This window comes from Alligator mississippiensis, chromosome 11, assembly GCF_030867095.1.
Source record: "Alligator mississippiensis isolate rAllMis1 chromosome 11, rAllMis1, whole genome shotgun sequence".
Taxonomy (NCBI): domain Eukaryota; kingdom Metazoa; phylum Chordata; order Crocodylia; family Alligatoridae; genus Alligator; species Alligator mississippiensis.
The window spans coordinates 4,720,248-5,008,605 of NC_081834.1; the positions used below are offsets into that span (position 1 = coordinate 4,720,248).

The 288,358-nt window shown below is 43.9% G+C and overlaps 6 protein-coding genes, 2 long non-coding RNA genes and 4 other non-coding genes across 12 annotated transcripts; 8 read left to right on the forward strand and 4 right to left on the reverse strand.

Annotated features, from left to right (window-relative positions):
• Window positions 1-36,208: 36,208 nt before the first annotated feature.
• Window positions 36,209-129,721, reverse strand: LOC102559316 (uncharacterized). Its single transcript, XR_002087109.2, has 4 exons — window positions 129,448-129,721; window positions 117,279-117,378; window positions 39,038-39,206; window positions 36,209-36,439 (listed from the first exon to the last, which is right to left on the reverse strand). It is a non-coding gene; the product is annotated as an uncharacterized LOC102559316 (long non-coding RNA).
• An 8,465-nt stretch (window positions 129,722-138,186) lies between these two features.
• LCTL (lactase like) lies at window positions 138,187-152,406 on the forward strand. The gene is made up of 13 exons (XM_006264235.4): window positions 138,187-138,310; window positions 139,026-139,186; window positions 143,298-143,385; window positions 143,904-144,013; window positions 144,359-144,487; window positions 144,589-144,684; window positions 145,395-145,449; window positions 145,540-145,701; window positions 146,238-146,512; window positions 146,879-147,005; window positions 147,542-147,741; window positions 148,584-148,647; window positions 151,254-152,406. The coding sequence occupies exons 1-13, from the start codon at window positions 138,187-138,189 to the stop codon at window positions 151,367-151,369; spliced, it is 1,707 nt and encodes a 568-aa protein (XP_006264297.1). The 3' UTR covers window positions 151,370-152,406.
• Window positions 152,407-153,362: 956 nt separating this feature from the next.
• On the reverse strand, window positions 153,363-181,723 carry ZWILCH (zwilch kinetochore protein). The gene is made up of 18 exons (XM_059714537.1): window positions 181,494-181,723; window positions 176,293-176,344; window positions 175,471-175,566; window positions 175,260-175,372; window positions 173,848-174,044; window positions 173,123-173,202; window positions 172,565-172,720; window positions 171,335-171,406; window positions 170,832-170,925; window positions 167,675-167,730; window positions 165,165-165,270; window positions 162,517-162,596; window positions 162,145-162,301; window positions 159,162-159,190; window positions 158,014-158,150; window positions 156,153-156,248; window positions 155,938-156,056; window positions 153,363-153,941 (listed from the first exon to the last, which is right to left on the reverse strand). Exons 1-18 carry the CDS (start codon window positions 181,547-181,549, stop codon window positions 153,850-153,852), a joined length of 1,788 nt encoding a protein of 595 aa, XP_059570520.1. The 5' UTR covers window positions 181,550-181,723; the 3' UTR covers window positions 153,363-153,849.
• Window positions 181,724-181,948: 225 nt separating this feature from the next.
• RPL4 (ribosomal protein L4) lies at window positions 181,949-187,716 on the forward strand. The gene is made up of 10 exons (XM_014606029.3): window positions 181,949-182,054; window positions 183,129-183,300; window positions 184,126-184,232; window positions 184,677-184,815; window positions 185,183-185,307; window positions 185,848-185,977; window positions 186,432-186,588; window positions 186,782-186,865; window positions 187,375-187,495; window positions 187,583-187,716. Exons 1-10 carry the CDS (start codon window positions 182,052-182,054, stop codon window positions 187,634-187,636), a joined length of 1,092 nt encoding a protein of 363 aa, XP_014461515.1. The 5' UTR covers window positions 181,949-182,051; the 3' UTR covers window positions 187,637-187,716.
• On the forward strand, window positions 183,971-184,042 carry LOC132244271 (small nucleolar RNA SNORD18). Its single transcript, XR_009455854.1, has one exon. It is a non-coding gene; the product is annotated as a small nucleolar RNA SNORD18 (small nucleolar RNA).
• Window positions 184,509-184,608, forward strand: LOC132244272 (small nucleolar RNA SNORD16). Its single transcript, XR_009455855.1, has one exon. It is a non-coding gene; the product is annotated as a small nucleolar RNA SNORD16 (small nucleolar RNA).
• On the forward strand, window positions 186,044-186,114 carry LOC132244270 (small nucleolar RNA SNORD18). The gene has a single exon (XR_009455853.1). It is a non-coding gene; the product is annotated as a small nucleolar RNA SNORD18 (small nucleolar RNA).
• A 1,854-nt stretch (window positions 187,717-189,570) lies between the features above and the next one.
• Window positions 189,571-192,162, forward strand: SNAPC5 (small nuclear RNA activating complex polypeptide 5). The gene is made up of 3 exons (XM_006264234.4): window positions 189,571-189,720; window positions 189,857-189,949; window positions 190,624-192,162. Exons 1-3 carry the CDS (start codon window positions 189,631-189,633, stop codon window positions 190,747-190,749), a joined length of 309 nt encoding a protein of 102 aa, XP_006264296.3. The 5' UTR covers window positions 189,571-189,630; the 3' UTR covers window positions 190,750-192,162.
• Window positions 192,163-196,167: 4,005 nt separating this feature from the next.
• Window positions 196,168-250,275, reverse strand: MAP2K1 (mitogen-activated protein kinase kinase 1). The gene is made up of 11 exons (XM_006264232.3): window positions 249,836-250,275; window positions 224,338-224,548; window positions 221,413-221,559; window positions 217,244-217,321; window positions 216,692-216,743; window positions 207,366-207,490; window positions 203,808-204,015; window positions 203,032-203,096; window positions 199,681-199,742; window positions 198,617-198,662; window positions 196,168-197,112 (listed from the first exon to the last, which is right to left on the reverse strand). The coding sequence occupies exons 1-11, from the start codon at window positions 249,913-249,915 to the stop codon at window positions 196,999-197,001; spliced, it is 1,188 nt and encodes a 395-aa protein (XP_006264294.2). The 5' UTR covers window positions 249,916-250,275; the 3' UTR covers window positions 196,168-196,998.
• Window positions 250,276-251,914: 1,639 nt separating this feature from the next.
• Window positions 251,915-261,663, reverse strand: LOC132243963 (uncharacterized). The gene is made up of 2 exons (XR_009455526.1): window positions 259,451-261,663; window positions 251,915-252,814 (listed from the first exon to the last, which is right to left on the reverse strand). It is a non-coding gene; the product is annotated as an uncharacterized LOC132243963 (long non-coding RNA).
• On the forward strand, window positions 261,611-288,137 carry TIPIN (TIMELESS interacting protein). The gene is made up of 8 exons (XM_006264231.4): window positions 261,611-261,694; window positions 264,182-264,331; window positions 272,841-272,934; window positions 279,595-279,670; window positions 280,934-281,056; window positions 282,263-282,326; window positions 285,979-286,179; window positions 287,404-288,137. The coding sequence occupies exons 2-8, from the start codon at window positions 264,199-264,201 to the stop codon at window positions 287,568-287,570; spliced, it is 858 nt and encodes a 285-aa protein (XP_006264293.3). The 5' UTR covers window positions 261,611-261,694; window positions 264,182-264,198; the 3' UTR covers window positions 287,571-288,137.
• On the forward strand, window positions 284,732-284,867 carry LOC132244275 (small Cajal body-specific RNA 14). The gene has a single exon (XR_009455858.1). It is a non-coding gene; the product is annotated as a small Cajal body-specific RNA 14 (non-coding RNA).
• Window positions 288,138-288,358: the final 221 nt, after the last annotated feature.

Sequence of the window (288,358 nt, forward strand, 5' to 3'; positions counted from 1 at the left end):
GCTGGAAATCTGTAATCCTTGTACTGACAGGGTATCTTGTAAAGGAACATGAGATGAGGTAACAAAAAGCAAAAAACATACATTATCTGTATAAACATTTCAGAGGTCAAATATTGCCTCTCATTTCCTGCCATAAATGTCCAACTCGGACTGTGGACAGACTTCAGAAAGGCAAGACTGGGATGTCATTTTTTTGCTTGTCACATACAAGATAAGAGAACTATTAAAAATATTGGAGATTACTCAGACCATACCCCGATTAAAAATGCCTCAACAGTACCATTGCACAACCAGTCTTGCACTGCTGCCCCAGAAACGGGACTTACAAGGGGCTCTCTCTCCCGCACACGTTCACTCTGCTGACAAGTCCCAGGGTAAACCAGGTGGCCTGACAACGGCAGAATGCAAGGAAATATAGTTCCCACACTTCTTTCTCCAAGCCGTGCAACAAGGGAAGGTCCCTGAAGAGAATACTCCAGCCACAAGCTCCTAAGGTGCCCCTGAAATAGCTTTCCTGTGTGACCTAGAGAGCCTGGGGGCAGAACCAATGTTGCCCAACTCCTGAGCCCGTGACCAACCTGCAGGAGCATCCTTCTCTCTGAACCTCAGCTACTGGCACAGTTGGCTGCATATGCTGCTCCGAGGTACAGGAATGGGTCCTGCTATGGGCGAGGAACACTCTTCCCTGTCCTCCTACTCCCAAGGAATCAGTTGAGCTGCTACTAATTATATTTTGGACAACTGAAAGCTGAGCCGTCAATGTATTAGACAGTATTGGACAGTGGTTTAATTCAAAGCCTGATAAAAAAAACGTGTTCAAAGCAGAAGGAAGAGTGATGTTGGGAGTGTTTCTTCGTAGGGCACTCTGTAATAGAAGAGGCAGCTCTGTATGGGACGCTCTTACAAACTGACCCGGACATAGCTTGGAAATTTCCTTCCCAATTTAAATGCTTTTGACCAGCCTGTGGCAAGCAGGCATTGGCACAAAACAGAGGCACCCTGACACTCAAAGAGGGGTACCTCTTGTAGGCATCCCCTGTGGGCACATCCCTACCTGCATAGGAAGGACTTTCAGGACCACATCATCCTCGTGCAGCTGGCCTGTTCCTTTGGCCCGAGAAGACGGGGATCGAGGCCAAGGCATCAGTTCCCCCTGTTCCTCGTTCACAACATAGTCAAACACTAAACGCTGCGCAGAGGGAACCACCTGCATGCAATGGCCTTTCACACACTCCTCCCCACTTCTCAGCTCCTTCTGCTTAAAGGCCTGTCAAAATACAGCCCTTTACAAACAAGGGCAGTTGACAGATGGATGGGGCAGGCATGGGTTGTCTTTACCTCCAATTACATAGCTATTGACCAGCATCAAGCCACCCTCTCCACACTATGAAGCTGAAGATTGATGTAAATGAAATAGACCCTTTTCTTTTTGCTCATTATATTTTTCCTCCCTATGTTAGATATGAGCTTCTGCATAGAAGAGTATGAGACAGAGACAGAGAGAATATACACTTCCATGGGCAGGGAGTGGGAAAGAGGAAACAACACAAAATCTCCCTAGAAGGGGTAGGAAAAACCAGAAAACCCATCATCTAGTGAACAGTGGGTGCATCTACACAAGATGCTTACTGTGCAGTAGCCTAATAACACTGTGCAGTAGCATGCCCATCAAAACCTGTGCTAAAAAGCTACTGCTCAGTATTAGGCTACTGCACTGTAATAGTCACCAAAAAACTTGCACTGCCGCTACTGCGCAGTAAATGTAGTTACTGAGCATTCAGGCAGTACTTCATTAAGGAAGTACTAAACAAAACGTGCAGTAACTACGGTGCATTAATGAACATGTAGACGCACCCAGCGAGAAGCACAAATAATAAAACTTCCAACTTCTTTACCTCAATGTGAACTCGCCAAAGCTACTTACAAACAAATGATTCCTACAGATTTACACAAATTCAGGCTCAAACCAAACCTGGTTTTTCTGTGGTCCAGTTTTCCTGTGGAGTCATAAGCAAGGCTGGAATATGATTTCATCGTTTTTGTGCTAATCTACAGGGATTAGTGAAGGGTACATTGGAACTGGGCACAGTGGATTTATGGAAAAATGGTGTATTTGTGTACCAATAGCACGGCTGAAACTCAAAATATACCAGCAAACGTGAACAGTGGGATTTTTAAACACACCCAGAGAGAGCAAAATGGGGCCTCTGCTAGTTCTGATTCATGTCAGACGTTGCAGGAGATTCTAAGGAACATATTTGTTAAGGAAAACTCTGGGAGTGACAGCAGGCTACCGGCATAAAAAAGTGCAGGACACCCACCAACTTTAATGAGCTATTCTGCACGGGGAATGAAAGCAGTTTGTGGCATTAAGATGATAAAGCAGCTCTCTAGGGGATCTCGCAGGCAAGCGAGCAGAAGTAATACCGCAACTGTTAGTTATCCTGCTGAACACAAACAAACTGACCGGGGCAATCCTGAGATTGTATCATTAAGCACTGTGGGTGGTTTGCATAGTATTAGGGGTAGCAAGGTTTCCTTTTCAAAGGAAGCGTTAGGACCTGAGACCAGCAAAGGAAACATATACTAGAACACGTGGGAATTTCTAAAAGACCCATACAAATCCAGGACTGACTTCTCGTTCCCAGTCTCCGATCATGCAGTAAGAGTGAAGCCCTTCGCCTGAATTACAGCTTGCAGATTTGGAGGGTGGAACACATTAACGCTTCCCAAAAGCCTGATATTGCTCAAATCTTTACACCCAATGGAACATTGTTCAGCGAGTGCCTAGCAAATGCACATACCGTCTGTGTCGACGCCAGTGCCAACGCATATGATGACGGGCCAGTGTCAGAGCGCGTTTCAAGAAGCCAGCTCAAACACAGGATGTGCGAAGGAAACATTTTCCCAGAATAAGCTGCACCAGACTCTGAGACCTGAGCCTGCAGAACCACTAACATCAAAAAACAAAAATTTAAAGAATTGTGGAAATAAACAGAGAGTCTGGAGAGCTTTCAGATGAAGCTGAAAGTAAGTCTGAAAAGGAGCACTGGTCTGGGGCCACGCCGTGTCCTCAGAGAGCCTGAGAAACTCCACCTCAAACGGAGGGGAATGTGGAAATTAGTACCTCAGTAGGTTACCTCCGTGTTACCAGGCAATAACCCCTCTAAAATACACTACTAGCTTTCCAATTATCTAGACATCAGGAAACTCTCATGAGCAAGCATGGAACAGCCTTGCTTTAAAATAGGCTGATTGGCTCATGATGAAGGATAATTGTTTCGACTTGAAATGCCATAAAATTTGCCAGCTTGTGTCTGATCTCAGCCTTATGTGAATGTATTGACTTGAGCAGTCAATATACTTAAGTATATTTATATACTTAAATGTGTATACACGATATGTGTCAAGTCCAGTCACGGGTTTCTCGTGGCCTGTTCTGTCAGACTCAGCCCAACCCGGTATCCTTTTCTTAGCTAGGATCCGACTTTACCCCATGGGAGTTTGGATCCAAAAAGCATAACTAAAGCTGCTTCGGCTGAGAAGGGACCTTTGCCACGTATAGCACTAGGCTAACTTCTGGCTATTCACATTAGAAGTATAGTTCAGATGACTAGTCTCCACCGAGTTCAGTTTTAAAATGCAGTTCTGACAGGAGCCAGATTCAGAATCCCTCTAGTAATCAGTCAGATGGAGTACTCGGTGCCCACAAGGAGATGTCAAAATGGTCACCCAAGTTAAGAGTTTATAAAATCCTGTCTAAGTACAAAAAAGTTAAAGCAAAACACTGTCAAGAAAACATTTCAGATTCCAATCCAAAAACCGTACCGTTTAATACGAGGCCTTTAAAATTGACAATGAGGGAATTCTTCACTGTGGTCTTGCCCTCGCTTTCACCCTACAAAGTAATGCTGTATGGAGGCAGAGTAAACACTATGTGCTGTATTTTCCTAAATAAAGCAAAGGAAAAAAACAAATCAATGTCTATTCTGCTGCCAGCAGATATGGAGTCAATTAAAAGACTAAAATATACAATAACTTAACTCTTTACACAGCGTTCCACACACATCAATACCAGGAGTGTCAGCTAACTTTCCATCAAAATGTTTCAATCCTCCGGATTTCTGTAGGTTGAAGCATCCTTTTCCTTACCTTACTTCCAAAACTCTGTGGGTGAGTTTGTCACTCCAGACAGTAAAGGTCTGCCAGGAACAGCCAAACCAAAGCATTCAGCAAATTTCCTGCCTGATGCTTTGTACAGCAGATGCACCGTCATGTCCAAGATCATTCCCAGGAGTCATTTTACATCCAGTATCAAGCCAGTGATATGCCCACAAGCCCAGAAATTGTACCTTCAAGCCACTGATAGCCTTTGCACCATGATATAGGACCAGAAATGTGCATAGATACCTAGTTTTAGGCTGAACATTTCCTGCCTTCTTTTAGATTCTGCTTTGCTTCTTCTTTTCAAAATCAACTCTTAAATGGTCTCACAAGCCTCATGTTTCTCTTTCATGATTTCATCCATTGTCCCGCCTAGGATTCTGCATTACTGACAGATAACTCTAAAACCAGAGGCTGTCACATTTTGGGGGGATGGGAAGAGTAAAAGAAAAAATATGAACCTGAGTGAGGTCTCAGGACAAGGGGACCACCTAATGGACTGAACTGAACACTGTCACCTCTCGAGGGGTTTGAAAGATGGATCCACGTGCAAATTTTGCACTAGGAACTCATTTGCAGCTGAAGCTTGTGTGCGCCATATTCACTGTCTGATGCCAGAAATTCCCGAAGTAATTCTGCCAGCCTGAATGAAAGAGCTGTTGCTCCCATGATTTATTCTGGTCTCAGACGCAGCTAATCAGCTCACACATGCTCTGCTGTCCTGTAGGTGCATGCTGCAGCAACCAAGCAAAATTTCCACCTGCAAATTTTTAAACAATTTTTTGCAAACTTGCCCTTTCCAACTCATGAAAAGCGCCGCTGATGTCAAGTTTTTTGACTCTCGTTGTCTTCAGAGTTGTAAAAATGAGTAGATAGCAGAAGTGTCATGTGACGCAGCCTGACCAGCAGTGTATAGACAGAAAACGACTGGCTGGGTAATAAAAGACTCATGAACTGGCTTGCTGAAGGCGACTTTCACACTCCCTCTTGTTTACCTGTGTTCTGAGAAATACAGGATTGCATCTCAATGTCTGCATCAGGAGCAACTCAGCAACTCACAGCCCAGTATGCTGCAACCCAGCCACCAGTGCCACAAGGCAAAATCACTTTCATGAACCAAAGCAGAATGAAAGCCCAAAAAACCCACAATGATTTATTAAAGCTTTAAGCATAACACACCATTTTCTTCCAATGAACCAGATAAAACCCATTTATTGTTCCAACGTGTTTCTATGTACACCAAGCTACACTCTACACAAGTTAAGTCTCCTCAACCTGTCCAAAGTAAGAGCATTTGAATGTGTGAGGCAGTTAGAGAGATGAATCTACTCCAGCTAAACAGAGCCACGGTAATAGTTGCCCAGACACTGCTATAACACAGCAGTCGCTGCACTGCTTCACAAGCTAAAAAAATCATGATGTGTTCTTTATGCCAGCTCTTTGGGGCTAATAGGGGTGCTCTATCTGGTGTACGTGCATCCCAAGGTGCCGCTCCAGTTTAGACAGAATAGATAGACACCCCTCACTCCGTATTACAGTCTGGGTATGCAGGCACCCCTGGATGCTTGTGGACTCCCAGCACAACATCCAAAAAATCTACATCATGGATGACGTTCACCCCAAATGCTGCACTTCATTTCCTGTTTGGATGGGATTTTGTCAGAAAACCTCACCCCTCGATTTTTTTTAAGCCATATTCAGGCAGAGTGAATGACTGCTTTTCCTAGATCCATATGTAATGAGTGCATCAGTCCCCTGGGGCCTACCTAAGTGAGGAAAGGCTGCCAGGCAAAACCATTCCTGAAGAAAACCAGACTTTAATGTAATTTAACAGAGTAGCAGTTTTGCATTCTTGGAGAGTTAAATAACCAGTAGAAATAATCATAAATTGATCAAGCTGGGGCTCCTTTTTTTCCTTTTAAATGCTTTATGCTTCCAGTGTTGCTTACATAGTAACCAGAATCAGATCAGAGGGGATGATAGAGAGCAGGGAGAATACTCCAGCCGCAAGCCTGGGAGTTTACACCCGTCCAGGAGTCAGACCACGTGCTGCAGAACATCTATTAGGGGCAGATTCCATAAGACCTCTTTGGCGCACGCGTCTGCTCTGCTTTCTCAAAGTGGAGACTGGTTGAAGATCCCACTGAATCAGATTCTTAGTTCCTTGAAGGCCAGGGCATCTTTAAATTCCATCCCAAGGATTATAGCCTCTCCTTGCTGCTTTACTGTTCTTAGCCGTTATCTCTGGCAAATACTGTATCCACGGGGAACCCTCACACAACCAAACAGTCTCATTATTTCATCTTCATTCAACCTTTTCATAAGGCCTGTTGGACAACACTTCTCAGAAAGGTGTACATATGCCTACAGAACCAAGTACATTAACACTTGTCTACTTTTGTGCATATTTTATGTATTTATTTATTACATTTTACGTGGGGTGGGTAGCATCTTTTTTACTACTATTGTTTGCTTATCACTTCCCATTCTAAGGTTTTGCTTTGCCAAATTTTAGTCATTCGGGATGAAGCTTTCCATAACAGTTGCATGTGTCAGGATGAGTCAATTGGAAAATGAATGGGACAAGGGAGGAGGAGAAAATAAGCTTTCAAGTGTTATGGCTCCAAAATGAAGCAATACTCTCTTAATGTAGGGTCTTTTGTGTATAATATAAATGGGGTTATTCTCCTCTCTCAACTTCCCACGCCTGTTAGAACACAGGCTTTTTCGGGTGAGGGCTGTCTCTGCCTAGAGCAACAATACCCAGAAAGCACTAACAAATGGTTTAAGTGTCACTGAAATGTATTTGTGCATGCAACAGCTGAGTGCTCATGTTTATAGGCGAATTTGGGGGCATTCAACATTAAACAAGCAAACAAACAAAGCTGGACTTTGGTTCTTGTTGTTGTGAAGGCTCAGCTTTCTAAAGCCTTGTATTGGGCACATGCAGTCCCTAATTTCTGATGAGAACTGGCCACATAAAAGCCCTCCAGAGTTTTGAATATGCCAATTTAAGAAATATTTTTGCACTGAACTCATGCTGGAAATTAATTGAGATAGATGTAACTCTAAAACAGTCATCAGAGGAGTGCATTAGCTGGTTAAAATAAACCGTTTTTTGCTATTCTACCAGGTTAAACCTTACATTGTGTCATATCCCTTTGACATGGGAAGCATGATATGTTTTCTCAGCACCTCCATCTGTGCTGGCCTCCCCCGGACTTGCTGCATGGTCCCTCACTACAAGGCCTCGAGTAGTAGCTGTCCGTGGAAGGCACAGGACATACAGTGCATCCTGAAGGGTTACAGGAGACTCTTGTCTTTTCTTTTTTTTCCCAATGAAAAGCTGCCAAAGTTCAGACCTTGCTTTTTTTTTTTTAATTTTTATTTTATTTAATATTTTCCTTGCAGCCAGGAAAAACCATAATGCAAGTAATTGTTGGGCAATCTATACACCAGGTCAGATCTCCCAGCAGGCATCTCATCTTCCACGACTGAAATGAAAGACTTCCTGTGGGACCACAGAGGCATCCATACATGATGCCAATGCCCTGCATGCATACAATGAATTTTGAGTCTGAGTTGACTTGAATGACTTCAGCGTGGTTATCTCAAATCTCTATTACACTATTCCCCAATATTTATTGTCAACAGCACTGAGATTAGAAGATGCTTTCCTCCCATTTCAAAACTTAATGGCCCATTGACCACATTTCCTCCGAAGCATAACCCCTGCCTCCCACAACGCTAAATCTGTGCCATGCTAATGAAAAGCCTTCTCTTTCAGGTCAGCATCTAGAATGGAAATGATTTACGTCACAGGCACTGCGCAGTTTGACTCACTAAACCTATTTCTTTAGTAATTAGAGACGGGAGCCCAAATAATAAGCTGACCTGCTGGATACTTCTCCTTGCAATTCTTATATACCCTTTCATTAAATGCACTTAAGGCTAGAGTTCTGGTGAAAGCAAAAACTCCCCTGGTAGCCACAAGCCAAGGACAACAGCTAACACTTTTGTTAGCAAGTCTCAAATAGTCATTTTTGCTTCCAAGTTAATGACGTCTGCCGGAGTTATTACAGCAGCAAGAAGGGAGAGAAAATAAGTACAATCCACTCTGTCCCAAAAGAAGAGTTCCTTTTCCCTTGCTTCAGAGAGCCCCTTTGAACAGATCCTTATGGACGTCATATTTTGCAACGTGATTATGGCAGCATCACAAACAGAGGAGTCAGCAATGAAAAAACAAGATTCTTTCGACTTCCCTCTGCCAGTTCTAGAAGATAAGGGGAACTGGTTGAATCACAGTCCAGCAATTGCTACTCTTCTAGCGATGGGACGTTTAAATGTAGGATGGAAATGAAACAAGTAAATCTTATGGAATATGACTTCCCTGTGCTGACACAAATTTATGTAATATTTATTACTGAGATGCAAGGTGTCATAGCAACCTGAAGGAAAACAAATCAGAGGGTTTCTTGAAAGAGAGAGAGAGAGAGAGCGAGCTGCATTTTGTGTCCACATTTAAGCAAAAACAGTCATATTTCAACAACATAGCCAAGCCTATAAAAATGCATTTTTCTCTCTTCTGACAATATTCAGAGGACAGGCAGTATTCATTGCATATTAAAACATGCTGATAACCCTGCCGTGCACTGTTGGAGGGGTTTGTAGGTTTGTTTCAAAAGCATTATCTCCTTTTGCCTTTAAACCACCAGCATCTTCAAAATAAAATATGAGTAATGGGTTTGGTTGCTGGTTATTTATAAAGACACAAACTGTCTCTGAGGTATAACAACTGACAGAGACCTGGCCGTTTCAGCTCAGCACCATCGAGGTGGCATGGCAGCAGGTATGGAACAGGAGTGTGCGGGGAAGGGTAACCCAGAACGTTTTTGCAGCAGTTAATGAGGCACACGTACTAAATTTGATGTAACACGGCTACCTACTCAAAGAGTTCAAATTAATACAGGGACTAGATTAATAATGTAAAAAGCTAATAGTTTCCAAAAAATGTAACCCACAAGGAATTATTACTAATTATACACAGACACATGCACACTTATATAATACTTTTCACCCAGAGATCAAAGACTTTCTACAGGCCTTTTTAAAAGTATCACCTAGTTTATGCAGTGTGTGCCAGCACCAATCTTTTCCTTCTTTGCCTCTATCTTTTTTCTGAAATAATACTCTCAAGAGGATGTCCTAGGTTAGTGCAAGTATTCAATTATATTAGGAACAGATGTTTCACTCTGCAGGGGAAAGCATCTCATTAATGGTCATCAGTGGGGGAAAGAATCACACAAATAACCAAAAGTCAATGGTCGGTGCCACTACTCTTCCCCTTGAAAAGTTCCTTTAATTTCTTGTTGGATATCCTTGGATATACAAGTCTCTACCCAAGTGATATTTTAAACACACTCTTTCATCCCAGAATATGTAGTAGGTTATATTTCCACCCACTGATCATATAAATGCAGCCTTCTGGTTTCCTACCTTGTGGCATTCCTATGGCTATGATCTCTACCATATTGAATGACTACAGTTCTCATGTCCATTCCTAAACACAACTCAGGTTTCACCCACTCCTTTATTCAGATGATTTAAAATGCGAATGGTGGGAATTTTAGGACTTCAGCTCTCCAGTTACGTAGCACTTCCACATACCCAGGTGGAGTTGTTCAGCTGATATAAAAAATATCTATTTTTGAAAAACAAATCCAACTAGTTGCACCAAAGGAAGAAAAATTAACAAAAAACCAGGACTGCTGACGTGAGTAAGTTCTGTCTACTGGTTAAAAAAATTGCTCTGCTTAGTTATTTGAGATGCAGGAATAGATAGCAATCCTAGTATAGGATCAGGACCCCATTAGTGTTCACTAATGTACACAAGCGTATGAGTGGACAGCCCCTGCCTCATAGAGTTTGCAAGACTGCAAGCATTTTGCGGCAGGGATTGTGTCGCAGGGCACTAAGGTGCCTGCTCCTATAGAAGCAGAAACCGCCTAGGGAGAGGGCCCTAAGAGCCAGACAAAAGCCCACAAGTGCAGGTTAGAAGAGGCAGGGCCCTGGGCAATATATCAACCCCAAGGCTGGGACTAGAGGGGGAGTTCTCTGGCAGCAGCTAAGGGGAAGGAGCCTCCAGGGAAGAACTGCCCAGGGACTGCATGATATGCTGCATACTGGGCTAATGGGTTCCAGGAGCTCAACAGGTACCATAGTCTACAAAGCACTTAGTGCTGGGAAAAGTTGGCTTTTAAAGGGACAGAGCACACCCTGAACTGCTTGTTTTATGTTATAGCCCAGGGGCTCATGTTTAAGTTGCTGTTCATAAATACCGGAGGACCGGGCTGCAGCTATTGGGGAAGGAGGCCTCATTGGGGACCCACTATGGTGTGGTAACCCCAGCACCAGACAAGGGTGCAGTAAAGGGGGTGAAAAGACCCCAGCGCCAGTGTGGGACACAGAGACAAGGCTGCAGAGAGCCCAGTGAGGACGAGGGGCCAAGCTATAGCAAGGCCCAGGAGAGACACCATCAGTACCATCTGCAAGGCTTGGGGCGTGGTAAGGGGGCAGTTTTGGAACCACGTATCTAGCCCATCAGGCCGAGGGTGTCCCGCGAGTCATCCATTTTGGAGTGGGACGCCAAAGGGGTCTAAGAACCCACGGGGTCCAGTGGGGTCCAGCAAGACCATATCCACAATACAAACATGAGGGCAGCCTCCCGATTTAATAAATTTACCAGCAAGATGTGGCAGGAAAGAAAGAGGGTGCCTATGGGCAGAACTGGCATGGTCAAGGAGACCTAGGGGTATCATGGCCATCCCTGGGGACCCCATCTGTGACAGATTGTCTTTTCATTACAACTAGTAATGACACGTGTACTTGACGTGGGAAAGTACTGCCATTAGGAACACTTGAAAGTAATAGGCAAGGGGGTACATATCTGCATAAAAGAATGATTATTTTTTTTAAAATAGTGCTAGATAATGCACATAGAGCACAGAGTTGCTCAGACCACAATTTCAAACTTGAACACCCACAAAGCTTGAAAATTTGACTTAAGACCCTTGTCCTCTACAGTGGGGTAAGCCAAACCCCAGGCCTGAGCATAATAAAACCTATGGAAAGCATAGGCCTACACCAAGACCTTCAAGCTGCTTCCCCTGTCTGTGGTTCTTGCACTTAAATATTCACATTCATTTCTAGCAACGCTGCATTAGCTTCAGCTGGCTTATGCCAGGAATGAATTTAACCCCTTATGCTTTAAATAACAGGAAATCACCTCCAACACTAAAGCTCCCCGCTCATTTCAGCTTTTTATTAGCAAAACACTACTGGTCCCCAAAATTAAATAAGTATATGAAAAATAAAATCTAAGAGAGAAGAGACCAAACCATTGTTAATATAGGCAGCAAAGAGCATTTGTCTTTTGAAAAGTTATATGAAGTGTTGGTTTGGCTGAACTTACATTGTCTGGTCATTTCTAGGCTCCCTGGTGAGAATATGAATGGTTTCTATTTAAAGAAGATTACAGGTAGACATAAATTATCACCTAAGTGCCGGCTGCCCGGCTTGCATGAGCACCTTGCCAGCTCTTCACATCACTCGAGGGCTGATACTTTGGCTGAAAAATCTGCCAAGTCTTGGTCCACGTAAACTCCATTTTGACATGTGTTATGTTGATCATAGGGAAGCAGTAGAAAGACCTAGTTATGGAAGAATGAAGCATTTTTTTCCCCATCTATCATTCATACGTTTTCAGATGACTGCATTCCTTCATGGCTACATCATTTTTAAATCTGAGCTTCCCGGCTGTAAAGGATGCCCTTTCTCCAGCTAATGGCCATGCAGTTCTGGATATACACCTGATCAACTTCTAAAATCAGATATAAAACTAGTATGTCTTCATTATTATCAGCAATTAACATTAACCCCTGGAGTTTTTCCCTGGACAAAAAGAGGCAGGCTGATATGAAATATTATCATGTGGAGGCACAAGAAAGGGATTTTTCTAAGTATGTACCCAGGAAATACAGTATAAAGATGTTTACCTATAACGCATGATAATATTTTATTCTTCTGTACCTCTTCTTTGAAGATAAGAAAGTACTTCCAAAGCTTAATTTAATTAAAAATAAGAGAACACCCATGATGTAGATAAATATTTTTCAAGCAAACTTTAAAAAGTGAAGTAACTTACCAGTGTCATGCAATGGTAGCAAGTAGGGCTGTGCAAAGCTTCGGTCCCCGATTTGATTCGACCTGATTCGGTGGCTGAATCACCGAATCCAAAAAATCAGGAGACCCTTTAATCTCTCTGAATCGAATCGGAACCCTCCAAATCGATTCGGAGAGATTTGGTGATTAGGACATAGACACAGCTTTAAATGTTTTTTCTATATACCTCTAGGTAGCAGGGGCTCGTGAATGCTGCGATGCTGGGGCACATGGAGCGTCCCACAGGAGCACAGGGGGCTCCCCAGTGCACTCGGCAGCAGACCCACAAGTGGGCTAGAAGGACTTCCGGTCCGCTTCCAGGTCTGCCAGAGAGCATGCTGGGGAGTCACTGTGTGCCCCACTGGTTCAGTGACTGGTGCCTCCTGGGTCTGGGGGGGCACCTGCAGTCCCCCACGGCTGATCACCGAGCTGGGGGGCGGGGGGCCCCCCAGCGCACTCCCTGGCAGACCTGGAAGTGGGCCAGAAGTATTTCCGGTCTACTTCCAGGTTCGCTGCCAAGCACGCAGGACCCCCTGCGCTCCTGTGGGACGTTCCATGCACCCCAGCATCGCAGCAATCACAAGCCGTGCTGGTACCTCGAGGTATGTAGAAAAGACTTTTAAAGATGTGTCTATGGCTGAATCGCTGATTCTCCAAATCAGCATCGAATCTTCAGATTCGGATTCAGCCGAATTGAATCGGGGACAGTGATCCGAATCAACAAATCGAATCACCGTCCCTGATTTGGGCTGACTCCGAATCGAATAGGGCCTGCTTCACACACCCCCAGTAGCAAGGGAGTGGCAAAGTTAGGAACAGAAATGTAGATAAAAAGCTGAACCTCAGCTCTCAGTTTATTGTTCCACTTTCTAGAAAACAGTGTCTCGCTTAGCTGGACATCTCAGCTAAAGCTAACTAAAATCACAGGGTCTGGATTCAAATGCTACCTCTAGTCTTGCATTTCTCTAATGCCAAAAGGGTTAAAACAGTAGATGGCTTTACTTGTCAGATGTGTGCCTTCTTTGTACCCAAGTCAGAATAATGGAGTCAGTTGTTATCTCTGTTTACAGGATGACAAAAACACCAAAACAAAACCCCACACAAGCTCCAACCCTGAAGAACTCAGAAGTCACTGCATGATGCAGGTTAAGAGTTTGGCAGGTAGCTACAGAAGTGATGCTAATCACAATATCATAAGTCACATCCTCTTGTAGCAAGAAAGCTTGCCTGTTCAGTTCACAAGCAATTCCTAATCTGAGGTCAGATAATTAGGCCAGTGAGGCAAAGAGGTTCTTGCCTAGTCTGGAAGATATATCAGACTAAGAGTAATGAACCGTGCTGCCCATAAAGGCACCTTGCTACCGCCATTCCTAATTCAATTATTCTCATTTATTTCCATGTAAGTTACCAAGAAGAAGATGCGTTTGTCCAGAATCAGTGTCGTCATTTGACTGGTCCTGGAGCAGGATGTATGACACTGGTGCTCATCAAAACATCCTGTTGACAAGCAAAACCTATGGCCAGGGCCAGTTCAAAGTCCACGTACTCCATACAGTTTAATGAAGAGAGCAGATGTACACTGACAGCAGTATTTCTAAAGCATAAAGAGGTACCCATCACCAAACAGATATTGCAGCCAAACTCCACCGTCTACCAGCTTAGTATTGCTAGTTGTTATTACTTGAGCACCTCAAGCTACTCTAGGTAGTTCACAGAAAACAAACCCATGGCCTAGCCTTGCAAACCTTGTCATCCAGTGAGGCCTGACACAATAAAAAGGAAAGAGAGGGTGAGACAAGAAAATGTACGGCAAGGGTCAGGGTAGAAAACTGCTCATTAAAGCCCACACATGTCCTGACCCTTCCATTAAATAACTGCCAATATAACACAGTCAATTCCCAGACTGCCTGGCAGTCACTTTTCAGGAAGGATTAAAGGGAGAGGGAGGACTTGACCAAGAGGGCAGCCTGAAAAGTGGCATAAGAGGAGAAGAAAAAGAAACATGGAAGCTATGAAATCAAGCACGATGGCTAGAGTGGAACTATCCATTCTCCAGTCACAGCTCTTTAGAAAGATGGAGAGCAAGTCAATCCATGTAAGGCTTTAAATAAAATAGAGTATTCACCTCTTCCACCCACTGACCCATGAATATCAGCAGCATATTGGGGATTCCTTATTTTTCATGCAGATGCCAGAGGTTGCTTCCACAATTAGGAAAAGCACATCTCTTAGCTTGTTCTTAGCTTTCACAACCTCAGATGCCAGTCAGCTCAACCCAGCTTGCAGAGAAGGTGAAACAGGAAAAACAACAAGTGTCTCATTGAAATGGACCTTCTCCATGTTGAGCGAAAGGCCAATCATAACTTTGCCTTTGATCACTTAGGACTTACGAGAGTGTTGAAAAGAGGTCATTATAAACTGAAGGCAAACAGATTAAAAAGGAATCATTTCTCACAAAAAGTTAAATAGAAGTTTCATTCTATTTAACATCTTTCCATGGAGTTTTCCAATATTGCTTTAAAAAAGTGTGGGGGTAGCAATAAAAATAGGAAAAGGAAGAAAAAGATGGAGATCATTCAGATGTTAGGTGTCCACTGGAAAAAAATGAACAGAATTGAAAACTTTCTGTGAGAAAATGTTGATCCGGCTAAAAAGCCAGTTTTCAAACCACTCTAGTTTTTAGCTCAGTAATAGAAAAGGCAGGTCTTTATTTAAGAAGCCTCACAGGCCTTTTCTCCACATGACCTTCCCCATCCAGGCAGGGATGTCAAAGTGCAAGAGATGCCAAGAGCACCCCTGACCTAACAAGTGAAAGCAATGTATAGTGGTGCTTCTCAGCCTTTTCAGTCACGGCACCCTGCCACCACCATTCTGAATTTGACTGCACCCCATCAAGAACCACAGTCATCTCAACTTACCTCAATGGCTCTTAGCCATGTGCTGCTACCGCCACAGCCAGTAAAACTGCTCCATGCACCTGCTGCACAGGCAGACTGGGAAGGGCCGGTGCATGTGCATGTTTTCCTGCCTCATTCAGGCTCTCTGCTGACCCTAAAGCAGGCAGGAGAGTCAGCTCATACTGCAGCCCTTCCCCAACTGACCCCGCATGGCGTCTCCCACAAAGAGGCGCACGGGGCAGGTGGAATTGTCCAGAGGGCTGCTGTACCCAGGAGGACCCTGGGGGAAAAGGGTAAAGCAAGAGCCAGTTCTTCTGCCTGGTTTAGGGTTATTGAAGAACCCTAATGCACAAAAAGTGCATGCATGCAATAGCGCTGCACACAGAGCAGTTTTATCTGGCCACCACAGTGGCAGCACCTGCATCACGGTGCCTCTGAGGGGGTTTCACAGCACCCCAGCTGAGAACCACTGGTATCATGTAATGTACTGAACCACCAGGTGATTCCAGAGCTCCCGTTCACCCTTAAGAAGCTGTGGTCCATGCAAAGAGCACTGAGATTTACCACCCTCCCCCCAACATGCTGCACAGCACATTTAGGTACTTACTTCCCTCGCACTGAATGTGCACCCTGTCAGCAGGCCTGTGAGCATTCAAAGGATGAAGAGACAAGCTGCCTAGGCAGCCACAGCACAGACCCCGGGGCTGCCATGCATGCCCCCACTCAACTGAACTTCTGCACTTAGTGTACAGTATTTCACTGAATAAGCACAAGTGATTTTAGGAACCAGGAAAGCTCCTTCTGGCTCCATCTGTCCGCTAGCTGGCCTTGTGCACTCCCCAGGTGCAGAGGTGAGCATGAGGTAATCACACCTAGTGAATACGACATTTAGTCTATAGGAAACCAGTGGAATTTATGTAATTTTGGCACGCAGTGCCTTTCTTCCCTGTAAATTTAGCAGCAAGTGGCACGCAAGGTCTGTGCTAGGTTCCTAAACACTGCACGCTCTATACGGCTGTGCTGCTTCTCCTCCCAGCTCATACTTGCTGTGGATGGAAACAGTCATTTTGGAGGGGGAGGGAAATGGGCACTTCTGAACGTGGGGCACCCACGCCACATTCCGCTCAGAGGTCGGCTGAGCATCTTATACACAGAGACAGGTCTGGACTGAAACCAGTCAAACTTTGGAAGTTTGATCCAATATCTGCTCCCAAAGCAGCCACGCGCTGCCAGAATCCAAGAGGTAAATTAAGACTTGCTACTCCAAAAGGCATGAAAAATTTAGCCTATGGGCAGAACCTTTCACGGGGCTTCTCCTTGCCTTCAAAGCCGTGCCCTTGCACGTATATTCCACCATGTCCAACTGCTATGTTAAGTTGCTTTTTTCTGCCATTTGCTGCAACCTTTTTTCTCTTTTGGGAAATGTCAAGCTTATAACTGCTTTTAAATAATCTTGAGAAGCTCGTTATGTTAATGATGCTTGGGCAGAGTGAGGAACTGGTGGTAGCAAGAAGGAGGGCAGGTTTGGAAAGTGATTGCCCAAAAGGCTCAGGAAAAAACAAAAAGGCCAAATCTCAGTCCTGACTGGTTTGTTTGTGATGTTCCTGATGGTTTCTGGCAGCATCTGAGCTAAAAAACTGCATCCAAGCTCTACGCAGCTTGTACACAAGTGACATAGCACCAGGCAGGGAGGTGTCCTCGGAGCTTAGGGGACCTCCAGTTGAACAGGGGAGGTTTATTTTATACCTCATTCAAAGCTTGCTGCAGGGATTCCACAAAGCCAGTGAATCTCCTGAACTCCAAGGTCTTCCTGCGGTGTATTTACTTAACTCCCATTTGTCTTAATGGGATTCCCCTACAAACCATAGACACCCATACTGCATGCACACATGCACTCACCCACACACAGAGCTCACCACCTAACTGCATCTATGTAGTCCGCAGACGTTCTTCAGACCCAGAAGTTTGCTAATGAGGCTGCTGCAGTCTCCAAGGGACCTCTAGGTCTGCAGTGTGTCAGGGCACACACCCAAGTAAGTGAGGGGCGCTCAGCCCCATCCTTACCAGCACTCCCAGCTGCATCACCACAGACAAGCCCAATGACTTCCCCCAACTCCACTCCTCCGATGCTCCTGAGCACAGGCGACAGAACTGGCCAAGCCTAACAGAACTTGGATTTGTAGCCTGAGCCATCGCCCCAAGGCAATTAGCACCCAGGACCAGCTTCATCCACTGAGAGATTCATAGATTCATAGACATTAGGGCTGGAAGGGACCTCGGAAGGTCATCGAGTCCAGCCCCCCGCCCCAGGGGCAGGAAGTCAGCTGGGGTCATAGGATCCCAGCAAGATAAACTTCCAAATGTCTCTTGTATCTCAAACTCCCTTAGCCAGCCTTGAAAAATCCAGCATCTTGCTGAGCATTAGGGAACGACTGATACTCAACAACCACTAAGGGGCAGAGGGAAAGGCTGTTTCTATAAAGCAAAATCTGGAAGAAGCATGAAGAGCCCTTGTAGGACTTCGAATTCAGAAGCCAGGCTTGACTACAGCTCGTCACAGCTGCGGTACTGTTTGCCAGCCAAAGGCTTGCTGTTCTCATTTTGAAGGCTTTGTAAATACAAGAACACAGTGCTTTACTGAATACGAGACGTTCATTCCCTTTGAATATTCTGCTACCATTCATAAAAATGAGCAAAGCCCCTTCAATGAATCAGAGCCTCCAATTCAGCAGAGTACAATGTATTGTTCTAAAAGTAAACACATTTCACAGTTTACTACAGTTATTCATGCTGGGTGTGTCAAAGACATGTTTTTAAAAAGCTTTTCAAGGCCATGGAGCCATTTGTCCTTGCGCTGGACAACTTCTAAACATATTAAGTTCCCCATTCTTGGATTATACAGTCCCCTGTGCTATGCCATATGAGCTGGACAAGAAGCAATGAACGGGTTTGCATGTTCCTCCATAAACCACGCTCCCGGCTACTTTATTTTGTTTCAGCAATGTGAAATGGTTCGTACACATACAAGAGTTTATTGTAAAAATTTATATTTCCCTGGTGTCTTTTTGTGTCAACAGATGACTTTATTGGCAAGAAACGAGTTTGCAGTAACGTGGGCAAATACAAATAAATGAAACTTCTGCGGATAGCCAAATGCGGTGTGTGCATAGGTTGTATCTCAAAGGATTCAAAAGCCCTTTTGGAGAACAATAGCCATTTATGAAATCGCTTTGCCTTTTGTAAGGTTAGATGTCTTTAAACCTGAATTACACATGCTGCTTGCTTTTCCCTTAAAGTAAAATGGGACTTACCTTTGTAGGGTCTGTTTCAGGCAAAGGCAGCCCCCCAACAGGAGTTTCCAAGCTATGTACATTTTGTACTATGTTATTATTGTTTAAATATTAACTAGAAGTAACACCATAACTGCCTTCTCATCATAAAATGTATTTTGGAAACTCTGCAAAGTTCCTTAGAACAAAATATTTCACCTGAAATTTCTCCCATGTGGGCTTCTTCCCAGTTTAAGCCCTTTGTGGGAGCCAGAAGGATATTTCACAGAGTTCACGAGATGCAAGTAATTGAATAATGATAGCTATTGCATATTCATAAATATTTCCTAATTTTATTTGGAATAGTGTAGCTCTGAAGCAGTTTGGCTTATAAGCAACAGGTTTGGTTGATTTAACCCAGTAAGCACTGCAGCCTTTGCCTATTCTGGGCAACAGTTAGCTTGGAAGCTATTTGCTATGAGGTCTTTGATCCTCAGAGTCGGGAAGGTATAAAGCTCTGCCAATAGCACCAGACCTTAGGGAGGTTCAGTGTCACACAACTGCAAATTCCCCAACAGCCATCTCAATTGCCTGCGTTTACTGGGGCGCATGGATGCACAAGTGTGCAGCCCTGGCCCTCTTGCCGTGCAGTCTTTTAACACGGAAGGTCAAAGGAGTAGGCAAAACAGCTGTTGTTGTGGCATAAGGATGAGCTGTGGCTACAAAAACCGCAGGCCATCCTCCATCGGGGAAGGTGGGGCTTGAACTACAGGGACAGGTCTACCAGCTGCAGACAGGAGGCTTGGCTGACAGCGCTTGAATACAGATAACAGAGTTTGTAAATACAAATCTCTCAGAGGAGAACCATAAAGGAAGTGGCTTAGCAGCAGCCAGCGACCACTTAAGCTCTCAGGCCCTGGACCTTGTAGCTGAGATTTTCAAAGCCGCTGAAAGGATTTAGACCTGCAACCCCCATTTACTTTAATTGGAATCGCATGTCCGTGTTTCCTAGGTGGCCTAAAAATCTCAGCCTTTGCAGAGATTCACCACCACTGAACTGAAGCAACAACACCAAACAATTTCTAAGAGGAGATAAACATTTCATCCAATAGAAATGCCAGAGGATAGAGAGATTTTGTAGAATCTTTTGGTAACAGAAAATCATTACTCTTTGCAGACTTCTCTTTTCTTCTTCTCACCTCCCTCCCTCTTCTCTCCTTTCCCTTTTTCCCCCTTTTCCCCTTTATTACTTGTAAAAGATATGTGCATAGTTCAGGCTGATGTGTGGAGTCAATATATATGGATTTCTGATTTTTGGGTTGCATTAAAAGAAAAATCAATAAAGAAGTTAATTAAAACAAATACAAAGAAAAAAGAAGAAACTTCAAAGGCAACATCATGGCAGCAGAGTGACATTTGGCCAGGAGTTCTGGGTTAACTCTACATGTACAAATGGTTCGGCTCCGAGCAGGTCCTTCTACTGCGCTTTGTTTCTTGACGGACAAACCACAGCATGTATCAGGTCCTGTGCAAGGACACTGCAGGAACCTAAACACCAGAGTCCTGGGAAGCCATCCAAAGCTGTAAAGAGCGGTTGATCACTGTTCCCACACCAAAGCTGTTACACACAAGGTCTGTGGTGTCTCAGCATTCCTCCTGAAGGCTGTTCTCATGCAGATAGAGCAGGGTGTGCAGAAACCTGTCTCTCTCTTGGAAAAAAAATGCTAATGCACTGAAGGAGATAGCAGCTCTTGCATGCAGCACTTGGCCCGGCCAATACCTGCACATGTATTCTTCAGACATTCAGCTCATAAAAGCTGCCAACTTGGGGAGTAAATTCCTTCAGGTCAAGAGCCGAGCTTTTGAACTTCCCATGACTCATGCTCCATCACGGCCCCTTACTGGACCTTTGTGGGCATATTTTACCACGCCCGTAGTCTGGTTTTACTATATCTATGGGTTGTCAGCTGAAGGCATTTCAGCAGCTAACTTGCCTACCTGAGAAAAGGACTTTTCCAATATCCAAAATACACACTGGCACTCTTGCTGAGAATGGAAATGTAATATCCCTCCAGGCACTTATGGACTTTCTCCACACCTCTGAATAGTCATTCTCAGTAAGGCATGTTCTAAATTTAAGTGCCAATCTTAGAAATAATAATAATAATTACTCCTCCTCCTTCCCTCCCCACCCAGTTATTGCTAAACATCTTATTCCTTTCAAGTGATAAACTAGCATATCATCTTAAAACAGTGAATTTGGGTCTTCATGAAATGGAGATCGGCTGACAACAGAAAGTTTCAATTTGGATCTCAAAATGAAAACAAGGTTTTCGCAGCTTTTGTTTAGTTCATTTAAAAAAAAACAACATTTCATATATGAGATATCAGCATCAATCTGCCCCAAAGGCTTTTTTAATCACAGCTGGAATAAAATAGGACTCCTTAATAAATTAGGAATAAAATCCTTGCTCTGTTCAGATATGCATATGCCCAAAACTTTTCTTTGTGAACAGATGGCATAAAGTGAGGGAGTTACTCTGATTCATAGCTCCCCCTGCTGCCTAGAGAAGATATAAAAGTCACTACTCAGTTAATGGAGCGTGTTTAAAAGGCTTATGGACAACATACTCTAAAGTGCCTAGTGCTTTACAGCTTATGGCTCAGGATCTTGACATTTTACATAAGTAAATTAACTTCTTATTAAATACATATGATGCTTGAAATAATATTAAATGTTGTTTTAATCTTACTTGCACCGTTGACTAATCAGGACAAAATCTTGTTTCAAAGTTTACGTTTTACTAGGTAAATAAAACACGCTCTCTCTTAAAAAAGCCAAGTCAGGGTCCGAATACTAATGGCCAGCGATACAGAATGGTCTGGCTCAGGAAGCAGAAGCAGAAACTCTTGGATCAGCCTCCTCAGCAAATGCCATGAAATAATAATGCTTTGGACTCAAGGAGTAAATTTATATGAGAAACATAACGACAGAATGCTATGCAACACATGTTTCTGCAACTGAACACAATTAAACACCTTTACAGGAAAAATATGCATCTAAGACTGCAGGATTTCTTCAAGACAAAGAATACATTTTACTCCAGCATCCACTTACTATAGGTGAATGCATAACTGCAGTAAATGCACATGCAAATATACCATGCTGCACATGTATTTTCTCAGATTGAATATGCAAATAGGGTGCACAGTCTCAAGTTTCTGAAGATGTGGATCTTCTTTAACCCAGGGGGGATTTAAGCTGCTTTACAAAACAGTAAACATGGCCAAATTTATGGCTGGTGTAACTCCACAGAAGTGACCCCTCAACACCAGGCTCAACTACAGATGACCTAAAGGCACCATGAGTTCGACTCCCAGTGCCAAAGACAAGAAAGCTTCTTCTTTTCATCGTCTCGTTCTCTCTGTAATGGTAACCTTCCTTGCACTAAAAAATTCAAGGGTGCCTAAGCTTCCTTATCTTTTCAAAAAACACGTATCATGTTCATTCTTAGGGAAAGTCGTAAGTATTGTGGTCTGCAGTAAGTTGCATACCTTGCGATATGCATAAGAAAAGGGAAGTTACTGTGAAAGGAACAGGCAAAACCATGCGTTTTCTTCTAGGAACACAAATCCTATTTCAGAACTCCCTTAGATGCACACTAATTAACAGCCAAACAAGGCTTTGAATAGCAAACGCTTGCATATGAAGTTCTGTAAAACTGAAATACATAAAATAGAAGTGTAAAATGATCAATCCAGAAATAAAATCTCAGTCCCTCTGGTCCGGTTTTATTACCAAAATCTGCCTGAGGCTTTGGAAAACAGTTGTTGTAAATGAGGAAATAAAGATTCTGCATAATCTAATTTACGTTTTGAATATTCTCTTGTTGCTAGCATTATTGCATGGAGTTACATATGGGCTTTAACTTCTCCCCAACTTTCTATCAACACAGATTCAAGGGATGACAGAATTGATTTGCAACAGGAAGAGTTATATGTAGCTTAACCCCAGGATCATCTCTTGGGTTTAAAGAAAGCATACTGCCAGGCTTCTAGGTCTGTTATCAAAACTAAACGCCCATGTATACAGTGTTCTCCATTTCCCTATACAATATCATTAGCATGTTTAAAATTTTGTTTTTAAAAGGACTCAACAAGGCCTGGGAAAAAATCTTGACCCTGATGAAATCCCTGGGAATTTTGTCAATGACTTCATTTCACACTTGGAAATTTATACTTTCTTCAAACCGATATAAAGCTACTGAAGCTACACATTTGTATACACAATATACACAGCTGGCTAGCTTTAATACAGGCATTTTTGCAAAATTACACGGTTATTTTATCCATAATTAATATTTTATATAGAGACATTCATTTAGTGCTTCCCACTTCTCCAACCACCACTGCTGTTTAGCAGTGTACATGGCACAACAATTTGGGGCAGGAAGTTGAATCAGCCCCTAATGCAAAATGATTAGTTGTGGGATCAGCACCATCACCCTGTGTAAAACAGACAGCCCTAATGCAAGCAGCTCCACCCAAATCACAATTGGTAATTTAGGGTAGGGGTACTTTTATTTTCTATTCAGGACTTTGCAAGAGCCCCATCCATAAGCCTTGTCTTCAGCAGAGAAAATAAGAAACATTCTTCTCCCATCCCTTATCACAATCCCTAACATAAACTAGACTGCCTGGTCTTCACCAGAATTTTATCTCCAGTTAGCACAAATTAGGTCAGTGATTCTCCACCAAGGTGCCAAGGTACCCCAGGGTACCACCAGATCATTTGAAAGGTGGCCCTCCCTCCCCAGCACCGCTAAGGAACTATTGTAAGCGAGACAGGGTCTCCCTCGCACTGACAACACTGGTGGAGGCTCCCTCCAAGCCACATTGGTCTGAGAGCAAAGGAGGAAAAACACGGGCATCACGTTTCCATGCTACAAATGGCAAATCTGCTTGCTTCGAGTAATGCCATGGCAATTCATAAGAGAAGAGGGAAAAGTCAGTGGGGATTTTGAAACATTTGACACCCTCCTTAAATTTTTAGTCTTGAAACTCCCAGCATTGTCAACAGCAGCCTCGTTGACCTGCTGCATAAGGACAATAGCTCCAGTGCTGAGCCGCAAACAGGCAGAAAAGCTCACTCAAGTGGGAGAGTTACAAAAGCCAGAAGTGTTACTGGAAGGGGCTCCCGAAACTAGAGGAGGAGACTGCTTTGCCTGAATGCAGACAGCTGCAAGGCCATTACATGTACAGACAACCCCACTACCTGCCGCCCCAAAGGGAAAGGAGAATTGGAATTTCTCCTCTCTTTTCCCGTCTTTGGCATTCTCCTCTCCCACCACCAGCAAAGACTGTCATGAGAAGAGAGTCTTATTCTGTAAGATATAAAGAAGCAGTACATTTGGACCCAAAGCACTGTATGAATTTCTAAGCTGTCCAGGTGCTGATCCTATGTACCAGGATCGAAAACAAAACTTCCACTAAAGTATCTCTCATTCCCCTCTAAGACTGCTTCTGCATTTGCCTTTTCTCTCACACCAGTGTTACTACAGCCAGTTTGGCTCCATTGCTGGTAATACTGGTGCAGACAGGAACCCAGTGACATTTTTGCCACTGTGCTATGAACCTGGTTAGAAAAACAGGCAGCTGCAGAAATCTCATCTTCACCAAGATTGGAAGTAATTGGAGGGCAGAGGAGAGACGTCTCTATAGGCTTGAATAGAAGGGAGAGAGCATTAAGTCTTTCCTAGGGAGAGTAAAACCTTCAATGTGGCTGTTGTTTTTTATGCTCAGTTACAAGAAGGCAGCACGGACCAGTAGCTAGGGAAACTAGACCGAGGGTCAGGAGATTGAGGGTCTGTTCTTGGCTCTGCCACTGACCGGCTGTGTGACCTTGGCCATATCACTTCAACCACTCCAGGCTCCTTTCTCCTCTCCTGCCTACTTAGAGTGCAAGATCTTGTGGACAGGATAGTTTATGAACAGGGCTGGGATTTCCAGGCACTACAATACCTCAACAACAACAGGGACAGCCAGGGAGCTTTTGCACGTGTGCAGACTCGACACCAGTGCATGCCAGCACTAGAAGCCATGTTACAAATACATGCCTGAGAGGGCCCTTGCCACAATTAACTTGGGTTTCTTCATTCTCAGACAGACATTGGGAGGGGTCCTTTGGGGGGGGGGGGGGAGCAGGGGGAAGGGCAGGATTAAATTGCCAAGAATAACTGTTGCCACGATGCTGAAAATGGCAGCTGTAGCCCTGTGAAAACAGCCCTGTCGGGTTCCATTCGGAGGTGACGGCAGGTCTTACTGACATCAAAAGAAATGTGAGGGTTTTATGGAGGGCTGTTTGTTGATTTTTTTCTGGTGAAATGATATTACATGGCATTTCCAACCCTCAATCCTATTAAGTGACAGAACTACCTAATAGCACTCATTAAATAACATAACTTGGTGTCAGAAATCCAATGACAAGCTTGTACATTTGAAGTGGTAGATTTATGTCTGTCCAATAATGCGGTTGGTGGCTCTCTCTCTCTCTCTTTCTTTCTTTCTCTCTTTCAATAGGTGCTATTATTTTAACAGGTGAAAGCCAAAGACCCGTGACAGGTCATGAAGTAGGTTATCACCATCTAGAATGCAACTGACTTGGCAAATGTGCACTTTCCTCTTTGAAATCTTACAGTTTATGGGGAAGAAAGCATTAAACCCACATTCAAAGTTTCTTTACATTGCACAGAGAACTTCATAGTGAGGGTGCCCATCAGAGAGATTATCTTCATGTTACATCTTTCAAAACCAGCCTCTGTCCAGGGAGATTACAAGGAGAGCTTTCTGCAACCTGAGTTTAGTGAAAAATTGTCCAGATATTTAAATCATTAATTGCAGATTAACCCAGAGGAACCACATAAAATGAAAATATTAAGGTGTCAAGTGACATTGTTTCCCATTGTTTCCAGTCAGGCGCTTGGTGCACATAGTACATACGGAGCCAAATGTTTTTAACATGAGAGATGAATATAAAGGTTAATAACTGCCAACAGAAGACAGCTAATGATTGTAAGTGGTGTACCTACAGTTTTCATCCCATGGGGCTCCAAAGGACTTTCAACAAATTGATATACAAATCACAACTGCAGCCCTTTCTGAGGGGATGCAAACCAGCCGCTGAACAGCACCAAACAACAGAGCTGGGCTGCTCTCAGTGGGGGCAGTTGATGGGACAAGGAGCAATGGGCTCCAGTTACAGAAAAGGAAGTTGAGTTTGGATATTAGGAAAAAAAGCTCACGAGGAGGGTGGCGAAGCACTGAAACAGGTCACCCAGAGAGGTGGTGGAGTCTCCATCCTTGGCGGTTTTTAAAGCCCAGCTTGACAAAGCCCTGGCTGGGAAGATGTAGTTGGGGCTGGTCCTGCTTTGAGCAGAGGTTGGACTAGATGTGGCCTCTGGAGGTCCTTCCAACCCCCATCTTCTATGATTCCAACATGAGGAAGTCGTTACATAAAGTAAATGAAGAGTATCCTGACTGCCTACCTGCGTTCCACGAGTAAAACTTGGGCATACAAATAGCAAAGCTAAAAACAGCAAAGCTTGAATTCAGGCAAAACCTGGATATGAACATCCCTACATCTTATGAGTGGTATCATGGGTCTTTAAAGCCCAATAGTAACAGAAGCCCATCACACCAAATCTTATGAATCTCATTGGGGGAGGAGGGTATAAAATGTTAGAAACCAGAATTTCCAGGCTGCCTTCATTTGTAATCATAAATTACATTTTTCCTATGAAGATCAGCCAACCTTTTTTGCAAGTTTCCAGGGAAAAACATTTATATTTGACAACTTATAAAAGTATGCTACACACATACAGTCTGGGCCACATCGTGAATCTTTTACTCCCACTGCTGAACAGCTACTCACACAAGGAGTCCAGTGCAACACCACCTGTGAGTAACAGCTCAAAGTTAGTAAGCAGTTCACAGTTGGGTCATTGTACTGTAATTTGTGTGTATAGAGCATTTTAGATATTAAGCTCTCCCATTTCAGTGCCAGGTAGTTCATTAACTATGTCACAGTGGGTCACAGTAGAAGATCCAATTGATTTCTAGAAAGACAGAAGATATCCCAAATGCTATTTGCAGCAGTGATCAATACCGATCCCATTCTATTCCCACTGATACCATAGAAGAACTCACATCAACATCAATGAGAGTAGGGTTAGACTAAGGCACAGCACTTCAAAGCCTCCCATCTCACACCGATCCAGTCTAGAAAATATGCTGCATTAGTGCTAGTGAGCATTTAGCACAAAACAGATGGGGGTTGCCTCAGACAATTATATAGCCCCTTCTATAAAAATAACTAATTTTTATTTTGCATTTTTTGGCATTTATGTGCAGCACCCAAACTTATTTTTGGGTTCAGAGGTTAAACTAAATCACAAAGGACACTTCACTTAAAGTAAAAATATCCACGTGCATCCATGCATCAAAACATAAATGCTAATTCAAAATAATTCATGATTTAAGAACAGGTGCGTACAAAAGATCTGTTCTCAGCATTTCAGCCCAACTGCTGGAAATTTCAACTCCCACAAACAATTTAAAAACAAAGATTTTCCATTTTCAAATGACACCATTAATCACTTTGGATGGAGTCCAACATTGGTTACCAAAATTTGCTCACTCCAGGTCCTAAAAGAAAATAGTGGCTTAATACATAAACCCCAATGTTGAGGGGCTGATTTTTTTTTTTTGGGGGGGGGGGGGAGGAGGTGAGGAGGAAGGAGTGTGTGTAATATGCAAGAAAAAATGGTAATAGCTGCTGTGTGTTTGAGTAGTTTGAGTCAGAAAGGAAGAGTATTTAACAATTTGCTCCCACTTGCATACCCTAAAATAGTATGAATCTTGATTATTAAAAGGTAAACAGATTCATAGATTGTAGAGTCGAAAGGGACCCTGAAGGATCATCGTGTCCGACCCCCTGCCCCTGGCAGGAAAGAGGACCGAGGTCAGATGAACCCAGCCAGGTGCCTATCTAGCCTCCTCTTGAAGACCTCCAAGTTAGGTGACAGCACCACCTCTCTTGGCAGCCCGTTCCAGACTCTGGCCACCCTTACCGTAAAAAATTTCTTCCTAATATCTAACCTGAATCTACTCTCTGCTAGTTTGTACCCATTATTCCTAGTTACTCCTAGGGGTGCCCTGGCAAACGCCTCATCTCCAACTCTCTGCTGTCCTCCCTTGATAAACTTATAGGCTGCTACAAGGTCTCCCCTCAGACGTCTCTTGTGAAGGCTGGAGAGACCCAGATCCCTCAACCTCCTCTCGTAGGGTCTTGCACAGAGGCCACTAATCATACGAGTGGCCTCCTCTGGACCCTCTCCAGATTCTCCATGTCCCTCTTGACATGTGGCGCCCAGAACTGGACGCAGTACTCCAACTGCGGCCTGACCAATGCCGCCTTGAGAGGGAGCATCACCTCCCTCGATCTGCTGGTCATGCATCTGCTAATGCACAACAAGGTGCGGTTGCCTTTGTTGATGGCTTTGTTATACTGCTGGCTCATGTTCAGCTTGGAGTCAACTATGACTCCAAGATCCCTCTCTGCTGCTGAGCAGGTCATCCCCCAACCTGTAGGTGTGCTGGGGGTTCCTCCTCCCTAGGTGGAGCACCTTGCATTTGTCTTTGTTGAATTGCATCCTGTTTTGTTCTGCCCATTGCTCCAACCTGTCCAGATCGGCCTGTATCTGCTCCCTGCCCTCCGGTGTGTTAACTCTGCCCCATAACTTGGTGTCATTTGCAAACTTGGACGGGGTGCTCTCCACAACCCTCGTCCAAATCGCTGATGAAGATATTAAATAACACCGGTCCAAGGACCGATCCCTATGGGACACCACTGCCCACCTCTTTCCAGGTTGAAAACGACCCGTCCACCACCACTCTCTGGGTGCGGTCCCTAAACCAGTTTGCCACCCACCTGACTGTAAGCATCCGCTCCACAGCCTGCTAGCTTCCCTATGAGAATAGGATGCAAAACTGCATCAAAGGCCTTCTTAAAGTCCAGGTAGACAACATCAGCCTCAGCTCCAGTGCCAAGGCAGTGTATGACTTGGTCATAAAAGGCCAGGCAGGTTTGTCAAGCAGGATCTGGTAGCGGACCTCCAGATCGGTAGCCATCTGGGGGACAGTGATCACCTAATAATAGGATTCACCATAAGACGTCAAGTGGGTAAGGTAACTAGTAGGGTGAAAGTGCTAGACTTTAGGAAAGCTGATTTCAATGAACTCAGGGGATTAGTCAAGGACGCACTGCAGAGTAGGAGTTTTGAAGAAATAGAAGCCCAAAAAGGGTGGCTGTGCCTTAAGCAAATGATCCTTTGGGAACAAAGCAAGACGATCCCCGAGCGAGGGAAAAGAGGGAAAGGGACCAGGAGGCTTCCCTGGCTGACCAGAGAAATCCAGGGCAGCCTAAGGGCCAAAAGGGGAGCACATAAAAAGTGGAAACAGGGAAAGATCACCAAAGACGAATATACCTCCTCTGCTCGTGCTGGTAGGAAGGCAGTTAGATGGGCCAAAGCTACCATGGAGCTGAGGATGGCAACCCAAGTAAAAGACAACAAGAAATTGTTTTTTAGATATATAGGGAGTAAAAGGAAGGCCCAGGGAGGAATAGGACCCCTGCTAAATGGGCAGAAACAATTGGTGACGGACAGGGGGGACAAGGCTGAACTCCTCAACGAGTTCTTTGCCTCAGTGTTCCTAAGCGAGGGGCACAACAAGTCTCTCACTGGGACTGTAGAGGGGCAGCAGCAAGGCGCCAGACTGCCATGCGTAGACCCTGAGATGGTGCAGAGTCACTTGGAAGAACTGGATGCCTTTAAGTCAGCAGGCCCGGATGAGCTCCATCCAAGGGTGCTGAAGGCACTGGCCAACATCATGGGAATATTTGAACGCTCGTGGCGCACGGGCCAAGTCCCAGAGCACTGGAAAAGGGCCAACGTGGTCCCCATTTTCAAAAAGGGGAGGAAGGAGGACCCGGGCAACTATAGGCCAGTCAGTCTCACCTCCATCCTTGGCAAAGTCTTTGAAAAAATTATCAAGGCTCACGTTTGTGAGAGCCCGGCAGGACAAATTATGCCGAGGGGAAACCAGCACGGGTTTGTAGCAGGTAGATCATGCCTGACTAATCTAGTCTCTTTTTATGACCAGGTTACGAAACGCCTGGACACAGGAGGAGGGGTGGATGTTTTATACTTAGACTTCAGGAAGGCCTTCGATACGGTATCCCACCCCATACTGGTGAACAAGTTAAGAGGCTGTGACTGGGATGACTACACAGTCCGGTGGGTGGCGAATTGGCTAGAGGGTCGCACCCAGAGTCGTGGTGGATGGGTCGGTTTCGACCTGGAAGGGTGTGGGCAGTGGGGTCCCGCAGGGCTCGGTCCTTGGACCGATACTCTTTAATGTCTTCATCAGCGACTTGGACGAGGGAGTGAAGTGTACTCTGTCCAAGTTTGCAGATGACACAAAGCTATGGGGAGAAGTGGACACGCCGGAGGGCAGGGAACAGCTGCAGGCAGACCTGGACAGGTTGGACAAGTGGGCAGAAAACAACAGAATGCAGTTCAACAAGGAGAAATGCAAAGTGCTGCACCTAGGGAGGAAAAATGTCCAGCACACCTACAGCCTAGGGAATGACCTGCTGGGTGGCACAGAGGTGGAAAGGGACCTTGGAGTCCTAGTGGACTCCAAGATGAACATGAGCCGGCAGTGTGACGAAGCCATCAGAAAAGCCAATGGCACTTTATCGTGCATCAGCAGATGCATGACAAATAGGTCCAGGGAGGTGATACGTCCCCTCTATAGGGCGCTGGTCAGACCGCAGTTGGAGTACTGCGTGCAATTCTGGGCGCCGCAATTCAAGAAGGATGTGGATAACCTGGAGAGGGTCCAGAGAAGGGCCACTCATATGGTTAAGGGCCTACAGACCATGCCCTACGAGGAGAGACTAGAGAAACTGGATCTTTTCAGCCTCCGCAAGAGAAGGTTGAGAGGCGACCTTGTGGCTGCCTATAAGTTCATCATGGGGGCACAGAAGGGAATTGGTGAGGTTTTATTCACCAAGGCGCCCCCAGGGGTTACAAGAAATAATGGCCACAAGCTAGCAGAGATTTAGACTGGACATTAGGAAGAACTTCTTCACAGTTCGAGTGGCCAAGGTCTGGAACGGGCTCCCAAGGGAGGTGGTGCTCTCCCCTACCCTGGGGGTCTTCAAGAGGAGGTTAGATGAGTATCTAGCTGGGGTCATCTAGACCCAGCATTCTTTCCTGCTTATGCAGGGGGCAGACTCAATGATCTATTGAGGTCCCTTCCGACCCTAACATCTATGAATCTATGAATCTATGATCTACCCGTGACGAACCCATACTGGTTTCCTTTCAGCATCATTTCCCCTGTTGGGCCTTCACAAATGCACTCTTTAATGATTTTTTCCAGTGTTTTCCCAAGGATAGAGGTAAGACTGACTGGTCTAAAATTACCTGGTGCATCCCTTCTCCCCTTCTTAAAAATGGTACCACTTTGGCCCTTTTCCAGTCCTCAGGGACCTGGCCGGAGCACCATGAGTGCTCAAACAGCCGTGCCAGCGGCTCAGCTATGACACTGGCCAATTCCTTCAGCACCCGCAGATGGAGGTCATCCGGGCCTGCTGACTTGTACCCATCCAGCCCCTCCAAGTGCTCCTTCACTAAGTCAGCACTAACCATTGGTGGTCTAGTGCCTCCTGGACATCTATCTATGTTCAAATTGGGGGAATTGTCTTGGCCAGTACTCAGGAATACCAAAGCAAAGAACTCATTGAAGAGCTCCACCTTTTTCCCTGCGTTGGCCACCAACTGTCCTGATTTGTCCTGCAGGGGCCCTATGATACTCTGCACCTTCTGTTTGCTCGCTATGTATCTGTAGAAGGACTTTTTATTGTCCTTGACTGTTGTAGCCAGGCTAAGCTCCAGTCCTGCCTTGGCCTGCCTAACTGAGTCCCAGCAATAGTGCGCCAGGGAGGTATATTCCTCCTTGGTGGCTGCCCCCCGCTTCCACTGTCTAGAGGTGAAAGAAAGATGCCTAGTATGAAGTTACAAGGGAAAGCCTAACACAACTCTCTTTTAAAGGAGAGTAAAGGAAATTAGAAGTGTCTTTAAAAAAAAACAAACCGAAAGTTCCCTGATGAAGAGTCAGGAAGCTGAATTAGTCACTCCAATGAATTCAGTTCCACTTGATGTATGTCTGAACACACTTGCCATCCTTCTATCTGACAAACTAAAAAAAAAGGATTGCAAGTTCACCGGCTTTGGGGAGCAGAAAAGAAAAATGAAGGGGCAGAGACAGGAAAGCCATCCGTTGCATTAATCTATCCCACAGATGGATAAGGAATGTATACAATGGATTTTCACAAGATGCTTTGAAAAGATTTAATATCTTAGGAAATAATTGGCAAGTAATTTATAACAGCACATAAAAAAAATAAAATGTGTCATAGCGGGTCCGATTCCACTGCCACTGATTTTAAGCAAAGCAGGGATAGGCTCAGACTCTTTCAATATTTTTAATGTTTTCCAGCAGCCTGGGTCCAAATATTACCACAGTTTTCCCATCCCCTTGCAAGCTAAGGTTATTGCATTTACTCCCTCCCCCACATGTTTTAAAAGCAAGAATAAATTTGATATGCTGAGCAAATGGCACCCGCCACTGCCCTGGTAATGACACACTTGAACAGCTAGGAGCTCATAGGAGCTAGCCAAAGAACAACCATCTATCCAGCATGGTCCAGCGAGACACAGTGATTGTGCCACTCTCCAAATATTGCTGAGGTCGCCACAGAGATGTTAGATTGGATTTGCAGTGAAAAAGCAATCGCTACCCTCTCTGACACAACTCAGGGAAAATTTGCCAAGGCATGCAAGGGAGTTAAAGTGCCCAGATCCCATTTCCTTTGCACCTGGGCTGTACAGCAGAACTAGTAACTGCTATCCTTCTTTGGCTCCCTAGCTCTTAAAATAAGACAGAACTGAAAGACTTCAATGTTACCCTCTTGCTCTTGGCTCTTGCATTAGGTGTTGAATCAGATCAGAGGAGGAAAACGAAATGAAAAGCTCTTTTCCCTTCCCCCAACTCCAGTGACAGGGAACACCCACATAGTCATCATTCTTTAGGATGGCTCTGCCTGAAAGAGCAGGTGACGCTTCATCTTCAATTCAAACGTGCTGCTACGTCAGTCACTGCTCCCACCCTCTACTCCTGGGCTTCCAACTCCCGAGTTGGACGCACCACACGGCCCTCCCCGCCCGCCCCCATGAGCCACATGCCATACCATGCCACTCTGTGCTGAGTGTGCCCCATGCCCACAACACACTCACAGAGGATGTACATGCCCCCCTGCCCACACTGTACCATCCCAGCACACCTGCACTCTGCACCATGCGGGTCCCTCCCACTGTGCCTTGTTGTATGGGACAGTGCAGGGCACCAGCACCATACAGCATCCCTGCATCACCCTGAACCACCTGGCCATGGGTCCCCCCCCTCATCCACTCTGCAGGGACAGGGTCAGGCACTGGAAGCCGGAGAAGGGAAGGTGTAGCAGGGAAGATTAAGGAGAGTTTTCAGAGCACAGCCTGCCAGCAAAGCAGGGGTTAAGGAGTAGCCCTGCAGGCTGGTCCGCTGACTGGGGGGCTGTCGCATGACCAGGAGAGAGATCAGGGCAAAGCTACATAAGCCCTGGGTTGAGCTACCCAGGGGACAGCCAGCCCAGGCTGTGGTGGAGCGTGGGGCCCCCGTTACACCAGGAGACTGGAAGAAAACAGCTCTGCAGGCTGGGGCACAGACCAAAGCAACACAGGGTAAGCAGGCACACTGCCTCTATTATTTTTCTTCTTAGTTTTAGCCAAGGGGCTTAGCGTTTATGTCTTATTTAAACTGGCAGTTTGGGTTGGGACTATAAGGGGAGGTTTATGGAGGTCCCGTTAGTGCCCGAGAGGTACATGGCAATACCTTGAGCCCTGCCAGGGGAAGGCTCAAGCCTCAAGCAGTTACTGAGCCTGCAGTGGCTAGCGAGAGTGCTAGGCGGCAGCCACGCCGGGGCTTGGGGCCAGCAGACAGGCGCCAGGGTCCCGGTGTAAATGTGAGCTAGAGCCCAAAAGTCAGGCCTGATGCAGTGAGCTGAGGCTACATGACCTTGCTCAAGTAAAGGAATGGAGCTGAAGCCCCAGTGACAACAGTGACATCTGTGAGACATGGGGCACGGTGTAGGGATGGTATGGAGCTGTGCAATTAGCCGTTAAGGCAGGAGATCCCCACCTGTGGGTGTTCTTTGGAATAAAGACAAGATCTGGGAAGCCCTGGAGCAGCCTTCCCTTTGAGAACCAGAAGAAACATCAAGATGTGGCAGGCAAATAAAGGAGAGACTGGTCCCAGAAGTGAGTTGGAATAAGGGGGACTCTGGGGTGCCTCCAGGGATTGACCGCCCTGGGGATGGCATCCTGTTACAGAAGGGGAGCCCAGAGACTTCAGGGGCACCAGCTGCAGGAATGGTAGGGAAAGTGAGGGAGGGAGACAGCAGCACCCAAAACAGGGGTTTGTCCTCCAGAATGCTCTCTTTGTTAAACACCAAAGCCTTTCCTTTGCGTGGTGCTACTTTTCTGTAGTCACCCCTACCCATGACACTACCTTCTTCCAATATAGCTGTAGCTACAACTGCAGCATTACATGATAAGTCTTTAGAACTGGAACCTTCTGGGCAAGGATTTTATGGCCATGCCATCTCCCAGTTTAAGGCTCCAACTGTTACAAGGGTCTGGTCACACCGGACATCCTGTCTCAGGGTCTAGGTCTGCTCCCAAACAGCATATTTCACCTCTATGATTATATACTCTATGCAGGCTCTTATACAAATCTCCATGGATAGCCAGCTTCCTTTAGACATCATCTAAAGAGCGTTCCATCTTCATGCTCTGCTGCATAAAACTAAGTTGCTCAAACTCCCCAATTCCTTTCAGTTTTCTTCTGCTCCCAAGTGGTTTGGTCTAAATTTCCAAGTGCTACAATGTCTGCAAATTCTTCAAACCAATTCCCTGCATGATTCATCTCGACCAGGAAGGACACTATGGTACTAGTGAGAAATTGAGGTAGCACAGTGCCATAGCTCCATCCTTCTACACTTTAAAGTCAGACTTGTCTCTTGTGTTTTTTCTTATTCTTGCTGCCATTCCTACACAACTGGTAGAAACTTTAGATTGTTAAATGAAACTCCCAGGGACACTAAAATAATACTGCATAATGTGTGATGTCTTTTTGTTTCTTTTCACTCCAGTATTGCAGTTGCTAAATACAGATGTTTTAGGTCATCAATCATGGTACAAAACAACTCAGATTCTGTTGCACAAATACATTTTTTACAACACGATCCAAGTATTAGGCAGAAATTAATATTCTCTTTAAATAAATAGTTCTAAGCAGCAGCTCTTCAGGCCATTTTGTTTGAGTCCTACACCTCAAGCCAGTTCTAATTTAGGACAGAAAAACAGAGAAAAAATAAAAATCAAAGGATTACCAAAAAAGCAGATAGCTGGAGAGTGTTCCTGGCATTCTGGCTCACACAGGGGAGCATTTGAATTTAACAAATAAAAAAAAGGATAGGGACACACCAAAATAGAAAGTGAGGCTGTGCACTATTCAAATTCCTTAAAATGTTTGGTTTGGAATTGCACCTTCACTGCAACTTGCAACTCTAGATTAGACCAAGCAGGAGCAACCATTCCCAGCCAGAAGAACAACTACATGGCCAAACCATTTGTTTATTCACAGACTTTCTGTTTCCCAGCAGATCATTTCTTCCTGGATATATGCTGCATTCCAAATTAGCATTGTATCAGTAAATGGACAACTTCAGTGCTGTTAGCTAATATCCTAGAAACAGAGTAGGAACTAATTTCTCTGCCTTCAACAGACCACCCAAATTTCTCACAAGAAAAATGTTTTACAAGTGGTTGGCACTGAAAGTATTATGAGAGACAAATCCATGGCAACAGAGACTTCGTAGTTATCTTCATGCTGCATAGCAAGGACAACTTTTACAAGAAATAATGGCCACAAGCTAGCAGAGAGCAGATTTAGACTGGACATTAGGAAGAACTTCTTCACAGTTCGAGTGGCCAAGGTCTGGAACGGGCTCCCAAGGGAGGTGGTGCTCTCCCCTACCCTGGGGGTCTTCAAGAGGAGGTTAGATGAGTATCTAGCTGGGGTCATCTAGACCCAGCACTCTTTCCTGCCTATGCAGGGGGTCGGACTCGATGATCTATTGAGGTCCCTTCTGACCCTAACATCTATGAATCTATGAACTTCAGCTTGGAGAGGATGAAACTCATAACGCTCCAGAAAAGAACATGGAAGTGTAGGCATTGCCCATAGTGTCTCTTTGCTGTTCACACTATAGAGCCTGTGACACACGCATCCCAGAAAGCACAGTTCGTTATGATAATGTCTATCATCTTAATGCAAAGAAATACAAGGACAGAAAAAAGGAGATAAGAGGGCCATGTTACCTAGCAGCACTGCTGAGTTACTTAATGGTTTACTAGAACAGCATGAAAGCCCTCATAGCTGAAATGTAAATTTATTTCCAACTATGACATCATCCACCACAATCAAAAATTAAGATGAGAGTTCTGCAGGTCTTAGTCACTAGTCACTCACCAGGGAACCAGGATTTTCATATGCACGCCTTCCTGAAGGAATCCAACAATAACATTTTTCCATACAGCAGAAATTCCTGCCGCGTTCACGCCTTTTCATTTCAGTAACGCTGTGGTCCAAGACGCCAGCCTCCTGTAATGAGGTAATCTGACAGTGTAATTTGTAACATTTTATTTTGTCAAAATGGATCTTGCAATTGCCATAGCAACTCAAGCAAAACAAGAGATGGACAGAGAAAATGAGCTACCATGGTTCATTTTAATTCAATCGGCTTTTGCTCCACATAGGACAGGAACTGATACAGAACTCTTTGCAGAGAATGTAGGCCAATGATGTGCGATTTGCAAACTTCCTCCCACCACCACCCAGATTTGTTAAAACTTTAAGGTTTGTGATTCATCTTTAAACAATTTTGGAAAGGCAAGAGGCAATAGAAAAACAGCAACACTCTAGCCAGAAGCATTTTAAGTAAAAATCTCAGCAGTCGCCTGAACTAACATCTCTATTTTTTAAAAAATAGTTCTATTAAATTTGCCATACAAAACTAGAGCATTTAATTTCCTGTTAATAAATGGATGGCTTGATGCTCTCCTTATAACTCAGTTGACTTGGATGGTATTAATGCAACAGGGTTGAGGAGTGGGGTTTTCCTGCTGAAGATGGGATTTTAAGAAATTAAGTCCAGTCCTTGCAGTGGCAGGACAAGGGCAGTTTCTTCATCTCCCTGCCTGACCTGTGGCCAATTGAAGGGTGTTTTTAATGTTGGACATTATGCCTAGTAATTGTGAGCAAGGGTTGTTTCTGAAGATTTTAAGTAAGCCATTTGTCTAGGATGGTTTAGGGCAGACAGTGACAATCCTGCCCTAAGCAAGAGGATGGACTAGACTCAACCCTTTTGGCTGGCAGGCCAGATGGGCAGTGCTCAGCCCATCTACAGGCCTGATCCAGCACAACGGAGCCCCATCCGGCCACATGGAGGGGGACAAGGCACATCCTGGAGGGCGGCAAGGCACATCCTGGCTCCAACCTTTCCCCACGGGGGTAAGGGGGTGTGGTCCAGCCCCATCTAGTCTGGTTAGGGTGGGTGGCCCAACCTCATGCAGCTGTAGGGGTGGGGGGAGAGGGTGTGACCTGGCCTTAATCTGCTGTGTGGAGCTCAGGGTTTGGGAATTTGGCAGCGGCGAAGGGAGGCCATATTTATTGCCACCAAATTTCCCAACCTGTGGGGAGCCCCAGGGGCCGGATACCTATGGTTCCACAGGCCATATCTGGCCAGCAAACCAGAGGTTGAGCATCCCTGGACTAGACAATCTCCTAAAGACACTTCTAGCATGGCTTTTCTATGATTCTGTGATTTGTGTCCCTAACATTTAGCAGCTAGATTCTCAAGATGGCTCAGCTCCCCTCCTGTTCAGCATCAACAAATTCCAGTGTTGTGGCAGAGCTCTGCACCCACGAGCTCCTATCGTAGCACGTGGGTCTAACCAATGCACTGAGCTCTTCCAGATAATTGGTCTCTTGCTGGTGCCTAAAGGGAGGCCAAACTCCCCAGTGATAGGGGCTGAGTTCTACACAACCGAGCTGAATCAGCCCCCAAATGATAATCAATTATTCTAACTAAAGTGCATCGGCAGCAGCACCTAGCGGCTAAATTCTAGCCCCTCCCTTTGGGAAGGCAAGGTCAACCTGGGACCCCTGCTGCATCTCCTATCAGTCTCATTAGAATATTCCCCCTTCCCCTTTCTTTAGTATTTTCACCTTGATTTTGAGCACAAAAGCAAAGGCAGAAGCTCAGATTGTCAGACATGTGCACTGCCCTCCACAGAGCGTCTATGTGCACATCTTTTTTTTCTTTTTTTACAAAAATATTTCTCCATATAGAAATAAATAAATAAATAAATAAATATTCTCTCTCTCTCTCCACCTCCAGCACTCTGCCAAGTGGCCCCTGTGGTTCACTTAGCAGCCCAAAGCACACTAAAAGCCTGTTACACAGTTTGCACCGCTCACCCATCTCCATACCCATACGCCCACCCACTGCCCTCCTCAGAGGGTCTACTCCTGAAAAAGTCTATGCCAAACCCCGCTCCACCAGATAAGGTCTGCCATTTCTTTCCCATCAACCACTTCTGTCTTCCTGTCATACCAGTACATTTCACTTAGCCCCATTTTAATACAGTCCTTGACTGTGAGGTCTGAGTTTACGAGCAGGTTCCTGGCTTTCCACAGGGCATGCGTGAAGCAGGATATGAACTGGCCGAAGCGAGCTGTCAGGGTCCCTTGCTGTCTGGTCAAGTACCTGTAGAGAACCGCTTCCCTGGCCAGGTTTCTGAAACCTGTCACCACCAGGAGGAGCACACGGACTTTCTTCCACACCTCTCTGGCAGATGGGCAGTCCCAGAAGAGGTGGTCGATTATTTCTGCCTGCCAGCGGCAGGTCTGTCTTGGGCAGTTGGATAGACCTCTCTGCCCTGCACTACACACACTTCTGCCAACACCAGGTGTAGAGACACGAAGCTTTGGGATGTACGCACAGCCACTAATTTCCACTTGCCAGACGGGGAACGCTACTTCCCGACAGACCCTCTTCTGGAATTCCTATGCCTTCAGAGCACCAGGCTTTCCTGCGTGCCACAGCAGGTAGTTTACAGTCCTTAGTAAAACCCAGGACGATGTTAGTCAGATTCTTGAAATAGCTGAGAGCGTGCCTGGAAAAAGCAAGACACCCACCTTTGCTACATTGCTTCTTCTCAGCCCCACATCCATCTCTGGCAACTGCTGCCATCTTCTGAGCTCACACGAGGCCTGCTTTCCGGAGAATGCTGGGCTAGACATGACAGGTAATTGCAGGTTGGAAGGCAGCTTGGTACAAGGTACACGGCGTCTGGAGCAAAGGAAACTAAAAAGGTGTCAATTTAATAGAAAGCTGGTTGCATTAGGGATCTCTATCAGACTGTGCCTTTTCTTCCTCCATCTGCAGCTCCCTAAAACATTTTCCCCATCAACTGCAAAAGGGTACTATTTAGGACAATGGATCCTAAGTGAAAAGGAACTGACTCATGAAAGCCTTGCTCAGCCCCAGTTTATGCAAAGATTTATGCAGGTTTTGCTCACTCGTGTGCGTGTGTGAACTCGAGGAGGGGTGAGGGGATTAATCCTAAATCACACATGTAAATCTTCCACCTGTCTAAAGGTGTAAAGGCTGCAAGACTTGATCCTGTAAAGCCCCATTCCAATCCAGGGGGTTTATGCCTGGGAGTGCAAAATTCAAGATCAAGCTGAAGCTGATCATCCATGTATGTCCTGAATGCAGAGATGTCCCATCCCCAGGATAATTTCTGTACATAGTTGGATACAAGCTCAGACCAACAAGTTAAAAGCAACTCTTACAGCTCACATAGGCCTTGACATGGCTTTAGATATCTGCTGATGTGTTACTTTAACACTGATAATTTCTGTTTTTGCATTTTAACAGGTTCTGATTTTTTACCCAGAAAGCACAAAGTCTTTGCTTCCCCTTTGTGAGAGCATCATTTTAAATAATAAAAGTTTGAGAATTAAAAAATAAGGAAACTAAGGATTTCTTCTCAATTTTCTCCATCACAAATCATCTCTTATCAGAGAAGAGGTAACTCTTGTGTGAAACCCACTCAGTCCTTATCCCTAAAAAGGGAATCAACATTTAACTTTAAAAGTTCCTATGTCCAGTTTACAAGCAATTCTCTCCTCCTCTTTGAAATGAAATCTTATATGAGTCACATTAGAAAAGCTGGAGGAAATTGGAGATAAAATATTTTTCTGTAAAAAAAAAACAAACAAACCAAAAAACTATTTGTGTCTCCCAAATGGGAAGTTTACAGGAAAAAGGGCAGGAAATGGACCAATATTTAAGCTGCTTACCCAAGCAAGGTCCTCTGCCTTTTCAGCAGTGCTACAGTCCTTTAGTAAAACCATTTAAATTAATTAGAGTTTTGTGAAGGGAGGAAAAAAAGATGTCAAATTTTATCTTGAGTGTTAGTGATGGATGGCTGGAGAGGGGCTTTCAGGCTTGTTAATTGGGTCTGTTTGCTCCAATGCCGCAAACACTTTGACATGAAATGTTCTAATAATCACGCAGTGCAGGTGGCCCCCGGTGTCAGCCATGCTCCTGACAGCTCCAACATGCTTGTCTGTTCCATTCAGGGCCTGCAAGACTGAGCAGACGGCTTTGGGCCTAACGGTCATTAACCCAAATGTTCTCTGTGTGTAGCCTAGCAACCATTTTAAGTAGCCAAGATCGTTAACATTTGTACCAGAAATTCACACAAATAAAAGTACTTGGGGGCCACACCGGCCTGATAGACATGGATCTTATTATGTTTTTTACCTAATTATCAACTTCGCTGTTTCTTATGCAGCAGGAAAGATAGAGAGAAGTAACAGTTACTGCAAACTATATTGAGCATGACAGAAGCAGAATTTCCCTGGACTATACCTATGCACTTTGCTGGTATATGTTTATACGCACGTACTCAGTAATACACATAAATGAACACCACACACAAACTGTTACCATAGTAGAAATAACTGTCTACCGCTGTAAGAATGAAAGACAGGACAATATTACAATATTTGCAGCTAAGCTGGTGACATTTAAGTTCTAATTTACATATATTCGCAGAAACTCAAGAGCATATTTAGCTGTGGCTGAAGCACTGACAGTGTTTTAAACAACATGCAAACAAATCCAATGTTTCCTGATGTGTATTATTTGCTGGTATTTTCCAAATAATTAGGTACTGTTTGTGGCCACTTTCTACCAAATAAATTGCAATTTTCTATTTTGAGGAACAACAGTGATATTTGAGAAACCCTTATCCAATTTGGACTTTCAAGCAAATGGGATTTTATAGTATAAAAGTTAAGAAACTACATTCAATAAACAACATTCATCTACACAATGTTTCAGAGTTGTGCCTAAACATAAGAAATATGCAGTAACCACTGGTAAGAAATTAGCACAGATGGAAGAAATTTAAGCATTACAAATGATAAAAATCACTTTCTCCAAACTGTAGTCCTGAACATGGTTTTACATCTAAACCATTGTACAGAATTGGATGGAAACAAACATATTACAGACTGCAAGGCATGAATTAAAGGAAGTAGTGGACAGGTTTGATCTATAAGCACTATCTTGGGTGGAGCAAAAGAAAAGACTGAACAGAACTGCTAGAATTATCAGCTACCAAATAGGGAGTAATGAGAATTAACACTCAGCCACTATGCTGTTGTGAAATGAAAGGTCACAGGGAATTAACTATAGTATTTCATAACTAATATCTGCAAACTTGTCCAAACAACCCCTTTTAAACACATACAACTCTATATCTGCTTCCTGGAAGGCAACCTTTTCCCAAAAGCAGCAGCCTCTTTCCCCTTTTCCTTTGTTAACCTGCTCCCCACTTCAGCAACTACCTTTTCAGCCTGGTTCCCAACCTAACTTCAAAACTGCCTTATAAGAACTGTCTTATTGAGCTCTATGCAAGAGTAGGGTGCTCCATACCCAAACAAAAGTTAGCTGGTGAGTGCTCTCCTGAGCAAGGCAAGAATGAACACTTTCTCACCCAACCAGTAACTGAAAAAAAAAAAACTCCGAAGAAAGGAGAAAATGTTGCAAGCAACCCACAGAGCAAATAAAATCAGCATAAATTGGTTTGAGATGCCTCATGGGTACAGAACACTATGGACAACGTCCATGCTGCAGTCACAGCTGTGACTGAGGGCAGTGTAGGCATACCTAAGCTAGCTTTATCCCAGCTGGCTTCAGTGCTGGTGACCACAGCAGCATGCAGGTCAGCGTGGGCTACAAAACCTGCCCTGAACCGAAGCACTGCTGCTAGCAGTATAGATGTGCTCACATACGTTAGCTAGCTCAGGCATGTGCACCGAAGTGGCAGTCCCACTCCAGAAGGTGGTGTGGAAGCTATACGGAGGCCCCATCACCTATGGTCAGTTTATGCTGACAAAAGAGGGTGTGCTTTTAACTCCACTTGGCCAAGTTAGTTAACTGAGTTATCAGCTCAGCTGGAGCCGCTAACCCAAATCAAATGGTCTTGTTTTCACTGCTATTTTAAATGGATATGTAATTCAAGCCATATGCACACCCCTTTTGGCAGTGTAGACATACCCCGCTGGAATTCCAGCCCCAGTTCGTTGTCCCCAGTGACAAAAATACACTTTGATTCCCTGTCCTTGCCACACAGTTCAGGTCAGACAAATAAAGGATGGAGCCCACAGGACAGATTTCAGTCCCATGGAAGACTTCCTCCTTGTCTTTCAAGCTGGGTTGACTCTCTCCTCAAACACTTGCGTTGTCCTGAATCCTTCATTGTACCAAATGGTTTTGATGTTCATATCTCTGACACGTTGAGGCTGTCAGCTCTGACTTTTAGACCACCGATGGGTCGTCTTGAATACAAAACTCAAGTAAAATTCCAGATTTTATATGAAACAGTGCCTGTGTTTTACTCATGCAAATTAGGTGCTAACCCCTGCCCCAAAAGTTGCCCTTATTAAATAAATATTTTGCTGGTACAAGCTGTACATATGTTGCACCTGAATTGTTTAAACAGGGATTTCTGAATATCTTTTAGAACTGCAGGTCAGCAACAACTGACCTAAACTTATATTTTGCCACCTTACATTTGATGCCAAGTCTCACTGCGTACAGAAAGCAAATGAAACTGCTGAAATCTTTTGCCAGTAACATCTGGCTATGACCAGGGTAGCCAACTGGCCTTTTCCCATTCTGAACTATGGAAACATCTGAATTTTCTATTTACTTACTTTGGGGCAGACTCTGCACCCCACTGTCATGAATGGAGGGAGCAGAAGACGTTACCAGCCCTAGGCAAGGAACAGGAGGGAGTGGCTGGCTTCACAGGAACCTCACAGCTCCCTTCAACATCACAGAGAAGCTGCTCCCTGAGTCCTTGGTGGGGACCTCTCTCCCCACATGGCAGGTCCAGGTGATCTCCGCAGCATCCCCATCCCTCCTCAGCCCATTCCAGGGCACCAATTTAAAGACACACGCATGTTACTGATGTGGGCGGGAGCAGGCATTTTGAAACAGCAAATCAAAAATATTTCATCACATTGTTCTCAAAGTGAAGTCTCATTAAAGTGGAGGCATTTCCACTAAACATGTAGAAGACCATCCCATGGGAAAATGGCTGACCAGTCATTGGAGATGCCATGGGAGTCAGACATCAAGCTATATAGCAAGATCTTCAAAGGCACCTACATGTATCTTTAGGTACCTAAATACCTTTCAAAATATGACCACATACTAATTTGTCTCTATGGCACCAGCTGGTATTAAGCCATAACACGTAGGCCTGGTCTTGGAGTTTGATTCCCATGCAAACAATCTCATTCACATCAGTGGGACCAGTCATGAGAGTAAGGGTTAGTCTGGTGAATGAGGATTTGCAGGGTCAAACTATTGCATCACAGAAGTAAAATCCACATATCTGAATAGATTATCAGTCAATTCCAGTTCTTCCCACTGTAGAAATAGAGACTCAGTTAAGATAAACAAAGAAATTCCCATAGGCTAAAAAGGAAAGTCTATTAACTGATTAAACATGTGAATCAGTTGATAAACTATCAAAGTTTGGAAAACATTTTTAACAATGACCCTTCCTGTCATGACTTTTATATGGCTAAAATAATTCAACATAGTGTACACACACTGCAGGAAACTGATTGGATAGAAGACTAGGCATATCTTAGATGTAAGAACTGCAGCTATGTAAAGTAAGCAGACATACATAAACTCAAAACACAAACTGATGATTAACACTTTTGGCAGTGCTTTGCTTGTGGTGAAAGATTCTGGATAAACTTTTCAAAGACCCCTAAATTTCTTAGGCACTTTTGAAATTTTTAAGCATCTATGAAAAAAGATCACTCAATTCTACTCTAAGCATCCAGTGTATTAATTGTGGGAAATAAATAAAATAGCTATATTTTTACAAATTGCCTTAACAATTTCCAGTTGAAGTTTAAGATCTGCTGGCAGAGGAGGAAGCATCCTAAAAAAAATAATGTTCACTATTGTGAGTGCAAAACAAAGATTTGTACATACAACTGCAGTTACTAGGCTTGCAAAAGCAAGATCATGAACAACAGGGCTCATATTATGAAAAATCTGGACCATCTGTTTAGCACAAGGTTTTTAAATTTCATCTTGAAGGAAAATCCCAGACACAGCACTCCAAACCATGTACCCTGCCTTGGAAGGGATAAGCACATGCACCTGTGTACATGCATGCATGCATACACATACACTTTCTTTGGAAAGATGCATCAACTTCCCTTCTAGTGCTCAGCTGGACATAATAAGACGAGGATTCAAACTTATCCAAAATGTTCTGAAGGCTAAGCTGGAAGGTTTGAACAGAACCCATTCTCCTTAGACAAGGAATAGTCAGAAAGTTCATATAACAGCTGAACTTTCCAAAAGTCAGGAGTATTTAGATCCAGGGCTTGGCTTCTAAGCATATCGTGCAGCATTTAAAACCCCTTTTATTGTTATGTCCTAGCTATTAGGTCAAATAAAAATGGCCACTGCTCCACAAGATATTCAGATTGCAAACCTCTGCTTCCACACAGGTCCTCGCAAGGAAGAGCATGTCTAGACAGCTCAAGGCAGCAGCAGACTCAAATGTGTTGTCCATTCCATACATGCTACCTCCTAAACCAAAAGCAGTGTAGCCACATTTGTGTAGTGCAGCAATTCCCAAAGGGTGTGCAAGGGCACACGAGTGTGCTGTGAGAATGGTGGAAGTGTGCCATAAAAAATGTGCTGGATGAGGCCCCATCAGGGTCAGCCCCATATGGTAGGATCGGGCCCGTAGATGGGATCTGGTCTATAGTAAGTGAAGTGTGCTGCCAACTTTAATCCAGAAAAAAGTGTGCCTAGGTATCAAAAGTTTGGGAAACACTGGCATTGTCCTAGAGGCAGGCTAAGTAGTCAAGATTGTATTGCTGAGGCAGTGCTAATTACCCTGCCCAGAGTGCTACAAAAGCACTTATTTCACTTCCATCTCCAGAAGTACTGCTCACAGAGCAGTGCAGCGTGTCTCAGTGCACTGCTGCCTGGCGCTGCTATTTTGCAGTCTAAGCATGTCCTTACTGACTTACAGTTATCCTTTCCCTTCTACCTAAGGGAACAAAAAAAACAAAACAAAAAAAGACTAAAAACCAGCTCCCAACAATGCCTGCCAAAAAAGTAGCCAAATCCAGCACACCTTCCCTGAACACTTAAGCTAGTCCTCACACAAAAATCAGTGGCAGCTTTGACATGAAATATTTTCCCCAGATGAAGGGTGTTTGTGCCCAAAAGCTTGCAAAGAACAATTTTTCCAACTGTTTAGGTGGTCTAATAAAAGATACCACATCTACCCAAAGAACCTTGTCTGCCTTCACCAGAGGAGGAATTTTTAAGAAAGCTTAATTCCAATCCCAGCTGAGTCGCATAGAAAGTTAATAAGACCACTGCCATTTTGCTATCTGCCTTTGCAATGGTCTTAAGACCACCCAGTGCTTATAGCAATGAATCTTAGGCATATCAGGAAAGACCACAACATGTTGAACTGGGTCAGAGCAGCCCCAGCTAGCAGCGAACCCCAGGGGTCAGCCTGCCAGCCTGGGGCTGCTCCTGCCCAACTCAGCATATTGCAGAGGGGCTGGCTGGGGCAGGAGGCTAGCCAGCAGACAGCCCCCACACTGAAGCACCCTCGTGCTCCAGCCAGCTGCACCAGCATCTACATGTGTGTTGCTGCAGAGTAAAAAATATGTATTTACAAGTACTGCCCTGCTGCGGAGTTTATTAGTTTACTGCGGCCTAATAGGGCCATGCGTGTAGATGCCGAGACATTTGCTGTGAAGCTAATTAGGCAGCTCCGAAGTAAACGTCTCATGTAGGACTGGTTGAACCCAGTAAACCCAGTTGAGGACTGGTGCCTGGGACTATTTTTTAAGAAGGTTCATGGAAGTTCTTTGCTGTGTTTTTTCCCAAAATCGAGGAGAACTTGGGGACGTAGCTAAGGTTCCTGCAGGTCTTCAGCTGTGCAGGAGAAGAAACCAGAGCTCCTCAGTTCAGCTAAAATGGATCCAGCCGCAGAATCAGGGCGCTTGACCCTTTCGGATTTGTAACACCCAGACTGCCCTCTACCTGTCAGGGGCCGAGAGCATTTTCTAGGCCCATGGAGTGGACGCCGAGATGGAAGTTGTGGAACATCAAAGAAATGGAACATCAGACTGGGCTCTCGCTTACTGCCTGGTCCTCCTCCTCCCTGCCTAAGAACGGGGCTCTTGGCACAAAACAAAGTAGGAAATACATTTTTCCTTTGACTTTATTCTAATCTGAAACGGTTTCTTGAAACAGAATTAGATTGAAAAGCTTCCAGGCACAAACAAGATACTGAAGTGAACTGGATTCCCTTTAAATTGCTGAGCCTAAATTTAGCAGTGCCGGGTGATGTGGATGCCAACAGTTTTGGGTGCCCAGCTTGAGATGCCTTGGAAGAATCTGTTTTTCAGCACTTTCTGAATGTCGGATCCCTGTGAGTCACCTGACTTTGGGGCCTTAATATTAATTTCCAAAAAAAAGGTTTACTTCCTGGCAATAGAAACTTATCAATACTGTAAAGGTATTTATGAGACCTACCATTTATACAGTCTTAACCAGAACAGCTTCTTATTTCAGTGAAAGGTGGTTGGTTTTACATAACATGCAGCCTATTTTGTTGTTTCACAGATTGAATCCAAGTGGAGCTGTTACCAGAACTAAACAATTATGCCCAAGTTTATGCTACCGCAAAGAGAATTGTGCTGCAGAAAGCTTTAAACAAATACTGAAAAATAATGCTTCTGTATGGATCTAGCTATGAAAGCAAAGCAAAGCGTAACGATCACTGGGTTTAATAAATACAGGCATACAATACATGAGAAGAACCAAACAACACCACACTTTAATGGTGGGGTTTTAGGCAACCTCTACAGACCTTCCATCTCTCTCTATAACTAACTGACTAGCTGCTCCCTAAGTGAAGGACCCTCTCCCAGTTTCATGAGTCTCCTGTTAGGGCACATCTCTAAATTCGAACTTCTATCACGGCTACAACCTAAACTCCTGCAACTTCTATCACTACACAAAAATGCTACTGCAACAGGGAAGGATAGTCTGAATGCTACAGGGAAAGCAAATATGCACGGTGGATTAAAGGCACCTCTGTGGACATTTGTGGTGGAGTTACTCCCCGTCAGGGCAACTAGGATCTGGAACCAACTTCCAAGGGAAGTGGTGCTCGCCCCTATCCTGCGAGGGGGGGGTCTTCAAAAGGAGGCTAGACTGTAAAGGAGTTTGACCATCCCCAAAGTGAACAAGTCCTGGGGAATGAGTGACATTTCAGCATGACCTGTTGAACTAGCTCACCCAGTGGGCCACACTGTAATCCACTGAACCGGCTGATGCCACCAGAGTGCTAGGTAAGACATGCAGGGGGCCGATAAGACACCTACAGCAGTGCTGCAGATCTGCATCTCCCGCAAGGCAGCCCTCTATGGAGACCAGCTGTTGTAAACCAGCAGGGGAGAAGAGACATTCAGAATGAACCGAGTTGCCTTGTTGCTTGAAATGACATTTTGCTTAACTTGACAGCAGCATGCTCTTCAATGATTAAATCCCTCTCTTGTTGTATAGCTTTGAATTAATAAGTGATTAAAGTACTGAAGGAGTGGAGGAAGCACCCGTCACATTAAAGGCTTCCTGTCCAACAACAAACCCCCGTGCTTAGTGCAGGGAATCTAACGAATGACTGCTTATTCCAGTCTTCTCCCTGCAATGGCATTTCAGGAATGTCCTGGTACTTCCCTCAGCCAATTTCTAATTTAGTTCACATGACACAGACTTCAGAGCTATGACGGTTTGCACTGGTTGAGGGGCTGGTCCTGCACACATAATTCAGCACCATGCAGCCACTGCTAATGAATCTGCAGATCGCCGGGTACACGGGTACAGCACGTTCCACTCAAACGAGGATGCAGCAACTTGCCATTCCCGTGTGCCAGGCAATACTAGAGATTATGGTGCATACTTCAGACTGGGAGAATTGTCGGGGATTCAGTTCACTCCCAATTCAAAACAGTTAGTTTCAGGTCAGGCCCCAAAACAGAAGTTTTCTTAATTTTGAGAAAGTATATTTAAAATGTAACCAATGATATAAATATAATGATAACTTATTTATATTAATAAATTTATCATTTGTAATACACATGTGAACCAAATGAATCATTTTGTTAGACAGAAAAATGAAATGTTTCGTTTTGACTGTAAGCAATTTTTGCCATTTCTGGATTTTTAAAATAAATTTCAAAAGTAAAAAAAAGATATTTAGACTCAAAAAATCAAAATGCTTTGTTTTGAAGATGTTACAGCAAAGTTTTTTAATGTTTTCAGAATGAATATCCAGCTAAATCAACAGGAATTCACTAAATAGCTGAGTTTTATCAGAACTTCATTTTGCACCAAAATTTTGGATTAAAAGAGTTTTATTCAGTTCTACTGCAGACATCCTTGGTGTGGACTGGTGTAGCCTGTAATAAGGAGGTGTGCAGAAGACAGTGCAGCCAGGAATGAAGGATAAGCATTGTTAAAACCATATGGAAACACTATTGACAAAGTTCAGTGTATTGAATTGGTCTCTGCCTTTTATTTGCAGTAGTAAAGCTGTCAAGCAACACAGCAAGACAGCCAAGAGGCTTTAAGATTCTCCGACTCATCTATTAGCCTTTATTAAAAAAAGGCACAGTTGTGCTTTGTGTACTGTTGTCAGCTCCAGTTTGTATTTAGGACACCAGAAAGCCTTCTAATATGGCTCCAGGCAGCATAGCACCTCTGGTGGGCTGCCCTATAAAATGATGAAACATGCAGCCCTACAGCAGGGAAGTAAACTGATGCACACATGTGCAATCACTGGAAACTTCCCCTACTGCTAGTATTTTTAGAAAGACAAAGGCAAGTCATTTCATCTCAATAGCTTTCATGTATTTCTGCTGGCTAAATCACAGCGTACCAAGTTGCTCCTGGTTGGATTAAGTCTATGAGTTGAAGGAGCATGTTGGGTCTGATCCCACCATGCTGCTCTGTCGCTTCAAAGTGCCATACACCCAGAGAGATGAGCAAGAGCAAGCAAACAGCTCTATGCTGCTTCCAACTCCTACTACATCTCAGCCATGTCTCACCTTCCTTCTCAGGAGAGAGGACACAGGGGCTTTGACACTGCAGCAACGGAGAGCTCAGCCTCATCATGGAAGGAATATACCCTGCGGATCCAATCCAGGTCTCATGGTGTCAATCCTGTCAAAAAAAGCCTGAAAGGGGGAGTCATTGCTCTTCACTAACACATCGAAGTGGTAAATGCTAGAAGATACAGAAGAATTAAGCTAAGCTAAGGGACAAAGACAGTAGGGCTGTGCAAAACTTTGGCAGCCGTTTCGTTTCGGAGGTGTTTCAGCCCATTTTGACACCCAAAACACCGAATCCGCATCGGAATGGGAGACCAAGAAAAAGCTCCGAAACTAAACAAAAGCATCCAAAACATTTCGGAAAATTTCGGAGTTTCAGAGCCAGGCTTGCAGGGAAATGGAAGCTATGAAGAAGGAGGGGGAAGAGGTGGGGAAGGACTGCTCCCATATTGAGCTCTGTAGCTGGCCAGTGTCTGCGATCCATCCCTGAGGTCCCTTCCAAGCCCAGTGCTCTGGGGGAGGAGCGGCAACCTGCTGTCGTCCCGCACACAGATCTGGGAGCCCGTGTCCCCTGAGAGGAGTGTGGCACAGCCCCGCAGCCCACCCAGGGGGTACAGGCCCCCAGATCTGCATGCAGGATGCCAGTATGCTGCTGCTGCCAGCTGGGGCCAGCACCAGCACCCGAGTCTGTTCAACATAGCCTGCGCCAGGTGCTGGAAAGAACCCAGTCCTGGTGCTGGCCCCAGCCGGCAACAGCAGCCTGCTGCCATCCTGCGTGCAGTTCTGGGGGCCTGCACCCCCCGGGAAGAGTCTGGCACAGCCCTGCAGCCCTCCCAGGGGGAGTGGGCCCCCAGATCTGCATGCAAGATGACAGCAGGCTGCCTGCACTGAGTGCCAGTCCCAGCCTGCTATCATCCCACGCCCAGATCCAGGGGTCCGCACCCCCTAGGAGGAGTCTGGCACAGCCCCACAGGCCTTCTGGGGGGCACAGGCCCCCAGATCTGCATGTGGGATGCCAGCATGCTGCTGCGGCTGGCAACAGATATGAGTTTTGCTTTGAACAGTTTGAGGTGCCATTTCACAACAACCCCTGCACCTATCTCCTTGAAACTTGGCAGGCTTCATGCCCTAAGAAGGGCTACCATCCCTGCAATTTTCATCTGAATCAGCCAAAACATGACAAAATTATAGGTATTTTAGTGATTCCCTGTTATAGTCTATGGCTGAATCTCCAAAACAGTGTCAAAATTCCGAAACGGTTTCGGTTGAATCAAATCGGGGCACTGATCCAAAACACCGAATTGAATCACTGTCCCTCCGAAACGGCCGAATCTGAATCCAAATCGGAACAGAGCCATTTCACACAACCCTAAAAAACAAACAAGTACCAAGCCATGATGAAAGCGGGTGGAAATCAGAAGGTTTCTAACCACCAGATGAGGTAGGTTCTTGAACAGCCTTCAAAACAGCAGCAGAAGAAAGGGAATGAAGGGGCAGAACATCCCAATGATATCTAAGATGAAACTTGGTTAGTTTACAGACAGGATTTAGGATCTGTGTAGTAGCAGAGAACCTGATTTGATCAGCTACAAGGTCATTCTCAGCCTTACATTCCACATCCTAGAGCCTCAGTGCCTCTATTTAATGAGAATCCGCCTTTTCTAATGTATAAAGTTGTTTTGATGCTAAATGAGTGCTAGGAGGCAATAAATGCTTCAGAAAGAATATACAAGTATGCTCAGATTAGGGACTAGTCACATCTATGTCACAAATGCTTGTTGGTAAGATCTAGAAAACCCGCAGCAGATGGAGTATTCCCACATCTATTAAGACTATTGCACAGTTCCACCAGAACAAGTTATATAATCCTGAATTACTTCAGCAACCCGTAAAGTGCTTCTTCGAAGGGTCTGTTTTTGGTACCCTGTTTAACCTCCAAGACTTGGACTCGAACATAAGGTCAGTATTTCAATATATGCTCAGTAACATAAGATCATAAAGCTCTGTTCTTAGATTGTATAAAGAATTATTCGGATTTAGTGTGAGCCTTTTTATTTCTATATCTGTTCCTATGTCTTTTAAACTGTCTCCTTCCCTTTCACCATCTTGCTTTAATAAATGTAGCCTGGGGATACGTTTGAGCTATGGGCCTGACTAATCACCTAAGGTTACAGTAGCTCCTGATGACAGACAAAAAATTAAAACATACACATTCATAACTCGGGCTTTCCAGAAAGACACATAAGTAATTTTTGTCAAATTACCTTCAGAAATGCCTTAACATCTTCATTGCAGAATGCTGAAAGACATCCCCATAGAGCCCTGCTGATAACACAGGTATAACCAATGGTAGGAAATGGCCCAGAGCGTCTTCTTTCTATTTACAGTCTTCATGCCACAAACCACGGGCATAAGCAGCTCCATACTGCTGGCACAATCCAGACATTGGGTCACGCCAAGAACAGAGGCGTCAAGAGAATAGCTGAGCCATTTTGTGATCAAACGAGTTTGGTTAACTGTTACATGTGCTCACTCCCAAACCAACTGGGAGAGCGCAGAAGACCATCCTGAAGGCACAGAAACCACAGCCAGCCACCTTTGATTCCTCATCCCTGCTGTGCCATACCTTTCTTGAACCTTAGCTACTGTTCAATGATCAAAAAAAAGGCAGTGACCATGGATACCCACCCCATGTCACTTTTACTAACCCCCTGAAAAAGAGAGCAAACCCTTTCTGGGATGCAGTCCTTGACAGCCATTCACCACCTCCAAACCAGCCTGCTGCAAATGCCCCACCCTGGTCTGAGCCTGAAATCTACTGGGAAGTGGAATGTAGCAGTCCATCTATTGGTGGTCCAAGAAGCCAAAACTCCTAGATCCATCCTGCATTGTGGGTGAAGGCTAAGTCATTGATGTACGAATGCCCCAAGGAGTCTGGAAAGGTCTGACCTGAGACATACCTCCCACCCACACCATGCTGACAGGGTAGGGAACAGTAGAGGTGCTTGTGAAGGTAGAGAAGAGAGGTAACTGCAAGCAAGGCATTTACTTTGAGAACCGCACTCTGAGAACCGCTCCAATTAAAATGCCCTTCCATCCCCTCACAGCAAGCATGTCTATGGGAACCCTTTGAGATTAATCAGACTCATTAGTAAAAATGGACAAAACAGCATTGCCTCTTGGGGCGAAGGAGAATTATAAGGGTGGAAGGGACCCCAGAGGTGGCTAGGAGTGAGGAACTTTTAGCAAAGACAGAGACTGATTCAGGCCTCTGGCAAGCTGATTTGCCTAAGAACAGGGGTCCAGCTATGTGGATCAGGCCTAGGATTGTGCAGCCTAGAGGTTGATTTTGTTGGGACAGGGGGCTAAAGTTGGTAAACCCTGATATTTTGGTTCAGTGAAGATTCTCTAGAGACCATGCTAGGAGGGTTGGGGTTTTTTGCATGTGTCACCCCTGAAATCCAACTAACCAAATCCTTTAGCAAGCAAAACCTCACTTGTGCTAATGCATATTAGGGAGAGTACAAGCTTCAGTTCTTCAGAAAGAAGCACAGAGGGTAAGCAAAGCAACAAGGTCAGGTAATGAAGTGTTCCTGCCTATGGACTCAATGGAAAGGTGACCAAAGGAAGGAGGTAATCTGCTACCTTCTGGTACATGCGGATTGATGATGTTCTCTCTCTCACCTGGCCACTAGCGTCTAGCCACTAGCAACAATGCCATTTCTGGAAACCTCTCCTAGATCTGCCCATCAGAGAGGCATGCACAAAAAGAGAAATGACCTAAATAAATAATGCAAGGCTCTGCTTGTGGCTTGCCTCTGCCCTCATCAGTAGCTGGACTTTACACTTGGCATCTCTGTTAATACCTTGTAGGAATGGCATCTTTCCTCTGCTGGTGTGTCTAGCACTTTGACCCTTCTCTCCCTGGCAGCTCTGGGCCTCAGACATGTCACCCTGGAGTGCAACAGAGTTCATGCTGCAAAGTAAAAACAGGATGTTTAACATGAGAATTAAAAAAGAATGGAGCTGCATTTCACGTAAAAAGATAAAAAATTAATTCTCCTTGCATGAAATAAGCTCAGTACCCAGCCTTGGTCCGTTTGCTCAGACAGCATGAATGGGTGGACAAATTGGGGAGGGAGCAGGGGGTGTTAAAAATTCTGGAGGGGAAGGAATGGAGTTCTCCCCCCACCCACAGGCAGGCCCAAGAACTGCAGCAACTTCCCTCTGAGCAAATCCAGCACCTATTACCTCTGTACAACCATCCCAAGGGACCCCAGCTGCTGCTTCCATGTAATGCCAGGTTGAAGGTGACTCTGATGGCCTAAGCAGAGTGGAGAGGAGGACCACACCTGTGCACACCACATGGGGAAGATGTCTGGAGCCACATGCCCAGCACTCCTGCATGTCTCAGTTTTGTCTTCTCTAGGAGGGTGGGATCCATCCTCAGAGACCTGTTGCTTCAAGTCTTCAAGGACATGGATAGGACAATGCCCCACGTAGTGCGTCCTTGGGTTTGCCATCCAGCAGACCTGTTTGGTATCGTGTGAAACATAACAACCTGCACTAACCAACCCTTGGGGCATGATGGCATCAACTGACCGTTTCACAGAATATTATGTATCTGAGCCGTGCAGGGAAACATAAACAGATTCCAGATGCAGAATGTAATTTTGTCTGGATGGCAGAATGTTTCATATTGTTTTCTATAGGAAAAAAAAAATCTCTATTTAAGTGGTGGAATTTCAGTAAACTATACTTTGGGTTCCAGCCCAGGAATAGTTACACTTGGCAGTTTAGAGACATGGTTAAAGTATTCCAAGATTCATAAATCCTTGACTCTAATTTGGAGGAACGTTATTGTTCTAGGACTGATGCAAAGGTGCAAAGCATGCATCTAAAAAGGGGTGCTGAAGCAATCTGTGCCAAGCAGGGCAGACGTACCAAGCAGGTTTTAAGGAAATCAAATCTTGGTCTTCCAGCCTTCTACCTATTCAGGTGCTGTCGCCATAGAAGAGCAAGTTCTTAGTTGGAGCAGGCTCTGTGGCACTAAGGTTTGAGTTGCACCTTCAGAACTGCACTAGCCCCATGGGTAGGGAGAACAGGAGGGGATGTTTGCTCCTTCTCTTTGCTATCATGGCCTTCAGGAACCTCTTCCACTTACTCAAGCAGGGTATGGAGGAGCAGAATGGATGCCTATAGACATGCAATTAGAAAGTGTCAAAGCAGATGGAGTCTGCTGGAGCATTTTAATTAGAAGGTGCCAGCATGCCTCACCGTCATAAGTGTCTCACACTTCAAAACGGCTGCAGAGGTGCTTTAACTAAAACCTGTCCAATGAGCTTTAGTGGGCCAAGAAGCCAAAACTCCTAGATCCATCCTGCATTGTGGGTAAAGGCTAAGCCATTGATGTATGAATGCCCCAAGGAGTCTGGAAAGGTCTTATCTGAGATATGCCTCCCACCCATGCCACGCTAACAGGGTAGGGAACAGTAGAGGTGCTTGTAAAGGTAGAGAAGAGAGGTAACTGCAAGCAAGGCATTTACTTTGGGTACCCCACATATTTGCAGCCCCTCCCACTCTTCCCCTTCATACGAAGTCAACTTGCATTGCAAGACCTTCCCTATCAAATGGGCACTTGAGCAGAGCAGAGGTGGCTAGGAGTGAGGAACTTTTGGCAAAAGACAGAGACTGATTCAGGCCTCTGGCGAGCTGATTTGCCTAAGAACAGGGGTCCAGCTATGTGGATCAGGGCCTAGGATTGTGCAGCCTAGAGGTTGATTTTGTTGGGACAGGGGGCTAAAGTTGGTAAACCCTGATATTTTGGATATAAAGTATCCCCGCAGCCATTTTGAAATGCAGGATGCTTAATACACGGGACAGTGAGGTGTTTTAATTAGAGCAGTTCTCTGAGAACCACTCCAATTAAAACGCCCTTCCATCCCCTCACAGCGAGCACATCTATAGGAACCCTTTGAGATTAATCAGACTCATTGGTAAAAATGGACAAAACAGCATTGCCTCTTGGGGCGAAGGAGAATTATAAGGGTGGAAGGGACCCCAGGAGGTTATCTTGTGCAACCCCCTGCTCAAGACAAGTTCACCCTTGTCTAAACCATTCCAGAAAAAATCATAACATTTGTACTTAAAAACTTCCTATGACTGAGTCTTCACAGCTTCTCTGAGTAATCTGCTTCCATGTTTAATCACCCTCATGATTACAAGTAGAAAATTCTTCCTAATGTCTAATCTAAACTTCTGCTGGGGTACGTTAAGCCCATTGCTTGTTGTCCTTTCCTTTTTGGTGACAGAATAATTGATTGCCAGTTTCTTTGTAACAACCGTTTTTGTATTTAGAGACTTATCAAATCTCCCTTCAATCTTGCCCTCTCCAGACTAAATAGTCCCAGTTCTTCCAACCTTTCCTTGTGCCTCGTGTTTTCTAGACCTCTGATCATTTTGGTTGTTCTCTTCTAGATTCTTTCCTATTTGTCCACACCTTTCTTGAAGTACAGCACTGAAATCTAGGTCCAGTAGTCCAGGTAAGGCTTCACTAGTGCTGAATAAAGTTCATTTTATGTTTATTTTACAGCCTTTTATTTGCCATAGGAGGCCCCAGAGTGTGTGGATTCCAACCGATAAGATCATTGACCAAGTTCCCCCATTTCAAATGTCCTTTGATATTAGGCATATCATAGTATCATAGTAGCTAGAGTCAAGAGGGACCTGAACAGATCAATTAGCCTGACCCCCTGCCACAGGCAGGAATGAATGCTGGGTTCACAAGACCCCAGACAGGTGATCATCCAACCTCCTCTTGAATTTGCCCAAGGTAGGGGTGAGGACCACTTCCCTGGGAAGTTGGTTCCAGATTTTGGCCACCCTAACTGTAAAATATTGCCTTCTGATCTCTAACCTAAACCTATTCTCCATCAGCTTATGACCATTGTTCCTTGTCACCCCAGGTGGTGCTGGGGAGAAAAGGGCTCTGCCTACTTGCTGTTGATCCCCCCTGATGAGCTTGTAGGCAGCCACCAGGTCCCCCCTCAGCCTCCTCTTGCTGAGGCTGAGCAGGTTCAGGTCCCTCAGTCTCTCCTCGTAGGGCCCGTCCTGCTGCCCTCGCACCAAGCGGGTGGCCCTCCTCTGACCCCTCTCCAGGCTGGCCACATCCCTTTTGAAGTGCGGTGCCCAGTACTGGACGCAGTACTCCAACTGCGGCCTGACCAAAGTCGCATAGAGGGGGAGGATCACCTCTCTGGACCGGCTTGAGATGCACCTTTGGATGCATGACAAGGTCTGGCTGGCCTTGCTGGCTGCGGTCTGGCATTGGCAGCTCATGTTCATCTTGGAGTCAATAATGACTCCGAGATCCCTTTCTGCCTCTGTGCTCTCAAGAGACGAACTCCCTAGCCTGTATGTGTGCTGTGGAGTCCTTCTCCCAAGGCGCAGCACCCTGCATTTGTCTACGTTGAACCCCATCCTATATCTGCCCACTTTTGTAGCCTGTCTAAATCTAGTTGCAGCCTCTCTCTCCCTTCAAGTGTGTCCACCTCACCCCACATCTTAGCATCATTTACAACATGACTCCCTTACATAACCTTTCCTTTGTTATATCAGGTGCATGTAACAGAATTTGGCTTAGAAAATCTATTGACTGGCAACAGGCTGGTACATACAGCAAGTTATCTTGCAGCTATCTTTAACTTGTCTATCATGCAACAGATGTGCAATGCTGCCACAACACTACTGACTACAGGAGAGTAAACAAGGCCCCTTGAGGAATGATACGCTACATTAATTCAAAGCTGTAAACAAGCTCTACCTAGCCCCAGTCAAACCATTGTTCATAAAGGTACTTATCTCCAAGCCCAAACATGCTGTGCTAAGAATTTTGGAAAATATTACCTGCTAGATTATCAGCAATGTCTTATCCAAGTGTTTAATACTAGTAAAAGTATTTCTCTATAATAGGAACAGCAATGCAAACCTACAACTCCGATAAATAATTATATATCTTCAAAAGTTCTGCAACCAAAGATAGATTGCCAAGGCAAAAGGCATTAGAGAAATTCGTAAGAAAAAAAATTAAGAGACATCAGAAAAAATATGGCTTGTTCATCTCCTTGCTCCACTAGTACTGGACTGCTATTGACTAGGTGTAATGTCAGGTTTTCCCCTTGTCTTTGAATCTCTCCTAGGGTGCTTCTCCGCAGAGGATCCAGTTACAACAGTGACTATGCATGCTGGTGGGTTTTTTCAGGAGCTGAACTTGGTGTTTACATCTGCCCCCAGCCCCAGATCAAAAGAAAAGTTTGTTCTGTGAATTATAGACTTAGGAGAGAACCACATTGGCTCAATCTAAACTGCTCTGGTCATGCAAAACCCATGGGCGCATGTTAAACGATAACTCAACAAAGAAGCTCCATGAAGTGAGCAAGGTTACTCATGTGCCTAACTGACACAGCTACCTTGAGGAACTGGGAGTCCAAGTAAGGAAAGTACATCACAGTGCAAGCCACTGCTATCAGATACCATATATTCCTACTGCCCTCTACTAACAAAGAAGGTGACAAAGGAATCAGGAAAGTCCTGGGTGGCCCAGGGTTTGGAAGCCCTTGCAAACAGGGCCCCATTATATATGAGCCAATTGAACTGGAGGTTTAAAGATTGCACTGCTTGTGTATAACTCCCCCGCAGCCAGTATGAGTTAGCAACCCACAGTGCATCACAATAAGCCAGAGTTAGTACAACACCAGCAGAGCAGTGCGAGGCTCTGGTACAAACGCTGTACAGCTTTGTTTCGGTGAAAACCAATAGCTAGTCCTGCTGTGGAACAGCCACTCCTTGGCCAGTCCAAGAAGCCTGTTGCAGAAACAGGATAACTGCTCATATGCCCCCTTCTTGGCCTTTCAAGGAGTAGCCCCCCATAAATCCAGCCTTGTACCTGTCAGTCCCCTGGCGTGGAAGTCACGTTGTTCTCCAGGGGTAGGCAATGTCCTGGGCTAAGGAGCTGACCATGACTGTCCACCAGGCCTGACTGAGCTCAGCATGTCCCTTCTGTGGACAGTAGGGAACAGGAGTGAGCATACCATCTTCCCCAAACCAAAGCAGCATTTATGTTTTAGCAGAAAGGAACAAAGCATTTACAGAGAGAACCTTTAAAAACAAAGTCTTCTTATTAGTCTCTTGCCCCAAGGCCTCCCTGGATGGTAGCCAAGGCAGACCTAATGCCTTTGTTTCCCCCAACAGGTGCCTGTGCCAGTCTTCCCCATGCAGCACCCCAGCAACCACCACCCCCTGGCAGGGAGAGAGACGCTCATAATCTAGCCAGGATTCCTTTGTTCTTGCCATTTCCTGAGCTATACACACAGAGCAGGACATCAAGCCAGACACCTCATAGACAATGGCTCTGCCAGTGCCCCATAACAAGCCACAAGCATTTATCCTGGGGTAGTTCATCTCAAGCCATTGTCTCCTTCCCACTTGGTTTTACTTACAGTCTCCTATTGAATCAAGCCAATATATTCATACAATAAACATCCCAATAACAAGGCCACTGTACAGCCTGCATAAATTACAGCGTAGCTTTACTTCCACCACAGAGCCAAACCCCATAATGGAGCGCTGGCTCAGACGGGGAATTCTCTTGGAGCCATGGAGAAAATTGTGGCCTTGCACATTATGGTCTTACAACATCTCCGCCACAGAGGGTTTGCCAGTTTCTATTGTACTGTACAAGGCAGACAATAAATCTTTGCTGAAGGCAACTTTTATTCTCCAGAGGAAGTCTATTTTCCAATAGTGACTGTAGGCAAAATGCTGTCATATTGGATCACAGCCTAACATGCCAGACTGCACCTTATAAAATACCTTGAAAGAAACTGAAACTGGTTTAAAGACATTTTGGATAGACACGGCTCTTTTTTATAAAGGAATGCAGGAGTCAGAAAATATACAGCCCATTTTTAAAAGGGATCATTTAAAAGAGTCAGAGCTATAACATTCAAAGAATGCAACTGCCACAGCAAGCCTATGTTTCCGCATGTATTTACCACGATTGCAGTGTGTAAATTGGATGACGGGATATGAGGGTAACTTGGCAAGGGACTGAGGGGCATGAACAAATGCATAAGAGAAGCATGACCAGGTAAGAGCAGGATCAAACAGCCACTAGTAAATGAGCAGCTTGCACTCAGCTGCCATCACTGAACTTTGGTAAGGTTTGCCACAACCTGCATCACGACAGGGCGAGGCTATGCCGGTGCTACCAGATGCATCACGTGTCCACGGCTTTTCCAAAGCAGAGCTGACTTTTCACAAGGTAAACCACACATTCATTTGAGCCCTAGAAGGCCACTTACACATGCATGTCTTGGATTTAATCATGAAATGGCAACAGCAATCTCTAAGCCTGGATCTTCACAGGTATTTCGGTGCTTCCAGTCTAAGGCAGGAGTCAACAGCCAGCTTCATACAGGCAGGCAAGTACAAGACAGTACTGGTTAGCATAGCACAGCTGGGCTCAGCGGATGAACAGCCCAACCACTTTTATGCACGGCACAGCAAAGCAAAAGCTTTGGATAACTGTATGCAGAAATATAGATTTGCCTTTATATCAGGAAAACTCAGGGCTCTTTTATAAGCTTGGCCCCCAGTGAATGTTAGGCACTCTCTATAATGCCATGCTGAAGAATGCATTACTCACTTATTTGGAATAACTGCAGAGATTTTCCATCAAGTTTAGTTAAAACAATACTTGGAAATGCCAGTTCTACCACAATTCATAATAGAATGAAACATTTGGAAAGCGATTCACAGAATGAGGGAATCATTTTAATTCTGGCTTATAAACCCAGGGCACAAATTACTCTCCTGCAAGAGATCAGAATTGCATCTCCAGCTGAATCTGACCTACAGCAGTCAGCTTTTAACCCTGTCTGCACCGTTATCAGAACAGAGTTAACTAAACACTCACATTTTGATCTTTGATTTATATAACATTGGCAACTCCTCACAATCTCTAGCAAAGCAAGTGTAGTTTGTATAGTTAATTAAATACCTGAAATAACACTATAAAGGGGTGGCCAACCTGTGAGCTACATGGTGAAGCTGCCCACGTCACAACAGACTGGTGGGGGAACAGGAAGCACGGTGGCGGATAAGGCAGGGAACAGACAGCAGAGCAGCAGATCAGGCAGGGAGCACAGAACAGCTGGTCCCCCCAGTAATGCCCCTCCCCCTCCACTGGGTTTCAGAATGGGGGGGAAGGTGGGGGAGCTCGTTTTGGGGGTTCCCCAGCTGGCACTGGAGGGGGAGGGTGAATTGGAGCCAACCCCACCTGCCTCACCCTCCAGCGTTGGCTGAAAAAACCCGACTGAACTCCCTCCACTCCCATTCTGAAAGCAGTGCCAGGGCTGGGAGGCAGCAGACGCACAAGTTACTGAAGACGCTCCATTTTGGAGCATCTTCATCTGAACTCTCATGCAATGCGGGTTCAGTCTTTCATGCGATTGGGCCCTTATAAAGAGCTCTGCAGCCGTGCAATTGTGTTTGGTCATGGCTGAAAAGCACTTTCAGGGGCCAGATTGGGTGAAAATTGTCACTTCTGTTGTCACCTACAATGCCAGGCAGCACCACGAGGCGATGCCATGTGCCCCCGCTCAGGCTGTCTCCTGAACAAGAAGCCTAAGAGCTGCTTTAGTGCAACAGTGCAGGCAAGCTAATTAGTTCTTCAAAGAATCAGGGCTTTTGGCTGTAGCCATGTTCGTCTAAGGACATAGGCAAGGCTCTTTGAGTAGATGTGATATCTTGTATTAGATTATTTATCTTTTATTATTCAGTTGGTCTAATAAAAGATATCACGTCTCCTCAAAAAAGCATGGCTCGTTAACCAAGCTGCACGAATGTAGTAGTCGTGTTGCCTCCCTGTTCTGGGGCTAGTGTAGACAGAGCTGGCTCCAGGATCTCTTCAGCACACCTGGTAAAACAGAATCACAAGGGAGGTAGGCTATGGGGATGGTGAAGAAGGGATCAAACAGGTTGAGTATTACTGCTCAAATAGAAGGCAAACTGACTTGAGGGAGCTGACCGCACCTTGCATTATTGCATAGTTCAGAACCAGGGCTAAAATTTGCCAACTTTTAATAGACAAAGTGGAATTAATGCCCATTCCAAATTGACTGTTCTCTTTAACACTGCATTCATGAACTTTTTCTGGGGGTGAGGGATGTAAGCATTTCCCTGACATCCCTAGGAGCCTATGCTCATCCTCCAAGAAGGAAAAGGGCAAAGCTGTTTGATATCATTTTCTTTAGTTGTGGCACCATCTACGTTGTGCCCCCCACCCCAAAGAATCCCCAATTCTCAGAGATACATAATATACACTGTGATTAAATTCCCCCTTTCAGACAGACAGAATTGATCCCATTGACTGCAGAATGAGTGAGAAAAAAAGATACAAATTCAGGTTTTATTTCAAGGCTTGAATTCCAAGATGCTCTGTAAAAGTTGCACTCTCCAGTAGAGAACATGAGATGTGTCTACAGGTTGCAACCCGTGGCATAAAATAATTACCGTGCTTTTTGTTTTGCTAGGTCTTAATGAAGAACTGCAAGGTTTCTCAATAAAGGAGAATTTCAACAGGCCTTATGAACAAGCGAGTAGATCAGGTAAGTGGAAAGATAACAGGATGAGCAATCTCACTGAAATCAGACAAGTCAAGTAATCTCTGTACCACTGTTTCTATTTATTTGTGTTTAATTCCCAATGGAAATGCAAATACATTTTGCCATTTTTACAAAATTATTACCCCTCACTAATCCCCAGTCAAAGAAATGGGATGAGATGCACAAACTGCAACTGTGGAATAAAGATAAAGCCACATCCTATTGTGATGACAAGAGGAAAGCAACTGGGATTGTGCACTCTGTGTAATTCCTTCAGCATATGTCTCTTTGTTGGCATGGAGGACTTTGTGCTAAGCCCCATGAAGATACTCCGTACTTTTTAAAGTGTGCCTTCACTATGCAGCTGTGGTTGGGCCACCTAGATCATGAGACTGACCCCTGACCCCACACTCCCTGCTTTACTACAAGCTGCCGTTCTCTGGGGACAAGCACGGGAAGGTAGAGTTTCGCTGCTGCCATTCCAAAGCAAAGGCTAGAAATCCAAGAGCCTTTTCTTAATAAATAAAATTCCAGTGCTATTCACAGCAGCAATGGCTCGGCTTACACAGAGAGTTGACAGCATTTTCTTCTAGCAAAGGGGCTCAGAGTGGGTTACAGTGATGAAGGAAGACCAGGAATGTTGATTAATTTGTATCATAGGCCAGTGCAAACACGGACCAAAATCTGTCCCGATTCAAGCCATCAGCAAGACAGACATTCAGAAACAACAACCAGATACTCAAAGCCCAGAGACTTTTTCTCTGAAGCAAACAACCCTTGTTCTGCCCAAGTATTGGGATTATTCATATTCAAGGATGTTCTAAATGTTGGCACCTCCAATAAGTATGTGGAGGCAAGGCTGGAAGGTGCACTGCACCACAGCACAGCAAATGAGCTATTTCACCAACCCGACACAGCCTTTTCTAATTGAGCACGAGCAAAGATGGCAGTCTCTTACTAGACTCTTTTATCTCCGCAAAGCCCTTAGTCTGGGCACCAATCAAGCTGTCCAATGGAATATTTCCTGTTGCTCCTGTTTCAGAAGTTTAATTAGTCAAATAAATCCACATAAATGGGTTTTTCTGGCATGCAGCAAACCATCTTGCCCATTTTCATTCAAACCAGAACCACAACAGGAAGAGGGAACTCACAGTCTCCAAAAGAGTGTAGAGCTGCTTCACCAGCTGCACATAGCTGCTGGGACCACTTCCAAATCCTCTGTTTAAGTTTACAAACTCGTTAAATGACACAAAGGGTTTTTTTCTTCTGTTTATTTCAAAACTTGCATCACTGGAGAGCATCCATCTCCTGAGCCAGCCAGTGGGACATGAAGCTTTTTGCTTGTAAGCATCAGAATCAGCCCGGCTCAGGAGCAGCAGACATCCATCACTAGATGCCTGTTCCTTGGCCTGCTTTAGATGCGCTGGCACTCTCAGTCCTATTCCTGGTGTGTAACCAGCCACATCATGGAAGCCCCTAGAGCCACCAGTGGGCTCCTTTATCAGCAGTTTCAGCTAAGACTGAATCAGCACAGACTAAGCTGCATTATGGCTCCTTAGGACGATTTTGCAGTGCAGCACTTGGAATCAGCAGCAGTGCAGTGACCAAAAGGTTGGCTGAGGTGACAGTCTAATGCTATAAGTACTGCTGCTACCTGGTGATACCTGGGAAAATTCTCCTGGTCCTACATAAGGAAATCAAGAGCTAAGAGTGGAGCTCCTATACTAATGGTAAATGTACAGGACAGAACAGACTCCTTTGGGAAGGTTTCAGTGCCGGTGTGACAAGACACAGGGTTGCACTGCAGTGGAACACAATTCCCCAGGCTACTTAGATGGCATCTAATCTGGTAAAATGAATATACTCATGGCTTTAGTACCACATACAACCTGACAAGGCTGCTTTCCAAATGCAGTAGAGTAGACAAAGCTGTTTGTGAATTGCTGATCCAGAAGCAAAGCATATGCACTGAGTCATGGGATCCTATACAGCATGCAAGGTACCTATATTTTGGCCTGATATGTGGCACAAATATCAGGAGTGCGGTACATTTTAGAAAGATATCTGAACCAGCTAATTCTGCTAATCTAGCCCTGCTGATTAACTGCCAGGGAGTCATTTCCCCCAGTTCCATCATACAGGCAGCAGCAATGTCTACACAGTGACATTTGGTTGCCTGCCCTGCTCACAAATCCACCTATCTTGGGTGTACTTGGAGGTTAGGGACAGACATTCAAAAAGCCTGAGCCTGAATTGATTCAATCTTTGCAGGTTAGTTTAACCTGCCTAGGCTGAATCAGTTTGTAACTATACAGACATCCCCTCTGGACTGAGGAAATGCAGGCACATGCCGGCAGTGGCTCAGGCTAGAAGTCAGGGGGTGCTAGAGCAGCCCTCTCTTCCCTTCTGCAGTGCTGAGTTGATGGGGGCGTGGCCAGGCCCCCCACAGGAGGCTCTGATTAGGGAGGGGTTCCCCCCCTCACTGGTCAGGGAGGGGGCCAGCAGGGGTTTGCACAGCATTTATCACATCATCACCAAAACAAAAGGATCTCTCGTTAGTTCAAGCTCTTCTTAAGTTGTTCCAAGGAACAAGGGACATTACCAACTACCTGTTGATTAGCTCCAAGGAGCTTTAAGTCTGTCCTGACTCCCTTTGTCCAGTCTCCCACAGCACGGATCTTAGCCAGCTAATGCTGAGAGGTGTCTGTAAGGCAGAGGGGAGGAAGGGATACATGTTTAGCAGGGACTGGTGAAGGGAGGGGGTGGGTGAAGAGCAGGGAGAAGCCAGGCAGATACCTGGAGTCTCCGCTGCAGCTCCAGCCAGGGAGCAGAGGGGAGGGGCCAGCCCTGCTGTGGAGCAGAGAGCCCTGACCAGCCCAGAGAGCATGATGGGATGCTGGGGGAGTCTGATCTAACTTAAACCAGCAATGGGTCTGGGACAGACAGTGCATAAGCAATTTGGGTCAAACCGGTTTAAGTCTGATATTACATTCAATCCGATTTATCTCAAACCAGTTTCAGCCATTTTCAGACCGGTTTATGTGCACTGAACATCTGTTCTGTTACAGGTTTAAACCAGTTTCTGATTGCTTAAACTGGTTTAGGTGTAAGTCTGTCCCTAGCTGGAGAACCACTTCAGACTGTTGTTGTTAAATAAAAAGAAAAATTCTATTGGAAGATCTTTGCTTCTTTCCACCCCAATGGGAAATTCCCCTCACAATAACACCAGCTTGAGTCTTAAATCACGGAAGGCGCAAGGTCCAATATACCCAAATCATTAAGACCCGAGAGGAGACCTTGATATCGGAAGAAGGGGAAATTCTCAGCTTCACCAATGTCAAGTACAATGCAGTGAAGAAAGCCAAGGATACGTATGAAACTAAAGAGAAATTAGTAAAACTGGTCTGTGCTGTGCCTGCAAAATGTCTTGCTCATGGTTATTGTACAGGACTCTCAAAAACTCCAGACTCTCAGACATTGTATTTTATGAAGACCTTCAGATGAACAGCTAGTTCTGGCATGGCAGCAATGCAATAAACACACATTTCAAAGCTACTTCCATTAGGTTCATCTGTTGTTCACTGGCAACCTGCCAGAGAGGATAAAAAACATTAGCCAGGAGGCAGCTTTCCAAGGACTTTAGACACCAGAGCCTGGTGCTGACCTTTGAGGCTGATGGACCTTAGAGGACTAAAGTTATGAGCACATCAATAATTTCATGACCACATACACCAAATCCAGCTGTAGCCTGAAAAAAAAAATAAATAAAAATAAAGTATCTTTTCTCTGAGGTAGACTCTCTCTGGCAAGGAACTGGCCAAGTTCAGGATATTAGTAATTAATGACCAACCTTAAATTTAGAAGCATATACTTTAGACTGTCATCTGTCACTGACTTTCCTTTGTTATAGCATCTTGTTCAGCATAAATAAGCCGGTTGTTTTGCTATAGAAAGCAAAAGGCAATTAACCCTCTGATACTGGGATTTGAGATTTCCCAAATCATAACTCATAGGGAGGCCAACACACATCAGTCGTATGTTAAATAAAACCTCTTCTTTCATGCGGGTTAGCTACTGTCTAGCGGTACATAATTAATATCGATTTGAAAGGCAGCCTTCCCAAGGGACCCAGAACAAATGGTTGTAGAACATGCTGATGAATGAAATATCATAAGTGTCTAATGGGTGGTTTACATCACAAGCTAATGAATATCTGTTGAGTCTCATTTTATTTCTTATACATTCATCAGGCTAGTTTCTAATCTGACTTACACTCGTGCAGATAGAAAAACAAAGGCACAAAGTCTTATGAATTGCAAAGTATCTTATTTCTGTAGTTTACTGCTCACCTTTTTCATCTAGAAGATGCTTTAAATCAGAGGTTTTCAACATTTTTAGGCACAAGGCATCCCTTGAAAAATGCCAGCTCTTAGTTTTCCAGCATTTGTTGACTACAGAAAAATAACAGAGCAATTCTTCTGTTGCAAAGAACTCAGACCGCCGCAGGTCAGAATGATTTAAACACTTCAGATTCTTATTTGAAATCTCTGGGTTTACCTTGTGACATGCTTGCACACCTAACAGGGCTGACATTTTGTGACATCCCATGACACCCTTGAAAGGATCTCAAGGCATTCCCAGATGCCACAGTCCCCTGGTTATGAATCACTGCTGTAGATTAAAGTGAGGCAGTTCCATGCAGCAGTTCCTGGGTGAAATTCAATGGCCTGCATTATACAGAAGGTTATTCTAGACCATAATGATCTCATTAAATTCTGGGAATTGCTGATGATTTTACATTTACATACAGCTGTTCAGAGCTCAAGCAACATAGCTAGACAGAATGGAGCAGCAAGAAAGGAAAACAGTAGCCTAGGATTGGGGAGACCTGGATTCAATCATTTACTCTGCCACATACTTCTCATGAGACCTCGAACAAGTGGCAAGCTGTAAAATAAGGAAAGCAGCACGCGTCTCCCGCAGATGGGAGGTGGGGAAATAAGATTGGAGGCACGCAGTTACTATGGTAACAAGGGTCAGTTGGGTACCTAAACCAACTAAATGGGTCACCCTGAAAGAGCCCAGTATGTCGTGGTCAACAGGGGTGGATCTCTCCAGACAACTACTCAAATGCATCACCTCCGAGTTGCACCGAAGCAGGAGAGTAGCTGGTGCACTGCAGCACTACACAGCAGGAAGTCGGGCATACCTTTTCCAAGGTGCTATGGCTGTAGCAGGATTTGAGAGGGGATACGGGGAGAATGGGGCCTAACTATATAAATGGTGGCTGTTGGACACTGGATTTAACCCCTGCCTTTCCCCTTCTTTCAGAGGATGCTATGAGAAATGTAGAGCCTGCCTACACCAAAAACTTATGGACCTAGGCACTGGCAGATCCAGGATTTTACAAGGGGGGGTGCAGGGACGACATGGGGGGCACGGGAACAACAACTGGTGCTGCAGGGGTGGCTGTACCCCAGCTCCCAGCCTCCTTCCTCCCACCCAGGGCAGGCAAACTGCGTCAGGAAGCAGCAGCCAGGGACATTTTTACATCCCAAAGGTAGGAGTTCCACCCCCTTCCCCTCTGTGTTCAGATGCATGTCACCTCCTTGTCCCCTCTCTCACCTGCTGCTGCCGCTATGTCCCCACTCTCCGGGGGCAAGGGGAGTTCCTGTCCTGCTCCAGCTAGGCTGCAGTGGGTTGGACTCGGCCCAAGACAGTAGCAGCAGTGGGCAGCAGGAGACATGCCTCTAAGTACAGAGGAGAAGGTAAGGGCGGTTCTTACCTTCTTCTAGAAACTGCTTCCTTTGGGCGCGTCCACATGAGCGCAAACATTAGTCTCCTCAGGGACAGGTATCACCTTGTGCTGCTGCTACTTGTTCCTGGGCAATGCCCCTGCCACACATGCTCTGGTGCACACCAGGTTACTCTGGGTGGGGTAGGAGAGACTGGGGCCAGCAACTGTGCTGGACCCAGCAGCCTCACCTCAGGTCCCAGGGGCCTCCAGGGGCTGCAGCTGTGGCATGAAGCCTGGTCAGCAGCCAGATCACGGCTCTAGCCAAAGAGGCTCCATTTTTATGAGGCTCGTGCTACCTCCATGTGCATCACCCATTTTTTTTTGGTGTGGGGTTTGTTTTTTTTTACCTTGGGATCACTCCCCACCCCAGTGCAAGGTAACAGCACAGGGAATGCCTGCATGTGCAGTGTGTGGCGCCGCAGACCACATGCATACTGCACTTCCACACTTGTCTGGACATGGTCTTTGAGGACAAGTATGGTGGCAGTGGCAAGGATGTCTTGTTTTCTTACAGAAGGGGTACTCTGCTGCTAAACAGGCCCCCTGTTAACCCAGATCAGCTGTGGGAATGGAGGGCATATCAACCCTACAAACTACCATGCCAGACAGCTGTGTGCTGGAAGAGGCCATGATGCTTAGGGTGTTCCCCAAAAGAAACAGTATAGCTGTGCTCATGCAGCATTGTAGGCAGGGTAATTAACTCACAGGCTCCACTACAGCTATGCAGCACTCCCTCTGCAAGAAAGCAAGACTTCCTTGTCACTGTCGCCGTACTTGTCTTCAAAGGGAGGAGTTTATGGAATGGACTTTCAAAGCCGAGCACTCCCAATTCCCACTGAGAGCATTTAGCAGTTCACAGAATCAGGCTTCTGCCTCCAGCAGGCCAGAACTTGTGTTGCAAATACATCATCAGGGCTATACAGTCCAACTCCTTAGGTCCTACACACAAGAATCCCGTCAACTCCTGAAATGCAGGCATGTCTACGTGACGCGCTGCACAGTAATACTACAAAATTCAGCGGACGCTGCACCCAGGACCAGGCCTGGGAAGGGTTCCCAAAACTCCATTTCCCTTTATACAATCCCATTGTAAAAAATAACGACAACGACAAAAATCTATTTATTGCCGGATCTAAGATAGGAGGAGGAAATGCTAAGTTATATTAAGAAAAAGGGGAAACGCTTTTTTAAAAGAAAACCACACACACACACAAACTATTAGAAGCAGATGAAAATGAGCCATTTCCCTGTGAAGCAAGAATAGAAATGTAATTTTAAAAATCTTTCTTTTTTCCTGACACATGCCTAGAACAGGAATACTGAATAAGCAATTTACCCTAAAGGAGAAAAGACTTCAGTAACAGACCCCAAAATTAACACAGTGCACTGGGGTTATTTATTTTAATTCCATAAACCATTTGTCTTCAAAGTCCAAGACTATTTAGCAATTACTATAGAACAGAGCTTTCAAGACAGCGCTGATCATCATCTTCAATTCAGCTGGGTAAGAGCTGTTGCATCACTGAAAGATAACATATTTTTCTTTACATTTTTCATCCAGGAGTCCAGACCGGTACATCTCTCTGAAATCTGATCTCCCCCAGGGGATTTTGGATGAGCACCAGCAGAACAACTGGAAGTTTAATACTAATAAAAAAAGGGACAACGAGAAGCCAGCGGGTTAAGCTCTCCATTTATCTTTGCTGCTCCAAAGATACAACACCATCCAGAAAACATGAAGGGCAAGATCACACCTGGGTTTCTTTAGCAGTGGCCTGCTGAAAATATTTGTCAGGCATGGTGTCAGAAAGCCAGGGCACATTCTTTCATTTTACAATTAACCTTTAAAAAGGCCATATTGGGGGAAAGTGCATAATGATTTCCATAGTAAATGGAAGCGTTCCTACTGGGAAAGACTTCCCCTTGAAGTATGGCAATATTTCTCAAATAAAGCTTAGGTCAAGCATGCAGTGCGTGTCCATCAGAAACAGAATACAGCCTGAATGCCGGGAAGAGGCTGCAGGTATTTTGCTGCTCAGAATGAAGTAAATTCAATACTCCGTAGAAAATAATGATAGATGAGAGTAACCAAACCTTGTTTTAATGAGATTTGCTGCCAAGCATAAGCAAATCAGCTTGGATCAAGAAAGAACTGACGGATCCTGCTTCCACGTCTTGAGCCAAGCCCCCAAATTAACCTCCTCCAAGGCATTCTGCCACCTCTGTTCATCTTAGCTGTAGCCAGAACTTTGATGCTTCACAGGTTTTTCTCACGGGGCCAGATTCATCCCAGGTGTAAGTCCAGTTATTTCCAATTTACATAAGGGATAAATTCACCTAGTGGGTTAAACCAAAGTTCAAATGCTTTCTGCACTGGGTGCTTTGCCAAATACTAAGAAGCTCGCCAAGCAGTATATTAAAATACTCTCTCTCTTTTTTTAAAACCATAAGCCTAAACTTGGTCAAGGGAGGGGCAAATTAAACATCTCTGATACCTGTTGTAAGGTAACTACAATGAAACCTGATCAGGCATAGCATTCATGCTTGGAGCGGATCCACTGTGGAGTTCATGCACAAATAGGATAACCTGCAAGAATAAATACATTTCATGTTGTTTAGAACACGTCCCTGCAAGTTGAAGACAACCAGAATAAGGAGCAGGCTGCCCTGCCCAATGTGTAATACCACCAAAACCAATGTGAGCTGCTCCTCTGTCTGAATGGAAATAGCTTATGCCCACCTTGCACAGTGGTTATTGATAAGAGCACAACCATAGGTACTCTTGGTGAGGTCTACCCATCTCAGAAGAGTGCTACATGTCCTTGAGCACCATTTGCTGGCAATCAACGAAATGTGAACACCTTTTTTGGGGTGCGTTGTATCAGACCAAGAGAAAAAGTCAAGAGAACATGCAGCCAGTGAAATGAATAGTGAAAAACTTTAACTCAGCTTGCCTCTTGGCAGTGTCAGTTGAAACTAGACTTGTGCCCTGTGTGCAAGGTCGTAGCTGAGATGTTCTTCTACACCAAGTAACCTCCTGAGTCCTTCCTAAAGATCCCTCCTCCCTACTCGCTGGACTCTCCCAGCTCTCCATCTCTGGTGGCCTGGGGAAACCAATCATTTATTTCCCAGCCCTAAAGATCCTCTTCTCAGGGCAAGTCTCTGGGATTCTTTCTCCAGCCAGAGGACCAGCAGTAACCCCTTCCCTGCCAATTGCTGAGCAAGGCTCAAGCTCCTCATGCCCCCCCATCCCCAACGGCCCTACCCCCCACTAGATATCATACAGCTGTTTGTAAATTATATGGGTAAGATGAATCGTGAAATGACCCAGTATAGAAACAGCCTGGCAGCTGCGTTCACTAGGTCCCTCCCTCGGGGGCTAGTGTTTTTAATACGGCAGCAAAGTTAGCTAGTAGAAGCAGAGAGGGCTCGGACCAGACACATCACCAGCTGGAGCCAGCCCAACCCCACCACTCTTATCACCAAGCCCAAGAGTTCAAAAAGCAGGAGTTTGAACTATCCTTTCTCGTGCCCCCAAAACCCTATAAGATTTCAGAAAGTGATCATCATGTTTCAGGTTAGTCTTCTGGCATTTCCCCTCTTCCAGCATGCATGCACGTGTGGGTGCTCATTCATGCTGGAACCAATCACACATGCACACAAAGAGACAAAGCCAGCTCCTTCATTTTCACACCCCCACTTCACTGTTGGAGTGCCTTCCCTTCTCCCTCCCACCACTCCAGCCCCCCATATCCCACCTACTACTGCCCCGCCACACTTGCACCACCCCCCACCTCTTTCCCCGACCAATCCAGTGCACGCTTGCAGAAGAGAATAGGCCTTCTACCTCCATCATCTCTCCCATCCTACATGGAGCAGGAGAGGGAACAGCAGCAACTGCTGCTTAGGGACCTACTTGATGGCAAGGTGGGGTCAGCTTGGCTGGGCATCCACCTCCTCAGAGAGCACAGCAGCTCCCAGCTGCCAAGTCAGGGCAGAGGGAGGGAGGAGCACAGGGAAACACCTGCATAAACTAGGAATTGTGGATGAGCCTCTCCCCAGATCAGCCCAGTCACACTGCAGGGTCTGGGCTTTGGGGCCTCTTCCAAGCCCTGTGCAAATGGAGAAAGAAGATGAGCTGGAGTTAACCACTTCTGCACCAGACCCAAGGCAGTGCCTTTGCACCTTGCCTCCAGGATAGGAATTGCCACGCTGGAGTGTGGAGGAGGTTGAACTCCTCAGGTTGAAAGGAAAGCTGCTGTCTACATTGCTGCCATTCTGTCATGAGACTCACACGAGCTGGCATTTCCCCCCCAGCCCCTGCACTTGAGATTTCTTGAAAAGTGTTAAGTTATGTAAAGTCAGTTTCTGACTCTCAGGCTTTGGAGAGAACCTAACAACATGAGCCAAGTGTACCCAAAAGGTTCAGAAACCAAAAATGGAAGAACACAGCATTTATTTATCCAGTTTTAAATGTCATTTCTAAGCCATTCTTGCCATTGAGAGGGAGTCCGACTTCTAATTCCTTGGGGTTGGAGCTGGCAGTACTGCTCCGGCAGCCGCACAGGTGTGTCAGAACCCACGGACCTGTTTTAGCTCACGTCTTTCCTACAGATGATTTGAGAGAGGACTTCCAAATAAATACAGGCCAGCTCCATCTTACCCAAGAAGCCACTCACAAATCTCACCAGTCCTGTCCCAAGAGTTATGTTATGCCCTGGTTTCAGTTGGTTATAAAGGCCAAAACCGTGGAAATGAAAAGAGAAAACATACAAGTTTTGGGTCAAGGCAAGGAACAATTTTATATTTGATTCCCACCAAATCATTCACCTTTAATTATAAGGTGAGGGAGCTGGGACAAGGAATTAACTGCTATTAACCAGCAATCCAAGGGGAAGCTGCCCAGGAAAGTAACTTGCTGTTTCAAGATGAATATGTTGTCGACTTGGGTAGCAGAGATTCTCCTCCATGCCACTACCTACACCGGCCTTCGTAAACTCTGCTTTTATGTGGCTGAAGGAACTGCACAAATCCCCACTCAGACTTCAGCATGTGCCTGCTTTGTATGGCATCTCCTATAACTTCCAGAGTGTCTACAGGATGCTGAAGTCCTATTTTCTCTTGAAGCCTCTCCGGCTTCCTACATCGCGGTTTACCTTCTTGCTCTTGAAACATCGCTCCATGGTAGCTACTGTTAATTTGTTTGCCAAGACCCTGTATATAAACTCCAGATGTGAGCATGTGATAAATCCCTGTATACGGTAAAACAAGATAGGTCCCAAAGCCATATCCGAGTTTTCACACACTTCTATGCATTTACCAACGCCCCCAACCACTCTGCTGTGTTTGCCGTCAGCCCAGTAACAAAATTCGGCTTCCTTGCAGGTAAAAGCCGTTAAGGAAATGAAGAGGCTGCACTAGATATGTTATTTTTATAGTGTCAGACAGCCCCTTACACTGAGGAAATGTTTCAGAATCAAACACTCACTTTCTTCCATTGTCAAGTTTTTCTGTTTCTGTCATGTCAAGGATTTCTTTTTTTAAAAAAGCCATTCTGAAAATCCTTGGAAAACACCAAGACAAAAGGGTGACTCACTGTCAGCATTTCCTGTCTTTTTTTAAAAACCAGGATATCATTGGGCAACTCTGCCTTAAAATAGAATGATTATAATCATTGGGAAAAACTGAGGGGGAAAAAAAAAGTTTTTTAACAGCCATTCTGCTTCACAAGCCTTCTTCTGGCATCGCAGCTACCAACCTGACAGTCAGCAGGAGTTTTGCAGCTACAGTAGTATCACACTCTGGCCTCAGCTTTGTACCTCATTAAGAATGGACAATACAGCTCAAGTACACTGAGAACTGATCCAAACAATGAACCAAAAACAGATGTGCTATCCAGAATCAGAAACAGAGCTCAAGAAGAATTGTTTGCCTGACTAGAGGTCTGAAAATCTCACAAGAAAGTATCCAGCCCAATTTTCTAGACACAAGGGGTCTTCACTGAAGGTCTCAGTGTGGACTTTTTATCATAAAGGTCTCTCCAAGCATTGGTCAAATCGTGCCATAGCAATATCATAAGAAACAACCAAGCAGATTAAAACAGCAGAGGAAAACCCAGGGAATCAGTCATATTTGACCAAAATTTGCAGCAAGTGGTGGTGATTTTGGCTCCCTCCATTCTCAGAGCTCATCCTGAAGCACCCAGAAGAGGTCAGACATCTCATCTCTCTCAAGACCAAAGCCTTTTATTCCAGGATCCTACAGACATATACCACTTTAAGTACCAGTGAAGCACCAAATGTGCTAACATTCCCCTGCTCCCCCAAAGATACTGTGTAGTCTGCAAACTGCCAGTGATTACGGCCCATTCAAATTCATTTCCATTCACTCCAGGGCAAGCCAGTCGGAAGGGCAGCAATGCAGCTTGGAAGTGGTAGGCGCATAAAGGGCTGTTCCACTCCTCTTTGTCCCAGGCTAGTCAGGACCACCTCAAACGTGACATCTGTTTATAGCGTATTAGAAAGTGCCGCTTATTCACCTTCTGAAAAAAATCAAGCCCCTGATTTAAAGTGTCCCAATTTAGACACCAAACTATTGAGGCATCCAAAATCATTAGTCCCTTCTGAATGTTTTGGTCACAATAAGGAGCAGAGGGTAATAGTGAACAAAAAATTATCTGGGGCAAGAAAAGGCCAGTGTTTTTTTTGGTTGTGAATGCATACATGTCATCATGGGTCAAAAAATGAGTAGACTCCTGTCTGTATAGACCTCTGTAATACTACCTTCACACTTGGGCAATTTCTTACCAGGAAGATGCAGTAAAGAGAGTTTAGAGAGTAGCATCAAAAGTAGTTAGTGGCCTGGCAGAACAGGTGTGCAAAGACTCTAAAATTGAGCTTGGGTAGTCTGTAACAGGAGTATGCATGGAAGTGTAAATGTCCAGGAGAGAGAAGAATTACACAGGATGGTGGATCACCAGGAATAATAGGATGAGATTATACAAAAGTGAAAACTCAGATCATCAGGGAAAATTTCCTGGCAGTTCAATCCCGTAGGCTGTGAAACAGTCCCCAAAAAGGAGATTTACATCACCCCCAAACAACGCATCCTGTTACTTCCCCCAGAACAAGTGGATGGATGGAGACCTGACTGTATTCCTTTATGCACTAACCAGCACAGTTGAGCTGAAGCAGAGGCTGTCAAACATAGATGCCAGGGTAGTCTGTTAGCTTTCATGAAAGAAATAGTTTTAGAAAATGCCTGTGATTGCTCGTGACAGAGAGGATGAAGAGAAATGGGAGGAAAGAGGACAGGAGAAACACGAGACAGAAGGGAAATGGTTGTTTTGCCAGGCTTTCGAACACTTCATTCTCAGCCCCGAAGCATGTCTGACGGCTTCTTTCTCCAGAGCCTAGAGAAAATGAGAGGTGCAAATTATGCTGATGGTGCTCCTTGTGGACATGTGAAAATGCTCAGTACTCTCTTACTAAGGATTGCCTTGGCTGGCTGACACACTATTTACTCATTAGGTTGAGACGTGTGTGACCACCAACTGGAAAATTGAATTTGCATGCCAGATATATTGTAAATCCATTTTAAAGTTATTTCTGATATTCTGTTAGTCATTTCACCAGGATTATAAGAATGCTGAAGGGCAAAAAGACAACTTCCTACAGCCCTCTTCAACAGTTTTGGGAGCTGGTGGGGAGGGAGAGGAGGTTGTGACACCAACCTATGAGAAACATGGAGAGAAATGACGTATTTCAGAATTCGGTTCTAATCAGGCTTGGGGGGTAGCAGGTGGACAACATGCTCCTAGAGTCCTGTGTTATAGTAGTTGACATTTTTTGCAACTGCAGAGGAAAAGGTGCAATTTCACACAATTACATTAATGTGCTGTGAAAACTGACAGAGCTATTCTCGTTCTTTAGTATTACACAATACTTTCTGAAAGGGAAGTGAACTCAATCCTTGTTTCATTTTGTTCTTTGATATCTTTGCCTCTGATCTTTTCAGTGCCAACTGAATGCATGATGCTTTCCAGCCATGCTTTCCAGCTAAATCTTGACATACTTCTCCTTTTTGCTGAAGGGAAACCACAAATGTTTATATATATATATATATATATATAGCTATTTGCAAGCAGTGTGTGTGACCCACCCTACAAACCCCCAAATCTCAGACTACTGTGAAGCCCAGCCCCAACCAACACACCAGTAAAGAATTTCCTTTCATTCAGAAAGCAAAGCATGCAGAAAAGCTAGAGGTCTATAGCTGAATAGACCAATGCTGGTACAAATCATATATTGTAATTTTAGATTACATCAAATTATAAAAACATTAGTGAACAAATCTTCATGAGATGTTTCTAAATGTTTTTTTCCCTGTTTTGTAGAAAAATACCATTTTTTGTCACACAAGACAGTGCCAGTTACAACTCAGAAGTAGAAAGAAGAAAAATACAGCAGAAGGGCATTAGGAACATTCATATAAATTAAAATGCAGATTTCCTCCCATGGCATATACCGTCCTTTTAATTTGTGCCTGTGAATTTCCAGATAAGTCAGAAGGTCTCATTGTGGACTCTTTATCATAAATGGCTCTCCAAACATTGGTCATATCATGCCATAGCAATATCACACATGGTAAGAAACAACCAAGCAGATGAAAACAGTAGAGGAAAACCCAGGAATCAGTCATATTTTGGCCAAGATTTCCAGCAAGTTCTAGTGATTTTGTGTCCCTTGATTCTCAGAGCCCATCCTGAAGCACCCAGAAGAGGCCACTAAGTGTGTCGCAGACATCTCATCTCTCCCAAACCCTCTTGGCTCAAAAGGGACACTGGGATCCTCTTGAAAAAGAAAAAAGAGGTGTATGCACAGTGGAAGCTAGGGACAGTGCTCAAGGAGGACTATACAACAGTGGTCTGCACCTGTAGGACAATGATGAGGAAAGCTAAGGCGGCAACTGAGTTTAAGGTAGCCAAGGGAGTCAAGGACAATAAGAAGTCCTTCTTTAGGTATGTAGGGAGCACAAGGAAAACAAATGGAAATGTGGGGCCCCTGCTTAACACCTTGGGACAGCTGGCAATAGACACTCAGGGAAAATCTGAACTCCTGAATGCCCACTTTGCTTTGGTATTTCACCAAACCAAGGGGAAAGACAAGTGAGATATGGCTCACAGGGGGCATGGTGGGAATGGCAGGCTCCCCACTGTGCATGCTGAGCTGGTGCAAAACCAACTAGAAAAGCTAGACATTTATAAGTCAGCAGGACCAGATGGACTTCACCCAAGAGTGCTGATGGAGCTGGCTGAGGTCATCGCAGGACCCCTGGCAAAACTCTTTGAGAAATCATGGCGCACAAGGGAGATCCCTGAGGACTGGAAGAGGTCCAACATTGTGCCCATCTTCAAGAAAGGGAAGAGGGAGGACCCAGGCAACTACAGGCCAATCAGCCTAACCTCCATCACAGGGAAAATCTTGGAAAAAACTCATTAAAGAATCTATGTGCGATACGCTCGTTGAGGGTAAGATTCTGAATGACAGCCAGCATGGCTTTGTCGTGGGTAGGTCTTGTCTTACCAGACTCATCTCCTTCTATGACCAGATCTCTCGCCAACTGGACATGGGAGAGAAGGTCAACATTATATACCTAGACTTCCAAAAGGCTTTTGATCTAGTATCCCACAATATCCTTATGGAAAAATTGGAAGACTGTAGGCTTAACTGCTCAACAATTCGTTGGGTGGAAAACTGGCTGCATGGTAAGACCCAGAGAGTTCTCATAAACAGAGCTCTGTCATCCTGGCGAGAAGTGGCCAGTGGTGTCCCTCGGGGGTCCATGCTTGGACTGGTTCTTTTCAACATCTTTATCAATGATTTGGATGTGGGGGTGAAAAATCTTGCTGGCCACGTTTGCAGATGACACCAAGTTATGGGGGAGCATGGCCATGCCAGAAGATAGGTCACAGATACAGGCAAAGCTGGACAGACTGGAGAGCTGGGCAGACCAGAACCAGATGAAGTTCAACACTCACAAGTGTAAGGTGCTCCATCTGAGGGCAAACAATCCCCAACATACCTACAGGCTCAGTGTCGACTATATAACTTGCACTACGACCAAAAGGGACCTAGGGATAGCGATGGACCATCGCATGATTGTGAGCCGGCAGTGCGATGCTGTGGCCAGCAGGGCAAACAACACGCTGGTATGCTTCAACCATTGCATCTCATGCAAAACTAAGGAAGTGATACTCCCACTGTACTCCACACTGGTTAGATCACAGCTGGAGTACTGTATTGAGTTCTGGGTGCTGCACTTCAACAAGGACATGGAAAAGCTTAAGAGGGTCCAGAGAAGAACTGCCCATATGATCAGGGACTTGCAAGACAAGTTGTACAAGGAGAGGCTGAGGGACTTGGGCCTCTTCAGCCTACAGAAGAGAAGGCTAAGAAGGGACTTGGTAGCGGCTTACCACTACATCAGGGAGTCCATCAAGAACTCGATGAACAGCTGTTCACCAGGGCACCCCTGGGGAAGACCAGGACCAATGGATACAAACTCCTGGAAGGCCGCTTCAGGCTCAATTCCGGGAAAAACTCCTTCATAGTCAGGGTGTCCAGACTGGAATAAACTCCCTCCATCCTACCCTGCAAATCTTCAAAAGGAGACTGGACAGCCACCTTGCTGGGGTCACTTAACCCCAGTTGTCTTTTCCTGCCTAGTGGACTGGACCCGATGATCTACAAGGTCCCTTCCAGCACCTAACAATCTATGAAGTCATTTCATCCTTCTCCTCAGAATGACCGGGTGCATCTACACATGCAATTAGCAAGAAGCAATAACTTCAGCGCAGTTCGCACTAGAGTTAGCTGTTCCTGGACACAGTCTTCTCATGCCCCTGGGACCACAGCTATTTGAGCCGGGGTGAAGCATCCCTAGCCTAGCAGGGGGTTGGATTGTCAGCACTGGGCTCCAAGTGGCAGCGGCAGGCAGTGGAAGGGCTGGCTGAGACAAAGTGCACGTGTAGATGCATCCACTGAGAGGAGCACAAATAGATGTGATATACCTTGACTTCAGCAAGGCTTTTGACCCTGTCCCTCATAACATTCTCATTAACACGCTAAGAAAATACAGACTCAATGAAAGTACTTTAAAGGTGGACATAAAACTGGTTGGTTCGTCATACTCAATCAGTACTCACCAATGGCTCAGCATCTACTCGGGAGGAGGTATCAAGTAGGGGTCCCATGTGATCTGTTCTGGGTCCAGTATTGTTTAATATCTTCATTAATGATTTGGATGGTGGGATCAAGTGCACGCTTAGCAAATTTGGAGGGGATGCCAAGCTGGGTGGAGATGCAGATACTCCAAAGAATAGGGCAAGGATCCAGAATGACCTGAAGAGGCTGGAAAAATGGTCCACAGTCAATGAGATGAGATTCAATCATAAGCTGAACATGAGCCAACAGTCTGTTCTTGTTGCAAAAAAAAAAGCCAACGGCATCTTGGGTTGTATTAACTGGAGTGTCACGTGCAAATCAAGGGAAGTGATTCTTCCCATCTATTCAGTGCTGGTGAGGCTTCACTTAAAGTATTGTGTCCGGTTTTGGGCCCCTCACTTCAAGACAGATGTGGACAGACTGGAGGGAATCCAGCACAGAGCAACAAAAATAATTAGGGGTATGGGAAGGAAGACTTATGAGGAAAGGCTGAAAGAATTAGGGTCATCTGGAAAAGAGAAAATTGAGGGGAGAGGGGAGGTTGATAAGTCTTCAAATGCCTGAAGGGTGATTACAGAGAGGATGGGGATGGGCTTTTCTCTGGGGCTGTAGGGGTCAGGACGAGGAGCAATGTCCTCAAGCTGCAACAGGGGAAATTTAGGTTGAAGATTAGGAGGCGCTTTCTGACTCGGAGGGTGGTTAAGCACTGGAGCAAGCTACCTAAAGAACCTGTGGAACAGGTTGGGCAGACACTTGGTTGGGTTGGTGTAGTTAGGAATGATCCTGCCTTGAGCAGAGGGTAAACTAGGTGACCTCATGAGGTCCCTTCCAGTCCTACTTTCTTATGATCCTAAGTTTCATAAATATCTATGTCGTATAGTGTTTCTGTGTTGCCAGCTCTTCTGATTATGCTGCAAATCATATCGTATTTGATTTTTTTTTTATTCCCAGTTCTTGGAGTTGAGTGATTCATTTAGAACCTCAATTTTCATCTCTCGCAAAGCATAAGCTTCTATCCCCCATTTGTTGCAAACAAAAGCTTGAACTCATGAACCCTGAAGGCTCAAAAATGGAAAGGCACCAAAAATACTCTCCATTTTGTTATTTTCAGGATCTCGTTATTTTTATGCCAAGATGATTTTCTGAGACTGACTTGTGATTTTTTTATGCTGTAGGTTGTCAGAACTACTGGCCATACAAACGTTCAGTGGGGGAGTTTTTGAATAAACACTTTGAAATCCCTAGTTTGACTCTTCTGCTTCTAAAATTCCAGTCATCCGATCTGCGAGTGTGATCACCATCCTGTGGCTCAAGTAACCAGCTGGCTACCATAAACAAACAGGGGAAGAAAGACTCAAAGCAAGTAGCTTGAGAGCAGCCCAAAGGCTGCAATCTGTTCCTAAGAACCGACTGCTGCATTTGTACAAACAAGGAACGGAGCAGTAAAAATCAAATCCTGTCAAATCCTTTGTGACAAGGAGAACAGTGTCAGATAAAGGCATAATTCCCAGCTCTGCTAAGGAGTTCCTGGCCCCCAGTCCCACACCCAGGTCTTCTTAACCAAACTACATAAATTCCAGATTGAAAAAGCTGAGCTTTGGCTCCACATGCAAAGGAAAAGAGCAGGTGGGACTGCTGCCTCAGGGTTATAAATGCTTTGGGTTCAGCTGTGCCGGTTGTAGTGTACAGCATATTCTTGCTCCACTCTCTTGCTTTCACGTGTGGGCACACATGCACATAGAGTATTAACTGGATTGCCTAATAGGTGGTGCAGCCTACTGCTCTCAAACCATATCTTCTTCAACTCCAAATGAACCTTTCTGCCCATTTCACATGTGCATTTTGAACACAAAAGGCCAGGTTCAGCAGGGGTATGAGCAGATGCTGCTCTCTTCACAGCTGTGTCTGTCTGAGGCCAGGCTGAATTTGGCCCATCCTATTACATGTGTCCATGAAGGACATGCAGACATGAACCACAGAACTGTCAGCAGCTGCTGGTAGTAGCAAGTCATAATGGGACAACGGGGAAGTCTTATACCACCCTCCACTGCTCTGGTTCGGTGATCGACTCCTTGTCTACCATGCGGGAGACCCAAGTTCGATTCCCAGACGTGCATATAACTACAGCCACTGAGGCACCAAACATCCAAACTCAGCCTGGCCTTTGGATTCTGTCTCACTGGTCTAAAATGCAGGGTGGAAGGTCTGGGCAGCTCCATACTCTTGCCAAGACATTCACGTTGAAGGTGCTGGTGACCTCTCACACATATACCATGATCCAACAGAACCGACAGTTGCTTACTACTATGACCCCCCCAATACAGTCACCAAACATCTGGGAAACAAGGGGATCAAAAGACTGACATAAATACAGTCTTTTATAAGAATTTAGAATACATTTATACAGGCTTCTAACTTTCTGGTGTGGTTTTACATGCGCAATCCCTGCTACATAATTGACTGTTGGGGGAAAAGCCTAGTTTACAAAAGGCAGCAAAATTAAAAGTGTTCAAACTAGCTTCATGTTGCTTGTGGGCTAAACCAAAATACCAAGACTTGCATGTAAAAACAAACCAAAACAAAAAAGAACCCAAAAAATATGGGGAGAAGGGAAAAACAACTTTCTAAAAATCACAGCAATGGAGATGGTGAGACCTGGACTGGTAACACCACCTGATTTCATCTCCCAAGGAGAAGACCTGATCCTAGGACTATGGAAATCCATGGAGTATATCAATCTCGAATGCGTTATTTGACAAATCCTTTCAAATGACAGTGCACCAAATAGAATATCCTTGTTTGAGGCCATGAGAAGCTTTAGGAACTGGGATACGAGTAGGCCGATATTCAAACCTTGCAGGTCTAATTTTTACTCAGTTTAAAAGAAACAAATGACATCCAAGTATACACATAAAAACTGTATCTGACTGGGATTAGATGTGAACTGAAGGATCCAGAGTAGCTACCTAATGCAAGCTACAGTATATACAGCATAACATTGATTATCCAGACCAGTTAGCCAAAAATAATTTAAATGGATGCGTCTACACATGAGCTTTACTGCAAAGTAGACTAATTTACTGTGCAGTAAAGCATCACCCTCTACACGTGCGCTGCAGTTACAGCACAGTAGATTAATTTAGTCCAGAGTAGGATAGTCCTGTCAGACACAGGTACTATCAGACAATGGAATAAATTACTACACTTAAATGTTCAGATTGTACCAGAGTTTATTCAGTTGCATTAAATGCACATGTAGACATACCCAATGAGTATTAGAAGATTGTTGACTCCCTTTGGGTTGTGAGCTGTAGAAGCTCATCGTACCACAATGCAAAGGCAGGACAGCAGTAGTCTCAGATGCCTCTTCACTAGTGTAATGGGTATTTATAGCTCCCAGCTCAATGGAGGTCTAACACTCTTGTAATACATATTTACATTATTTTGGGCTAACTGGTCTGGATAATCAGAGCTTCAGTGCAAGGAACTGGATTTGCAGTCTCTTCCAATCCTGTAAATTCTGACACAATCACTGCTTCAAAGAGCTTACAGTCCAAATACACAAGATGGATAAAGATTTGGAAGAAGGCCATACTGTTATCCCCTTTTATCTATTTAAGGGTTTTACACTGCCATGTATACCAGGGTATCTAAGCATCCTAGATAGCAACAGCATGGGCCCCAGCGGACTTTGGGGAGTCCCTGGCATTTCTGAGGGTCACAGCTCTGTCTGCAGCAGGCTTTTTGTTCCTGGTTTTTTTAATAGTCACATACAAATTATAAAATGAGAAAATGAGACATGGAAAGAATAAGTTACTTGCCCAAGATTTCAGAGCAAGAGCCAAGAACTGGTGCCAGGTTGCTTGAGTCACATTCCAATGACTTTCCCACAAGACAAACCTTTTGCCCATGATCAAGTTGTTCAGTCACATTATCTACAGTTGCTACTACAGAGCCATTCAGGTGATGTTCTATGTCAGAGAAGGTTTCCAACCTTTTTCACAGTCCTGATTGTACCATCCTGGGTCAAAAAAAATGTTCATTTAGCAGTTGTCCTTGTAATGGTTGAGTGGCCCAGAGGAACAGTTTGTCTTTCTCACAGCAATGATGATAGTTTTGTCTGCACCGAGGTTTGTGGTACATTACCCAAGGCCTAATCTCACATTAGAGTAACCACTACTGTATATGTATTCCTGAATGCAAAACCTAGAAACATTTTCAGAAGCTAAGCAGGGCCAGACCAGTGGTAACATGCTAGATCCCAACATACAGACATGCTTTTTCAGGTTGGATCTTCTGTCTGCGTACCATGCTCTCATGACAATACTGGAAAGCAGAGAGAAAGGTACCTTTAAGATGCTCTGGCATAAAGGCTGTTCTATATTATGCTAAATGTCAACAGGTCCAAGGGCTATTCCAGAAGCCAGAGATCCCAAAGGTCCACAATGACGTCCACGTGCTTTGGTCATTCCCATTGTGTCGGAGCTGGACATTGGGTACAGGATCTACCTCAGCTGTACCTAATCCAAGGAAGCCAAGAAACAAACAACATTCGGAAGCCAAGACAAGACAAAGCCTGTCACTCTAAGGCAGAAGGAATTTTTAACAGGAAATTAAACATCTCTTGTTTAAAAAAACATATAAACTCTCTAAATGGAAAAAAGCAGTAGATCACTGATGAGCTCTGGACTCTCTTCCTGAAACTCTTGGAATGAAAGGCACATAGTAAACATGATAAAACCTTCTCTTACAATGGGCAAAACTGACCAGAATCCAGTTGTAAATGTATGTTACACAGTAATAAATACCCCGTGAATGTAGCCCTTGCACCACATTACAGCATGACGGAAGCGCTGCTATACTTCTGGTTGAAATTAACGTGCTATTTTAAAGCCAGTTTTTCTAGACGCTTTAAAATCCATGTGCTTGTGGGGATTGTCTCAATAATTTGTATCTCAAGTGGATCCATGGTAGGTAGGGTTAGTGGTCCAATTTGAGACACTAGATCAAAGAGTTCCCAAGATACAGTTGCCTAAAAAATATCCTCCAAGGACTATCTAACTCTTGCATATACCTGGGACTCAAAGTACAGTTCTGATCCTGTTCCAACTGATATCCATCCACTAAAGTTTGGTCTTCACTCATGTCCAGCACCAACAGTCTCTTAGGAGGAGCAATTAAAAGTTATTCAGGGTAAAAGCTGACTGAATCTGGAATGCAACTTGGGCTAAGTGAACAAGTTGAGGGAACGCCCATTGCAGGTATAAGGGACTGGGAGCGGGATGCTGATGCAAGTCAGGCAGTAGGGGTGTGCAAAGTAGGCTCTATTCAATTCAGATCTGGCCCAAATCGGGGACAGTGATTTGATTCATTGATTCGGATCACTGTCCCCGATTTGATTTGCCTGAATCTAAATCTGAAAATCCAATGCTGATTCAGAGAATCAGCAATTCGGACACAGACGCAGCTTTAAATGTTTTTTCTACATACCTTGAGGTACCAGCGCAGCTTGTGATCGCTGCAGTCCTGGGGGGTATGGAGCGTCCCACAGGAGCGTGGAGTGGGCCCTCCACGTGCTCAGCGGCAAACTCGGAAGTGGACCAGAAGTACTACCCAGCTCAGCAATCGGCCATGGGGTGCCCCTGGGTGCCCCTCCAGACCCAGGAGGCACCAGTCACCAAGCCAGGGGGGCATGGGCCCCCCACCGTGTACTCCCTGGCAGACCCAGAAGTGGACCAGAAGTGCTTCTGGTCCCTGCTGCCAAGTAAGCTAGGGAGCCCCCTGTGCTCCTGTGAGACACTCCGTGCACCCCAGCATCGCAGCACTCACGAGCCCCTGCTACCTAGAGGTATGTAGAATAAACATTTAAAGTTGTCCGAATCACCAAATCTTTCCAAATTGCTCCAAATCAATTTGGAGGGTTCTGATTCTATTCAGAGAGATTAAAGGGTCCTGATTCAATTCGGATTCGGAGGTTCGGCCACCAAAGTGGGCTGAATCTCCACTGAATCGAATCAGGGACCAAAGCTTCGCAAAGCCCTACCAGGGAGCTGGAGACCAGAGAAACAGACTGGCTCATGGAAACGTGCTGTTGCCATTGGACCCAAACAATATCCAGATGCAGCAATTTGCCGCCTCCAGATCATAAATATGCTCCTCACAGCTCATTGGCCGACACTCTTCCTCCTTCCCATGGCCCATACAGAGCAACCAGAAGCACAGAGGGCTCTGAAGGAGAACAAAATTCACTGCTAGTGCCCACCAGCCCTGACTGCCTTCCTGGAGGGATGGCCTACCCCACCCTGACAGACAATATACCATTCTATCCGTCCAAGGGACATGGTACACCGGAGGGACTCAGCACTTGGGTATGTAGGGAGAATCTCTCAGATACTGGTCTATCCCAAGGACACCCTCTGCCCTTTCCTGGGCCCTGTCCTGCACTGCCACTGCTCTGAATCTCCCTGACAAAAATAGACCATTTGTGCTCTTCTTGCACAGCCCAGGCAAGTCAGTCTCTCTGCTCTTACTATGGCATGAGCTGTGGCCATGTGCACTGCCCAGTACTCCCATGCTAACACAGAGACTTGAGGCAGGGGGTGCACATAGAGCAAGAGAAAATACTTCTAAATGACAGAATGTGCCACCACATCAAATGGACCATTTCCTGCACTGTTCCTCAGGTTTGCCTAGATCCCCAGTGAATCTTGCCAGCTCCCAAAGTGGGTAGGGGAGGTGCAGAGTAAAGGGGGCATGGCAAGGTAGAGCAAGTGTGTACCTTGCCTAATCTTGATTTTGCCGAGGTTTCAATCCAGGTATTATCAGTGTTCTGGATGGGTATAAGGCCGTGCCAGGAAGCCTTAGCTCTGCAGTAATGAAGTCTTTCGGGCAGCAACTTAACTAGCAAGGTTAGAGATCCTTAACAAAATCCAGGTAAAACCCCAACCCCTCCCTTGGGTTAATCTTTACCCTTTCTTTTTAAATATATTTATTCTCAAACAAAAACAATGAGTTTAGCAGAATTCTGAGGAGCTGCGGACAGTTCCTTTCTGCACAGATTTATTGGAAAGGTTTTAATAAACACAGATGTTGGGAACGGATGGCTACTGTGTAATCATGTGCAGAAAAAGCCAAGGGACAAAATATCCCTTAATGAAGAACTGCATTCCATGTTATATTCCAAAACAAGGGAGACTGGAACGCGGTCGGTCTTACACACAGAAAAGAGATCTATTTTCTGAGATTTTCTTACAATGGGGGGGGGGGATGCTGCTTGTAAACTGATCAAGTTAAACCAGAAGCCTGATCCAAATTCCACACAAGTCAATGGAATAAACTGCAAGCAATTTTAATGGCATTTAAATCTGGCTCTTAGAGAGAATAATAGTTTCTTAAAGAAAATTAAAGTTTTACCTAAGCTAGGAAACACTTGTCATAGTCAACTAACCTATTCTTTGCCCAAGAATTTGACTAAACAACTTTCATATCAGATACCTGTGTAAAATTCTTCAAATAAGATGGCAAGATAGGGTGACAAATGTGGCAGTGTTAAATCATGCTGGTATATCATTCATGGGAACACTGATTAGTAAGAAAAGACTCAGGTGGCTTGATCATGTCAAGCAAATGCCGGATCACAGGATCCTAAAGAATGTGCTATACCCTAGAGCTCTTGAAGGGGCTAGAAGGAAAGGCAGACCATGGCACGATTTCAGGATGCTTGCAAAGATGACTTAGCATCCTTTGAAATGTTTGTGGATGATTGGAAAAGGAGTGCAGAATGCCGCTCTGGTTGGCAGGGTCAGCTTGCAGATGAGGTGCTGCGAGGCAGACTGGATCAAATTTTGTAATGACCAGCCTCAGAAGAGGGAAGAATCTGCTGCTTGGATTCAGAGCATTGTTGCTGCATGGGTGTGCTGTAACTGTAGATGGGACTGTCTCCCGCGCATTGGACTCAGCGGTCGTCAAAGAACTCATCAGCGCCTATACCATGCTCTGTAAAGAGCGACTGCGCCACCTGATTGATGTGAAATTCATGTGTATTTGGAAGCCCTGTATTCTGAATAAGTGTATACATCTTGTCTTCTGTGTGTGTGAATGTGTATGCACATTTTGTATCGCGTATATGTGCATTCATGTACACATGCGTATATATAAATATCAAATTTTGGTTTCCTGATGTTGCCTTGTTTTTCTACAGTATAAGTTACATGAAATCTATAGGAAAATATTTCTATTGCAAATAATCAAATACCAGTTAATTACCAAGAACAATACAAAACTGTGACCAGCAACAATCCCAGATTAGTACATATGTGTTCACCATATTCCAAAAAAGCAGAGAAGGGAATAATGGAGAGTGAAGTAAATAACACTTCTAAATTCCTAGATTTTAACTGCTTTTAGCAGAAAAATAAAAATGTTGCAGCACAGACTATCTAATATATGTTGCATATTGGCAGAATATCAAAGAAACTTTTTACTGAGACCTTTTTTCCCCTGCGTTTCAGTCAGTAATCATACCTAAATAATCCCCCAGGAGAAAAAAAAAAAAATGATTTCTCCAAGTCTAATATCCTTGTCATGCCAGTGAACTTTGCCGAAGAATCCGAAACTCAAGCAGCTTAAGCATATATTTGCAATATTCAAAAAAATAATAAATTCAGCACATGACACAGGAAATAATAATCAGATGATCTCAGCCCCAGAAGTATTTCAGTGCTGTGGAAATGCTAGGTTGGAGAGTTCATGTGGAAAAGGAAAAGCCTTGTAACTTCTCCAAACATCAGTCATCACTTCCAGATACCTCTAAATACGACCATTCATTTCACACTGCAGGATATTGTATTGAAAAGCAAGGCAGGGCCAACACAGCACCTTCCACCACTAAATATGCACTGCACAAACCTTAGCTAAGTGTGTTTTTCCTATTTGGAATAGGGCTCTTTCATTTCCAAAAAAAGAGCTTTATGGAGCCATGCTTTTCACAGAGCAAAATACTTATAGCCACGTGCAAAAAATATAAAAGAGGAAGGGCTTGAAAAGGCAGAGAGAGAGAGAGCTTTTCCAGGATAGCTGCACAGCAAATATAGAATGACTCATCTGCCTCTTTCAATGAAAATGCTCGTTCCATTCAGATCAAAGGCAATGAGCATACCCGCGTCATTTTGTTAAACCTGGAAAAAAAAATATGAAGGTTTTCAATCAGCAGTCACCTAGTGGGAGGTCTACGAACAAATGAAGGCCATAAGATCTTGGCTATGAAAGAGGCAGTATTCTACAATGCACAATGAGGACAATGCATGTGTTTTAAGTATGATTTGCAAGGGATAGAAAGCTTTGTTTGATATTTTTGTGCAGCTACCCTATGAAACCAAATGGGTCTGTGGTTAGCAGCAATGCTAGTATGTTATCTCCAGTGACATTACTTTGTATTCTTTCAGAGGTCTTCCATGTTGCCTGCTACTCAGGCGTTTGGTGAGCTACAAGTCTGAATGCAGTGCCAAATGCAGTCTGACTTCTCACTGCATATTTTTATGGACACAGAGACACAGGCAAACTTTGTATAGTTCTGTACTGGCTTTCAGTAGGTCTGAACCTGTCCTGTTATAGATTAGTCCTTGCTAATTGTGATCTTCACATTCATGTCATTTTTTACCACTTTGGCTTCCCACCAGCGTCCTCTCCCCTCCCCTCCCCACATTTTTGGCAGCAAGGGAAAAGGGGAAGCAAGAACCCACAAAAGTGAGGAGAAGGGAATGTCAAAGTCCATTTAAAATAATGCTGACCTCCTGAGAACTTGCAGCAAAAGAGCATGGGTGACAGATTATTTTGCACAGTGGTCTTTTGTATTTTTTATGCAAAGATTTTTTTTCCTCATAGCCCTGACAAAGTAACTCGTGCTCCCCTGCATATAGTTGCTAATTCCATAAACCTGAAAGAGCGAATGGTGGGCAAAGGGCAGCTGTTCCCATGCTGCCATCATGCGGGGAAATGGTTTATTGCAATGTTCCTAGTCAAATTGGTGTTGCAACGCAACACCAGACTGAATGGCAGACAGTCATTCACAGACTCAGACAGTTACAAACATCCAAGTGTCAGATGTGTAGAAAACTGCAATGCCTCATAAAGCAAAGGGAGTCACCAAATGGGTCAGGGAACATTCCTATTAGAGGAGACTCTACTTGCTTTATGCATCTAAGTAGTTCACAGGCCTGCTAAATCAGGGGTGGGCAAAATGCGGCCTGGGGGCTGGCTGAATGTGGCCCGTCAGGCCATTCTATCCGGCCTGTGGGGCCCCTAAAAAATTTAGAAAATTAATATTCATCTGCCCTGGCTGCCTGTCATGCGGCCCTCGATGGCTTGCCAAAACTCAGTAAGCGGTCCTCTGCCCAAAATAATTGCCCGCCCCTATGATAAATACTTCTGTGCAGATGGGGGCCAGCATAAAGACACAGCCAATAGCTTCAGACAGTGAAAATGTAAGTGATTAACAATCATTATTTCTTTATAATTATTTCTCTGTCACTCCAGATCATCTCATAAAATAGCCAGATCAGCAGCAGGAATGTGGTTCAACAGCAACAAAGTCGCTGCAAAAGGAGAAATGCTTTTGCCCCGATTCTGTTCTTGACTGCAAATGTGCCGTCTTCTTTGAATTTCATGGCACTTATATCCGGGCACACCCTCGCTTTACAGTGGCTTCTTACACTGCACCTTTTTTGAGACCACCTCTGTGTCTATATAGGGCTCAGCACAATGGGGCCCTGCTATTGACTGCATGGGGCTTCTGGAGATTCCACAATAAAATCATAATAATGGATACTGCCAGCCAGCGTGGAGTCCACGGTCATAGGATCAGGATCTTTGGAGCTATAATATTTAATATCTCAAGCTCCCTCACCATGTTTGGCTCCTTTTGCCGCAGCGTCTATGCAAAACTAAGAGACCATTATCCTTTTGCAAACCTTTCTTCCATTGGCATCCTGCTTAATCCTTTCTGAATTTTCTCTTTCTCCTCACTCCCCTGTGAGCTGCTGCCTAATATTTTCAGCAGCTGAGATAGCAAGCCAACAGATGTATTTACATACTACAGTGCAGCTAATCTAGGGCCAGCAAACAGCCAGAGGGACCAACAGCACATCGCTTGGCCAATTCAATCCCCTGCGAAGAAGGCGCTGCCAAGACCATAGTACACAGCCTCCTACTCATTCCATGCTGCTATACTGTGAATGCAAGTAATGAGTACCATGCAGACTTGTATTAACACCAGCCTGACCAGAGTGTGGTTTCCCTCCAACTGTCTAAATAGTTACATTAGGTATGGACATCATCAAAGCCAGGACACTCAAGCCCAGCAGTGCAATGCTGCCAACTCCTGCTTTTGAACAGAAAGTGTTTTTAGGAACATGACACTTCATCCTGAAAATGTCACATTGAGAAAAGCTGAGTTGCAACTTTTTTGGTTAAATTCTTGTAACCCTTTTAAATGGTAACTGTGCAGAATTGTTTAGCACAGAGGAAAATACTGACACTAATATCTTATATAGTCATAAAGAATTCATGCAATTTACCTTATTTCAGAGCTTATTAACTGAGCCTCTGAAAGCCATTTCTCCATGACCTTTACACTTTGCCAGTAATGAAGAGTATGAAAATTTCTCAGAGTAACAGTTGCCTGCAAAGCACTTAAAATTTATAAACTTCTCATACCATTTCTGACATTTATCATTGCTAAAGTAACTGGAACCAGTAGAATCGACTATGCATCAGGAGTAATATAATGCAATATTAAAGGAGACCCAGCGGAGTACTTTAGAGTCTAGGAATCTAAATCATGCGCTCAGTGCTGGGAAACTGTATAGGAAAATGTGCAGCACCATTTGCTGGTTGACTGTAGCTGTCACTGTTCAGTGTTATGGAAGAGCTAAACTGCACGGCCAACGCGGAGTGTTATATAATTGACAGTGGTGATTTACAGTTCATGTGAATTAGAAAGGAAAGGAATTGTGGAAAGAATTCCTAAGGAGTGATCACAAGTATTTCCACAGCCGAAGCAAAACAATGACTTACTGCAAGCCATGAGGATCGGTTCAGACAAGGCAGAGGGGAGAACTCATACTATTATTATTAGTGGGACTCTGGTCTGCTAGTCAGATAGACAGCAGTATTTTTGCCTCTTTGCTGCTGTTCATCTAAACACTCCTACAGGGAAAGGCAGATGGACAGACAGCTGGGTAACTGATACTGGATGCTAGTGATCCCCCATGGATGTGCAGAGGACTTCTTTGTCCTCTTCAATACTTCCCCTCCTTACTTCATTTCTTTTATTCTCCACTTAAACTCTGCTATAGGCCTCTTAGTTGTGCACATGGCACCATACACAATGCCTAATAATAATTTTACTGAATCTACAAACTTACAAGCAATACAACAAACACTATTATTTTTGCACGGCACTAGATAGTGATCTTCATGACATCTTCATACAAGTGCATGCGTGCACACATGCACACACAAGCTACAGACAGACAGACACTGATTTTATACAACTCTTGTAACAGTTCCTACTGCACAGCGAACTGAACTTTCAAATGTAGGTTCCTTTTCCCTTTTCTCCTCTTTCTCTCTCCCCTCTTTATCTTTCTGCATCTCTCTTTTCCTCGTCTTCTGCCACCCTCTTACCTTCCTCCCATGAGGAAAGGTAGGTGGATATACGATTGAGATGCAAGAAATAAGCCACTGCTCTCCTTTGGTCCTCCTCAAGTAATTTGCACCCAGTAAATCTGTTGGTTGAAAAGAACTGAGCTAGCAGGCTGGCTGGTTTGCCCAAGCAGAACTGTCACTGGAAATAAACTATCCTTGACTACCTGACGCAAAGCTGCATTTTTCTTGTTCAGTTTCACGTGATACTTAACACCAGTGCTGAGAACCTTGACTGTCAGGTAACAGAAATGGGAACCGTAACATAAGTTATTTGGAAATACACACACGCGCTTAACTTTTATAAACATGGCTCTCAGAAACATGCATGCACACAAAAACTTGGTTGGCTGAAGACTCAGGTTCACTATGACTCTAGAAACCAAATGAGACTGAAAACCATTGAGGATTGAAATCTCAGTATCTAGTTTTAACACTACTTTCAACTTACACTATTCCCCAGAGCTCTCCAATGCAGAGCATTAGCTTATATAGCAAGCACATAAGAAGCAATGCAATAAGGTTTTCTTAAAAGCAGGTTCTTTAATCTGATGGCCATAGAAATTTGAAGTAGATCCATTCCTTACCACAGAAGTGTGTTTCTAAATCCAAGTTTATTAAATGCTAGACCTCTTTGTTGCAAAGAAAACCTTCCTAAAAGATGAATCACGTGCAAACCAATATAGCAATGCTTGCCTGAGTTTGCAGACAGCCTGAAATAAGAGCTCCGAGAGGTATACCTTTCCTCATTCAGTTCAATGGCATCCAAATCTAATGGTCAGCCTTGTTAACTATTTCACTGATGATTATTTTAATAAATAGTCACTGTGCCTATCTTACAAACCCTCCCTCACTTTCCCAGCTGGCAAAAATCCACCTATATAAAACTGCCAAGACTTCCATCTTCTCCCTAAGAACTCCTCCACAATAATTATTCTTTTTCAATCCAAAATTCTGCCATGTTCAGAAATTTAAAACACATGAACACAAGCAAACTAAACTTAATATGAAACTGAAAAATGCAGGGGATCCTACAAGGATTTCATTACTCATTTAAATATTTAAAATGACAATTTTTTCAAAAACTGATCTCTGGTCATTTCACATTTTCCAATCTGGAGAACACCATGAGTTGTATATATGGACTTCCAGAATACAGGCGAAAAACCCTGAACTGTCAAACGGTTCCGATGTTCTTGTCCAGAGTCATAAGATATTGTGCTTCAGTGATGCATCCTGTGGTAGTTGGTGTTTTTCTTAAAGTCCCAGAATCTGAGATCCAGTGATTACCTAAGAATTTCAGATTTCACTTTTAAAAACATATGTTTTCAGTCCTTGTGGTTGCAGAAAAAAAAGTTTGAAAACCTGAGGCAAGTGCAACGGAAAGGCAAATACAACCCAACTTTTTTTTTTTTAAGTCTCCTGAGACTTGAGCTACTCTTGATCTAGGTGGGGAGGAGTCAGACTCTCTTGATTTCTGAGTGTTTTCAATTGGGTTTGGCAATACTGTTGTTCACAGCCCCTTCCAAAAATCTGTAGGGGAAAAAAAAAAAGTGGCAGGAACAGATCAAGCAAGAAAGCTATCTTCCAGTCTAGCAGGACTGACTCATGTGATTTCCATTTTTTGATACTTTTATGACATAAATACATTTATAATTAAATCCAGCAGCATGTTAGCTGATAGCACACATCAAGCAATGGAGCATGCAAATACATTTGCCCAGAAAAAGCATATTATGAACAGAAGACCTAACTTGGCTGGCATTATTTACACACAAGACTGTATGGAATTTTTCCTTCTAATAATAGTGATGCCTGCCCAGGGTGGACAGATCCAGTGCAAAGCTACCCAGCAGCATGAATGTGGGTGCATTTTGTCAGCATTATGTTGTTCATTTTAGGTAGTTTTCAGGTGCCAGGTTGTTCATCCACACAGCCACCCAGTTTGGTGACACCGGCTGGAGACAGGAAGTGGTAGCATATCATCTGCAACCTTCTTGCTGACTCCGATTCCATCCTAGGCCAAGCAAGATGAGAGGAGAGTTGTTTCTACCTGGCTGGCAAGCTGGTCACTCTTCACCTGGCCAAGCAGAAGATCAGACAAAACTCCACAGATGGCTCCTCCCCTGACCAGAGCAAGACAATGAAGAGAGCTCCATGGACTCCGATCCCTGGACCTGCTGGTGGGCCTCTTGCTTCCACAAAAATATCTGGGCCTTACTGCTTTCTGAGGGGACAAGGCTATGCAGAGCCTTTTACCCCTCCCATCTGGCAGACACATGCTGGACTCGTTTATTCTGCCTTGGGTTGGTGGAGGGCTGTGTTTGTATCTGAAAAAAATACTTCCAAGAGGCTGCAGTATAAAAGGGCAATTCAAAAATCTAATCTCTGGAGTTTTTAAACCGTAGAACCCAAAAGACCTGAGTCCTTGGTATATACTCCAAAGAGTGCATCTGTGAAATATCAATGTAGGATCAAGACCCTACCTGGGAATATACTAACTGCATTCTTAAAACCTGTTCTGTTCTCCTTGCCATGTTGCAACCCCATTCATTTCAATGGGGGAGAACCTGACCCATACATAGGAGAGAGGCAATTAAAGTTCATGAAAAATGGGTCTCAGCTCAGAAATCATTTTCACATGTTAATTTGACCTGGAGACTCTAAACAAAGCGCTCCATCTGTTCATCTGTCACGTGGAGATGCTCAGGAGTGACACCAAAGCACAATTTAGCCCAATACACTGCACTCTCATATTAAAGTTTGGTTTGTATTTAATGTTACCCGGCAATTTCTCTCTCCATCTCCTTGAGTCATTTTGCACGTGGATCAGATGTGTGACTCTGTTTCCTTGAATAAAAATATAGATGAACACACCATCTGGCCAGGCACTTGTCTAATTGGACCCCCGTGCCTATGGTGGTGTTGCGAAATGTGTGGAATGCTCACCCAGTAGGGTTGGTTCACATCCTTCCGACTGTTGACTAAAGCCGCTCTCTCCCCTTCTGGGCCAGTTTATATAAGAAATTGGGGAGAAGATTAGGACACTGAAATCTTTAACCATCTTTACAGATGCACGTGTGTGGTCCACAAAAGCAGCTTGCGCAATGAGGCAGGGAACACCTCTAAAATGATTCTGCTTCTAAATATTTTGACCTTTATTGACATTTATAAGTAGCAGGCAGCAAAATTACCAATTAAAGGAAGTTATTAGCTACAAAAGGAGCCTTGTTCCTCCGCTCTCCCATGTAGCCTCTTTCCCAAGCCAGTGCAGCTCAGGCAACATTATTGTGGCAGGACAAGACAAAGTAACTAAAGAGACCTGGGTTACTTTTCAGCCAAGCTGCATGGGAATCCTTGCAAACAGAAGAACTTTTAAAAAAATGTATTGTCCAAAGAGATCTTTTTATTCAGAGTTAAAATGCATGAGATCTCCATTTTTATAACATCGGGTCCCTGTATCACCTATACTATATCTACCTTCTTAAACAAAAATTCTGGGTGGATGTGCATTATGGGCTGTTTTGTCTTCAGGAATATCCAAACACAGTTTTGAATTATTTGGGCTGCCATCTTTTCATGTTTGGAGGATGGAATGGGAGGCTAAGCACACTTATGACTGCACCTCTATTGTCCCATTCTGCCAGATGCTGCTAAACAACTGACATTACCACCCCCAGAGTTTGCATTCCAGTGGCAAGCAAGCCAGTTCCTTTATACATCTGTCTAACCTCGGCCAACTCCAAGCCAAAACCAAGACCACCCTGACCTCAATCACTGAGCTCCAGCATGCTGATGATGCTGTAGCATGTGCTCACTTGGAAGCAGGCCTTCAGGCAATCATCGATGTCTTTACAAGAAAATGGGACTGACGCTTAACATAGATTCATAGATTATAAAGTCAGAAGGGACCCAATGGATCCAACTCCCTGCCCCTGGCTGGAAAGAGGACCGAGGTCAGACAACCCCAGCCAGGTGACTATCTAGCCTCCTCTTGAAGACCTCCAAGTTAGGTGATAGTACCACCTCTCTTGGAAGCCCAGTCCAGACTCTGGTCACCCTTACTGTAAAAAAATTTTTCCTAATGTCCAACCTGAACCTACTCTCCACTAGTTTGCACTCACTATTTCTAGTTACTCCCTGCGGCACTCTGGTAAACAGCACATCACCAATTCCCTGCTGCCCTCCACTGATAAACTTAGAGGCAGCTACAAGGTCACGCCTCAGCTGTCTTTTGTAAAGGCTACAGAGATTCAGATCTCTCAACCTCCCCTCGTAGGGTCTTCCACGGAGGCCACTAATCACGCGAGTGGCCCTCTTCCCATTCAGAAGAGTAAGGTCCTCTACCAACAAGAGTTAGGTCCTCTACCAACAAGTTTCTAATGAAGAGTCCCCAGCTTTGGTAATCCAGATCCATGGTAAGACTCTGGAGAACACCGAGTAGTTTCTGTACCTTGGAAGCCATCTCTCACAGAAGGTTAACATTAACAAAAAAAATCCAACATCGCCTCAAATGTGCAAGTGCAGACTTTGGACACCTGAAGAAATGGGTATTCAAAGAATGCGACATCAGATCTGAAACCAACCTCATGGTTTATCAAGCAGTCATGATCCCAACCTTGCTGTACAGAGCTGAGACATGAACAACTTAAAGGAGACACCTAAAGTTGTTGGAGAAATACCATCAACACTGCTTGCAGAAGATCCTCCAAATCCAGTGGGAAGAGAGATGCACCAATGTTAGCGTCCTCCTAAAAGCAAACACCATGAGTATAGAAGTGATAATCATCCAACATCAGCATCGTTGGGCAGCCCATGTCATCTGAATGTCCAATTCCAGACTCCCAAAGCAAGTTTTGTTCCCCTGGCTCAGCCAAAGTGTATGGTCAAGGGGGCAGAAAAAGCACTTCTGCAATGTCCTTAAGGCCAACTTAAAAAATTGTAACATTGATGTCAGTTCATGGGACACTATCAGCTACGATTGCCCCACATGGAGGAAGAGTCTGTTGCAGGGATCTCAGTAGTTGAAACCTTAAGAAAACAATGGGAAAAGGAAAAGCGGGAGTGGGAGAAACAGCACATCGGAGACCGAATCAAGAATCCAGCCCACCCACCCCACGTGGAAACATGTGTCCAAGCTGCAGTAGAGTCTGTCGATTCCAGATAGGACTCATCAGCCATATTTGGACACATATATAAGATAACCATGGAAGACAGTCATCCTCAAATGCGAGGGATTGCTGAAGACATCTAATCTCCAATCCTGTAACCGTTTGCACGTGTGGGCATCATTACACACTTTAATGGTCCTGTTATTACAATGGGACTGGATAAGTGTTGACAGGACTAGTTAAAACCCCTTAATTAAAGGAATTTTCATTAATATATTAATTGTACTTAATAATTATGAAGGGCAGGGGAAGAATATTCTTGCCACCATCTTAGAATCATAGGAAATAGAAAATTAGGGTTGGAAGGGACCTCTGGAGATCATCTAGTCCAGCCCCCAAATTCTTAGTAGTATATAACCTATACCCTAGTAGTATATAGTGCTTTTTAAAAGGAAAAAAATCCCCAGTGATTCCAGAAGTACACTATCTTAACAGAACTGAAATATCTGATGCTTAGGACCGTGTAATATTTTCTGATCTAAAGTAGTATTAATTTAGAATGAGATATAAATCAGCAAAAATAATTAAGCATCTCTACATTTCTGAAATGTATTTTGCAAAGCTTAATTATATGAAGTATTATTTTTGTCCTTTTAGTTTTTATGAACACTGTTTCTGAGGCCCCTGGCACACATTCATTTAAAGTCATCATTGAATCTGATCCCAGCAATTGCATTCCAATCAATTTTGGGATTGGGGATCAGATCCCAATCACACTTTTTCTACTCACAATTTCCAGGGGAGCCCAGGATCACAATCCCAGGCTCCCCCTGTATCAGCAAGTGGAAAGCTGGGTACCCATAGAGTCCTCTCATGCCATGTGGCAAGGCCTCCACCTGAGCAGCTGGGGAATGTTACCTTGGAGGATGCCTGAGAAATGGGCTGCACACTCCCAGTGCAATAGGTGATGATGAGTGGCTGATCTTTGAGCTTCCTGCTTCTGGGGCCTGAAGACTTGTGAGGAGGGAGAATTCCTTGTTTCATTAATGTCAAAGCAGATGGGCATGTCCTAAGCGAGGGGCACGACAAGTCTCTCACTGGGGTTGTAGAGAGGCAGCGGCAAGGCGCCAGACTGCCATGCGTAGACCCTGAGATGGCGCAGAGTCACTTGGAAGAACTGGATGCCCTTAAGTCGGCAGGCCCGGATGAGCTCCATCCGAGGGTGCTGAAGGCACTGGCCGACATCATTGCAGAGCCACTGGCGGGAATATTTGAACGCTCATGGCGCATGGGCCAAGTCCCAGACGACTGGAAAAGGGCCAGTGTGGTCCCCATTTTCAAGAAGGGGAGGAAGGAGGACCCGGGCAACTATAGGCCAGTCAGTCTCACCTCCGTCCTTGGCAAAGTCTTTGAAAAAATTATCAAGGCTCACATTTGCGAGAGCCCGGCAGGACAAATTATGCCGAGGGGAAACCAGCACAGGTTCGTGGCAGGCAGATCATGCCTGACCAATGTAGTCTCTTTTTATGACCAGGTTACGAAACACCTGGACACAGGAGGAGGGGTGGATGTCATATACTTAGACTTCAGGAAGGCCTTCGATATGGTATCCCACCCCATACTGGTGAACAAGTTAAGAGGCTGTGACGTGGATGACTACACAGTCCAGTGGGTGGCGAATTGGCTGGAGGGTTGCACCCAGAGAGTCGTGGTAGATGGGTCAGTATCGACCTGGAAGGGTGTGAGCAGTGGGGTCCCGCAGGGCTCGGTCCTTGGACCGATACTCTTTAATGTCTTCATCAGCGACTTGGACGAGGGAGTGAAATGTACTCTGTCCAAGTTTGCAGATGACACAAAGCTATGGGGAGAAGTGGACACGCTGAAGGGCAGGGAACAGCTACAAGCAGACCTGGACAGGTTGGACAAGTGGGCAGAAAACAACAGGATGCAGTTCAACAAGGAGAAATGCAAAGTGCTGCACCTAGGGAGGAAAAATGTCCAGCACACCTAGGAACTGACCTGCTGGGTGGCACGGAAGTGGAAAGGGATCTTGGAGTCCTAGTGGACTCTAAGATGAACATGATTCGGCAGTGTGACGAAGCCATCAGAAAAGCCAATGGCACTTTATCGTGCATCAGCAGATGCATGACGAATAGGTCCAAGGAGGTGATACTTCCCCTCTATCGGGCACTGGTCAGACCGCAGTTGGAGTACTGCGTGCAATTCTGGGCGCCGCAATTCAAGAGGGATGCGGATAACCTGGAGAGGGTCCAGAGAAGGGCCACTCGTATGGTTAAGGGCCTGCAGACCAAGCCCTATGAGGAGAGACTAGAGAAACTGGACCTTTTCAGCCTCCGCAAGAGAAGGTTGAGAGGCGACCTTGTGGCTGCCTATAAGTTCATCACGGGGGCACAGAAGGGAATTGGTAAGGTTTTATTCACCAAGGCGCCCCCGGGGGTTACAAGAAATAATGGCCACAAGCTAGTAGAGAGCAGATTTAGACTGGACATTAGGAAGAACTTCTTCACAGTTCGAGTGGCCAAGGTCTGGAACGGGCTCCCAAGGGAGGTGGTGCTCTCCCCTACCCTGGGGGTCTTCAAGAGGAGGTTAGATGAGTATCTAGCTGGGGTCATCTAGACCCAGCAGTCTTTCCTGCCTATGCAGGGGGTCGGACTCAATGATCTATTGAGGTCCCTTCCGACCCTAACATCTATGAATCTATGTCAGTGGAGAGAAAGTAACTCCCCAAATCAAACGACAGGTGCACGTGATCGGAAGGACCAGGAGAGATTCAGTCAAGGAGTGAGGACCTGCATGGAGAAGTTCAGGACACCACAAAAATGGACTCCTTATCTGGTAATAAGTGGTAATAAGCTGATGGAGAGCAGGTTTAGGTTAGAAATCAGAAGGCAATATTTTACAGTTCGGGTGGGCAAAATCTGGAACCAACTTCCCAGGGAAGTGGACCTTGCCCCTACCTTGGGCAAATTCAAGAGGAGGTTGGATGATCACCTGTCTGGGGTCTTGTGAACCCAGCATTCATTCCTGCCTGTGGCAGGGGTCAGGCTAGATGATCTGTTCAGGTCCCTCCTGACCCTAGCTACTATGAAACTATGAAACTATAGGTACAGGGCCAGGGCTGCGGCTGGCAGTCAGGTGGTACAGCCCTGGACCTGCCACACGTTCAATTTAAAGTACCATACAGACCAGCTATAAAAGTGATCTACATTATATTTTCCATGTTATGTAAATGATATATGTTCTGTAGTATATATCATGCAAATTGTGGCATAAATATAATGTGTAGAGAGGGCCTAATAGTCATGAAATCCTTACTCAGGGATGCAAATAGGGCTGATCTCTTATTTCAATATATTAGACTCAGAGAAGCAGATTTTCCCGGGCATTCATGTGCCTAAAGTTGCAGATAGGCTCACAGTGAGATTTTCGAAAGCTCCTAAGCAGGCTAGGTACATAGGTAATTCCCATTAGTTTAATGGGATATAATTCCCATTGGTTTAATCAACCAGATAATGGAAGGTGCTGATTGCATCTTCAGACATTTAAATGTCTTTGAAAAATGCTACCCCATAGTCCTTGGAAAGGAGTCCCATTGATTAAGTCATTCTGTGCATATTTGAATTTCACAAGACTGGACCCTGAAAACCTGGGCAAACACATGACAGCATTTGCTTTCCAGCGGCCCAGAGGTATAGCCCTACTTTGCAAAGCAACCCCCGTTCTCCCTCCCACAACAATCCCTGCTGCCCCTCTCAAAGAAACTTGCTGACTTTTATGGAGCCTGGATTTCATCTTAGCCCTATAGACAGTTAATTGCAGTCTGTTCTTTGACTGACTCCTACTTTGGCCTACACTATAACCAGCCCCAGATGAATGCACTGTTCATGACGGGGCCAGTTAGACTCTCCTCCCTCCTGTTATATAAAGCTTTATTTCTCTTCCAGGGATCATCCCTTAGGATGTAGGATTGATGTTCAGACTATCATCTTGACAACCGCCATCAGCCAAGACATCAATGCCTGTCCTAAGAGATGACACGTGTAAATAAACCTCTCTCTCTAATGGAATGACTGACTAAATGCCTGTGCTTTTGAAAGAAGACACATTCATAATGATTTATTTACTGCTGACTTCAATGGATCCGAATACTGAGAGGCAGCCGTATCAGGAAAAGTGGCTCCCACCATGTACTTGACTTCATTAACAATAAAGAAGTATAAGAACTTCACCAGCAGAACTCAGAATAAATAACCACAATATTTGTGGGTGCATTAAGAAGTAAATAACTCCATTTTCCAGGTGTCAAATAGATAATCTGTTAACCAGCCAATTGAATTCACAGCCAATTCAAATAGTGCATATCCAGATGTACCTTGCCTTAAGAACCATTAAAACCACTATTGGCTGGCATAATTTGAGACCATGAATTCTCACAAGGGTTCAGAGAAAGGAAAGGCAGATTTATGCATGATTAGGAAAGCCATGTGTAACAGACAGCCTGGGACTCTCTGGTACGTTAAGGGAGAGCCCCAGGTAGGGAGAGATTGCAAGGGAGAGAGGTGCAGGAGAGCTGGCCCAGGGAAACACCAACCATTGCTTACAATTGCTCTGCTTACTGCAGAGCTACTTGCTTTGCAGCAGCAGCAAAATAGGACAATGCCTGCATTAGTGGTAGGAAAACTATTGCAGTGCTAGCTGCTCCACAGTAGGACTGCAGGCTGGAGCCATGCAGGGCAGAGTAGGCACTGCTCCGGGTGGGCTGCAACAGAGACCAGGCAGTGGCTCTAAATTGAGGGCACCTGCAGCCGACACTATAGAGTCACCTGACTGGAAAGGGGCAGGTCCTGGGAGAAATGTAAGCCAGAGCCAGAGGTAGGGCAGGCAGTCTAGCCCTGCAAGCTGCAGGGGAAGGAGCTCCTGACTAGGAAAGCTGCAAGGGAGTGTTTGATGGACTGCTGAGCTGCCTTGGGATTACTAGTGAGACCCAGGGAGCTAATAGGATATATAACCCAGAGCTGGGGTTTATGTGGGTACCTAGTGAGCGCTGCCATGGGTGTTTGTTTGCCTACCCTGAGGTGGAGGAAGGGCTCTCCATTTTAAAGTGGCAGCGTGCTGTCTCCCCTTCTTTGATGGGGGGGAGGCAGGAGGGAGAGTCTGTGTTATAGCTATGGGGCTTATCTCTTGGTTATCGTTCATACCAGTAGCTTAGGTTGGGACTGTGAGGGGTAGTCTTAGGAGTTCCCATTGCTGCCCTAGTGGCATGTGGTTGCCTTGAGCCCTGCTAGTGTAGGGAGAGTGTAGGGCTGCAGAGCGCAGGGCCTGAGAGGGACAGAGACTAGAGCTGGTGCCTAGAAGCCAGGTCCAATACAGTGGGCCTGGGCTAAAAGGCCCAGCTACAAAAACAGGGTGGAGGCTGAGAAGGCCAAAGCCCCAACAGGAGAATGACAGTACAGTGACACCTGCGAGGGATGGGACACGGTGTAGAGGTGGATGGAGCCACATAACTAGCCCTTAACGCTTATCAGTGCCCTGAGGCACAGACAGGTGGAGAGTACCCATGCAGCTCAAGGGCAAGATCAAGGCCAGCAGTGTTCAGGAGGGACCTGTTGGCTAGTGGACAGTCAGGCTCGCTCTAGGACTCTCAAACCAGCCTCCCCTTCAATCCAAGAATTACATCAAGGTCTAGAGGGCGAGATGGAGAAGAGAGTACCTTAGAGGCAGAGTGGGGCATGAGTTATGGGACCACCAGGGTCATGACCATCCCTGGAACATGGCTCAGTTATACCATGCCATACTATTATTGCACAGCAAGTATTAAAATACTTCCTTGATTCCTTATGTGGGCTCTTAAGTAGGGCTGTGTGAAGCTTCGGGCCCGATTTGATTCGGCGGAGATTCGGCCTGATTCAGTGGCCGAATCTCCGAATCTGAATAGAATCAGAGGACCCTTTAATCTCTCCAAATCAAATTGGAACCCTCCAAATCAATTCAGAGAGATTTGGAAAGATTCAGACATAGACACAGCTTTAAATGTTTTTTCTACATACCTCTAGGTAGCAGGGGCTCGTGACTGCTGCAATGCTGGGGCGCATGGAATGTCCCACAGAAGCATGGGGGGCTCCCCAGCACGCTTGGCAGCAGACCTGGAAGTGAACCAGAAGCACTTCCAGTCCTTTTCCGGGTCCGCCCCCCACAGCCGACTGCTGAGCCGGGGAGGCGCAAGGGGGCCCCTAGTGCACTCCCCGGCAGACCCGGAAGTGGACTGGAAGTACTTCCAGTCCACTTCCAGGTTCACCGCTGAGCATGTGGAGGACCCCCCCCATGGTCCTGTGGGATGTTCCATGCACCCTAGCATCACAGCTATCACAAACCGTGCCTGCTACCTCAAGGTATGTAGAAAAACATTTTAAAGCTATGTCCGAATCACCACTGAATCTTCAGATTCGGATTCAGCCAATCGAATCAGGGACAGTGATCCAAATCAACGAATCGAATCACAGTCCCCGATTTGGGCCGAGTTCAAATCTGAATCAAATAGGGTCCGCTTTGCACACCCCTACTTTTGAGTACTGTTGCAATACAAGTAAACAAGACAGCACTCTAGAAGTTTAAAAATCTTGTCTGATTAAGGATTCCTGTTTCCACAACCAGACAATCTCCCATAGACTAATACACTGGTTTCCCTGCCCTTCTATTGAGACAAAACACACATTTGGAAAGACGCTGAGCCTTGTGTCTGGGTCCTTTTCTGAAACATTTTAAAGTACCTTATTGCCAAGGACTATATCCTACACTATATTAGCAAAAGTTTTTTGCCTTCCCAGCAAAAGACACTATAGCTGTCAGTTTTATCCCATAAGATCACTTTCTTGTAGTGGCAGGGGGATCATTAGGAAGGCTGATGTGTGACTGACTGATGGAGTTTTTCCTAAGACACAATTTGTTGGTGAATACACATTACATAGTGTTGTCATATGATTACTCAGTGAAAAACAGTACTTCAATAGCACATGGGATTTTCATTTCAGAAACTAGGTGTTTCTATATAGTCTAAAAAATAAGAAGAATGTAGTACTGCCATCTAGTGAAGATTATTCACATGGAGAAGTTAAATCATGATGGTATCTAGAGCATGTCCTTTGACAAAGCCTTTACTCAGCAAGCCATTTTATGCATCTCCCTCATTGCAGGGCTCCCAGGCATGGTCCTTTCATGGTTTAGATAAGCCCTAAATCACAAGAAACTAATATTACATGTTAGTAGAAAATGACATACAGACTAAGAAGGATTCCTATTATGCTAGCCATTGTACAAGCACACAGGAAAAAAGCACCTGGTTTGGGTCAGAGCCAGGCCAGCGCTTCTGACCTGGTCCATGCAACCACCCTGGCACCTCGCTGCAGCATGGGTGAATTCCCCCAGTGTCAGAAAGCTGCTGAAGTCCCCCCTCGCCGCCCACACACTGAAATGCTACCAACTCCCCAGCTCCATGGGTCATATGTTGATGACCTTTAGTCTGGATCATCTATTCTAAAGGGACAAGGGAGACAAAGTGAACTGTCCAACTTCAGTCACAAAACTGGAACAAAAACCCAGATTTCATAGCCTCCCTACACAATGCACGGCCTGCTGCCCCATACCACATCTCTAGCTGAGCTGTGCTCACATCACAGATACTAATTGTATTCACTTCCATTGCTTGCAAAAGAAAAAGATGTACCCACAGGGAAAACAACTTAACTGACAGGGTAGGATTCCCCTGGGCCCACTCCTCCCTTCTTCTGACACATTTCTAACTCCCTAATGTATTCTCCTATTCAGAGAAGTATAGTGCTCATTTCCCCGTCTCAGTGACTTTTTTCCTAGAGGAAGCCTCACAGTCATTCTGTACAGCATGATACATAACTCCACTGCTGATTTTATAACCAGCCCTTGATTTTTAAAAAGCCTTCCAGTTGCTTGTGAAACCCTGTTTGGAAATAAGAGTGTGATCTTACTGCCCTTAAACCCAACACCCATACTGGCACCGAGATCAGGGGGAGTTCGACCAGCCCCTAATTTTGTGGACGGTATGTTTTTAATCAGGGCTCCTTCACTCTGAAAAGAAATAATTTGCATTACATTAGTATTCGTTGTCCACCTACACAGGATGTGAAATTAGCAGTAACGAAGGTTAAGTGTGCTTGTGCCAAAAGGGCTTGGCTCATTGCTGAGACCACCTCAGCAATTAAAGTGTCTCTTGGATTTTCTCAACAGTACCTGGTCCAGGAAATTAAAGTGGGGGGGGGGGGGAAGCCCACAGCATTCTGAAATCTTTAGGGAATTATACCTGTTTTATCTAGTTAACAAAGCTCAGTTAAGAGACTTTTGTATGTTATTTCATCCCAAAACAGACCAAGGATACCACAGGCAAAATGAAAGCATGAGTGAATGGATACTGAAAGAGCAATGAGGCTGCAGGTCATCCAAGTTAGCTATATTCAAATGTGTCACTTTAGTTAAGCAGAGAAAAGCCATATAGCAAAGTGTCTATCACTTGCCAGGCAAGGTATGCAAGAGTTCTTCATGCCTACAGAAATGAAAATATATGGTGCTTATCAATCAGGGTATTTAATTCAGTATTGGTAAAAGGGGCACCCTTCAGACTGAAGTCCGCTGTCTTTCCCAAGTTCATGGAAAGATTCCCATCGGCCACAATGGCCTTTGGAACAAGCTCAAGCTCTTACTCTCAATGCAGGAAAAATACAGACAACCATGTGTTCAGGCTTCCCCCAGACAGAGTTGCCAATGTGCTTGGCAGAAGTGGCAGGATGAAAGGGTATATCAGCTTCCATGGCCCCTGTCCTCATCTGTAGTGAGTCTGCCAGGAAGGTGAATACCACCGAGGCTGAACAGCTTTCTAATACATGCTCCAATTCACCTACGAGCAACTGGGCTTTGACACATTAATTAAACAGGGACAAAGAACCATCAACCCCTCTACTCAAGACTCGCTAGATGAAGTCCCACACCTGTGCTTGGCAAGAGGTCTGACTAGATGACCACAGGAGTCTCTTCTAACCCCCAAATGAATAAATTTATGCCAACTGCAGGGTTGGTTTTTGGAAAGTGGATACTCTTCCCACTGCAATACAGATTCTCAAGAGGTGTGTGACATAGTCCAACCACCACCTGCAACTGCAGATTCACACCAGAATCGCACCGGGTTGGGCTAGTCTGCTTCTCATGCCGGCTGAAAACAGAAACTCAGGGGCAGGTGAGAAGGTAAATTGTTTACTAGAAAAATCAAGCTCAAGCTCAAGCCAATTCTCTCTGGGTATATGGGAGCTGTAGCTGAAAGTACTGGCCACCTTAGACTTTTCAATTTAACCGGTTAACTCATCTCCAGTGGAAAGGTGGGCATATTTAGTTTTGAACCAAAAGAATGGAATTGAATAGCATTCAGGCAGGGCTCCTCTGGGAGAAGAAAGAGGAAGAATTACTTAAAAGTATTTCATAACCTTTCTGGTTAAGAGATGCCCTCATTCTAGTGCACAAGGAAGTCAGTGGTCTCAGACTGTGAATTAGCTATAATACAGAAGATTATGTAAATTGGCATATATTGTAGAAATATACTTATATGCATGCCCCGCCAGATGGAAGCAGTTGGCTCCCCTGACCTGCGCGACGCAAAATCCATACAAGCTGTAGCAGTTTAAGACTTACTTTTCATCCAAATGGTTGATTTAGTTTAGGAAAAGAACCTCAGAATAAAACAGCACAAATTTCAACCCAAGCCTCTTTCCAGAGCCCCTCCTAAAAACAAACAATCAGGTCTTCCTCTGGGTCCTCTTTCTAGAAATATCCCCTCTGCAGCGCTGAGTCAACATAACTCAGGTGAGAGAGACCTAATTGTGGGTGTTTACTACAGGCCACCAAACCAAAGGGAGGAGCTTGATCTGGAGTTCTCTCAAGAACTGACAGAGGCTGCACGTGCAAGGGACTTGGTTGTCATGGGCGACTTTAATTACCCGGACATAGATTGAGAGGAACACTAGGCTAGGTCAGATCGGTCATGTAACTTCTTAACTGTAATCAAGAAGCTCTTTCTGACCCAGGAAGTGCAAGGGTCAACCAGAGGTACTGCTCCCCAAGACTTGGTCTTGGCCAAAGGAGATGATCTGATGTTTAGCTTGAACATTGAGGGTAGCCTGAGCAACCATGAGCTCACCAGGTTCACTGTCTGCCACAAGGCTGACAAATTAAGTAACAGAAATGAAACCTTGGACTTCAAAAATGCAGATGTCAACAGGCATAGGACATTAGTAAGGGAGGCGATGTGGGACCAGGGATGGAAGGCAAATGGTGTGCACGAAGAGTGGTTGTTCCTCAAGGACATGATCCTTGAAGCACAAAGGAAAACCATTCCCATGAAGAAGAAAGGTAGCAGAAGGGCTGGCAAGCCCACTGGCTCAAAAGGGACACCGAGGTCCTCTTGAAAAAGAAAAAAGAGGTGTATGCACAGTGGAAGCTAGGGACAGTGCTCAAGGAGGACTATACAACAGTGGTCCGCACCTGTAGGACAATGATGAGGAAAGCTAAGGCGGCAACTGAGTTTAAGGTAGCCAAGGGAGTCAAGGACAATAAGAAGTCCGTCTTTAGATATGTAGGGAGCAGAAGGAAAACAAATGGAAATGTGGGGCCCCTGCTTAACACCTTGGGACAGCTGGCAATAGACACTCAGGGAAAAACTGAACTCCTGAATGCCCACTTCGCTTTGGTATTTCACCGGACCAAGGGGAAAGACAAGCGAGATACGGCTCACAGGGGGCATGGTGGGAATGGCAGGCTCCCCACTGTGCATGCTGAGCTGGTGCAAAACCAACTAGAAAAGCTAGACATTTATAAGTCAGCAGGACCAGATGGACTTCACCCAAGAGTGCTGATGGAGCTGGCTGAGGTTATCGCAGGACCCCTGGCAAAACTCTTTGAGAAATCATGGCGCACAAGGGAGATCCCTGAGGATTTGAAGAGGGCCAACACTGTGCCCATCTTCAAGAAGGGGAAGAGGGAGGACCCAGGCAACTATAGGCCAATCAGCCTAACCTCCATCACAGGGAAAATCCTGGAAAAACTCATTAAAGAATATATGTGCGATACACTCATTGAGGATAAAATTCTGAATGACAGCCAGCATGGCTTCTTACCAAATCTCATCTCCTGCTACGACCAGGTCTCTCACAACCTGGACGTAGGAGAGAAGTTCGATGTTATATACCTAGACTTCCAAAAGGCTTTTGATCTAGTATCCCACAATATCCTTATGGAAAAATTGGAAGATTGTAGGCTTAACTGCTCAACAGTTCATTGGGTGGAAAACTGGCTGCATGGTAAGACCCAGAGAGTTCTCATAAACAGAGCTCTGTCATCCTGGCGAGAAGTGGCCAGTGGTGTCCCTCGGGGGTCCATGCTTGGACTGGTGCTTTTCAACATCTTTATCAATGATTTGGATGTGGGGGTGAAAAATCTTGCTGGCCACATTTGCAGATGACACCAAGTTATGGGGGAGCGTGGCCATGCCAGAAGATAGGTCGCAGATACAGGCAAAGCTGGACAGGCTGGAGAGCTGGGCGGACCAGAACCAGATGGAGTTCAACACTCACAAGTGTAAGGTGCTCCATCTGAGGGCAAACAATCCCCAACATACCTACAGACTCAGTGTCGACTATATAACTTGAACCACGACCAAAAGGGACCTAGGGATAGCGATCGACCATCGCATGATTGTGAGCCAGTAGTGCGATGCTGTGGCCAGCAAGACAAACAACACACTGGTATGCATCAACTGTTGCATTTCATGCAAAACTAAGAAGTGATACTCCCACTGTACTCCACACTGGTTAGACCACAGCTGGAGTACTGCATCCAGTTCTGGGCACTGTACTTCAACAAGGATGTGGAAAAGCTTGAGAGGGTCCAGAGAAGAGCCACCCGTATGATCAGGGACTTGCAAGACAAGCCATATGAGGAGAGGCTGAGGGACTTGGGCCTCTTCAGCCTACAGAACAGAAGACTGAGAGGGGACTTGGTAGCGGCTACATCATTACCACTACATCAGGGAGTCCATCAAGAACTCGGTGAACAGCTGTTCACCAGGGCACCCCTGGGAAACACCAGGACCAATGGATACAAACTCCTGGAAGGCCGCTTCAGGCTCAATTCCGGGAAAAGCTCCTTCACAGTCAGGGTGTCCAAACTGTGGAATTAATTCCCTCCAGTGGTGGTGCAGTCACCTCACCTGGAAATCTTCAGAAAGAGACTAGACAGTCACCTTGCTGGGGTCACTTGACTCCAGTTGTCTTGACCTACCACTTTCCGACAGGAAAATCACCTGCTAACATGAAGGGCTTTCAGTCAGTAACCAGCTACTTCCTGTCACTGCAAGGTGTCAGAGCTTTCTTCTTCAGAATTCTCCTGTGGCCTACAGGCCTGGTGAAAAGCCCCTTGAAATCACGGGAAATACTTCTGGTGGGCTTAGGATCAGATGCTTGGAATGAAGCAGAGATGTGTTTGCCAGATAATACTAATATAAAGATAGAGAGCTAAAAGAGGGCTGGAACAAAAGCAAACCCCCTTGAGGTCTATACAGAGGAGCAGACATGACACAACATCCCTATTAGTCAGCTCCTATTTATTATTTCTGTTGTTTTACTGTTGTTGACTAGAGAAGAATGTTATTCTTCTCATTTGTTGCATCCTGAATAGATGATAATGCAGATACAGTAGAGCAGTGATTCACCCTAAGATGCTGTGGGGTGCCATGCAATCTTAGCACTGTTAGGTGTTCAAACACATACACATGACTCAAGACAAATCCAGAGATTTCAAATCAGAATCCATACTGTCTAATATATTCTGACCTGTTGTGGGCTTTCTGAATTCTCTGCAACAGATGAATTGCTCTAGTATTTTTCTGCAGTCAAAAACGAGCGAGAGCTAAGAGCTGGGTTTTTGATTGTAGCCGTGTTGGTCTAAGGACATAGGCAGGCAAGGTTCTTTGAGTAGATGTGATACCTTTTATTAGACCAACAGAGTAGTTGGAAAAAAGTTCTTGGCAAGCTTGCGGGTGCAGTCACCCTTCTTCAGCCATAGGGAGTCTCTTTCAAAGGTGCAAAGCACATGAGCATAAGGTGATTTCAGGGAGGAGCTGGGACTGCCTAGCAGCTTTGAAAATAAGGACCTTAAAAGTCTGTGCCTGCCTGGAAAATGTTTCAGCTCTGAGCCTTCTCTTTCTGAATTCAGTGTCAATTTGGCCAGTAGCTGCTAAAGGCAGAACTGTATCTGACATCCTGTCTTATGCTCTTGCTGCCCTAAGTGCATAAGGAGAAATGATTTTACCAATCATTAGATACAAAAGGCTAAGCCCAAACAAAGTGTGCCCAAGTGTCAGCTGGCAGTGCCTTTAATGAGTCTGAGAAATTAAGCTAGGCCAAGTTTGCAACTGTAAACAGGTATAGGTAGGAGTGAAATATTTTCCTGCATTTTGATGACCATGCAAAGTTTTAAAAAATCATATGGCGGTCCAACAGCCGTAATGCCCTTGGGAGCTATGCAGTGGGTTCTGGGAGGAAGGAAATAGCTGCCACATGCAGTAAATAAAATTAAAAAAAAAAAAACAGTTCTGCTGCAGAATCATTCCATTCAGCCTGGCTAGAAATACAGACACCTACAGACTGATCATTCATCTCCAACATAAACACAGATTGCATTAGACTAGTTGTAAAATAGGCTGAGATTTTTAGTAGATGACATAAATAAATGTATTTTTATATTTCCTGACCACATTAAGCTTGCAATCAGACTTTTAAAATGCAAGCCACACACTATAAGGCCAACGAAGTTGAATAGGCACAGTGAAGTTTTCTTAAAGGTACATTTTGCTACACTGTATAAATACAAGGGCATTTGTTTTTGTAGGGATTTGAAATTATATGTAGCTGAACATGATCATTCAAAAGGTTAAAGTTCTCTAATGAAAGCAGTGAAATGAAAACCACTTCAGAAAGGGAGATGGCAGATTCAAAATATTACTGTAATGCAGAGATGTATAAGGAAGACTTCTACCTTCAAGAGACACTACCCAGGAGGGGAGAGTTATAAGATTCCCATACATAATATCTGGAGCACAAGTTCTAATCCCATCTCAGCTGCATTAATTCCCTATGCAATGCCCTCCTATGCCCCAGATTTCTTATCTGGAAGTTGGGTGCTATGAGAATTCATATACTCACAGACTTATCAGGTGCTAATATACCAGAATCATGAGGGGCTCATGTACACACCACGATTATTGCCCTTTCGTGTGCTGCAGCTGCATGTCTGTTTGCACGAGCGGGACTTCCTGATGATTTAAAGGTCTTCCTTGTCCATTAAACTAAAACTCCTTGGACGTAGTTTAGTTTGGCTCGCCGGAAATTAAAGCATCACATCCATGAATTTGTTGTGTGCAAACACAAAGGCACTCAAAGACATGTAATGAGCCTCTTTATCCACCAGATGGCGCTGCGCCTTTTTGCAGTTCACCTCTTCAAATAGCTTTCACTTCCAGATTGCTTCCACTTTTTTCTTCCTTGTGTGGCTTTTTGGTTTTTTTTGTTTGCCAGCTCTCTGCTTCCACAGTTGTGTGGCAAGGCACAGGGTGAGTGGCAGGCCCCGGGCCAGGTGAGCAGTGCTGGACCATCCCACTCTCCTGTGGCACTGGCTGGGGACCCAGCTTCATTCGTTTGAAAATCTAATGTGTATAAATACAGATGCAATGCTCCAAGGCTTTATTTGTTTGAAAACTTAGGCTGCTTGTACACACCGTGGGGGTTTAAATTGGTTTAGTTCTCCCTAAATTGAAACAGCGGGTTTTTAAAAACACTGCTTCAGTTTAGGCAGAATTAAACTGAATTAAAGCCCTGTGGCATGTACACAAGGGTGGGGGCTTGATCCTTACCTACCTCTTTGGCGGAGGGGGAAGCAAGCTGTCAGTGGGATGAGCGGTCCCTGAGCTGTACAGTGGCTCCCCAGGTAGCACCCACCTGCTGGCCCCTGACCCGGGCGGTCCCGGGGGGCACTACAGCCATAGAGGGAAGCACCAGGCCCCCACACAGCTCAGGCAGGCAGGCTCTGGGAAGAAAAAAAAAAAAAAAAGATCAGGCTTAACGTGCTTTTTTTTTTTTTTTTTTTTTTTTTTTTTTTTTTTTTTTTTTTTAAGCGGAACCTGCCTGCACGGGCTGCCACCAGGTCCCACAGCCCCTTAGCCGTGCAGGGCTTACCGAACCCTAAGCACATTAGCTTCCAGAACCCTGTGCACTTTCATAGTTGGTCGGATCAGAAGGGACCTAAGCAGATCATCTAGCCCGACCCCTTGCCATGGGCAGGAAAGGATGCTGGGGTCAAATGACCCCACCTAGGTGGCTGTCTAGCCTCCTTTTGAAGACCCCAGGGTAGGGGAGAGCACCACTTCCCTTGGAAGTTGGTTCCAGATCCTAGCTGCCCTGACAGTGAAGTAGTGCCTCCTAATATCTAGCCTGAATCTACTCTCAGTCAACTTATGACCATTGTTCCTTGTTACTCATGGTAGTGCTCGGAAGAACAGGGACTCTCCCATTGCCTGCTGGCCCTTGGCAAGTTTATAGGCGGCCACCAGATCCCCTCTCAGCCTTCTCTTGTGAAGGCTCAACAGGTTCAGGTCCCATAGCCTCTCCTCATAGGGCCTGCCCTGCTGCCCCCTAATCATGTGAGTGGCCCTCCTCTGGACCCTCTCAATGCTGTCCACATCCCTCCTGAAGTGTGGCGCCCAGAACTGGATGCAATACTCCAACTGTGGCCTGACCAATGTCGCAGAGAGGGGGAGGATCACCTCCCTGGACCGGCTCATGATGCATCTATGGCTGCATGACAAAGTGCGGTGCGATTAGCCTTCCTGACCGCATCTCCACATAGGCAGCCCATGTTCATCTTCGAATCAACAGTGATTCCAAGATCCTTCTCTGCTTTTGTGCTGACGAGAAGGGAGGTCCCCAGCCTGTAGGTATGCTGCTGGTTCTTCCTCCTTAAGTGAAACACCTTGCACTTGTCTGTATTGAAACCCATCCTCAAAAGGTGTTTTATCTTGCTACATACCAAAGTCATTTCAAGCAGAATCCACCACTGAGCATGCAAACAGCAATGCCATTAAAGCAGAATATGCTGCTAAACATACAAACAGCAATGCCATCAAAATGGTGCAAAAGGGCATTTAAGCCACTTCAAAGGTCAATTTTGGGGTGTGTACAAAGGCCCCTAGTGTGTGTAAACACAGATGTGGCCCTCCAAAATTAACAAGTTTAAAGTTTATAAACCTATTTAATTGAATGAGGATTAAAACTCGGGGTGTATACAGGCGCCCAAGAAGAGTATAAGTGCCAATAGAGAATGCTAATAATATTTTGCTTCTGAATCTCGCTGTCCATCAGCAGACCTTACAGTACCTTCCAATGGAGATCCAATGGTGTATCTCCAATAGAGATAACAGATTACTCCTGGGTTACAGATAGGGAGACTGAGGCACTGAGGTGCCCATCATTTCAGAGCAGGTTGAATAGCAGAGCCAGAAAGAACCAGTGGACCAAGCTGCCTTCACAGGCATCAAGCCAGCAGCTCCCCTTGTCTTGCCACAGGCCTGTTTTTTATCCATCTGTTAAGCAGCACAGCAGAGCTGGCTGAAGGACAAAGACACAGCAAGGACCTGAAAGAAAGTCCTCCCATGTGGGACATATGTCCAAGTAACTTCATTTTTCAACCTACCCACTTTTAACGTGCGTTTTAAAAAAACATGTTCACAACAAGGGAGCAATAATAAAGTTCGCAAGTACTGGCTCTACTGCTAATAACTGACTGAAGGTTGTTGGAAAAGCCAAGATTAAGATGTTTGAGTAGTGATGTCACTCCATAGATACAATTGCTTTGGAGGATATTCAGTTTTCTTTGGGGCGCCTGTTCATTTTAGGAGATTTGTTGGTCTTTGACTGGTGGCCAGAGTTTTATGAGCAGATTTGAAGGAAGATGTTAACTATGAGCTTTTCCCTGCAAGGAGTAAGATGATCGTTTTAAGGTACAAGTTGTCTTTTCCTGCTCAGACTGAAGAGCTGCCTTTGCATCTAAGAGGAGGAACTGTATTCGCAAAAATATATCTTAAAGTACCAGACACTTTTAGGTAATTTAACTACTTATTTACGTTAAAAAGTAAAAACAAAAGAAACAAAAAACCTGGGTTAAGACTATAACCTGCACAGGCAAGTCAGGAAATCCCTGAATTAAGTGTCTGTACAACAGTAATTCAGCTTCTGAGCTTTTGATTGCATGATTATAAAACAGTTTTTGTCAAAGTCCCCACCTTCATTTGATGTGCAGGATAGACAGACCTTAATGAGCAGCTATCTGATTTTTTCTTATTGTCCTCATAAGTCACTATGAGGCCTTTGGTCTGATTTAGTGTACATAATTTAAACCTTGCACTGAATACAGAATGATTAATTTCCTCATGGGTCACTCCTCACTGTAGTATGTGCTTCAGAAACATTAATGAATTTAGCTTCACAACACCCAGCACTGTGAGGTTATGCAGTAGTGTTGCTCATTTGACCTAGTGTTTAACTCTTCTTCAGGGCCTCAAAAGGTCGCTTCCATTTGGATAGGAAATATCGATGGTGTGAGTCTCTGATGCAACTTTAGTCCTTTCCAAATGATCAAAAAGTCCTGTTCCCTTAAGTGCAACTGAAACAAACAACACCAAACAGGTTCCTGGTTCAGAGATCCCCACATCTTCCATTCCAGGGAGCTCTGTGTCCAAATAGCTCAGCTGTGTGTCCTCTTAGGATCTCCGAGCAGCTTTGTTAAGCTTTCTGCCTCTGATGCTCACAGGCAGCAAAGCCAGCAGGATAGCTCCTGCATTTACACGTAGGGAATCTCCTTGACCTGGCACATGCCTTAGGAAGCCCCATCATTGTCTGAAACTGTCTCTACCGCATAAGAAGGCTTAATTACTCCTTTCATTGAATTCACAGCAATTAATTCCAGTAATACTAACATAAACTAAAAATTAAACAACACATCTATCAAATCCAGGTCAAATCAACATGCTAGCCTTAATATTGAATTGGTGTTAAGTCATCAAATGCATTAAATCAGAGTAATACTAAAAATATTCTTTCCTTATAGCCGTTCTACGTGGCTGTTTGGTTATAAGTCCCAACTAGAGAATTTCCCTCAAGTCAACCAAATGTATAACTTGGAACCGACTAAATATTTTAATACTGAAATCAAATTTTTATCTCATGTCTGAGCCACAGCCTCAGAGACAATTGCAGAGTTTCCTCTTTAGATCTTTTTTTTGTGTGGTGTGTAACCTTTTCTTCCACCCTCCTCAACAGACTTGAGCAGAACTCTCTATAAACTAAAATTTGCCAGGTATTACAGATTCATAGATGTTAGGGTCGGAAGGGACCTCAATAGATCATCGAGTCCGACCCCCTGCATAGGCAGGAAAGAGTGCTGGGTCTAGATGACCCCAGCTAGATGCCTATCTAACCTCCTCTTGAAGACCCCCAGGGTAGGAGAGAGCACCACCTCCCTTGGGAGCCCCTTCCAGACCTTGGCCACTCGAACTGTGAAGAAGTTCTTCCTAATGTCCAGTCTAAATCTGCTCTCTGCTAGCTTGTGGCCATTATTTCTTGTAACCTCCGGGGGTGCCTTGGTGAATAAATACTCACCAATTCCCTTCTGTGCCCCCGTGATGAACTTATAGGCAGCCACAAGGTCGCCCCTCAACCTTCTCTTGCGGAGGCTGAAGAGGTCCAGGTTCTCTAGTCTCTCCTTGTAGGGCTTGGTCTGCAAGCCCTTAACCATACGAGCAAGCCCTTAACCATACGATTCTTATCTCAGATTTCTTAGGGCATTGTAAACTTAGGACTCAGAACACATCCCAATGAGGAGTTTCATGAAACAGTACTTAGGTCTCTTTAAACACAGTAAATTCTCTTTCAGTTGCCTTCAGTGGCTAAACAGACTAGGACAACTCCCAGCTAACAAAAACCAAAGATGAAAGCAAAGCAAAAAGGGAAAATTAGATAGTTAAGATAACCAAGAAGCTTGCAAACTCTTCAGCTCTGACAGTCTCTCAAAGAATAGAAGCAAGAACTGCAGTGAAAGCATCCAGCAGAGACAGGCACAGTGCTTCTTGCAAGCATGCTTCTTGAGAGACTGGTTCTAGGGACTTAGCTACAAATGCTGTGGCTTCCTCTGCCCAAGATGATCAAGTCCGGGGGGTTGAAAACACCAGTCTTCTCTCAACTGCCTTTTTAATACCATAAATGAGGCTTCTTGGCCTTGTTTCTGGTAATTATGTTGTGCAGACTACACTTACTCTGCCAGGAAGGACCTCCTTCCAAGTCCTCTGGACAAATCAAGTGCAAGGCCTGTCATGGAGGAATGAAACTTGGTCCAATCAGTTTTAAATTAGGTCATCTTTAGCTAGCCTCATCTTGGAGAATTCCCACTTGACTCAGCAATTTTTTTTAATATCCTGTATTTTGCCTGCTATTAAGACTGTAACTCTGTGCCCCCTACCCAAAATTATAAAATGTCTGGGGTGATACAGGTGAAAACTTGGTCTTGACATGACATTGTCTCATCAGTTTGGGAACGGCCTGAACAAAAATCCTATGAAAATAATGAATTGCTCAAGTTCTCTCAACAACTACTCTCTCAACATTCATCAATCAGCAAAATTTAAAATTAAGCTCAAATAGCTTATGATCAATGCCATCATTCTTCTCACAAAGATGATAACTTACAATTATCTTTCTATTTTGAACCTGGTCTATCAGTCAAACTATTTATGTTCTGGACTCTTCATTTTGCTATAAAAATGTTCCTGTAAAACCTTTTAAGACAAAACCATGCAATCGATCCAGTAAAAGAAAATCGCCCACAAAAATCCTTTCCTTTAGTCATATTTTCCCTCATGGCAATACGAAAGGCTAAATTAATTACCTCTTGCATCCTATTGTTTCATATAATTATCTTTAAAAAAAAAAAAAAGATGCATACTTAAATATCTGCCTGCTAAGAAAACTAAATGCAACTTACTGTTTGGATGTCCATTACGATCCCTGATCAATCCTTCTGGTCCGCACCTCTTCTTTCAGGCTATTCCTCACTGATATCCTCTTCAGAAGAGAGATGAATCCTGAAAGAAAAATGCACACTGCATTCAGTTTATAGCCACAGGATTGGAAATTTGGCATGTTTGAAGCCCGTAGCATTATTATTATTATTACAAATATATTCTGGAATTTGTGTTTTTGGCATAGCTGAAAGGTTTAGTTAAGAATGTATCTTTCTTTCAAATGTCAAGTTGGTTCAGCTTATTTAATTTGGAGTATTTCATCTACCGTTACAGTTCATATTCTTCTGGCTTTGTCGACAGGAAAAGATGTGAGGGGTTTTGAGGGGAGGGACCAGGGGTTAATGTTAGCAAATAAGAACCTTGTTACACATTACACTGTGAGCCACAGAAATGTTGATCAGTGTTAGTGCTAGCTCGGAGTTTGGAGCAGTCACACTCTTAGTCTAGAAACCTTCTCTGACTGTCCCCCACCTGCACAGCTGTGACTTGCCACTAGCAGCCTGGTGAGCAGGGGCAGAGCTAGAAGCCAAGAGCAGAACTAGAGGCAGCTACTAGGAGCTGTAGGTAGTTATTTTGGAACAGGTTTAATTAGACCAACTGAAGCTGCTCACACCACAGTAAGAGGACCCACTCCCTGAGCCAGAGCCCACAGGTGCTTATGAATTTTAGATCTGCCCTTATGTGCCTAACAATCAATTATAATAACACTTAAATCTTCGACCGCATATTTCATCAGTAGATGTCAAAGTGCTTTGAGCTCAAGTGTCCTTGTTCCCATTTTCAGAAGGGGAAGCTGAGGCTGCTCCTGGTTGGGTTTTTTATGTACAAGCTGCCTCTGTTGTCATTTCACACCAATACGTTTCTCTCTGTGTGATAAACTCATCCTCTCTCTCACATTCCAGCTGTGTTGCTCTGTCATAAACACAACATCCACTAAGGCCAGCTGCTCTTCAAAAGCATCAATTCCAAGCAAAACCACTATAAAAGAGGAGGGATTAAGGAATATGTGAAGTCCCTTTGGATCTGAGAGAGAGGATATATTATCTTCATAATGCCCCAAATCCTCACTGACCTAAATAGGCCTAAATTCATATCACAAACCCAGCTAACCAGCTTGGAGACCTGTTGCATAGCAATCCTAGACAAGTTCAGTTTTACAGGTTACAGATTTTGACTATGCATGTATGCACATGCATACAATCATGTCAGCACTAATTAAACTATGGGTAAACTGTCTAAATAAGAACGGGAGGGCATGGACAGATGCAACATTTACACCCAAGCAATCAGCATTATCCCAGTGTAAAGGAGTTAACGCAAAAAACCTGAAAGAATTGGATGTAAACCTCAATTAGCGTGAGTTACACCATTTTAGTTGGTGCTGTTTTGTCTCCAGCCCCAGGGGGGGCTGGTTACTAAAAGCAAATAGGTTATCTGTTGTCCCAGCCACCAGCTGAGGATTCGGGATTGAAAGTATGGTTGGGGGTAGAAAGGTCAGAAAGGTTTATTGACTTAACAAAAACACAACTACGCGTAATATACTAAGACAGATAACGATAATTTGCATTGGCAACTTATTGGCAGTCCCCTCTTGATGCCTGATGTACAACAAGTTTCTCTTCTGTAAAGCTCAGCAAAGTCAGGCATCCCCAATCAGCGCTGTCTGAGGGATACCTGGTATTCAATCCTTGGGCTCCTCGAGATCCATGGGCCCACTGATTCAGGTCAGCAGCTAAATGGTCCCTTTCACAAAGCTGCATCTTCCTTCTAAACGATTTCTGGATGTGCCAGCCAATTTATAACTTCTGAGCTACGCTGATAACTTACAGCCATTCAGATTCTTTTTACTTCAACTGTTCTTAGACTGACCAATAGCAGTACAAGCCTTGCATTCTTTTGAAAACATTAATTTTAACTACGCCACAGGGCCTACCATCACTTCTATAAGGCTTTGCTAAATTTACTAGGCCTTACTACATATTTGACTTTAATTAGGCTCTTAGCAACAACACATAGCTTAATATCTGAACACATGACAGAAAAAACACTTGGTCTAATCTTCATAGAGCCTTCAGCAAGCACCTTTATCACACAGACATAATTTTCAGCTGTCACAATCTGTTACCCCATCTCATACTGGTCAGCGCTATAGACACCAACAACTGCATGAGCTACCTCTAGATAGCTGCACATCTGTAACTCCTAATCCCAGTGCACTTTACATCCAGGCATGAAAACAATGGCAATTGCACTAGGGCAGAGATACCCTGGTCCATGCCCTGAAAATAATTTATAGAAAGCCAGCAATCTAATGCCCGCAGTCAAGTAAAACAGTTGAAGAACACTTGTAATACACAGGGAAACAGACGGCAATACCGCTTTACCTATTTGCCACCAACCTTAGGAAGTGGGGGTGATGTAACATTTCCCATTGCTGATGTGAGGGCATACAAAAGTTATATTAGGCCCAAGTCATAAAAGGGGATTCTGAGCCACAGAGCACAAAACCATTGTAATTTTTCGACTGTGTTCAGATGTATGCTAGGAAAACAGAACTTACAAGAAGTTTTTACTAGTCATTTCTCATGTTCAACACCTCTAGAAATCAAACCTAGAAAGATTTATGAGTGTGATTCCATGAGAAATAATATTGTAAAGAAATCCCCAAGGAAGCTGTAAAGAAAGAGGAGAAGATATGAACTGCACCCATGGATATTCAAGCGATCAATACACACTACAAGTTGCACAGCATAATTTTCTCACTGCAAACATCTGGAGGAACTTAGGACAGGAATTTTATAATAGCTCTAATTACCACTCTTCATGTTCTTCTGAGATTTATAATTTCAGTTCAGATCTGCTGTATTTTAATGAGTGCTTTCTCCAATTTGCACCAATGTTTCAGTGAGTTATTTCCATTATTTCTTGTTTTTGCTGCCTTAAAAATAGAAAAGAGGATCAAGAAGTTTTAACCCTTCAAGACATTAAATGGCAGGTCTCTAAGGACTGAATCCAAACCAAAATTCACTTTGCTACAGACATTTTGCTGAGCTGGGTGAGTTTTGGATCAGCCCCTAAAACAGCAATTAGGACTCCAATCAAGCAAAACACTGAAGTTCATGCTTAACTTTAGGCATATAGCTAAGTTCCACGGACTTCGAAATAATTATGGTTTGTAGTGGGAATTAAGTACATCCAGAAATGGACAAAAGCATATACTGAAAATAAAGCATGTTCTTAAATACCTTGCAGAATTGGGTCCTATAGCTTGTTCAAGATGTCACTAATGGAAGTGGCCTGTAATTCAAGTCCATATCTTTAAAATTTAGCATCAAATCAATATGAAACAAACCGCATTTTTTCAGATTAGTTACAAAACCATCCATCTAGTCAATCTGCCAAGTAACGTTCACACTGGGTAGTCTACACAAGACGCTTAATGCACAGAAGACTAATTCTACTGTGCATTGGCATGGCTGGCAAAAACTGTGCTAATGCACAATAGATTTAGTCTAATGCGCATTGACGTCACCTAAAAATCATTCATCTGTGCTAATACACAGCAGCACCAATTACGGCGCATTAAGTTTAGTATCTGTTATTACAGGTACTAAACTTTATGCGCCATAATTACGGCGCATTAATGAACATGTAGATACTCCCTCAGTGTGGAAGAATAGCTAAAAAAAAATTATTCACTTCTATTCCACTTCTACTTTCTCTGTGCAGTTCAATAACTTGCCTAATATGCAGATATGCAGCTTTAAAGTCCCATCTTCACTCTCAGATCTTAAACATTTAAAAGAATTAGCATATTGGAGCTGCCTTCTGCTGTCAAGGATAGAATAGTCTCCTCTCCCACTGACATCTCCCCTAGGATGGCCAAAGATCTTTGCTTCCAAAAATTAATTCTGCTGTTTTTCTCCCAAAACAATTCAGATGACTAATAAAGAAGGCAAGAAATGTTTGGCTGTAGGGCTCTGTTAGCAAACTACTAAAGATCAGCAAATTAAATAAAAATACTTCCCACTTAATGATATGCAGGGTAGCGTCGTTGACCTGAGTTTCTCAAAGTGCTCTAGAGAATGAGTTTCTCAAAGTGCTCTAGGGGTTCTGCAGGGCTCGGTCCTCGGGCCTGTGCTGTTCAACATCTTCATCAGCAACTTGGACAAGAGGGTGAATAGCACCTTGTTCAAATTCACAAATGACACTAAGATGTGGGGGGAGGTGGACACACTAGAGGGGAGGGACAAGCTGCACTCAGATCTGGACAGGTTACAGAGGTGGGCAGATGAGAATAGGATGGATTCAACACTGACAAGTGCAAGGTGCTGCACCTGGGGAGGAAGACCCAGCAGCATACCTACAGGCTGGGGAACTCCCTTCTCGTCAGTGCAGAGGCAGAAAAGGATCTTGGAGTCATTATTGACTCAAAGATGAACATGAGCCACCAATGTGGGGATGCAGTCAGAAAGGCTAACCACACCTTGTCATGCATCCACAGATGCATCACGAGCAGGTCCAAGGAGGTGATCCTCCCCCTCTACATGACACTGGTCAGGCCACAGTTGGAATACTGCGCCCAGTTCTGGGTGCCGCACTTCAGGAGGGATGTGGCCAACATGGAGAGGGTCCAGAGGATGGCCACTCCCATGGTCAGGGGGCAGCAGGGCAGGTCCTATGAGAATCTATGAGAACAGGATCTGAACCTGTTCAGCCTCCACAAGAGGAGGCTGAGAGGGGATCTGGTGGTCGTCTACAAACTGGCCAAGGGAGACCAGCAGGCAATGGGAGAGTCCCTGTTCCCCCACGCACTACCAGGAGTGACAAGAAACAATGGCCATAAGCTGACAGACAGCAGATTCAGGCTGGATATCAGGAGGTGCTACTTTACAGTCATGATGGCTAGGATCTGGAACCAACTTCCAAATGAAGAGGTCCTCGCTCCTACTCTGGGGGTCTTTAAGAGGCAGCTAGATAGACACCTTGCCGAGGTCATCTGACATTCTTTCCTGCCCGTGGCAGGGGGTCAGACTTGATGATTTGCTCAGGTCCCTTCCAACCCTACTAACTATGAAACTATGAAAAGTTAAATAACTATAGAGGTCTGACAAAGAGGAAGCAGACTCGGGGTTGGAAGCCAGGTCTCCCAATTCCCAGTCCACCGTTTTTGACATGATCCAATACTGCCTCTTAATGGAATAAAACTGACCAGTCTGTATGGACCTAGCCTTGCTCCCAATGCAGGGAACCTGAAAGCAATTTTAAAAGGAGTAGGATTGAGCTCACTGTCTTTAATCCTTAAAGTATATCTGCCCTGCTCGCTGAACTCCCAAGCGCAGTTTCTGACTGTTGCCGTTACTTCCGTGTAGGATGTCCGTGCCGTTACTATGGCTTCTGTGTCGTTACTTCCATGTAGGATGCTTGCATGCCATCCTACATGGCAGATGAGAACAGGACACAGCACATAAGATGTCAAGTGTGATGTACTTTGAAATAGGAGAAACCAAACAACAACTGAGTACCAGAATGAACGCACACTGAAAATCCATCAAAGACAAAAATATCCAAAGACAAACATTTCCAATTACCTGTGGGTGCACACTTCTCATAAGACAATCACTCCCTTTCCGAACTCTGTTCTAATCCTCACAGGGAACTTACAAAACACCTTCCGTAGACGAGCCTACAAATTTCACTTCATAAATCTACTGGAAACAAAAAATCATGGACTTAATATAGACACTGGATTTATGACACATTACAACTTGCCTGACATCTGACACACCAGGTACCTGCCTTAACCTTACCACTGGCACTCCTTCACACTTTTCCCTCCCACCCCCCCATCGCTACTCTTTGTCTTCCAACCTTCCACTCACTGCATCTTCAGACTTCTTGTTTACTCCAGCTTCTTTTCTACCTTGGAAAACTCATAACAGCAGCAGAGTTTCCCAGTGCCTAAATAAGGGTGTTTGTGCCCAAAAGCTTACAAAGAACTTTTTCCCAACTATTTAGTTGGTCTAATACAAGATATCACATCTACCCAAAGAACCTTGCCTGCTTATGTACTTTGAAATGGGCCTTTAAATATTCCTGCCACCAGCACAAACTCCGCAGTTTTGATTAGCTTCATGGTATATCCATTCACTGAAAATATGTATTTTATATGGGTGACAGGAGTCAGTTCTATCAATGCCAGGTATCTTATACCAATTATAAATCACTGTCCTTGTTTTCTTATATAGGTTGTTTTCTATATGATGTTCACAGGCCTCCAGGAATTAATACAGGTAGTCCTCGACTTATGGCATTTCGCACTTGCGGCTCTCCGCCATTTACACCCATGTTATTACTTATGGTGCTGGATCCTCACACTTACGGCACTACAAGGAAATTTAGTGAGCAAGAGGACAGCAAAACAAACAACCCTGGATCAGTTTCTCAAAAAGCCATCAAGTGGCCCTAAGCCTCCCCAAAATCTCCCCACAGAAGCCCTTCTGAATTTCATGACCCTGATGAATGTGTTCCTTCACTTTCTAATTAAATACAATTTTATGTGATTAGTTACTATATTGCCCTGCTTAATCGATTTATATACAGCACACTTTAGAAAGCTTTGTACTGTACAGTGTATATCATTTACAGTGGATTAAATAGTTGATTTAAATATGGTAATTTCTATAAAAAGTTAGGCATCAGGCCATTGGTCAGGACCGTAACCTCCTATTATAATATTGTTTTTATGGGAAAATCAGACTCAACTTGCATCATTTTGACTTACAGCACCTTTTCCAGGAACGTAACCTGCCGTAAGTGCGAGGACTGCCTGTACTATATTATTCATGATTAGGATATAATTCTTTTCATTACAGTTGCTGTTGTTATGGAGGGAGCCTTGGCACGCCCAGGCAAATCTTCCTAGCAGGGCGCTTTTTATCACACTTATAATTAGCAATGGGAAAACATCCAAAGCCATTCTCTGTATTTTGTAGCCATCAAGACACTTCATCTTCTCTTATTTCCAGGCTTTAGAAACTTATCCTCTATGATTACAAACAGATGATGGCAGAGGATGGAATCAGATCTCAACAGAAGTGCATTCCAGTCAGCTGTGGGCTACAGCAGCTTTTCAATGTTCATGTCAAATGCAGGGCAAGCCCTAGTGTTAAACTTTCTACAGGAAAATAAGTCAAATTAAATTTTTAGATACAAGCTTTTAGTATACTTTATTACTTGCCCCTAGATAGCATGTGCTATACAATTTGCAACTCTGTGATTTTCAGAACCCCATAACAGACTTATGCCACTTAAAAAAATTAGTGCCACTATGCAAAATACCAAAAGACATAAGGAGCCCCACCATTGAAGTCACAAGAAAATCATGCCCCTTTCCTAACGCAGGAAGGCTTGGTGTTGTGCCAGTACAAATTTAGGAGCCTCTTTGAAAATGCAGCCCTTGAATGTTCAGTGTAACAAAAGGTAAACAGAAAAAACAGCTGACATAAACTCAGCAAATTTCCTAGCAGCTTACCCCAATCCTTACAGTCCAGCTCTCCAAGATGGACAGGTCTGACTTTGAACTAATGTGACTGTCCCTAAACCTTTTAGCTTAAAAAAAAGGTGTGGTGGAGATACAGTCAAGATATTTGAAGTTGTAGATGGGTTTAAATTATTATCTGACCATTAGCTTTCATGATTGTTTAGGATCTTTCCAAATGAGCACAAACTGAGCTTTACAGCTATGGATTTCTCTCTCACCTTTGGGATCTCAATTCATATACAAGAGGTAACCAACTTCATTTATTCTCAGGCAGCTCTAACCAGCTCAGATGAATGGGTCATCACAGCTCATTACTTAAGGGGGTATCATCCAAAATTCAAGTCAGCCTCAAATGGCAAGAGTTCAAAGCTACTGTTACTTCTTGATCTAAAGGAATCAGCACCTGGTATATGAATCTGCCATGCATCATTTGAGCAATAGGGTCTGTACAGCCTTTACATAGGAATGAGCCTTCAGCACTCTCACAAAGGTTTTTGGATCCTTACTTCTCTTTATAGGCAGTAAAATGTATCTCCCACATTTACAAAACACCCATTTCTTCTACCAGAATGTACTCAGCCACAACTAATGATTCAGAACATCATCTCTAAATTAACACCTATACTCCTCCAAGGGCTTCAAGTCAAAGCAATGCAATTTATCCTGAAACAAGACATCATCATGCAAATTGCTTCCAGAATGTCTGTTTTTTTGCTTGTAGGCAGATCCAGGAAACAGGCACAGCTGAGCTCTAGGTGAAAAACCACCCAGAAGAGAAAGCATGATGCAAAAGTGGTAATTTTGTGACACACACACAAATGGTACTCAGGGTACAATTATAGTAGCGCTCTTGGTCTCTTGCTCTTGTTCAAAGGAGTAATTACAAGTGGGGTTTTTGGAAGCATCTCAAAGTAGAGGCTGAGGCCACACATTTGGAAGGCTTGGATGCTATTCTTGGAGCTGCTTAAATCAGAAGGAAATTGCAGAGACAGAGAAGGCCCCACTGAGGTTAAGGAGGGAGTGTTACTTAGTGGTTAGTGCTGGTACCATGATTCAGGAATGCCGGTGGGTGGGGGGTTGGTTCTGGGAGGGGAAATTGTTCGTGGGTTTCCTAGCCTGCTAGTTTCAGCGGGCAGCTGTACTCCCTTATGAGTCCCTCAGCCAGTCCTCATAAGTGACATAGTCCTTGGGTATCAAGCAAATCAAGGAATAAGCCAATAAAACCAAACCCTTCTGCCTTATCCTGGGCACTTGAGGAAGGGCCTTCGGGCGCTGACTCCTAGCACAACAGCCCAGGCCACTTGTTTAACATGCAGCTATAGTCACTGCTTGCTTCCTCCTCTCAACCTATCCCTTCACAGTCTTTTTCCTGGCCTTTTCCTCTGGGGTCTTTAAACTGGCCTCATTATCAGAAGACTCACAGCTGACTGCTCCTTAAGGGGACAGAGCACTCCATTACAGAAATACTGGCTAATGATTACAACAGGAGGTCATAAGCAATGCTTGGTTCTACCCAGTCCCTGACTGGGGCAGATTAGTAAAGGCCCCAAGTAATTCAAGAGGCAGTAATTTGGGTGCCTCCATCCCTAGGTGCCTGGCTGAAGACCAAACATTTACAACAAAAGGTACTAAGGGAAAGAACAGCAGTGAACAAGCCAAGGAGAGCTCAGTGGCTTCAGGCAGCAGCACATGCTTACTTGCAGACATGCACGTATAGCAGTCGCCTTGGTATGGCTGTAGCCAGCAGCAACTTAGATTTTTAAATGACCGCAAGGTGCACGTATCCTGCCTGAGTGACAGACAGGCAACTCCTGGACTAGCCTGCAATGAAAACCAATCCCCAACTTCACAATACCCTGCAGGAAAACAATCATATAATCTACCTTCCAGCAAATATTTTACTGCAGTCACAGGGCAGTTTTGGAGAGATTCCACTGGGTAAATATTTTAACCTGCTTGTAACTCACCAATAAAAGAACTTACATGAAAAGGATTTATAGCCAGGACATGGTTCTGGCACTTTTTTTTTTTTTTCTTCAAAATTGCTGCTAATAAAATTTTTCCAAGATGAAACAGTAAGGGGGAAAAATGACAGCTCCCTGGTAGTAATATAAACATCTAATCTCTTTATTTTAAAAAGCAGGGCTTCTACAGGAGAAGCCAAGTGACAACATCCAGAGATAAGGACACGTCAAGAGAATTTTGAGCAACACAGATGAAAATGGAGCAGCCTGTCTCAGACAGCCATGGTTAAATGAGGTTTGGGGCACCCACATTACAATAAACTTTTAGGTCAGTGATTGTCAACTGGGGTGACACAAGATCCTGCCAAGGTTGTTGTGATGCCAGCCCCAGTGCCAGGAGGCAAACAATCACTCCTCTTCTCTCCCAGTGCTGGGCACCCGAGCATCCCACAGACAAGCAGTGCCTGTGGCTTCTTCCTACCCCCTGGCAGCTTTCATGCCAGCCCCAGTGCTCCCAGCAGTCTTCTGTGCTGCATGTGCATGCATGAGCAGATAGGTAGTCAAGGGACTAGGAGCAATGGCCAGGACTAGGAGCAATGGCCTCAAGCTGCATCAGGGCAAATTTAGGCTGGAGATCAGGAGGAAATTTCTGACTGTGAGAGTGCTCAGGCACTGGAAGCTGTGGATTCTTCCATGCTTGGAAACCTTCAAAAGCAGGTTAGAAAGCTATGTGCCTGGGGTGGTTCAGTCACAGATGATCCTGCCTTGAGCAGGGGGCTGGACTAGATGACCTTATTGGGTCTCTTCCAGTCCTGCTTTCCTATGCTCTTATGGGACAGGGGGACTGCACTTTCAGCCCAGCCCATCCCCCATTCCTCCTCCCCTCCTCTCATGCTCCTGGGGCCAGCAGGAGGGGTCATGGGTATACATGGCTCTGGTTGTCAGCATTCAAGTCCCCAGTAAAACACCACGTGCCCCCTCAGGTACAGGTACAGGCACAGGCTGGGAGGAAGCAGATGGTAGAAACAGCAAGGCATAGTGAGTTGAAGGCCTGCCTCCACCCCCACCTCACCTGAAACAAGCTAGATTCTAGCTCAGTGGTTTTCAGCAAGCGTGCCTCTAAGTTTGGAAAAAAATTATGAAGGGGTGGCTTGAGACTAAAAAGGTTGAGAACCACTGGGTTAGGGTTTGACCCTGTCACTGTTGGAGTAGGAACGTAAGATGTGCCACACTGGGTCAGACCACAGGCCCATTTGGCTTGGTATCTTCTCAGTGGTAGAGTGGTTCATCCCCTACCTGTCTCCCCCTGGTTGTGGTTGTGGCTTCCAGCAGATCACTAATAATAAATCACTTGTGAGTGGCTTATCCAAGTCACTCAAGTGCCAGTAAAACCTTGATATTGCCATATACCACATTCTTCCTGATTCAGAGAGCTGGGAAAGTCAAGAAAAGCTGAGAATACCGTACAGCCAGCAGATGGGTGACTTATTAGGTAACACAGCCAGTGCTCACAACTCTAAGAGCTCTTATTGAAGCAAGGACAGGGGCACTATGGAATTGCACAGGGATGCCTTAGTAAACTGGCCAAGCTGCAGCTTAGGGTGCAGCCTTAAACTAGGGGCTCCCAACCTTTTCATGCTGCAGCCCGGCAAGCTGTGGACTGGAAGCGGCTGCAGCTGCGGCCCAGCAAACTGTGGATGACTGCGCACAGCCCTGCGGCTGGAATTTCTGGCCAGAATACAGGTAAAGGTATTTCTACCCCCTGGGCAGGGGGGTAGACCAAACCTCAACCGTGGGCCCTGCGGGAAGAGTTGCAGCCTCTCTGCCAGGCTCGGCAGGGCCACGGTTTGCCAGTCCACAATCACCTCTGGTCCAGCAGCCAAAGCTTAGAGGCTCCTCATAATGTAAGGCCCTAAGCTATAGTTTGCTTAGCTTATGCCTAAATCCGGCACTGCTGCAGCACCCAGTTTTTCCATCAACAGCTGCACTGCAGTGGGGCAGGAGGACACTATGGAGTACAACCAGAGTGAGACAACCTCCCATAAAGTGTACTCCATGTCCCTGATGACTCTCACCTGCTACCTCAGCAACTGTGTATTTGCACACAAAGTGTTTGACACAAGGCAGGTCCTATAAAGACATGCTACGAACATAGATTTGTTTTTTGGTGTAGACCGATATTTGGGTTTGTCAACGCTTTGGACAGAGTACTTGATGGGATGATACAAAACACACAAATAAATAATTATTACTAATAATACTAACAATAATATCAATAGGATCTTTGTCCCAATGTCTTTGGCCCAAGTTCCTTCTCTCTCCCCTATTTTGGAATAAGTTGGGAGCAGGTTGATCATAGCCTTCCACTCAAGAGCTAGCTGCATTTCACTGGCTCTGTACATCGTTTGTATGTAGTTTCAATGCACCTTAAACACATCAGGGAGGAAAGGCAGTGTATAAATATACACTATGCATTATAAGTATACATTATGATTTAGTCTAAGTTTGTTCTACCAGGCAACAGTAACTTTTAACTTAATTTTCTCTCATTAAATTAGCCACCAGAGGGAGCCATTATAGCTTCAGAAATACTGAACAGAGTCATTAAGAGAAGTTGCTTACAGATTTCAGAACTGCAGCTGCTGGGTTTAAGATACCCCTCTTGGCTCTGGTCTTTTGCCTTCAGGTGAATGTTCTCTGCACAAAGGCTAATGTTTCCCAAGGCATCCAACAAATGCAGAATCTTCACAGCTGAGCTCAGTGATGGTTTGCAAGAAGGGGAAAAGGTCTGCTCCTTGTCCTGCCTCATCCACTCAAGGAATGACGATGTTTTTCAGGAACTGAAATTTGCTTCTGAAACAGCAGGTGCTGCAAAGGGAAAGAATTGACCATGTGAAATACCAGGTGAGCAGCAAACATTGTCTAAGGCACATGTTTTCAGTCCTAGCAAGCAGTGGGTCCTAGTTCTTTTACAGTCTCACCAGGACTATTTCATTCAGTGCTGTTTTTCTAATTGAGGCCCCAGTCCTGAAATTATTTTAACCTATACTAGTGTTAACAGGCCAACTGATGTCAGCCAGTACCATTCACATATTTAATGTTACAATTAAGCAACTAAGCACGTGGTTTTCTGGGATTGAAACCTGTCTTTTTTTTCCTTTGCAGTTCTCATTTTAGATGCCTGCATGTCTGCCATAATCTGAACTTCCTTTAGTGAGTGGTATCTATGAAAATTATGACATATCAAGCTGAGAAATTAAGAGCTCTGGTAATTAAACTCCTTGGCTAAGTACAGACAGTCAAAACACCTGAGGATAAATCAATTCAATCTTCACAGGTTTATTTAAGCTATGTAGATTGAACCAATAAGCAAATAAACAGACATTCACTTTTGACTTCAGAAGTCCAACTATATGCCTGCAGTAGCCAAGGCCAGAAGCCAAGGGGCCCTAGAGCATGTCTCCCTACTGAGCTGGAGCAGACAGCTTGGACCAAGACTAGGCCACCCACCCGTTGTGGGGGGGTTTATAAGGGAGATGCAAAGTAGCCTGGGATGCTAGGGGACTCTGAGTTGACTTGAATCTGGTGGGTATCTGGGACAGAAGTTCAATATGCTGATTTAATCTAAATCAGTTAAGTGTGATACTACATCCATCCAGGTTATCTTAAACCAGTTTTGGCCATTTTGAAAGTGGTTTATGTGCACTGATTTCTCATGTTGTAGATTTGAACCAGTTTCCAATCACTTATACCAGCTTGTCTGCAATTTCTGTCCCTAGTTTGAGGTTTCTCCAGCTGAGGTATGAAATTTAGCCAGCAGATGGCCTCACTCTGCATTTATCATCCTACATAACACCCAGAGGTAAGTAGCCATGTTAGTCTGAAGGAGAGAGAGAGATCCACAAAGTTAAATGTTGACTCTCAGATCACTGCATTTAACTTCCCTAAAATCAATGGTAAAATTCAACTCACAGCAGGATGCATTGAAAGCTGACTTTCAATGGCCTTTAAATCCAGCCTTACTACAAAACACCTCATGGTTAGTAAGTTGTGATCATGTCTCTATGCATGTACAAGTGAAAGAACTTACTCCCTTGTAAGTGAATCAGTGTAACAAGCTGGGCATTCTCTTCTGCAAGGATGGTTTGGTTGCAGTCCTGTCTCATCTTCATAGTTTTTAAAGATAATTATTATCTATTTAAACAAGTAGCATGTAAGAGCCATAACCAAGATGCAGGCCCAGTTTTGGAAGGCAGCCATAAAATGGACAGTGCAAGAAAAGAGGCAACAGGATTCAGACAGATTAGGGGACAGCATAGAACAAGCGAGGCAGGATTGCTGTAATAAAAAGTGGCTACAGAACCCCAGCCCTGCAGCTACATTGTCCACCATTAGCAGCACAGCTCTACAAAGCAACAGTCTCTGAATGGCATAAAAAGGCCGCCTAGGAGCCCAAAAAAATTGTGGGAGAAGAGGTCCAACTCATAAATCCCTGAGGAGACTCCTATCTGTTACTTTATCATTTGCCAGAACTCCTTTCCAGTAAGCAGGGTAAAAGTTGTTCTCCGTCCTTACTTGGCAAGAACCATTTCTCTTGCCATCTGTTCAGCAGGGGTTGGAGGCAGCCGTGATGAGTCAAGACCTGTGGAGAGCAAGAGAGAAAAACCAGAAGCTTACAGAGTTGTTTTTTTTCTTGCCTCCCAGTACCCTCCAGTCCCTGGGTGGAGTACTGTTGTGGATGAAGACCAAGACAGCTGCCTAGCAGGACCTATCTGTTCTGGGATAAGCATCAGGACACATATCACTTTATACAAGGAGGGAGATTTAATTGTACCCCTGTGGTGAAACTACTCCAATCCTATACTTCCAGGCCAGCAGAATACACTCACTGCTGCCTGAGGGGGAAGAAAGCAGTATTTGCTCTGTAAAAGTTGGGTAGGTCTTGAATAATTTGGGCACCTGTTTGTAAGCAGGGAGTCTATGGTAGGTGGTGCTGGGATGGATGTGCGTGAGGACAAAGTAGTGAGGTATACATGATTGAGACAGCCAGAGTGTCAGAAATCACAGAGGTGTGGGATTTTGACATTTGGGATTCCCCAACCCACAGAAGAAATTGCTTAGATTCACTGTGGTAGGATCCTGAGCATGTACATGGAGGAAGCTGGAGAGAGCTATCCATCAACATACCATGGCACTTGCAGTACGTTTTGTAGTGATTATAATGTGTGCATAATGTGCGACCAAAGAGGTAACTTCTACACTGAACAGCAGAGGAAAGAGGACATGCAACAGCCTGTATATAACCAGCCCAATGAGCTGTTACACCAGAAAGTGTTGCTTAGCAGTGTAAAGCAATTGGCATGCTGCTCAAAGAGGAAGTACAGACACATTCAGGCCCTGATGGGAACCTGGGCTGGATCCACGGAATAAATATCATCGCTTGTTTTTTATTAGGCAGTGCTGACAGCCACACAAGTGATGGGTTTCTCATTGTATGATGTATATAATTTTTAATTATCTCTTTCAATTTGTTTGATGAGGGCATTCACAGACAAGCAATACCTATTGTATTGACATAGTTGTTATAACTGGAAATTGCATTTCTGTACTTTAAAGATAGTGGGATTATACTCTTGATGATTTGTTGATAAAGTTTCTGTGCACATTATCCATCAAAGAGTCTTCACTAACTTCTTTTACCAGATAATGCATTGCAGTTTCAATCAATAATTTCTGTAAAACAGCAACTGGAAAATACCTTTCTACAGAACAGACTATCACACTGCCATGGTTAACACACAGTTCAATAGCACACATTCCTAAGAATAGGTCTTAATCTGAATTTCAATTTCATGGTATGGCAAAGGTGTTGATATATAAAGCGATTGGCAAGACAGGAAGACCTGGCTTATTAATTTAGGTCAGATCACATCAGATATAATTACAAGGGCATCTAATCAAATGGAAAAGGAGAGAGATGCAATTATTCTGAGAAGAAGCAAGTTGTTTCCCATCATAATGAAAAGGTTAATTACTATGATAGTTGGAAAATATTGTCTGTTCTTCCTCACATTTTTATCTTGAGTTTTTCACTTGCTTGTAATTACTTCTTTTCCAGGAGCAAATCCAAGATTCAGGCCCTCCACTGACAAAGATGCTTAGCTAACACAATATAGGGAGAAACTGGGGGGACTTGGCATCTGAAGGGCTGGTTAAGGGCTCAACTGTTGCACATCAGGACCCTTCTCTTTGCCATTTAAATAGATGGGAGCTGCCAAAGCATGGCCATTGAGAATGGAAATTAAGAGAATCATGGTCACCAACTAACTGTATACCTAGCTCTCCTTCATTTTAGGAGGTTCAGTTCATTGCATAAAATATCTTATGAGTACATCATCTAGACAAAGACGTCTAATGACCTGATGCTAACACCAGCTCTTACGCTGCGTTTTTCGTCTCTAGATCTCAGAGCTCCACAGGAAATGAAAGCTTTAGGGCATTATCCCCATGTTACAGCTGGCCAGAGAGAAAGCTGGAAATGGAGCACAGGTCTCCTGAATGTTAGTCCATTGCTCTCGCTGTGACAGCTGCTTTATGAATGTGACGGCTGCCTTCAAAGACCACTGGGAACTGAACCAGTATCCTCCAGAGCTAAAAGAATGATTGACTACAGCTTGAAATAGCCAAGCCTGTATAGGAAGGGGTTGTGAAAATCTATATCCTCTGTGGGTCAGTGCAAGGGGTTCTTCTCCCACGTTCATTAGTTGGTTACATATCTAGTAACAAGGGGAAAAAGTAAAGTACTTATTCTCCTAAGATTGCAGTCTGAATCCTGAACCAGAATGACTGTGTGAGAAAGCAAAACCACCAATATACTTCTAGCCATCTGCAAATCCAGTTCAGGATAGGGATGCCTGCATAATCTCCCCCACGCAGGGCCACACAGAACGAGGTGTCAGTGTGGTGGGCACTAACAAAACTAACTTTGCTTACAAAGTGAAAAACCTCCTTTGCAAAAAGATTTGTATGGTTAAGCTAAATTGTTTCCTGCATCATTGGCTGTGAATAGAGAAGGATTAATCTGTTTTGCTGCAGCTTTAAATCAACAAAATGCTGTTTTTAACTAGATGTTTCTCCTGAGGGTTTGTGACAGTTGCATGAATGTTGTGTGACTGCTCTGTGGAAGTAAATTTATTCAAAATGCTCTGGTAAATTTCTGGCAGTTTGGAGGACTCTCCCAGTCAGAACACATGCACAGGGAAGAACAACAGGTAAGCCAGCAACAGTAGAATAGTAACGTAATTCAAGCTAGCATGCTGCACAAGCAGTATTTACAGGAATGCTTACAAACCAGGGAATGCAATGGCTGTTTGAGGAATACAATAATAGCCATATTATCTAAGCCAAATAAACCCTTTCCTTATTGTTGATTAAATAGCTGCTCTCTCTCTAGTTGTGAAGGCTGGTAATAGAGAAATGGAACAAGTAGCAGCTCAAAAAGGCACTTACTGCTTTGAAGAGATAATTGGTCGATCAATCATTTCAAGTGGAACTGTACAGGGAGTAAGTTTATTTTCTTCAATACAGGAAGGATGTTGTGAAATCATAAGAGCTTGTCGAATATTTGTTTCTTGTACAATGCATATGATCCTAATGTTGTGCATCTTTAGCAACCTTATGAAGTTTTTGAAATGTTGTAATTTTCTTTACTGTGGTCACCTGACCAAAAGAAAGGAATTGATTTTGATTTAGTGTCTGTTCCTTAATCCAAATTAACTATTTTCCCCAAAAACAGAATCAGCCGATTACAAATCTATGAAGTTATGCTAGGCAACGCAAACTATGCCCCTAACCAAAGCACGCACTGTTATCCCTGTACCAATGCCAGTGGCCAAAACCACAACTACAGAGCGCCCCAGAATTATCCCTGCTGCTCTCTCGCAATGCTTTTCAGCTGGCGCTAATGAGATTCCAAAGTGATAATGGAATAAACTTACTGTCCAGGCTCAAGAGCAATGTTTTAGTCCCAACATGAAACAAATACACTACATACAAAATTAGCACTTACACTAACAAATGTATGTAAAAAAGGTGACTGAATCTATGCAGTTGTGTCTAATATTAAATAATCATTATTAAATTGGTAGAGGATAGTGCGAACACACTATTCAGCAATGCCCATATACTGTCTAACTCAGTGGGTCTCATTTTTTTGTACCAGTCCAGGACCCATTTGTAAACATAAATGGCCACTCCCAACCCACTGCCCCCCATCCCTAGGCCTCAGCCCCAGTTTGTGGAGCAGGGGGTGGGTGTGTGGGGCAGGGTGGTGGGAGAACCAAGCAGCCCATTGCAAGCTGGAACTCTGCCACCCTGCAAGGGAAAAGCCAGTTTCCCACGTTTTTCTTCCTTAAAGGACATTCCATTTTTTAAATTTGTTGATCCATTTTTAAAGTTTGTTCACGCCCCTTTCATATACTTTTGTGACCCACTTTTGGGTCATGACCCACGGGTTCGGAAGGCTGGCTAACTGACAGGACAGGGTAAGAGGACTTCTCAAAGCAGCCTTCAAAGTCCCTCTGTGGACTTGCTGATGTTCCTATGCCTCTTCCAGCCTCACCATCATTAGAAGGCATCATTTTCATGATGAATTTGGCTTCCTCCCCCCACTTCAATCCCCACCACAAAGATACAAGCATTTTGCTTTGCCCCACACATTACTCTGAAACCTAAGCATTTCCAACAGTGGTGCATAGCATTCTGCTTCTCCTATTTAGTTTCTACCTAAGAATTACAAGACTGAAGACCTATGCTTTACACTCTCTTAGGGTGCTTGTACATATGGCAAAAATGTCATTTGTGTGGCTTAACGGAATTATACAATACTTGTGCACCAGTTTGGGGGGTTTTAAATAAGTTTGCATCATTGTAAGCTAAACCGCATCCTGATGTAGTTTAATTTGCAACGTTGCTGTCAGCTTGCCCCCCCAGCCACAAGAGAAGCAGGCAGGCTCCACAGAAAAAAAGGATTGGGCCCTTCGCAGCTCCTGCTGAAGGCAGAATTGGTGAGGGGTCTGATTCTTTTTTGGGTTTTTTTTCAGAGGAGCCTCCCAAGCTCTCCCGCATCGGGGTGAGGGCAGCTGCCAGTGGGCCAAACAGGCCCTGAGCTGCAAGGGGTCCTGGTCCTTCCCTCTGCAGTAGCAGTACCCCCTGCAGTTGCCTGAGCAGGCTGCTAGCAGGCTGGGTGCTGCCCCAGCTTAGAGGCAGCGCCCAACCCAATCCAACTTTTCTCCAAGCCTGCGTGCTGGAAGCCCTCTGGGCGCTGCTCCCCAGGTGGCCTTCGGGAGGAGTTGAATTGGCCCGGGTGCTGCCTCGGACCTGTGGCAGTACCCAGCCCACTAGCAGCCCACCTGGGTGGCACTGGGGTTGCTGCCACCGTGGAAGGACGGGCCAGGGGCCCCCCTACAGCTCAGAGGCTGATCAGCTCACCAACAGCTGGCCCCCCAGCTGCAGGCAGACTCCAGCTCTGCCAAAAAGACAAAAGAAAGGATTAGGCCCCTTGCCATAATGTGACAGAAAAACTGAATTGGTGGGTTTCAATTAAAAATCCACCATTTCAATTTAGGGAGCACAGAGTAAAATCTTGAGGACTAAACCACCGTCATGTGTACAAGTGCCCTTAGTGTAGATCCCACTACCACATATTTTTTTCCCCCAAGCCAGATGTGCAGTTCTGCTGCTAGTACAAAAGTGTCAGAGATCTCTGCAGTCCTCCATTTATTATTTGAGCAGAGAAATGTTTTCTGTGTCTTCCTGCTCTTAAGTTAGTCATTCTTTCATCATCTCTAAGAACTTATCTGTTAACAGCACAAATGCTTAAATAGAGCTCATGGTCCTACACAGCAGATTGCAAGGGGCTTACTTCAAAGTCCACTGGAGTCCGTGGAAACGCTCACCTATTATACTTTGAATCAAGCTCTGGGCTTTACATACAGGAGATATCAGAGAACACTGTGCAAACCATCCCTGAACACAACTTTTTCCAGTCCTATAATTAGCTAAGACAAAACAGATTTTAAAGGACTAGCCCCCCTCGAACAGAGGGCCTACCTTATGTCTTCCAATTCTTCACCACTTACTACTCCTTGAACTGGAGTTGTGCAAAAGGTATCCACAGGCAGAGGTTTCATAGAGGCACCTGGGCTTTCTGTATGCTGCAAAAGAGGTCTCCAGGCTGGCTTTATACAAGCTGTTACAGAGAACATGCAACAACATGTCATCTATGGCAGCACTGAACCAATGTGGAGAAGCTGCTCCAGCCCATAACAAATACCTCCATCAGCATACATCTCAGCTGCTTTGTAAAACATGCCTGTCCTGCAATGGCCATATGGTTACCTATTTAAGAGCATGAGCCAAGAGAGCCCCAACCCTTGCCCATTTTAAACATTCATGATGTCAAGAAAACAAAAGCCTAATCTCCCTAATGGCTGTGTCCATGCTACATTGCACCTTTCAAAGGCAGCACTGTCTCAAGATGTAATTATATTGTTCATACCTAGACTTTATTATTACCTTCCTCAAATTCAAGAGAAAAACCCAAAACAAAACAAAAAACAAAACAAAAAAAAAGACTTTCCTCAAACTTTCTGTTCCAGAATCATTCACCAGCTGGAGAGAGTTAGGCATGTAAAGGTGACCTTGTAGTGAATGTTAAACATTTGTGGGAAAAGGAGGTTCTAACAAGCTGGTTTGCAACCTTCAGTAAAATGAGCAGTTTAGCACCCCAATGCATTGCCATGCTTCAGCAGACAAGAACCCTGAACAGCTGGAAATAACTTCAGAATATAAATGCTAGAAGTTTAAATCAATATTGCTCTGTGTTGAAAGGGACATACATCAGCACAAGAGCTGTAATTATTAAAACTGCAACAATTATAAATCTAATTGCCTTTTCAGCTCTGATTAAATTTGTTTCCCATTCATCAGGGACCATGCTAACGGCCGAATCACTTTCACTTTACAAGATTTGTATTAGACACTGAAAGGGGAGTTTCAAATCCAAACCAAAACCACTTCAACAGAAAAACTTTTTTCTAAGTTAGTAAAAACTATAGCATAGTACTAAAGGACATATAACAGACATTCATAAAAGGCAAATTAAATCTTTCCCTTACAATGTCTTCATTTAAGGAGAGTCGTTCCTGGTAAGCAATGCCATGTGCTGTATCACTGAGTGAACCCAGACAACATAGCTCGTCGTTCCAATGTTTCTGACAGAAGTAAAGCTCAGCAATTGTTCTCCTGTTTTATCAGGTGCGGGTTTGAAGCAGAGAACGCTTTGCAGTGCAGAAACTAGTGATGAAGACAAATGTTTTGAGAGTGTGGTATGTGCCTGTGTTGGTGCTGTGTCTGAATGCAGCTGAGGATTTCCAATGGACAAAGAATAACCCGGGCTCCTTCTATTATGGCACTTTCCCAGCTGGTACTTTTCATCTCTAGTTGTTTGTGGTTTTATAGTATTTTTGTCTCATTGATGTTTTTGTGCAAGAAACTTGGTAAAAGATTGTCCTTTGGAAGGAAAACATAAGCACAGTGTCAAGCCTTTCAGGGGAGAGGGAGAAGGCAGATGGGAAACTCCTGGGTCACCATAGCCTCTTGCAGAATATACATTCATGCATTCCATTGCTCTTTGCCATAGGAGTGCACTTGGGTGTAGATATTCATGCTGCAGCAAAATGGTACATACTGATTTGAGTGTTTCACCCCCAGGGTTGCCCCTGCTGTACAGGATCAGGCAAGGGGCAGGGGTAGGGTGCTCCAGAACTTGGAACTCATCACTTCTGATAAATCATTTACAACAAATTTAGAAACATGGGGCTACACCTTAAAATACCCCTCTCGTACTCACTCAGCTCAGCTAGGTGTATCTGAATGTCACAAAAGGAGGGTGGCTTTTTGCATGCTCTAAACCACATTTTATTTCCTGTTTAATATTGTCTTTTGAAAAAACTGCCTCATCTGTCAGAAATACATACAAATAATTAAAATGTTCTTCTTTTAAAATGTTCCAGACTGAATAAAAAGCTTGTATCTTAAAGTGCTTTGTGGATATTAATTAATCACCTACGGGAGAAAGGCACTGAACAACCAATTGTCTCCACTTTGTCATTGGTGTGTTTGTTTATTGCTACCTATAGGTTTTTTATGGGGTGCCGGCAGTTCTGCCTACCAAACTGAAGGGGCTTGGGAGGAGGATGGAAAAGGACCAAGCATCTGGGATGTTTTTACTCATAAAAAGGGAAAAGTGTACAAAAATGACACAGCAGATTCAGCATGTGAAAGCTACTACAGAGTGAAGGTATGATTAAAAAAGAAGAAATACTGTTTCTATATTATGGGTATCCAGCAATCATTAGTAACAGTTTTTATTATGCAGTTCCAATTAGCAGCAAAATGAAAGTTGTATCATTCTGATACTCTTGACATTTGTAGTTAAGACTATAACCCAGCCTATGAAGCCATGAACTGGTGTTTAAAACTACAGCCAGGTGAAATTTTAGGCCAAATTTTTGTTCTGCAAAAAAATGCAGATCTAGCAATACTTAAATAGTTCACAGTTTTATCTCCATTTTCCTGAATTGTTAATGCCAAAAGGAAACCCCACCTTGTTTAAAAAGTTGAAATGTTTAGCTTCAATATATAAACTTGTTGGATTCAAAGTGACTTTATTCTGAACTCACACTTCAACAAACAATGAGTGAGCTGAGGCACCTTCCTGTTGTTGTCAACAAGGTTTATCTGGGATGGTGAGGGAAGAGGTAGGATTTCAAACATGTCCCCACTGGGCGCTTGTACACATGACAAGGGGTTAGTCCCCTGAATTGAAATGGTGGGTTTTTAATTGTGAGGATTAAAAACCTTCCGTTTCAATCTAGGGGCTTCCGTCACTGTTACAGTGAGGGGCCTGATCCCCTGGGTGGCCCCGGGGGGTGCTGCCACCGCAGAGGAAAGGACCAGGACCCCTGCAGCTCAGGGGCCCTGCCAGCAGCTTGCCCCCCAGCTTCAGGAGAAGCGGGCAGGCTCCATGAAAAAAAAAATCAGGCCTCTCGTTGCTTCTGCCTTCAGCCTGCTTTCCCACAGCCCGGAGGCGAGCTGTCAGATTAAAGGCTGGAACGTTACAAGTAGCTATGTTGCAAATTAAACTAGGTGGGGATGTGGTTTAGTTTGCAACGTAAGAAACTCATTTAAATCGCACCCCCCCCCATACATGTAATATGTGACACAAACCACAAAAACGGGCAATTTTTTGCCACATATACAAATGCCCACTGTGTCCTCTCAGCTCTCGCCAAGGAGCACTACGCTGTCAGCTCCCTGCTTGGAATCCCACCCCAAAGCACAGAACTGTACTATACCAGGAAGTCAGGCCTCTGGATTCTGTTCCAGGGGCAGGTGCCTAAAAGCTAAACCCTACGAGGCATCAAAGCCTTTTAGGGACTCTAACAGTAAATGAATTGCCCAGTGCTACACAGGCAATCTGTGGCAAAGCAGGGAGTGGAATCCAGATCCAGCCTCACCACAGAACCATCTTTTGGTTCTCTCGCTCATTTTCTGAGAGAGGGTATAGCATATAAACATCACCGGTAACAGCGTAACTCACTTTTCTTCTTACCCAATGTAATATTTAATCCCCTGTTTATAATTACATGAAATAATAATTCCCAAAGTGGTATTTTTTGCTCAGTCTGCAACAATCCCTCTTTAATATTTACCCATTCCTGAATATTTATGCAGTCTGGCACCTTATAAACCAACTTGTTCAGAGGACCATGAGCTTTCATAATCTACAGCCTACTTTGTCAGATGCTATGAATGGACTAATGCACATTACATTACATTGCACTATATTTTGTAATGCCATTCCTAGTAATATATGCTCGCCCAGTATTCAGTCCTGATCTTTAAAGAAAGACGTTTTGTAGCAGTTAGACATTCATCCAGTGTTGCAGCTGGCACAACTTTTGAGGCAGCTTTACAAAATTAGTTTTCACCTGCCCAGCTACACACTCCACACATGGTGTTTTGTATAAAACACAAACCTCTCCACCCATTTTTCTTAGACACTTTGCATTGCATTGTTTCACACAGCCACAAGATTCAGTTTACTTTTTTCTATGAAACATCTGGGCATGTGTGCACTAGAATCATGGAGGATGTTGATGCTGGATTTTACTGTGGATCTAAATAACTTAAATGGTAAACATGTACCAGGTAAATTACTTTTTTGCCGTTGGCTGGAGCTTTGCTTTTGTATAGGAAGATTAGTCAAGACTAGCAGAAAAAAGGCATGTTAGGCCTTTGTGCTTTTTTGTAAACTTTTGATTTTTCTTTAGCTTTGCTCTGAGAAAAGTGTCTCTAAATAGCAGTTCCACTCAAGAGACAGGGCTCAGCAAGCAGGTTGCTTGACTGATAGGCAGTTTATTTTACCATGAATTTTCCTTACCAATCAGGGATGTGCTGGAGGTATATGCAGTTAAGCTTGCTGCCAGCTATCAGATGATAAGGGAGTATTTTTGATCCAGGTGAGATGAAGGGAGATGCAGTCAGTTGCTAACAAAAAAACTATGAAAAAACATATTAAAATTAAAACTAACTTATTCTGAAGTAAGAGTAGGTCATTTTATTGATAGCTAATGGGAAGTTAAAAATAACAGTAAAGAACCTTACTGGCAGGAAAAAGGGAATTTATAAAGGATCAAAGTGTTAGAAAATAGCATTATAGTTAAAAATCTGATCACAACTTTGGAAAGCAGTAATAGTAGTAAATTAACTGTTCTTATGCAGGATGTTTTAGATTGTATACCAGACACAGTTAAACTGCTTTCCATCTTATATTTTAAAAATATTTGTCTCAGTATAGTCCCATGCTAGTTGGTAATTCCAGCTATTTATAACAGGGGTGCCAAAGATATGGCCTAGCCCGTTGAACCACATTAACCGGCTGCTATTGGCATTTTTCTAAAACTTCATGCAGAGACTGGATTAAATCTAAAAGAGCAAAATAGTAAAATGAGAATTTTTAAATAAGACCATTATGTAGTTTTCCAGTGGTTTTTAAATAACATAAATACAATAACAGACATTCAAATGATTACATTAATTGTCACCGTGGGGAGGAAATTACAAATTTCTATCTCCTAGATCTGAGTGGGAAGGCTTCAGAATATGGCACTACTAAAAATGTATAGATTCCAAACTAATAACATTTTGTGCACATAACTGGGATGACTGGGTGGTGTATTTAAAGCTGATCTTGTATAAAATCCCTATATTGAAGAGTGTTGGCACAAATCTGAGTATCTACTAGGTTATTCTGTAGTCTGGCAAAGAGCTACTACTTTGATGCCAAATTTTCAGTCCAATTTTGCAGACTCACTCCTGACTACATCCACACAAATGGGAGTGCTCAAGCCCCCATACATACATATGCAAATCAAGCCTCATTGTATGTGCAAGTAGCTGTTTGTCCTACTTTTGTAGGATCAGTATGCAAAAGTAGATGTACTCAAGCATATACCATGGATTGAACATTTAGGTAGTTCTCAGTGATCACAGTTTCAAACATATGAAACCTGCCACCACATCCCAAACTGCAGCTGAATCATATGAACATACTAGCCCAGGCAGAAGGATGTTAATTAAGTTTATTTCCTCTTATTCACAGCCCTTGCTACTCTTTTAAAAAGGAGAGTTAGTCAAACATTTTGAAGACTAATGTCAACTACACTTCGTGAGAGACCTTGTGCTCTCGCAGCTTGCCTTTTCCTCTGCTTGATTCCTCAGTGACTGTTGAATTGAACATCACCACATTCAAAGTTTCCAAGGCAACAGAATAAGAGAAAACACGCAAGTTTAGCTTCTTTACTGAGCCTGGTGGAGGATGTTTTAATAGGAGTACAAACGAGCATCACCATTTCAAAGGAAAAACAGTCTTACAACAAGAGTGAATATGACCCAAAGTCATTTATATGATACATTCTTAATGTATTTTAAAACATACCAAAATATATACTAAGCAAAGTATATAGCTTCTGTTGAGAAAATGCACAATGCTTGATGCTTCAGTGAGCAAAGAAACACTTCCAACACTTTGAAATACACTGGCCTTGCTCAGTTTATATTCTGGTAATGTTTTAAGATACATAATGAACATATACAAAGAGCTTTGGGCTAAATTCACTGTTGTTGCAAGAATGCAAAAATCTGTTGCACTTAATACTGGTGCGTCAAAGGAAATACAGGAAGTGATTGCCCCAAAAACAATGTGCTCTGCCAATCTTCTCTTTGTTTAAGTTTTCTCCATTCTGAAGTCTTTTCTTACCACTGATTTCATTTGCAGTCTAATGAGACTGAAGAGTTACTCTTTGGGATTACCAAAAGTTATTTCAAGTGGATTTGCTTTTTTGCAGGATGACATTCAGTTACTGAAGGATTTGAAAGTCCATTACTATCTGCTCTCCATATCATGGCCTCGCATTCTGCCTACTGGCATCAAAAGTAAGCATAGCCATTTAACTAGAAACCTAGAAGTAAGGATGACAAACGATTTTCCTCCAGTTAAGAGTGTCATAGACATGACATTGTATATGTTACACATTACTGTTAAGTATTTTTCTGCTTGCATGGGTTCTCATAGTGCCATCTATTATATCACAGCAAAGGTCCACTTTGAGCCTACCAGCCCATTGAGCTAGTGGAAGGGTGTCAAAGATATGGCCTAGCCCGTTGAACCACATTATCTGGCTGCCAGTGCTGGCTTCTGCACGGGACCAGTCTGGGACCCCTCACATGCCAAATTCAGTGCTCACACTGCAGGAGGGATAGGGAGCTCCATGTGTCCCCTGCATGCTAGATTTGGCACCCGCTCCAGCCAGCCCTGGACCAGCATTACATGCAGTGTTGCCCTCTAGTTTATATATTAAGTTCTACAAAATAATTTTTTTAAATGTTTTCCAAACAAGCTCTACCACAACAAAAAACAACTCAGACAAGCTCTTCAATATGTGTTTTCACAGCAGAAGAAGTAAATGAAATGGGAATACAATTCTATAATGATACAATTAATAGTCTTCTGGAGAACAACATTATCCCTTTTGTGAGCCTCTACCACTGGGATCTTCCACAGGTCTATGAATATTTACATTTTTCATGTTTAATCCAATATTTCCAGTAGGAAATGTATATGTATAAATAAGAAATGGTTGGAATACTAAAACAAACCAATTTTAAACATTCCAGTATACTTTCAAATGTATGCAGAACTGGTTTGTTATCTGTTGCATTTTCATCTTCATCCTGAGATAGTGAACTCTGCCTCATTCACACTACTTATTAGGTGAATTAAATCTTTGCAGCGCATGTTGCTGTCCAGTGTATAAAGTTATATACCAAATAAACTTTATCAACAAATAATGGTATATTGTATTTTAAAGAATATACATGTTAAGCCTTATAATTATTATTTATTCAGGCACTCCAAGAGAAGTATGGGGGCTGGCAGAATGCAAGCCTAATAAATTACTTTAATGATTATGCAAATCTGTGCTTTGAGACTTTTGGTGATCGTGTGAAATACTGGATCACTTTTAGTAACCCTTGGGTAAGTTACAGATATCATCTTTCCCACTGTTTTGAGTGATGTACATTTTTGTTTCCCAAATTTTTGGAATTACCCTATAGTTAAAATTATTTTTGCTATAGGCTGTCGCTGAAGAGGGCTATGAGACAGGAAAACACGCACCAGGACTGAAGCTCAGTGGAACTGGGGCATATAAAGCAGCTCATCACATAATTAAAGTAAAACTAGAAAATGTTTCCTCATTTATTAATATTTTATGTCTGAATTAAGCAAGGAATGTGCATGCAGTCATCTCTCCCCTTCCCTCCCCAGGAAAACGTCTGCTAAAAAAGTATGAATTTCTGAATAGCGTATTTAAAAGCATCCAGTAATTAAATCTAAACTATAAACTACTAGCATTGAAAACAATAAATAAAGACATTGTAGTGGCTGCATTATATAGCACTCTTCTGCAACATTTGAGATTTTTTTAAATTATTTTAGATATGGCAAAATTGATCCAAAAAGGCCATATTAAGGCAGCTTCTAAAATTAAATAGGTGAAATCCTACCCTATAAAAGTGAATGGGAATTTTACAACTGACTTTAGTTACACCAGGATTTCACTAGAATGAGAGGCTTTTCCAGAATTTAGTTGCGATTCAGACACAAGCACAGACTCCTTGAACTGGAGTGTGTCACCCTCACAAAGCTGTTAAGAGGTTTGTGAAGAATTTTTGTACTGGTGCTGCAGACTTTCTACAGAAAAGCTTCCATAAGGAAGAGAAAAAAAAGTTTTGAAAATCCTAATGTAATAAATTCTCAAACAGGCATTGGTGTGACAGGTTTCCCCTCGGTTCTTCATTGGTTTTTGGTACTGATTTCTGTACAGTATGCTAGTGTGCATGTGCGTGTGTGATATAATGCGTGTGTGTTCTTTTACTTACAGACTCATGCAAAGGTCTGGCATTCTTATGATAAGACATGGCGCAGGGAGCAGCAAGGTAATAAGCATGCATGAGATTATATCACTATTTGTAGCAAGGATTTAAAAGATTATGCCCAACTGCAGAACTGTCACTTTTTACTTTAAGGGATGGTTGGAATTTCCTTAACTAGTGCCTGGGGTGAACCTATGGATCTAAGTAACCAAGATGACATAGATGCTGCTGAGAGATACGTTCAGTTTTATTTGGGATGGTTTGCAAATCCTATTTACAGAGGAGACTATCCAGAAGTTATGAAAGAGTATATAGGTAAGGCATACTGACTATTTAATAGCTTGAATACTGTTGCAATTTATTATGGAAAAAATTAGTCATAGTTGATTATATGATTTTGGGGTATATTTAATTTAAAAAATAGCAAGGATCCAATAGTACTTGCTCTTCAAAGTATGATTATTCCTATTAATCAAATAGGAAAACAGAAGAAAGTAGGGAAGTGATGTGCCCAAGGAAAGCAGCAAAATACCTGACTCCTTGTCCTGTGCTTTATAGACTGGGTTTTTCGAAGGAGACGGTGAATTTCAGGTACCCAACTCAGAATTTCTGAGGCTCCTTTGAAAATCCTGGCTTAAATGACTATCTTCTCAGTCTTAGTTTACTTCATGTAACTAGAAAAGAGGCAGATCCTTGTGTTAGAAAAGAAAGCAGTCATCCAAGATCAGTATTTCAAGCTAAGAAAGTTTAGTTGTGTTGGTGGTGGGGTAAAGAAAAGAAGAACAATTCAGTTGCATGGAAGACACTGTTACCATTATTTAACAGCTCTCCTTTTTTAAATTATTTGATAGGTAGAAAGAGTGCCCAACAAGGCTTGGGCTTGACAAGATTACCAATCTTCTCAGCACAAGAGAAAAGCTATATTAAAGGCACATCAGATTTCCTGGGAATAGGTCACTTTACTACTCGCTACATTACTCGGAAGAATTATCCCTCCCTGCAAGGTCCCAGTTACTACACCGATCGTGATTTGCAGGAACTGGTAGACCCAAAGTGGCCAAACCCAGGATCCAAATGGTTATACTCTGTGCCCTGGGGATTTAGAAGGTTACTCAACTTTGCTAAGGTAATTTTAGACTAAGCTTTCTTTAAAAGAAATTAATTCTGTTTTAGACAAGAGTATAAAATGTTTTTTCATGGTCAACCACAAAAATCCAAGACCTCCAGCATTTTTACCAGAATATAGGAGCCTTGTTCCTTGCCACGTACTTACCTTTGGAAAGAGCCATAATGTCAACTGGTATCTGTATGCAATGCTGTAATAAGAAGTGTTAATTTTCAATGTGTGACTACACCATTCTTTAAAAGTAACTGTGCTGAATATGTAAAATTAGAAGCAGTTTGCTAGAAATGTGGTGTTTTAGAAAAATAAAATTAAGTCTGGTTGTATGAAGTACAACTTTCCAATGTCAATGTGCATCGGTGTTTGCAGACACACTATGGGAACCCTCTGATTTATGTGACAGAGAATGGGGTTTCTGAAAAGATATACTGCATTCAACTATGTGATGAATGGAGAATGGAATATCTGAAAGGGTATATTAATGAGATGCTGAAAGGTGAGCTTTAAATAATAGCCTAAAGCACAATTAAACTTTCTAATATTTTCATATTCTAAACGTTTACTCCTCTGAAGTACATTGTGTTTAATATTGTAACAGCTTATCAGCTTCCATGCCGCTGCCATCACCACCCTTACTATGTTCCATGCCAGAGCCACAGTCCTGACATAAAACACATTGGGCAGCTCCAGCATGGGGCATGCGGTGCACACCAATAGTCAGAGCCACCACAGCTGCTGCAGCCACCCCATGCTCTGCACTGGAGCTCTGGACTGGATCCAGCCCACAACCAGCCCCCTCTGCATTCAGCCCAGGGCAGGAAGTGAGTTTTAACACCCCTCATCTAGACTAAGGATAACGTTATCCAAATTGCCTAAGTCCCATTAACTTTCAGTTAAACTTAAGACCTTTAAAAATGTTATCCTGCCACTTTTTCCATCCTTTTTTTGGTATAAAACAGGGCATGAATGATTAGTACCATGTTTGTTAAACAGCGCTGCAAATTTAACAAAACATTTTAAATCTATTTTCAGCAATAAATGATGGAGTTAATGTTAATGGGTATACTGCCTGGTCTCTATTGGATAAATTTGAATGGAATAAAGGTTTCTCTGAGCGATTTGGATTCTACCATGTTGATTTTCAAAATAAGAACAAACATCGACACCCAAAGGCATCTGTTCAGTACTACAAGAAAATCATAAGTGCAAATGGGTTTCCAAATCTAAGACAGGTGAGGTTAATCATTAACTCAGTTTATTTTTAATTTATGGTCAAAACCTACACTGAGTCTGATATCAGATCAGTTACATTACCTTTGATCCCCCTCATTGCAGACCACACCTCAGGAACAGCAGCCAGGGACTTTTAAATTTCTAATCAGATAAGAATTCACACCCCTCCCTTCCCCTCTGTACTAAATCACATGTCCAAGTCCCTTCCCCTATCTGCTGTGCCACTATCTCTGGCTGACCTGCAGGATGGGGTGTCCCAGAGCCCTCTCTACTTCTGTCCCAGGACCCACCTGCTGCCACTTCTGCCCCCTCCAGCAGGGCCAAGGAGAGGTTGCATGGGGAGCCAGATTTGATTGGAGACACTGGCAGCGGCAACAGATTCCCCTCCCTGCTCCTGGGCTGGCAGGCAATACCCAGGGAGTTTAAAAGAGGATAAACCCCTTCTGGATCCACTCCTGATTCTTGGATTACAATAGTGTACCTATGTATTTAATTCAGGAATGTGTCAACCTCGTATAAATGAAAGCTAATCTTGGATTACTGCTCCTTTACTATGGCTGTCTGGTATGATTAAGAGCTTTGCAGATGAAACAAATGCCCTCCCCGCCTCCCCCAGCCTTTGGTGATCACAAAACCCAAAATATAAATTTTCCTGTTAAATGGTCTTTTAATCTTTACAAACAAAGCTTTGTTTTAAATATACAATACACTCTGATTGGCAACATAAAAAAATGAAAAATCCTGAAATGTAACAGGCTAAAGCTCAAATGCAGTTGTTGCTGTAAAACTAAATATATTTAAAGCTGAATCACCATTATTAATATGATGTCAATTTTATTAGGTGGAAAGTTGGTATTACAAGGCCTTGGAGACTTGTTCTACCACAAACCAACTAGTTTCTGAAGGTAATTATATTTATTCTGCTTTACTCATTTTACATTTGCATATTTTGTGAATTTAGAGGCCAGGCATTTCCATGACTATTACTATGTCAAAACTGGGCCCTAAAAAAACCTCTTCAGAAGACACAATTATTTGATAGTTACTATAAGCTTTAGGGTCAAACGAAACTGCCTCTATTTGCTGCGAACAGTTGAAATTGATAAGAGATCCTCATTTTTGTTGGTTTTGTTTTTTAAGAATTAGAGTGAAATCTCTGTCGAAGTCCTAGCTATTCACAACTACAGGTTTCCCTCACTTTATGCAGTACCTGCGTTCCTGGAAAACTGCACATAACTCAAATTCGCATAAAGGGAACCCAGTTTATAGGTTAACAAATAGGGATACATGGTTAACAAATAGTTCCCATGGCAGAGAGGGAGAGAGTGGGTCTGGGGTTGGAGCTAGGGAAGGGGTGGGGGACGGGCGCGGCACAGCCCAGTGGCTGCAGGCAGGTCGCGTGGGCAGCTCCCAGGACTGCAGCAGGGAGCAAAGCAGAGGGAACTGTCAGTGTATGCAGGGTGCAAGATGTAAGGGGGACACGCCTCTTGCTGCTACACACACCCTGAGAGAGTTGGGGACTGGGGGGCTGCACCAGGCATGTGCCCACAGGTCTGTATGCAGGACGAGGCAGGCTGCTGCAGGCTGGGGCCAGCTGTGGCACCAGGCTCTTCCCAGCGGGGGGCTGGGCCGTGCTGCTCTCAGGGCAGGCAGCAGTGGTGCTGGGCAGGGGCCATAGGCCCCCCCCCCAGCACCACCCTGCCCACCCCAAGTGCAGCACGGCCAAGCCCCTGAACCTTCTGGGAAAAGCCGGGTGCTGCTGCTGGCCCCAGCCTACAACGGCAGTCTGCCCTTGTCCTGCACACAGATCTGGGGAGACCCCCCCCCCCCCGGGAAAAGCCCGCTGCAGCCCCCCATGGTGCACATAGCAACAAGAGCCGCACCTCCTCCATCCCGCACCCCACACCCACTGACAGTTCCGTCTGCTTTGCCCCCTGCTGCAGCTGCCCCAGGAGCTGCCGATGCCACCTGCATGTAGCCACTGGGTTGCACCGTGCCCCTTCCCCTACAGATTTTACCTCACATATAACCAATTTACCTTGCATGTAATGAATTGTGTGCAAAAACGATAATCGCATAAGAGCGAATTTGTGTATACAGAACCCTGCATAAAGTGAGGGAAACCTGTAATATTAGGGATATAGTGAGAAGTGGATTGCTTGCCCTTTTAAAAAAATAAAGGGTGAATTCAAAACAAACAAAGCCAGGACAGTTACGAAGCAGGAAAATAAAGCAAAAAAATCTAGCTTCTACATAATGAACCACACAAACGGAGAGTAGGACTTCACAGTTCAGGTGGACTGAAGTTTCTGAAGGGGTAACAAAGGCGTTTGACAATTCCTGAAATTGAAGCAATACATTTAAAACAGATTTTTTTTAAGGAAGGGTAGGATGATAGGTAAAGTCTGTCTATGTTGTAGGGTAGGATTAAGCCAAGAGTGTTGAACACATCTGACCCTGTAGGTTGAATGAATGGTGCAGGGCTGGTTCAAATGCTGCATTTGACCCATGGGCCTACCCCACATGCCTGATTCAGCAGAGACACCACTCACTTTAGGACACAGCACCCACCCCAGCTGGTCTGGGATCAGCATTGTATGCAACATGTCTTGGACTGGCTGGTACAGGTGCTACGTGCACTGTGGATCCCAGAGCAGCTGGAAGGTGTGCCATGTGCAGTGCAGTCTGGCTAGGGAAGGTGTCACATGGATCATGGACTAACCAAAACAGGCACCATGTACAGCATTTGTCCTGGGCTCTGTGTGCAGGGCTGGTCCAGCCCAAAAACTCAAACCCAGGGGCAGCGCTGGAGGCCAGATGGCAGGGCTCTACAGGCCATCTTTGACACCCCACCAGTAAACTATGAACAGTCCAGATTAGGTAAGTGCATCTTGCAAAGCATCCATGAATGGAAGTCATATATGCAGCCCCCTGTGAAATAATACATTAGTCAGAAGTGTACTACTTACTCAACTCCAAGAACTCCTATTATTTTGTATCCTGTATGCACTGCAAAACAAATTGTAGGCTCACCCCCACATAAAAGTTGGCTTAGAACAGCTATATAATTTATATTTTGCAGGCAGAATACAGTCCTCAAAGGGTTGGGGTGCTTCCCAAAGACCTGCCTTTGACAATTTTCTCCCCTCCTAAAAATTAGAGGAACAGCAGAATATGTTGCTAATATACTAAGCTAATTCATCGTATGCACAAACAACTTTTGTGTCCTCTGAGCGCTAAAAATGAGGAGAACCTGGCATGGACTTGTTTCAGATTATCAAAATGTATAAAACATCTTAGTATTAGAATTTTTTTAAATTGGTATGCTAATGCCAATGTAACGCAGCTATCAGTTGGTAACAAAACATATTAGCTTTATACAAAACTATGTCCAAAAAGCAGATTCAAGACTGTTTAATTCTGCTAAAAATAAAAATGAACAAAATACTTTAAAAATGATTCTGTTAAAACAAACTTTTTATCTGGTATTGTTTCTTTTCTCAAATTTCAGATCCTTTGACTACTCGCATGGAAATGGTGACTGAGATTGTTGTGCCTATAGCTTTCACGCTCTGTATACTTATCAGTGCTGTTTTACTAGTAATCCTCCTTCGGAAGTGCAACTAAAATTACAAGTTTACACACACTTCATTTTGCATAAGTAATAAAATGCCATGATAGTCTTGCATTGTTTTAAAGGGCTTCCACAGATGCCTTCTTTTCATAATGCTGTAATGACAAAGAAATATGGCTTCTGTATACATATTGATGCTTCTATATTTTATTCACTTTCATCCCCCAGACATAATTTAGAAATGTTATCAAAACCAATGCATCTGTTTCAGTATTTTTTAATTAAAATTCAATTAGAGATTTTATCTTGAACGTTTTGCAAAACATTACACGTGTTCTTCACTAGGAAAACAGTTGGCCGAGATGAAATTTATTCAAACCTTTCCAGATTTCAAGGGTAGGCAGACTGAAAACAGAACTTTTGAACAATCTGTTCATCGATACACTTTTTAATTATCATGTAAGTGCTGTTTTAAAAAAATGAAGACACGGAATATTTACAGAATATAATTTTAAAAAATTAACAATGGTTTAAACATTAAGTCATCTTTGCATCCTTACAAGTAAGGCATGTTTTATTACCCAAATTTTTATACTTTGTGAAAAAAATTAGATATTAAATGGCTCATCGAAAGCCAAATATGAACTTGTATTCAAAGCCAGGACTAGGAATCCTGATCTCCAGTCTAGTGCTCAAACCACCAGGACCTTCTTCATGATATATCTTCTCTTCAGTGTATAAAGATGTGGTCTCTGGGGCCCAAGTACCTTGAAACAAGAATCACTAAATTCAGTCCTCCTATAAGCAGGGACAGCTTGATAGGAGGCACCTGCATACAAAGAACTGTTATTGCTTCCAGCATATGGTGAGTAACCTGCCATTGGCAAATCTGAAATCATTCCTGCCAAAAATGATATCAAGCTTCATATTCAACTTTCCCTAAGATTTTGTTAGTAAACCACCACAGGTGTGCATGTCAAATTCTAAGGACAGCTGTGTGTTAAAAATAGGCATATTTAGTGCATCCTATATTCAAGCAGGGTGGATAAAATAGAGGACTTAAAAGACCCAGATTTAAACTGGAACTTTTAAATTAAAATATTAACTTTGTTTAAAAATTATATTTGAATGTATAAACAATCTATATTACATATAAGCATACTATGTTCTATTGATAGCTTAATATTTCATTAATTCATGGAGTCTTCTTGAGCTTTAATTATTTTTATATATTTTTGCCTGATTATATTACTCATTTTTTAAGATCGAACTATGTATACATGTGCTACAATCTTATTTTCATGACAAGGAAGTGAAAGCTGGCCTTTATTTTTTCTTAAATGTTAGTAAAACTCGTCTCCAGTTATTCAGTAAACATATACTTAGGGATGTGAAAGGTTAAACGATTAATTGATAAGTGTAGTGATAACTGGTTAGCTTATGGGTTATCTTTTAGCCTGGATGGGTACAGTCTAGGTAAGGGGAGGGGGAGGAATGCCTGCTGTACCCCAGCAGAAATCAGAGGGCAGTAGGGCAGGCAAAAGGGAGAAGGGGAGGAGTCAGGAAGAGAAGGGGAGAGGGGCAAAAGGGACTAGTACCCATAGCCTTAGTGGAAAACAGGGAGCAGCTTAATGACTCACCAATTAAGCAATTATCTGCTGGTTCTCAGGTGGTCCCTCCCTCCCAGTGCAAGGCTTCACACAGCGTTGTCTGGCTGGGCTTGCCTCCTCCCCACCCTCCCCCAGTCAAAGGGTTTGGGGAGTCGGAGCAGCTCCCAGCAGCAGCTGTGTCAGAACTGTTGTTTTATCAATGAATTGTTTAACTGATATAATTAGGAGGGGGTTAAACAAATATTTTTAAATGATATTTACAACCCTAGTTACACTATATAATTACTTAAATGTATGTTCTCTGGTTAGCATAGAGTAGTATCATATGTAATGTAGAGGCTATATTTAAACACAATTTAAATCAATCCACCTCATATTTAAGAAATGTTGAATTTGGAGTGGATGACGAAAGCAACTCAAAAATATAAAAGCAGTGTCAGGAAAAAAAACAAAGTATTTTAATGTAGGTTATATAAGTAGTGAAAGAATAACTCTCCAAATAGGTCTGCTCATAGTTCTATCACGTGACACTAGAGAAGATGTGATAATATTGTCTGATCTGGGTCTGTTGCATTGCTCCAAATTTGAATCTTTGCTCTGTTGTGTTCTTAAGCAATGAAACAAACATTTTAAAACATGTATAGAAGGAAGAACATTATTCAAAAAAAGTTTTTAAAAAATGTATAAAGCACAAGATAGCAACAGTTGCTTTTAAAGGAATTATACTGTATGTTTATTTTAAACAAATAGTTGTATATTATACAATAAACAAATGGTACATGTCCTGTAGAACTGCAGCTGTATATGTTGCATCTTAAATACACTACCACAAATAAATACCAAATGAATGGGAGGCAGATAAGCTGAAATTCTTCCATTTACTTCCACATACTTTATAAGCATGTTTGTTCAGCAGCATTCTTTCATGTGAAATGCACATGACTGGACTTAGCTATTGCAATAAAATGCACTCTTTCTTCACTGCTTCCATTAATTGTTGTATCACAAAGAAAGCCTGCAGTAAAAAAAGAAATTAAATGAAAACATGGCAGTCTAAAAACAACAGATCATAGGGAAAGTTTGACAAAACTTCAAGAACGTCTTACAAACATGAAGTTCCACTAAAGTTGATAGGCAATGAAAATTTATTTTGTAATAAAAGAAACAATACCTTCAGGGATTATCAAACATACAGCCCATGGGCTAGATCTGGCCCAGGGAACCTCGTGATCTGACAGGTGGGTCTTGGACCCGGCACTCCATGTGCTGTTCAAAGCACAGGAGGCTGGTCCGGGCTGTGAGCTGTATGCGTGCTTACAGTGGGCCAATCCTTTGCACAGGCTAGTCCAAACTGGGCTGTGCCAGAGCCAGCATGCAAGGCTGTCTGGCAGGGTGCCCCAGGCACTGTGTACCCCACGTTGGCCCCATGCAGTGTGAACAGTGCCCCCAGCACTGGGTCCAATTCATGCTCCACATACACCACACGCCAGTGCTGCTCTGGGGCTTATGCTGCCTGCAGGGCACAAACTGGACCTCAGCGCACGAGCGCTGCACACGGAACAGGGGGCCAACACACATGGCTATCCATGTGGCTCCAGCACACATGCATAGCCTGGCACCTGATCCTGATGGGCCCTGGAACCAGCTCGCAGGGCTGTCTAGTGCGGCGCCACATGCAGCATGTGCTTTCAGCTGACCCCCTAGCTGCTTGTGGTACTTGCAGTGCCAGGTCCGAACCATGCGTTACTTGCAGCACAAGCCCCAGAGCAGGGCCACCATGTGCCAACTGTGGCAATGGAGATTGCACTGCACGTGGCACCCCACCAGACTGGCCCTGTCTACTGGTTCCAGTGCAGCTGGATCCAGCCTGCAGACTGGCCCAGAGACCCTCAACCAGTCTGCAGGGCCAGATGAGTTTGACTCCCTATCTTGGATCAGTGGCATTTAATCTTCTGGCTCCACAAGCTAGAGATGCATGCAAGGACAATCCACAGCCCGGATCCCAAATGTGGGATATTTATACAGGCCTGATCCAAGACTAGATCGGACTACCTGCTTGCCAGCGTGATCTTGTACATAGGGCCACAGCATCTGGGCCTATGGGACAGCACAGATCTGGAAATGTGGCAGCAAGGCAGCTGCAATTAAACACTGCCATGGGTCCCCTGCTGCCCAATTTCTGGACCCGTGGGGAGACTCATGGGCCCAGATGACATGTTGTTGTGGGCCAGAGGTTGAGCATCACTGCCTTATATCGATAAGAAGGCTTGCCACCATTGTCAGACTAACAAACAAAAGGCCAAATGACACATTTGGTCTGCACAGGAGAATGGGGTTTGAAAAATATTTCAGCATTTATGTAAAACAATCCTATTGAACAAGTTACTAAACAACCATTTAAATGAATTTTCCCTTCAGGTTTCAGTAGAATATTAAAAAATTACAGGTAGCTCTGAAAATTTTGTACCTCTGATGGTTACAAGTAAGATATAAAGATTTTAACTGGAAGTCCACTTTCATCTGTTTACATTGTACATTCAGATGCACTTTGTTTCACTTTCACTGGGCATTTGTACACAAGCTTGCGCCACATCATCGCATGCATTTGTATAACTGGTGAAATGCACGTCAGCACTGAGAAAGTGGCAGCAGCGCGCTTTTGAACTAAAACACAAAGATGTTTTAGTTCAGAAGTGCACCACTGTCATTTTCTCAGCCCTGATACACATTTCACCATTTATACAAATGCATGCAGCACAGCACCGGGCACATCAGGTTGTGGGTGCCAGATCTGCAGCATGTCGGAGCAGACAAATGTATGTGTATAAATGCCCATTGTTTATATAAAAAGTTCATCTGTCCCTTCCTGAAGAGACTGATAAACAAGGAAAATACAGTATATCCTCCTTCAAGGGTGCTGTTTAAGAAACTTGATTTAAAAATACAAATTAAAATATTAAATGTTGGCTGTGTCCCTTTAACCTTTTCCCATATAATAAATGGTGCCTTACCTAAGTTGTTTACAGTCATATGTTCAACTGGAGCACTAGTGCTAAATTGCCATGTTGTTTTAATCTCCCTTTGTCCATGTCCACTACTTATTTCCACCCTCCATATCTGTGGGTACTCACTGCAGGAATCAAACAGCACAAAAATACAAATGAACAATTATGTACTGAGTCACGATCCAAAATTTCAGTATTGCAAGACCTGAGGTATGGCTTACTTTTGATAGAACTTATTGACTACTGCTGGCCTCACTGGAAGCTGGAATACGTGTTTCTCATCCAGAGGGTTTTCCTTGTAATATTTTATGCAGGACCTATAATAACAAGAATTAAATATTGTTTCATAGATTTATAGATTCTAGGGTCGGAAGGGACCTCAATGGGCCATCTAGTCCGATCCCCTGCCCCCAGCAGGAAAGAAAAGGGTCACCAAACCTTGGATCATGTCATCCCTGACAGATGCCTGTCCAGTCTCCTCTTGAAGACCCCCAAGGATGGGGCAAGCACCACCTCCCTTGGAAGCCCATTCCAGATCCTGGCAGCCCTGACCGTGAAGAACTTCTTTCTACGGTTCAGTCTAAACCTACTCTCCAGTAGCTTATGGCCATTGTTCCTTGCTGTTCCAGGGGGTGCCCTGGTGAACAGATCATCGCCTACTTCATGTTGCTCTCCCCTTATGAATTTGTACGCTGTCACAAGGTCCCCTCTCAGCCTCTTCTTGGAGAGGCTGAAGAGGTTAAGGTCCCTTAGCCTTTCCTCGTACGGCCTTCCCTGCAGGGCTTTAATCAGACAAGTGGTTCTTCTTTGGACCCTCTCAAGGTTGTCTGCATCCCGCTTGAACTATGGCATCCAGAACTGGACACAGTACTCCAGCTACGGCATGACCGGTGCCGCATAAAGGGGGAGAATAACTTCCCTGGACCTGTCTGTGAAGCACCTCCAGATGCACGACAAGGTGCGATTGACTCTGCCAACTACTTTGTCGCATTGACAACTCATGTTCATCCTAGAGTCAACAGAGACTCCAAGATCTCTTTCTGCCTCAGTGGTGCTGAGAAGGTCGCCCCCCATGGCAGGGGGTCGGACTTGATGATCTGCTCAGGTCCTTTCCGACACTACCAACTATGAAACTATGACAAGGTCAAACGGTCACAAATTCCTCCAAGACCATTTCAGGCTGGACATAAGGAAAAACTTCTTTACTGTCTGAGCCCCCAAGATCTGGAATAGACTTCCTCCAGAGATGGTGCAGGCATCTACTCTGGACTCCTTTAAGAAACATTTGGACATTTATCTTACTGGGATCCTTTGACCCCAGCTGACTTCCTGCGCCTGGGGCAGGGGACTAGACTCGATGATCTTCCGAGGTCTCTTCCAGCCCTCATGTCTATGAAATCTATAATAAAACTTTACAAACTGTAATACAAGAAACACTTCATCCTCACAAATGTTCCCTCTATAGTGGTTTTGAAACTGAAGCTATGCTTCCATGCCATACACAGATGCAAGTTTCAAACAGTTGAAGGTAAACAGGATGCTAAGCAAATGGAGTTGTATTCTAGAATACTTCCATCGGTTAACAGCTGAGACCAAAGCAGACTAAAAACTTGCAACTTTTGGAGCCATAACCTGAAGCAGCTGTGAGAAGACATGCAGGGAGAAAAAAAAAAATCAAACCTACAAGGAGAAAGTAAATTTTCAAAACCAAAAAGTATCTCTATTTCTTGTTCACTTGTTTTCACCGTTATTGTAAATGTATTTTCTAATGAGTACCTGTTTTACATGTTCCATGATGAAAAAATGGCTAGAATCTCTGTCAGCTTAGAAACAAAAAGGAAAATAAGAATTTTAATGATTTCCTGAAATCCCTCACAAATGGGTAGGAAAAGACTGCAGAATATTAAAATCAGAGAGGAACATTAAAGGAAGATCCAGCATTGTGGCTGCAGTGCTCATTTGCCACAACCATTTTCAATAAAATTAGATGCATCAGCTTGCATTTTCATTATGTAAAGGGGGGGGGGGGTTGAGAGAGAGAGAATCCATTTAAATGTAAAAAACTCAAAATGAAATACTAACTGTGTCAAAGGGAAGAGGTTCTCATGTTTAAATTGAAGAAAGACTGTACAGCTGACCAAGATTTCAAGCATATGGTGAAGTTTCTGAACACGATGAATTTGTTCCTGCAGACCTACTGATGAGGAAGTGAAGTAGTCCTGGAGAGAAAAAGACATACTTCAGAACAAATGAACTAGCAATCTTTCTTCAAGGTCACTCTTGTGATCAGTTAGGCCAAAACTTTACTAGTTGGTGCTTAGTGCCCTGTACATAGGAGTATTACCAACTACATCATCTTTTAAGCTCAGATACATGTTGACATTTTATCCACACAGCAACTTCAATTTTAAATGACAAAATTTCCATGGTTAAGAATGTGAATCTGAATGAATACGCCTGTCATGTTTTGACAGTGCTCACTGCAAACGCATATCAAACACCAAGTCAGAGCACTACTAACTTCTGAAAAAAGACGGCAGTTAGCTGTGTTAGAAGTCATTTAGAAGGCATGGCAAGCTGGCACCTTAGAGACTAACTTGTTTGGAAAGACACGAGACCAGCTACTTTGTCAGATGCTACATTACATTGTAGACTGTCAGCTATAAAAACTTACGTCTCTCCAAACAGGTCAATCTCTAAGGTGCCACCTTCCCCTACCTTCTGGCTAACTTCTGAAAAGCATCAGACAACATCTTCAGGGGTACTGTAATGCACAAGCAGCTAATTCCTATCACCAGCATCAATTGTTTTGAAGCCTGCATCTCCACAGCTAAATTAAAAAAAAGTCTTCCCCATTACTGAAGAAAAATTAAGAGCCACAGCCACTCAGTTGAGAAGTGAATCCAAACTGGGAGACAAGTCCCTATATAAACCTGGGGATAGTTCTGTTATACTTTTCAAGTGATAGCAGCACTTTAGTTTATGACACTCAAGGTTGACAGGTAAACTTTGATCTAAATTCTTTTTACTCTCCTCCCCACCACAGCTAAAGAAAAATAAGCAAGTCTTTATAGCTAAAATAGCTTTACAAGGTTAAGAGCTAGGTATCATTGCAGAATACATATTATGGTGCAGAAAAAAAGTTTTAGGAATTTGGAGAGAATAATTAACTTAAACAAGAATATGCCAAGAATGTTGCTTCCCAAATAAAAGATTTGCGAGTATCTCACCAGGTAGGTTAATGTTGCAAGTTCCTGGCCTGTAAAACAAATATAAATGCTTAAAAAATAAAAATAAAAAACCCATAAACAAAAACATTATACTTCAGACAAACAGTTGCATGGGAAGCCACTGAGGGAGCACTCGAATCACCACACCTCTTTGTATTTTCTGCTCTATGTACTAAAAGAAACACTGACTGGAAGTATCTACCACAAAAAAGACCATGTTTGCCTCAGAAATTCAGAAAGGCAACAGAAGCGGGGTGTATCAGATGTCAGGACCAGTTAGGCCACCATAGCTATTCAATGTTATCCATGTTTTAAGAACCACAGAAGTAGCAGCAGCAGAAAGAGAGGTAGGGTACTTAGGGAGAATGACTGTAGGCAACCTGGCAGTGTGGTAGAGATTTGGGAAAGAAATTGGGTTAATAGAGAAGTCCTGAGGAAAAATAAGAATAAGTGACAACAAATAAGGAAACAAAAAACACATAATGAAGAAACAAAGAAAGAAAACAGGATGGAAAAGAAAATTGCAACTCTATTAAAGTAACTTTAAAGTAACCTTGCTGCCTGCAGCAAGGCAGCAGCCCTGGACTTCAGGAGGGTGGACTTCAATGAGGTAAGGAGAATAGTCAGGGAGGCACTGAGGTCCCGGAGGGGACGGGAGCCAAGTGTCCAAGAAGAGTGGTCGTTCCTTAAGGAGACGATCCTCCAAGCCCAAAGGGAGGTAATCCCAACACAGATCAAAGGGGGCAAGAGGGCACAAAAGCCCCCATGGCTCACCAAAAGCATATGGGAACGTCTCCTAGCTAAAAAGGAGGCGTACACCCAATGGAAGGGAGGGGCCATCACCAGGGAGGACTATACCTCGGTTGCTTGGGTCTGTAGGGGGGCGGTCAGGAAGGCCAAGGCAGAGATGGAACTGGGACTAAAGACCCGGATCAAGGACAACAAGTCCTTTTTTAAATACATGGGGAGTAAAAAGAAGGTACCGGGTAACGCGGGGCCTCTGCAAGACACGCTAGGAAATCTGGTCATCACACCAGACGACAAAGCTAACCTATTTAACAATTTCTTTGCCTCCATTTTTCTGAGCAGGGACCAGGTCACCCCCCACCCCACCAGGACCACCGTAGGCCCCAGGGGAGGTGCACCCAGGCCTAGGGTCATTGAGAATCTACTCAGGGAACTTCTGGAGGGACTGGACATATTTAAATCAGTTGGTCCTTATGATCTCCACCCCAGAGTGCTGAGGGAATTAGCAGAGGTCATTGCGGGACCCCTGGCACAGCTTTACGAGCACTCGTGGTGCTCTGGTGTGGTGCCAGAGGACTGGAAAAAGGCCAACATAGTTCCCATTTTCAAAAAAGGGAGGAAGGAGGACCCAGAAAACTATAGGCCAGTTAGTCTTACCTTGATCCTGGGTAAGCTTTTTGAGAGAATTATCCTGGTGCATGTGTACGAGGGGCCAGCAGGGGAGATTATGCTTAGGGGCAACCAACACAGGTTCATTAGAGGCAGGTCCTGTCAAACCAGCCTGGTGGCCTTCAACGACCAGGTCACAAAGTCCTTAGACGCAGGGGTAGCAGTGGACGTAGTTCAAATTTGCAGACGACACTAAGATTTGGGGAGAAGTGGACATGCTGGAAGGGAGGAATAGGCTGCAATTGGACCTGGACAGGTTACAGGGGTGGGCGGATGAGAACAGGATGGGTTTCAACACTGACAAGTGCAAGGTGCTGCACCTGGGGAAGAAGACCCAGCAGCATACCTACAGGCTGGGGAACTCCCTTCTCGTCAGTGCAGAGACAGAAAAGGATCTTGGAGTCATTACTGATGCCAAAATGAACATGGGCCAACAGTGTGGGGACGCAGTCAAGAAGGCCAACCGCACCTTGTCGTGCATCCACAGATGCATCTCAAGCAGGTCCAAGGAGGTGATCCTCCTCCTCTATGCAGCACTGGTCAGGCCGCAGTTGGAGTACTGCGTCCAGTTCTGAGCGCTGCACATCAGGAGAGATGTGGACAGCATGGAGAGGGTCCAGAGGAGGGCCACTCACATGATCAGGGGGCAGCAGGGCAGGTCCTACGAGGAGAGACTACGGGACCTGAACCTGTTGAGGCTTCACAAGAGAAGGCTGAGGGGGGATCTAGTGGTCATTTACAAACTAGTCAGAGGGGACCAGCAGGCACTGGGGGAGTCCCTGTTCCCCCGAGCACTACCAGGAGTGACAAGAAATAACGGTCACAAGCTGGCAGAGGGTAGATTCAAGCTAGACATCAGGAGGAACTACTTCACAGTCAGGGCAGTTAGGATCTGGAACCAAATTCCAAGAGAAGTGGTGCTGGCTCCTACCCTGGGGGTCTTTAAGAGGAGGCTAGATGAACACCTTGCCAGGGTCGTTTGACCCCAGCATTCTTTCCTGCCAGGGCAGGGGGTCGGACTTGATGAGCTGCTCAGGTCCCTTCCGACTCGACCAACTATGAAACTTTTTTTTTTAGAAATAATCTTACATTAGTTTTTTTTTCAAGGTGTTATTTCTGAATGACTTACACTTAAAAAAATATATTGTCAGTATTCTTATCTGCCTCTCCTCCCTCCTGCAATCCCTTTTTAAACTACGGAGATGGAGACCATTATATGCAAAAACAAAACAAAATAAAAAACAGCTCTGTAAATAGAATACTGATGTTCTACTCCAACTTCTACATCCAGATTTTTTTCAGAGTAAAAATGGATCAAAAAGGAAAAGTTACAGCCTACTTATATAAAACATAGCTATTTTGAGATGCTTTAATTTTTCTACTTAAGAGAAAGAATATACTTCAAATGGAAATAAATTATTTTTATCGAGCAGATATTATTAAGACCAAGGTGACTGATCATTAGAGAAGTTAAGATTAACAAAAATCTAGAAGGTGATGAATTGTTTGGAAAAAAAGTGATCTTTTCCTGTAAATTTTCAGCTAGCTCCTGAAACCGCACACTTACCTATGAAACAACTGACGTAATCTTTTTTCATTTTGTCCAGACCAATCTCTAGAAGCATTTTAATTGGAGTGATACCAGTGAGGGAAATAGCCTCCATTGTTCCATGGTAAGACTGTTGAATCAATTTGCTTAGTAAACTGCTACTCCCTTGATGAATCTAAAAAATAAGACTTTTTTGTTTCATCTATAATATTACAAGAAATTTACAATATAGGATACCATGAAGACAGGACCAAATAGTGAACCGTTTAATAACCAAACTCTACATTATTTGTGAACTTTTCCTCATTTCTACAGTAATTATATCTTGATTTTAGCATGCAACCCAATACATATTTTTCATGAAAATGTAATCATGCAGCACATACGTACCCATGGCTGTATCTCACCACATTTGAGGGATTTTATGGTCATTGTGAAGCACTCTACCAAGTCTTGATAGGAAGTGACACCTTAAGGGAAAAAAGAAGGTCTTTTTGTATCTTATTTATAATGGTTACAGAAACATCTGTGTATTTATTTAGCTCACTGAAAATACTGGTCAGCACATGCCACACAGCTTCAAAACCCCCATAGCTTTGCTGCTAAGAATAGACTAAAAATAATTTAAATGCATGTTAAACGAACCAAAAGGTCTACCACTGCACCATAAAGTTGTCAAACAGTCACCGTGAACAGGTTACCCAGTGGTCCTCTATGGATAACAACCCTATTCAAGGCCCAAAAAGCCAACAGTAAAAGGAATTCTGCTTATGGCTAGCATAACAGTACGTAAGGAGAGAGGTAATTTCTCAGCTAAATCCCAGACTATATCAAGCCTTTCAGAGTCCAGTTCAGGCAACAAATTGAAGTAAACAGTAGGGCTGTGCGAGGCTTTGGACAGAGCTTTGGATCCAGAGAAGCTTCAGACGCTTTGGGATCCGAAGCAGCACCTCTGGGTCAAACCACTGGCCTCATTAGGCTTCCAGAAGTGGTCTGGAGCTTCCGAAGTGCTTCGGAACTGCCTCGGAGATCCAGCCGTAGCGTATAATGGGGAAACAATAAAATTTCTATAACTTCATTGTTTTTTGTCCGATTTGGATGAAATTTTCAGGGGTGGTAGACTGTAGAGAGGATGAAGCCTGCCAAGTTTCAAGAATATTGGTGCAGGGGTTTGGGGGGAACTGCACCCCAAATTCTTGAAAGCAAAACTCCTGTCACGTCTATGTGTTATAACACAGGGGGGTCAAAACTGCAGGGCTGGTAGCTCTCGCTGAGGCCACAAAGCCTGCCAAGTTTTAAGAAGACTGGTGCAGGGGGTTGGGGGGAACTGCCCCACAAGCTGCGGACAAGCAAAACTCATGCCATGGGTGACACTGCGTGTGTTAAGGTGCAGCAGGATGACAGCTGTAGGGATGGTGGCCCCTGCTGTGGCCATGATGCCTGTCAGCTGTCGAGATCGGTGCAGGGGGGTTCTGGGGCCCTACACCCCTAGCTGCTGACGGGCAAAACTCGTGCCATGGGTGCTTGTGGGACTGACTGTGTCTGTCCTGGGGAGTGGGAGACACTACCAGGGGCCTGGCTGCTAAGCTACTGTGTTACCAGTTACCAATCAATCAATCATGATTCACTCAGGGACCAGCTCAATACACAGAACCTAACTAATGTAGCCAGTTAATTGCCATAAATTAGCACCTTCAAAACCAGGTTAAGGAGAGGAAATAATGAATACAGACAATCAACTGCCACCATGTCACAAGTTTTACCTGTCAGCAGCTAGGGCTGCAGGGCCCCAAAACCCCCCTGCACCGATCTCCTCGAAAGCTGTCAGGCGTTGTGGCCGCAGCAGGGGCCACCATCCCTGCAGCTGTCATCCCGCTGCGCCTTAACACACACAGGGTCACCCATGGCATGAATTTTGCTTGTCCGCAGCTTGATGTGCAGTTCCCCCCAAAGCCCTGCACCAATCTCCTTGAAACTTGGCAGGCTCTGTGGCCTCGCCAGGGGCCACCACCCCTGCAGTTTTGACCCCCCACCCCGTGGTGTAACACACAGCCGTGACATGAGTTTGGCTTTCAAGAATTTGGGGTACAGTTCCCAAACCCCTGCACCGATCTTCTTGAAACTTGGCAGGTTTCATTCTCTCAGCAGAGGCTACCATCCCTGCAAGTTTCATCCAAATTGGACAAAAAACAACGAAGTTATAGATATTTCATTGATTCCCTCATTATACCCTATGGCTGGATCTCCGAGGCAGCTCTGAAGCTTCGGCCAGATCGAGGTGGAAACCCAGTTTGGAGCTCCGGATCAGATCACTGCCATCCAAAGCAACCAGATCCAAATCCAGATCGGATCGCTGCCAGCTCGCGCAGGCCTAGTGAACAGACACCAATGTTTACAGATGCTCTCTAAAAGCTACTATATACCCTTTTCATTGACTGATGTAATTAAGGAACAAATATTTGTATTATGCACCAGAAGAGGTCTTCAGGTGATGATACTGTTTGAGTACAGCATGTTGATGCAGAGAACCTTTCCAGTCGTCTTTTGATGTTATCAAGGCATTGATTACGATGGCACATGGGAAAGAAATGGCCACAATATCAAAGTCAACCTCACAAGTGAAAATGCCACTTCTATGCCATTACTCTCACATGATATTCCAAAAGTAATAATGGATATTATTAGTATGACTCCATGACTGCAAACAGGTTTTCAGAAACTCTTATCTAATTTAAATAAATTCCTGAAACACGGTAAGATGCTTTAGATAAAGAACTATACCGATTATAAAAATGACAATGAATTTGGCAAAATGAAAAATATATACCAGAAATTTTACAATTCAGCAGCCTTTCCTAAAGCATAGTTTAAAGGATGCCATCTTTGATGAAACACTCTCCTTTTAAAAAATAACCACTGTGAAGAGTCAGTAAGTCTTTAAAGCTTGGGAAAAACGTTACATCCATCTCCCCAAATAAAAGCAAATACAGAAAATGTACAAATTTACAGAACAGTGGGAAAAACAGCAATACACTTACTTCTTCTCATTTTGCACCACAATTGTTCAGCAAAATCCAGTTCACCTCGCTCACTAAAGAGTGATTTTATTGAACTGTCCACTGCAGCAGTGTCACATTTGACTTTCTGAAAAAGAGGTGTACTTCAAAAAACTACAGCAAAAGAAAAGCTTAACATTTCTTAACATTCAACAGTCCATATAAATCCAAATTCTCTCCAACAGACTAGCCTAATTACAAGATTTTTCTTCTCCATCCCAGGCAGTAGTTCTACAAACTGATATTTCATAGTAATAATATTTTTTTAAGTCTTAAATTAGGGATTAGCTACTGTCCTAACATTTAAAAAAAGGCTAGTTCCCAGCCACAAGAACAAGATGAATATCAGAGGAAGCGTTTTGAGTCAGCGCAAAGTAAGGTTTGACTAGAATGTTTATACAGGATGAGTAAAAACAGTCTTTGTCTCCCTCAAGCCTGTCCTTCTGCCATGCCTTATGATTAGCTGTATTAGTGTAACTATAAAATAATAGAATAACTGCTGCAGTGATAAAAGCAGAGAAGCACTGGTACTGAATGCCCCATCTGCTGCAGAGAATTTACAGATGATACGCATTTTATTTTTTTTTGGGGGGGGGGGGGTTGTTTTTCATATATATCTTGCAATGCTACTCTAAGCAAATGGTTGTTTTCCTGTACTCTTGATCTAGAACAAAAGTGTATGGCTTTGTTGGTATACAGTCATATTTTACCGCAGTCTTCAGAATAAAATGGAAAATGCACTTATTTGACTGAAGTTATCTACAATAAGAAAAAAGTCTGGACTATTTGTGGGATGGAAGGAAAAGAGACTTAAGCTATTATTATCCTCAGAAAGGACTTTAAAACATGGTCTGAGTTTCTTTAATGGATTAAAATAATACCACGAAGCGTGACATAGAACTATATGTGCCGTACCTCTTTTCATTCTCCCCACTGAACCAGAACTAGCAAAGACAGAGAGGCAGTAGCGTTATGGTCAGGTGAGAGGGGCATCAAAATTGTCCACCATCCCCAGCAGCAAGAGCAGCCCCACATAATGTTGCTCTTGCATCAAGAACTGGTGCACAGACACCAAGCTGCTGCTGCTTGAAGAACAAGAGCGGGGATGGGAAAAGCATGTGACAGTAGCGGCAGCGGCAATAACAGCACCAGCAGGGTGCAGTAGCAGCAGCTCCCTCCAGGGACTGTACTAGATAGGACTCCTGCACCTTCTGCCCCCACACCCCAACAGGATTTGCACAGGGTGCAAGCCACTTTTGTCATGTCACTGCAGAAAGGCCCCGGTGTAGTCACATGTAACATTATTAAATGTACAACCCTTCAGGCAATTTGAGATTCATCTGATTGTGTAGGCATCAATAGACACAGCTTTAAACGTTTTTTCTACATTCCTCATGATAGCAGACAGCTCGTGAACACTGCAATGTTGGGGCGGATGGAGCATCCCACAGGAGCGTGGGGACCCCCCCCCCACGTGCTCGGTGGTGAACCCGGAAGTAGACCAGAAATCCTTCCAGTCCACCAGGGAGCATGCTGGGCCCACCCCCCCACATGCCTCCCTGGCTCAGCGATCAGCTGTGGGGGGACCACAGGTGCCCCCCCTGACCCAGGAGGCATCAGTCGCAGAGTTGTGGGGAGCATGGGAGGGCCCCCCAGCACACTCCTCAACAGACCCGGAAGTGCTTCTAGTCCAGTTCTGGGTCTGCTGCCAAGCATGTTAGGGAGTACCCTGTGCTTCTGGGGACGCTCCATCCGACCCAGCATCGCAGCATTCATGAGCCATGCCTGGTACCTTCAGGCATGTAGAAAAAACATTTAAAGCTATGTCTATGTCCGAATCATCGAGTCTCTACGAATCAATTTGGAGGGTTCTGATTTGATTCGGAGATATTAAAGGGTCTCCTGATTCTATTCAGATTTGGAGATTCAGCCACCAAATCGGGCTGAATCTCTGCCGAACTGAAATCAGGGACCGAAGCTTTGCCCAGCCCTAATATTTTTTATTGGACCAAATGTTAGGAGGGATACAGACAAGCCCTTCTTCACATCTAAATAGTTTCCTGCAAGAAGGTACCAGCAGCATAAGACTGGAGGCAAGAGAAGGGAGTCAGGGAAGGTTAAAATGATGCAATCCCAACAGACAGACTGAAAGAAAGGAAAAAAGGAAGCAAACCCAATTGGTTTCCATCCCTCAGAGCTGTCAGATGTCCACTGAACAAGATCACAATTAGCCTTTAATGTTGGTTGTAATGGTTAAAAAAAAAAGAGTGGAAGAAATGTTTAAAAGACAGAAGGATATTTTTCAAAAGGTACATGTGACATTTTCCACTGAAATGAGATACCAAATTGTCACGTGTCTTTAAAATCTCTTCCATTGTTGTTACTTAGCAGAAATAGCAAGACACCTTAGTATGCATAAATAACTCTACCATTTCAGACTAGTATGATGACACTGAAAAAATGAAGTGAGGTTGGCTGAAAATTCCACATACCTCAGGATCATTTTTAATTACTGCAGTATTAAAACCATCCAGCTTACTCTTTAAATCTGGAGCAGGGGAAAAAGAATTGTAAAATTAAAAATTTGTACAGCTGAACAGCTTAAACCCCTGATATGCAATAGTACAATAAAATTAACACACAGTATCTGATTATCACACAACTCTTTGTAATTTCTTCTCTAAGTTTCCACAATTTAAAAATAGATACTTAGAGTCATTTGGATTGCCAAGGGCCTCTTCCTGGGGTTGTGAAAAAATCCTCCCCTTCTCTTTTGTGTCCAAGTATTTACATATGTTTTACATTTCACAATACTGCTGTGGTTGACCCACCCTTCCTAGGAAAAAAAAAAGCTAGGTTTTTTTATGTTGAGAAACATCACAAAAATTCTGCATTTAAATTATTCTTGTTCTCAACTATTAAGTTGCATAATAGCAGAATGTGTTATACTATTTTCATACTGTCCTTGTTAGATAAGTTTCTATCTGAGGGCCCCTTTTTAACAATAGTTTAATTTGTTTTCTCACCTATAGGCACAACTTGTTAATAACTATCCTCTAGTCACTAAAGCTAAGTATAGGCAGTCAGAAAGTCTGAGGCTGAATTGATTCAATCTGCACGTTAGTTGAAGCTGTGTTGATTGAACACACAGTCACTTTTGATTTTGGAAATGCAGCCGTATGCCTGTAGTGACCCAGGCCAGAAGCTAGGGTGCACTAGAGTACATCTTCCTGCTCAGCTGGAGCAGACAGCTTGGGCCAAGGCAAACCCATCCACCCTGCGAGGGAAGGTTTGTCAGGGAGGTGCAAAGCATCCTCAGATGCTGGAGGACTGTGAGTTAACTTGAATCTGGAGGGGAGCTGGGACAGACGTTCAACAAACAGATTTAACCTAAATCAGTTCAGTCTGATACTACATCCAACCAGATTTATTTTAAACTCATTTCAGTCATTTTGAAAGTGGCTGATGTGCACTGAACTTCTGTTGTGTTACAGGTTGGAACCGGTTTCCTATCACTTATACCATTTTGTGTGTAATTTCTGTCCCTAGCCTAAGGGTGAAAAAAAATGTTCCTACTGTTTAAGTGTTCCACCCAGGAGAAATCTTACAAATGTTGCATTCTCCTATGCCTGAAGAAGGGTGTGTGCCTGAAAGCTTGCAAATAAAGAAATTTTTTTTTTTTTGCAAATATCTAGTTAGTCTAATAAAAGATATCACCTCTGCTACGAGTTCTGATTCCTACTGTTTAATCCACATTGCTGGTTTGCTTCAATACACATTCATTCTTTTAGGATTAGAGGACAGGCATTAGCATTGAAATTATCTACAAATCATCGTACAGTCTAAAATAAGACAGGCTACATACACACACACACAGATTATAGCTACTTTTTTAAACAGACAAACAAACAAACAGATAATGTCTACATGCATCGTGTGTGTAATTATATATAACACACAAATTTTATATTACATATATAAAACACAGGTATAAAAAAATAAAAACACATCCCTCTTAGAGTTATTTGTAGATAATTTCAGTATTATACTAGAAGACTCCCCCTGCACTTATGTTTTAGATCCAGTGTCTATTATCTATGTTTATGAAAACTTTACAGCAGGGGTCGGCAACCCCTGGCACACATGCCAAGCATGGCAAGTGAGGCTATTTTGCTCGGCACGCCACCACCAGCCCCAGCTCTGGGCAGCTCCTACCAACTACAGAACCTGGGCTGCTCCCAGCAGGCAGCTAGGAAGTTGCAAGCCCTGCTGCAAGCAGCCCAGGCTCTATGGTTGGCAGCAGCTACCCAGAGCCAGGGCTGGGTGCAGCAGGCAGGCTGCAAATAGCTGCGCCAGGCTCTAGCATCAGCTCTGTACTTGTGCGTGCATGCATGTCTCAAAGCAGGCAGTGGGAGGGGCCTGAGGCAGTGCAACCCTGGTCTCTCCGCCACTCCCAGCACAGAGGTGATGGTGGGGCTCCAGAGTCAGCACAGCTGTTTGTAGCCAGCCTGGGCTCTGGGCAGCTGCAGAAAGCAGCGGCAGGCTGCAAACAGCTGTGCCAGGCTCCACAGCTCCAGCATCAGCTCCATGCTGGTGGTGACTGCACATGCAACTTGGAGCAGACAACGGGAGGGCTGCACTGCCTCAGGGCCAGACCCTATTCCCGCTGTCCATTCTGAGGAGCGCAGTCACCGCCAGCATGGAGCTGATGCCGGAGTTGGCTCCCCAGGGAAGCAAAGGGGCTCCAGCAGGCCCCAGGGCATTGTTGGGTCAGACTTTGTCCAGTGGCCCAGCAGCCTGGTTCTGTGCACCCATGCATCTGGTTCTGTATGTCTGTCTGCCTCGTGTGCACACGTGTCTGGTTCTGGATGTGTGTATGCATGTGTCTGTTCTGGTTCTCTGTGTCTGTGCACATGTGGTTCTCTGTGTGCATGTGTATGTGCCTGGTTCTCTCTCTGCTCTTTCTCTTATTTCTCTTTTTTTCCCTCTCCCTCACTGCAACATCCTTAACAAAAAAAGTACAGAACAACAAAGGCAACATTTATGATTATTAAATATACTAATATGCGGTGCATCCTGCCATGTACACCCCCCCCCGCTTTTGTTTTTCTGGCATGTCAGCACTCCGGCACCTTCCAAGGTAGACATTGTGGGTTTTTAGGCACTCCGGCCAAAAAACATTGCCTACCCCTGGTTTAGATTTTCTAACAAGATGCTTTTGCGCTTGCTGGTCATAACTCAGTTAGGCACTAAAGAAAAAAATTATCACAGCATCCCAGAAAAATCAGTTACTTTAGAAAAGCAACAGCTACGATGTTTGTGTTCGTTCTGAACTCTAAATCTGTCAGTTTTTTTAGAAACAGTTCCTATTTTTATTTAATTTGATTTTCCCTCCTATTCTCCACAAAGGTAGAAAGACTACTATACATTCATCAGAAGAGTTAGGTGTATGGCCTAAGTCAGTAACCTATTTCTGGAATACTTTTTATGAATCACAGCGCATTACAAGTTAGCACGTCCAATTCTAATATCTTAATGTGGAATTTCGAGCCTCTTTCCGTTTCTTTTCAACAAAAAAAAAGTGCTTACAAGATTTACTTTCCTCTTTACAATCTCACCCAATCATAGCTTCTTATATTAAACAAATACCATCCAGAAGTTCCTGCACAAGTTCAACAGGTGATTCAGGTTCTAAAGGCTCTGGCCACTCAGTCACACCAGTCTTCATGCCTTCAGCCAAAACCTAGCAGCATACAAATTCCAGAATAACTAACTTTGTTTGTTCTGCATATAGCATACAATACAAAAATGAATGTAAATGTGTCAACAAAATTAAGTGCTGTATGAAACTTCTACCATCAAGAATTTGAGATGCAGCCTTGAATTTGGGATGCATCAACAATCTGGCATGAAATCCTATCAGACTAACCCTGCATTATAAATTTCTGAGATTTCTTGACTAGAGTGCTTGATTCCACATTTCCTGAAGTTGTAGGGAAATGTTTGCAATTTGCATGCTTACATAATTTCCAAAAAACTTTTAAATAGCTCTGGAATTCCATACAAAATAGGCAACTGAAGCATGAAGATTTGATTCCTGACATACAGACAACCACAACTATTTGAAATGAGGATCTCATGTGTTTACTTACCAGGAGAAACTGCAGTTCTCTATACAGCTGGTATATAGGACTCCTGGGATCTCCCAATGCCAGCCTGATATTCTGAAAATTTGGAAAGGCCACATCAGACCCTAATTTTGAAATTAAAGTTTGCTAAAACTCTAGCTGATGGAATTTAGATTAACAGAATTTAATACTGAAGTTATAAACATACCTTACTGCTAATGTAGTAATTGAATAAATAATGTAACCACTAAAAATCAACTTAATTTCTGTGCTCTCTCTGTGTTACTCATAAGAAACAATGACAGGAATGTTGCACTTTGTAACAGGGAACCCTCATCCTGTTACTGGGAGAAGGGTGGGGGACAGACAAGACCTGCAAAGGTCTTTAAGGAGAGAGTTTTTGCTGCTCAGAGAGGGGGAACTGTGAGCAGAGACAGGGAATGGGATGCAGAATAAAGGGAATGGAGACAGGGTTTCCACAGTCACTAGTGGCCCTACAGCAGGTGCAGTAAACCCGAACAGGGCAGAACTGCCCAATGAAAGAACTCTGGGTATGACAGGGTGAACTGGCCAGAAGGGGCGGGGCTTAGGAGGGGACAGTGAGGTGAGCCCTATTATGTAGACGGAGAAGCCTTTTTTCCTTTTGCTTTCCTTAAGTTTACCCCATGGTGGGGACAATTCTGAGTACCATCTGATTTTGGTTTTGTAGGTCCCCAGAAGGACTGGGTTTTCTCTTCCTTTTTTTTTCCCCTGACTCTCTATGTTAGAGACGACTACCACCGAAGGAGGACTGGAGGCCACACAGGGTGTACCTGGGTGGAAGTCCAGGTTCTGAGTGTACAGAGGACAAGATGGGGGCAGGCTAAAGCCAAGAGGGCCAGAGTCTGTGTCCTAAATGCAAGACAGGGGCAGACTAAGGGCTGAGGAAGCCAGAAACTACACCGCAAAGGCAAGACAGGAGCGGGCTAATGGCCAAGAGGGCCAGAGCTTGAGCCTTGACAGAGTGAAGCATGATTGAGGAGAGGCCAGGGCTGAGAAGCTGGGCCAGAGCCAGTGGATCAAGTCTTAGGAGTCCCCAGCTAAAGCAACCAGCAGGCCAAAGCCAAGAGGGTTGAAGCCCGTACAAGCTGATGTCTGGATCAAGAGTAACATCTGCGAGGCATGGAGAGTACCCTGAATAGCCAGAGCCATGTGGCTGCCAGGTGGCATCAGTGCCACCCTGATGATTGGACTCAGAGCCTGTTGCATGCTTACCAGTGTTGCTGTTGAAGTGAGAGGAGGCGTCTGCAGAATCTTGTCCACACTGTTCCATGTGATATCAACATATATATTACTCTCGGATTCTACAATAGTGTCTTCCAATGCAGTAGACCTCATGAGCTCATACTGAGCAAAGCCTTTGGTGGTCACCTATAATACATATTTTTAAACAGATTTATTAAATCAAGTCTCACTACTCTCAAAAGCTATTTTCACCAGAAAAGTTGTATCACACAGTTTGCAAAAAAAATCTGAAATGCTCAAACAGAATAGATCTGGGCACAGTTCCAAACAATATGAAACACCTTTAAAAGAATTTTAAAAATAAAATTTGGCTTGTGTCAGACAGACAATGCAGGCGTTCCATAGGTTAGATGCTGCACATCTTTCTTGGTTCCTGAATTAGCAGGACTCTCCCCTAGACTGAGACCAAGTTATAAACACCAACTACAAAACTTCTTAAAAACCTCCCCAAAAATGCACAATCATCTAACTTGTAATTATAAACAGAAATACACAACATGGAAGAGCAGAAGAGCAGGAAAAACCCACCACAGATGAGTGATGCCTGATTTTGTGTGCCTTTTTGAGTTCTTCTAGAGTTGCAAAACAGGTTTTATCAGCTATAGGACCTTGAAAAGGAAAAGAGACTTTCAAAAAATGTTAACCACAACTTGAATGTCATGCTTAAATAGTGACACTGTTCTGCAGAATGCAATGATCCTTCTTGCTTTCGTACAATCAATAACAAAAATGAACAATGATATTTAAATATATAGTAAGCTTCAATTACCACAGCACAATAGCATAAATGGAAGCAATTTACCATCTTTAAGAAGTTAGCATGTCAGCCATGGCTGAGCACAGACCTGCATAAGAATTGATTATATTGATTTCATGGTAAGAACTGGATTTGTTTGGCAATACCTTTTACTGGACCAATTACATGTTTGCATCTATAGCTTAGTTTTATACAGGTTTATATAGTTTTTCTATATAGCTGGTCCAATATTCTCTGGATCATCAGAGTTATACTAGCGTTCCTTTGATGTCACTTTAAACTTAAAACACACTTTAAAATCTATTTGTTTTTTTAAACACCGCTTGTCCTAAAGGGAAGATATTCTTTTTTTATTGTAAATGAACATTTGAATCACAGAGCAAAGGTGAGCAGATGTCATGGAAAAATACAACAGTCCCAGTCATAATACTTTGTCATTCCTTCAGACTCCCCTTACTTAATTTTGTGTATATCATTATAGCTAGGAGAACCTTACCATTACATGTAACTGTATGGAGATTGATCCCTGTGACTTTGTTCCCAGTTTTGAGAGGTTCAGCTCCTAGCCAATAGGTGTGTTCAGGATCAGATCCATCACATCTTACCCACAGGGGAGGAAGCACAATTGGGTTGCTTATTTTCAAATGGGTCATGAATGGATTTTGCGTGATTGTATACAGTGAAATCAGCTGCCTAGATATAGAAAATAGAAAAGAAAAAACATTAGCAGGAAAGCACTCATTCAATCATTTTCTAGACTGAAATAGAATGAAACAGTAAAAGTGATATATTGATCTTAGTGTATTTTACAAAGAAGGTCAGTCTTGCTATTCTCATTTTATAGGTAGGAAAAAAGGGACACAGAAGTGGCAAGTAAATAATAAAACATTTCGTTAAAGAATTACAAACCCACCCTTTATTTAAGATACATCACATATAAGTTTAACAAAGTTCTTGTTGTTTTAAACTCATTAAAATCATTTAAACCTTTGAAAATTCAGTTTTTCAAATTAATTCTATCTTATCTTTCATTAATAATTTTTTAAAAATTCAACCACTTTATCTTGGAAAAGTGACCACCACTTTGAGCTGAAGTTATACATCAAGAAAATATTTACATTCTAAACTTACACAGTAGTCACCCCATGTGACTTAATGAGACTGGTCAAAAACACCTTTCAAAGAGTAGGGCTTTAGTATATCATATCTTCAAAGAACATTTCCAATGGGTATGAATCCCCTGCTTTTTTTTTTTTTTTAATAAATAAATATAATCATCTCCCCATTAGTATATAGACACCAAAAAGTTGCTGATTTTATGGGGTCAGACAAAGTATTCTGGATCTGATCTAACATGCAAAAAATGTAAAAAGAAAGGAAATTCTTCTTTAATGCCTATACAGAGTAAAAGTCACTTCAGCACAAAAGGGTCAACATGTATTTACAGCCCCAAACTCTTTCAATATTGAGCCATGCAGTCTTTAACGCAAGCTGTTAAGTCATATAAAAACTACAACCCACTTTGTCTACACCAGGATTTTACTTTAGGTTAATACCACATCTTTCTTTTCTAATGAAGATGAGATCAATTATATGTTTTTATCACTAATAAGGAATCTTTCCATCAATTTCAGTGTTCTCTTCCTGGCTCATGCTTTTGACAGGCAGTTTTGTTTTTTTTTAATAATGGTGAAGATAACACGAAAATATGAGAAACGTAGATATTTCCTTGCTTATCTTACAATCTGTCTGAAATATATATTTGTGCACAGAATTCAAGCTGTTTTCCAAATTCCTATGATTTGTTTATTTTATAATAAATGAGTTATATTACTGCACCAGAACGTACTCCCATCTTGAATAGCGCGAGCTCTTTCTAAGCAAAATGACAACTTTATGGAAACTTACTTTGCTCTTGTAACAGAAACAGCAACTGGTCCAGAACTACTGAGTTGCGAAAGCCCAGGAAGATCAGTAGTGTTTATTTCAGGTGCTTCATTTTGATCAGTTTCTTCATGTCCCTTCAAAGAAACGCACACATAGGTTTAAAGATTAGAGTATATTTGAACATATTTCCAGAGAAGTTGAGAAGTCTAGATTTAAATAAACCAACGCTTACCATTTTCTCCATAATGAATATCATACTACTCCCGTTCCAGAAACTTTCAACAGGACTTTTACAACCCTCACCAATAAAATGTACTTGGACATCACTCTGACAAAAGAAAAGAAAAACTTTGTTAACATGCTGCATTTGGGTCACATTCAGAAGACACTTTTATATTAAAAGACTTCATTACACTATAAAATATTTTCTTCTCCAGTTACAACCATGAATTAATCCAGACTTTTTTCACCTTGAGAGAAAGTAGCAAAACTTCATCTCAAATGCAAAATACCTCACCATGAGCACATGATGTCTGTACTCTAATTCATATTTGATAATGATTTCTAGAAGGAAAGTTTAATTTGATCCATAAAGACACGTAGCATGGGACCCGAGAGAATACCCTCTTCTTACGGAATATTCTTGCAATTGCAGTCTGTGGTAATATCAAGGGGGAAACCCCTTGGCAAGAGGGTTACTCATAAGAATTGCTCCATAAAGGGAGAGCATACTTGGGAATTAATTCCCAGAGGACAAATTCCCAAATACCAAAATCAATTCTTTTTTCAAGGTGTGCAGCATATAAGACATTCTTGCTCAGGCTCTTGAGTGTGAATGAAAAAAGGAACCCCAAAAGACTGTTTTTTTCATTATGGCAGGGTATTGTACAATTTGTCTAGTCAGTTATTTATATTACTATTTTTTCTAAACATCAAACTTGCCTTGATCCAACGATTACATTCTTTTCGTCCTACACACTCGTTTTTGTTATAAAATTTAAAACAATCATCTATAGAGCTTTAGAATTTTTTAAAATAAGATAAAAGTATTTACCTCAAAGGGAAATGGATCTTTGAGGATACCTTGCTTTCCTTCAGTATAAATTCTGAAAAATAAATGATATATTAACTTTTTTCCTACCCAAATACTACATTCATCTGTAAAAGCCAAAATAAGACTCAAATATCAGTGTAATATATTGGACACTGTTACCTTCTATGTATGATAAAGACAACTCAGTTCGAAGTGTCATCTTTGAAGCTGATATTCTCTGCAACTTTTTAAATAAGTAGCGTTAGCTAATTTAAGAACCTGCAAAGTTTCACATTTAACTCCTGCCAGCGTCTCCCTGACCGTTTCTGTGGTTTCACAACCATAGCACCTGATCCTGCAGACCCGTACTAGAGTTAACAGTTCTCCAGTTCAAAAATCTAGACAATATATTTCCATTCTTTCAAAATGTTTTTCTTTGTCTTGTTGTACATGAGATACAAACAAAGCAGCAATATAACAATAAATAAATAAATAAATAAATAAATAGATGACAGGTGAATTCAACAAACAGAAAATATTTTTAAATCCTATTATTCACCAATCTCTCAGCTACATTAAACTTAAGCATTATTTGCAATGATAGCAAGTAGTAACTGTTCAGATGGAAGAACAGTATTTGACAGATAGCGCCCCTTTAAACGCTCATCTTGAAAGATCCCAATGCACTTTACAGGCTGTGTGTGTACATATCACTGAGCTACACCTGGAAGGCAGAAGCAAAAGTACTAAGTATCTAGAAGGGTGATCTTTGTTCATGATCAAAACAGGTTTCAGATCTCATCCAAAATGCCAAAGAATCTGAACAGAGAAAAAACAGCACTCATTCTACTCAGGGTCTCCTTCCAGACCCATTTGTGTTATCAGAACATCTAAAATATTATCTTAGGTAATTTATTTGATATTACAGGTTGCCAGTCAGATAGGATGCAGATCCTAAAATACAGTGGAAGACTGCAAACATCCTATTAGGCCTCCCTAAGACTTGTGCTTTTGGACCCACTGTAATTATGATTGCTATTTACCTTGAGTGAACTAATGCAGCTGTACCTCCTAATGTGTAACCTGTGTCATAGGGTACTCAACATTTCTTTTTTGTGATACCCTGCTCTATGGGCAGTCTGCCCAGCTCTTTCCCATCATGCCTTGATGTTAGTTATTATACAGAATGCAGACAGGTGCCCTGGTCTTATTACAATGACCACCCGGATTGTGATCCCAGCCTTACGGGCCAATTCCATGGCTCCATACCTCCCCTATACCATGTCCCATGCCTTGCAGATGGCATCCTTACTGATGTTCTACCACTTGCTGATGCAGCCCCCCTTTGGGCCTTCCAACCCCTTGGCCTCTCTCAGCCCCACTCCAGACCTCAGACCTCTTGGTCTCTCCATACAGCCCCTTCCTGGGCTGCCAAACCCCTCGGTCTCCCTCTCAGCCCCACTTGGGTTTCCAGACCCCTTGGTCTCTCCTCTGGCTGCTTTCTGAGCTCTCAAACCTCTCAGTCTCGCACAACCACTCCCTGGGCTACCAGGATCATTGGTCTCCCTCCTGGCCCCTCTCTAAGCCACCAGCACCTTTTTGCCCTCTTGTCCTGGACCCTTTTAATTCTCCACTTTCCCGGACACTATCCAAGCCCTCGGACCCCTCTGGTCCTGCACTCTATCCCCCAGCCCCTCGCTGGGCCACTGGACCCACATAGTCCTGGTCTTCCTTGCCAACTGCTTTTCTGTTGGGGTATGCTCCCCTAGCCTTCCCCCTCCATAGGGTAACCCACAAAACAGTGGGAACTGAGGTTTTCTGGTGCTCCATCCTCGCCTTTCCTTGCAGCAGCCCATGCGTGGCATTTCATGGAGACCACCCCACTACAGGCAGCCTAACCACACTAACCAGCCCCAGTAGGGTAGTTTCAGGTCCTACCCAGGACCAGTCTTCAGGCCTACCTGATCTTACTTGTCCCTCTCTGGGCTCCCTCTAGATGTCCTATGCCCCTTCTGAGCTGCTAACCACCAGGACCCCTGGCCCTGGCTCCATCTCCCATCCAAGGCCTCCATCTCTGGCCCCCCAGATCACTCTCAGACCCCTTTCCTCGACTGCTCCCCTCAGATGACCTAGCACCAGCCATCATCATACTGGGCTGCATGCCCCTTGACCTCTTCCTCTTAGCTACGGCTGCATAAGGACCTTCTAGCCTCTCCTGGGCTCTGGCCCCATCTCATGCCCATCAAGAATTCCAGGCTCTCCCAGCTCTGGCAGTCTCTATTCTACCCTTCGGCTCCTCCTGGGCCTTGGCCCCAAATAGGCCAGTTTAAAATCCCAGGGTCAGTCTTCTGGCTGTCATCTGGCCTCTCATCTCTGTGTGTCCACCCTCTTGGGCCCCTCCATAGATTGCTCCTTCTCTCTGGGCATGCCAAGAGCCCTCCATAGGTCTTCCCCAACACAGTCCCTTCCTTCTGGGCTCATCCAGACCCCTCAATAGCCACCCTCCTCACTGGGTCTCCCCAGCCCCTTCACTAGGTCTCCCAAAGATTCAGCCCCTCAGGGCTCACCTGGCCCCTCAACAGGCCCCTGTGCACTCAGCCCCTCTGTCTGGGGTCATCTGGCCTCTCACTAGGCCCCTGTACACTCAGCCCCCTTCTCTGGACCCCCACACTGCATCCCCCAGGAACCTCCTCCATCCCCTTAGTTCTTACACAAACCTCCAGATGTTTTTCTCCTTGCTGGCATTGGGGAGCACCAGCCTTCCTGCTGGCTGATGTTCCCTCACCAGCTCCCAAGATGTTACTGCCAGCCCAACAGCCTTGCCTGCCGGCCCCTGTGTCAGCTGACTGATAAGCATGTAGACCTTGCAGCGATCGGCAGTATGGAAATAGACTGGCTTCATGTCCCCCAGCCTGCTCAGAGGGTGAGGAGGACAGTGCTACAGAGGCTGCCGTAGCAAGGGCCCCATAATGAGCTCCAGAGGGCTGGGGGACATGGGGATGGGTGGGAGAGAGGGACTGCCCTCACGCAGAACCTGATGGATGTAGATGAGGGCAGTGGAAGGCAGGGCAGCCTTAACCTCCTGGAGTAGGCAGCACAGCACATGCAACATGGATACCTCCATGCACTGGGCCAGTACGGCAGCATCTGCCCAGCCCTGCTTGGCACAGTCCGGGAGGTCCCGGATACAAGTGATGGGGGCCAGGACCATCCTCTGGTGCACCTAGGGTACCTCTGTTGCTGGCACCACCAGCTGTGGGTTTCTCAGCAGGGGCTCAGCGATGCGGTCAGTAGGACCTGGAGGTGGAGACCAGCCTCCAGGCCCTGAGGAGGTCCTGGTAGAAACCCAGCAGCTCTCCCAGGTCCCGCATGGAAAGCCCTCACAGGTGGAAGAGCTGCTGGTCATACCCCTGAAGACGGTGGAGGAAGGCGTGCCCCAAGTGGCTCCATGCCACGTGGCTACCAGCACCATAGAGGAGTCTCTGCAGGGCCTGGATGGTTTGGATAGGGATGATCTTGCCTCAGGCAGGGGGTTGAATCAGATGATCTCTGGAGGTCCCTTCCAGCCCGACTTCTCTATGATATTCTTTGGGGAAAGGGGCATCTGTAGCTGTTGGTCATGGGAGTGAGAGGCATGGCCTCTGAACCAGACCTTAAACACAAGAACTGAGAGAGGAACAGTGGGAAAATCCCCTGGTCAGACCCAGTTCACTCTCCCTCTCAGCATCTGCTCTCTGCTGCTTTGTGACACAGGGCCTTTGGGTTCAGCAGCTGTTCTAGGTTTCTCCTAAAAGGCTCAACCACTCAATCCATACACAGTGTGACCCTGGTGCTTCAGGGTGTACACCATGTCCACAACTAGGGATCTACCTAAATCACACTTGAAGTGCACTGTGCAACAGCTCCTTTAATCTTGATCTTTTCGCTGCACCAACTGGAAAAGGGCCCCCAGCAGCCCCACTGCTTGCTCCTGATCGGCTGAGAGGCAAAAACCAGTTTTGACTACCCTGGTTTTTGCCTCCCAGCGGATCAGCAGCGAGCGGCAGGGCTGCTGGGGCCCCTATGCCAATCAGTGTGAGGAGGCAAAAACCTCGGCATATTTAAAACTGCCATTTTGGCCTGCAGGCCAATCAAGAGCAAGCAGCAAGTGGCAGGGCCGCTGGGCCCCTCCGCTAATCAGTGGCAGGAGAGGCCTGCGGCAAAAAGAGCAAGATTAAAGCGTGCTGCACAGCACACTTCCAGCGCCATTCAGGTCAGAGGTGGGCAATTATTTTGGGCTTAATGAGTTTTGGTGAGTTGTCAAGGGCCACAAGGGTAGCGCCGCCCTTGACAGGTGCCCTGCCCCCGGTCGCCATCTTGGGACTGGAAGTCCTGCTCCGAACCCCTAACCTTTGCCACCACAAGTCCCTCCCCTTGCCCCCAGAAGTACTCCTTTTGGCAAGAGGGGTTTGCCATCTCGGAACTGGAAAAAACCAAAATAAATCGTATACTAAAAATCAAACATGTATTATAACACATTTTATTCCAAAAGATATTTTTGTCCTTATTTACATGTGTGTTTGGTTTAGGTAAAGGTGATCGCAAAATACCTCAAAATAAAGTCTTACTCCTGTAAGTTGTGTGTAGAGGACGGTTGGGGGACTAGATCCGTGTGTGGGGGGGGGGGGAAGGGCATCGTGTGGGTGTGTTGTGTGAGGAAGTGGTCTGCGACTGTGCTGGAGGCGGGGGTTCAGTGTATGGAGGGAGGGTGGAGAGGGTATATGGGTGTGATTGTGTGTGGAAGGGGATGGGTGTGGGGTGTGATTGTGTGGGGGGAAGACTGTCTGGAAGTGGGGTGCATGTAGGGGGTGTATGGTTGTGATGGTGTGTGGCAAGGGGGGTGGGGTGCGATTGTGGGGGGAAGACTGTGTCTGGAAGGGGGTGTATGTTGGGAGTGTGTGGCTGTGATTGTGTGTGGAAGGGGGTGGGTGGGGGAGTGTGAATGTGTGTGGGGGGGGGGAGATGTATGTGGAAGGGGGATGGGGGGGTGTGATTGTGGGGGGAGATGTGTGTGTGTGGGGGGGGGGGTGCACGGGACACGCGCGCGCGGCGGTGAGCGGCCCCGCGAGGCCCCGGCCTGTGGCGGCCTCCCCTGCGCCTTCCCCCGGCGACCGCAGACCCCGGCCACTGCTATGGAAGTCAATGGCCGCCGCCCCCCGGCCGAGACACACGCACAGACTCACCGCAGCAGGCGGTCGTGCAGGCCGGCGGCCGCGCCGTGCCTCAGCGCAGCCGCCATCGCCAACGGCCGCCGCCGCCGCCTCAGCCGAAACGCGCGCCTTCCCGCCCCGCCGGAACTACACCCGCGCCGCGCCGCGCCGCACCGCGCCCCCGGCGGGACAGAAACGCCTTTTTTTTTTCGCTTGACGCACTGGGCGCAGCGCGCTCCCGACCCGCCACTCCGCGCACAGCCGCTTTTACAAAAAAAACAACACTTTTATTACAATGCCTTTCAGCCTTCCCCGCCTCCCCGGAATCCCTCCGCCGAGAAAATAGTCCCCATGCTGCTGTGGCCCTGAGGGGCGCGGAAAGAGGCGCTGCCGGGAACCGCTGCCAGCCCCGGCGGGGCGGCGCAGGGAAGACGAGCGGGGGCTTCCCGGCGCGGTGTTTCGTCGGGTCGGAGGGGAGGCGGGCGCGGAGGAAGGTTACATATAGGGAGGCGGAAGTACTGAGTCCTTCCTTTTCCGGCCGGCGCCGCGGCGGAGCGAGCAGCGAGAGGGGCCGCAGCCTCCGCCGCCGACATGGTGAGACGCGGCCTGGGGCGCGCGCGCGGTGGCGGTGGCGGCGGGAGAGGAGCGGCGGGAGCGGGGCGAAGGGCGGCCGCAGCGGGGCCGGGCGGAGGCACCGGGCCGCACGCGGGTGCAGGTGGGGGGGGCGGCGGCCGCCATTTTGGAGTCGTCAGCGCCGCGTGGAGCCGGGGGGGCCGGGCCGGGCCGGGCCGGGGGGTGGTCGCCCCCTCCCAGCGCTGCGTGGGGGTCAGGGGCCGCCTCAAAGAAGGGGGTTAGAAGGGGTCCGTTTCCCCTCCCCCTCCAGGAAGAAGGAAGAGGGCAGCTTTCGGCCCTGCCACGTGGTGTGAGGGGTATTGGGAGGCTGTGAGCGGGTTGAAGGGGAAACCGCGCTCCCCCATCCTTCCAGTCGTAGGGAGTGCAGGTGGCAGGGACCTGCGGGGTCCAGGACCATCTGCATCACCCCCGACAAAGCTTTGCGCACCCGGGTCTTAAAAACCTCCGAGGACGGAGGCCGCACCACCCCTCCGAGGAGCCTCCTCGCTGCGCCACCCTCCTCGCCAGAGAGGTTTTCCTAACATCCAACCTCCGCTTCCCTCGCTGCAGCTGGAGCTGGTTGCTCCTCCTTGTGTCGGACCCTGGTTTAGTGTCGTCTGCAATAGGATTTTCTCCGGTTGCCTCACTCCGGGTCTCTCAAATCAGGAAAAGCCGGATGAAGTTTTGACGGGCGCTCATGGTTTATAGGGACCTGAACAGATCATCAGGTCCGACCCCCTGCCCCGGCAGGAACGAGCGCTCGTGATGAACGCGGTCTGTCCCCAGCTGGACAGCGCTTTCAGCATTTTAAGTGCTGTTATCAGTGTTTTAAGTGCCGTATCGCTGCTACCTTTGGGTCCACGCGTTAGGGAAGAAGCGCTGCCGCGATGATGTAATTTGGGACGTATCCAGTGCTCGGTGACAGTGGCCTGCTGTCGGCGCCGGCACTGCTGAGCTGAAGACCGTTTGATTCTGACCAGCACTCGTTACGTTTCCGGGTGGGAAGCGTCCCGTTGACTCGCGCTGAGGAAAACTCTGTTTTGTTTTGTTTTCCAGGCTTGTGCTCGTCCGTTAATATCGATCTACTCCGAAAAGGGGGAGACGTCAGGCAAAAATGTCACCATGCCTGCTGTCTTCAAGGCTCCCATTCGCCCGGATATTGTGAACTTCGTTCACACCAATTTGCGCAAGAACAACAGGCAGCCTTACGCCGTGAGTGAACTTGCAGGTATGACTTGGTGTGTAGCGCATCAAACTGGAGTGGGTCTGTTAGGTTTGGATCAACTCTTGATTACTTGTAATGGTGTAACTGGCCTGTCTGTCTATAAGATCTTAGTTTCATAGAAGTAGGGTGGGAGAGGACCTGAGCAGATCATCTAGTCCGACCCCCTGATGTCTTCTTGCCATTCAGTCCTTGGGGCTTGTCCCATCTGTCGACATAAGACCATTCAGATCGGTCATAAATTTCAACTCGCTGACTCTTAAAATATTTTCATGCCAACTAAAACTGAAGAGCAAATGCACTTCAAATTGAGTTAAATATATACATGCAATAAAACATTTAGGTATTTATCTTTTGCCCAAAATGACACAGGCACTTTCTAAAAGCGGTAGTTTAAAAAAAAAAAAAGAATTGGAAATGCATGCTGCAGAAATGACTGTAGGTAATTAAACATGCAAGGGGTGGTTCTGGCTGAGAAGGATCAACATATCTACCATGAAAAGGCCTGGGGAACGTGGAATTGCCATCAGTGCCACAACTTGATATCTAACCTGAAGGACACAGCCAGAGGGTGGTCCTAGCGTGCGCTTCTTGGTATGAGTCTGTTTATTAAACTGAAAACCAGCTCACTTCAGAAATGAGGTGTGGTGCCAGCACAGGGTACCAGACCAGGGCACATAAATGATGAGGTTCCACTTCATTGGTCCGTGTTTCTGAACTACATGATCTCAGTGGAAGTTCTGATTGTCCATTCTGAATTCTGTATTTTTCTTAGGCAGGAAAGTTGTGTTGTTTCACACTGTTGAGTTTCGTATCTCTTTACTATTCCAGGTCATCAGACCAGTGCTGAATCTTGGGGTACTGGGAGAGCTGTTGCTCGTATTCCCCGAGTACGAGGTGGTGGAACTCACCGTTCTGGCCAAGGTGCTTTTGGGAATGTATCCTTTTTCTGGCTGCCTCTCCCAAGTAGTTATACAATATAACTCTGAGAAGAAGCAGAAGGAGTTAGTTTGGAGATTCTTCCCCTTTAAGGTAATAGTAGCGTGCTATAGTTTAGGCTCTAGAAACTCTTCTTGAGCCTGTAATGTGAAGAATAGCATTTCCTGTGCGAGTTCAAAGCTTTTATGTTTTATTTAAATAAACAAACATTCACTGATTGCCACGAATGAAGATTTGACTTGCACGTTTTGAGACCGGAATGCACTATTTTCACTTGCCATGATGTCGTAATTTGCGTCTTACTCTGTATTCAGTGACAGTTGCCTGCTGTCGGCGAGCTGGTACAGATGGCTGACGAACAATTGATGCTGAGCAAGGCTTCAAAAAGATCTTGACCTGCAAGTAAAGTTTGGAATATTTTCTTCTTAACCGTAGCTGTATAGATGTGCCGTGGGGGCCGTATGTTTGCCCCAACCAAGACTTGGCGACGTTGGCATCGTAGGGTTAATACAACCCAGAAACGCTATGCCATCTGTTCTGCTCTAGCAGCTTCAGCCCTTCCAGCTCTGGTCTTGTCTAAAGGTAGGTATTTTGAGTACTCCAAAACATTGGTTTTATCATGAATAACATTCGAGCTCCACTGTGGAGCAGTCTAGGTTTTGCCCTGGTAGTTCAGGATAGCGAGCTACTGAAATAGCAATCTTGTGTCACATTCCAGTTCTCCACCATGACTTCTGTTTGTATTGGAGGGTGAGAGTTGAGGTGGAGCTACCCTCAGCCTTGGAAGTGTTCCTTATATGTATAGTTGCAGGCGCATTAGTGGAATTATGTGGAGAAGCCAGCATGGACCTGCTCATTGCACAAATAATTTTATATTTATTTTAAAATAAATTATCTCCTGGGTGAAAGCAATAAGTAACTTAAAATCTATTTTCAAAATCCTAATCAGGACACCGTATTGAGGAGATCCCAGAACTTCCTCTGGTAGTTGAGGACAAAGTGGAAAACTACAAGAAAACCAAGGAAGCTGTTCTGCTTCTTAAGAAGCTTAAAGCATGGAATGACATCAAAAAGGTGAGTTTGTCATTCAATTCAAGTACTTTGTTAAAAGAGCTTTTAGAAATTACCATTAAAGTACTGCTGATATGGGGTACAGGTTCCAGACTGTTTGGTAAATGTCACTGCAAAGTACGTACTAGGTCGGGTGGGCAAAATGCGGCCCATGGGGCAGATGCGGCCCGCCAGGCCATTCTGTCTGGCCTGTGGGGTCCCTAAAAAATCTAGAAAATTAATATTTATCTGCCCCTGTCTGCTTGTCATACGGCCCTCGATGACTTGCCAAAACTCAGTAAGCAGCCCTCCACCCAAAATAATTGATCACCCCTGCACTAGGTTGTACACACAGAACTGTAGGCCATGAAAAGCACATTTATTACTCTCGATTTACTTGTTCACATTACCATTTACTTGACCTAACTGAAGAATGATGAACCTTTCACTGGTCCGTGTTTCAGATGAACTGTGATGACGGTGAAGTTCTGACCTTTTGTAGCTGACGTTCAGTCGTGTTTAGGAATCGCAGTGGCTGGATTTAACGTATTTGTTTCTCCGTAGGTCTATGCCTCTCAGCGTATGCGTGCTGGAAAGGGTAAAATGAGGAATCGCCGTCGCATCCAGCGCAGGGGACCCTGCATCATTTACAATGAGGACAACGGTATCATCAAGGCATTCAGAAATATTCCAGGTAACTCTGAATTCCAAAACAAAGGGCAGTTACCTCTTGGCAGGAGCTCTGCTCTACTTCAGAGCACTTGAATGATGAGATTCCACTTCATTGGTCCGTGTTTCTGAAACGCATGATTTTGTGGAAGTTCTGACTATTGGTCTAGTTGAGTGGTAGAGCATTGTTTTTAAAAATCTGCTTCAACAAGGATGTCATGTTAACGAACTAATTGTCACATGGAACAGCGAGACAACTTGTTACTGTTCTGTCTTCCGCTCTTGTGAATATCCTAGAAAAACTTAACTTGGAGATTTTGTGTGTGGGATGTCTCGGTAATACCGTGTGTAAGTCGCTGGAGAAAGAAAGATTTTAAGGCTAGTACACTCAGGCTATATCTTTTTGATCCAAACATCCAGTTTTTGCCATTGTGTGTTTAAAGGAAAATGTCTGTGCTGTGCTTCTGCCTTTTTTATAGGAATTACTCTTCTCAATGTGAACAAGCTGAATCTGTTGAGACTTGCTCCAGGTGGGCACGTTGGGCGTTTCTGCATTTGGACTGAAAGTGCCTTCCGCAAACTGGATGATTTGTATGGTACCTGGCGCAAACCTGCTAGCCTGAAGAGTAACTATAAGTGAGTATATCTGGAATCTGATCTGGGTAGAATTGACTTTAAAAATGGTATTGTGCTAGCCAACACCATGCATCTCCTAATAAAGGATTTTCCTCAGAATGTACGTTTCCTAGATGGCTATTTTTGTCAGAACAGTAGCTATGGGCATTTTCCATGTACTGTCCAACTTGTGACTGTAAATGTTTGTTTGCAGCCTGCCGATGCATAAAATGACCAATACTGACCTTGGAAGAATCCTGAAGAGCCAAGAGATCCAGAGAGCCCTGCGTGCACCAAAGTAATCATTATTTATTCTCATGGTCAAGTAGATGAACTTTTGTTTCAACATTTTCATTCCACTCTTGGGATATAGACGTAACCTGAGAGCAGCCCTTCAATTCCTTGATTTAATTTGGTTAATTAAAGGGCCAATGTCAAGGAATTCCAGGTCCCAAACAAAAATCAGCTTTAAAATGTACCTTTATGGTACTTTAAATTTGAGGGTCTTTTATGGTAAGTTTTCCAGTGTTTGGTCTTGATTCACACTTTCTGTGGTATATGCAGTGCATTAGTTAACCTGTAGCCTTATGCTGCTGTATGGGAATTGGGGGAATGGAAAACCACTCCTACGTATTTCCAAACTGAAAGAAATATGAAAAGTAAGCACATTTAAAGCAATGTTTTAGTAAAGTGGTAGACGCAGAAAAGGGGGGGGGGGGGGGGTTAAAGTGATAAAATAGATATAAAATGCCTAACAGTTGGCGTTTTCCACCTCGTATGCTGATTTGAGGGGCCTTTTTTCCACAGCAAAAAGATTCACCGTAGGGTCCTCAAGAAAAATCCACTGAAGAACTTGAGAGTCATGATAAAATTGAACCCGTATGCCAAGACACTGCGACGCAATACTATGCTGCGCCATGCTCAAAACGTGAGTGCAGCTCAAAATCAGTGTTGTATAATGCAAATGGTAAATGCTCTGCATGGTCCTGATATCTGGTTTGATTCTTTTTCACAGCGTAAACTCAAGGAGGAGAAAAAAGCAAAAGTAAATGCAAAGGCTGCAGAATAAGCCTTACCCAGTTTCATCCAGCTGTCGTCCAGAAGCCACTTGATAGATTTACTACAAATAAAAAAAAATCTATTAAGATACTGGAATGTTGTGAAGTTATTTAACACTACTAAACGCGCTTTGGGGGCGGGGAAAGATATTCACTGACCATGGAAAGTACTTAACATAAATACAACATTGTCTTGTACCACACAATCAGGACGCATTTGGGAAAAGTGTAAATACAGGAGACCCTCGCCATTCACAGGGTCCATTCTGGAGATCCCCGCAAATGATGAAATCCGTGAACACTGATGGGACTCCTCATCAGACCCCACAGCTGCCCCCTGCCTCTGCGAGAAGCTGGAAGTGTGGGACTCCCCCGCAGCGCCTGGAGACTTGACTGTGGCTGCTTCTGAGGGAGAAGATGCTGCTCTCGCCACCACCTCCCCATCCCTGGCACTCGCTCTCCACCTGCCTGGCTCTGCCCTGCCGTCCATGCCTACTTATGCAAAGCATCTTCTCCCCCAGAAATATATATATTTCATTAAAACTGAAATGTTAGGTAAACTGCATTAAAAAATGGGGCCTGAAATTGGTGAAATTAAATTGTGTATTATTTGTGCAAAAGCCTTTGATCTTGACTGGAACCCATAGTGTCAGGGTAATAAAAATATTCCTGTTGTAGGAAAGACCTGGAGAAATATACATCTCCTCTAACACAGCGGTTCTCAACCCTTTATGTACTAGGACCCATTTGTAAACATCACTCCTGACCCACTGCCCATAAGCCAAGTTTGTTCACAACCCTTTCATATATTCTTGCAACACTTTTGGGTTGAGAAATGCTGCTCTGTTGCGTTCAGAGCACCATACGCAAGTCACAGCTCAGCATTACAAATCCAAAGCTGAGGCTATTGCTGCCAATATTGTCCACATCCCTCCACCTTCTACGAGAATCTCACTCCCTGACCACAGTGCACATTTAGTTCAAGCCTGGAATATGTGCAAATATTTTCTCAGTAGACAACTAATTCACTGGAAAAGGAAGTATGCAGCTCAAAACAAGTGCTTGTCTTTTCAGCAATGCCAAAACTCACTCAGCCCCCGCCTTGCCAGCCCTAAATAACCTCAAGCAGTAGAAGTATTAATGGCTTGTTTCAACTTTTTGTGGGCCCCCCATTCCCAAATGTCAGGAAGGAAGGAATACGTAAGCAGGACTGGCAGTTACCAATGGAAATTGAGGTGATGTCAATGAGTTTAAGCAACTCTAGAAGTAAGCGGCTGAGATCTGAAAACGGTGTGTAGCAAACGCACCCAGAGGAGGGGGGTTGTGTGGGGCGCGGTGGTTTGAAGAGCTGTGCGAGGGGGCAGCCGGAAACCCCTGCCCTTGCCCCACTGCTGTGGTAAACCAAGGTTTGAGAGTTTTGCTCCTCACTTTTGGTGCTAAATTTCAGTCATTTGGCAACTCGATAGAGGTGCTCGTCCAAATGTGCAAACATAAAGCAACTAGTGAAGACTTAGGGGCATAGTCTGCCCCTTTACAAGGGCAGCCTTTTTACCCTCTTATAAAACAGTAAATTCTAAGGTGGTTGTAAAATGGCAAAAACCCATCTGATAGAGCAACGCGGAAGAGGACGTGCTCCGTGCGGTCTTCCTGCCTGTTTCCCTTCTTGCCTGTGCCCCTTCCTCCCCGCACCTGCAAGCCCCTCGCCGCCCCTTCCTCCCCTTCCTTCGTCCTGCTGTTATTTCCCCCTCTCCCAGCACAATTACTAGAAGCCCGGCGCCCTCCCGGCCGAGATTAACACAGCGGAGCGGGGCACAGGTCTGCGAGGCGCACGTGCAGCCCCTCCGGGCACTTCCGCCCGCACGCAAGATGGCGTCGGCGCGCGGTCACGTGCCCTGCGCGGACGTCATCGGGGTGCGCCGGGCGGAAGCGGCGAGGGGCCGGGGCCGGGGCCGGGGCCGGGGCCGGGGCCGGGCGGCCGCCAGGGGGCTCGGGCCGGGCCGGGACGATGCTGAGCCGCCTGCAGGAGCTGCGCAAGGAGGAGAAGACGCTGCTGCAGGTGAAGGCGGCGCTGCACGACCAGCTCACGCGGCTCAAGGTCAGGGGCAAGGGCCCAGGGGTAGGGTAGGGTAGGGCAGGGGCAGGGCAACCTCCATCCCCCCTCACCACCCCCCCCCCCGGGCTGGGGTCAGGATCGGGCCCGCCGGGCCAACGCTGAGGGTGCCCCGTTGCAGGTGGAGGAGCTGGCGCTTCGCTCCATGATCAGCTCGCGGGAGGAGCTCGTCACCGTCTCGTCCTCCGCCGTCGCCGCAGACGAGGCGCAGAAGGTGAGTCCGGGTTCGGGTCCCGATCCCGCTCCTGCCTGGGGTCGCTCTAGTTGCAGCGGCCTCCGCCCGTGGGCCCGGAGCGTCTCTCCGCGCCCCCGTTGGTGTCTCGTTTCCTCGACTCCGCGTCGCGCCGTGCCCGGGAGCTGGGTGGCGCGGCGGCGCGACCGCCTCGCTTCCCGCTTCGGGGCGTGGAGACTTGGTGCAGACGGCGGCGACGGTTTGTTGCTGGACGCGGGGTTGGTTTAGGAGTTGTTCAGACGAGGCTGCGGAGAAAACGCCGCTCAGCAATGCGGGGAGTCCGGCACCGAGGTCCCTTTAAACGGTGTTTTTCATCCCCGTGGGTCGCAAGAATATATGAAAGGGACGGGAACCAACTTTGTGAAATGGGCTCTCTTTTAAAGGAGGAAAACGTGGGAAGCGGTGGCTTTTCCCTTGCAGGCTGGCGGCGTTTCAGCTGCTCGGGGCTCCCCCGGCCCCCACCGCTGGGGCCGAGGCCTGGGTCCGGACTGGCCATCAGTGTTCACAAATGGGTCCTGGTCCAAAAAAAAGGTTGAGAAGCGCTGGTTTAAAAGGCGGCTGAGGTTTATTTAATCTTCCCTAGCTGTTTCCTTTTCTAGTATCCAACATTATTATTCCTCTTGGTAACCGAGCGGTGGTGCTCTTTGTCATACCAGGCTCTTGGGCAGATGGACAACGAGGCTGCTATCAATCAAACTGAATTGCAGTTAAGTATTCAAGAGCGTGAGGAGGAAGAAGAAGAAGAAGAGGAGGAGGAGGAGGAGGAGGAATTGGACTCCTGAAAGGGGAAGAGTGGGAAATAATTAGTCTCTTTATCACGGACTCAGGAACATCCCTAACGTTCAAGCAAAACTTCCCGTCAGGGCTGGTTTTTGAGGGGGAGGGTGGGGGGCGGAGGGGGCCAGACGCAGATCTGAACTACACGCACAACTGACTCGTGAAGAGCTCCAAGGAGGTTAGACGGATGGCACAAGACAGCACGCGCCAGGCAAAACCTTGTTCTGGGTGTAAAAAGAGTGGAAAGTTTTTGCACAAATATGTAGCATGATCCTTTTTACTTTTAAAAGCCTAACATGGAGTTTACCAAGTGTTTGTATATAGTGGGAAAAAGTCCTTAGTCAAGTTAAATTAAGTAGTGCACTAAAAGCAATAACCTGTCCAACTGTAATTCTTATTGCTGAGATTTAATAGCAGAGCTCAGCATTTCGCTGCTGAGCTAATGGTACTATATAACCTCATCTGCATAGGCTGAGAATTTTTTAACATGCAGGAAGAAGGAACGTGGTCCAAGACGGTTTTTGCATGCTTGTTTGCATTGGTGCATTCTCAGCTGTGTGGAAAACTCAATGTTGTACTCCCTACAAATGTGACGGAAATGAAGTATTGGTGCATTGGGAGCAGGAGCTATTGCACTAGGGGCTCTGAATGCCAGCTTCATCCTGAGCCCGACAGCAAAGGAACCTCTCAGTATCACTGGTGCTTTCCTCACACTGCACTGTCAGCGTGAATGTGAAGGTGAAGGAGACCAGTATTTTTAAACCAGGTGCAAATTGTAGAGTCCCAGGGAAGTTCCTGTTGAAGAGTAGCAGCCGATCAGCATCTACCTGTGCCCAGGTGGCAAAAGAAAAGCCACTTTACAACTTCTCCCCTGAACTGGGATAACACTTAAACTAGGTCTGTCATCCTTTTCCCATAGCAAGTCTAACATGTACTGGAGTTTTTCCAGCAGAGCTGTGCCTGGCAGGGGTATGAAAAGATGGCACCTGGCCTGGGGGGGGTGGGCGGTCTACCAGCTGCCAGAGCTTGGCTCTGGTGGCAGAAAATCTCCTGTCATCAGTGTTGTCCTCACCGGGGAGTCTGACCGCTGTCATGTAGCAGCCAACCTGGCATGTAGCTTTAACTTAATCTTTGTAAAGCCATCTTCAGCTTCGGGATTTGTGCCAGAGGAAGTCTCTTGGGATTGTTACTTTAGGAAGTGCAAGTTGAGCCCTTCCGGAATCCTTGCAATGTTATGCTAATCACTTAGTGTCACGTATCGGCCAACAAAGCATTTTCTCCTCTTCGATGGCATGCAGTTACAAGACTGAGGCAGCTGGTTGTTGTATCATCCCTTAAATGGTTGTATGGAAACATAGAACACCAAACCTGTACTGATGCTGATAAAAATAGGAAATAAAATAATATCTTAACTTGAACATTCCTGTCACCCTGGCTTACTGAGAAACATTGATATGGTTAAAATTGGGAGGGGAACACTCCAAGGTTGTCTCTGCTACGCTAAGGGTGTTAAATTTCTGTAGCATCAGACATATTAGTGACATCCTTGTACAGAACTACAGACAATCCAAATGTATATTCTTCTTAAAGTTTACTTTAGGAAGAAAAGAAAAGCGTGCAGTGTTTGAATATCCTGCATGTGGTTAAAAGAAGAATCTGCCACTGAAAAGTTTCTGACCTAGAACATTGCCTTCCTCTTACTGAGAATTGAAATGTGGAGTGTGGTTATGGGCGCTGAGGGTTGGACACGCACACAATTCGTAGATTCATAGATGTTAGGGTCGGAAGGGACCTCAATAGATCATCGAGTCCGACCCCCTGCATAGGCAGGAAAGAGTGCTGGGTCTAGATGACCCCAGCTAGATACTCATCTAACCTCCTCTTGAAGACCCCCAGGGTAGGGGAGAGCACCACCTCCCTTGGGAGCCCGTTCCAGACCTTGGCCACTCGAACTGTGAAGAAGTTCTTCCTAATGTCCAGTCTAAATCTGCTCTCTGCTAGCTTGTGGCCATTGTTTCTTGTAACCCCCGGGCTGATTAGGCTGGATGTTATTGCAACTAAAAATTGAATCTTGCTGTAGGAAGATGGTGTGTAAGCTTTGTCTCAAACTCACTGGAGCCAATGCTGTCATCAGGTAAGAAAGTCTGAAGTTGAGCTTGGAATGGCAAACCCTGACCCTGCAAATGGTGGTTTTGGTTTTTTGTATTTTTGTTGGTTTTTTTAATAAGTAATGCATTTGGACATTCAGTTTATAGGGGTCTCTGGCCAAGGGCTGCATGCTTTTTGTACTCTTTATGGCCAAGTAGATTGTCAGCATTTTGCTGTGCCATGCCCCAAAATGGTGACATCTTGTTGCCTTCTTACCCTTTGTGTCAAGGCAAACCCAGTGTCTTGGGATAGCTACTCTGCAGCTGAAACTGGACTGGAGAATTTTGACTTGCTGAAATAGCAGTGCTGAGACCCCGTGATAAATGCCTACTTCCGTTTGCTAAACCTGTTCCAAGGGCCTGTACCATGTCACCCTCTACTGTCGTCCTGGGGCCAAGTATGCTTGTAGAGCTTAAGATTGCTGCATGGAAGGGGAAAGCAGGTAAAGGAGAATATAAAAGTGTTCTGTGACCTGTCATTCATAAATAGGTCATTACCATGCTTTTACCTGCAGACATGCTGTACATGGTGTAGTTCTGGACTGCAGCCTGGAGTGAACAGCTCTCAACTCCATTCACACACAAGGCTGGCACTGTTCCACTAAACAGTCTGGATCCAAACTGGGCAAAGGGACGGAAACGGATGGAGGCATTGCTAAACAATCTCCTGTTGCGGATTAGTTGAGGGCAAACAGTCATTGTCATTCTGCAGCATTTGGTTCTGCTGAGCAAGAGGTATTTGGCAGGCATCCAGAGCAATGCGCTGGAATAATTTGAATCTTCCTGGAAGGACAAATTTAAGATACTGAAGAGATGCTAGCCATTCTTCAGCTACTTGATCTGTCCTTGGGGAATTCAGCTCGGGATCAGGACTTCCTCTCGCTGCACTCATCATAGACCTGCTGCTGCCTGAGACTGGACTGGCATGGGCCCAGTGGAGGTGCTTGCAGCTCTGCCTGCCCTTCACACCATACAGGAACCCTTGTCAGCAGGTTGGTTCAGTGATCAGACGAGATGGCCGCGCAGGTGAGCAGCTGCTTGAGACTGAACTGGAACAAGCCAGGTGCCAATGCTGCTAAAAGAAAACACAGAGGAGCCTGCAGCTCTACTGCAGTCTTGCCCACACTGGGTTGTTTGCACTCCCGGAGTGCTCCTGTCTTTCTTGTGGATACTGAGCTCTTACGCAAATGTACACCTCGCTAAGAACCTCCATTCCATCCTCTTGGGGCTTTCCTGGCCCTAGCAGCACACATCAGCTCCTGCCTGGACTACCGTGATGCACCTCTGTGCGTGCAGTCAGGAGCCTGTAACTCGTACCGAATGTAGCAGCACCACTCTGAAGAGCACATCAGCCCTGCATGCAGCGTGCACAGCTGACTCCCCATGGAGTCTTAGCATCATAGTCAAAGCTCCCTATTGAGAATTATAGTAACACCTTTGCTTCTCAAACACAGTGCAACAGTCTAGATGCAAAGATAAAGTCCCTGCACAACGCCGAGCTTTTGTGGGGGTGATCTCAAATCTGCTGAATCCTAATGGCACTGGGCCCTGCCACAAACCTCACCAGTTGCATTTCGCAAGCAAGGCAGACGCTGCTTTTTTCAGTAGGTCAAAGTTTAAAATGCTCCCAAGGAAGAACAAGCTTTGCATGGTGAATTTCAGCCTCACTTACAACCCTAAAGCATCTTCCATGTGTAGTATAAACCTGAATGAGAATAATATTCTGACCTCAAGACCTCGATTGTTTCAGCTCCATAAAGACTGGGCCTTTGTATCCAGCACCACTTACCTCATGTGGTGATAAAGCATCATCAGTTGCTAGGAATGGGATCCAACTTGAGTTTTGTCCTATGGGACTGATGGTCCACTTGAGCTTAGGCGGATTAGAGCCAGGTACAAGCAGTCTGGGTTTGGGGCATAAGCACAGGATGCATGATTTACACACTGGAGAAGAAAATGTTCTTTAATCTCAGTTTTTAATTTGAAGGAGGTAGTGAATGTGCCAATCTGCACCCCTTTTCCATCCTCGTCTGTTTTGGGGTAGCCTAAAAGGGTCAGGCGAAGGTTCAGCCAGATTGTCCCCCTTCTTCCCCAAGAACCTTCCTTTTTAAGTACTCTTAAGTGTAGGCAGGAGGTGGGCTTCTTGCTTGTTCAGTTTTGTTTTTGCGTGTGCATTCTTCTGCATTTCCGACTTGCTGTGGAGGCAGGATGTGCTGTTACCACAAGAAAGAGATTTGCCTCCCTTGAGTCTGGACAGCACCATCTCCAAAGGCCTGTTCTCATGAGATTTCCCTACCAGCTTTGGTTTGCTTTGCTTTTTAAAAAATGCATTATTGCTGCCTTGGTGCAGAGTTATGGTGCTGAGCAAGAGGCAGAAGTTAGAGTCAGATAGCTTCAGCTTAGATAAAATGAGCCCTTATAAGAGATGGCTTAGCAAACACCCAACGTGCAGCTCTCCCATCAGCTGGGGAAGGCTTGCCTTTCCACAGTCAAACCCGACTTAAAATAGCTCGCAAGCGTTAAAAGATTATCCTCCGTCTGTTTTTTAATGATTCGGTTCCAGGCTGAGCCAGCATTAAACTTAAGAGATGTCACTTAGATATATTTGTTACAGGGCACTTGCACAACAGGCTGTTACGACCACAAACGCAAACAGCACCTGACCAAAACCACTTGAGCTGTGGAGTCCTGCTCTAAGATCTCCCTCAGAAGCAGACAGAAGTAGAGAGGACGAAATACCCAACACGAACGTGCAGCTCATTTCACAAGACTGAGATTGTAGAAAAAGAGTGGAACTTGTGTGCATGCCGCACGTCGGCACCAGAAATCCAAGCCAGTGGTCTAAGTCCAATTGCGGAAACAAAACATGCCGACGTTTGCCTGAAGAGTGAAGGCCCCTCTGTGTACTGTGAAAGAGTGCTCTGTCCAGAAATGAAGTGTGCGATGCAGTGAGACAGAAGCTGTCAAGTGTCGATTCTTTTTAAGGTCTTGGCGTGAGAGCATTTATGAACCTTAAAACTGTTCAACGCAACAGGAGCCAAAAGGAAGCTGGCCCCTGGCAGGGGCTGGCAGAAAGGGCCTGTTGTAATGCTCTGTGCTAAACACGCAGTGATCATAGCAAATAGTTGCATATTTCCTGAAAATATCAGTGTCCCTTCCCATTATGCAAGTGTGATCACCCCACGTTTGAGGTGCAAGCTCTGGCTGTAGATTCCAGTTACTACCAGGTTTTATTGATTTAAAAAACACAAAAGAAAAGACATCTGGCTCCAAAGATATTATTGATCATATTTATTGAGATTAAATTTGCTAAACATCTGAAAGAATAAAGTGATAGAGACTCTTCATACACTAGAGACAGCTGCCAAGTCTTTAGTTGGGTTAAAAGAAAACAAGTCTGATGCACCGTTACACCTTGATTCTGTAGGACATTTGAAAAGAGCTACTTATTTTAAAGATACCAAAATTTAAAAGAAAAGAAAAGATGACATACACCACTAACCAATCCAAGTATGATGATATGTTTTAAAAAATGTAGAAATAGGACCAGGTCTACAGCCAGAACGATGCCCTGTGTATTAGCAGATAGAGGGCTCTTGTCTCATTTAACTGGAAAGAATTCTCCAAACAAAAGCAAGGTCCGAACCATTATAACTAACTTTCAGATGCAGGTTGGCAGCAGCAAAAGCATGCTCAACAGGTGCTGTTTAAGAGGATCCCTTGCCACCTTCTCTGGGAGACTAGATCAGCAGGATTGAAGTACCACCGAGTTGCGAAGAATCCTGATTAGATTTCAAGCAACCTGGCGCTAAATGCCACCAGTGAGATTTCCACTGAGAAAAATATCCATCTTCACTAAAAAAACCAAAACAAAAACCTGCAAGCACTGTAACTTAAACACCTCACGCATTTTGATCAGTTTACAAATGTCATCCAATGCAACAGCAATTAATTTAGGACAGGAATTTGAAACGAACAATTTGGCACATGCTATAACAGACATCCTTCTTTAAGAGGTGAAATACACGGTTGAACAGATACAAGCTTGATAAATATAAATAGCCTGGTTTTAACAGATGTACAGTACAAGATTCATTCTCTCCAGATTCAGACTCCAGCAGCATGTGTAGGTGTACTTGGCTGGTTGAGACCTATAGTTGAACAAAGCCATCCTGCAAAATCCACTTCTTCAGCCTCTGAGCTCTTAATGAAAGCATGAATCTGTAAGAGACGGAAGGAACCAAAAAAATTGAAGATAACATAATTCAGTTTAAAGCATTTTAAGCAATTGTTGCCTCGTATGATCGTTAACATGGAAAGAATGATTAAAAAAAAAATCTCATTAGCTTTTACTGTTCATGCTGGGGTCTTGTTATAGTTTTTCACTGCACTCAGCTTGAAACATTTAGTCAACCTCCTTCTCCAGGCCTGGTACTAGTGTAATGAAGCAATGCATGAGCTGCTAAATACTGCAGAGAAGCTCATTCTCCGGCACTACAAACAGCGTCCAATTAAGAGATAAAAGTCACTGTAGCATACCAGTAGGGTGCGATTCTTACTTAGAACAAGCAAGGTATAGGGTCTTATGCACTCATCTGTAGTATTAAGGTTTCTCTATTAAGTGGTGGAAATAAGCTGGTTCCCTCTCTGCAGCTTCTATTTACACTTAGGCTCTGGAGAGAAAAAAGTTTCAGTTCGGCTCTCCTTTGTGCAGCACCAGAAGGCTCCAATGCTACAAGCTGCCCCTCATGATGTGAATCTTATGGCTGTGAAGAGCCCCAACGTCAGCAGAGTCTGTTTAAGCAGGACCTTGCAGGACTGGGCCAAGATTCGCGATGTCCCTTAACAATAGCTTCTCGACAGTAAATGGGAGAAGCTGGGTTTCCTCAAGCAGCCGCCCAGCTACCAATCAAGGAACAAAGATTTACTCTCTCTCTCTTGGTCCTCTTTACTATCAGCAACTAAACTCAAGCAGCTATGGCAAACTACTACTTCAAGAGCATCAGCACAGTTTAGGGGGTGAATAATTTCTGTTCAGTGTAATTAACAGCTGGCAGGAAGATACCGGTCTGGAGTGACAGACCTTCATGGCCAAACTTCACCAGAAGCTCTTGTGCCAAGATCCCTGTGCACACATGCATAGGACCAAGTGACCACAGACCTGCTGACACAGGATTCCTGCAGAACAGACAAGTCCCAGCATGGCCACCTTTCTCAGATTTCCCTGCCCACCTTGGCAGAGGGTCCAGGCTAGGAATATGCAGGAGCTGGAGCACAATGCATTGCACTAATCTCTGCACAGCAGAACAGACTTTAGGACAGGGATGGCCAACCTGCACCACACCTGTCCTAAGTGGCACAGGTAGTCTCTATGTCCAACCCACAGCAGATTGGAGAGAGGGCAGGGAGCACCAGTGGAAGGAGAGCAGCAGCTTGGCCAGGGAACAGAAAGCAAAAGAGCATAAAGGGAAGGGGCACATAGGTAGGGCGTGGGGCTAATCTGCCCCCACTGCGCCATGAAACTGTTCAAATTGACTGGTACAAGCTGCTACATTGGTGCTCATCAGCCACAGGGTCACAGCAGGTGAGAGATGTCTTAGGGTGGGCAATCTTTGCCCCGAACAGGTCAGCTTGAAGGTCCAAACTTGTACAGAGCTACAGTACAGCATTTAGCTACGACTGTTTTCTCTTAATAAAAAGAGCTGAATTAAGAGCTTGCACTCACCATAAGTTGCTTCAAATCTGCTCTCTCTGCTGGGTTTTTTATTAAGCTAAGAAAATACAAGACGTTATAGTTAGCACTTACTTTGTTCTTTTAAAAACAAGATCAATAGCACGTTATGTTGAACAACTGTTCAGTCCCCTAGCTATGTTAATCGTTGTACAAGCACCACAGAGGCACGGTACTCATCAGTGCATTTAAGGGTCTGTAAACAATTATCCTTTTTATAGGGGTGCATACAAGTAACCTCACAATAAAATCATCCTGGGAGGCATCTGTGAAATGCTCCTGTAGAGGCAAGGATAAGTAGCAGGAACCCAGCCAGTAAGGCCACATTTCTGTTCAACTCAACTCAAGGTGAGGATGCAAAAGCCCACAGTTTTCTGACCCTGAAAATCCTTTTTAACACCACGTGTCTGGTGAGAAGGACAAATGTGATTCTCCTTCCAAGTATTAACAGCTGGAAAAGACTGCTGGCACCATGGGTTTTTTTTAACATCTTTGCCTTCCCTTGGGAGCAGAGATTTGTATTTGGAGCTAGTCACATCTCCGTCAGTCCAGGGAGTAAAGAACAGATTTCTGAGTCTGTTCACTTCAATTCATTTTCCAGGTGTAATGACCCATGTCAAAATGCATCCTTGTAGGAGAACACCCACCCAGTTTGGTACCACTTGGTTACTAGCATGTCCCAGGGCACTCAAGTTTTGGATTAGAGAGAATTCCCCGTGTAAACAAGGATAGCAGGGAGACATCAGTTCATTGAAACATGGATAATCCCTCACTACTGCAGGTACTTCTCCCTAGCACACAAGGCTTCAGTAGCACTCCTCACTGCACGCCCAAAGCTTGGTAATGAGGCTTTGCGAGCTCTGGCCACATCTCAGTGCTTCATTCTTTTGCAATTGATATTACATAAAAAGCACCAACAGCGTGAGAAACATCCACTCTCAGTACCATCAGAAAACTGTTCACATTATATGGAGAGAACAGCTCTCTTAGCCTGGAGTCCTTGACTAGAGAGCAAAAGCGTCTCGAAGACGGAGCTTAACAGCATGTACAATACTCACCATTTATTCACAAAATCTTGAAATTCAGGACCGAAGACACCATTGGGCAATTTTGGAGGTGGCTGAAAGTAAAAACAAGCGATTAAAGCAACCTACAAATGTGCTGCGGTAACTCGTGGGGGGGTTCTCCCACTTGTATTCCAAGTCTCCGGCCCAGGGCTACAATGGCAAGACCCCTATATTTCCATTCACGCCTGAAGCTCTGGACCTATGTCAGCATGCCTGGGTTCTCAGCTGCATTATTTGTTAGGCAGACAGCACAAGTAGGTTCATTTTGATTTCTGGATCCGCTTTTATATCAACATTTTCACAACAGTCTTTTGCCCCCCAAAAGAAAAGCCCGTTTCATTTCGTCCCGGCACCCTTAGCGCCCATCATCATAGGCTCTCCAAAATGTCTGCTTTGTTTTGGACGGTGCTGTAAGAACTTCAGGATGCACAAACAAATACCGGAATCATCCTGGGCACACACCACATGCAGACTTCAGTGCCTTGCCATCTTCCATGGTGTAAAAGATTACCAGGCTTGTGACAAGGGGCTTGAGAGAACCTGGTCCTGATGGAGAACAGCTTATAGCAGTATGGCAGGGGCTGAACCATATTTTATATCTGGTGTCTTCAGGACCTGCTTCCAAGGCCCATGAGAAGTAGGTACATTGCCATATGATTTCAGAGAAGAAAAAAAAAAAGCTCCTACCATTCGTAGACCCCACTATTGTCCAATCTGGGGAAGGCTTTAGCAGGAGCTAGATTATAGCTACTCAAGTGATGTGTGGCTGAGGAGGGAAATCTCACCAGTGTATGTGGACTATGTATACCACACTTTCAACTTAGATGTTGGGGGACAAGTGTCATCCTACCACCCCCGGGGATGCCTGCACATGTATGCAAAGGAAGAGGAGCTTCTCTCTACCTTGTGACCTAGATCCTTCAACTCACTACGTCCTGCAGGGCGAAGACTGCTGCTTCGACTTGCCTGCTAGGCCAGCAGAACTAGCAGGTTATGAAACAGAGCTCGTGCTGCACCTTCCTGCTCTGTGCCTGCACTATAATCCTTTTGCAGCATTTCCTTTTGCTGCCATCACTGTTACAGGCCCATTGGTGGGCCCAGAGAGTGCGCTTGGCTAGACATGATACTAGCATTTTAAGTACTGCGTCCACTAATCCTGCTTAGGATGAATCTGTATGATGATGCTTCAAGCCCTGGCAGCTCCATGGGACTGCCTAATCACAGCTGCCATCAGTGCAGCTAAACCACTAGGCAACAACCTCCTCCTCCAAGTCCCTTGCTAGAGGTCTCCTTTGCAGCAATGCCTGTGAGAAATTCACAGCATCCTCACCACTGGCAGACATACTAAGACCCATGTGCTGCCCAACATTTCCTTCCAGTTCTCACATTCACCCAGTTGTCCCAGACGGTGAGAGCCTGGAGACAGAGCCCATCTGCATTTTTACAACACCCAGTACACTGGGTCCTGAACATGAACTGCGCCTCATGGCACTATCCCAGTATAAACAGCATTGGGATCAGGCAGTCTCCAGTAGAGGAAAGCTGCTTTTTTAAAAGGCCACTCACACATTGCCGCAGGGAAACTTATGCAGCAATGTAGCACTGTGTTGTCCTCAGTTCAGATGCACTCTCTGCCTAGCAGTTCCCTTCATTGGGGTTTTTCCACAAGATAGTTGAACCAGACGCTGGCGAGTTCCCTGCACAGTTCCCAGCAATTTTTCAGAATAAGATGGCCGTTAACGAGGGCTTAAAGAAGCCTCATGGCATACATGCACTAGATTCTTCTGTTTGTCCTCAAATCGGGGGAAGCAGGTTTACATATTCAAAATCCTTAACTAAAATCCCAGCACTGCGATAAAGAGGGAAGAGCTATTCGATGTAAACCTATGCATTATTGCAACTTCCGATGCTCTTGACCTACAGATGCCAATTTAACTGATCCAGTAGCAAGGATCTTATGAACGCTGAGTCTTAGTATAAAGTTATACAGGCACATGCAAATTAGTGATCTCAAGGAAACCCCTCTCAAATGACTCTGGCGTGCATGTGTTTGCAGGACCAGGGGGTGCCAAGTAAGCCAGTAAACAAGCAGCATAGCAAGAATTAAAAACATACCGTGTTGCCATGGTAATGCATTTGCACCCACATAGACTGCGGCATGAGCAATGTTAGCAGCAGGGGTCACAGATTTGTAGACGCTCCAATTTTGAAATGTGCCTTGTCTATGTATTGCTCAAGAGCAATACAAATGCAAAAATCACCAGCCAAGAACTTGCAAAAGGCAAAAAGCATTTCAGTTATAAGGGTGATGAAAACATGTCTGTCATTTTGTATCAAGAATACCACCCTTCTCTCTGCCTCTGAGGAAGCAAGGTATCCATGCATTTGGGAATAACGAAGGGGGGGCAGGGAATTAAATATCAGTTAATAGGAAAAAAAAAAAAAATGGGCCATGCTGTTCTGTACATTTTTAATCCAAAGAATAGGATTCTGTAATGACACCCAAATGCTACTACTTTTTTAGTTACCCAATAAAAGGCTTTGCAAAGCTGCCTTCAGCAAGTGCTTTAATTTTGTCATCCATTTCAACAAAGGCGTACCAGTAATTCAAGAGAGGGGGGAGTTCAGTCTCTTAGAAACAGTGCAGTAGTTTAGACAGCAACTCAGATAAAATCCATGATTTGTGAAGAATTAAAACCTCACCTGTGTTTAGTAACAGGGTTCCAGAGATCCCTACATGCAATTAATTCCTTTCTTATTTAATTACATTTCTTTGGTTTTTGGTAGTTAATGGTTGTTCACCCCTTGATATTGCAATTTCTCTCACATTTTTCATGGTAGGTCAACTGTTGACCATAAACAGAAATAAATGCAATAAAGACAAAAAGCACTGGAGTTACATGAGCTTTAGTTATTACTGCGCAAATCTTGGTGGTAGGTATTAGCAGGCACTTCCCTTGTAAGACACAAAACCCTGCTTCAGATTTGATATAATCTGCAGTAAAGCACTGATGGTTCGTAAGAGTAAAACAAAGAAAGGGATAATTTAGCAGTCAGCTTGAATGTGTTAATTGCCACCACTTTGCCTTGCCAGATGCATGTTCTGCCAGGGAAATTCCATGGACTTATTCAAAGGATGCGTTTAGGATGCAATGGATTGAGCCACATTTATCATCCCAGATGTAAATCAATTCAAGCCAGTGCATTTATGACAGGGAAGAGTCTGGCCTATTGTATTATAGGGAGTTATAAGGCTTGGTTTACCGTTCACACTAAAAAGCACCTTAAATCTTGACCCAGAAATGGTGACTTCTTTAAAAACTTAAACTGATAGTTGTTTACCTCGTTGACAATGTAGTCCAAAAGTTCAAAGATTGCCATTGGTGGTCTGCTGTCTGGTCCATAGGCTGAAAAGGGATTTACAGAAAAATAAGATCAGCGAGATTAGATTGGCTTTGGAAAGCATGCTGCCCCCCAAGGGGGAAAGGTCTGAGTTTTGCCACCCACATTAAGAGACCCCTATTAACTCCTTCCAAGGATATCCACAGAGCTGGAAAGGAACAGGCATCTGGCTTCCCTTCCCCAAAGCGCCAGCTTATTTTTTTTGTTCCACACGTTTCCAAACTTTGTCTGCCGCTGCCCACCCAAGGTCTAGACAGGGGAGTGGGGCAGTGATGGAAAGGCAGCCGAGTCATGCCATCATTTAATAAGGATCTTCCAATCACAGATTTCCGTTCTCGTGCGGCAGGTGATTCAGGTCACTGGAATGTAGTTGTTTTTTCCCCCAGTGGTGTTTATGCAAAGCGGATACATTTACAGCAGAACGCATGCCCCTGATGCTTTTTCTGCCCTCTCAGCAAGGTTGGCTAGGATCCAAAACAGCCTCACAATACAAGCCGCAATTCTTGGAAAACATAAAACCAGTTTAGATAAAACATTGCAATGCTTCATCTAATCTTACAGTGATACCCCATGTCTTAGCTCTAGGGCTTGCGACATGTATTTGGTCAAAGTTTCCATTTCTTAAAAAGTTCAAAACCATGTGATGAAGGAATCTGTGCAAACATGGGATCTATTTACGGGAGCTAGGGCGTAGTAGGGCTGTATCAGCGACTTACAGCTCAATGGTCGGCCAGGTGTTCTTTGCCTTGGTGAGGTCTCAGAAACTGGAGAGTCTCCCTCCACTACGCAGCCAAACATTAGCTCCAGCTCCTTGGAATCAGGAGGGGGAATTGGGTACCGGCCAATCGCCATTTCTACCAGTGACAATCCCATGCTCCAGATGTCCGACTGCACTGAATAATGAGTACCTTGGAGTCTTTCTGGCTATAAAAAGTAAAAAAGAGACACAGCAAAACATTGTAACAGAAGAAAAATTAGGTTGCAATGATCTGGATAATGCAATTCCTGAACTTGATTGATTTAAAAAATATTTAAACACAAACAAACACAAAAGCTTTCTAGCTGGTTAGCCATTCTTTATTTCCATATTTAAGAGTATGTCTGGAACCTAGACTTCAGGAGTTCTACAACCCTCAGGATCTCTCGGATAAAAAAAAAATCAAGAAACCACGATTACAATTTCACTATAATAAAAATAAAAACAAAACCAGAACATCCCACCCATCCACCTTCCCACACATTGAGTTAGAGTCAGTAGCACAATCCAGATACTCCAGTTACATTTCTGAGAAGTCATCTCTAACAAAAAAGTGTTTTGTTAGTAATTACTAACCAAATGTTCTCTCTCTTGTTATAAAATGCTAGTTTTTGGCTAGCGCCTAAATATTGCAACTGAATTTGCTGCTGGCTTCCATATGTCAATTGAGTGATCAAGACTTCACTTATTTCTGCTTAAAATGTTATTTTTTGTTTGTTCCAAGAGAAGAGGAGAGACACCTGTGCAGCAATGCATTTTAGGAAACCTTACATTCAAGCTCCATTTCCAAATACTGTAGGCGCTGTTCAAAGGCCAACAGTTTCCATGTGTCCTGGGAAATACCAGTGCCAGATTGAGTCTGCTCTGGGCAGAAACAAGGCAGAGGATGAAGCTGCCTAGAAACCCTTTGCAGGGCTAACAGGCCCCATGGCAATGAAACTGAAGCCTGAATATGCCAATTTACTGCACCGCAAATTAATACATTGCTAGTTATGCAAAGTGACCGAGGACATGGTGATACATGAACCACAGAAACTATATTTTAACCAAATGGGTAAATTGTTAGAATTTAGTTAGATGTATTAAAACACCATTCCAAAAATAATTCTCTTTTAAAAATTAAAATAAATTTCAAATTACTTAAGTATGCTTCTTTTAATGAGTATTAAAACATTCCTCAGAAGTGACAGGGTCTTACTCAAATATACATTCTGCTTGTACAAGGTAAAAAACGTAGAAAAGTATTTTTAAATCTTCCAAGTAGAATAAGCATATTTGTTCTACCAGAGTTCAATAGCACTCAAGCGTTACAGGTTCAAGGGATGTAAACATAATGGTACTGTCTTATGTTCAAGACTAGAGCAGAAAGTGTTAATAATAATAATATCATGAGATAATAGTCCAGGACATGTTGTATACACCCTTCTGCCAACCTAATCTTTGAGGAAGTAGCAAGCAAACATGTTGGGGCTTCTTTAATGGATGGAACAGCACCTGTTAAAAATAGTTTTACTTTTAGAAATGGAACTGGATATTAGGAGAAAAAATATCAGTTACAATAGGGGAACCCACATCTGGCCATCCCAAAAAGTTAGAGGCATTTTCAAGATATCCAGGGATGTCCTAATCTGAACTCCTGCTCAGTGCATAAGACTCAAATATGCAGTTGGCAAAAAAACAATCCAACTCTCTCGTTTAGTTTCTATACTAGCCTTTTTAGATTGTGTAGTTAAATCGCCCTTTGAAAGGCTGGAGGAAAAAACAAGCAAACACCACTCCTCCGCCTTGCAACTTTAATGCATTAGTTCACACAGTTCCCATGTACACATTGTGCCGGGCCTTCTCAAAAATAAAGTTACTGCACATTTCCTTTGGCTCTGCATTGAACCTAGAGCTGTCCAGAGGGTGGAAAGACTTGACTGAACATTCAAAATAAGTTTAGTCTCTAATTCCCATAGGATGCAAGAGTGGCTAGAATCATGAAACTATGTTGTCACTGCAACTCGTGTAATTGGCACTTTATTTACCAACCATTTATCATTTAATTAGGCCACACACATCTTCTTAGATGTCCCTCTTGCATTCCAGGCATTATTGTCCTTTTGACAACTTACTAGATTTCTAGGAATCACACACACACACGCACACAGATAAACTGTAGTTTACTAGATTAGAGGAAAAACCAACAGTGAGCAAATAATACCGGACAATGCAACATTTGCCATCAAAATGACTTACGTGGCATTAGTCCTGACAGAACTGAAAAAAAGAAAATGTCTCCACTTAAGCTCCATGAACGTATAGAATGAGCTATCATTATGTAATCTTGTCTGCAAGATTACATAGTCCAGAGAAACCTTCACCCCGGGTTGAAAACATGCTAAAGGAGACGGACACTATGCAAACCAGTAACTGCTTGCAAAAGGATTAGGTTTAAATACCATCATACGGAATAAGGGGCATCCCAATCCTGATTTGGTCTTTGGGGGGCGGGGGGAGGAGGAGAAAAAAAAAGGAGGAAAAGGTCCCTGGGAACTGGGCTAAATGTTAAAACCCATGTAAGTGACATGTCAGTGGGAAAGAAGCTATTCACTATTTTTCCTCTCTTGAGTTCCTCCTGCTAAGAAGGGAAAAAATGCCAGCAACACAGTTAGGAGCAAAAGTGGTGGAGCTGTGACAAAACGTAACAGCCTCCACAAGGCTCAGCATTGAAACAGTGCTCAGCTGACACCTGTCTCAGATGACAAGCTAAGGTAGCGTCCGGTGGGCGGAAGAGCAAGATCCATTCTGAGCAGAAGTAAGAGCATACTATCCTTCCCCTGCTTTTTAAAGCCCCTGCTCAAATTTCAGCACTACAGAAGAAACGCCCAAAAGCCCTGGTTTCATGAGTTAATTGTTTCCATGGAACTGACAAAATACATTAGAGTAAGAGGCATACAATTACTCCCCTCTCGCATAGTACAGGGCTTCCTTAAGTAACACTTTAGTCCTCCAAATGAGTTTCCAGAAGAGAATACTCACTAGTCCCGCACCAGCCACTATAGCACTGTGTTCATTAGCTTCTCCTTTCCCATCTCGAACCCCCAAACTTCCCACTGTTGCTACAGCTATTAACTACCCCAAGAGAAACAGTGACTGGAGCGGTAGCCTAGACAGCATCTCATCTATATTAGCAACTGTAGCAATGGCCAGGATGAGGTGGAAGACAAGCGGACTTCTGTAAGGAGGACAAACTTCAAAACACCTTCTTTTGGAGACACGTGCGCACAAGACCCAAATGCATTAGCCACTGGATTTCACAATGCAGATACATCAGCATCTTTTTGGCAATGTTGTATTGCAACATAAAATACAGCTTTGCACTTTGATATGATGCTTTAATATTTTGGTGGTGTAAGAAGTGCCTTAGTAATACCCATGAATAATGCTGCTGCTAACAGTAGTTGTTCCCTGTTTACTCAGTGGAAACTTGTACCACAACACACAGTAAACCCAAAGCTAAAAGATCCGTACTTACAGACATGTAGGAGCGCGTGCCAACAAACGAGTTTGCCATAGAATCTATCAGTTGTCCACTGACACCAAAATCACAAAGCTTGATTTCACCTCTAGAGTTTACCAAAATGTTAGATGGTTTAACATCTGGAAAAAAATGAATGGATATATAAAATGGGAATAATTGACAATGAAAGTAACATGAATGGTGAGAGTTACCATGCATCTCCCTTCGTTCTCTTTTAACTTGAACAACTTATCTGGTTTGATTTCTTTCCTTGGGAGGATTCGGGTAGACACGATCCCTGGTCCAGGACTATTCCATGTGTTCTTTTCATATATACATGAACGAGAAGAAACTTTTGAATGCTCTCTTGTAAATGCAGTCACACAATGTTTAGGTTAGTTCTAAATTTAAACATCACCCAATTTTCAGGGTTTTGAATATTCACTTGTTGGCATCTATAAACTTCTTGCAAGGATGTTATCATTCTAGTTTCAGATACACTGACATGTACTTTTAAACCACTCCAATTATACCACACTTTTTTGCCTAGAAATATTCAAGTCAGGATCTACACATCTTAGCTTCCTAAGCCCAATAAATTAAATGCTGCTATGGGCCATATCAACCCAAATCAAGTCACTGTAAGGAAGTGAAAATCTTTATTTATTATCTCTTAGTTACATACCAGCCGTGTAAATGGATTATTTAAAATAAAAACAATTTTACTATTAAAACACTGCACTTAAAATAGTTAAGAGGCCCTGTCCACAGACCTCAGGAAGTAGTTTTGGGGTGGTTTTTTTTTTTTTAAGGTTGTACATGCAGCACTATTTCCCTAAATAGAAACTCATGAGGGTCATTGGTAACTAAGCAACTAATAACTGACTAGCTGAGAATGCTAAAGTACTGGGAACACTTCTTTTAATATTTTGTTGTGGGTGTAAGAAGTTTCTCAGTATAATTGACTACTTGTCTAGCATCGTTACCCATGCATTCCCAGGTTTATCAAGCAGGCAGCCATAATTGCAAAATAATGTCACAAATTAATTTAGAAAATGGCTATATATTGGTTTAGAGTCATCCCCTCCACCTCTCAGAAATCCTACACGTGGAATTCCTACTGCAATCTTGGCCACACTGACTGTCCCTTGTTACTTAGTCTCATGACTCAGATCAATGCATTCCTTAAAAAATGGCAGGGAAAAAAATATGGGATCTTTTTTTTTTAATAGATTTCATTATAAAAAAATGCAAGATACTCTGTGCCTTGAGCAAATGGGAAGGACTTAGATGACAGACCATTGGAAATATCTGTAAAGGACCAAGCTAGTGAGAACCAAGAGTAGTTTTCAGGAAACAGGCTACCAACTCAAGCTGGGCAAATGCAATGTGTATGGAGTGCCTACAGTGATTTTTTTTGGTCTTTTAATAGAGCATCACTTTTCATTTTCATAAGCCCCCGGAGAAACCTCCAACCCCACGTGCATTTTCTTCCACATCTAATTTTAAAGTCTCCATAACTCCAAAACATATTCCAGGCAGCTAGCAATATGCTGACTGCGAAGTCCAGCAGCAGTTCACATCACAAGGAGGGTTGCCTCAAAGCCGATTCCAACAGAGCACCCCTGAAACACGGTGCTATCCACAAAAGGTTACACCCAATTCAAGAAGATGCATAGACCAGTAATGAGAAGATGTGGGATCTCTTGTTAAGGTAACTGTTTTTCATTTCTAAAAGGAAACAGGCCAACAGCTGGCATGATCTACACCAGCAGTACTCAACCTCCCAGCCCTGTGGGCCAGATCCCACCAGTGTGCTCACTTCGTGGGCTGTCTCGGCACGGGGTCTGTCTGTGGGTGCAACCTGGCACTCCAACCCAGTCCTGCGCACCACAGCCAGCTGTGGAGCAGCCTCACACAGGTCTACGTCATGCAGCCTGTGGGGAAGCAGTGGTAGCATTAATTGCTCCCAGAAAGCAATTAATGCTGCCACTATTTCCATGCCCCCGCCCCCGTGGGTTAGAGGACATGGTCCTATGTGCTGTAAGCAGCCCACAGGTCAGAGGTTGAGCACCACTGATCTGCACCATTCATTGTTTCTCTTGCCCTTATCGCACCACCTTTCAGAATAATTGTAGTCCTTTTAGGTAAACTCCCAGCATGTAATCTGCCTTAGGCCCAATCAATTTAATTCTCTCTCTCAAGTTTTTCCATTTCTACCAAATCCTTTTTTTTAAGAGGAGAACCAGATTCAAAACACATTAGTCTAGGTGAGCTAACAATCCATGAAGGCTTAACATTTTCCATTCCCTTCTTAATACACCCTAATGACTTCTTCAGAGAACTGCCTGGAACAATGTTTAACATTTTTCTTGAGAGCTCACACCTACTTCAGGATTCATTTCTGCACCTCACTAGTTTAAGCTGAGCCTCATGTGCTTCACTTACCTCGTTCCATTTGGTTTCCCTGTGGTTCTTCACTACCTTTGACCAACCTAAATGAAACAGCAGAAACACTGCCGGCCCCACTTCATTCCCTTCCTCCACATCAGAATTAATATTATGCATCTGTATAACAATAGTACCTATTAGACAGAGTCCTGCTGTGATAAAGTCTCAGGAAAGCATTATACATATCAGATGTCTTAGTGTTAGATTTCAGAGGCACTTGATTATTAAGAAACTACTCTTTTTCTTTTTTTAATTAATTTTTTTGCTGGGGGGGGGACGGGGACTGCAGTTTCTCTTCCTGTGCTGTCATCATACTCCTACTTTACTGCCTAACAATTACACTGCAGAGTTTTACGCTGACCATCAGCAGCTGCAGTCAATTATGTTAATGCAAACAGGCAGTGCTGTATGGCTTTCACTTTCAAAGTATCCATCAATACCTGTTATGTAATTATGCCCCAACTCTCCAAAGTAACACTGATGATACACTATTAATTCCAGAAACAGCCTGGTTAAATTGAAAAGAATATAGATACCGAATTTAGGCCCATACTATAGATTCTGGTTTTCATTATACCTGAAAATAAATCGCTAAATCACTCCAATACTTTGTTTTTAAATGAGAGGTTAATAGAAGCAGGATATTATTTGTTTGTTTGTTGGCCTGTTTCCTGACCCTGCAGAGAACATTTAGAGAAGAGCAAAAACAAAAGGAAAGGATCGTGCGAAATTCATGACAGCTCAATATAAAATTGACTACATACTTTGGGGGGGGGGGGGGGGGGGGGGGGCAGTCCAATTAGAATTGGCAAGAACATTTGATATGCAAAGCTTGCTCTGTATGAAGAAATGTTATCGGCTGAGCCACTACTGCTTCTTTCACTTGGTGCGGATACAGGAGGGATGGAAAACCGCAACTTTACCAGGATAAGCTGCACTAAGAGCACTTTATTAGTACAACCTAGAACAGCAACATTCCCATCCTGCTAAAGTGCTTGCAGCATAGAGCTGGCCTTAGTTCTCCCAAGCCATTTAATTTAGATTCTCATTAAGCAGCACCCTAGCTCCAAGGCCATAGGCACTAGGAAGTCTCTGCAAAAGTCCAATTAGGAAAGCCTCAAGGAAAAAAAAAAAAAAAAAAAAGCAAGTCCATACAGGGCGCATCTACACGCCCTACGTCACTGAAGCAATGCACTAGGTTGCTGTATGGTGCACTACAGCAATCGTGTGAGTCTACATGCGATTGGCAGCTACTTTGTGAAGTAGTGACAAAAATCTAACCACGCGCCAATCAAAGTAGCAGTGAAAACTAGCCTTGTGCCGGTTACTGTGCCATGCTTTAGTACTTACAAAAGCAGGTGTCTGTACTCCTTTTGGAAGTACTAAAGTACGGCGATATGTAGCTGTGCCTGCAGAGTAAGTAAATGCCTTTAGCTTTAAGACGGGTGAAGTGCTCTGCCTTAAGCCAGCAATTGGCAATCTAGGTCCTATGGGCCAGGTCCAGCCCATGAACCCAACAGATCCGGCTTGCAGAACTGAGGCACAGCGAGGGCCTTGCCTGCACCACATGCGGTGGCTAGGTGGCAAGGATCTTTCATAGGTGACAAAATTGGCAGTAGGGAGAAGCAGCAACTGGTGGCAGCCGGGACCTAGGGCTAGCCCACCTTGGAACCCTGCTGGACCATTCTGGCCGGCCACTGCAAAACACAGTCCCGTCATGAAAAGCAGTGGTCAGCAAAGTGGAGGAGATTTATTTACATATTAAATCCAGGTTTCCCAGATCCTGTTCCATAAGATATTGCACCATACATTATTTGGTAGGTTTACAACAACTCAGGAGCACTTATGCTGCATTAAGCCAGGTCTTCAGTGTTCAGATAAAAGCATTTTTAGCAAGCTGCATTGGTTGGCAACTTTAAATGCCCCTTTTCCCATAACCAGTGCAAATTTACCTGATATTTATTTCTGACCATCAGTAAATTCCAGTAAGACAATGCTACACAGCAGGGGGACATGGAATCAGTAGCTTGCTTATATATGGGAGACTGAGCTGGAGTTTTCCAAAGCAAGAAGCCACTCTATTTTATGCTATCATACCCATAAGCTCATAATCTATGGCAGGGGGCATATAGCCTGTGGGCTGTATCCAGCCCACAGACTGGATATTTTGGAGGCAGAGGGCTTCAACTGTAAGCTTTCTTCAAATGTCACTGCAGGCAGAAGTGTTGGCTGGGGTCAGGTCCTAGCACTCACCTACTTCTCACCTAAGATGGACCATTCCAACCCAGCCAGAAAAGGTTGGTGACCACTGGTCTATGCACCCAGGGTTCATTACACTAAATACAGCATTTAAGGTAGGAAACCAGGAAGTTTGGACTTAAGTGGACCTCAAATTCCACTTCTTGATACAAGTATATGACAATTTCTCTTCCCATTGTTACCAGAGGCTTGCAGCATTACCTCCAAGTGTGACCGTATTTTATAAAACAGTTTGAAACACTTGGTTCTGCCTAGCATCCAATGTCACTAAAACTGCTCTACAGAGAGTGTAAAATATAAAAACTAAACGCATTTCTGACCCTGTAAGAGCACAGCGTATCCAGGCTAAACTCAAACACACTTTGTATCCTTCTGGTCAGTTGACTGGAGCAAATGGTATGAGGCTGGTAATGAGTAAACCGTTAAGAATGAACATGTGCTGGCCCCGTGTACTTGGAGAAAATCGTTTTGCTGGGCTGTATTCATTAGCTTGAAGGAGCACTTAGATTAGATCTAGAGCTCCCCACTAGCATTTATCCGATTTCTGCATTGTGAAGCCAGCTCTTCCAGGCCATAATCCCACCACATGGGACAGCTGATCCTACAGTTAAGCTGAATATAGACAAAGTAGGATTTAGTGTTGCAGAGTTTTCAGAACAAAACAATATCACTGCCTTCACTTCTGGCCAATGTCTTGTACCAGGTTTCTGGTATTTGAATGGAACCAAAGGACTTTCACCCTCCACCCATTATGGGATGCTCCTTGTCCCATGCAATATGCACACCAGGGTTCAGAATGGGGAACAAAGGCAGCGACATTTCAAGCTCTGCTCTAACTGATCAGCCACAGTCAAAACAAGAAATGTGGAATAAGGCCACACTCTCCCAGGACACCTTAACTGTCTCCCCCCCGCAATGCAATATGAACACACCAGTGTACTCTGCTAGACTCTTTGGGTTTTGCTTTCCCTTAGGATTTAAGAGCTTGGTTCCCCACTATGGGAGGAAGGACACAGAGATGCCCATCTGGGTGCTGTTAGGCTCCTCCTTTATTTAAATTTGGGGAGCTATTACCTACCATCATAGACAGACTTTGCTCATGTTGCCAAGCGTGAGCACAGCTCGCCGTGTAGGATTCTGTTGGTCACACATGACAAGCAGAGAAATCATTAAGAACACCTATATGCAAAGTATTACTGTGTGTGCCTACACATACAATTAATACTATTTGGATTTACTACGCAGTAAATTTATTACCTGCATATGCAGGTAATAAATTGACTGTGCAGGAAGCACAAGCTACACTGTGCAGTAGATTAGTCTACTGTGCAGTAAAGTGTGTTGTGTAGACACGGCCACTGTGAGGCATCTGAGTTCCCCCCCAGTGTGGGTGGTGGAGGGGCTCACACCCCCGGAGAACTGAAGGGCAAGTTCAAACCCCACTTGCCTCCCAGTAACTTGTTCACATACCCACTCTTAGCATTTTCTTTAATACATGAGTTCTGTTCAGAAACCGTTCAGTCAGCCCAACAAAGAAAGCTCTGTTTGAGGCCTGATCCAAAGGATCCTGATGTCAGCAGCAATACTCAGGAGCCTATTTTCTGCTCTATACAGCATTCACAAAGCTTATGTGGCAATATACAATTCCCACCATGTACTAGCTGTGATTTTTTTTTTTTTTAATCAAGTTTCTCCATTAAAACTGCCCTTCTGCTACTGAGCTTGGTATTTAGCAGCCAGCAGTGAAAACTGACACCCATTATGTGACACTGGTAGCACAGAGACTCTAAGACACTGCAAATGAGACTCCATCCTGCTGCAAGAGAAACTTAAACAAGAACAGTGTAGCAGCTCAAGATGGAACAGAAAATTTAAACACTGAATGGCTCACTTAAAGACAGTTTTCTTTTCCAGAAGGATCTCCCAAACCCTTCTGAAAGCGTTGCTTGATACCTCCATCAGTGCAGAGGCCAGCTAGCATAGTTCAGCCTGGATTCAGCTCAAACAAAGTTACCTACACAATCACTGATATCAAAGCAGTTCTTGAAGGTTTCTCAAGCTGTGTATATTTACAAGATCTAAAAGGATCACCATCAGAGGCATGGGTGGATTATTCCTTTTACAACAATTAAATCAAAATGTGGCCAAAAAACAAAACAAACCTTAAAAATTTGTCTTCCAAAAAAACCCAAAACAGTAAGCACCATCAGAGAGAGAGAAAAAAGAAAACAAACCCAAATAATTGGTTGTATATTTGAGGTTTAAATTTAGCACTGGTATAAGAGGCTGCAACTCTAGTGATTTCAAAGGAGTTATACTATGCAGTTACCATCTCTTTGGTCTGCTCCAGAAAAGATGGTCTCTTTAAAAAACAGAAAAATCTGTTACAGGCAGAAATCCATATGAAGCCACCTTCCTGTGGTCCTTCAGTGAAGACATAGGTATGATTATTAGGTAGACCAAAGAAGAACATGCAACAACAGTGTATTTTAGCATGTAGGAAGCAATTCTTGACACTAACATGCCTCTGCATTCCCGTGAATCCTTCCTGGTCTGTTTAACAACCCCAGACTTAATCACATATAGGGTGACTTGTCTGATGAATAAACTATTTTTAAAGCTGAATGGCTGTGGAGTCCTAAATGATACAAGAGTAGCTCAAAAGTCTTAATAAATATTTCGTGATCTCTGCAATAAGCTAGACCACGTACTCAGAGAGAACGAAAGCGTGAAGCATTCTCCCTACTCAACATTAGGAATGACTGAAAGTTCTCCTTTTCCCTCATCAAATCCCACTTCTGATTTTGTAGGCTATTCAGAAGATAAATAAAATGGCTAGATTTAAAAAGAACAAAACGGTGACAGATACACAAAAAAGAGAGAGGCCTGAGTAGGTATTTACCCCACAGCCAAGTCTAGCTAAAGGCTTGAGTTTGTACAGAACTATAATGGTGTTGCTGCTCCTTCTTCCTGTCATACAATTTGACAGTAAGCCATGCTGTTAAAAAAAAAAAAAAAAAAAAGGAAAAGAAAAGAAAAACTACACTTAAGCTAGGTAATAAGTGTAAAAGCACCGTACTTCTGCATAGTAATAAGGAGCATGTGAATGTCTGAAACATCTGCTAAAATCCTGCAACTTCTAATTTAAGAAGGAATTGTAGCCTTAGTGGTAATAATGGAAATTTAATGGAATTATAGTCAGAATTTTGTACTTTGAACTACTTCAAAGCTTTTAGCCAAGATAGCTAATAGACCTCCTGCTACCAGAGGAGCAGCCATTACAATTAAAGAAGTCACAGCTAGTATTTCAAAACGTGTTTTAACAGTTCTCCTCAGGAAGCAAGAGAATAGCACCACAAAAGATAGCACCACAAAAACCCACTCACAGGTATCTCACGTTAAACGGCTTCTGCATTTCTCAATCAATTCCCTTACCATCAACTAGGAAACACAAGCCACGTGCAAAGCTTTGTCCCAGACTGAGACCTTTCCTGTGAGAAATGTTGCTACTTCAAAGAAACTTGCCAGAGTTAGTGTATTGGGCAGCAGTCCTCAGCAAGCATTATGATGCTGCCTGCATAGGTTTTGCTCATTGTTAAAACTCACTAATTTCCTGGGTCTGCAAGGACTGTTAAACGATCTCATGGACAACAACATTGCCTGCAAACCTTGAGATGGGGGCGACTGATGGAGTGGAATACATCTTCACTATGGAGTCTGCCAGGTAAGAGATAATCGGGCAGGGGGGGCCCAGGTTAGCCTAGCCCAAATGCAAGCATCCTCTCTGCAAAGCTCTGCCCCAATGACTGTGTGTTTAAACCTGAAGTAGACAGAAAAGCTTGGTTATGAAGGTTTAAAGTGGACTGAAATGCTACCATTTGAAGGAAACGGTCGCCACAACTAGCAGACTGGGCAGTGGTTCTCAGCAAGCATCACCCATGGGCAGCATCAAAAAAAAAAAAAAAGTGTACCTGGAAAACCAAGTTACAGTGAACTGTACAACTAGAAACCAGTTCCCAATCAGTGACTGTTGGGAACAGTTCAAATGTAACATGCGTCCATACCCAGTCTCTTCACTGCTTCTGCACTTGCTCCCATGCCTCTGGGAACAAATCCCATAGTTTTTTGTGCTGAGCCAATCTAGACTTCTTTTGCATCATGGTTTAGTCTGTCCTTCAGGGGGGATTATGGGAACAAACTGGAGGACTATTAAGAAGTAAGCAATTCGATCTACCTTCATTGCAAAGCAGGCAGGTTCCTGTCAGAGTTAAACGTGGAGCCTTCTTTAACTAATACCCCCAGATGTTAAGATAGGACAGCCATAAAGCATCATAAAACCCTGTTAAGTGACTTGCACATGTGAATGGCAAAGGGTTTGAGCTAAACCTGCAGTGGAGAGCTCTGATTAACTGTGCAGTGAAGATAGGCCCATAGAAATTGCAAGAGCAACCAGGATTAATGGTTATAAAAAGAGGATCAGGGAAAAACGTATATGACAAAAAAAAAAAAGGGGGAGGGGGGGAGAAGAGAAAAAGACCCAAGCATGAAGAAACAAAATGCAGGAAAAATATCAATTCTAATTAAGTTAAAATGTAAGAAAAAAAGAAACCAGGAATAAAGCATCTTCTTACCTCTATGCATTATCTTATGTTTTTCCCTCAAATATGTGAGACCTTTTATTACCTAGAAACAAGTAAATGGAAAAATTTCAGTTACGAAACCAGAAGAAATGAAAAACGGAGTTTCTTCTCCACAAGGATTTCAGACGTGGTATCTATACTCAGAAGTCCATGGTAGAAATCCAAAGAGAAAGCAATTAGGCAATGCTCTCAAATTTACATTCCCATTTGCAGTAAAAAATAGTATCAACAAAACCCCTTCCAGACATTTCATGGACATGGCCTACAGCAACACAGATATTTAAAACAATCACATTCAAAAGATTTTCATAACCAAGTTGATTCAGGCATCTAAGAAGCAGAAAACCAAAGGAAACACCCAAATGGAACATGCAAAATCCATTAAGTGCTCTTAGGTACAAAGTAATGACACATATGCAAGACTATTTGCTACTCCGTAAACACCCAAGCCAGCTCCTTTTGCCTTCTGGATTTGGCATTATTCTAGAATTATTATAGAATAATATAGACCCACTTTCTAGAGGAAATTACAATTCTACTTACAGCAATGCTAACTTTGCCCAAAATCTGCTCGGGAATTCTTCCTGCTTTTTTCAGCACTTGATCCAAGGATCCACCATCCTAATAATAAACATTTCCATATTAAAACGTTAAACCAAATCTATCCAAACACTTTACACAGGATTCTTTTTTCAGGAAGGAAGTCTCTTTGCAAAGAATATACTGTTTCCCATTGCTTTATAATGCAGTGGTGTATTTCTGAAAGAAGTGAAGCTATTCACAATTAAAAGTTTTTAATAAGCATATCCTCTTGGGTGAACCATTGAGCCACTAACTTGACCAGTCCTCTGATCTTGTACTAAACACAACACCTTGGCCGATTTTTGTTCTGGAGGATTGTCTGATTAGTCACTAACTAAGCAATGGGTGTGCAGCTAACTTCTGAAATTCTTCAGTCATATTCAGATACTTGTTAACTGCGTACTCTCAATACGGGCAGGACACATTTGTATTTTGTGAGCTGCAAAAGCCCAGGTATGGGCAGCACGAGTCCTTACAATCAATCTCCTTGAAGTAAAAATCTAGTACCCTGGTCTGACAGACAAGTATGCTATACAACAGTGCCAATCAGCCCATAGTCACAGAAGTGGCAAGCCATATAAAAGTCTGAAGGCAGGTCAGGGTGGCACCTTGGACTAGCTGGTTTAGAGAGGCATGAGCTTTCATACACAATTTATGCTATCTAACTGGTTCATGCTGTCTGTTGGAATCTGATGAAGTAGGCTGTTGCTTTCTAAAGCACTTTGGCTTTCACTGGTCCTACCAATAACCTAATCCTGTACAATGCCCTGGATGTGAGGATACCGGTATGTCAGTCACACCACCAAATGGGGAGAAGGGGACATTTGGCTTCCAAGACTTACAATTGGCTAAAACAAAAAGTAAAATATATATTTAAACAGAGTTGCTTAACAGACAGTGTTATTAATCTTACCACTTTTATGCAAGTTAGACATATGCACAGAATTCAAATATATACCCCTGTTGCTAAGAGCTTCAGAGAAGAAAAACGCTGTAAATGGTATTTATTTTTAGCAGCCGATTATAATCTAATACAACAGTAACCTTGTGCCAATGTTCATGAACAGAGACTACATAACAAAAGTGCAAGGTAAAAAGAACTTTCTTAAATTAAAAGCAACATCCAAAGACTTGGCTGATGATTTTACTGTTGTGGCTTTCCTCAAATCATGACCCAACTTGTGACTGTTTCTCTGCTACTTTAACCCAGCACTGGGAAATGTTCAGTCGCTGTTTATACTTCAAGAGAACAAGCTACAAAAACCAAGCTTTTGCATACAAAATTATGAATTATCATCTCAGGAGAAAGCATTAAAAAAAAAAAAAAAGAATGATGCATATGCATATATGATTATATTCATTCCCATTTGTGCAATTAAATAAAGTTTGAACTCAACCAAAAGATGCAAGTGCTATAATGCAAATGTGTGCATAGGCAGGCGCACACACACACACACACACACACACACACACCCCCCCCCCCCATATATTTGTTGGCTTTGCCAGAAGCCTGAATTTCTGGACAATCCTTTTTTCTAAGAAATTGGTACATTACCTCCGATTTCAGACTCTCCCAGGTAGTCAATGAAACTTTGAATCAGGCTCTAGTACGGCATGGTGCTAAATACCTTCAACACTACTAAAGTCAATGGACACAAAACTGCTCCACAATTTTCAAGAGCAGATCCCAAATATTTTTGCTTGTTCAGCACTTGCTGCTACTTGAATTTACACCTCATGTGCTGTATTGTTAGCCAGATGACAGTAATTTAAATCCTTTTCCCCTGCGTCTCCCACCCACTTCAAATGTTCAAGTTATTGCTTATTAGGATTGGCACAGATCAGGCCAATTCTAATAAGAAGAAACCAAGAGAAATGGGAGTAATTGAAAGGAAAAAGTGAATCAATTGATCTTTCTTTTTTTTCCCCCCGCCTGAATTAAAGGGAGATCAGAGTTTTTTCCTCCCTGTACATACTGTGATTACGACATCTTAAACCTTCTCCTCCATACAACAGACCAAACTTCATCAAACTTGACGTAAGGTGGGTTTTTCAGACTTCCTAGCTGAAATCTTGTAGCTGTTTATTGATTTTTGTAGCTGTTTTCTGAATTCTTTTCAATTTTTCAACATATTTTTTAAGCATTTCCATCAAAACTGGACATGCTATGCCAGCATCTATGTCTCTAATGCTGCACAAGAACTGTGTCACCTCTCTGATCTCTTCCAGACACATCCAAGGATCACCTTATCCTTTCAGCTCCAGCACTGTATTAGGACTTGATGTTCAATTTCTTATGCCTAGGTTCTTTTTAGAAGATAATCTCTATCATCTAATGTAACCTGCAGTTATGACCATTTATGCTGGGATCCTTTAATTCTATACTGCCTGCATCCCCCACCCCATATTGGCCTTGCCATGACTTTGCCAATGATCAGCATTTGCCTAACAAGCCTAGAACAACATTAGATACTTTCTAGTCCTCTGGAACCTGCTCAGTGTCCAGGATTAGTTAAAAATTAACATGACTAGTTCAGAGAGCTTCTGAGGTCTGGTTCCTCCCTACCCTGCTTGGAGAGAAGTAATATAAATATATTAATTTAATTATAAGTATACACACCATCCTGATTCTTAACAGCTAGAGAACAGGAATATTTATTAATTACATTTTTATTTCCTGCATTATGATCGAGTTTTATCATCCTGGTTTACTGTCAGAACTACCTGACTGGCAGGACTGTTTGTTCCCAATATATTTAAATAATTTATTTTAATCCTTAACACTACTGACCATAGATTTTTTACTGATACTTTTTCCATTTCTCCAATTCATCCTCTGTATTTTCTAACAATGTTTGAAACTCACTGCTATCAGATTTTTCATGTTTCCATTTGTATATGTATTTGGTAACAAATCAGAAACCAGTCCTCCCTTCCTGCTCCCTCCCAGACAAACTGCTCTAATCCAGGATGGTTTTTAAGAAAGGCTCAGTGATTTTAGGCATCTAACAAAGCATCCCTAAACAATATACTTAATTATCATTCACATATTTAAATATTTCCCCCCCTCTCAATTTTACTCAAAATCATTTCCAGCTTAATGAAAATGGCCTTTGTAAAGTCCCCAAGTATATCTGTTATTTGAGAGGATCATATTATTTGCATCGAATATAGTCAATCATTATCATTTGCACCAACATAACTACTGATTTTTCCCCAAAATATTTCCTTTGGCACTGTTAAAATAAAATCACGTATAATATCCACAGAAAGAGAAGAAGGCTTCTTTTCATATACATAATTTTGTGGAAAAAAATGGGAGTTTTTGCACAGATGTGATGTATTTTAAATGTTTCAAAGTTTCCTCTACCTGACAAGAAAGGGAGGGTTTTGTCTGACCTTTAATCACAAAAAAATTGCTCTAATCACTGGGTTCCATATGGCTAGATAAATGCTGGCAGATGTCAAGCATAATGTGTACTTTTCTATTAAAATGATCAGTTAAAAATAATGCTGCTTTAAAAAAAAATATAAACAGTTGCATAATATCCTTCCAGTTTTGCCAGTTTTTCATATATTCTTCTTTAATTTCTGTGTTTTTTCTAGAATTTCAGATAAGGTGAAAGAAGGGGGGTGTCTACAGCTAAAAGCCACCACTGGGGTCAGGGCTCAGATGTTTTTAACATGGTGCCAAGAAAACCATCTCAGAATAGGTGTTCACACAATAAGACATCTGTGCCCTTTTTATGGCAGTGCTCACATGAAGGTTACCACTGATGTGGATGCACCAGAGTTAGCTGCAGCTGTAAGGAAACTTATTTTTTTCTATGGCAGATAAAGCCAAAGTACGACATACTGCTTAATAGCAATTCCTCCAAATGGTTAAATTACATGTTGGCTAGCAATAAAAATGGTACTAACAACATAGATTTACAGACTACAGATAGGGAAAATAGGAGTTCATTGGCCTCTAAGATACAGAGGAACAGTCCCCAGAGAAGGGGGCAAAAAAAATGTGCAGGAAAAAAAGAACAGGAATTCCATTAGCAAAGGCAAGAAAAGTGTCAGTTGGATTTTATATTAACACTGGTCTGATAACTGCAAATACACACATACATTTGTGTACCTACCATGTGTTCCATGCAAATGCTGATTTCTCCATCACTGTAAAAAGCTCCGTAGAAGCCCACTATATAGGGAGAGTTACATTCATGCAGAACTTGCAGCTCACGAATGATTTGGTTCCGAATAGCTGGTTTGATTTCTAGGTGAATTAACTGTAAAATAAACAGTTTTTTCTTCTTCAGTGGCAATGGCCTTTACAATCAAGACAAAAAATATAATTTTGAAATGCACACAAAACACCACAAGATCTTCATACATCACTATTGCCATCGTCTCAACCATTATATGAATGGAAAGCCTCCAAGAATAGTTCGATCTCTATGCTCACTGCGCTGTTAATTCTCTAATAGAGTGCCGGTTGCAAGATGTATCATTTTCTTGCTATGTGAACACCAGCCCACTAGAAATTGAACAATTAGAATACAATGCTTTTAATAACCAAGTTCATCTTCATTATTTTTACTGAAGGCATGTAAAGTTAAGCTGCTTTAAGGTTCATACTTTTGTTCAAATGAGCAAACTTTTTTCTTTCTGTATTTTTATCTATCTTTGTCACAATTCACCCAGGATGGATAGTGTATGTTCTTGTAGATCTCACTAATACTGACTGCTCGTGCATGTTCTCAGTCAGGCCAGCCAGAACCGAGCACCTCTGTTCTAGATCCACACAAAGAATAATCACCACTTTGTTGGCAGTATGCTGGAGGCATTTTCTCCTCAATTTAAAAACCACTCAGAAAAAGTCTATATTAAACAGAAAAGCAAGTTAAGTTTCCCAACCTGAAAAAATGACTAGAATATTGTTCTTTTGATAAAAAAAATAAAAGTGTAATTAAGACAAGTGCATCAAAGTATTAAAACCAGTTACTCATTGTTTTCTGACAACTGCAGTTCTAGAGAACCATTAATTATAGCATGAAAGGATATCTGATGTTTGGTATTTATGCTTTGGATTTTGCTCTCATCTTTTTTGTGAAGTTCTTCAGTAAGAACATTTTACTTGGCTGCATTATTTATTTATTTTATTTAGTTAGTGTTGATGGGACTACTTAAAACTACTTAAGACCATTTGGACTGAAGAAAATCCACGACTGAAATTTCAAAGGGAACATGTCGCAAGGCCTACTGACTGGCAAACAGCTGCAGAAAGATGTCTGCCCAGATGTTTGCAAAGCAATGTCCCAAGCATGTTCAGTGAAAAACAAACTCCAGTTAAGCCTCGGGCATTTTTATTAAAAACATTGTTTAACCACATGAATCCATATCTTAATGGAAACTATAAAGTTATTACTTCAGTAGACTAGGCTTTCCTACAGGCAGAAGAAGGTGGGTTTCTTTCTTCCATAAATGGGCAGATCTGGGGAAAAAGTCTATGGAGAATGAGTCCTACTGAGTTCATTGAAGAAAAGCTGCAGCTCAGTAAACAGACACCATCTCTTGCATGATATTAAGTCAATTAAACTTCAAAACTACAAATATACTGAGCTGTAGTTTCCTGTAAGTGTCACAACGTGGGCAGGGGAGAGGAGGGAACAATTCCGTGCAAGAGACCTTCACCATCTATACACTTTATCTCCTACTACTCAGAAACAGCCAGCTCTCCTCGTTTCACACAAATTTGACAGTAAAGCATCAAATAAGAGTCATCAGTGAAGACGGCTGATAAGAAAGCATGTATTCAGGTTAGCCTGAAGTCAGGCAGAAGGCAGGACAGGGTATTACCTTAGAGACTAACTTGTTTAGGGAGACAAGCTTTCACAGGCAACTGTCTGCTGTTTCATCGCATCTGATGAAGTTGGCTGTAGCTTACAAATCCTATGCTGCCCTGCACTAGCTGGTCTCTAAGGTGCCACCCCCATCCTGCCATCGCTTAAAGTATTGAAGTAGTCTGGGTAGGGAAACCAGCCCACAGGAAGCAGAAGCATGAGGTACTTGCACAATAATTTTCATGATGCACCACAAAAGCATCCCCCTCCGCCCCCTCCCATTTCTGTTGTGGGGGGAGGGGTCCTCAAATGAAAATAGTACTTAAGTTTCTCAAGGTTCACATTTTTCAATTAAATAAAGTTTCCATATAAGACAGCTGCTCATAAGAAATACTAGGCAAAATCCTAGCTTTTCAGTTGAAAAACATTTGAGGGGCAGTTTTTAAACAGCCTTGTTACTCTTCTTACAAATGTCAGCCATTTGCTAGGGTGCTAACAAACCAAATTATTAAATTATATATGTGATAAAGGCACAAAGTCATGGGTTTTGTTTTGCTTTAGCTTCAGGGCAATCTTCTTGCACAGCCGGAAAAACCTTATGGGAGGACAAGTGTGTAGTGAAAGGGCTCTTTCTGCAAGGCACTGAAGGAGCAGAGGGAAGAAAGCAGGTCCATTAACGTTGTTCACTCTTACAGTACGGATCTTGATACTGCAGTAGCAACCAAAAAGTAGGGCCATTTCTATACTACAGGACTGTCGAAGTGTTTAGGGGAGAATCTCTTGATACTCCTCCAGCCCCAAGATATTTCCATCCTTAAACCCCCATACACACACTTATGCTTTGTAATTTGTTTTAAGTCTTGTGTGTTAGTACTGAGATCTTGTTATGCATTTAGCCACAGAGACAATATTTTGGCAGGAAGTAAAATACAACATGCGTCCCAAAACTACAGAAAGCTAATAAAAAATTGGAATGGATTACTTGGCCTTTCACTCGTAACACAAGGAATATATGCCACCTCTGCAGGCTGGACAAGTGGGAGGTAAAGAAATTTAACCTTTCCTGTTTTTAGAAAGCATCTTCAATTGCCCTGAAAGTAGATTCTCAATGTCACTTTTTGATGGGTGTAAGGGTTGCAATTCAACTGATTTAATTCAACATATTTATTTAAAAAAAGCTTTGAAAAGGCATCATTAAAGGCTCCTACAGTCCAAGGCTCTCACCTTTCTTGCCATAATGAGGCCAGAAGGTTTGTGAGATACTTTGAAGACCACACCCCCATTTCCTGCTCCCAGCTCACTGATCTTCTCAAAATCATCATCCTTCAACTCCCCAACTTTCTGCTTCTGGGTAAGGAAAGCTTCAAGACGTTTGCGTTGCTGTTCATCCAACTCCAGCTCCTCCAACTTCTTCTGAAGTGCTTCTAAATTTGTCCTGTACAGCACAGAGAGAAAGAGCACTAAGTTGATTATTAAAGCTTTCAGAGGGGGAAAGAAGTACACCATTTTGTGTGGCCCTGAATCACTGCAGTTACATCACTTTTTGGCTCAGGGCTGTGTTCACCAGCATGCGCACCACACAACCATGTCCTTCCTATATGGAAGTAGTAACATATTTTAAGTTGTATTATAAAACAAATAATATAGAACAGGAAGATAAATGTATTGCTTTGCCATCTTTGAGGCATTGGCCCAAAACTGTGTCTGATGTAACTTCATTACCATTGAGTGGGCTCAGTGATTCAGCACTGCTGATCAATGATTTGATGAATCACACCTCAGCACCAATTATTCTGGGATTCAGATGTTAAGAGGATGTGCTTTGCAACTTCATGAGAATTTGTCTAAATGTTTTAGCCACCAATCTTCATATGTGATTATGTAACTGACAAACCATTTAAAAACCTAACACATGGCTTCTAATGAAAATAAAGCATTGACATTAAAATAGAGTAATTAAATCATTCAAAACATGCATAAGAAAAGAAAGAAACTTAACATGTGCAGTATGGGAATAAAATTGTGTGTTTGTTTCAACAGAACAAAGTCAAAAAGGTTTAAATTCCACTTGTTCTTGTGGTCAGCTACATATCACCAGCTTGATTTGCAGGGTCAGCTTCTCAGTTAAGAGCGGGGGAGAAAAGTAATTACTTGTTCCAAGTCTTAACAGGATGTCATATCTGAAAAAACAGTACATCCAGACAGGCATCCATTCAAATATAGACTCCTGCTTCCAACAACCACCACAACAGCTGCATCAGCAAGCTTCTAAGGCCTCCAATCTTGCTTAGCCAAATTATGAAGTACTTATCAAAGTACAACCACAATGAACTAGGTGCCGCTGGGTAAGCACTCCAGGGACCACCTCCCTGTTCTAGAGAGTAAGGGTGGCCAACCTGAGGCACAAGTGCCACAAATAGCATGGGCAGCCTCGGTGTGCTGCATATGGCAGACTGGAGAGGAGACCAGCAGCACGACAGCAGATAGGACAGGAAGCCGAAGGCAGAGCAGGGGAGAAGAAAGTAAAACAGCAGATCAGGCAGAGGAAGGAGATCGGAGCGGCACTTGGGGAGGGAGCCTCTTGCAGGCTCCGATCAAGTGGAGTACACCTGTCAAAGAGATTAGTCCTCACTGCCTTACAGCATACACCACAGGTCCCTTGTTAAAAATCCTCCCTAGTGAAAGAGAAGGGTAAAAGCCTACAAAGCCATCACCAAATATTAGTTCATAAATATTGTTTACTTTCAAAACCATTCCTTAGAGAAGAATGCACTTTATGTTCCCAGCAAAATGCCGACAAATTGCCAGGCTGAGAGAAAGATTCTTCAAATAACAGTGACAAGAGATCCTAATCTAGCAACAGGAAGCATCAGGCTTGTGACTTTCCCTGTTACGTCTGAAGACTTGTCCCCAAGGACAAAGGCAGTTCCTAAAAAGCCCACTCCTTGCTTCCACAGCAGACATGGAATTAATATCAAGGAGGTGTAAGCAGGTCCAAGTAAGAGCCCTTTTATGAGAAAATACAATTCAACCATCAAAAAACCAAACACACCCCCCCAAAAAACTGAAAGGGTCTAACACTTCTAAGTATTAATACCCCTTCTCCAAACCAGGGTCAATCTGAAGGTTTGAATACCACTATGTTCCTGTACAAGTTAGCAGTTTAAGCAGCCGAGTGAAACAAGGCACAATACAGTATCCCACCCCATGCTGGTGAACATGTTAAGAGGCTGTGACTTGGATGACTACACAGTCCGGTGGGTGGCGAATTGGCTAGAGGGTCACACCCAGAGAGTCGTAGTGGATGGGTCGGTATCGACCTGGAAGGGCGTGGGCAGTGGGGTCCCGCAGGGCTCGGTCCTTGGACCGATACTTTTTAATGTCTTCATCAGCGACTTGGACGAGGGAGTGAAGTGTACTCTGTCCAAGTTTGCGGAGGACACAAAAATGTGGGGAGAGTTGGACACGCCGGAGGGCAGGGAACAACTACAAGCAGATCTGGACAGGTTGGACATATGGGCAGAAAACAACAGAATGCAATTCAACAAGGAGAAATGCAAAGTGCTGCACTTAGGGAGGAAAAATGTCCAGCATACCTACTGCCTAGGAAATGACCTGCTGGGTGGCACGGAAGCGAAAAGGGATCTTGGAGTCCTAGTGGACTCCAAGATCAACATGAGTCGGCAGTGTGACAAAGCCATCATAAAAGCTAATGGCACTTTATCGTGCATCAGCAGATGCATGACAAATAGGTCCAGGGAGGTGATACTTCCCCTCTATCGGGCGCTGGTCAGACCGCAGTTGGAGTACTGCGTGCAATTCTGGGCGCCACACTTCAAGAAGGATGCGGATAACCTGGAGAGGGTACAGCGAAGGGCAACTCGTATGGTTAAGGGATTGCAGGCCAAGCCCTATGAGGAGAGTCTGGGGCACCTGGACCTCTTCAGCCTCCGCAAGAGAAGGTTGAGGCGACCTTGAGGCTGCCTATAAATTCATCATGGGGGCATGGAAGGGAATTGGTGAGGATTTACTCACCAAGGCGCCCCTGGGGGTTACAAGAAATAATGGCCACAAGCTAGCAGAGAGCAGATTTAGACTGGACATTAGGAAGAACTTCTTCACAGTTCGAGTGGCCAAGGTCTGGAATGGGCTCCCAAGGGAGGTGGTGCTCTCCCCTACCCTGGGGGTCTTCAAGAGGAGGTTAGATAGGCATCTAGCTGGGGTCATCTAAACCCAGCACTCTTTCCTGCCTATGCAGGGGGTCGGACTTGATGATCTACTGAGGTCCCTTCCAACCCTAACATCTATGCAAGTCCACAGGGCTGTCTACGATGCACCTGAGGGTGCTGAAGGAGCTGGCCGATGCGATTGTAGAGCCACTGGCCATCATCTTTGAAAACTCGTGGTGACTAGGGCAGGCCCTGGATGATGGAAAAAGGGCAAATATAGTACCTATCTTTAAGAAAGGAAAGAAGAAAGATCCAGGAAACTACAGACCGATCAGCCTTGCCTCAGTCCCTGGAAAAAAATCATGGAGAGGTTCTCAAGGAATGCATTTCTAAGCACTTGGAGGAGATGATGATTAGGAACAGTCAGCATGGATCCACCAAGGACAAGTCATTCCTGACAAACCTGATTGCCTTCTAGGATGAGATGACTGCCTCTGGATGCGATATACCTTGACTTTAACAAGGCTTTTGATACAGTCTCCCACAGCACTCTTGCAAGCAAGCTAAGGAAGTATGGGTTGGATGAATGGACTCCGTAAGGTGGATAGAAAACTGGCTGAATTGTCAGGCTCAGAGGGTAGTAATCAATGACTCAATGGCTAGTATCAAGTGGATACTAGACACTATATACATATACAGTCTCTAACCAATTAGAAAAATAGTCCATTAAGGTATACTTTAACTGATGTGACCTTTCTACACAAAGGCATCAATTTCCTGTCCCATTCAAGAGGCTAGATTTTCAAAAGAGCTTAAGGCAAGTTTGGCAAGTGTTCAGCACCCACAATTAAGGCCTTCCTTTCAACAGAGTTCAGATCTTGTTTAAACACCTAGGGCAGGATTTTTAAATACTGTACACCAACATAGCATAGAAGCACAAGCTTCACTGTGATTCTGTGGATCTGTGTTCCTAAATCACTTTTCCACTTCTGAAAACCATGCCCATAAATAACAGGCAGATTTTTTTTAAAGAAGTTCAGCACTCACTAGCTCCCACCATGATATTTGTATGCAAGTTTTCATAACGGATTAGTATCCACCACACTGGCCTCCAATTTTGGTTTCTGTGTGGGAGCTGAAGTCTTCAGCATCTCCTGATAAGACCAGATTTTCAACATTCTTTTGGAAATCCTTTCCATGAACTACTTGCTATGAAGGTGGGCAAAATCCACGTCTTAATTTACAAGCACTGAGGTGGAATTATATTTGCTAACAAGACACCAGCTATAAGCCTGCTACATTAGGGGCTGTTGTAAACAGAGGCAAGAAAATGTACCAAGACAACTCAGGGAACTAGAGCTATAGAAACTTAGTCTGAAATTCATTTTCACTACCCTTTTTCCTCTGCAGAAGAGAGACTTCCTGGATTTAGACAGCCAAGAGAGATGTCTGAACGTGTGATCCAGAGCAAACAAGTACTCTCCTGAGTTCATGCGCTCTTGTGCTGGCAAACCCAAAGTAGTTTGGTTACGTAAGAGTTTAAGCAATGGAGCCCTCTTGCTTCCCTACCTTTTAATGTGTTTGTGTTAAACCCCGTTTTATTTTAGGATGTTCTTCATTTTCAGCAAGCTTGACTTTTGCTTAAGAAAGCCAGAAATTAACATTTGGACTGCTGACAGGTATAATATGAACCAATACTTTGTTGAAACATTTTTCATTAAGAGATTTTAAAGTGCTTTCAAAAGGTAAATAAGTAGTAGCCTCATGATTCTGACAGTGATTCAAATTTCTCTACTTGTCTAATATGTGGTTATGGTCATCAAAATTAACATAACTCTAGCTACTTTAGCTCTATATCGTCTATCTATCTATTCAGGATCACGTATATTTGTGTGACAAAAGCTATTGTTTTTACTTGTTAACACAGCAGAACTAATAGAGATCTGAGAGCAAGAGGGAAATTCTTTTTGGGTTCTACAAAAATCAGAATTGTTCACTAAGTTCTGACTGCAGAACCTATTAAAAGTATTGATGTGCAAGGCAAGGAAAAAAATTAGCTGCATTTTCAGATCCTAGCTTGAGTTTGCAGGACTAGAAGTAAGGGACATCTTTTTAACTGTAAACTGAGCACACCTTGAAGACAAGTCACAGAGAGAAAAAATGAAATCCCATCAAGCCATTTTCAGAGTCACTATTCAGAATACAACTGCAATGCAAGTGACATGTCCAGTAACTAAAAGACAGCAAATTCAGGTATAGAACTCAAATACCCACGTTCCTGGTCCTTTACCTAAAATACCAGGTACTACACCTTTCGATTTTAAGCAAATTAAAAAGGCAAGTATAGTTCTGGTCATCTTTGATAATTTGGTTTCAGTATTCCAGGGAATAAAAAAGATGGTAAACCTATGTCATGGGCATCACAAACTACTCTTAGGTCCCTACCGAGTCCCAGACAGCGTCCAGCTCTAGATCTGGTAGCCAAACAGCAGCATCATGTTGTAATGTGCTGCTGTTTTTTAAATCTACCACAAGCCAGGAAGGAGTCCACATCTACATATAATGAGAAATATCCAGCTGGAAGGGGTAGTCACTTAGCATAAAAAAAGTCTGGGTGCAGAAGCAACGTTGATGGATGCTGTATCTTTTATATAAAAACCACCTATTCAAAAGACAAAAAGATACTTATTAAAATGCATCACCATTACTCCATGCAGTCTTGGAATAGTTTTCACTGTCAAAATGCTAAGCCTTTGCCAGAGTGCCATCAAAGCAAAAAATAATCAAACCATCCCACTCTTTCACTGTTCCAAGTATTACTTTGAAACAACAGGTATCATTTCATTAATTTATATTACTTTTCAAACTGAGTGCATATTAGACACTGCATTAGTGAAAGACTCCAGGTTATTGAACACGATCAGCTAAATGGAGCAGAAGTAAGGTCAGCACTGTTTTCACCATTTATTAAAGGCGCTCTGTAGTTTCACACAGAACATTTAGGAAACACATTCTCAACTAGCTAGTGGAAACCAATATATATATATATATATATATATATATATATATATATATATATATATATATATATATATATATATATACACACACACAATATATATATATATATATATATATATATATATATATATATATATATTAGTTCATAACTAACCCAGCCAGAGCCTCACTAGAACATGTAGGGTCTGAACAATCATCCTGGAGGTGCCAGGTTTTTAAAATGCTTTCTGGGGCAATAGAGGAGAGAAGAAAAAAAACAAAACAAAAAACAAAAAAAACAACCCCTGCCCCAACCCCACAATAGGACTTGTATTGGAAATATTTTCACAAAAAAAGGTATATCTATTTTGTATTTTCAATATACCCATATGTATTTTTGTACTTTCGTATTTCCAATATAAGAAATTCACTACAAGATGTATAACTTAATTTAAGATGCACACATGAAGGCTAACTGAAAGGCAGGATCTCTCTGCAAGGTTCACATCTGGTTTACTTTTCAGGTTTGAAGAGAACAGCAGCAGGTATTTGTTTCCTACCATCAGAAAAATAAAAACCTTGCAGTTACTGGAGTGAGATTCTCATTCCCACTCCAGCCCTTTTACACCAGGGAAGAGTCCAGCTCTGTCCAGAGAATTACGGGAAAACACTGCAAGACGTTCTTCCCGACACCTCCCCTTGGAGCCCATACCATACATGGTGTTGGGAGCATGACCGGGATTAGGATGTGTCTGGACAAGGGCCACATACAGGTCTTAAAATGTCTACCTAGTAAATTCTCCCAGTAGAGATGAGAAGTGTGTAAGCATTACTTAATTTCCCCCAGGGGAAACATGTCCCTTTTGTGAGAAGATCTTCCAGATGTCAACCGGTCTGGTCCAGGAAGAAAGTGAAGAAGTGAGGCAATGCTCCCCATGCTTCTCCAAATGGGGGGGCTGCCTGGTCAGGGGAATGGGCAGGGACATTGCCACCCATACATGAATTAAGGTGCATACAGGCTAGTCCAGGAGAGGACAGGAACAACAGGGCAAAGTTTCTACCTGCTCAGCCAACCAGGATCCTCAATGCGAGGAACTGGGGAAGGGGCAGAGGCAGCTGCCACCCCCAGCAACTAGAGCAGAACAGCAGCTATTTTCTGACCTCATGCCTGGGTCCCAGTCTGGTAAAGGCACAGAAAGCAAGGAAGAGGCTGAAGATCATGAAAGATTTCTACCTGGGGAAGTCTGAGACATTTCCACTGGCAGAAATGAATGCCTGTTTATTGTCAGGATCACAGCATGAAACTTGTTGAGATTTTGGCCAGGTATATAGCTTAGATGACAGCCCCTAAAGGAGACAAACTTATACACAGTCCCTGAAGCAGCCCACAATTTGGAGGGTGCACAGGTGGCCACAAACTCTCCAAATCTCTCTGGACTGTAACACTTAAGTAGGCAAAGCAGAACAGTTCAATCCTCTACATGGAGGTAGGCAGGAAGGCGAGAGAGGCCAGGGAATCAACTCCATCCCCTGTTCATGGCTGAAAGTGCAGCCATGACAATAAACCAGGGACCCCATGCTGCAATATGTCACAGTAACCTTGCTCTTTGCAGTAGCTGAGAGACTAGGAAGAAGACTGTTTGCTGCTGTTTTCTTTGCTGTCACAATTTAGCCCTGGCAGGAGCAGAAAAGTGCTTTCAAGGCATGCTAGCAAGAATGCCATATACATTAAGGCAAATAAATGTATTTCTATTTAAGAGGGCAAGATAATATTTGATTCACTTCTTCAGAGATTAATTAATACCATAACACAATGTTAACACTCGCTTAATGCTCTTTGGCGAGCATTGTTATCACAAACTGTTCTGCCAGAATACTTAAATATTTTCTATAAAGTTACACATTTTAGCTTTGTGCATTTATCAGTCTAAAAGCCAATTTGGTGATTGCACAGAAGGTACCGTAATTTTCACATCTACTGTCACCGAAGGATATAGGTTTGGGGGTTGTTTTTCGGAACAGTGACAGCAATGCTTCTCCAAGCACCTACACACCTGTCAAATTGTAAAAAAAAGTAGGCAGTTCACTACATCATTTGCATGAACAATCACAATCAGGGAAATTAAAAAAAAAAAATCCATGTTAAGATCTTGAAAACAACTTATATTTGAAAAGAATCTGGATTCAATACTGCATCCCTACACTAAAACTGAGCAAGAGAAATTTAACTTATCATCTTTTCTCTCGCAAAAGAGATGGCTTATAGAATAAAGCAAATTATTATTGTGTTACAAGTGCTTCTTCCAGTGATGACTGTCTCTTTACTTGTAGTACAGCTCAAAAAGTACAAGTCCACTAAAGAACATCAGATCCACAGTATTTAAAACCAATTACAGAACAGAAAGAAAATATATCATTATTCCCATTTTATTTACTGGGGAAAATGAAGCACTGGAAAGTGACAGCTTGTCTGAGGTGATGAATCAAAAAAGTGTTACGAGTGGTATGTTTTCCTTTGGTGGAGGTTGGGGTTTTTTTGGACTTACATGTGAAATAGGAGCCATCTTTAGAGAATCTAACACTGCATTAGTTCATATTTAAATATCTTTTCCTGAAAAGTAGTTATTTAGAATATGCCAAAATTATCTATCCCTACCCCACAACTGGGAGGAAAAGAATAGGTACCTGGTCGGAAGTGGACTTTGCAGTTATTTCCAAAGTCCTTGCTGTGGCCGCCTATCCAGGAAGCAACGCACAACACCTAAGAGTCGACAAAAACCCATGTTCTACTGGCAAACAAGAAACTTTCAGATTTTTTTAGGAAATCCTCAATCATTAGATTCTCCACTTGTGTAAAATTAGCATAGCAGCACTAAACCACTGGAGCCACATTGATTTACCCCAGCTGATCTACTAGCATTATATACAAACTGCCACTACCATCAGTCATTAGAGAAATTGGTTGCTTTTCTATTTGCTCAAGCAAGCCATTAAAAAAAAATGGTTAGCATCCAAAGCTGCCAGAAGTTCAGACACCACCTCATTACTGGAATAAATTAGGACACATTTTCAAGTTCAGTGTTATCAGGAAACAAACACTATAATTAGGACCAAAAAGGAGACAGCTCTGATTAGAGTTCACTTCCTCAATAAGTAAAGGGAAGTCTGAGGAAAAAAAGAATTAGCAAGGCACTCTTTTTTTGAACAATTTCTTCCCCAGAATGATACAGATCCCTATCTTTAACCCCCCCAAATCAGGAAGATACGGAGTTCAATTTATTGGTTCCCTTGTCCTTTCTTCTTGGAAAGCCTTTGGCAACCAATGGTGCAAAATAAATCTAAAAAAGCTTACTAGATTGGACTGAAAGCCCAGTAATTCTTCCATCTTCTTTTTGCCATAGGCTTTCCAAAGTCATGTAAAACAATTCAGGCCTTGTATTTCTTAAGCAGGTAACACTGCTCGCAACATGAACTAACCAAAACCAACAACAGAGCAAGCCACAGGAAAAAGTAGTCACAGAGACTGGTGAGGGTGCAATAAGTAAATAAATAAAAATCATCATTTGCTTTTGCCTGGTTAATAAGAGCTCCTCAGAGAAATCTTCCTAACCCAAGTGCCAGATTCAAGTTTGCTAGAGAGTTTTTGAAGAGAGATGACATACACTGAACACTTAATAAAAACCTCAGATTTTCCCTTTGCCAGTTACCTGCTGGCCTCCTAGTGCTCCTCTACTCTCCCTCCTCCCCCCCGTACAGAAGCAATGTGTATGGTTCCCAAAACAGAAAACCAGCTTACTTTAGACAGAAACATACCTACACAAGAGGTACTAAACTAGCACTACTGCAGCAGAGGACAAACAGATCGGACATTGCAGGAACTGAAGGAAAGTGCCATTAACTCATTTGTGTTTACAAAAGTCCTGTTTTCCCATGAGCAAAACCAAACTAAACTAAAACTTCATTCTCTGTGTAAAAATAAGAGATTAACAGGTATGGTAGCAATGAAAGTCTCTTGACCCAAACAGCATACAATTTCACAAGCAGGCTTGTCTTCGCCACTCTGGATTGCAAACTGCAGTAAATCACTGGGCTCCTACCCTCTTTTTGTAGGCAGATGTAGAACAGAGTAGCACGAAAACCCCTATTACTCAAATTAACACAGGTATTACTAGTATCCATAGTACTGGTTGAAGTCAAGGAGAGCTGATAGCATGGTTCAATATCTCCACTGTTCTTTGCTTGCATACTCTGCAGAACAGCTGGATGCAAAAATCTGAAGTCATCGGTGACATCTGTCAAAAGCTAAAGGCGACAGGGTTTTTAGTCTCTGAAATACCAAACTATCTCACCGCACTGCAGAACTACATCAGACAATAACATACTTCAGTGAGACCCTCCTCATCTGACATTTGAAATAGGGTAAAATTTAGAAATCTCACTCGAGGGGGAGGAAAGAAGTCCTGAATGCAACTCAAAAAAGGCTAATCCAGGAGTATTCAGCATCAAAAAGGCATTAGCCAAACCATTTTATTATAGCTCATTAAGATCAAGATGCAGTCTTCACCAAACCAGTGCTGGAAATTTGCTGAAATGACTCAGTCATAGGCAGCCCACTTCAGAGACTCCTCAAACCTGTCAAATGTGTTGCATGAGAAAAAGGGTGCAATTTGTTACATACAGTTACTATTTCTAGCTAGCTATACACTTCTCAAACAACCTAATTTGCTTCAAATTATTTTATAGTGTGCTTCAGTTGTGCTAATTAGCCACCTTCAGAAGATTACAACCAGTGGAGAAATATTTTTGTCCCAGGGCGATTTTAATATAAAAATACCCAAAGATATCCATCCAGGAAGAGCACACACCAACTGCTGCAGCTTCCTTAGCCTGACGAAGGGTTTTTGAACCTGAAAGCTTGCTTAATAACTATTCTCCAACCATTTCGGTTGGTCTAATAAAAGATATCAAATTCACCCAAGGAACCTTGTCTGCCTAAAAATACCCAGGGTATTTTGAATGTATGGAGGCGATTGTTACTATAAACTCTTCTTGAACAAAACTACTGACCTGATTGTCAAAAGCGTGTCACCAGAGCAGCAATGCTTAACCAGGGTGCCACGGCACTCGGGGTGTCCCAAGGATTTCTGAAAGGTGCTCTGAGGTGAGGAGCTAAGTGCAGGCTCAGGTTTCTCCCTTCCTGGCCACTGCCCCAACTCCACTACCCAGCCCCACTGCAGAGAGACAAGCACCGTAATAAGTAGTGTTTTTTTACATTGGGTGCCACTCAATTCACAGAAGTTATGGAGGGTGCCTCAAGCCAAGCAAGACGTGCCTCACACCTCAACAGGTCAAGAACCACTGCGTTTGTGTAAAGACAGTGCTCACTATTACTCAGCTGCACCTGAAATAAGATATAATACAATTTTCTAGTTACAGGCAGTCCTCAGTTGGTTCCTGAAAACTGAGCCTTAAGTCAAAATGTTGCAACTCTGAACCAATTTTCTCATGAGAAAGCATTATAAATGGGGGGTTGGTTCTTGAACCAAGGCCCAATACCCTATTTTCACCAAAAATACCCCAGAATTGTGTACTCGGTCAATTATAGATGAGTAATATAGCTACACTAATGTATTTATATTGTAAACAGCAATCATATTGATTTGGAAGGACTTCTTGGAGGTGACTTCACTGGACTTTTTGAAGGGTTCTTGGCTGGAGTCTTCTCAGGAGTCTTGGCTGCAGGTTTTTCTGGAGTCTTGTCTGCTTTCTTAAAGAAAGCATCCAAGGAAGTTTGGACAGATGTTCTCCAGGGAGATGGGTGACACAGAGAACTTGTTCACTGGCGTGGCGTCACATCAAATCAAGCGTTGTAAAGTCGAAACTGATGTCAGAAAGTTGAAACGGTGTCAATTTAGGAACATTGCAAGTACAAAACTTTGCAAGTCGGGGACTGCCTGTACCCAACAGTCTCGTATAAACCCGATGAAAGGAAATGCATGTCAGAACTCCCCTATCCATAACAAGTGTGCATGTACCCAATGAATATTTCAGCACGCCAGTCAAATGACTTGAATGACTGAGAGGAGCCCTTAGAAAAAAAAAAAGTTTTTAGATTTGAAAATTATTTCAATTCTAATACAAAGTCACTTGTAACAGAGTTAAGGAAAGCCTCAAAAAAAAATCAGTTACCCTGACCGAGTCCCATTAGTAAATGTAAAAGATTCTTGTCTGTTTGTTGACAAGTGTTTTGGGTATTCTACTACCAAATTAATAAAATCTGTATGTGTGAAGTTCTGCCAGTCCTTCCTTGGGACTTTATGAGGAAGGAGGTCAGCAGGAACACTGCATCTCATGAAAACTTCTGAGTTGATAATTTGTTTTCATTCTGCTTCTTCTTGAACAAGATCTTGGCTGGTCAGGATTTTTCATAAAAAAACAAAACAGCCAATAGCCCACTGAAGATGACAGCAACCTCACCAGTAGACTGGTGGTTCACAGCAAGGATTTGAATTTGAGTCTCGTCTATTCCAGATGAGTACCCTTGTGCCCTAAGCTTTTTTTTGGGAAGGGTGACATATAAATCTAATTAATAAATGCATACATAGACAATGGTGGAGATACTGTTGGGGTATGATTCTCATTTCCCTCCTCCTCCTTCACCCCAAGTTTAGAAGCCTTGCTAGCAAAAGTTTCATCAACTCGCATCCATTTCCACATTCATGAATCAGCATGGGTTTTGGTGGGGGTTTTTTGGGTTTTGTTTTAATTAAAAGAAAGATTCTCAATTCACTCTGTTAGGAAAGAATGTTTGAAATCTACCATTTTCAGACATCCTATATTAAATACTCTATTTACACAGCTCACTAAAATTAGGGATGTCAAAGTTTAAATGTTTAACTGTTCACACATTGATAATCGGCCGTAAAACCATGCTGGTTATCATTTAGCACCAGCCAAGGAGCAGTCCCATGGGGAGGGGCATGGGGAGAAGCGGGAAGAGAAGTGGTGTGCAGTTCCCGAAGCCAGAAGGGCAGGCAGGTGGGACAGAAGGAAGGAAGGAAGAGCGAGGAGGAGGGACTAGTACCTAGCAGGGCAGGGAAGGGAAGGGGGGGGGGGGGCAGACCTGCAAGGGGCCTGATCCTTCTTGTGGCAGTACAGCCCTGGCCCCTTACCTGCCATCCGCCCCAAGGCACATGTTCACCCACTGCTGGGAACTAGCTGGGCTCTGCAGACCCTGACGCAGCCACTTGCAGTCTCCCAGCTACCCACCATGGTCAGCCCAGGCTCCAGGCAGGCCCCTGCTGCCCACCACAGAGCCCAGGCTGCTCACAGCACGTGGCAGGAAGGCTGCAAGCTGGGTCTGCAGAGCCCCAGCCTGGCTCATTGCTGGAAGCAGGTGCACACATGCCTCAGGGTAGAGGGCAGGAAAGGGTCGGGGGCTTCATTGCCACAAGAAGGATCAGGCCCCTTGCAGCTCCCCTGCCATCCACCAAAAAGGTGCGCATGCACCAGCCAAGAGGTGCACAAAAATGCCTAAAAGTGATCTAAGGTTTCCACTGTACGAAATACAATGTAACATACTAACATAAAACTTTTAATTTTTAAGACCAGAAAAGTCTACCATTTAGTTCACAGTGACAACCCGTCAGATCTGGAGCTGGGTTTCAATTTCCCCGAGGTCCTAACATGTTTAAGAGCAGCCCTAGCTCTAAGAATTCATATGTTAATCATCAATTAAAAAAAAACACTTCTAGCCAAGCTAAATTAAAGTGATTAAATCCTTATATATGTATTTTGATAACTTTTGAAGAAATAAGCAAACACATACAACATCCATCTCTCTCTCTCACACTTAAAGCAAATTTATCCAGTTTCCAAGCACTCAGTTTAATCCCCAGTAACAAGCTTTCAATCAGATGAAAATGGCATATACAGAGCTCTCTGCATTCTGATAGTAGTTCTTTAACAACAAAAACTTTCAGCAAATAGACGAATCCTAAATTCTGGGGAGTGGGAGGCGGTTTGTCTACAACTATGAATTCTAAAAAACCATGCTTTATGCATTTGTCTCATACAGAACATTTTCAGTTCCAAGTAAAATGAGGTTTAACACATATGTTGTTAACACACTTGCATTTCATCTCTTGATGCTGAAACTCAGATCCCGAACTAAATCTCAAGTGAAAAGTATCTCCATGGTTTCTATCTGATTGAAATGATTGATCAAAGCTACAGAAGTCGTCTGACAGAATAAGGACAGAACTCTTGTATACCCATTCCTTATTTATGGAAATAAAAAAGGAACACACAGACATGCATCTGCAATGGGTGCAATTGAGGGGAAAAAGGGGTAGTGACATTGTCAAACCATACAGGAAAGAAAATGTGCAAAGCTTTTGTTGGAATTCAGTGGAGTCCCTGGATCTAAAGCTTGCATGTTGTCTATAGTTACGACAGGCAAGTCATGCAACCCAGACTTTGCAGTTTTATATGCCAAATCCAACAGACATCTCAGGATGCTTTACTTTGGGAAACAGATTTGCTGACTCACCATCTCTACCCCTGAAGCACAGAACACAAATCTAAAAATAAATAAATAAAAAAAAAAAAATACAAGAAGAAAGTATTATCGGAAAGTTTTCCTTACTTGTTTGGTTACTTTTTTAAAGGAATTGTAAATGCGTAAATAAATAAATTCTCTTATGGAATATCTTTATGAAGAATCTTAGCCAGAATATTGTTGTAGCATCTTTGGTTCCAACTCCCATGTAGATTGTAAATTAAAAATAAACCTCCTTCATGTACATTAGTTTCCTGTGTATCATCTAGTCACTGACATTATAGTATACCTTCTCCTGATGGAGTATTGAGCATGGATGAGATATAGGGAAGAGTTAAGCTGATGTCCATTAAAGAATGCTAGTAGATTAAGTTCTATTGGAGTTCACTCTCTTCTTGTTCAGACATGAGTGTGGATAGCAAAGAATTCCCATTTTAGCAGATGTTTGTGAAGAGTTACTGAGCTGTGAATTATTCCCTCCGCTGAAATAGTTGTCCGTTCCCTGTAGGCAGTAACTCCCAGGGAGGCTCGTCTCCGTTTAGAAATATGAATCTCAGTAGAAGTGACGTTGTGTGAGTTAATACCACTGAATCTTTACCAAATAAAAAACATTTGGTCACTAAGGTGCCTATACATATGTAGCGAGGCTGCTCCAATGCGCTTTAATCCGGGCACCAGCGTACTCATTATCGCATGCCAGCATCTCATAAATTAGCATCCTTGTGCTAAAAAAAAAAAAAAAAATGGTGGTGGAGACACTAACTAAAGCTCATTTGACAAACTTTAGTTAAAGCACGCCCACCACCATTTTTCAGCATGGGGATGCTAATACAAGAGATGCTCCGGGCACTCCAATTAAAGTGCCACCCCCACCCCCCATGCTCCTGAAGCACATGTATAAATGCCCAGATGCCAAGAAATCAACAGGGTTCTTAGAAAGAGAACCCTAAGAAGTAACTGCCCACTGCTCCACTCCAGAGAAAGACTTGGGGAAGTGAGAACAAACTAGAAGTTTTACAAGTTAGAACCCACAGTTGCTAACCAGGCTCTTACTTGGAGAGGGATTTTTGATTGGTAGCAGTCTCAAAGTCTTCCAGGCAATCCCTAACTAAAGCTATAAGGGGGCGTGTGGAGAGGGGATCCGCACAGCTTCTAGGAAGAGTAGAGATACTAACTTGGGGGACAAGAGGAAACAAACAAAACACTTATCTGAAAATGCATCTATCCTGTTATAAGCACTACCTAGAATTATGAGTTGTGTGTTCATTATGCATATATGGATATACTTAGTGTGTACTCCCTCACACTTTTCTGCGAACAACCTCCTGTGGGCTTCCTGTGTCATGCACCAGCAAGTGAAAGACATTATTTTCATGCACTCTTACAGTCCCATTACACAGTACACACACTCCTCCACGCCTACAAGTAGGTGTTTCCTAGTAATGGCAGCCATAAAACCAAAACTGTAAATCAAGATGCAGCAAGTGTGAATCAGCACCGAACATGAAGAGAATAGGTCTGAGAAAGCGATAGTATCCTTCTCAGATGCTTCAAAGGTCTACATGCCAGGAGCAGGAGGAAAATACAAAGCCTGTTTTTCAAAGAGATCTATGCTCAAGTCTTAAGTCTCTATCCTGCAAACATTTATACACATGCTTAACTTTACCTGATGTGAGGAGGTCTATTTATTTGCAGGTTTGGAGCCATACTATTTAAAGAGAGTGTACCAGAATTCTGTAATAGCCTATTTTGAAAAAGAGAGGATAACAGTATAACTTTACCTACTCTTGTGGATTTCTATTCAGAAATCTACCCATCAAGAAACCACTATCAGCCACGTATGGTAGTTATTGCTAGTTTCCTTCTTATGTTTCTACATGTTCTTTTCTCATTGTGAACTCATGAAGACCCACTTGCATGGCAGGGTTCCCATGGGAGGTTATAGTCAGGCAAAATACTCAATGGAACTAGTGCTCTTCTCCCAATCCAAGAGGTTCACAGTCTTTCCATCTTATTTAACGCATTTTTGCCTCTTTACTGGACAGAGGAGAGCATTCATGCAATACAGGAGAAAAATATTTTACTATACTTTGATTTATCCAATAATCATTAGCATACAGCTGGTTTTTATACTACATGTTTGGATAAAGCTAGACACCACTCTAAAACTGAATAATCCCAAGAACGACTTTGCTTGGTATACTGTTAGTCTGAAATCAGGGTAGATTTCCTTTGTTTAAATCAGAATGTTATGAGGTACTCAAAAAAGGTTAGAAACTGGGTTAAAGACAAAATTATGCCCATACAAAAAAGTTGCGTTACTGGCTTGACTCAACCTTCTTTTTCCCCTTCCTTGTATATCAAAGTCCTTCTTCACCCCTGCGCAAATTAGCAATAAAATGCTATTAAGTGGGAATTAAATATTTTGCGCTCACTGTGCAGTTAGAATCAAGTCCACATTTTTTTTAATGGAATTTTGAAATTTCAGGCATACCACACAGAGATACAAGAGCTAAAACTATCAATGTTTTCAATTGCTTTTTTTTTTTTTTTTTATTTAAACTGGAAACAGGAGGCTGATGTCTCTATAGCTTTACCTCTTTTGGCACTCTATATCACAACAGATTTGATCTCTCAATACACACAACTTACTAAGAATTAAGGTCAGTTTTGTTCTGGTTTTTTAATAAATTAAAAACAGTCACCCTGGATTACAGAAATGTAGGCTGATAAGCAATTAAAATACTAAAACACTTTTTTAAAACAATTTCTTTGCAAGAAAATATCTTCTGCTTAAATGTCATTAATCCTCCAGCCCTAACCATTTCCACACTTGAGATGCTACCCACAAGCTTCCATTAAATACCACAGAAACAGAAAAGATAAAACACTTCCAAAGGCTGATGCAGGTGAAACAGGGTAATTAATACTAGTGTTAATTTTAAACTTAATTTGACCAGTTTATGTGCTTGTTGTTCATTTGGTGGGGGAGGAGGGGGAAGAGAAGTTCTCAATCTTTTCCCTTTAATTCACAAGGATGATAATTTAAGACAACTACATTTTTTTAACAAACTAGCATTTTTGCTACTTCCTGCTTCATAGGAGAACATTGTTTTGTAGAAAAATGTAATCCATTATTCTTATAATACTGAATTAAATATAAACCTCAGGTGGAAAGTTGGTTGAGGGTTTTTTGTTCTGTTTTAATATTTATACAAATTAATACAAAATTTAGATATTGAAAACCTTTTACAAGAGCACTAATATGGTAAGTTCTAGCATGGAAAAAAAATTCTACCATAAAGTTCTCTGCTCAGTGACACTTGTGGTTAAGAGTCCAATCGCAGTTTATTGTATTGTGGGTAAAGAGAAACAGCCTTTTAGAGGAACGTACTACACAATTCGTAATGCTTACATAGTACTTCAAGGTATGTACAGAAACAAAGCAATTCATCCCTATGTAGTACATGCTAAGTTAGCACAGAAAACAATGTCTGACTGTTTGGAACCATAAGAACCCAAACATAAAATATCAGATACATTAATTACAGTCTAAACATTATAATGAACCAATTTAAAAAACTCCACATGCTTCTGTTTTACTACAGTACCTTATAGTTTACTCTTTTAAAAGTAATTAGTCTTCCTAGTGCTAAACCGATTTATGCTTTCTAAAGCAAACCAAAACCTTATTACAGTAAAATCTTTTTCCCCTTGCTGCAATTATGCAATAAAGCAGAACTGAACAAGACACTGAAAAAAACAAAACAAACAAACAAACAAAAAAATAGATCTGCACTTTTTATTTGCAAAAAACGAATGATATAATATTGTTTAGGAATTGCACTATGTGCATTAATTGTTAGCCAATTAAATATTTCAAACTATTTTTTAATTCATTCACCTAGACACAATGAAGGAAGTGACCCTGGACTTCCATCACTTTTATTACATTATTCATGTTATAGTAGCCTTTTCAATATTATTAAATTTACATTTCTAATCCAGTGAAGGAAAATATATACATGCAGACTTGAACAGGTGGCTATAGACTGGATGGGCAGTATTCCGTTTGAAATTATCCTAAATTTACAAGGCCTTATCCAGCAAGTTTACCTTCATGCCATATATTTGGAAGATTTGTTATCCTGCCATGAACAGAAAATGAAAAAGACAACAGCTTGGAATGCAGTAAGAGACGCATTATTTATACATCCACAATTACTGTGTACATGCAACTGCTATTCAGCTGTTTCAGAGGCTTTAGGGTCTAAACTTATGGACCATATCACACACACAGCTTTCATTTAAGCCAGTGGAAGCCATGTACATCAAGGATGTCGAAGATATGGCCTGCAGGTCATATCATTCAAACCCTGGTGCTGCCTGTGAGTTTGAGTCTGTGGGGCTGGTCTGGCCCATGAATTGGCCCTGCCCCAAATCACCTGGCCCATGGAACCAGATGAGTTTGACACCACTGGTGTGCATGAACGGTCTAACTTGAGGGTTTAGATTTTTTTAAACCCAAGGTAGAGTGGAAGGAGGTAGTGGTCATTTTATCACCACGTTTTATAAATCAGCTCTGCAGAAGTCTGACACGGAGCACAGCAGGTGAAGCCACCAGATATGCCAAGGAGTAGCCTAATGAACGTAAGGACCTTTGACAGGTTGCCTATGAGCCCTGCAAAAATAATCCGAGTCCTTGTCGGGCAGCTCCCCCAGCCCGCAGGACAGAACCATCCCTATTCAGTCATGCTGATCAGCCGATTAACAGGATTGGGTAGGGAACAGTGGGCTAGGCACCCTGACAGCTTGCTATTGGGTGGGTGATCAGGAAGCAGGCATTTCCCTTCTTCTTGCAGAGGGGAAGAGAGAGCAGGGGACCATGGGATACTGGAGGTTTCTTAGACATGACAGTAACTGGCCAGATGTGAAAACTGTTGTGAAGCCACGAAGAAGTTATTTCAATCAGCAACTTTTGGGGCAGATTTGCCATCCCTCAGCATTTGGTCAGTCATAATTTGTTATAGGAAACTTGTGTGTAGACCACAACAACAAGTGTAACATATGCCAGAGCCCTAACTCAATTCCACTCTCCATTGAGGTCCATTTTACAAGGGGGGGGAAGGTGAAAATCCCAGGGGAAAAAAAAAAAAACAAACGCAAAAACATTTGATGAAACAACAAATGAAAATGTTTGGAGTCAACGTGTCTTGCTGTCCCTATTATACAACAAGCAACATTTTCTCGACAAAGACTTTTGCTATGAAAAACCTGTGATGTACATACTGAATGACTGTCTATTTCCTTTGCAAACAGTATTATGAAATGAATTCAAAGATAATTCCACATAATTTCCTGGAATCATCTTTGACTATCAAATAGGGCAACTGTACTTAGAGGATAATGCTAGCTATTTAGCAGCATTTTTAATCCCCCTTCAACAAGACTGAAGACAGTGAAGAGAGTATAACTTGGCACCATTTAGCACGTTACTTTTCTCACAATTTTTTTCCCCAGGAATTACTCTCGTGTATTATTTGTAGGGGCTGGATTTATTATTATAGATACAAAAAAGTCTTACATCATCACCCCATACATTGTATATTGACAAGGATAGGACTATCTTTGATATTCTATGCGTTTGCTTCTCTCTCCATCTGAGCTTTCTTCCATGTAACTTCATACTCAGGGAATACCTTTCTTGATGTTGTCTGGAAATATTGCCATCGTTCAAAGGTACCACACAGATCTTCTGTTTATTCATTCTACCTTTTTATTTTTCAAAACAAAATTTTAGAAGTGCTAAATCATACTATGCATGAGTTTCGTTCACTAATAACAATCTTATTAAGAATATGAGTACCTCAACAATGCCAAACATCACTTAGCTGTTTTCACAAGAAAACAAGTTATTTTAGTGAAAGATAAATGAACACCAAGTACACATGGAGCTAAACAAGCTCATCTGCTTTGATGTTTTATATCCCCATTTGTCTTGAAAAAAGGACAATGCCACCTATCAGTTTTGCCTGTAATTTAGTGCATGCTTTCAAAGACAAGAAACAGAAAAACCCAACCCCTCCCTCCTCCCCCCAAAGAACAAAAAACAAAACCCACACACCCTGATACCATACACGGAGCTACTTTGCATGTACAACCAGTCTCTTTACATGCAGTTTAGATCATGGGGACACGATTTGTCTTTACACACCTTTCTGGGCACAGGTATTTTAGCAGACATTTTCACCCAATTTTCTGAGATCATTAAAATACTTAAGCACGAATTATGGCATATGTTTGAATGTAGTCATTTAAATGATAAATCCCCAATTACAGTGCCATTTTTATGACAATGCTTTACTAATACTTATTATGTGTTTTACTTAAGATAAGAAGCTGCAGTTTAGTTTCCTTTGGGTTTGAGCATGCATTGCAGAACTGCTGCCACCTTTCAATCCAGCTAATTTAAATTAAAATATATTTAGTCACGTTTAGTCCAAAATAAGTACCCTGAAAGAAGCTTGTACCAAAACAACTATACTGGTTTTAGGAAACCAGTTTACCTAAATTGGTGCACACTGGTATGAACCCTGGCCCTTGCTGTGCTGCTTCAAGCTGTGCAGGGACTTCTGCTGCTATGTTTCAGTGATAAACTGTTAAGGTAATAGGAGATTAAGTATAGCAAAAAGGGCTCGGGTAAATATCAAAGTTACAAGAAATTCTAGAACAAGTCTGCCTCAATTTCACTTTTCTCCAGTCATGGAATTGTTATGTGGATGTGTTAAAAGGAGTCTATACTCAAAAAAGGAGGAGGAAAATATTAATAGTAGCAGAAGTAGCAGTAATAGTAGTAGCATTAAAAAAAAAAAATGCCTATATCCTTATGCATGGGTAGAGAAAAGTATAGACAGGCTTGTTCAGAGAGGCATGAGCTTTACTAGGCTACTATGAATGCTCATGAGAAGCTCAGACCTCTCTGAACAAATTTGCTTATAAAGGTTCCACCACGCCCTGCCTTCTTTCACAGAATTTACATTGACTAGTTGCATCAAAATAAGAGAGACCTATACTTTGTCTCCACTTGGATTTTACATTGGAATAAGTATCCCAGTGTACATACACTTTTTGTGATATAAAAAGATAGCGCCTACAAATTACAGAGTCACTCCCTTTTACAGGGAACAAGAAACGGTATTAGAATAAAGAAAACTTCTCTTTGATAGAATTCTCTTCCTGCTTCTTAAAAGAGCTTCTGCCTAGGATGTTCACTCCAGCCTGGCCTAAGAAATGCTGCATTTAACTTCACTCATGTGGACCCTGCATGGTCACATATTTTGGATAGGTGCAGGAAAGGCAGAAGTTTGAAGGGAAGGGATTATCCCAAATTATTTAGTAGAAGAAAGAAAAATAAACTCTGTGTGCTAGTAGTGTAAAGGGACATTGATGAAAATGAGATTCAGGCCTCTAGAACATACTTTACAATTGTCATTATATATTCATGCACCAGTATGACTTTCTTGGCTTCTAACAGAGGGGGGGGACCAAATTTCCTAACCCTTCTAACTGCAAACCAAAATGGACACAGCCAAGAGCCACAGAAAACAAAAACTTTAGAGGCGCACATGTGCCAGAGTCAGTGATCTATTCATAGCGCCCATATTCTAAGAATACTGTAATGTTAAAATAACCACTTAAATAAGCAAAAATTAAAATCAAAATAGAAAAAAAGAGTTGAGAGAGAAAAAGAGTATGTTTATTGAAATAGTCTCATCAGGAGCAATTCTTATATTGCTCAAGAACTACATGCAGCTCATGAGCCATGTTTTGGTCACCTAACCCAGGGGTGCTCAAACCCTGGCATCTGGGCTGGTTCTGACCCTCAGCACCATGTAATCTGGCCTGCATGGCTCCCCACAGATCCATGGGGAGCCCTGCAGGCCAGGGCCCGATTCCAGCGTGCAAAACGGCAGAAGCATTGTGGAGCTTGATCCTGCAGCGCAGAGAACACAAAAATGTTGGTCTGGAAGGGACTCCCGAATCATCCAGTCATCTACTGTCATCACAGCAGCCGATCACAATCCCTTTCATAACATTATCAAGACCACTATTTTAAGCAATTTTAAACTACTCCTATTGGAAGATTAGTGCTTCTATCCTCCAATGCTCAGAAAGCTCCTTTTTTGGACTGAAATGTACTCATGGCTAGTTCATACCCATTAGTTCTTGTGGCCAACACTGTCGTCTAGCTTTAATAGTCTTTTCTCCATCTGGTGTTTACTGCCTAATGTATTTACAGAGAGCAATCATATCCCGCTCAGCCTATTTCACTAAGCTAAACAAACCAAGCTCTTTTTGCCTCCTCTCCTAAGAAAGGCTTTGCATTCCCCTAAAGAGGCATGAAATTAACGAAGCTAACTACGCTTACGTGTGCATATGAAACCAGGCTATGAGTAACTAAAGGACACCCAGCCAGTAAGTAACTTAGAATGGCATAAGTTGAGCAAATGAACTACTACAGGTGTTATTAGTTTTACACGTGCACGGCACTTTTCATTCCACGGAATCTTGAAACATTTTACCAAAACCTAGGTACTTCTATAATGTATAGCAGGATTAATTTACTTGGACATGGTAGAATTTGGAAAGGGAAAATTAAATCTAAGGATGAATTTATAGGTTAAGGCATAACAAAATAAACAACCCACAGCGCATCCTAATGAGGGTTAGTGCTTGGGGGGGAAGATGGGGAGTTCTGGGTTTTGTGATTCGTTAATTTTGCTGTATAAACGAGGACAGGTTGAGAGATGCGTGTTATACAAACCATATCATCAAAAGAACATCGGTCACCCCTCATCCCCCACAGGGCCGAATATGGGAAGCAACATCTGATCCCAAATAAGGGAGCTACACAGAAAAGCTCCTTAGTACTGGAAACTGAAAATGCTAAGACATCCTCTCCTTTATGAAAATAACACTTTTCTTTTTAAGTGACCTTAATTTCATGATTCTTTGTAAATTTTCAACCACAGGAGTGAAGGGACAAATCGGTATGTAATCCCAAATTTCCATACAGCGGTCCAGTGAATGACATTTCTTGGCAGGAGGAACATTCATCGGAAAGGCTCACTTTAAATTTAGGTATCAAAATTAATTCATTCGTTTGACACATGCCTCGGTTTCTCTCCTGCAAACTGACAATAATAATGTCTACCTCTCAGAGATATGGAAACATCAAACCAAATTACATTTGCAAAGCCCTTAAAAGGTAACTGAACAAGAAATGGCATAATTTCAAGGTATTATTATATTTTTGCCACACAATTCCCAGCAGATGCTGTGTCACTTAAACCATAACTCTCAACAGGGATCATCACTTACTGTCAGAGCAGGAAGCTGAGTTCTCAACAATCTATTTGGGCACCAAAATAATAAGCCAGATTTTCAAAAAGCACACTAGATATTGAATATTTTAAAAACTGGGTCAAGCATCACAACGAGTGCTACACATTTTGGAAGTCTCTTATTTAGGTGATTAAACAGAAACTGAGCTCAATGGAAAAAAAACAACAGGCTCTGATTGCAGGGGCTGAGCACTATCACTACATGACTAACACAGCCGATAGGACTTCCATTTCAGATGCTGTCTGAGAAGAGCCACAGCCGTATTTCTTGTAATTGTTTGCCTACCTAAGAAAACAAAAGGCTGATTTCATCCTGCTGGGTCAGGAACTTGTGGCTCCATGGCACAGCAGTTTTCAAACCACAGCCTGTAGTTGTAATCCATCACCTCAGTCTAACAATGAAGTGATGAATGCAGACCTGTTGCCTCTAGCAAACTCCTTTGGTAATACTCTACACTACAGCTAGCGTAACTGTAAGCTTCTCTAGTGATCCCGTTTTCTTCGTCTTGTCCCATAAATTCACAGATTATTGAAAAATAACAAGTAACAATTTAATCTGTGCAACCAAAATGCGAGCTAATTAGATGTCCCTTTTCACCATGCACAGCTACTCTTGGTTTAGTTCTATACTACATTTATATAAGAGGAAGGCAAGATTTTTTGGGTAGATGTGATATCTTTTATTAGACCAGCTAAGTAGTTGGAAAAAAAGTTCTTTGCAAGCTTTCAGACACAAGCACCTTTCTTCAGGCATAGGAAGGGTGTTTGTGCCTGAAAGCTTGCTAAGAAGTTTTTTCCAACTACGCACTTGATCTAATAAGACATCACATCTATCCAAAGCTTACCTGCCTATGTCCTTAGACAACATGGCTACAGCCAAGAACTCTGCAACATATACATACATACACATTCATTTGAATAGTATATCAAGGAAGCGTCAAATATTTTTACAATAATACTCTTTTAAAACCCTGCAATACGGATGAGGTAAGTGAAATCTGGATCTGATATAAAGGGGAGAAGTTTGTTGTTTTTAGTCAAGGAAAAAACTGCCTTGACTCATTACAAACACTACCTAAGGCTACCCGAACTGAAGGAAGTTACAGAATTTGCATTTTTGACTTGTTTACGCTGTGAAACTGACAAGACTTGAGGCACCACCTAGTTCTTCACACTTTCACATAATCAGTTCCTCCCCAGCTGAAGACTCATTTTCGAAGTATTCAGCAAGCAAAACAAAACCTCTATGGGAATCATTTAGATTCTTTGAATGCCAAACTATGCTATTTGCCGTGAGGTCTAAAAGCATCAGGGATTTTAAAACACAGTAGTTGAGAAGTTCTGCTCATGCTGTCCCTCACTTGTGCATTTTGTTTTCCGCACAACGATGAAGTATTTCCTACAAAACAGTGCTCTCACTTTGCATTGCTGAAGTCCTAGAGAAGATACAGCAACAATTTTCTCCAACATCCTCAGTGCACAAGACCCAGCCCGGCCACTAGCAGAACAAACACTTGAGCTCAGCTCGCCCAGCCCCTGCCTCGCCCAGCGCAGAAGTAACACCCAAGCCCTGGGGACGCCGCACTCACTCTGCAGAGCTGGTCCCATTGACGGTGGAGCCATCCGGGGTCGGATTCAGCTGGATTGGCATCGGCTTCTTTTTCGGCATTTTTAAATAAACAGAACGCGAGGCTTAAACTACTAAGAAACCTTTTTTTTCCGATCAGAAAAAGAGGACTCCCTTCAGTTAGGCAAACTTAGAGGCTCCCCTAGCTTGGAGGCGGTCTTCGCTGCTAATCAGCCCGGCGCGCCTCTCCCTGCTCCGGATTGCTCTCCGGCTACACGGGAGTGCGCCCCTTCCTCAGCTGCTCCTGATCTCCCAGCTCCAAAGGCCTCTTCCCGAGTGAGAAGCTCTGAGCTGCTCCGCGATGCAAGTGCCCTGGATCAAAATGTGCCCTTTTTCTGCTACTGTGCATGTGCAAACTTCTCGGGCGGCGCTAGTGCGCAAGTGTGCAGAGCCCGCTCATGTGCACTGAGGAAGTGAAGCTGCACTGAAGCCTTGCCCTTACCCTGTCCTTTACCCTCAATTTTACTTCCCGGGGAAGGCGTGGGGCTAGTGGTGTTGCCTAATGGGAGCTCCTCTTGCAGCTGCTCTCATCCACATCCCTTCCTCCTGGGCTCGGTCAAACTGCAAGCCGCAGAGCCATGAGGGTGGAAACCAGCACGGACCCGGGCAGAGGTCGGAGAGAGAGGAGGGAGGAGGCTAGCTTCTTGCCAGCTGCTCTGGAGCGGAAAGCACCAGACACCGACAATGCCTTCTGGCTTTAAAGACGGATTATTTTGGCGCTAATAGTTTGACATTTAACAAGCGACTTTGCAATATTGAGGTTTGCAAAGAGACAGCAGGAAGCTTGCAGGACAGTTTGGGTTTCCCTTCTGTTCACCTATTATGCACTCATTTGATAGAGACTTTTCTTAGGACCCGGTGCCCCCACTGCGTTCTGTAGGGTGTCTTTTTTTTCCAAAAGAAAACGCGCTTTTTGGTCCCTCGTGAAATAATTAATGGATCTCATGTATTGCAACTCCAGTGGACAGTGTCACTTCCAACATCTGTACATCGTCTCAGTGACTCTTGGACAACACGTCACAAGGACAATGCTCTTAGTGTGTGCCTCATTGTTGAAAACGCATGTGTCATTTGAGCAAGTGTTGGTTGTAGCTGTGTGGCTCTAAGGGCGTAGGCAGACAAGGTTCTGTGGGCTGAGGTGATGTCTTTTATTAGACCAACTAAATCGTTGGAAAAAATGTTCGTTGCAAGCTTTTGGGCACAAAAGCTTGCAAGGAACAATTTTTTCCAACAATTTAGTTGATCTAATAAAAGATATCACATACACCCAAAGAATCTTGTCTGTCATTTGAGCTATGCAACTGTGAAGTGGGCAGAAGGATTTTACTCTTAAAATACTGTTAACCTTCTGTGCCATTGAGACTATGTCTATCTAGGAAAAGGTGCATTTTAACACGTTAGCTAACACATACTCATATGTTAAAACCCTAGCTTTGCTGCGTTAGCTGGTGTGAAGTCAGTGGAACGATGCCAGTTGGTAACAGCTAAGGATCTAGTCAGGAGGGCGTATGAGAGCATTTTAGTTTTCATATGTGTTGCCTATACACGGTAAACCCTAGTAGAGAACTTAGGGTGGGCCTCAACTGGCCAACACTATTGGTTGTATTGCACTAGAGCAGGGGGTGGCAATGTTTTTGGACAAAGTGCCAAAAACACCCACAACCTCGATTTGTAAGGTCTTGGCTTGCCAGGGGTGAACAGTGGCAGGGCCTGATCCTTGTTGTGGCAGTTGAGCCCCGGCCTCTTCCCCGAGGTGAACATGCCAAGCAAAATGCCTTCGTGTGCCACATTCTGGCATGCATGTTGGGGGTTGCCTACTCCTACATTAGAGCCTAGGACCCCTAACCATGGACTAGGACCTCAAAGTGGCATGGCATTGTACAAACACAGAACAAACAGAAGACAGCCCCACCAAGTCACAATCCAAGAGCAGAACAAGAGACAAGAAATGAATACAGAAAGGGTCTGAACCATATGGCACCACACAAAGTAATACTGATGGGATCTACCCTGAAACTGTGCGATGAATGAGTCATTGCCAAATAGTTTATGAGTTTATTACTAAAGCAATGATTTTCAACCAGGGGCCCATGGCATCTTGGGGTGCTGCCATGTCCTTTGTGAGGGTGTTGTGAGGTGTGGCGTGGGCAACACACTTCAGGAAGGATGTGGAGAAGCTTGGGAGAGTCCAGAGAAGAGCCACTCATACAGTTAGAGGCCTGAAAAGCAAGCCATACAAGGAAAGGCTGACAAATATGGGCCTGTTCAGCCTAGAAAAGACTCTGGGGGGATTTGGTGGCAGCTTACCAATATATCAAGGGAGAACATCAGGGGCTAGGTGAACAACTATTCACCAAAGCACTCCAGGGGAAAACCAAGAGCAATGGTCTTAAACTCCTAGAAGAAGGTTTCATACTGGATACAAGGAAAAACTTCATGGTTTGTGTGACCAGATTCTGAAAGACTCCCAGCAGGGGTGGTACAGGCACCTACCCTGGAGATCATCAGAAGGAGACGGCACGCACACCTTGCTGGGGTTATTTGACCCCAGTGGTTTTCCTGCCCACAGCAGGGTGGCTGGACCCAATGATCTCATGAGGTCCCTTCCAGCCCTAAACTTCTGTGAATCTGTAAGGGAATAAACAGATAAGCACTGGCTCAGACTCAGACCCGCCTGGCTAATCTCCCCACCCTAACTGCCTGGCCACTCTCCAAAGAGATAAGTACTCTAATATATACTTTTTTTTTTTTTTTAAATAGGGTGCCACTCAATTCACGAAGAGTATGGGGGGGGGTGCTCAAGTCGAAAAAAGGTTTTGAGAACCACTGTACTAAGGTTTCAATTGTTATCAGTACCAATATCCAGTTTCTTTGTACAGCCTTTCTTCTGCTTCAGTTCCATCTTGAGACTTCACTGTTCCAAGTTTCCTTCTGCTTGGTACTGGAAACAGAAACCAATGATTAGAAGCATACTTAGAGATGCCTTCCTTCCTTCTGTGGGCACAGGAGTAATTGACAGTTCCTGTGGTGTCTTAGATGGTCTCATTAGAGCGTCTAGATAAGAATCAAGCTCGCCTAAGACTTCAGGCTCCTGGTCTGGTGTCAGAGCGCAAAAGTGTGGTTTCAACAGTCAGTGGCCTGAGTCTACCATGAAATTTAACTTTCCATGAGATAAAACTTGACTTGGGATTCCCAAATCTGTTGTGGGGTTTTTTTTAATGATTTACAAAATGCAGATTTTGAAGTGATATGACCCTCTCCTAAACAATACCGGTATTTATTGTGCTCATCATTTGAGAAGGAATTAATTCTACATGTGATAGGATTTAAAATCTAGTGACCTGGATTTAGTTGTAATCCAAAACACTAGTACTAGATCTAAACCTTCAAAATTAATTAATTTTAAGGGTAAAAGTAGTCTACAATAAAATCAGTATTTTATAGTCAAAACTAACAAGTAGTAACTACAGCAACTACAGTAGAAAGTATCAGATTGAGCTATGCTAATACTGCCGAGGATAGTGCGTCAGACCCAAGACCTCTTGCGTGTATATCGACAACATTTTATAGAAGCAGGACATCAGCGGCCATGGTTCCCCTGCTTTACCTGTGACAGGTTAGGGTGCTAGATCTATGTTGTGTCATGGATGAGGAGGGTAGTCTTATGTAGGCTTAAGCTTTTGGATAAGGACTTATTGAATTCAAGGTGGCTACAGGCCAATTTTGCTAGGAAAACAAGGGCCCAGCCATCATTTTTCTGGGTGGCGTAATTTCTGATTGGCTGAGGGGCCTGCGGCCCACCCCTTGCCACTGATTGGCTGTGAAGGCAATGCAGCCCCACCCCTCGCTGCCAATTGGTGGAGAGGGGCAGGGCCGTATGATGGAGAGGTCTTGCAGGTGATGAGAGGCGCTGCGGGGTGTCAGTCATCTTGGGCTGCCCATCGTGCGAGCAGTCCAGCTTCCCCCTTTCACCCTCGGTGGGGAGCCAGCATTTTATTTTCAATAAGTTTTCTTTTCTTTTTCTTTCTGTGGATTTTGTGGGCATTGCCCAATTTCACGGGAAATGCCAGATTTTGCAAAATCCACAAAATCGTTATTGTGGTAGGTCCCTAATTATGGATCATACAGGATAGTTTGGATAGGGATGATCCTGCCTAAGGCAGGGGATTGGACAAGATAACCTCTGGAGGTCCCTTCCAGCCCAGCTTCTCTCTGACATTCTCTTAAGAGCTACTGATTACTTCACTTTCATAGTTTTATAGTTGGTCGGGTTGGAAAGAACCTGAGCAGATCATCAAGTCCGACCCCCTGCCATGGCAGGAAAGAGTACTGGGGTCAAACGACCCTGGCAAGGTGTTCATCCAGCTTCCTTTTAAAGACCTCCAGGGTAGGAGCCAGCACCACTTCCCTTGGAAGGTGGTTCCAGATCTTAGCCGCCCTGACAGCGAAGTAGCACCCCCTGATACCTAGCCTGAATCTACCCTCTCCCAGCTTGTGACCGTTATTTCTAGTCACTCCTGGTAGTGTTCGGGGGAACAGGGACTCCCCCAATGCCTGTTGGTCCCCCCTGACTAGTTTGTAAATGGCCACTAGATGCCCCCTCAGCCTCCTCTTGTAGAGGCTGAACAGGTCCAGGTCCCATAGCCTCTCCTTATAGGGCCTGCCCAGCTGACCCCTGATCATGCAGGTGGCCCTCCTCTGGACCCTCCCCATGTCGTGCACATCCCTCCTGAAGTGCGGCACCCAGAACTGGATGCGGTACTCCAACTGCGGCCTGACCGGTGTCACATAGAAGGGGAGGATCACTTCCTTGGACCTGCTTGAGATGCATCTGTGGATTTCAATTTAAAAGATACTACTAAAATACCTGCTTTTGTAATTCAGTGGTAGAATCCATGTCTGCCACACAGAAGACATGGGTTTGATTCCTGATGTGCGTATAACTACTGCCATGAAAGCACCACATGTCTAAACTCAGTCTGGCCTTTGGATTCTGTCTTAATGGCCTAAAGTGGGGTGGAAAGTCTGGGCAGCCCCTGCTCCTCCATAATCCTGTCTAGGCATGTGTGTCAAAGGTCTGGGTGACCTCTTATGCATATACCATGATCCAGAAGGACAGATGGTTGTCTACCACCACTGAAATAGTTTTGGCCAATATTTTTTTGGAAGAGGTTAAATTTTTTAAATACATAGCCATTATTTAATATAAAGAACTATCATATATTATTTGACTTAGCACCAAAAATTACTTTAAAATTAGCCAGATTTCTTGAACTGCAAAACTGGCATAAAAAAATGTGCTCAGCATTTACTGCATTATTAATAAGTATTGTACAATCGTGATAATATTAATGGCAAATGAATCATTAAATATCTAATTAGTTGTCTGAATACACAAATAGTGCAATTGTACAAGGATCTTTAGTAACTGCCTGCACTAATTACATACCCACATTCCAAAAGTCTGTTCTTTTCTTCTTCTTCATGCTTTTTAAGTGATTTTTTAATATAATTTTAATGTTCAAAACATAAAATATTTTGTGTTAGTTCCAGTCTCTCACAGTGTTTGCATTACTTCTATCCTTTTAATGTATTTTTTTTCTATAGCAATGTTAGAGCAAGGTTATATTATATCTAGCTATTTAGCCATTTCTAGAGTCCAAAAGATATAAGATATATTAGTATTTTCTCCAATGTAACAGATTACTTCCTTTTAAGAGACAGCTCCCTCCTGTGGTGAAGTATACATATACTACAAAGCTAAAACACTGCCAAACAATAGAAAACATATTCTATTCACCCCATATCTTTTAAGAGCACTTTAGTTAGAACAGAAAAAGAATTATATTCTGAATATAATTAATATGCAATTAAAATAAAATTATATATGTGCATGGGTACCATACAAAAACAATACTTGATTTCTTCCAGTATCTGCCTGCCTTTGCAGATATTCTGGTATGCCATATCCCTGGAAAAAGTGCACCTTCCAGTTTTCCCCTCACACCATCACAAAAAAGTATACTGGGAGAAAAATATTAATAAAGACTTTAGGCAGTTGTCTTTCATGGTGTCAAGAAGCCCAACAGCATTTCTTATAGGAGAAGGAGAGACTAATACAATAACAGGAAAAACTAAATCCTGCAAATTATATATTTGCAAAGTCACTCCAAATGCTTCAGACCACTGAGAGTTCACTCCTAGTATTCAGCTAGGATATGGGCACATGAACCAGTTATCATGTGTAAGTTAGGGTATGGGTTTAGAGCACTGGTGCTCAAACTTCTGGCCCCGTGGACAGATGAGTGGCATGGAGCCAGTCCATGGGCCGGACCCTATGTATAGATCTGGTTCATGGGCTGGATCCTGCCAACAGGACTGGTTCAAGGGTCAGATCCAGTGCAGGGTCATATGATCCAACATGCTGGCCCAACCCTGTGTACCAGAATCAGCTGTGTGCATTGGCTCAGTCCAGTGCATGACCCAACTCTGAACACTATGTGGCCAGGTGCCAGCACTAACAAGCACATAAGGTCATAGACAGAGCTCCTAACAGGTCTGAAAATTTGGCAGCAGCATAGTGGCAATTAACACTGTGTAGTCTTCCGTGTCTCTCCCCTGGGCGTCCCATATGTGAGTTCCTCTTGAACCTTGCCATGGTTCTTACAGATGAACAGTTTGGTTATTGGGGTGATTTTGGGTTGGTTCCCCAGGGGGCCTCGTCTGCCACGTCTTTGATGATGATTATGTTCCAATCAGAAGGATGATGTTTGGTCCCGCCTCCCCTGGTGCCTTCCCTTGGTCATTCCCACTGTTCATTCTTTGTAGGGCTCCGCCTCCTCTAAACCCCGCCTCATGCCAACCGTGATGTTGCCACCTGTGTCGTTGAGGTTGATGTCTGAACCTTCTCAGTGCTCTGGCTCTCGGGATCTTATGGTCGCAGGCTAGTGGTGATGGTTCTATCCCAAGCATCTCCTACGGCCCCCTTCTCTCCATCTATACGGCATCTGGCTTCGGCACCATTCCGTCCCCCGGCATGTCGCCTCTTTCCTGGGTTTGGTACTTGCCGTCCGTCAGCCACATCTGGATCCTGGTACTGCTGGGTCCTGCCAGGCTCCAGTCTTCGCTGCAGACCTCCTTTACCCACACCGACCCTGTAAGTAAATCCTCCGGCCCTCCCTGGCCCTGCGTTCTTGTAGGGCCCCCTTCCTGGGGTACCCACCAGGTCCTCTCACTGGGACTGCTTGTGAGCTCTGGCCCCTCCAGGCCAGTTGGGGACACTCCACTTCTGGTCCCCCTTGCTTGTCTTCCACCGGGTCTTTTATCCCGGCCCTGGGCATCTGGCCGACCAATCAGTCCCGGCACGCTCTTATAAAGCATGCCCATGCTGATGCGGGAGCCGTTCCCTGTTCCTTCAGGCTCGGCCCTTTTTTTTCCTTTTTATCTTTACCCGTGGTGACTCTGCACACCGCGGTTTCACTTTCACCACGTTCGTCTTCCAGCGTGGCGTCCCACCGCCTCCATGCTTTGTCCAGTAAGTCTGTTCCACACACTGTCATCACTCCCCCCTCCCACTGACCTGTGGGGAGTTCCACAGGTTGAATGACATGGCTTCGTGGGGTGTGTCTGGCCTGCAGGCCAGACGTTGAGCACCACTGGCTTAGAGTATATCAGCTATTCTGTAGTTATTGCTTGAATACATGTTTTTACCTCAGGGTAAACGTGAGATTGATTACTCCTCAATTAAAATGGGACAGCTAATTCAACTTAGCATGGGATAAAAGCATGCACATGGGTAATTACTGCATAGTAGCTAGTACTCAGAACATTAGAGTACCTTGTACGAACTTAGTTGTGGGTTCATAACCTAAATTCATGCTGAAGTTTATTTCACAGTGACTTGTTTTATCTGCCTATATCCTTAGGTAAGCCTTGAAAACAGTTGGTATGCATGGTACACAGGGTACCAACAGATGGTATACATCCATATGCTGCTACCAGCACTTATCTAACATAACATTCTTGTTCTTCAGAAATTCAGCTTTAAGTTTAAAAAAAAAAAGGAAAAATAAAGAAGTACTTATGAGCTGCTTGGCTTTCGAACAAAATCTAAATATTCTGAACTATGGTGTTTATATTAATCTATAAGAAGCATGCACTAATTACTATGAAGGGCATTAACCAACATACCCATCTCAGTGAGAAATTATTTCAGAAAATCATTTCTAATACTTAAAATTTCAACACTATGGACTTAAATTTTTCATATAGAAATGGGGGAGGGGAGTGTCAGAGAACTGTACAATTAACAGTTCATGACATCTAATTTAGGTGTCATCTGCTGGATTTGAGAAATACCACCATTTATTTTTTAACCAATGAAGGAGTCAAGGCTAGAGTTAGTTGATACAATTAAGTCGCACCAAACAAGAACCATTTTTAGGAGCCCAACAGAGCTTGAGGGCAACTTAATCACATGTAGAATGTTAGAACCATCTCTTTTGAGTGGTAGTTCATCTGAGCTACTCACAGAGGCAAGATAATATTTTTGTGAGCGGAGCCTGGAGGAATAGCACCACCTTTTATTTGTCCTGGGCTTTGGCCAGAAGTTACCAAACTTTTTTCATTTGCAACCTACTTACAGACCAAGAATTTTACACAACTCCATGTTACCATAAGCAATATGGTAAGCAGAAGACAAAGCCTTGGTTCGAATGCACCAGCTGGGGATGGTCCCGCTTTAAGCAGGGGGTTGGACTATATGTGACTTCCTGAGGTCCCTTCCAACCCTAAATTTCTATGATTCTATGAATAATTAACTTTGGCAAACATAATGCCAAATTGAACTAAGGCACACATGTTATATCCTCTCAGTGGTGAAATTTAAGTGGTGTATTGAAAAAGCACATCTCAAATTTTACATGAGATTCATGCTGATACAATAGTATGACTTGATAGAAACCCATGTACTGAATCCAGTTACATACAAATACATGTTTTAATGCATCATTTGGTAGTGTAAGATCCCTGGAAGACATGCAAGTGAAGGCATACTAGGATCTGATGCAGGATCCCCACAGCTGTGCTTCCTGTCATGCCACATGTGCATAGCAGGATTCACGATTGTGGGAACCAGTGTCAGATCCCATCACATCTTCTTGCTGGTGTAGGGGGAGCCCAGGATCATGATCCTAGCTCCCCCTACACAGGCAGGTAGCAAACTGCAGCTGTGGAGGCACATGGTGTAGTCCTACAACTGGAAGCCCTATCTGCTGATGGGGCTCCCAGCCACCAGGGCACCCCCTTAAGTTGGGAGCCCCAGCCTGGCCACATGTTCAATTAATAGCATGATAGGAACCAACTACTGTACAAAGTTATTACACATTTTTGTGTAATAACTTTGTTACTTATTCTTTGTTTTATCATGCCATTAACTGCATTAATGTGTGGCCAGTTAACAATGTAAGACATGGCTAACTGGTGAATCATGTCTTAAGTGTAATGTGTGCCAAGAATCTTAGATACGTTACATTCACAGCAAACCAGAAAGAAAGATTCAGGTAATCAATGTGCTTACATTTTGATTGCAGGATAGCTTCATAAACTGCTTGATTTCAGTTGCTGGCAATCATCAGTTGTTAACCGAAATGGGCCTTGTGCTTATTTTGACATGTCCAGGACCACAGTCAAAGTTGCAAACTGTTTCTTCAGTCAAGTGAGATGGTTCGTTAGAATTTGAGTGGGAAGCTGAATGCTGGCATTTTCAGTCAAAATTTGCAAAGTCAAGGTAGTGTTTCATAGTTCAGTCTCTAACCGATTACTCTTCCAGAGGGCAGTTATTTTCATGAAACCAGTTATGGAAACCAGTAAAGCAAAATGTGTGTTCCTGCTTTCTTGAGGCAACCAATTCATTCAGCTTTAAAACAAGTATGTCACCTTGTTAACACATCTTACTGCATCCCACAGAAAAATAACAACTTCAGGTTGTTAGCAGTCTATAGCTTGGCTCTCAGTTCAAATAAAAATCCCAGAATATTTCCTCTGGATAGCCATCAGCCTTTTATTGAAACAATGGTACATAATGCTCTGATCCCATAGTCTCCCACAAATTGGTAATATTTCTTTTATCTTGAAAGTAGATGTACAAGCGGGAAAGCTGATAACCAAATCATCTGCTTGCTATTTTGCACAGATTCTTTCTTTCAAAAATATTCCTGCACTAGATGGTAAAAGTTTTACAATATCAGGTGATAAGTGTTTTGTTTTCTGACAATGTAGATATCTTTATATTTTAACTGAAAAGTGTCAGCACTGTGTTTGCCTTGTTAACAGAAAGAAGCTAAAATATCAGCAATGTCTCAAATTAGCTCATGGCTTTATGGAAATATGTGAAGACAGATCGGCACAGAAAAGGTATTTGAATAAATTCCATTAACTTGAACCATTTTGCTCAGATAAAAACACGAACAGTGGAAAGAGCAAAAAATGCAGTCTATTAGACAGTGGAAAATATTTTAACATAAGCCTTTTCTGGAGCAGCTGACATTTCATCTGGCTGGGGTCATCTCACCCCAGTGCTCTTCCTTGCCTATGCAGGGGGTCGGACTCGATGATCTGTTGAGGTCCCTTCTGACCCGAACATCTATAAATCTATGAATTTCGCCGCCTGGAAACTGATGTAGTGATTTTCGCAAAATACGACTCTCAGTAGAGGCCGTAAGAGAAACATGCGACGTCTCCATCTTGTTTTTGTTGCATAGCATGGCTACATTACACTTTACGACACTTGATACGCAGCGATTGCCATGTTTCTTAAAACTTCTGGAGCCCTGTGAAAAGGTGTAATATACAAGATGATACAAAATTTAATATACAAAAACCAAAAAAAAAAAAAAGCTAGCTCACAGAACAGTGGTTTGCAACCTTGTGAAGACTCAAGGCAACGCGCAGAAAATGCAGGCCTGTTTTCACTAATTTGTTGACCGTAGAAAAACAACAGAGCCGTTCTTCTGTTGCAAAGCACTCAGAGAGACAACAGCAGCCATTTTCACGCTAGGGATTTCCGTTCAAAATCTCTGGGGTTATCTTGCGAGTCATGTTTGCGCAGCTATCAAGTGACCCCCAACAAGAGCCGGGGGAGGATCAGGTGCTGTGGCACCCTGACCGAGAGCCACCGCCCGCCATAGACCAATAGGACACGACCGCTGGAAGGGATCTCACAGGCCTCTGCCGTATTATGTATATCAGGCAATTAACTAGTTCATCTCAACATAAATTTATGCTGGCCACACCTGCGAGCCAATTATCAAGCCATAACAATCTCTGTCCAGCTATACAAAGAGCCAACCAGCTACAAAGTTAGTGCTTGCAAACTTTGTAGCTGGTTTCTATCCAGTTTTCACTGGATGTGGAGTCCACGATCCCTGTCCAAACCAAATAACCCGCACGCAAACGCGCAGAAGCCACCCTCTTCCGCAGCCGCTAAACCCTGGGCACGACCAGCAGCTAAATAGGAAGTGCATGAGGCAGTAGAGGGGCACTGGCTGTATGCTCCCCACACCAGGAGCCATCATTAAGCTCCTCTCATCCCCAAGCCCGGGAAAGCGACGGGAACATCAACGGTCGTCTTCGACCTGACAAGCCTCAGCACCAGCCGCGGGGATTTGGCGCCAAAACGGGGACGCTCGCAGCGCGCATGCGCCAGCGCGAGGCCACGTAGCCACTCCTGCCGCGAGATCTTGCGAGAGCGGGTGTTCTCGCGAGCGTTCCTCGCCGCGCCGCTCTTGACTGGACTTGGCGGGAGCGACTGTGGCGGTCGGAGGTAGCGGCGGCTCCTGCTGCCCCGGGCCGGGTCTGTGGAGGCGGGGGCCGGGCCCAGCCCTCAGCACCCGCCGGGGCGTCCTAGGGGGTGCGGGGATAGCGACTCTGTGCCCCCAGCGGCTGCCTTTGCTGGGCGGTGCTCGCCCCTGCGTGACTGGAGCCCGTTTGGGCCTCGTCCATCCGCGCGCCTCGCTCGCTTTGGGGCTGCGGGGACGGGGCGGGCTTCTCCGCAGCGGTGCTCAGCCGGGGCGGGTGCGAGGTGTGCCAGCTCCTGCCCGCGAGAAACCCAGAGGCTGCCCGGGGTGTCGGTGCTAGCCGTGGTGGTCCGACACGGAAAGAAATGCATCGACCTTGAGCTCGGGATCCAGAATGACACCTCTCGTTAGACCAGCTGGGAAGTGCCACAAAATACCTCTTTTCAGAAAGCTCATTAGGCCAACTGAGTAATTGCCAAAAAAAAAAAAATATATATATATATATATATATTTTCTGCCAAACTTGAAAGCTGCTTTTTCGGCAAGTTTGAAAGCTCATCAGATCAACTGAGAGAGTGCAAAAAAAAAAAAATAAAAATTTTTCAGCAATCTTGAAAGGTGCATTTTCGGCAAGCTTGAAAGCTCATTAGACCAACAGGGAAATTGCAAAAAAAATACCTTTTTTTGGCACGCTTGAAAACTGCATTTTCGGCAAGCTTGAATGCTCGTTCGATCAACTGAGAAATTGCAAAAAAAATGTTTTTCAGCAAGTTTGAAAGCTGCATTATCGGCAAGCTTAAAAGCTCATTAGATCAACTGAGAAATGTCAAAAATATATTTTTTTTTCTATTTTACTATTTAATAAAAGATATCGGATTTACACAAAGAACTTTGCCTATGTCCGTAGACCAACACGGCTACAGCCTACACCCCAGAGAGGTTATTGCCTTTTAGGACAGTAGCTAGCAGATCTGCATAGCAATCGGCCAAACTGCCCAGACAACGCTAAGCAATGCAGTATGTTTGCTTACAAAAGGGTGAAGCTCATAACCTGTATTTATAGCTTAGATGCCCCCACTCTCTGCCAACTCTCTCTTTCAAGATGATCCTCTCTGTTTATCTCTTAGCCAAGTCCAGACACGTGCAGCTCCTTCCTTGTCAAATGCAGCTCCTTGCTTCCAAATTCAGGCATTCAGAACTCGCGCTCTGCTGAGTTTGGGCGTTTCTATTAATTTCCTTAATAAATTTGAGCATCTCCAGTGTGCTGAGTACAACTCACCTTTTGTTATATCTACTTTAGCAAGTTCTAACTTTTAACTCCCATACTTGTTCAGCTGTTGTTTCTTTCTTTGTATTAGCATTTCTGCTGCTCTCCCGCACTTGTTCAGGTATCATTTCTTACTCTGACTTCGCATTTTTGCTAACTGTTTTCTAGCAGGTCATCCAGCAGTCAGTGAAGCCTGTTATTCCAAAGGTCCTTTACAATATCTTAGCTTAACTTTGGTTTAGCATAGCTACGGCTTAGCATAACCAAAACTCTTATATTTTGCATTCAAAAAATGAGTGAAAGCTGGCATTTTTGGAGGGGGCCTGTGAGTCTGAAGGTGGACGTCCTGGTTTTAAAAAGATTGAGGGCTGCTGTTTTAGACGGAGCTTCCTAGTCCACCAGCTGGGGTCCAACTGTCCCAATCCATGGACTGTCACTTCTGAAGTAACCTGGCAGCTGGGTTAGAGAATGGTGTTTCATAGTTTTTTAGGGTCTGGAAGGGACCTTACAGATCATTGGGTCCAGCCCCCAAGGCCTCCCAGGGGAGGACTAGAAATAATGGGCACAAGCTGATTGAAGATTGCTTCAGACTAGACATAAGAAAAAGCTTCTTTACAAGTTGAATGCCTAGGGTTTCCCGGAGAGGTGGTACAGCCACCCACTGTGCCGATCTTCAAAAAGCATCTTGATGCCCACTTTGCTGGGGTCATCTGACCTCAGCAGTCTTTCCTGCCCAAGTGCAGGGGGGCTGTTTTGTTTGTTTGTTTAAACATAAGTTGCAGATTAGTTGGCTCCATCACTGAAGCACAAGGAGTCATGCTAGAGATGTTGGTGGGGCAAATATATATTTTCTCCAAAGGAAATGGTGATTTTTTTTTTTTCCCTTTTGTCAAAACTTAAGTGTTTTCAGTTTTTGGTATTGTAATAGTCCTCCATGGAAAGTAGATTGTCTGCAAAAGCATATGTTTGGAAATTAGTTCTTCAATCTGTCTTCCCTGCCTCCCCTACTCCTCCCCTGCCCCTCATCAAAAAACTGAGCTAGAAAAAATGTTGACCAGCCTTTTGTATCTCAGAATTGTAGACTACCTGGTGATATCTTGTAACCCACACACCGATTAGCAATATTCTTCATGAAAGCGGATCGTTTCGAGGCAAAATATGAGTAGCTTATAATAGGCCATTTCCAGCATGACAGTCTCTTCTTAGTACCTCTTCTTCTTCAATGATTTGTAATATTCTCTTACAGGGGAAATAGCTGCGAAGATGGTAGATCCAGTAGAAGACAACAGACTTGATCTTCCTGATTATGAGCATACAGAAGATGAAACATTTCCACCTCTTCCACCACCTGCCTCTCCAGGGAGACATGATGATGAAGGGGCCCTAGCAAATGAAGGTGAGTACTTACTAGAGTTACAAAAACTTTCTTCACAACATGGTTGGTTGTTTTTAAGATGCTTTTTTTGCCTTGATTATTTCTTAACTCCCTTACGTACACATTTTTTGGTTTTCAATTTTTCCCTTTTTTGAACTAAAAGTAGAATGTTACTGACTAGAAAATATAGTGGTTTGGATAAATGCAGAAACCTGTGTATGTGGTAATGAGCTTCCAACTTGATTTGCATAGACATTTAGACATTTGGGCTGGAAGGGACCCCAGAGGATCATTGAGTCCAGGCCCCTGACCCATGGGCAGGAAGTCAGCAGGGATCGTAGGATCCCAGCAAACTAAGCATCCAAATGTGTCTTGAAGGCGTTCAAAGTGGGTGCTTGAACCGCCTCCAGTGGCTTGGACAGTAAAGAAGTTCTTCCTTATGCCCAGCCTGAATTGGTCGCGGCGGAGTTTGTGACTGTTCGATCTTGTCATCCCTTGGGGCACTCTGGTGAACAGATATTCCCCCAGATCTTGATGAGCACCCCTGATAAACTTATAGGTGGCCAGCAGATCACCCCTGAGCCTGCGCTTTTCTAGGCTGAAGAGTCCCATGGCTCTCAGCCTCTCATCATAAGGTCTGTTTTCCTGACCTCTGACAATGTGTGTGGCTCTCCTCTGCACTCTCTCAAGCTTTTCCTCATCCTTTTTCAATTGTGGAGCCCAAAACTGGACACAGTACTCTAGCTGCGGCCTCACCAAGGCCGAGTACAATGGGAGAATGACGTCCCGGGATTTGCTTGAGAAACATCTATGGATGCAAGCCAGCGTTTTGCTCGCTTTACTAGCCGCAGCATCACATTGAAGGCTCATTTTCATCTTGTGGTCAGTCATGACCCCCAAGTCCCTTTCATCTGTAGTGCTAACCAGCGTAGCACTGCCAAGCCTATAAGGATGCTGCAGGTTTTTCCTCCCGAGGTGGAGAACCTTGCATTTTTCGGTGTTGAACCCCATCAGGTTCTCATCTGCCCCTTTCATGAGCCTGTCAAGATCTGCCTGGATCACCATCCTGTCCTCAGGTGTGGATGCTTTACCCCAGAGTTTGGTGTCGTTGGCAAACTTGGCCAATCCGCTTCTGACACCAATGTCCGCCTCACTGATGAAGATGTTAAACAGTGTAGGTCCTAGGACAGAGCCTTGAGGGACCCCACTGGTGACCACGCACCAAGATGATTGGCTTCCGTCAACCACCACCCTCGTCCTACCGCGGAGCCAATTCCCCAGCCAGTGGATCGCGGTGAGGTCGAGGCCGCAGTTAGCCAGTTTTGCCAAGAGGTGATCATGGGATACCAGATCAAAGACTTTTTTAAAGTCAAGATATATGACGTCAATCTCTTCCCCCTTGTCCAGGTGATAGGTCACCTGGTCGTAAGAGGAAATGAGATTGGTCAAGCAAGACCTACCTGCAACAAACCCATGCTGGGTATCCCTCAGGATATTGCTGTCAGCTAGTCTGTTAAGAGTGGCCTCTTTGATAATCTTTTCCAAGACCTTGCCCAGAATAGAGGTCAGGCTGATGGGCCTGTAGTTTGCTGGATCTACTTTCCTCCCTTTCTTGAAGATTGGCATGACATTGGTGTTCTTCCAAGCTTCGGGCACTTCACCAGAGCTCCAGGAGTTCTCAAAGATCCATGCCAGGGGCTGAGCTATGATGCTTACCAGCTCCTTGAGTACCCTTGGATGTAAACTGTCAGGGCCAGCTGACTTTAAGGTATCCAGCCTGTCAATGTGTTCCTTCATGAGGTCAGCTTCGATAGAGGGTAAGGAATCTCCCTCACCCGGGCCTCCTTGACCCACAGTGGGCAGGGGCGTCCCATGGGACTGGTAAAAAACTGACGCAAAGTACCCATTTAGCAAGTTTGCTTTTTCATGGGCATTGGTTGTCAGTTGTCCCATCTGGTTTAGCAGGGGTCCAATGTTGCCCTTGCTTTTCCTCCAGCTCCCCACATATCTAAAAAAGGACTTATTTTGTCCTTGATATTTGTAGCTAGCTGGAGTTCCATCGCAGCCTTGGCTTTCCTGGTTTGCTTTCTGCAGGTCTGGACCAGAGCAGGGTACTCCTCCTTGGTGGTGGTTCCAGTCTTCCATCCTTTGTAGCTCTTCCTTTTAAGATTCAGGAGGTCTACCAGTTCCCTGGAGAGCCAAGGGGGCTGCTGTGCCCTTTTGCTGCCTTGCCTCTGAGACGGGATGGACTTTGCTTGAGCATCCAGGATTCCTCCCTTGAGGAGTCCTGAACTCCCCTCCCCTTTGGGTTATGGCCCCTTAGGGCCTCACTGACAAGCCTCCTTAGCTTGTCAAAGTCAGGTTTCCTGAAGTCATAGTTTCATAGTTTGTAGGGTCGGAAGGGACCTGAGTAGATCATCAAGTCCGACCCCCTGCCATGGCAGGAAAGAGTACTGGGGTCAAATGACCCCGGCAAGGTGTTTGTCTAGCCTCCTCTTAAAGACCCCCAGGGCAGGAGCCAGCACCACTTCTCTTGGAAGTTGGTTCCAGATCCTAGCCGCCCTGACTGAAGTAGCGCCTCCTGATGTCTAGCTTGAATCTACCCTCTGCCAGCTTGTGACCGTTATTTCTAGTCACTCCTGGTAGTGCTCGGGGGAACAGGGACTCCCCCAATGCCTGCTGGTTCCCACTGACTAGTTTGTAAATGGCCGCTAGATGCCCCCTCAGCCTCCTCTTGTGGAGGCTGAACAGGTTCAGGTCCCGTAGCCTTTCCTCATAGGGCCTGCCCTGCTGCCCCCTGATTATGCAAGTGGCCCTTTCCTTGGACCCTCTCCATGTTGTCCACATCCCTCCTGAAGTGCGACACCCAGAACTGGATGCAGTACTCCAGCTGCAGCCTGACCAGTGTTGCATAGAGGGGGAGTATCACTGCCTTGGACCTGCTTGTGATGCATCTGTGGATGCATGACAGGGTGTGGTTGGCCTTCCTGACCGCGTCCCCACACTGTCGGCCCATGTTCATCTTGGACTCTATGATGACTTCAAGATCCTTTTCTGCCTCTACCCTGAAGAGAAGGGAGTTCTGCAGCCTGTAGGTATGTTACTGGTTCTTCCCCCCAGGTGCAGTACTCTGCACTTGTCAGTGTTGAGACCCATCCTGTTCTCATCCGTCCACCCTTGTAACCTGTCCAGGTCCGACTGTAGCCTATTCCTCCCTTCTAGCGTGCCCACTTCCCCCCACATCTTAGTGTCATCTGCGAATTTGAACAAGGTACTTTTCACCCCCTCGTCCAAGTCGCTGATGAAGATGTTGAACAGTGCGGGTCCGAGGATCGAGCCCTGTGGAACCCCACTCCCCGCATCCCTCCAGGTCGAATAAGACCCATCCACCATCACGCTGTGGGTGTGGCCCTCCAGCCAGTTAATGACCCAGTTGACTGTGAAGGTGTCAACACCACAATCCCCTAGTTTTTTAATGAGAATGGGGTGAGAGACAGTGTCGAAGCCTTTCTTAAAGTCCAGAAAGACTATGTCCACTGCTACCCCTGCATCTAAGGATTTTGTGACTTGGTCATTGAAGGCCACCAGGTTGGTCTGACAGGACCTGCTTCTAATGAACCCGTGTTGGTTGCCCTTAAGCATAATCTCCCCTGCTGGCCCCTCGTAGACATGCACCAGGATAATTCTCTCAAAAAACTTACCTAGGATCGAGGTAAGACTAACTGGCCTATAGTTTCCTGGGTCCTCCTTTCTCCCTTTTTTGAAAATGGGAACCACATTGGCCCTTTTCCAGTCCTCTGGCACCACACCAGAGCACCACGAGTGCTTGTAAAGCTGTGCCAGGGGTCCCGCAATGACCTCTGCTAATTCCCTTAGCACTCTGGGGTGGAGATTGTCAGGATCAGCTGATTTAAATACGTCCAGTCCCTCCAGAAGTTCCCTGACTAGATCCTCACTGACCCGAGGCCTGGGTGCGCCTCCCCTGGGGCCTGCGGTGGTCCTGGTGGGGAGGGGGGTGACCCGGTCCTTGCTCAGAAAAATGGAGGCAAAGAAATTGTTAAATAGGTTAGCTTTGTCATCTGGAGCGACGACCAGATTTCCTAGCGTGCCTTGCAGAGGCCCCACATTACTCAGTACCCTCCTTTTACTCCCTGTGTATTTAAAGAAGGACTTCTTGTTGTCCTTAATCTGGGTAGCTGGTCCCAATTCCAGCTCTGCCTGGGCCTTCCTGACCGCACCCCTACAGCCCCGAGCAACCGAGGTATAGTCCTCCCTGGTGATGGCTTCTCCTTTCCATTGGGTGTACGCCTCCTTTTTAGCTAGGAGACGTTCCCATATGCTTTTGGTGAGCCATGGGGGCTTTTGCACCCTCTTGCCCCCTTTGATCCGTGTTGAGGTTACCTCCCTTTGGGCTTGGAGGATTGTCTCCTTAAGGAACGACCACTCTTCTTGGACACCTGACTCCTCCCCCCTCTGGGACCTCAGTGCCTCCCCAACTATTCTCCTTACTTCATTGAAGTCCACCCTCCCGAATTTCAGAGCTGCTGCCTAGCTCCAGGCCTTTGCCACCTTGAGCTGGATGGTGAATTCCAGCAGGCAATGATAGCTGTCGCCCAGGTGGTTGAGCACCTGCAGACCCTTCACCAGGTCAAGGACTTCTGTATTATTGACTGACTTGCCAGCTTTACGGCAGATGGTGAAGGTGATCAGCTTGTGGTCGCTGTCACCCAGCTTCCCTTCAATTGTTAGGTTGCTGGTTAGGTCGTCCCCAGTACAAGGTTGAGCAGCGCTTTACCTCTCGTTGCCCCATAGACTTTCTGCATCAGATACAGAGGTCATCCACACATGGGAGAAAGCTTTGCAACCGCTCGGATTTGGCTGAGACTCCTCCCACAAGATGTCTGGGTAGTTAAAGTCTCCCATGACAATCATGCACCAGGAGCACGCGACCTCAGCCAATTCCCTGGCAAACTCCTGGTCAAGGTCTTGACCCTGGGTAAGGGGTCTGTAGTAGACTCCCACCGTAGTATCCCCTGTGCCGTGTTCCTCACGGATTTTAACCCAGAGGGACTCAAGTCGTCCACCGTAGGTGCCAGTGTCGGCTTGCAGGGACGCGTAGCTTTCCTTGGCATAGAGAGCTACACCTTCACCCTCTTTGTCCGCTCGATCCCTCCTGTACAGGGTATAGCCATCTATACCCGTGGTCCTGTCATGGGTGGAGTCCCACCACGTCTCCGTTATCCCTATGACATCATAGTTATTTGTGTTTAGCAGGAGGACAAGTTCTTCCTGTTTGTTCCCCAAGCTCCTGGCATTTGTGTATAGGCATGCAAGTGTCCCCTTGGGGGCCCTTGCCTTGCCTACAGATTGTTCCAGGGTTGGAGCAGGGGTGGGCTCCCTTAAATGCCTTGGCCTGCTGGCTTTGCAAGGGTTGCTCTGTGGGCCAGCAGTGGCAGTAGTCCCCCCCATCCCCTGGCGGGGTTTGTTTAAAGTCCGGTGGAGCAGGTCATCCAGTCTGGCTGAGAAGAGCCTCCTCCCCAGCGGAGAGAGGTGGCGGCTGTCCCTTCCCAGCAGCTCGCCGCCTCTCTCCCCAAAGAGCGGACTGTGGTCATGGAAGCCAAAGCCTTCCCACTGATATCAGCACCGCAGTCTTTGGTTAACTACCTGGATCCTCCTCTCCCTCCGTAGCCCGAGACTGGGAGGATCGAAGAAAACACCACCTGCGTCCCCAGGCCCTTAAGCCCTGCTCCCAAATCCCTGTAGTGCCTCATGACCCAGCTGGGAGTGTTCCAAGTCATATCATTGGTGCCCACATGGATAAGGAGCATGGGATAATGGTCAGTGGGCTGGAGGAGTTTAGGGATCTTCTCCACAATGTCTCGGATGTGGGCTCCCGGGAAGCAACAAACTTCCTGGGCTAAGGGATCTGGGCGGCAGATTACCCCCTCAGTCCCCCTCAGGATGGAGTCTCCCATGACAAACACTTTGTGTTTTGTCTTGGGGAGAGTGGGGGTGGTAGCTACAGTAGTGCCTGTGTTGCCTGCAGGAGCTGGCAACTCAGCAGGCTCTTTTGGGGCTGCAAGAGGTTCATACCTGTTGCTGAGCTCCAGCAGGGCAGGGGCCTTGGTGCGGTGGGCCTTGGGGCCCTTGACCACCTTGGTCCAACCTTGTGGCTGGACAGAATGGGAGGTCCCTAAGTCCTCCCTTGTCCTGGAGAGAGACCATGGTCTACCCTCCGTCTCCCAAGGGAGAAGGGCCTGGCAGTAGGAGTTGATCTCCTGCACACAGTCCCTGATGGCACGCAGTCTCTGGACTGCGGTCTGGAGCTCCTTCAGCTTGCACGCCAGAGACCTCAGTAGGGAGCAGACTTCACAAGGGGAGGTGGCCATGCTCCTGGGCCCCAGAGCCTGGAAAAGCAACAGGCAGCCCCCACAGCTGAGAGCCAGAGGCGTGGAGCTCAGAACCATGGGCTTCGTCTGGGTGGCGGTCTCTGAGGTGCCGGGGGGGGCACAGAAAATGCCACATCTTTTGATATTCAAAAGACCAAAGCATGTAGTTAAAGAATTTGTGCATCAGCTTTGTCCCCCATGCTGTGATGAGATCAGTATGACTGCTATTCTTTATATACAAGCCAAATAATTTACTGTTAATTAACACTTCTTCCTTTGTTTACCCTCATGCCCACATTAATATTACTTTTAGAAAAAGACTACTGCTTTTTTTTCAATCCTTAGTGACCTCTTCATATTGTAACATATCCAATTTCAGGCCTCCCTCATGTTAGTGTAATAGTAGATCCTATTATATAATTTCTGATATGGTATTTCCATATGTATGATTGTGTTCTTGTGCCTTTATTCTTTTGGCTCCAATAAATCTCCTTAATAACGAACTGCAAATCTAGCAGATGCTCTCAATGTTCTTTGACAGTCCTAATATCTTTACCAGACTTTTGTATTTAATTTCTCTTTTGGCTTTCTAAGTGTGTGAAAACAGGATATTTACAAATCTGTGTAAATTTAGAGTGGACACAAGATGTACAGCCATACACTGGTGTAAGTCACTTTCTATGCTGGGATAAAATTTCCTTTGGAAAGTCCTGAGTAACTGATGTACAGTGATGTAACTTACACAGGTCTATTGGTCTGGCTTCCATAGCACTAGTTAATTTAATCTTAAGTAGGCTTTCTCAATGCCTGCAGTGCTCTAATAGCTGCCCAGAGTAGGCATCGTTCTGGAAAACTGGGATTTGCAGATGTAACTCCTCTTGGTGTACAAGCCAGCATATGTTATGCTAGTGTAAGCATGTTGTATGCTCACACTAACACCTATTAAGCAAATTCCTAAGGAATGTTTTAGTTTATTAATGCAGTGCTTATTTTTTCACTAGATAAGTCTGTTAGCTTGTCTTTTGTTATCTCCTTTAGGAGACTTTAAAGAAAATGGGGACAAAAATAATGAAAAATAACTTAATTTGGGTTCTTGTGATCATATGAAAAGCCCCATGCCTGCTTCAGAGCAGGAATACTGTCAAAATACTGTTGTGTTGATTTTACTAGCAAAACCCTGAATTTAAATGTCATGGTCATTTTTCAAGTGCTGGTAAACATTTCCTGTTTTGCCACTTACTTTTTTGAATCATGCTCATCTTAGTATTGCACACTTGAGGAAGATTTCTCTTTCTAAATTGACAGCAACCTCACATGACTAAAATCAAAGAGCGCTTAACTTAGACTTCAGTCTCACAGGTTGAAAACAGAAGTTACATTTCTTCGGGGGGAAAGTCTTTTGTCTTGGGAACCTACAGATGTAGAAACCCATTGTCTTACTTCAAATACTGGGAAGTATGTAAGATATAAAATGTGCTAACACTGCCCCCTGGACAACTGCAGCACATTTGAATTAGTTGCAGCTAATTCCAGGGGCAAGTTGCAAGCGCACAGGCTCTGCTGCTCTTCTTTGATCCATGTCAAAACCTGGCTGAAATCTGAACAGCCTCAAATACAATATCTGTTTTTACCCACAAAATTGTATTCATGCTCCAAACTGTACAGGTTAGTCTTGATTGCTTTTAGCTTTTTTGGTACTACAGCTACTTCCTCCCATCTTCCTAAGGCTTCTAAAGAATTCTTGGCACCATAATTGTAATTGATAGCTTTGAATTTTGCTGCTAATATACTCTCAAAATATCCTTTTTTTAAATTGAGTTCAAGATACCAATTGTGTGAAACTAATGGATTTTTTTAAAGAAGGAAGTCATCTTTAAAGTACTAGAAATATTCCTTTCTTATTTTATGCTGTTATAAAAGTAGATTTTTGGAGGTAGAAAGACAAAGCACAGGCATCAGTTATTCACAGTAATACACATACAATTCATTAGTAGAGCTAGAATGGAAAACTGGCAATGGATAGAATCAAGGAGATATTGGGAGGTCATACATCAAGATACACGAGTTTCATGTTTTATATTTTTGTAATGCTAGTTGGTATCAACTAGATTATGGATTGTATAATGTGTTTTATTTTTCAGAGGCAGATGGAAATGCTTCATCAGAAATAAAGGATTCTTCTGTGACTGCCCAGAAGACAGTTAAAAGGCCAATGCCTAAACTAGATGCACAAAGGTACTGGTTGCAGAATATTCATCTTTTTGTGATGCTTTGGTGTTCTAACAGTAATAAATTGGGTTGTGGCTGCCTGGGAGAGAGTTGTCCAAGGTATTTACTTCACCATTATCCATCTGGGACTTGTATTCCAAGTTGTAAGATTTGGATTTTGAAGGTAAATACTTAGCTCTGTGTAGGTTTCTTTTCTTGCATTCATTTGTGTAATATTACTATCATATTCATAAGTCATATTCTATTGCAAACTCCTTCGGGGGATTGGACACTGGCTAATGTGGTCCCAATTTTCAAGAAAGGGTGGAAGGAGGACCCAAGTAACTATAGGCCTGTAAGCCTCACCTCGGTGCTTGGGAAGATCTTGGAGAGAATCATCAAGGAGCACATCTGTTGGGGGCCTGCAGGGGAGATCATGCTGAGGGGCAATCAGCATGGGTTCATCAAAGGCAGGTCCTGCCTGACCAACCTGGTTGCCTTTTATGACCAAGTAACTAAATTCTTGGATGATGGTGTCGCTGTGGACATAGTCTTTCTAGACTTTAAGAAGGCCTTTGACACTGTCTCTCACCCCATCCTCATTAATAAATTAAGCGACTGTGGCATTGATGCCTGCACAGTTGGATGGGTAAAAAATTGGCTGATGGGGTGCACTCAGAGAGTAGTGGTGGACAGGTTGTACTCAACCCGGCGAGATGTGAGCAGTGGGGTACCCCAGGGCTCGGTCCTTGGGCCCGCACTGTTTAACAGCTTCATCGGCAACTTGGACGAGGGGGTGGAAAGCACGCTGTCCAAGTTTGCTGATGACACTAAGATGTGGGGCGAGGTGGACACACTTGAATGGAAAGAAAGGCTGCAACTAGATTTAGACAGACTACAAAAGTGGGCAGACGAGAATAGGATGGGGTTCAACGCAGACAAGTGCAGGGTGCTGCACCTGGAGAGAAGGAATCCACAGCATACATACAGGCTGGGGAGTTCCCTTCTTGAAAGCACAGAGGCAGAAAGGGATCTTGGTGTCATTATTGACTCCAAGATGAACATGAGCCGCCAATGCCAGACCGCAGCCAGCAAGGCCAGCCATACCTTGTCATGCATCCAAAGGTGCATCTCAAGCCAGTCCAGAGATGTGATACTCCCCCTCTATATGACTCTGGTCAGGCCACAGTTGGAGTATTGCGTCCAGTACTGGGTGCCGCACTTCAAAAGGGATGTGGCCAGCCTGGAGAGGGGTCAGAGGAGGGCCACCCGCTTGGTGAGAGGGCAGCAGGACAGGCCCTATGAAGAGACACTGAAGGACCTGAACCTGTTCAGCCTCAGCAAGAGGAGGCTGAGGGGGGACCTGGTGGCTGCCTACAAGCTCATCAGGGGAGATCAACAGCAAGTAGGCAGAGCCCTTTTCTCTCCAGCACCACCTGGGGTGACAAGAACAATGGTAATAAGCTGATGGAGAACAGGTTTAGGTTAGAGATCAGAAGGCAATATTTTACAGTTAGGGTGGCCAAAATCTGGAACCAACTTCCCAGGGAAGTGGTCCTCACCCCTACCTTGGGCAAATTCAAGAGGAGGTTGGATGATCACCTGTCTGGGGTCTTGTTAACCCAGCATTCATTCCTGCCTGTGGCAGGAGGTCAGGCTAGATGATCTGTTCAGGTCCCTCCTGACCCTAGCTACTATGAAACTATGATATAGGCAGTTTATAGGCAGAGTACAATGGGTATCTAACATGACGTGTGTTGACTTATACTTTTTCTGTATAAAACATTTAATACTTCCAGTCTGCTTGAAGTGTATTACTTCAGTTTGTTTGTTTACTCTTTGGAAATGCTTCAAAATGAAAATTGAAGCCAGAGATCTCTTCCTCATGTTATTCATGTTCTTAAAGGACAGGAAAATGTGACTTTTTTTAAGGATTATACAAACTGTCTAAGGTATGCTCTTGAAAGGGATCATTTTCCCACTGAAGTCAAAGCAACTCCTAAAACATACAAGGAAAATGGGGCTTAGGACAAATCGTGTTAAGATATGTGTTTTACCTCTTCCAAATCAATTATTCAAGGGTGTTACTTTTTTTCCTTCCTTGTAAGCATTTAATAATAAGAGCCCTTTCTTACGCATGGATTTGAACTGAGCTTTCCTTTTCTGTTTCATGTAGCTTGTGAATTAGAGCAGAGATGTTTGTATGATGTATATCAGGAGGGAGGGGAGCAACCTTTTAGGAAAGGAAAGCTATAAATTAGCCCTGCACCTTTCCAGAGTGCCACTGATCCCATTCCTTTGCCTCATCTGCTGCTCTTTGTGCTCCTACTCCGTTCTCCCTGCACACAGGTTGGCCACCCCAAAGTATAGTGCCTAACAGTGTTGCTGTGGTCTTGGTTGGAGGATTTCATAGATTTCCATAGATTTCATAGACATTAGGGCTGGAAGGGACCTCGGAAGATCATTGAGTCCAGCCCCGCCCAAAGGGCAGGAAGTCAGCTGGGGTCATAGGATCCCAGCAAGATAAGCATCCAGTTTGCTCTTGAAGGTGTTCAATGAAGGCGCTTGAACCACCTCCGATGGCAGGCTATTCCAGACCTTGGGGGCTCAGACAGTAAAGAAATTCTTCCTTATGTCCAGCCTGAAACGGTCTTGTAGTAGTTTATGGCCATTCGACCTAGTCGTCATCCCTTGGGGCGCTCTGGTGAACAAACGTTCCCCCAGATACTGGTGGTCACCCCTGATAAACTTATACGTGGCCATCAGATCACCCCTGAGCCTGCACTTTTCCAGGCTAAAGAGCCCCAGGGCGCGCAGCCTGTCATCGTAGGGTCTGCTTCCCTGACCTCTGATCATGCGCGTGGCTCTTCTCTGGACTCTCTCAAGCTTCTCCACCTCCTTTTTGAATTGTGGAGCCCAAAACTGGACGCAGTACTCCAGCTGCTAAGGCCGAGTACAAGGGGAGAATGACATCCCGGGATTTGCTTGAGAAGCATCTATGGATGCAAGCCAACGTTTTGGTCGCTTTACTAGCCGCAGCATCGCACTGCAGGCTCATGTTCATCTTGTGGTCAATGATGACCCCCAAGTCTCTTTCTTGCATAGTACTAGCCAACATAGCACTGCCGAGCCTATAGGGATGCTGCGGGTTTTTCTTCCCAAGGTGGAGAACCTTGCATTTATCGGCATTGAACACCATCAGATTCTCGTCCGCCCACTTGCTGAGCCTGTCCAGGTCAGCCTGGATCACCCGCCTGTCTTCTGGTGTGGATGCTTTGCCCCAAAGTTTGGTGTCATTGGCGAACTTGGCCAGTCCGCTTCTGACTCCAGTGTCCACATCATTAATGAAGATGTTGAACAGTATGGGTCCAAGGACAGAGCCTTGGGGGACCCCGCTGGTCACAGGACACCACGATGAGTGACTTCCATCAATTACTACCCTCTGGGTCCGACCCCGGAGCCAGTTTTCCAGCCAGTGGATTGTCGAGGACCCAAGGAGACAATTGGCCAGTTTCTCCAAGAGGTGGTCATGGGACACCAGATCGAAGGCTTTTTTGAAGTCAAGATATATGACATCAATCTCTTCTCCCTTGTCCAGGTGATAGGTCACCTGGTCGTAAGAGGAAATGAGATTGGTCAAGCAAGACCTACCCGCAACAAACCCGTGCTGGCTATCCCTTAAGATGTTGGCGTCGGCCAGTCCATTAAGGATGGCCTCCTTAATAAACTTTTCTAAGATCTTCCCCGGGATAGAAGTCAGGCTAATGGGCCTATAGTTAGCCGGATCCGCTTTCCTTCCTTTCTTGAAGATAGGCACCACATTGGCCTTCTTCCAGTCTTCGGACACTACACCAGAGCGCCAAGAGTTTTCAAAGATCCGTGCTAGAGGCTGGGCTATGATGCTCGCCAGCTCCTTGAGTACCCTGGGGTGAAGACTGTCAGAGCCGGCCAACTTGAAGGTATCCAGCTTCTCAAGATGTTCCTTCACGAAGTCAGCATCAATGGAGGGCAGGGGATCACCCTCACCCGGACTTCCCTCTCCCGTAGCAGGCATGGGCGTCCCATGGGACTGATGAAAGACTGACGCAAAGTACCTATTTAATAGGTTGCCTTTTTCCTGGGCGTCAGTTGTCAGTTGCCCCATCTGGTTCAGCAGGGGTCCAACGTTGCCCCTGCTTTTCCTACGGCTCCCCACATATCTGAAAAAGGACTTTTTATTGTCCTTGATGCTCAAAGCTAGCTGGAGTTTAGTTGCAGCCTTGGCTTTCCTGGTCTGCTCCCTACAGGACCGGACCAGTGCAGAATAATCCTCCTTGGAGGTGACTCCCATCCTCCATCCTTTGTAGGCCTTTCTTTTTAGCCTCAGGAGGTCTGCTAGGTCCCTGGAGAGCCAGGGGGGCTGCTGTCCCCTCTTGCTGCCTGTCCTCCGAGATGGAATAGACTTAGTTTGTGCATTGAGGATCGCTCCCTTGAGGAGCAACCACTCTTCTTGAACTCCCCTCTCCCTGTGGTCACAGTCCCTTAGGGCCTCACTGACAAGCCTCCTGAGCTTGTCAAAGTCGGCTTTCCTGAAGTCAAGGACTTCCGTGTTGCTGACTGACTTGCCAGCTTTTCGGCGGATGGTGAAGGTGATCAGCTCGTGGTCGCTGTCACCCAGCTTCCCATCGATCACTAGGTCGCCGACTAGGTCCTCCCCAGTAGCCAGTACCAGGTCGAGCAGCGCTTTGCCTCTCATTGGCCCATAGACTTCTTGAGTCAGGTAGAGGTCATCCACGCACGAGAGGAAGCTCTGTGACCGCTCAGATTTTGCTGAGCGATCCTCCCACGAGATGTCTGGGTAATTAAAGTCACCCATGACAACCATGGTCCTGGAGCAAGCTGCCTCAGCCAGTTCCTGGGCAAACTCCTAGTCTAGCTCAGGACTTTGGGTGCCGTGTTCCCCACGGATTTTAACCCAGAGGGTCTCCAGTCGTCCACCCTGGTCACCAATATCGGCTTGCAGGGACGCGTAGCTTTCCTTAACATAGAGAGCTACACCCCCGCCCCTTTTCTCTACACAATCCCTCCTGTACAGGGCATAGCCATCTATCCCCGTGGTCCAGTCATAGGTGGAGTCCCACCAGGTCTCCGTTATCCCTGTGACATCATAATTATTTGCATTGAGCAGGAGGATGAGTTCCTCCTGCTTATTCCCCAAGCTCCTGGCATTTGTGTACAGGCAAGCAAGTGCCCCCTGGGGGGCTCCTTCCTTGCCCGCAGATTTTACCAGGGCTGGGGCAGGGGTGGGCTCCCTTAAGTGCCTTGGCCTGCTGTCTTTGCAAGGATTGCTCAACGGGCCAGCAGTGGCGGTAGTGCCCCCGTCCCCCAACGGGCTTAGTTTAAAGCCCGGTGGAGCAGGTCAGCCAGTCTGGCTGAGAAGAGCCTCCTCCATAGGGGAGAGAGGTGGAGGCCATCTCTTCCCAGCAGCTCCCTGCCTCTCTCACCAAAGAGCGGGCTGTGGTCATGAAAACCAAAGCCTTCCTGACGACACCAGCGCCGCAGTCTTTGGTTGACCACGTGGATCCTCCTCTCCCTCTTCGGCCCATAGCCTGAGACTGGGAGGATCGACGAGAACACCACCTGTGCCCCCAGACCCTTTAGCCCTGCTCCCAAATCCCTGTAGCGCCTCATGACCCGGCTGGGAGCGCTCCGAGCCGTGTCATTGGTGCCCACATGAATTAGGAGCATGGGATAATGGTCTGTGGGTTGGAGGAGCTCTGGGATCCTCTCTGCAATGTCCCGGATGCGGGCCCCCGGGAAGCAGCAGACTTCCCGGGCTAAGGGGTCGGGGCGGCAGATTGCCCCCTCAGTCCCCCTCAGGAGGGAGCCTCCCACAACAAACACCTTACGTTTTGTCTTGGGGAGAGCAGGGGCGGGAGCTGCAGTTGGGCCCATGTTGCCTGCGGGAGCCGGCAGCTCAGCAGGCTCTGCTGGATGTTGGAATTTGACCACATCGGTAATTAAGCTTTTATTAAATCCAAAGGCTACGTTACTTTAATTGAGCATTCTAAAATACTGCAACAAATCCCAAGTAGCTGTCCTGTGCTGGTTGGCTCCAGCCAATCAGCTAACATTTAATGAAGAACCCCTCCCCTCTCTTACTCTGTTTTAGCTCTAAATTTCTCATTACATCATTTTCTTCTGCATTCTAAAATGTAATTAGACTTAGCCCGAAACTTCATATATACTTAACTCATTTTCCCCAAAACAATGACATTTATTAATTCTTGGTGAGTTTTATTCTAGACCTCTGAAAGCTAACATTTGGGATGCTAGTCTGTCACTAGTTTACCCATCTATCCTGTATTGACCTGTGAATGTCTTCTTTCACTCCTTCCTGGGGAAAAAAAAAGATCATCTTGTTTGTCTCTTAATTGCCTGCCTGTCCTCCGTCTCTCTCAAATCATGGGTTCCCAGAATTGTCATACTTGCACTTGATATGATAAAACATCCCGTCATCTATTGCATAATTATATTACTTTTCATAATTCCTATGAATATTTTATGTTCTACAGTGATTGGGAGGGGGAAAAGCACATGCATGTTACAAACAGCAGTGCTGTTTGTAGTTTAGGTTGCATCTTCTGGAAGAACTATTCTTAAAAACCATATGATTCTCAAGTAATTTGCAATGCTTTCTATTCACAGGTTAATTTCAAAAAGAGGACTTCCAGCCTTACGCCATTTATTTGACAATGTAAAATTCAAAGGTAAAGGGCATGAGGTAAGATATACTAAAAATTCTCATTCTGTTTCATAGGGGCTTAGTTTGGACTGATGTTTTATTCGTTCTGTTTATTTGGAAGGAGTAGAGCAAAGCCATAGAACAAAATGTGTTGGGTCACATTTGAAGGCTAAAACACTGTTAGGCAGTGTTACTAAAATGCGTCTTGATGGGATTTTGACTGTACCTTAAGTCAGTTGACAGATATGATCTGAAACATATATCTTGATATTAAATTACCACCCTCAAACTAATGGTTAAAGAACCATTCTGCCTGAAATTTCTCGCATGTAGTTGTTGACCGCAGAGGGATTGTTCTTGAAATTTGTGAGGGTGTTAAGATAAGGCAGGCATAACAGTTTACTTTGTTCTCAAGAAGTACAGAAATTATCTTTGAAAAATTTGGTGAATTAGTTTCATAATATTGTAGTTTAGACTAGAGATTACATGTACAGCAGGAAATTCAGTTGTGGTTTCCATAGTAGCTGTGACACAAGACTTAAGCTATCATGTGACTAGAATATAACTTACTACATGTGCAAATAGAGTTATGGTTGCTATGGGAACAGTCAGGTTCCTTGACTCTACTGTTTCAGGTCTCAAAAATATTACATAAGCTTTAGGTTTTTGGGAGCCATTTTAAGTTGAGTTGGAACATTTACAAGGGAATTGGGGAATTGACTGAAGTGGTTTGCTCCAGTCTCACCCTGGCACATCTTTCATGTTATACCCTGATGCTTGAAGTGGTAAAGAAAGCATGTAGTACTTAGTGGATAAAGTCCAGTTGAAATTCCCATTGCATTAGTGGAGCAAGTGGTCTTTGGCAAAACCGATAATCTGACCTGAAATGTTTATAGGAAGGAGTTATTTCAGGGGAAAACACAGCTGCCTACTTAATAGTGTGTTATGGAGCTAATGGTGCATGCAGTAACTTTTTCACAATTTTGGTTTAGTTTTCTGTTTTCTCTTTGGAATTGTTTTTACAAAGAACCCTTAGCATTAGTTTGCAGACTTCTGAAAAGTGCTCTGATATCCCTGCAAATGTGTTTCCAAATGTTGTTCATCATTCTTATTATACACGGCCTACCCCTACACTCTGACCATAGTTACAGTTGAAGCTGATAGGTTGCTGCTGTGCAGTTTTGCCAAGAAACTTACCTTTGCAACTGTTAAATGCTGCTTGTGTTTCTGAAATTACTTCTCCCTCTAAAATTTGATGACTTACCCAGCTGTTGAATAGAATGTCTTGATTTTTTGGTCCAGGTAGAGGACTTAGACACACTTATGAGACGCATGGAACACTGGGCTCATAGATTGTTTCCAAAACTGCCATTTGATGATTTTATTGACAAGGTTGAATCTTTAGGAAATAAAACTGAAGTCCAAGTAAGTGCTGGTCCTATCCTCTTCTATTCTAATATTATAAACGTCTAAGTCTGTCTGTCTGTAATGCTTTTTTTGCACTCTGATTGGCTGACAGAAACAGCCAATCAGAATGGTCCAAGCATGGGGGAGCGCTGCCATGATTCTGAAGCTGCACCAAGGACTGGACGGGGTGTGGTAGCTGGGGCCAGCAATGCTGCCCTTGGTGCCCCTGCCCGATTTCCTGCAAGAGGCAGGACAGTGGCAGCACGGGGTGTTAGGTGGCGGCACTCCATCCCAGGCCCCTCCCCACCCCCCCCAGTCATTCTTGATGGGCAGCTGGCTAGTTTTCTAATAATACTATATGTTCTCAGGTATGGGTCTGGGAGGAGAAGATTTAAGTTATAATCAGGGACCTACCCAAATCACAATTGCATGGAATTTGCAAAATTGGCCAATCTCTGCAAAATCTGCGAGGGGGAAGAAAACATACCAAAAATAAAATGCTGATTCCCCAGTGGGAGCCAGCTGTTCTCCTGGCCATGCAGACACTCGGGAAAGGGGAGGGGGGGACGGGACTGCTGGCATGTGCAGGTAAGATGGTTGCCACCTCTCTCTGCTGATTGGCTGAGAGGGCTGCATGTTGTTTGGCCGTGCCCCTCTCCACCAGTCAACAGGAAGAGGCCTCATGACAGAGCTCTGTCCACCAATCAGGGGTGGGGTGGGGCCACTGGGCCCCCCGCAGCCATATGGAGGCATTGAGAAGGGGGAAGCAGCCATGATAAGCCCTCAAAAATGGTGGCTGGCCTCACAGTCTTCCTGGAAAATGAGCCGGCTGCTGCCTCCAAGTTAGGTAGACCCCTAGTTATAATGCACTTTTAAATAATTTAATGCAAGTGTTTAAGTGAGCTATCACTCATTGTTGAATTAATTATTTAGGATGGCAATATACGTTGTGTTTTATTTGAAACAGTGCTTCAGAGAATCTATTGTGACTAGTAATTAAGACATGACTACAAAAGTTAGTTATGTTGGAATCTTGTTACACATCCATGTGCAACAGTCTGTTTACTGTGTGCTGTTTCCTCATTGTCAAAATCAGAAACTTACCAGTTACGTTTTAAGGTTTTGCATTAATAGCTTTAAGAAACTTGCTTTCAGTGAGGTATTGCAAAGATGCTCTGGTGAATACATTAATTTGTAATAAACAGCATCTCTTCTCATTTTCAGACCTGCTTAAAACGAATTAGACTTGATCTTCCCATTTTGTCTGAAGACTTTACAAGTAATGAAGGCATGTATGCTTTTGTGCAGTTCATCACAATAGTTAGCTCTTCAGAACATTCACTTTCTCTTGCCTTTTTTTGACTGACAGTTAAGGGTAATGGGAAAATAACAAATGCATCCTTGTAAGAATTAGGCTCATCAAGTTCTGTTTTTAAAACACCTGCTTTTTCTAAAGATTTATACAAATGAAGAACATTTGATCAGAAGTGTACTGATAAAACTAAGCTGCGTTCTGATCAGGCCATATACATCTCCAGATTTGGTATAAGTGGTTTTCAGGAGGAGTGGAATTGTTTCTTAGCACAATAGTATCCATTATTTCCTGGAAAACAGGTATATGTGTAAGTTAATACTGAAGCAAGACAATTGTAGTAAAAGGCTTTTAAGAAACTCATCTGTAGAGGCAAGAACCTTTGATTTTTTGCAAACTGACTAGTCTGATTGGGAATTGAAAATTTATTTAGTACACGCAAGTGATTTGTTTAAGCTGTATTGTTAAAATGAGAAGTCAGATTCTTGTCACCACTGTATTTTATCTTTGCATATACATTATTACCTTTTTGTTTCATTATCTCAAAGTCCAATAGCTTTCTCCTTCTCCCTCCTCCTTGTGCACACTTCATTCCGTCAATTGTTTCACTCAGTGTTTTCAAGTGAATCAGATATTAGTCTGATATCTACTCTGTACATAACTTCTGTTTAGCAAAAGAAAACAGGATTCAGTTAGAATTTCTTTCACAGTACTTCCTAATACTCCAGAAGAGAGGACCCAGACCATAATTTTCCCTGGGGTTCTTGTTACTGATGAAGACGATGACTCATTTAATGTCTTCCCTGTTTCTCTATGGTAGTTTGCTGAAGAACTGGCACAGCAAGTTACAAGGTCCTCTGGTTGCTTCTTTCATTGAGGGTATGACTTGATTATGCTAGAAGGATTCTCTGGCAGAAACCCTCTAGCTACTTTTATTACTTCTGAAGTATCTAGGTTAAGTTTTGAGTTCCACACAGATTTGTTTGAATTACACTGATCAGTGACAGGTGTCCTCATCTCTCTTACTGTAAACAAGGCAAATCCCCAGTCTAGGCCGTGCTCTAGTGCCATACAACAAGAATACATCACTAGCAAGCTGAGATCATTTTCTGCTTCTTAGTGAACTAACATTTCCTTCTTCCTCTCCTTTCCTTACATTAGCTGTTTTTATTCTGGCCTTCTAGAAGCCTCCTAACTGCATCACCCTGGATCAGCTTGAGGGGAAGATAATGCCATTGAGGCATGTCCTTAGCTAAGCTCCACCTGCCCCTTTTTAGGAAGGTTATGTCGTTGATATTGAGTAGTTTGTTCTCCACCTGAAAATGGAACAGAGTTAAAATATATTAAGGAGGGAAACAAACTTGAAAATAAAGTTAGAAAGCTCTGACAAATTAACATTATTTAATAGTCTGTTCTGCATTAGTTTTTTACACCATGCTTATGATTATAGATTTGAGTGCTTTCCGGTAGCATTAGCAATGGGACTAACATTTGTGGTGGTGCTCTCTGAGTCCTCTTCCAGGGAAAGAAGCATATGCTGTGGAACGCCTTGTTTTGGCAGAGTTTTATAAATATGTATGTTAGAGAAGGCAAGATCAAAGTAATAAGGCTTGCACTTGGAAAGGAAAGTAGTGAGGTTTGTAGTGGTCTTGAGTTAATGGAGGAATTTATTCCCTTGATTCAGATCAGTACTCAAAGTTCCCTCTCTCGCAGAAGTACTTCATTGTTGGCATTACAGAGATTACTTAATCAGGGACCCAAGATAGTCAAGCGCTGTCTTTTATGCTGGAGAGTTAGGTGGCCTTTTACATATCTCTAACCCCAACTTGGAAAGGTCCTTAAAATTAGCCAAGTAGCAACATATTTGATTGTCCCCCCAAATGGTATATTTAATTTAGACGCATAACAAAAAAAAAAGAATCTGCCTATGGGCTACTTTGTGATCTAAATCAGAAATGTAGGGGGAAAAAAGACATTGATGTAGAGACTGGCTTGGGTTTTTTGTTCATATGTTTGTGTTTTTTGTTGCAAGTCATGCATTCACATCAGGCCTTTTCAGAAAGAAAAGACAATAGGACAGTGTGTAAATTACTTTGAACCTTAGTCATTCAGACGACTTGGCATGGAAAATAGTTCAGGGAACAAGCTGGATAGCTTAATACAGATGTTGGCTACCTATGGCCCACAGAGCCATTTGATACAGCCCACAAAGCCAGGGGGTTTTGGTAGGGTTCCAGCAGTGGGGGGCTTTCTGGGTCATTCTGGCCTGCATTGCTAACAAAGCGGGGGGGGGGGGTTGCCACCTTCTAGTGTAGTGGTTAGAGAATAGCCTTTCATGCAGGGCACAAGCACAAAACCTGCATGCCAGTGTACTAATTGGTGTGGCTGCATTAAGTATCGGTTGCATTTATCAGTAACGTAATGCAACCTTAATCAGCCATGTACAGTAAAACAAATGGTTCCTGCCGACAGGGTCTGTCAAGTTATCAGACTTCCTGTGCGATGGCTCCATACACTCTTATTTAAAAACATGTTAGTTGCCTTTGAGAGATTCCAATTTTGGCATTGTAGACCTCTGTGATAAATGCCTCAGAATTTGTAAAACTAGTATTAATTTTAATTTGTAACCTTTAGTTTTCAAGTCTTTTGTAAGTTTACTTTTGTTTACAGCAGTGATGCTTACAGTTTTGGTCCTGTGGGTCAGACAAATGGCCTTGTGCTGCCCCTGCTGGGCCAGCGTCAGGCCCTGTGTGCCTAATCTAGTGCAGAGGACCAGGGCCCACAGGTGTCCCCATAGATCTGCGGGGAACCCCCTGGGCTGAAAGATATGGCACCAGGGGCCAGACCTGGCCTGCAGGCTGGGGGTTGAGCAACCCTGGTTTAGTGCTGTGGAGGTCCAAACATACTTGACCATCAGCATTTCAGAAATGCATCCAATTTTCCCTCTGCTAGAGGCAGGAGAGTTTGTCTGTAATGGAACACGGTGCTTCTGAATTTTAACCCTTTGGGCAAGTCCCGGAACATCTCTGCTTCTGCCCTGAACATCTGTAAAATATGGCAGTTGTGGCTGTAAATATTCTTTGGGAGTTCTGAAGTAGCTGATTGCTTCTACATTTTGGGGTGGTTTTGTAATTATTAGTCTGTTCAATAGGACACAGATTCAGTTAGAGTTGAAATGTTCCCAGATGGCCCTTTTTTTTTCCTTTACATGCACCAAAGGGAAAAGCAGCATGACAAGAGTCAGTGCTACAAGAAATTTATTTCTCTCTTTAGTTTTTTCTTCTCCTAACCTTTAAGTGTAGCTTATGGATATTGGTTTAGAGCAGCCAAAAAAAAAGATGTACGTTACACTCAGAACTCGTTCAGTGTTGCATTTTATACATTTTGGTTCTCTGGTTAACGCTGTAGCTTTGACTACCATCTACAAAGATCTAGAAGAGAGAAGGTTGCTGGCTAGCTACAATTTAAACCAGTGGACAACTTCCAGTTACCGATACCATTTTTTAATTTATTTCCTAACACATTTTTTACAATCCTAGATGTGTATTAAAACTTTTTGCCTTTCTAGGTGTGCTAATAGCAAATTATGGGGTTCAAAAGTGCTGATACATTTTACTTCTTAAAACAGATGGCAGAGGGGAAAGTAACAGGCTCAATATGGTCGGTGAAGATTTAGACATTTTTTCTGAAAACGTGAGGGAAGAATTTGATTCTCGCTCGAGTAGCACTCTAACGGAGGAGCAGCAACAAAGAATTGAGAGAAACCGTCAATTGGCCTTGGAACGCAGACAGGCAAAGACGCAGTTTACCAGCCTTTCACAACATAATGGTAAGTAGGGAATGCTTAAACGCTGCCATGTTGTATTGATAGCTCAGAAATCTCAAAATGCATACCATCCAAACGAAGAAAACATGCTTCCAAATGCCATACAAAACCAGTTCAGTTCCTGGCGGGGCAAGTTTTAAATGCTTGCTCTTGGCATTCGCTCATTCTTTTGTCTATGAAAAAAATAGTTGAGCAGTTCTTCTGTTGCAAAGAACGCGGAATGTTTTTGACACTATGGATTCCTATTTGAAATCGCTCTGCTTATCTTGTAATGGCTTTATCATGTGTAAGTTTGCAGACGTAGCAGTACCAATATTGTATGGCAGCCTGGTTGAGAATCGCTGCTGTTCTTTGTCTGTTTTATCCTATGCTGACATGGTATGTTTCCAGAGGTTTCTGGGCACACGAGGGGCAACCTGAGGAGGAAAATCCTAGCTTCATGGTTCCAGAGATAACCCCCTAAATACTAATACTGTCTGTTACGACATGCATTGTTTTCTCCACCCACCCCCTCCCCCAACCCAATACAGCAGAGAGGTTAGTTATGGAAAGTCATGGTATAATTCTTGTATAGCAAGGCAAATGATTAGCTTTACTCCTAAATTCCTACGAAAGAGGCAAGCTCAAAGCCCCTTTGGAACTTGTCTGCCTAAAAGCGATTCCATCCCTTCTATTCTGGAGCCATGTAGGAAGGAGTTGAATTCCCCTTAAGATGTGCTCTGCCTCCTTTTCACCTAATTTGCATATTAAATCAGCTTTAAAGAAAGAAAACTAAAGTGCATATCTGCACTTTGCACACAGCTGCATAAAAACTTTAAATTAGTAGTTAAATACTCTCTTCATAATTTTTCACATTAAATGGTGGCATTTTTGTTTATTTCAGGAAGTGACTATTCAAACCTCACAGCGCAACTTTACTCTTTGCAGTACTCTCTTGCCTCAAGAATCATAGTCAGCACTTCTGTCTACAAAGTCGAGCTTCTATAAAAAGAAACTTGAGATTGGAATATCTTTATTCCGTCCCCCCCACCCCAGATAATCATTATTCCACGAGTATGTTTATCATCCTGCAGATGATCGTTTAGACGACAATGACTGTCCCGAGTTCCTGAGGCTGGCTACAGAGGTGATCCCAAGTCACAGAAGCATGGCTGATTAAGTACTATTACACTATTGGGGTGTCATAGGCAATAACGATCTATATTTGTGATTTGTTTTTTTTAATAGACCATTCTGCAGGCCACTCAGATGAAGAGTTTAACAGCACTGGGACTCAGAATCCTGACAATCTGATAACATTAGAAGAAACTCTAGCTGCTGAAACAGGAGTTGCTGAGAGAGAAGCTATGGACAAAGATACACAACTGGAACCTGTTGAAGAAGAGATCCAATAACTTTTGACAATATCTGGGTACAAATGATCAAAAAAAAAAAGCCCAGGCATACTGTAGTACTAGCAATATCTCTTTACAAGTGTTGCTGTCTTTTTTCTACTTTCCTTTTTAAACTGGAAGGTTTATGGAAATCTTAATTAAAACAGTGCAGATGGCCAAAATGTTCCCTGTGGGGGAAAAAAGAGCAGGTGTATATGTTGTTCTACAACAGAATATCTGGTAAAAGAACAAAACACCATTTTGCCTTTTCCCTATACTTGAACCTTACTTTTGTCACTGTTGAAAAAGCATTGCTGATACTAGGTTTTCTGAATTATATATAGAGTGAGGGGGTTTTTATTCCCCCCCCCCTTTTTTTCCCCCCTCAAACTTATATTTTGAAAGTCACTTGGAATCCTGTTTTAGGAAAGGTTTTCCTTATAGGAAATAAGTGATAGTGAAATGTCTTGCTGTATGTGAACAGGTATCTCGATTTAGCTGTTCAGAAACATTTTGTAACCATATTAATTTCTTATGAAATGTTTGTATTTCATTATTATACAAAAGTTATTAAATTTTGGAAACCAAGTATGAAACGCATGTAACAGCCTTATCTAATGGACGACACGCATCACTGAAGCAAGTTACTACCTTTTCTGAAGTGCAGCTCAATTTAATCATGCGTTCAGACAGTACTATGCAGATTCCTGTTGACAACACTTGAGGTAACACAAGTAAGTAGCTCAGGGTTGTGAAAGTAGTCTGAAGAGATGATATTGCAGTAGGCCCATTAGAAGCTGAACTACACT

Coding starts and splice junctions, on each gene's coding strand:
- ZWILCH (XM_059714537.1), bottom strand. CDS start 181,549: ATGGCGGCTGCGCTGAGGCACGGCGCGGCCGCCGGCCTGCACGACCGC. Junction 175,373..175,470: donor TATTCATTATGGAGAAAATG/GTAAGCGTTGGT, acceptor GTTTCTTTGAAG/GGACATGAAGAAACTGATCA. Junction 173,203..173,847: donor CCATACAGTTACATGTAATG/GTAAGGTTCTCC, acceptor TTCCTTTTCAAG/GTCCTATAGCTGATAAAACC.
- SNAPC5 (XM_006264234.4), top strand. CDS start 189,631: ATGCTGAGCCGCCTGCAGGAGCTGCGCAAGGAGGAGAAGACGCTGCTG. Junction 189,721..189,856: donor ACCAGCTCACGCGGCTCAAG/GTCAGGGGCAAG, acceptor GCCCCGTTGCAG/GTGGAGGAGCTGGCGCTTCG. Junction 189,950..190,623: donor CCGCAGACGAGGCGCAGAAG/GTGAGTCCGGGT, acceptor TTGTCATACCAG/GCTCTTGGGCAGATGGACAA.
- RPL4 (XM_014606029.3), top strand. Junction 185,308..185,847: donor CATGGAATGACATCAAAAAG/GTGAGTTTGTCA, acceptor GTTTCTCCGTAG/GTCTATGCCTCTCAGCGTAT. Junction 185,978..186,431: donor GGCATTCAGAAATATTCCAG/GTAACTCTGAAT, acceptor CCTTTTTTATAG/GAATTACTCTTCTCAATGTG.
- LCTL (XM_006264235.4), top strand. CDS start 138,187: ATGAAGACAAATGTTTTGAGAGTGTGGTATGTGCCTGTGTTGGTGCTG. Junction 138,311..139,025: donor TTATGGCACTTTCCCAGCTG/GTACTTTTCATC, acceptor TGCTACCTATAG/GTTTTTTATGGGGTGCCGGC. Junction 147,006..147,541: donor TATTAATGAGATGCTGAAAG/GTGAGCTTTAAA, acceptor ATCTATTTTCAG/CAATAAATGATGGAGTTAAT.
- MAP2K1 (XM_006264232.3), bottom strand. CDS start 249,915: ATGCCGAAAAAGAAGCCGATGCCAATCCAGCTGAATCCGACCCCGGAT. Junction 224,549..249,835: donor AATGGGACCAGCTCTGCAGA/GTGAGTGCGGCG, acceptor TGTGCTGTACAG/GACAAATTTAGAAGCACTTC. Junction 204,016..207,365: donor GCACGCGCTCCTACATGTCT/GTAAGTACGGAT, acceptor TACTTTTTATAG/CCAGAAAGACTCCAAGGTAC.
- TIPIN (XM_006264231.4), top strand. CDS start 264,199: ATGGTAGATCCAGTAGAAGACAACAGACTTGATCTTCCTGATTATGAG. Junction 264,332..272,840: donor AGGGGCCCTAGCAAATGAAG/GTGAGTACTTAC, acceptor TTTATTTTTCAG/AGGCAGATGGAAATGCTTCA. Junction 282,327..285,978: donor AGACTTTACAAGTAATGAAG/GCATGTATGCTT, acceptor TTCTTAAAACAG/ATGGCAGAGGGGAAAGTAAC.